General features: G+C 38.6%; 2 protein-coding genes across 4 annotated transcripts; one reads left to right on the forward strand and one right to left on the reverse strand.

Annotated features, from left to right (window-relative positions):
• The first annotated feature begins 9,350 nt into the window (after positions 1-9,350).
• LOC150085082 (polypeptide N-acetylgalactosaminyltransferase 14-like) lies at positions 9,351-92,972 on the forward strand. Of its 2 annotated transcripts, XM_090375753.1 has the most exons (14): positions 9,351-9,567; positions 52,335-52,489; positions 64,070-64,165; positions 64,278-64,345; positions 67,494-67,559; positions 68,256-68,377; positions 68,589-68,676; positions 75,431-75,515; positions 76,393-76,496; positions 78,720-78,939; positions 79,397-79,480; positions 81,681-81,795; positions 84,219-84,329; positions 92,379-92,972. In XM_090375753.1, exons 1-14 carry the CDS (start codon positions 9,457-9,459, stop codon positions 92,535-92,537), a joined length of 1,584 nt encoding a protein of 527 aa, XP_090231879.1. In that variant the 5' UTR covers positions 9,351-9,456; the 3' UTR covers positions 92,538-92,972. The 2 variants fall into 2 exon arrangements, with proteins under 2 accessions (XP_090231879.1, XP_090231880.1); XM_090375754.1 differs by lacking the exon at positions 52,335-52,489 and having other exon boundaries at positions 9,453-9,567.
• Positions 92,973-101,220: 8,248 nt separating this feature from the next.
• Positions 101,221-239,054, reverse strand: LOC150085083 (5'-3' exonuclease PLD3-like). Of its 2 annotated transcripts, none has more exons than XM_090375756.1 (10): positions 238,948-239,054; positions 153,361-153,626; positions 151,647-151,827; positions 139,978-140,101; positions 131,364-131,497; positions 120,612-120,812; positions 116,117-116,256; positions 105,583-105,742; positions 102,583-102,685; positions 101,221-101,900 (listed from the first exon to the last, which is right to left on the reverse strand). In XM_090375756.1, exons 1-10 carry the CDS (start codon positions 238,978-238,980, stop codon positions 101,722-101,724), a joined length of 1,521 nt encoding a protein of 506 aa, XP_090231882.1. In that variant the 5' UTR covers positions 238,981-239,054; the 3' UTR covers positions 101,221-101,721. The 2 variants fall into 2 exon arrangements, with proteins under 2 accessions (XP_090231882.1, XP_090231881.1); XM_090375755.1 differs by lacking the exon at positions 238,948-239,054 and adding an exon at positions 163,144-163,368.
• Positions 239,055-258,179: the final 19,125 nt, after the last annotated feature.

The following is a 258,179-nucleotide window of genomic DNA, read 5'->3' on the forward strand; positions in this document are numbered from 1 at the left end:
GACCTTGCTATTCTAATTTTTGGTAATTCCCGCCGAGAGTTCTAGAGGACTTAAATATTTGGTGTCAAACACAAACTTCAAATCTCGACTAATAAAACAAAACAAACGTTGCTAAAGGGCTCTCTTGATGTGAATAGACCACCTGTTATTAAGTTGAATGGAGAAATGATTAGGAGTACTCGCAGCATAAATACTTAGGAATTTATTTTGATGACCGTCTTAATTTTAATTACCACGCAAAATATGTACTTCAGAAAATAAAAGCTATGACCTATAAAATTATTAAGATTACCAGGAGTACTTTTGGTGTAAAGAAATCTTCCCTTAAATTATACTACTCTTGTATATTTATACCAATTTGTGTGTGGGGATACAGAATCGGTAACTCCCTCGTTCAAAAATATCTTACTCAAGCACAAAGATTCTTTCTTCTCGCTGTAAGTAGAGCTTATCGAACTGTCTCTACAGCTGCTCTCCAGGTCCTCAGTCATCGACTGCCAATCCAATATGAAGTAATGTTACACCATCTTTAAAATTGTAGAAGAAAAATCGTTTCTGCGATTGTAAATGCTATAACATATAATACTAATCTACAAGAAAATGGAGACATTAAAAGAATGAGAAATGAATGTTGTAGAGCGTGGGAAAATACCTGGTCTACTTCTACATTGGGTAGGGAGACCTTTAGGTTTTTTCCCAAGGTTGCTGATTATGATAAGAAAATGGACTGGTTCAATCCTGGCTTATATGTTACGTTTCTATATACAGGTCATGGCAGTCTTAACTCTAAATTGTTCTCATTCGGATTAAGTAACACTCCTCTCTGCAGTTGTGGTGCTCAAGAAACTGTTGAGCACCTCGTCTTTCATTGTCCTCTGTATGACGATTTAAGACTGGACTTTCAACTTCTCACAAACGTATTCAATTGCTCTGAAATGCCAAGACTAGTTACCTGTCCTGAGTATTATGCTGCCTTCTCCATCTATGCGGAGAAAATGTTTAATCAGAGGAAAAGAATTCTTACTCCTGAGGTTCAGTAAAATACTAACCTAATGTTAATTGATAGAAAAATACCGCCGTCTGTCAGTTAGTTGGAAAGATTTTACTGTTTTTTTTTTTTTTTAACTTTAGATGAAGAGTTTAGGGCCCTTTTTATTGTTTTGGAAACCATAAATTGTAACCATTCTTTTTAAGTATAAATCTTTGTAACAATCAGCTGGTTGTTGGGGACTGATAACCTTGGCTTGTTTGTAGATTGTTTCCGTTTTTGGATTCTCTTACTTGATGTACTAATCAGTCTGCTGGACTCCAAAGTCCAGTGTTTATTTTGTATCATTATCATTACCATTGTAAATAGCCTTTATGTATCATCATCATTGTCTATATTTGCTTTAAATTGTACACTATGCATACTGTTACCTTTTAGCGGCGGATAGGGGAAACCCTGGATCCCGCAAAACTTTAATAAAATACTTTGAAAATACTTTGTGCGGAACCTCACCATCTTCAGTAACCATCAGTTGCAGCTCCTGACGAGCCTCCATGCGAACTTACTGTAGCTCAGGTGAGAGTAGAAAAGATGCGCCCTTGGAACCCAGGGTGCATCTTTTTATATGACAAACACGTATCAAATGGTCATGGAGAATACCGTGCGACTTCATACTGATATTCTCATCATCTCTGCCAGTTGCCTTACTGTTATGCGACGATCTTCTCTCATGATTACAGAAGCAGTGTTTATGATTTCTGTGGGCAGTGGTTGGAGCTCCAGGATTGCCGATTTTTGTGATTGAATCACGTCCATCTTTAAACATTCTAAACCACCTGCGAGCTGTGCTATATGGAAGTGTAGATTCGCATAAGCCTCTTTTAACATTTTAATTCGCTTCAGCTGATGTTTTCTTGAGACAGCAACAGAACTTGAGATCAGCATACTGTTCCTCGTGTGCCACGTCCATTGTTACGTAGGCGAAACTGAACAGGCATAAACTTGACCAACCGCCAAGGTCACATCATGCGCAGTTGCAATGTGATGCAGCTTAGTTTGGTCGTAAATTCCTCAGCTAGAAATAGCAAGCAGTACGGTTTTTAATGAAAAATTATGATCATTCTTTATTGAACAGCCTTCATACATTGAGCATCTCTTGTCAATTCGATCGAATTTCTGTTTGTTATTGTTAACTGTATTTTCTTTTTATCCTTAGTAGATCACAGAATAAGCAAACAATGTTTGTGTAAATATAACGATACTTCATAATGTAGTTGAAGCTAACTTTCGATTAGGATATGTCGAAAAAGTTCAAAGTAACTCAAGAGTGAAGAGTAATTGCATCTTTATTGGAACATGAGACATAAGAAGCGATGTACTGTAAGTCTGTAAAAACAGTTTTTGCCATCGTTGTGAACAGTATATGTACGAACAACGACTTTGGTATGGTGTATGGTTGCCACAACTGCCAAACATGTATCGACAGTCTGCGATGCATCGATAAAATTTAAGGTATCGATGAGTTGTTTCGGACTCAGTCGCCACTCTTGTGTAAGTGCTGTTTCTATCCGATGAAGTGTTATTGCACACTCCACACGAGCTGAAAAATGTCTTTCTAGGTGTCCTACAACATGCTCGATGGATTTCAGGTTCAGAGGAACAGGCAGGCTACTTCATATGGATGATACCCTCATATTCCAGCATATTGTTGACCATATATGTATGTATGTGTATCCCGTATATGGTGGCTCCCAGAAATAATCTGTCTCCACCTAGTATAACTTTGCTGATATACAGAATTCTGTAAAATGGGCCTGACGTGTGAATGTGTGAATTAGTGTGTGCTTGTGATGTGTTAGTGAATGTACTGTAGGGTGTGTTGTTTATGTCAGGCCTCTTTGCCCCCAGGCAGCAGCCATCACCTGGACAACTGCAGCCCGGCGCCCATCCACCGGCACGAGGAGCCAAGCCTACGTCCAGTCTCAAACAGCATCCACTGGAGGTAGTGCTAAACCAGTAGATGTTTACCCCTTACACACAGATTGCCTAGATCTGTGCAAAAAAAAAAAACCCTTATGTAATTGCAAACTGACCATGCCTTCCAATGGCATGCTATCATTCCCACAAGAGGTAGTGCAATGCTTGTGGAAAAAAAAAAAAAAAAAAAAAAAAATATATATATATATATATATATATACTGTGCTGCCACTTTATTAGGTACACCCCTACTGTGCACACAAATGGTTTGTCCCACAACTGCGGTCACGTGACTTGCAACAAGTCACGTGCCCACAGTTGTGGATATAAATGCAGCAGAACAACCTTTCTAGTATCAGTTAAGCGTACAAACCGTAGCAAGAATGGAAAAAAGGGGTGATCTAACGGACTTCGAACGTGGCATGGTAGTAGGTGCAAGACGGGCTGGACAATGCATCTCTGAAACGGCAGTTCTCATGAACTTTTCACGCACCACAGTTTCAAGGGTGTATCGAGAATGGTGCAAGGAACAGAAAACATCCTCTCAAAGGCACTCCTGTGGAAGAAAATCGCTTGTTGATGAGAGAGGTCAGAGGAGGATGGCCAGAATCGTGCAAGCAAACAGACGGGCCACAAGGTCGCACGCCACGTCAGAATACAACCTCGGTGGGCAGAACAAAATATCGCAACGGACCACTAGTCGCACTTTGTCGCGAATAGGCAAGAGCCGACGGCCACATCGCGTACCTTTGTTATCAATGAAGAACAAGAGAACACGCCTCCTGTGGACACAGTAACACCAACACTGGACTATCGAGGATTGGAAAACAGTTGCTTGGTCTGACGAGTCGAAATTCCTGATGCATCATGTTGATAGAATGTTCAGAATTTGGCGAAAGCAACATGAATCCATGGACCCGTCATGTCTGTGCAAGGTGGTGGAGGCAGTGTTATGGTGTGGGGAATGTTTTCTTGGCACACGTTGGGTCCATTGATACCCATAGAATTCACGTTTGAATGCCACATCGTACCTAAACATCGTTGCTGACCAAATGCATCCGTTCATGTTGACAGTTTATCCTCAGTCAGATGGTTACTTCCAGCAGAATAAAGCGCCGGTGCACAAAGCCCGAATCTCTATGGAATGGTTCCAGAGACATGACAATGACTTTTCTTTGCTGCAGTCACCCGCTCAGTCCACGGATCTCAATCCTATTGAACATCTTTGGGATGAGCTGGAAAGGGCTGTTCGCTGCAGGCCTACACCTCCGTCGAATCTGAGGGAACTGCGTGACACACTCATGTCTGCATGGTACTCCATTCCTATATATAATAATAAATATTATATAATATTTATTAGTATTAATAATAAATATAATACTGTTGACCAGCTGTGCTCCGTGGGATTGAGCATTTTCATCCCTCAGAACGAACTCTTCTTCACCTACACCAACACAGGGAAAGATCAGAGGTCGCAGGATCTCGTCTCCACCTGCGTGCAATCAGAAATCCGTTCTTTATGAAGTGAAGATCTGTGCGATAAGAGAGACTAATGTAACGGTACACCAGCAATCCATCTCCACCGAACCCGAATAGAATCGGGCTCAGCCTGTACCTGGAATCATCTGTGAAGAGCACGCAGTGCCGTTCCTCTTTCAGTCCAATTACGATTTTCGCATGTCCACATTCTTCTAGCCCTACGATGTCAGACACTCAGTTGACCATAGGTTTCTCGCATAAACTCCGTGTCTATTTAGACCATTTTGAATGGTTTGGATTGACAGTGTCATCGCTACAAAGCGTTCGAGTTTCTGGGTAGCATTCCAGCGTCAATTGTGACGGAAAATAAGACATAGAAAGCGAATTAATTAATCTTGCCTCGATGTTCTTGATGAATGAAACGCTAGAGGGGAGCGAACTTCAACCAGAACAAGCACAAAAAAAAAATAAATAAAAATTACAAAATAAAAATATCTAAAATAAAAAAATATGATCGTTCCCTTATACCAAATAAAACAGGGTAGACGCTTCCAGTTGCACCAAGACTAGAACACACGGACTTTAAAAATTAAAATTTGTTACCAACACGTGGGATTAGCGTCTCCTCATTTAAAATAAGAAAGTTAGCAAGAACAAGTCAGAAATCACCAAGGGAAGCGCAACAACATGGAATCCGGCAAAGATCTTTTTGTGGTTGTGTGCAGGTTGCAATCAGCATCTCTCTAGCATTATTTGTTGCAGTTAACAGCAATTCTTATACCGGTACTTGATATAACAGTGTTTATGCCAAGCACCCTTATCACTCACAATTTCAGATCCAATATTAGAGCAGACAATAAATGATGGCTGCCTTTAAAAAATTGGGATACAATAAGATTTATGTTCCTCCCCACCATCAGATATAGGTACTCTCAGTGATGAACATGGCAAAAGTTTCATCAAGTAATATATGATATGGAAAAGCGCTACCAAGAAAGAAGAAATCCGCACATTCTATTGAACTTTGATCAAAAGAGCTCCACATTACATTAATTTGCTACATTATTAAATAAATTTTATACTCCGGAATAGTTACATAAAGTCAGAGGAGTTCAAAATATATAGGATTACAAGAACATCACTGTATTTAATTACTGAACTATTTTGGGATTTTAAGAATCTTTTTTTTTTTTAAGAATATTTTTTTTAAGAATGTCTCTCACGGGAGCAAAGAATATCATTTACCTTCCTTCTTGAAAATCTTTCACATATTTTAAAATATATTAAAGGATTCTCTGCTTAAGCAACTTCCCCAACATATTTCAAATAATACTACACGAGAGGTAAGCAGATCATTATCTTTCCTTTTAAAAATTACTAATTACAATAAAATTTTATTCGTATATTTTCCCTTGAAAACGTTGGGTGATACAAAATTTAAGATTTAAATTCACTGCATAGTGACATAGTGTTAATTGTCATGCAGCACCGAGGATCTCCCCCAACTCTGCATAGTATCTCTGTGATGCATATAGTTCACTGCAAAAGCCAGACTGTGTATGTGCAATGTAGGGTTGTGTTGTTATGTTCATCTGGCCCCTTAGCCGCGGTGCGCTTGGAAATCAAGGCACTCCTCGCTGCCCGTCACAACCTTGGAGAGGTGGGCCACGGCAGTAGGTAAGTATGTGTATGAGTACTCTGACGGGGAAGAACCCTGGACGTCGCCTGAGCTTGTCAGGGAGGGGCCACGATAGAGAGAGAGAGAAAAAAAAAAGAATAGACGAAACAGGAGAAAATAGAAGGGAGGAAATGGTAAAAGCGGAAAAGAAAAAAAAGTCTGAAAGGTCAAATCTGAACAGTTTGGAACAAAACGGGACGGCACAGGAGGTGGATGACAGAACTACTTGTCTATAGGCCTGACGGAGCTGAGTGGTCAGGAGCGCGAGTGCAGTAGTACACGCTCTTTGAATGGACCGGGGTTCAAGCCCGTGACTGTTAAATACCATTAACATTTGTATTGATTGATTTATTGTAAACTCTACTAACCTCGTGGTCGTGCCAGAGTATGAACAAGTATATCAAGGGAGTAAAGGGGCACCCCCTGCAGAGGAAACCCACCCTCCGCTGTGGGGGACTGTTAAGAGAGAGAGAGGGACACAGAATTTGGGTAGCAGGTCCCACCAAGCGAAAGGTATGGGAGGGGAGGTAGGGAGAGAATTGGCAGGGCGCTTGGGAGGTGGGTGGGTGCTTCCTCCTCCACCTCGACAAGAAACTAGGAATTCGGTTATCCATTTAAAACGACAGTCTTTCATATGCCCTCAAGTTTTGTCTAACAGGTTCTGTCAAAGAGAAACTTCAATGGGTGAACACAAACACTGTACTGCAACTTTGTATAAAGACTGGTTTCATCTTTCGCGATCTTAATTTAACACTAATGAGATCTTAAATATTGTATAAGTCATACCGTGATGAGATACAGTCGCAGATAATTTTGCTGCCTTTGTCATTTTAACTGCTAAATCTCATTAACAGTTAACGTTTCACTGTAAAACTGTTAATCTACTATTATAATATTCCTATTAACAAAGCAGTTATGAGACAATTTATTCAGTTAATTTTTTTTTTCTAAAGTAAGCCACAAGTGTTGTAATCTATTATATATTATCAAAACCGTTCTTGAATGTCTGTCCACAATACTGACCTCCAGTTTTGCGTCTATCAAGGTAAACCACATATCATTAGTCAAGTCTCAACCAGAAATCGAGTTTATGACATTAACCAGAATTTAATAAGATCATTTTTAAATACAAATAAAGTACAGTAACTGATGTTCTTGCGTAAATGACTGACATTGTAAATCAGGATATTACAAGGACAACGTTAATCGTTGAACCAGTAGTGTAGTAAATAAAAGGGTTTCGTGAGTGCATGCCCTCACGTGTAGTCTATAGCATCGTCTTCCTCACACCGGGTTGAAAAGGCCCGGATTCGAATCCAGTCAACGATTTTATGGGTGGGTTTTTTTTTCACAACGTGGATGAGTAAAAGTAAACTTGGCCTTTACGTCCAGCAAACCGACTATCACGCGCAATTTACACCCTTCTACCTCGACCAGAAACTAGGAATTCAATCATCACATTTAAAACCACAGCGTCCCTCATATGCTCTGAGGTTTCTCTAACAGGCCCTGTCAAAAAGAAACTTCAATGAGTGAACACGAACACTGCATCTTTGTATAAAGACTGTTTTTTAGGTCACAGGTCGCAGGCTCTCATCTCTATACCTGCGTGCAAGCAGAGATCCGTCCTTTATGATGTGGATATCTGTACGATCAGAGAGACTGTCACCCTACACCAGCAATTCACTTCCACCAAACCTGATGAGAATCGAGCTGCAGCTGGAATCATCTGAAGAGCACACGGTATGTTACTGACGTACTGTATACAACGCAATATGGCCTAAGTTGCTGGTGAACCAACATCCATTCAGCAGCACTTTTTCTCTCTATACGTTGAAAAAAGTTTTCCTCCTAGTGATACTTATTGGAGCCAATGGGAGAAGAGGGCGGGGAAATTACGTCACTACAAATGAGCAGGTAAATAATTACATTGTTGTCTTCCACTGAAAGACAACTGTCTCCATAACGTTCACCAACCACGTACACGTGCTTCACTCTTCATAACCACGCACGGCATAATTTGATGTTCCATTGTAATGTCAGCTAATGAAGGGACCCGATATAGTTTGTATATTTGTAAATAGTTCAGTATTTTATATTTTAAATATTTGTATAGTTTGTAAATATTTTAGTCCTGCTCTTTCGGATGCAACAATGTTCTTCATGCATTATGGAACCCGAAGCAAAAGGCCTTTTCCTAAATGACTATGTAAAAGCAGGTAAATTACATAGTGATATTTATTCCACCTTGAGAATGCCGCATGGTGGGATAGACAATGGGAGAAGAGGGATGTGGTACAAGTGGGCGGGGAAATTACGTCACTACAAATGCACAGGTAAATAATTACATCGGTCATTTCCTCATTAGATATTGATCATAGCGGTTGGGTAAAGTGCCACCTGTGGTTTCCCACATCTGCACCATCAGTACTCTTGTTTGTGATGAACACAGAACCTCTGTAAAAGCCAGAAAAGCGTTGTGTGCTGCATGTGTAGTTTAGTGTTGGCTTCTTGGCCGCAGGGCCCTTGGTGGGACTCCACATTTCCCGATCTCACCACTGGCGGATGAGCCAGGCTGTCCACAGTACTCTGGCTGCTCTCCATCAGGGGTCGCCTGAGCTTCCTGACGAAGAACAAAAGAGAGAGAGAGGAAAAAAAGCCTGAGTGAGGAAGATAGCTGAAGGATGGGAGTAAAAAGGTGGAGGAAGAACATCAGTGCGTTTCGACAGGTGTCTTTTACGTAAAAAAGATTTGACTTACTCCGTCATACCTCTACATTTTACACAGAAAAGTGTGCGTGTGTGGGGAGGGTTGGCGAGCAAAGCGATCAGGGGGGGAAACCCACTAGTTTAATACTATTATATTTAAAAACCACTCTGTACCGCATGGTGGTGGGATTACCCAATAAAGCCTCAAAGGTTGCCTTTTAATATCCAAATGGAATAATATTTTCAGTTGTTATAATGAACTTTGGATTCCGACGGGTTAACAGGTGCAGAGTGTCCTCTATACTTGTCTATGCAGGTTTTCATTCACTCACCTGTCTTGAGCAATCTTAGGGCGTTTATTTACGACATAACAGCGTTAGCAGACCGGTTTATTGTATGACGTCTGCATTCACTTTTTCTTTACGAGCGCTAACAGTCTGCAATTTGCATGCTCACCGCTGCATTTATGGCTTTTCCTTAAAAACTGGACGATACCACAGTAATCTGTTCATTTGTCCTGCCTCGTTACTTCCGTCTACAATGGACTCTCCCTCCTAGACTTCCGTCTTATCCGGCTACTCTTTGGCGGCACGTTCGGCAATATTCCGTTAGTGGTGGCTGGCGTGATGAGGTTGAGACGCTATGTGCGTGTCCTAGTGCTGGCAATCGGTCTGGTGACGGCGCTTTACGTGTTTTTGTCGGCTGGATTCGGTAGCGAGCGACGCCGCAGACGAAAGGTGAGTTCAGGTACCGTGACATAAGATTAATGGAAAAACTGTGGTAGGAAAAAAAAAAAAAAAAAGTAAAGCAGATAATCGGTGCGGTGACAAGGGGGTGTTCAGGTGGCTTCGAAATGTTTATTTATTTTTTCAATCAAAAGAAAGATAAGCGAATGTCTCTCCATGTTTAGTTCGAACTAGAATGAAAAGCGTTTATTGTTTGTTCTGTTTTTCCTTTTAAGTTTCTGTAATGTCCATTGTTCGTGAAACGCGATAAGACAGTTTCAAAAGGTCGCTGATAAGTGCATATGACTAATTAATGAATTACGAAATTCGAAACCAAGCAGGACAATGGCAACCACAGAAGTTAGCAGTTTCTGCACACTGATCTACAGTATATCCATCGTATCAGAAAGCAAGCCTAGTGAGCAATAATAACAACAAAAAAAAATTGAATTATAATAATACTCTAATGTTATTAAAATATTATTTTTATTTAATGTTTATTATTTTTTATTTAAGGTTTTTAATACAAAAAGTCATAACCCGACTTGAGCGACATACAGCGAGAATATAAATTTATGAAATTGATATTTTATTTAGAATTTAACACTTTTAATACAAAAAGTCATGTCGACTTGAGCGACACTCTGCGGGAATATAAATTTATGGAATTGTTATTTTGTTTAAAATTTCGACTGTTTTCTGTGTAGTTAGTATGAAAAGAAACAGTTTTCTTTTTTATATAGGAATGCATAATTTCGTGCAAGGGGAAGGGATTAATCTTGGGGGGAACGCATGTATTAATTTATAACGGAATAATTTTATTATTCCAAATTGTAGATAGACTTAAAAGCTCATGCTTTCAGTGTTAAATCAGATAGAAAGCAATTATATTGCTTATAATTGAGAGAAAAAACTGCTCAGCTTTCATCAGCGATAATTACATCACATCACACGGGGAAAAAAACCGTGTGCAGGCACACTTGCGTAAATAACCCAGAAGATATGCACGAGAATTTCATTATACGACGTTTACAAAATAAATTCAACTTGCTTACCTTTTCCTCTCCTGTGTAACGTGATGCGTGTTTTTCAATTTCATGGTTTAATATACAACTACAGCAAATATCGCGAGGAAGTGTAGGAATAAACTGCAAGAAAGAAGGTAATTTAGTGTGCAACGGTTTCGGAATACTCTTAACCTTCAGATGTCATCTATTTATTAAAGTAAAATGACAACAAATCAAATGATGAAAACGGAAGGGAAAAAGTAACGTGCAAGAAAAGGGGTTTTAAGCCTCATAGAAATAGGAAACGTTTTCAAATATTTCTTTTATTTATTTACATATTTTTCACCCAGAGGGCACGCAGGTCCTAAAACTCACGCGGGAAAGTTTAGAATATACGCTGGATTTTATATAAATTTGAAAGGCTTCGTAGTAGAGTAATTTCTTACAAGTAGTTGAGTTAAAAGTACACTCGATTCAATGTTTGTTTATTGGGTGAAGGGAACTCAATGGAGAAACAGCGGACAGACAGTGAGAAACAAGTCGGAGGAGAATTCAGAAGGAATATAGTGAAAGGTATTTGTTCAACAGGTGATGGAGAATCGATAATGGAGCTTTTAGTACGGTTCACGAAAAGTGACCAATGGAATGTTGCCATCTTAGAGAAGAGAGGGGAAATTTTAAAATGATGCAAAGCAATTAATAGTTTCACCAGTAAAAGACAAGGTGAAAACATAAGAATATAATAAATTTTACTATAGTCTAAAAGGTGTCCATATATTGTAATGTATTCTATAATCCGTTTGCTTATTGGGTGGGATGAAAATCTGAATTTCTGGGAGAGAAAAGCAGACAACTCTCGTCCAAGATCAACTAACTCTGCTACTTTTACTACAACTGGAATTGAAGCGACATAATTTTCAACTAGTTTCAAAGTATATGTTGTTGTCGAGCAAAGTGGAAGAGAATCGAGATGGGATTGGGGTTCCACACTGTCGAACAAAGGATTGACATAATTGCAACTCAACAGCAGTACGGAATAATTACAAAGAAAAAATCCCAGCAGATCACAGGATGACGGCTTGAGGAGGAAGTCATATGAAAAGCGGTAAATGTATGAGAAATATCAGAATATAGAGAATTTATTTGGTTCACCTTGTCCAAGTTAGTTTCTAAAAAATGTGACAAGACTAGATTTAAAACAGGTGGGTTTTCTGGGAAGAAAGGCACATTAGTGTTTATAGGAAAAGAGTGAAAATAAGAACTTTAGATAGTTCTACCTTCGCAGTTCGTTCCTAGCAAATAACTATTTTCATGAAGAAAAGGGTAGGTAGGGAAGATGTAGAGACTAGGAATAGTCGCCTTTAATACAAGAAATTACTGTAGTTGCTGTAAATAGTTATGGAGAGAATGTGGGTGCCCGGGAGAACACTTTGGAAAAATAGTAGTAAACAGCTTAATTGTGCCAAGTAGAAGATTAACCGAGACATTCGACTGATTGATTAATATAGGAATTCTGGGAGATCCTATGAACTGTTTGAGACAGCTGCCAAAAGTTTGAAATAGGGATCGAAATGGAAAATTTTACAACGGGAAACGTTCGTTAATAAAACATTTTTTAATAATTAAAGATTTACATGACATACATGGAATTGATGGAGGCGTTCCAGTGCGCTAAGGTCTACTTCGAGCCTTGATTTGGAAGTTGTAACTTCAGATTCGACTGCGCAGAGAAATTTTGAATAATTTTAATTCTCTCCTTTCAAAAGGAAGGCCAAACGAGCATATTAAAATGTGGCACGGAGGTAATTGGCCATAGTTTCAGAAGTCAGGGGAAGCAGTTCAAACAGATTGAAAAACTGACTTAAGTCCCTCGAGATAGGGTGGTGGATAGCTTCACTATACCCTCGCACCGTGTGGCTTCGAATGCTGTCACCTGCCGAAATTGAGAACTACTTTCAACCAGCAAGGGAAGAACTTTTCTAGGAACATTTCGGAACTTGGAGCGGAAAGCCAGAAATTATTTTTTATGCAATGGCTGAGTTAGCTAGTCTCTGGTGCAGTTTGATGCTCCCTTCACCTTGGAACTTCGGGTTCGCAACATTCAAATTAGAAAAACGACGTAATATAAGCATTTAGATGCCATGTATAATCGCAACTAATGGCCTTAGCTTCTTCAGAAACTTGCACAAAATAATGTTCCTCAAATACCAGAACTCTATCCTTCTAGATAAAACTAATCACCCCCGTAAAGATACTAATGGAACATTTTCGCACCAAGCTTCACTCACATATTGAGGATCCCATTAAAGCACTTTAGAGAGCCACACCAACCTAGTATCCTACAAATCAAATACTCCACCTCTCGGGCAGGTTTCTACCTACTTAATGCAGTACACAAGTTCTCGAGCAATTCGTAAAGAAGATACCAGATTTTAAAAACTTGAAGCACCCCACATGAGCTTTATCCATCCAACAACCCAATGCCGGCCAATCTTAATTTAACCACATACTTCATAATGTCAATTGCTAATAAACGCGATCTTTGCTTGCTTTATTATTGTTCTTTATTTTAGCATTTACGCCAAGGTAGTTAAGGTCATGATGCGTCAGTGTATTGTGTCCCCAGTTCTCATATTAGCTTAAGGAGAAGTAATGCCTAATCACACGTGTTAGGGCACTGTTAGTAATGTTCTAGGTTGTGTTCGTTTCTCTGTTCAGGAAAACATACCCTTCCAAGATATCCAGTAACTTTTGGTTTATCTTGTAAATAGAGAGAGAAGGAAAGGATAACCAAGGCATCTCAGCTAACAAGCACTTTCCTTCAGTGCTAAACTTAATATTTATGAATTACTTTAATGAGAAACTTGGAAGATTCGTGAATCAGGATAGTAATATTGGCCTACACACCAATGCCTCATTCCCTGATTGCCTTCAAGTCAACATAAGTGAGGCATTTCCGTGCGACATGTGATTATCGTCGACATAAAACTGTCGCTAGTAAAATTAACAGAAGTCATCGTGGATACTGAAGATGCAAAGGTCAAGGATTCCGTGATGCAGCCAAAGATCTTGGACAAAATAAAAAGGGTTCATATGCAGGAACAGCATCCATCTGCAAGTATTTGCCATGCGCTTCCTAATGCGTCGAATTCTGTGGGCGTACAGGCGGCGTCTAGATGTCCAGAGGTGATTGCTTCCTTTGGACTGCGGGAATGACTTACAGGTTGTCTTCAAAGTCTGAAAAATGCATTGACAGACAAATGGCCTCAGTCTAGACACCCGATTGCATTACACAGATTAGTTTCATAATCTGTAATGAAGACCTGCCCGGTCTGAGGAAGTTTTGAGTTTATTCCTTATCTTAAAAACTCAAAAACAAACTACTTTCAAATTATAATTTCTCTAACTCTAAGTTCATGATTCTAAGGGACTATTTTCATTTCAAGATAAAAAGAATTCCTATTCTAAAAGTTTTATAATTTTCGAATCGTATCTGCTTAATGCTTCACAGGTGATTTTCATGTAGGGACGAGAGACACCAGGACGGTGCAACGGAATTCTGTAGTACGCTACCCTGGGGAGCGTTATGAGTTGTTAAGTTATGAATTTTAAGGCAACTAAAGCCATAAGGCATTGGTGTATTTCTGTAAATATGTGTATTCTGCGACGTTATCCGCTTTTTTAGGTTATGCTAAATAACCTACTAATTACGTCACTATATGAGGTGACTTCAACATTTATTATTTGTTAGATTCTTTAGACTTTTTGTAAAATTAATTAGCTGAAATAAATTCGGATCATCTAAAGGAAAGCAGTGTCGGGAATATAGGATTGGAATCCAAATCCCGTTTTAGAGGAAGTGCGCCCCCCCCCTCCTTCTACAGCGTGGCCAAGTTAGTCTCTGGGGAGAATTTCATGGTTTTATCATCTAGCGACTCGGATTTTTTTTTTTTTTTTTGTCCAGCAAACCGACTGAATAGTACACTGCTCGATAAAATTAACAGAACTCGTAGAAAACGTGATGTTACTCGTGCAGCTTACGATAAAGCTGGAAAAACTTGGTATGGTGGTGTACCATAGAATAAATGAAATAAGACAGCGAAAAATATTCGGACAGGTATAAAGGACATTTATAGGGGTTGTCTAAGAATTACCAAAAAGGTCACATTACAGAAATCGATATAAGATGCGTGAAAATATGATCTCATGACATCAGTACGGCTTATGATCCCCTCCAAAGGCTAAACAGGCCTGACGGCGAACCATGCTCGATATAAAGGTGTCTAAGATTTTGTGGCAGCAAATCCCATTTGTCCCCCAGCGCAGACCTTAGCTCATCAAGTGACCGAGGAGTTTGCTGTCGGCGTGCAATGCGTCGCCTGTATCTGTAGGCTAAAACGGGACTCATTAGAGAGCAGAACTGTACCCCACCTGTCAAGGATCTAAATCACATATTCATGGCACCAGTTTTGACGAGCTCTGCGGTGGTTTGGGGTTCTTGGGATGTAGACATGTATAGTATCTTATGTAGGATAGCTGATTATAGGACATCGTAGGGTTCTGTCTTACTGTTAGAACTAGATAGCAGTCTGTTCTGATTGATGTAGCCCTCGGCCAGCTCTTCTTGTAATGTCTCCTGAAACTGCTTCCACAGTTCAGAGACGACACAGTAAGCCAAAGTGCCAACTCCGCAGGAGACTGCCAGACTTGAAGTCGTCCACCGGCCCGCCACCTCAAAGAATCACCTAAATGATGTTGACTTGCCATCCTGAATACTGGAGATGTGGCTGTCCCACTGATAAAAGCCAAAAAACGGAAATGATGTGGTCGCAACCCGTGTTTTTGTAGGCATGAATAATTTGCATAATGTGCGGCTCTGTAAGTTTGCAGATCGATTTCTATTGGATACTCAGAATTTGCATGCCAGGATGCTTATTATATCATATATTCGTCTTCGGCGACTGTTCACAATAATATATTCATGAAAAACGTTTTGTTCTATTAATTTTGTCGAGCAGTGTATATACTATTACAGACACAACGAACCGATGCCTCATAGTCTTAGTTGCTTTGGCGTACTTACCGACAAAGTTGTTTCAATAACAAAACAGAATTATTTCCCAGCGTGTCAAGCCGCTTTATGGGATGCCTGTTAAGTTAACCACTAAATATTTTCATACCCATGATATTCCATTACTAATTTTTCCTATTTATACTTTAAAAAATTTGCGTTTTTCCAACTTTTTTCTGAATATCAAAGATATCGTTATCTCTTTGAGCTTTAATTTTATCTTCGAAACAAGAAATGGAATAGACAGGGTCCGGACAGAAAGCGGAGAGAAAGGCATCTGGTTCTTGATCAGGAATTGATGGACAGATAGGACAATGAACGCTTTTCAAAAACATCTGTTTCTGAAGCCGTTAAAAAAAAAAAAGTTTTCAGTCAAGGGAGGAAGAAGTAGAGGTTTCGTTATGAGTTATTCCGGGTTTTTCAGCCAGCAAAGCATGCAAATCGGCTCGCAAACACACTGATACAGGTATAATACTCAATGGTACAATATGGTCTAAGTAGCTGATGCGCCTAAAATAACTATCGGAAATAAATAACTTCGTCAGGTATTTACAATTTTGTTTCCCATAATAAGGTATGATATTTTTTTTTTTCTCCAGAAATAACTGGCGCGTGCCCTCGTGGGTAGCACAGTTGGTAGGATCGCCGTCCTCCCCACACCGAGTGGAAAAGACCTGAGTTCGATCCCATCGATGACGTGAGCAATTTTTGTGTACCTTTATCACAACGTGGCTGAGTTAGTCGGTCTCAGGCGAAGGCAGCATGGTTGTTTCTCCCGAAAACTCGGGTTTTTGTCCAGAAAACAGAAAATAGACCTCAGAACACACGAAATATACAGACAATATACACGGAGCAACATGGCCTTAGTCGCTGATGCTCCTAAAACCCAAGAACAACATCATTTCTACTAACAAGGTAGTATAAATGAATCGTTTAATTATATCTCAAATCGTGAATACCTTCACAGCGAGGGGTTGTCACAATTGCAACAACAGGGTACCTGCCCACCCACCGATGAGTAAGCCAACAAACCTCGAAACGGTGCCATGTGGGTGGCATCGTTTCGAAGGTATCCGCCGAGAATAAGTAAGATTAGACTTGTCCACTGGTGAAGCGTTACTTATTCAAAGCAGTGCAATACCTCGGCCACTCGTTGTGAAGGTATTCACAATATGAGATATAATTAAACGATGCATTCATACTACCTTGGTAGCAGAAATGGTGTATGTGCAGTAACAATGCATAAACCAACCTCCTTCATACTCTTAGGCATTTAGCCAAGAAATATTTTCAGATGTCTGTAATTGTTCTGGGGTCAGTTTGCTGGATGAAAAATCAGTTTCCAGAGAAAATAAAAAAACTATGCTACCCAGCCCGAAACCGCCTAACTCAGACACGTTGTGGAGAGGATGTTGATTGCATCCACTGTGCAACCTCGAGGACAATCAACAGCCAAGGCGTGTCAGAAAGTGGATAAACTTATTTCGTCATGTTACACGCTTTTAGCTATCTTGTTAAAAACACGAAATTCGATATTTATTATCACAAACAAGCATAAAGTCTCAATTCTGATTTACGACTAATGTTTATGGCAAATCATATCAGATGTTTGAGCAATCAATTCCTTTTAATCTGTTCGGAAAGACTTTTCTCAGCTCCAAATTCGAAGATGGCGTGAAACAACCTGGAAGATTTTGCAATTACGAAGTTTCAAGGACACCTCGTTGAAATGGACCGACTAATCACCGTGGTGGTGTAAACGACCCACAGTGGGTGGCTCATTTCAAGAGGGCTGTTCTGAAGATCTGAATGTGGCATCTAATAAATTTCACCATGGGAGAATGCTCTTCGCTACGAAGGGGAGTTCGCAATCATTAATAAGTCGCCTGACAAACTCTGTTAATAGCTTCTACCATGAGAAATCTTTCATTAAAAGCGTGTAAAATACTCGACTGACAGGTTGGTAATTTGCGGAACATCTGTGTCTGCCTTGAGGCTGGCATTGCTGTCATCCTTGAAGTGGAACCTACTAACCAAATCGAAATGTTTTGTAAACGTTTCTACTTGCGGCACAATGGAGCAGTCCATTCGTGAACGAGGGAGTGATGGATAAAGAACCTTTCCTTGAAAACAAGAAAACAAATTTTCGTGCAAAGCAGTTTCCTTACTAAGAAGTAGTGCAGTTCGTTTGAAGGCTACAGAATATCCATTGGTGCTGTGGGTTGAGGATAACAGTTAGGAGGGGGAACTTAGTACTTTGGACTAATCTGTACTGATCGCGCATGTACACTACTGCCAAAAGTAAGCGGACACCTTGTAGAAACTGACATATTTCAAAAACCTCTTATTGGTATATAATATTTAATGTGTCAGCTCACTTTTGACATTAACTATACATCGTATACTTGCCGGTAGACTGTAAACCATTATTTGATAACCGAATTCTTCGTGCCAGTATTCAATGAGGACCGACGGGATATACGTGCCACTCTTCTCAGCGCCCTCCAGTCTATTTCCGATTTCTGTCAATTTCTACGATCGACCCGAACGTCTTCTGGCTGTAGGAGCACCTTGACGTTTCCATTTGGTGATTACGTCAACTACCATCGATGTAAAAGTGTTGCAATTTTGCTGAAATGGCACGAACAGATGATTGCTCATATGCCATCCTGTGATGACTCTCGTTGAAAGACGCTAAGCTAAACGCTTCGACCCATCTAACACATTTCGTTTATCGGCTTACTTCTAGCCAATGCAATTGCTCTCATACATATTCCAGACATGCGAATGGTTCATTTTTCCTAAATCCCAGGGGTGTCGGTAATCTTGGCAATATAGTATACTTGAAAGATATCTTATTCCCTATATGGGTCTTCCTTAGCAAATAGGATTTTCTACGTGTAGAGCAATTAGATTGGATATCAAAGCAGAGGAGTGGTAGTGGCTTGGATTTATTCAACTTTCCTATATTGGAGAACAGTTCTGACCTCAAGGCATGACCTCACTACCCCGAGTGATCTTCTAGGACAGTTCACTACAGTCGTACGACCTCCGTTATGGCATTTGGTGTCGATCTATTGATTTTGTTTGTCCTCCATACATCACGACGAAGGTTACATCATTCGAAGCACGTGGAATGTCAATTCTTCACTATCTCGCGAAGTCTCCTCCACACAAACATCAGCGTGCCCACAACACTTCATATCATTGAGGTCACTTATCATTCGAGCACAAACACCAGGAAGAGATTAGCGATTCATTTCAAACGAACGCTATCTCTTTTTCCCTTTGGTGGTTTCAGCAATGATTTTCGACTAATTATAGTGTTCGCAATCGTGATTTCTAAAGACCAAGCTCCCCCTGGTGGGCATGCTGCCGCTGCTAACGAGGCTTCGTGCCGTATGGCAGGTGGTCGCCGCATTGCTCCAGTCGCCTAGAGTGATAGATCGTGCTGGCGGGCTTTGTAACAGGTCAGCTACCTTAGCAACTACGGTGACCACACTTGAAGAAGCAATTTTCTCTCAATGCAAGAATTTTAGTCACGCCAGTGTATGCAATTCGCGTAGAATGAACACTGCGTGTAAATTTGCATAGAATATATATTTAAAAAAAAAAAGAAGTGTGTTGATGATGCTTAGGCTGTTCTGGAATGTTACAGAACACGACATGGTAAAAGTGCTTTAATTATATGAATCTTATGTCAATAAAAGCGATTATTTACGTTACACTTTTGCCATACTTGTACATCTTTTTCTCGTCTACACGGTTTCGACCTGGTAGTATTGCTAACCTCCATGAATTTGCATATACTTCGCCTTATATTAAAATTTTATCGATCCGATAGCTGTTGCTTGATTGGATGAAAAACCACGTCTCCTCCAAATCTCCATCGGGTCACGGTAAATAGCAGATTTCTAAATCTTTCATTAACAAGGGATGTCAGTCTGGGGTTCTGGATTCTTCCCTCGTTCCTTTTTTAATGGCCTTCGTATTTAAGAAGGCCCGTGTGAATCCTCCAATAACCACCTGGTTATTGGAGGATTCACACGGGCCTTTTTAAAAGATAGAAGTTCATTAATGTGTATCAATAAACATGTACTTATTATGAAACTCACCACCGTCCCCCAAACTTAGATTGATATTTACTTGAAGGCTGTCAAATGGGATCACTGGAAGCGGGTAGTATTAGGTAGTTGCCGCCGTACAGTTCACTGGCGGCACGCCACCTGGTAGATGCAATTCCTTCCTTTCATCACTATGACTTCCTGGTGTTAGTCACGCTATCATCAATTACTGCAACAGCCCCCACGTGCTGAATGCACACGACAATCACGTGATTTTTACTATTCGTACTATGGTAAAGTGGTCATAATAAGGAAGATCTATGCAAATACTTGCTGCCATTCCTATATATAGCACACGCATATCCTACATCCTTTTCCTCAATCCTGGTCTACCTTATCGTGCCTCGTTCCGTCGTTTCTAGGTCGGATGAGTAGGGAGGGAGGGGGAGGACGAGTACAGTTATGGACAAAATTACGTGGAAATACAAGAAGCGCAACCGCACACTGAAATCACAGTGACAAGTTTATGAGGAATTAAAAGGAAATTGGACGGCGATATCTAACTATTAAAAAAAAAAATCGTCACTGTGACAACCAGCTGTATAACTCAGACAAGAATCCTTCATCGGGTCGAGTCTTCAGAAATTTTGCTGGTCGTGTGCAGAAAAGGTACGATTAGTTTTCTGGACGGTTATTTTTTAAGGAGACTCAAACATCCTTTTTTGATTTCTGAATTATCTCTGATTATGATGGTTGGTTGTTGTTGTTGTAGGATTTTAGACGCATCAGCAACATGGGCTATATTGCACCGTATATAATGTATTCAAATTGCGTGTGTCCTGCGGTCGGTTTGTTGGAATAAAAACCACAGTTTCCAGGAGAATAAACTATGCTACCCTCGCCTAACACCGACTAACTCAGCCACGTTGTAAAAAAGATTTTTATTGAAGGAATTCGAATTGAAGTCTTCTCCACCCGGAGTGGGGAGGACGTTGATTATACCAACTGTGCTACCCACGAAGGCTCCGAATATATATATATATATTTTTTTTTTATGTGAACCCCAAACACGAGAGGTATTAGAACCTTTAGTACCGTGCTTGGGTTGGAGGTTGAGAAGACGAAAGAAGATATTTGTTGACAGTGGACTTGAACTTCTGTAGACTAATTTTCAGGAAAGACTTATGAAGGAAGGTTGTTCCAGAAAACGGCAGTTGAATGAATAAATGAGGAAGATGAAAAGTTGGTTTTGTGAGTTTGAAGTTGGACAATAAATGGATGTTGGCTGGTGGTAGCACGTGTTCGGACTGTTTTGAAAGAGAGAGCGGGAATTATAGAAGCCAATTCAGAAGAACAGTGCCCATGAAAGTCTCTGTATCTGTAGAAGAGGCATTCAGCAGAAACAGTACGTCTATGAGAAAGCGAGTGGAGAGACTCTGTTAGAGATGAATCATTAATTAACCTAACTGCCCTCTTCTGAATGAAATCAAGAAGCCTGAGAGAGGTTTTGGGGGCACCACCCCACATGTGGGAACAATATTCCATGGCAGGGCGGATTTGCGATTTATACAGAGTGAGCAGCTGTTTGGAAGAAAGGTAATGCTGAGAGCAAAAGAGAAAACCAAGTTTTTTAGATGCAGAGGAAGCAATATTTGTAATGTGCTTGTGCCAAGAGAGATTAGAAGTCAGGGTAATCTCCAAAAGAGATATATCATTTTGCCTAGAAATCGGAGTGTCACTAAAGATAAGCATAGGAGTAGAAGAATCCTTTTTGCGAGATATAAGACAAGACTGAGTTTTAGAAGGGTTGAAATCAACTAAGTTGTCTTTGCCCCACTGGAGAATTACCTGGAGATCGGCATTTAAGGAATTGGTAGCGGATATCCGAAACATTGAAACTGATTGAGCTGGGCAAGGTTTCTCAAAATGGAAAGTTGAATGCAATGTGCTATCATCGGCAAAACTATGGATAGGATTTCCAGTTAATGGAAGAAGGTCATTAATGTACAAGAGGAAAAGAGTGGGGGAAAGAACTGAACCTTGGGGGACACTGGCATTAGTGGAGAAGTTAGAAGACAGAGAGCCATCTACCATCACCCTCAGTGAGCGATCACAGAGAAAACTGGATAACCAATTACTAAAAACAGTTGGCAAATCATAAGATGGAAGCTTGTTTAGAAGACCTTTATGCCAAACACGATCAAAAGCCTTTGAGTTGTCAAGAGCAACTACTTGTGTTTCACCGAACCTCTCCATTGAATTAGTCCATAAATGGGTAACATAAACCAGAATATCACCAGTAGATCGACACTGACGGAATCCATACTGGCGATCGTTGATCAGACGGAAGGTTTCTAGGTAGTTTAAGAGTTGGCGGTTAATTGATTTCTCCATTACGTTAGAAAGAGTAGAAGTAATTGCAATGGGACGATAATTGGATGGGAGGGATTTGTCACCCTTTTTAGGAACTGGCTGGATATGAGCAAATTTCCAAGCAGAAGGAAAAACACCTTTGGTATAAGAAAGTGAAAAAAGGCAGCAAACAATAGGAGTAAGTTCAGGAGCACAGATTTTGAGAACAATTGGAGAAATACCATCAGGACCTGGAGCTTTCTTAGCATCGAGATTCATCAAAATCCTTCTGATATCCTTTTGACGGAAGACCACAGGAGGCATTGAATGGAGCGTGTTGGGAATGGTGGGAGGTGTTTTACCAAGATAATTAATACATGAGCTGGAAGAAAAATGGGATGCTAGAAGGTCAGCTTTATCCTTGGCTGAAGGGACAACAGAACCATCTGGTTTGGACAGAGGTGGGAGCGAGATGGGCAAAAGTTGCGGCCAATAGCTTTGGCAAGAGACCAGAATGCTCGGCTACCATATGATGTTATTATATCATATTGCTTATTATGAACTTTGCGCTCAGTGCTTCGGAATTAGAAATTGAATCCACAATAAAAAGGAATCTTTCAAAAAAGAAGTTTCCCGAAAATTGCAGATATAAAGAATACCAACTTAGAATTGCATGATGAATGCAATTCTAAGTTGGTATTCTAAGCGCTGAGCTAAACATGAAAAATTACTGTATAATTTAAATAGCTTATCGACGTACACACAAAATCGTTTGTACTTTCATTTTTTTACTATGCGGATTTAATTCTTGTCACCCCTGCCAATTGTGCCAGTGCAGTAAGCAAAAGAGTTTTCTGCATCTAGGGTGGACCCGCGCGGGATATCTCAGACGACTGCTGTCAATCGTCAGTATTACCCAACTCGACTTCATAAATCATGCTGGCGGACGGTATGTCGTTTGAAACTAATCTTGGTGGTGTGGTTCTGGTGTGCAGTTTCCTCACGTGCGTCTGAGCGAACGCTTGTTCTGGCTTCTGTGCACTGTCAGTAGAGCGAGATGTTTTTATTTCTTTTAAGCAGAGTGAGGGTTACTGGGATAAAGTAACACTTCCTAGGAGCGAGAGATTTTGAGTGCCAAGGTCGACAGGGGAGGAATACTCAGGGGTTTGTCGCTAATATATTCGAATACCAGAACTTTCTCCTTGACCTCTGTAGGCACTCACTGTTTACATTCGATATACTCTAACTGACGGCAGTTCCTTCCGGCTCGCGTGGAGGTTAAACTAATTGACAAAAGAAGAGGGTTGGGGAAGAGAAAAAAAAAAGAATAAGGTTGGGGGGGGATGGTAAAACTGAGAAGCTTACAGAAGAATGCAAGATACTGACTGAATAGCCTAAAGAAAAGCCTTCTGCCTTAAAAAGATTAAAAATGTTTTGTTATATGAGCTATCAGATTCATAAACGGCCAGTCAAAGTAATGGTTAATAATTTACATTTTATCAAATTTTTGAATTTTTTAACAAAGAAATGATCAAATTTATATAGACGATAAGTTCCCTATGATTAAGGTTCAATATTACTCCTACTAACAATCAATCGTCATTCAAATCGAATATCACTGATGCTCGATTTAAATTTCCGAAGATGGTAATTTCAGCCAAATGCGTATGGAGGAAGATTGTTCCAGGATACAGAACTACAGAAACGTAAAAAGGTGTTGGAAGGTTGACGAATTTCTTGGATCTTTAGAAGAAAGTTGACCAATTCTGGATGCCGACTGAAAATTGTCTGTAGAATAAGGTTCATTTACCAAAGGGAATAAGTTTATAAAATTGCAAGCTCTCGATAAGATATCCGTATGCGAGACCTTATAGAAAGCAAAAAAAAAAAAAAAAAAAATTGAAACCTGGATTGTGTATTAATCGAAATACCATAGTTTTTTTTTTTTTAATGAAAACCCCAAACACGAAAGGAATTAGAACCTACAGTACTTAATACAGTGCATGGGTTGAAGGTTGAGAAGATGAAATAAGATGCTTGTTGACTTTAGACTTGAATTTCTGTAGATTGCAATTTTCAGGAAGTAGGGTCACCCCTACTTCCTGAAAATAGGTTGCTGACAGGTTTCGGCACGTGTTCGGACTGCTTTGCAAGAGACGGGGAATTACAGAAGCAGATTCAGAAGAACAGTGCCCACGGAAATACCTATATAAAAGGCATGCAGCAGAAACAGAACGTCTATCAGACAGAATGTTAGGGCGGAATCTAGAACATCAGTTCAACTCCGCCTTGTTTCATTTTGCTGCTACAGTAACTCTGTAAATAAGACAGTATGTATGTACTAGATTTGTGCGTATTTATGTGTTGTTCTGGCCTTTTGGCTACCCAGAAGTAGCAGTCACCTGGAGAGCTGCTTCTGGGTACTCGACCACACCACGGGAAGGTGGGCCAGTTCCAGTAGAAGACTCATACGGTCTCCACAATTAGAGACTATAACCCCCGTGGGTGGGTTATAGTCTCTAATTGTGGTTACCTACTGCATATGGTAAATTTGAGAAAATGTACCTACTGCATATGATAAATTTTCTGTTTATACTCCGGCACGACAACCAAGTCAGTAGAGTTTACAATGAATCGTCAATACAAATATTTATCGTATTTAGTAGTCACGGGCTTGAACCCCGGTCCATCCAAGGAACGCGTGCTATGCACTCTCGCTCCTGACCACTGGGCTACGTCAGGCCTTAAAGTAGTTGGGCCCGTTTCCTCTGAGGACTGTACTGGAGGAAAAAATATATCTAGAATATTGGAAAGAAAAAAAAAAAAAAAAGCATTGGGAGATAGCAGGCACTAAAACATCTGGCTGTCACTTCGTCTTACTGGTATTATGAGATTTGCATATTAACGAACAGTGATTTTTCTCCTTGTAAAAACTGCTGATGCATAGTCCTGAAATGACTGGAAGGCTTTACAATCAGAGAGAAATACCTCTCCACTCCCAGGAGTAAAATTCTGGATGTCATCTTTAAGCTCGGTTCTATAATCATTCATATAAAAGATGTTGCTAGTTTTATCTTATATCACTATTATTGATAGGGATATGAGTATCTTCTCACATCCAGGAGCAAAGTTTGGTACTGTTGCCTTAAGAGCCAATCTTAGGTCCTTGTAAATGGAGCATTCAAAAAAAAAAAAAAAAAAATGATGTTTAGGTAGGTGGTAGACATCAGAGTGCCCGGCACATGGATGACTGGACCAAGGGTATCCCAGCAGAACATCGCCCAAAGCATGACACCGCCGCTACCGGCTTGTTTTCGTTTGTATCCAGGTGCCATCGCTTCCCCAGGTAAACGATGCACACGTACCCGGCCGTCCACATAGTGCAACAGGAAACGTGATTCATCGGACTAGACGACCTTCTTCCAATCACTCAATGTCCAGTTTCGATGCTCGCGTGTCCATTGCTGTCGCTGGTGTACCATGATTAGCATGGGCACTCGGGGCTGCCTGCGGCTACACAGCCCCATTTTCAGCAAGGATCGATGTACTGTGTGTTGTGACACACAACACACAGTACATCGATCCTTGCTGTGTGTTGTGACACATTATTCCCGTCAGCAGCATTCCAATTACCGGCTAGTTGCGCCACAGTCGCCCTTCTGTTGCCACTTACCATCCGGGAGAGCCTTCGCTCACCTTGATCATCAATGAGCGAAGGCTCTCCCGGATGGTACGTGGCAACAGAAGGGCGAGCCTTCGCTCACCTTGATCATCGATGAGCCGGTCGACCAACACCTCGCCGGCGGTTCGTGGGTTCCCCCTCCTCGGACCACTTTCGGTAGGTACTAACCACGGCTGACCGTGAGCATCCTACCAGCCGTGCCGTTTCGGATATGCTCTGACCCAGTCGTCCGGCATTACAATTTGGCCTTTGTCAAACTCGCTTAAGTCCGCTGCCTTTCCCATCTGAAGAACAAGAGTAATACTGATTAACGGAACTCAGTATCCTCTATATATTAGAAAAAGAGATCAAGTTGGAATCGTTCCTAATAACCTGCAGAACTGCCGTAGAAACAACTGAATCTTTCGCCTTTATCTTTGACTACATAGGTTTCTTTGGATAAAATCTATTTTAATGGTATTTGTGGTCAATGGTTGCTACTGGATCCCTACTGTCAAGTTTTTGATACAGTTAGGCCCTCTAGTGAGAACCAGATCGAGAATATCAGTTCCCCTTGTATACCTCGAATACAGTGGGATAAGTAGCAATCATTCTGTTTGTTCAAAAATTTGTTATGTAGTGTACTCCTGGTCTACGTATTCCGGTCTATAAGAGCTGGGTTACAGTTGTCTGAGATAGTTGTACTTGCTAGCCTATTCAAATTGCTTAAAGAGATTTTTGTCATATACCTCAGGGTCGTTTGGCGTATAACATACTCCTACTGTCATCTTCCCTTTACTGCAAGTCATTTCACACCACACTGACTCAACAGCGGCATAACCTGATCTGACTCAGACGATTTTTGTTACCTTCAGACAAATTTTGATCAGAAGCATCACTCCCCCACTCCTCCGTCCTTTAGAAGAATGAAGCACAGCGATTAGTAGGAAGTATACTATGAGGCATTTAAGCAGTCATTATGGCCAAAGGTAGGCAAATACGTTTAATTTCTCTGCAGAAATATTCGCACATGTTTTATTTAGAACATATGTAATTATTTATTTTGGCTGGTGCAGCAAGGGATTCGAGCTTCCTTGCACCATATGGCAAATACTAATTTGATAAAAGGTTAGCAGATTTAAATGCTTAGTGGATTTAAACCTGGAACTTTCGGGGTATACGTTGCACTGCCTCCTCCCCATTACCAAACCACAGTCAACAGGGCGGATAACATTGTGGTTATAATTAATGTCTTCCCCACATCGGGTGGAAAAGGTCCAGCTTCGAAAACCGTGAATAACGCAAAGAACTTTTACGAGCTGTTATCAGTCCGTGGCTACGTCAGTTGGTCTTGGACGTGGATAGCAAAGGTTCAACGGGTTTTTCGTTCAGCAAAATAAGCAAATCGACAGAGAACACCCGCAATTTATGGACATAATACACATGAACAGATAGCGGCTCTTGGAAACCACAGTCTTGTAAATGTTTCGTCTATTCAGCAATGAAATGGAATTGTATAGCACAGCCGAGCACCATCTTGTATGAACCATCGATTTCTCCACGATGCCAATAACAAAAAAAAAAAAAAAAAAAAAAGGACCAATGACTTCTCTAACCTATAACATACACCATTATTAATCTCCGAGCCTTTGGGTCTTTGCGTTAATTTACATAAGAATGTAATTTATCAGAAAAGACTAGATGCTACCGACAAAACACGCGCCCGTTCTGGATCGTCCCTCCTGTGAGTTGAAACAGCTTTCAAGGAGATGAACGCTACTTCAAAATATCATGGATACGTTTCGGAAAGACCCATGGTTATGCGCCTCACTAACTACAAATCTATATAGATGAGATTTGTAATGTCTTAAAACTACTTGCACATTCGCACAAAACAATGCTTGTTTTTTTTTTTTAGAGAATGGTACTGATTCCTCACCTGGCTAACCGCTCCCAATTTATCCCCCGACCGAAGGAGCTAGTTCCGCACTTGATAAGCAAAGTAAATATTTAACTTTACCCTTGACCCACACACCTGTTATCTGACCTGACAAAGTTTACTCCATCAGCTTCGTTCCAGTTTCCAGATACATCTAAAACTAGCGGACGGAATTTAACCCCGATAACGGATGTCTCTTCTATCCACACCCTTCATCGTCTGGGCCTTGATTCCAAGGTTCGTTACATCATTTAATATTTCAGTTTTACGTAGTATGTTGCTAGCCTCGTTCTATTGGTCCAGGTCTCTAAGGTTCGAAGTTCGTAGAAGCAAGAGTCACGGTTAAAAACTCAGTGCTCCGACAAGATATGGAGCGTTTGTATTCGATTGTATGTATTCTAAGCAATGATGTAAGACTCGTTTCAACTATTAAGAGAGCCAGCCCTCTTGGGTAGCTCATTTGGTAGGATTGCCGTCCTGCCCACAACAGGTGGTGGAAAAGACCTCAGTTCGAGTCTTGTCGATGACGTGAAGAATTTTTATGAGCCTTTTTGACAATGTGGCCGAGTTATGGACTCGGGCGAGGGTAGCATAGTTTTTATCCCTGAAACTCGGGTTTTTGATCCAGCAAAACAGAAAATCGGCTTCGGAAAACACGTAATTTACAGACAATATACTGTATACGGAGCAATACGGCCTTAGTCTGATGCTCCTACAACTATCATCAGAGAGTTATAGAATTTTCATTATGGGACTGGACACCTTCTTGGGAATCAAAATAAATCACGAGTTCACTAAACAAATGTCCAGTGAAGAGCAAAAAATATTAATCAATTAGCACATAGGTTACTGCATATATCCTTCAAATATTCAGGTAACATCTGGGTCACCAGTCATTCTCAGTGATCTGCAAGAGCAGATCATCTCAGGAACGGGTCACGCTCGACTCACTCCGCTAGTTGCGTTCAAAGGTCTGCAGAAAGTGATAGATGCACCGAAGGAACCGCCGATTTTATCTGTGCCAAGAGATAAATTTCAGGTTGACGCACTGCAGTCTCGCAGTACTGGTTAATAATTATTCCTCCATCAGATATGGCCTTCCGTATACATTTACTCTAAGATACTAAACCTGTATGCGCACACTGAATCTTGAATAATCACCCCGAAGAAGTAATTCGTTTGTCTGATATCCACCACTAACACGGATTTTTTTTTTTTTTCTTTTTTGCATATGGATTTGCCCCAGCTTTAAATATTAGAACTATGTGAACTTGCTTAACAGATAATGGACATTTTCCCTGTCAATCTTCTCTTAAGCAAGTCCTAGAACAAAAGCTGAAGAACTTAGTAACAACTGACGTGTTATCAAACTGTCCTTGCAGGGGCTGGCACATTTTTTTTTGAACAAAATGACAGGTAAAGTCGAGGTCTCGGAGTAATGCGATCTTTTAACTGACCAATTGCTTTAATGACCTCTCCATTGAGGTGGGTATTAAAACTGATGCAGTCATGTCGTGGCAGTTCGGTACTATCGGGTAAAAAAAGATTATGAAAGCAGGATGGAATATCTTGTCGAAGGTACTAGCTAGAGGAGGGACGTTCAACCTTTTTAAGATAGGAGCCAAAACAGATACGGCTGAAAGTCGGAGCCCTCAAAACCAGTTCCTTACCATTTAATTTTCGTTAAACACATTTGTATATACAATTTTTTTTTAATTTAATAATTAAACACACGAAAATCCAGTAAGTATTACATAACACTAATAACATTCCTATTATATGGTTGTAATAATATTGCTAAGTTCTGAGGAAGACACATAAAATGTGAGAAAGTACATAATATTTTAAAAAAAATCGAATACAGTGTATTACAAACGCTAAATTGACTCTATATTCTATGTTACACTAATTTTGACCTCGGGGAACTCAAATTCTAAAAGGCTGCTTACATGGCCGCGGGCCGAACAAATCGAAGGAGTGAGCCAGCCACGGGTTGGAGAAACCTGGGCAAGGCATTTGCTTTGTCCGCTGGATTCATGTACAGTTTTTTGCCTTCCGAAACTAGGATTGGTATTCGAGATGATAACCTTGAACAACTTCCTTATCTCACACTTTCTGGTTTTTTTCACCAGGAAGTTTGAGATTTTTCCCAGTTTTAATTTTTAATATATTAATGGTATCCAAAGTACTGCATCCTAGTTTCCATCTTCACATGGTTTCTATTTCGGAAAACAAGAAGGAAGTCGGGAGATTTGGATGAGATAAATCGTTTATGTTCCCGATTCTTTAATACTCGCAATCAACCAAATGGAAAAGGTCTGAACTCGAATCACATCAACCAGATGAAAACGGGCTAAGCTCGAATCCCATCAATAACACAAGGAATTTTTGTGCTTTTTTTTTTTTTTCCATAATGTGGATGAGTTAGTTGGAGTTGCATGATCCTCAGGAAAATCTCGTTTTTCGTCTAGCAAACAGCAACCTGACTTGAGAATACACGCAATTACATCCAGGAGGGAAGGGGGGGGAACTCTCTTTACGAGCATTCACAACCTAAATTTATTGGTTCAGTATGGAAATTTATAGGTGAAAAGTACGAAGCAAAGAAGTCGGTGTCGGATTTAATGTGCCAACACATTAAGAAAAACAAAAACTAATAAGAAAATGGACCAACAGAACCGTTTAAAGGATGCGATTTCAGCTTTGATGGATTGAAATACGAAACTTAATCTGATCAACCACAACAGGGTTTATATCCCGGTGAAGTAAGAGATAAGGTGGATTTGGATTTCAAATTTTATTCCTCAATATACAGTACACTACTTGACAAAAAAAAAAAAAAAAAAAAAAAAAAAGACCACGTAGTAAACGTAGTGTAACTTGTGCAGCATGCGATGAAGTGGGACAAAATTTATTATAGTGTACCATTAAAAAAAAAAAAAAAAAAAAAACCGATGAAATGAAGAGGCAGTGAAAAACTCTGGACAGATATAAAGGACATTTATATGGGTTGTATGAGAATTACCAAAAAAGATAACATTACAGAAGTCGATACAAGGTACTAGAAAATATAGTCACATTACGCCGTAACGATGTCATGTGACTAACGGCTACACTGCCTGACAGCAGTGGACCATGCTCGAAATAAGGGTATCTATAAGATTATGTGGCAACAAATCCCATTCTTCCATCAGCGCTCAATAAGTGACCGAGGCCCACACATGTTCGATCGCATATAATTCTAGTTATCGCGCTGGACACAGCAGGCCGGCCGTTGGATATCTTCAGTTTCAAGATGTTCTTCCACCACTTCAGCTCTACATGCAGTGGCGTTGTCCTGCATGAAAATAAAATCTGGGCCATTCGCAACCCTAAAAAGTAGCACATAGGGTTCGAGGATCTGTTCTCAGTACCTCTGCGCAGTTACCGTACTGCTATCAAAAACCTCTTCATAGAGGGGTGCGGCCGTTGATCATTATTCTGTCCCACACGAGAACACCGCCTCCATTGTAAGTGTCCCTTTCTCTGATGTTGGAGGGATGTTCCTCTTTGTCTCCAGATGATAACATCTAGAATCTGTTTGTAGGCTAAAACGGGACTCATCAGAGAACAGAACTGTATCCCATTTTTCAGATTTCCAAGTCACACGTTCATGGTACCAGTTTTGACGAGCTCTACGGTGGTTTGGGGTTAATGGAATTCAAAATTCAAATTATTATATTAGGGCCACCAGTTTATAAATTATGTCTGTAAATTGCGTGTTCTCTTGTCGATTTGACTGTTTAGCTGGACGAAAAAAAACCCAGTTTCTCGGGAAAAAACCTTGTTATCTACTCCTGAGACCGACTAACTCAGCCACGGAGTGAAAAAGCCCATTAAAGTTCCTCGCGTCATCGACGGAATTCGAACCCGGGCCTTTTTCACCCGGTGTGGGGAGGACGGTGACGATACCATTGTGCTACCCGCGCAGACGGGGTTAATGGGAGACAAACCACTGGCTTCTTTGCGTAGAGTTCACTTGAATTGCGCCTTGTTAACATGTCCGGTTGGAAATGTTTTCACCATTAGCCGCATCAACCTTAAGAGGCAGTTGATGGTAGGACGTCGTAAGGTTCCATCTTGCTGTTAGAGCCAGCTGGTGATCTGTTCTGGTTGACGTAGCCTTCGTACGACCTTGGGCAGCTCTTCTTGTAATGGTTCTTGTATCCTGAAACTGCTTCCATACTGCCGAACACTGCGTACACATTAATCCAACGTGCCACCTTCGCCTGTTTGGTTTCAAGTTGTCCAACGGCCCGGAATCTCAAAGAGTCATCTAAACCAGTGCTAGTGTGAAAGTGTGGTCCGGAAACTATTTGTTACCGGTCCGCAACGGATTGGGAATAAAAGAAACTAGTTCTTCACCACAGATAGTTTGAGAAGCATTGAATTCTAGACGACGATGACTTGCCATCCTGAGTACTAGAGATGCGGATATCTCACTGAGCAAGGCCAAAAAATGAGAATGAAGTGATGTGGTTGCAACTCATGTTTTTATAGGCTTGAATAATTTGCATAATGTGCGGCTCTGTAAGATGGTACATCCATTTCTATTGAATACTCGGAATTTGAATGCCAGGATGTCTATATTAAATATTTGCCGTCGGTGGCACTGTTCACAATAAAATATTCATGAAAAACACTGCTTTGTTAATTTTTTCGAGCAGTGTAGCAATTATAAATACCGCAAAAGTTCTACCTGAAATTGGCTTCCACCTCTGAATAGTTTAATGCTACTGTGGTTAAGCGTTTGGTTAAAACTTCTTGAAGTCAGAAGTTTATCCATCTTGGAGTTATACAATTACAACATAAGCAGGCACGTTGCAATACTTACGATTGCTGTGAACATGGACTAGCAGCTTCTCTGGGGTGGGTGGGGGAAAAATGTCAACATCGGTGTCAGTATGTATGATTTAGGGCCCGTCACTCGTACACGCCTCGTATATTTGGAGTACAAAGGCCGCCAATGCCTCGGTGCTGAATGCCAGCTGTGAAATCTGCGCCAAACCTGTCTCACGACGCTCCACTTGAAACACCGATACACGACACACCCATTTTGAGGCTTACGGCTGTTTTGTTCGACGAAGAAGGCATTTGAGGTCGCGCTAGTGGCGTCTGTTTCGGAGTGTTACCTCTGGCGAATTTTTTCCTCCTCCTTTCTGCTTTTTCCAGTTACACTAGCAATAGAGACGGGATCAACCCCTAAATAACCTTCTCCTCACTGTCGGCGAATCACCAAGGAATGGGGAGGGAGAAGAAAAGGGAAGTCGGTCGCACATTCCTTTGCCGTAGTTGGAGAAATGCTCGGTCTCTTAATCCCGCTGGACAAGCAGGTTTCTGGAGGTCGTTTGACTGCGACCTTTCGGCGCTAAACAGATGAACACTGATGCTGACGATAATAACCATTCTTGACAGTCGCCTGACGAACAAATTTCGGTGGTTGAATGAGCTGGGAAGATTAGCAGCTTTGGAAATGGTCGCGCAAACCATAATTGCAGAACTAGAAAAGTTGAAATTGCACCCTTCTAAGCTTGTTGTGGTAAAAAGTACAGTGAGAGCTTGAGACTTTTAACTTGATAATGACCTACCTTTAATATGACTATCCAAAGAAAGAAAGGGGGAAAAAAAATCAAAAGGAAAACACATCCCGCTCCAAGAAAGAAAAAAGAGCAAAAGGAAAACAAGGCTAAAATTGTCGATGCATACCTTAAGGACAAATATGATTCAATCCATTTAAAGTGCATTTCCAAAAATCACATTATATCAATCAGTCGTTTTTCTGGCACTTTTATCCGTAAATTACATAAAAAGGTTTTTCAATTAAAGGGTTAATTGAAGAAAACATAAAAGATTTAAAATTAATACAAAGTTCGCCACAGGAATTGCTCCATCCAGAGGCAGTCCATATATTTAGCTTAAAATCGCGCGATGGAACGTGCATAAGGAAGAAATAATTGCATCTGCAAGTCAAAATGGACTCATTTATTCGAGTAGCAGCAACAGCCACACTGTGCATGGACCCTACTGAAGTTGAAACCACTATACATCAAAGATAGTGCATAAAAAAAAAAGTGGCGAATACCACTGCGTCTGCGCAGCGATATTCAGTGATTGGAAGAATTTCTAACGTCCTCTTCATTCGAGACTATAGTTAACCGATCTCAGGCAAGGGAGTAAGCTTTTTCCTTTCAATTATTCCAGGTGTATTTTCAGCCCGCACATGAAAATTGGCCCTTTAAATGGCCGATTTTCATGCGCGGCCCGATTTTCATTTTTCGGCCCGCACATGAAAATCGGCCCTTTCTGTGCGCGCGCGCGCGCGCGCAGAAATTTCGGCTCGAGCCGAAATTTCGAAATCGCCGAAAGCTAGGCCGTCTTATTACACTTTATTCGTACGTCATAAAAGAGACATCACGTCACGATTTTGTTTTCAGTCTAGGAAACAAACGTCACATGGGGCCGCATCTCGTAAATACAGATGTTTCTGGACTCGAAGAATTTCGTGTTTGATCAAAAGAACCCTCACAAGTAGCGAGGATTGATAAAAAAAAAAAAACATTGGCAACATTATGCTCTTTATAAATCGTTTGACCATCTTGGGGTGCATTCAAAGTACACTGCCCTACCACACCCCTCCATGGATGGGGAAACGGGTCCGATGCATGCAACACGTCACAGAACCTGCTATAAATATGCACACTGGGCTTCGACAGACAATTGAAAAAGTGGGCATGCAAGATGACACGTTCAACAGAATTATGACTTCCAACGTGGAATGATAGTAGGATGTCAAATAAGCAAGAGTTCTGTACGAAACATCGCAGTCACACTGGGGATCCCAAGGTCAACGGTTACTGAAGTCATATGCAAATGGAGAGGAATGGGACTGAATCTACCAAAAAACGGCCTGGTAAATCCCGAAAACTAATAGAACGGGACAGAGAGAATTCTGTGAAGAACTGTGCGCTAAATCGTAATTTGCCATTGTCTCAAGTCACACAAACCCTCTTGTGAGTATTGGGACTAATGTCAGCACTAATACAATACGAAGGACACTCCTTGAGATGGGTTACAATGGTCGTGAAGCTATTGACGGGTTTGAATCTAGTCTATGACGCGAGGAACTTCAGTGGGATTTTTCATTCTGTAGCTGAGTTAGTCGGTCTCAGGCGTAGATAGCAAGGTTTCCCCCCCCGGCAACTCGGATTTTTCGTCCAGCAAATCGACCATAGAACACACGCAATTTACAGACATAATACACAATGCACGGCAGATGAATCTAATTATTCGGGTGGCCTAATATGATTATTCCAACGATGCTCCACCCAATAAAATGGCTTTTATGTAGCAAGTGTGAGGAAAACAATATTTCACAGTTGTTTCAGCGTCCTGATATGAATTTCTCGGAATAGTTCGGGACAAGCTGGAATACTGAATCAGGACGAGACAGCTCGGTCAACTTTGAATGCTGCAGTGGCGACAGCATTCAAGAATGAATTGCTGTAAATTCTACCTAGCAGCCACCGAGAACTGGTCCTATCTTCCACAAATGATGTTTGAGAGTCATGTCCATTCAGGCCAAAGGTGGGCCCACACATTATGTTAAATATTTGTCAAAAATTTAAAGTACTGATACTGTACATCGTCTGTTCTATAAGAATTTATTACAGTATACACAGAGCGTACAAATAAAGGAAGAAATATATGAGCTTTCGGCTATATGGTAGCCTTCATCAGAATTAAAAATACATGAATGGCAGTTGGAATGAAGATGTGCACTGCCAGGTGCGTGAGACGCGAGGTTTAATTGTTTGTTGACGTCTGTGGCTGTGACGCATGATGACGTGGCCAGCGCTTGTCCAATGATAGAACTACTGACTCTGTGATCGGGTTGACTTGGCAACCACTGTTCCTGTTCAAGGATTTATCCGAAGATTTTATATTTAACGATTCCAACCAGGTACGTTTTAGGTAATGGTGGGATCTGTCTACCACCACGACATCGCGGTGTGGGTCGATGTCGTGGTGGGTTGTCCAGACATGTTCGGCGATAGCTGAGTGTTCTATATCCGCTAAACGGATCGCTCTTTTGTGCTCCGAGAGACGTTTCTCGAGTCGACGTCCAGTCTCTCCAAAGTAGCAGCTAGTGCAGTCACGGCAAGAGATGCGGTAGACCAAACCGCTCTGCAGAAGGGTGGGGACAGGTGTTTTCACGTTGGAAATGAAAGAACGCAGTTTCTTGCCTGGGAGTTGGATGCACTTTATTCCGTGCGTTCTCAGGATTCTACCGATCTGTTGTGACAGGTTGGGGTAGTATGGGATGAATGCCCTCGTGGATGGCTCGTCACTGTTGGTGTTGTAGCTGGTCGTCACGATGTCACGTGTCTGTAGATCACACCTGTCGAGGACGTCAATGGGGTAGCCACACCTCGTAAGGTCTACTTTGACCCTAGTGACCTCTTTGCGTCTTTCATCAGCGGAGCTGGAGTGTGTCCAGGCGCGAGTAAGCAAGGTTCGGGCAGTGGAGAGGAGGTGGCCTCGCGCGTGTGCTGACCGGAAGTTGGTGAACTGGCCAGCACACATGGGCTTACGATAAACTGTAGTCCTCAGGTATGTGCCTTCACGTCGGACAAGTGTGTCTAAATATGGTAAGGAGTTGTTCGACTCCAGCTCAATCGTGAATTTTATGAAGGGCGATAGTGAGTTGAGGTATGATAGAAGTCGCTGACCTGAGTCTCTAGGGATGACCACGAACACATCGTCAACATAGCGACACCAAAAGGCGATGTGATCTGGTGCGTGTGCAAACGCACGTCCCTCTAACTCCTCCATCACGATGTTTGCTGTGACCGAGCTGACAGGGGAACCCATGGCCGTGCCATGTATCTGCTGGTAGACTGAGTCATTAAATATGATCGCACCCCCTGTTAAGCACAGTCTGAGGGCGGCGGAAATGTCATCGGGTGTGAGACCAGTTCTTTCGTTGAGGGTTCTATCATTGTCCAAGAGTTGTTTTGCACAAGAAATGGCAAGTTCCACAGGGATGGAGGTAAAGAGCGATATGACGTCGAACGATGCCATAACTTGATTCTGCGAGATGGATACAGTGCGAATCCTCTTTATGAATTCAACACTGTTGGAAACGGTGTGGGTGGTCTTGCCAACCAGAGGAGAAAGAAGTCTCGAGACAAATTTAGACAGCTCGTAAGTCGGTGATCCACAGCAGGATACAATTGGTCTCAGTGGTGTGTCTTCTTTGTGCACTTTCGGTAGGCCGTAAAACCGTGGGATCTGACATCCGGAAGCACGGAGGTGATTACGGGTTGACTGTGTGATCTTCCCTTGTTTCAGCCAACTGTTGATGAGGATATTCACCTCTGATTCCCATCGTTCTAAAACTCTGTTGGGGTTGATGGTCAGGGGTTTGTATACGGTGGTATCTCGTAAAAGTAGTAGCGCTTTCGCCATGTAATCAGTGTGATCCATTACAACCGTACGGCGGCCTTTGTCTGCCGGTAGAATGACGATGGACGAATCCTGTTTCAATGCCTTGAGGGCAGAAAACTGTGTACGGTTGAGGTTAGAAGAGACGGGGCGAGCACGGTGTAGAACTGCTGCAGTCTTCAAGCGGATTGTGTTGGCTACATCTTCTGGGAGGCGTGATAAGCTGGCTTCCACACCTAAGGCGATGTCGGTGATCGGCGGGTGCTTAGGAAGAACGGCAAATGTCATGCCAAGAGTCAATAAGTTTATTTGGTCCGCAGATAACTGTTTGGTCCGCAGATAACTTTTCTTGGCCAACCAGCATACGACATGGTCGTGAGACTACAGAAAGATTTTATCTTTATAGCCCGTAGTAGACAACACCTGAGGTTTGCGCATAGGTGCAAAGCTAACGAGATTATACCGAAAGGGTTTCGCTACAAACAACCGTTTTCTAATGAGCGCATGAGACGTGCCTGTCGGAACTTCGGCCTCAAAACCCTACGTATATGGATCGGCTGCCTCCATCATGACATACAACGTGCTTCAGCGAGCAAGGCAACCCTACTAGCCGACCTTAAGACTCTGATTTCCGATCCCGTTTACACCGATGTGGTCAACACTTTATGTCACCAGGCCATCAGAGAATCAGATCTTTATTGTGCCCGACAGAAACGTAAGTTTTGTAATTTGATTAATGAATCCCGTCAATTTCGCAGCCAACGTAATACCCCTCTCACTAATTCCACGGACTTCGTATTGAACCTAAGCAGCAAACAGTTATCTGCGGACCAAATAAACTTATTGACTCTTGGCATGACATTTGCCGTTCTTCCTAAGCACCCGCCGATCACCGACATCGCCTTAGGTGTGGAAGCCAGCTTATCACGCCTCCCAGAAGATGTAGCCAACACAATCCGCTTGAAGACTGCAGCAGTTCTACACCGTGCTCGCCCCGTCTCTTCTAACCTCAACCGTACACAGTTTTCTGCCCTCAAGGCATTGAAACAGAATTCGTCCATCGTCATTCTACCGGCAGACAAAGGCCGCCGTACGGTTGTAATGGATCACACTGATTACATGGCGAAAGCGCTACTACTTTTACGAGATACCACCGTATACAAACCCCTGACCATCAACCCCAACAGAGTTTTAGAACGATGGGAATCAGAGGTGAATATCCTCATCAACAGTTGGCTGAAACAAGGGAAGATCACACAGTCAACCCGTAATCACCTCCGTGCCTCCGGATGTCAGATCCCACGGTTTTACGGCCTACCGAAAGTGCACAAAGAAGACACACCACTGAGACCAATTGTATCCTGCTGTGGATCACCGACTTACGAGCTGTCTAAATTTGTCTCGAGACTTCTTTCTCCTCTGGTTGGCAAGACCACCCACACCGTCTCCAACAGTGTTGAATTCATAAAGAGGATTCGCACTGTATCCATCTCGCAGGATCAAGTTATGGCATCGTTCGACGTCATATCGCTCTTTACCTCCATCCCTGTGGAACTTGCCATTTCTTGTGCAAAACAACTCTTGGACAATGATAGAACCCTCAACGAAAGAACTGGTCTCACACCCGATGACATTTCCGCCGCCCTCAGACTGTGCTTAACAGGGGGTGCGATCATATTTAATGACTCAGTCTACCAGCAGATACATGGCACGGCCATGGGTTCCCCTGTCAGCTCGGTCACAGCAAACATCGTGATGGAGGAGTTAGAGGGACGTGCGTTTGCACACGCACCAGATCACATCGCCTTTTGGTGTCGCTATGTTGACGATGTGTTCGTGGTCATCCCTAGAGACTCAGGTCAGCGACTTCTATCATACCTCAACTCACTATCGCCCTTCATAAAATTCACGATTGAGCTGGAGTCGAACAACTCCTTACCATATTTAGACACACTTGTCCGACGTGAAGGCACATACCTGAGGACTACAGTTTATCGTAAGCCCATGTGTGCTGGCCAGTTCACCAACTTCCGGTCAGCACACGCGCGAGGCCACCTCCTCTCCACTGCCCGAACCTTGCTTACTCGCGCCTGGACACACTCCAGCTCCGCTGATGAAAGACGCAAAGAGGTCACTAGGGTCAAAGTAGACCTTACGAGGTGTGGCTACCCCATTGACGTCCTCGACAGGTGTGATCTACAGACACGTGACATCGTGACGACCAGCTACAACACCAACAGTGACGAGCCATCCACGAGGGCATTCATCCCATACTACCCCAACCTGTCACAACAGATCGGTAGAATCCTGAGAACGCACGGAATAAAGTGCATCCAACTCCCAGGCAAGAAACTGCGTTCTTTCATTTCCAACGTGAAAACACCTGTCCCCACCCTTCTGCAGAGCGGTTTGGTCTACCGCATCTCTTGCCGTGACTGCACTAGCTGCTACTTTGGAGAGACTGGACGTCGACTCGAGAAACGTCTCTCGGAGCACAAAAGAGCGATCCGTTTAGCGGATATAGAACACTCAGCTATCGCCGAACATGTCTGGACAACCCACCACGACATCGACCCACACCGCGATGTCGTGGTGGTAGACAGATCCCACCATTACCTAAAACGTACCTGGTTGGAATCGTTAAATATAAAATCTTCGGATAAATCCTTGAACAGGAACAGTGGTTGCCAAGTCAACCCGATCACAGAGTCAGTAGTTCTATCATTGGACAAGCGCTGGCCACGTCATCATGCGTCACAGCCACAGACGTCAACAAACAATTAAACCTCGCGTCTCACGCACCTGGCAGTGCACATCTTCATTCCAACTGCCATTCATGTATTTTTAATTCTGATGAAGGCTACCATATAGCCGAAAGCTCATATATTTCTTCCTTTATTTGTACGCTCTGTGTATACTGTAATAAATTCTTAATGAATCCAGAGCGCGTAGGCCTGTTTCGTTATGTCTGTTCTATAGCTGATTTTGAAACTTTTCCAGGATTTCCAGGAGTTTGTAACTGCTTGACCAATGTGGTCATCCCACAATAGCTATAAAACACAACAATCGATTTTTTGAAAAAAAAATTCTGACGAAAAGCACAAAATCTGATGGTCATCTGTTTAGCGCTAGATTCGTTAACTCAAACGTATAACTACTTCATCGACAACAGACAATGCAGGTGCGTTAATCACTGGAAAAGCCATGGCTCTTATGTTGAAGATCAGTGACAGATTCCTACCTGGACAAGTACTTCCTACAGTACAAGCCCTGCTAATGATCGGAGTTGACCTGCAGAAATTCGCTTCTGATCGCAATTACAGGCGCTCGTTGGCCGAACTTGTTCCCCTTTTGTTTGGCCCCTGATGTCGACTCATACTGATATCTCCATCTGCTATCTCCTATGAGGCGCATAACGGCACGTCGCAGGCAAATCGACGAACTGTCTCACAAGAAAATGCAATACCGAACATCAATTTGGCACTGTGAAATATTCTGACTTGTGTGAATATGCTTAAATATGTGCTTTGTACATATGAACGTGCACATACCTTGGTATACTGTCTGCCTCACAACTATGTACATACTCATATCTATTGAATGGCTAATGCTACGTTTTTAATTGTTATGTTATCTTTTATACTGCACAAATTTAAATTTATACTGTACATATTTTTATATTACCCTATATCAATGTCAAGCCCCTGGCCTCCTGGCTGTGGCGGGCATTATTGTATCTGTATCTTTACTGTACAATAAAGATTTTTTCTCTCTCTCTCTATCCAAATTAAACAAAGCATCTACAAAAAGCATTCGAAAGGTATGAAATTCAAAATATTATTTTAACGGCTCTTATCGGTATTTTTTCATTGTCTGTAGGAGTGCATGTTCACAGCCATATCTGGATGTTGTGCGACCTGCAAAACCAGAGATAGCTCACGGGGGAACCCTACACCCAGTGGCGTATCCATGATTTTTTGTCAACAGGTACATCACAAAAGAAAAAGAGGTGCCAATTGGATAATTGGCACCTCTTTTGTTGAGGCTATCGAAAGTTCTGCACAAAGAATTTTTATGATATTATCCAGACTTAAACAACTAAATGAGATTTGGAATAAATTAACCACTGAATTCTCTGATCTAACTGCCTAATATGAAATTTAAGCCAATGAGAAATACAGTAAAAAGTTGTCCTACCATGGGTCACAGTCCACCGCGGTGTAAATAACCTCAGATGTGATTCATCTTGTCATTTGCCAACTCATTATACTTAGACAATTTGCTGCTCAGCTCTATTATCCTAAGACAAGGAAAGAGGGTGATTCAAAGGAGGCACTGAGCAGCTCAAAGGTAGTGTTTACATACGTGAGCTGAGACCAGCAGTCTTATCTCGATGCCAACAGGTCTAATGGCTGCCGTAAATTATACTCCGGTGTGGGTCTGGCTCTGTTTTTCATTCATCCGAAACATCAACACTGGGTGGCGTTAACCTCTCACGTGAACTCTGCCCACCCATCAGAGCATGCGGTTTCTCTTTAGATCCGGGTAGTTAGATTTATCATCCTACTCTAAATGCTTTCTTTTGTATATGCATCTTAACTCGCACAGATGTGGTATTAATTGGGACTACCCCGTCTGGAATTGCGAACTTTCCCCTAAAAGGCAATATGTTATCATATTGCTGCTATAATAGACGTAGCGGTAGTCATCCACAGAAAATACCACGGTTTGTACCATGGTATTTTCCAAATACCACTTCTCATTAGAGCACCTATGTATTTATACTTTCTTCTTTCGTAGCTGACACCAATTATGTTTCAATAATACTGTACTTTGGTTAAGGTTGAATCATCACACCAGATAGGAAAAGTCAGAGGTTGAAAACCGCCCAATGATGTGAGGAATCTTTTTTCTTTTTCCACAACGTGGTTGAGTTAGTCGGCTTCAGGTTGCATGTTTTTTTCCATCCTGGAAACTCCGGTTTTTCTTCCAGAAAGGTTTTCTTTCTGGAAGAAAAACCGACCGAAGAATTCACGCAATTACAGACACAATACACCGATGCCTGATAGCCTTAGTTGCTTAGTCCCTTAAGAATCATTTCACAAATATCACTTTTATTAAGATTTTTTCTAAATCCTTTCGGATTCAGATGATCTTGAGTTAGCGCAAAAGGCAACTCTCTCATTAATGTGCTGTACCGCGGAGTATCTTTTTCTATTTTAGATACAAAAGGGGACTGAAAACATGGCCTTCAGCCATGTTTTCTTAGTATAAAAAATAAATAAGGATTATTGGAGTTTGTTTCTTTCATAGTGTTACCCGGTCTCTGCGAATATACATGTTGCCGAAGATCATTGAAGCCCTCCGGAAGAGCTTTCAGGAATACTCAATCGGTTTACCATTGCCGTTTGAATGTCAGAGTACTAATAATCTTTCACTGCTTTTTAACCCCTCTGTAAAGAAGATCTGAGCGACCTGGGATCATTATTTATCTTTCCACGCGAAAACTACATCACGCAAATGTCAGTGAACAGGATAAAATCTACTGCTCTACAAAATTAACAGAACACCTGGAAAACATGGTGTAACTCGTGCAGCTTGCAATGAAGCGGGTCAAAATTTGGTACTGTGGTTTACGATAGAATAATGAGGAGACAGCAAGAAACTTCGGAGAGATATAAGAGCTCATGTGGTGGCGGAACATCTTGAAACTGAAGATATCCAACGACTACCCTGGCCAGCACCATCATCAGACTTAAATCTGATCGAATACGTATAGGATGCTCTTGGGCGTTGCATTGCATGCCGATAGCCAACTCCTCAATCACTTGGTGAGCTAAGGTGTGCGCTGGTGGAAGAATGAATAGAATTTGTTGCCATAGAATCTTATAGACACCCTTATATCGCGCATGGTTCACCAATTGTCAGGCCTATGTACCCAGTGGAGGGTATTACACGCTGTACTGATGTCATGTGACCATATTTTCGAGCATCTTGTATCAACTTCTGTAATGTGACCTTGTTGGTAATTCTTATACAATACAACCCTTGTAAATGTCCCTTATACCTGCCCGAAGTTTCTCGCTGTCTCCTCATTTTACCGTTATTCTGTGGTACACCAGCATACCAAATTTTGTCCTACTTAATTGCAAACTGCACGAGTTACACCACGTTTTCTACGCGTTCTGTTCAATTTGTCGAGCAGCTTTAGCATTTTTAGTCAACTCGAAACAAAATTTAATGCTTACTTTTTGCTCGTTCATTCTCGAACGTTGACTGGCTGCTTATGACATGATGTGCAGACGCAAATGTCAATGCCTATTTCTCTCGCTAGCGACGTTGATTGGTCCCCACAATAATGAATTCAGTCGAACTTGGTGAAATTATGCTCTCGCTATAGATTTCCGTTGTTTTGTCCTCCACTACTAAAATAATAATGGTTGATAATAATCGCTTAACACCTAGGAAGAGGCAATCCATTCATCTCTGAGAATCAACGATTTCACACAATCATCACTACTAATAGTAATCTTCTGCATTTTGAAACAGGGTGGATGAGTGCTGCGGCTTCCTTTTTCTGTATCAGAGCATTTTTCCAGGACTGTCGTCTTGGTCAAAAGGTGTTTCGAGCTACATGCAAGTGTATGCTAGTTAGAGCGCAACTTTTTTTAGGTATCTCGTCAGAAGATATCTGCGTCCTTTAACCACCTGGCAGGTGACCCTAAGTTACGGAGAGCACGACTATTTGCTGTGTGGGAGGCAAGAGCGGCTGTCTGGCTGGTTTCCATTAGGGCGGACTGCGGATCATTATTATTACCTTAGCAGACGATTTTATTGTTCCTGCAGGCCCCATTTGGTCACGAAGTCGCAGAGGAGGTTTAACTTTGAAAGGCGGCTAAGTTTATGGAAGAGAAAGCAGATGGGATGGAGCTTAACTCCCTATCCTCTGTGCTCAGAGGTAACCATAAACCCCATTAACTTTCTTCCCTGTACGCTGATTTATAAACCTCAATTTGCATAATTCAATTCAGTAGCGTTGCTTCACTCTACGCTAGAGGTCACTGTTACCCGCGGTATAATCTGAGTACAGTATTAGCAGGAATTTAAAAAAAAATAATAAAATTTTATGACTAAAGATTTTATTTTATTCATGAACAGAACAGCATGTGCATGGACAACGACTTTTATATGGTCCTCAGTAACCGCCAAACACGTTCGCACACGCAATGCATTGATAAAACCAAGACCAGTGATTTTTATCGATGTATCGATCAGGCGTTGCAGGATCAGTGGCTACTCTTATGTAAGTACTGTTTCCCGATGGTCTTCCACCGATGCCCAGACTTGCTCGATGAGATTCATGTCGGAAGAGTAGGCAAACCAATCCACACAATGTTTTCATCTTCCAAAAAATTGTTGGCCAGCAATGACTAAGTTGGGTACTCGCCATAGGTTTTCTCGTATAAAGCCGGAGAGAGAGAGAGAGAGAGAGAGAGAGATCGATACAGTTGATTGTGCAGTGAGCTCATGGTCGTTTTGGGCAGTGACTTGGTAACATATTTTCTACATATATGAAATATGCAACGAATGGATAATTTCAGATCAAAAGATACCACTGGTTTCTCACAAAATGCAAATTAACGTAGTCGGCGTCACCATTGACATAGCCTATCCAGCGATCTCTTTGTAAGGGAATGGGGGGGATAATTCCTAGTTCAGTGACTCAACCAACCATGGTTGCCTATGTGATAAGAATGAAATCCCCACCCTCTTTGCTAGATGCTTGTGTTGGAGGACCATGAAAGCTTGAAGCTAGTGAGCCTCATATAGGCACAAGATGGCTTAGTGTTGTTTATTGTACGGCCGCTCACAGACTTTGGAGACGGTTCCAAGAGAACCTTCTCCAAAGTCTCCAGAAGAACTGTTGGAGAAGGACTATGTCTCTTCCACAGCGAGATTCAAAGATGAGCTCGATGCAAGATCGGTGGTACGCGTTTTCTCCTCACCACGTCACAGTAGAGCGCCTGAATTGTTGTTGTCAGCATGGACCCAAGACCAATGGTAGTGTGTACTGTTTGCTAATGATTCCACTTTTGCTCTACGGAATGATTTGAGATGTCCACTAACCTGGTGGAGTGTGGAGTCAGGGATAAAATAATTTCCTCAATAACATCACTGAAAGGGAACAGGGAGCAGTGCACTGGTTGGAGAATGCATCCCTTTGGATGGACGAACTGAACAGCATGTACTTTCAAGAGGTACAAAGCTGCCATGTAGCTTATAGTGATTAATGTGGATCTTCAATAAGACATTATGCAGATGCAAAGGGGACAATTTTATATTGCAGGATGACTAACTACATCGCGTCACACTTTGACTCAGATGGCACTGAGAGTCGTATTGCTATCTCCAGCCAACTCCACAATAACTAAGGCCATGTTGCTCCGTGTATATGTCTGTAAATGTCGTGTTTTCTGAGGTCAATTTTCTGTTTTCTGGACAAAAACCCGAGTTTCCAGGAGAAAAAAACCATGCCACCCTCATCTAAGACCGACTAACTCAGCCACATTGTGAAAAAGACCTATAAAAATTCCTACCGTCATCGACAGGATTCGAACTCAAGTGTTTTCCACTCGGTGTAGGGAGGACGGCGATCCTACCAACTGTGCTACCCATGAGGGCCTTTTGACTTTGCAATGGCCACCAAATCACGTCACAGTAGTCAGTAACAGACGATGGTAATCATTTCTAAAAGAAGACAGCGAACGCTTAACCAGTCCCAGAAGCTGCAACACTCAAAAGATAATGGAATTAATGAAACGAAGAAATAAGGCTTAGAGCCAAGAATAACTGAAGTGTCGGATATGAGAATATCCAATCTATCATTTCTCAAAACAAATATTGTGAATGAGGGGGGGGGGGAGTAACAGTCGTTTAAGGGAAGGGGAACAAAAAACTGAGTTACGATTCGGCAACGTGAAGAATGATACTCAACCTGACATGCTCTAGTCTATAAAGCATCAATCCAATTTAGGAAGTAAGGTTATAAATAGTAATTTTTTTAGCTTATTTTTAAAAATAAGCTAAGAAATTATTTAATAAGGATGAACAACATAGTCGAAAACATAACATAATATAACAAAAGCATAATCAACGTAATTCGGCTTGTATCGAAAAGTCAAAATACAATTAATCAAATATAGTGCAATATCTTCAAATATACTGATAATTATATACATAATACTTGAAATATTCGTTGGTTTCAACGGCTGCCATATTTAATAAATGAGTGATCTTGATATGTCAAAACATTAAAAGGAGATAAGAACTCAGTAACTATTCCCCCCCCCCCCCACATTCTTTAAAAATAAAATTTCTTATCAGTACAACCGTCCAGTGGCACGTGAAATTTTATACATATCCTACAATAATAATAAAATTTATTGGTTCGTATAAAAAATAAATGAAATTTAAATTTGGACAATAGTGAAGATTTTTCACAAAATGAAAGGGGGAGACGTATCTTCTGTATTCATACTTAGCCGGTGAAATACAGCTATAAACCAAACTAATGTCATTCATAGAGGCTATCATCTTGCGTATAGTGCTGAAGTTTGAGAAGTTACAGTTGAAATTCTAGACTGTGATCTTTGAAAGAAGAAAGCTAAAGAACGAGGGGGGGGAGAAAGCATTTGGAGATCTGGATAGGTTTGAAAAATGTAATGCATTGTCAACGTAAACATCGCATTAATGCTTGGCTTATTGCATACTCTATTATTCTGAGTAATTACCATAAATAAACATATATATTTATTTATATATATTTTTATATATATATATATGTGTGTGTGTGTGTAGAAAAACCAAAAGGATTTGATACTAATACATTGTATATGAGACTAATATTCAATTCATATTCTATCTCAGCACATTAGGAAGTTATATACAACTTAATAAGCTTTACTGAAATCATTTAAAATAATTATTTAACGCATTCTGTTCCTTTTTTTAATGATATGCTTTAATTTACTAATGGAAAACAGAAAATTTTAATTACAACTTACGTTTGTAGCTTGACTTCGCAGACGACATTGTGGTAAATAACAACAACTGATGTAGTCTGAGCAGCTATGGCCACCTACTGTTAATTCAAAAGATTGATAACAGGAAAATTTTATTTACTTTTTTTTATTATGATTTGAATAGAAATATTGACTAAATCAAACTTTACAATGAAATTCTGTTATTATTTGTCATTATATTTTATTCTGTTTCTTGGCACAACTATGACGCAACGTTGTTTGTTCTTCCGAGGCCAGATGGCGTGGTGAATCCTAAATCTACTGTAAACAACCTGTTAAAGAAATTAAAAAGGATAAAAAATTAATATCTTAGTCGCCCAAATGTCATGAGTTAATTACTGTAAATGAAGTTTTAATAACTGGTTTATAAATCTACCACGAATTGTCAATAATAATTTTTGTTGTAATTAAAAATATATATATTTAGTCAATTATTTCTTATGTGAGATTACCTAAATTTGGACAGTAATCCGATGTGAATAATTAACACAGTAGGATGCAAGTATGCGGTTAAACCTATTAGCCTCTGAACTTTTTTTCATTAAATAAAGACTGTGGTTTGCCATTAGCACTTCATTTTCAGAGACAACTTTTATTGCTGTAGAGGGCGTTATATTACTGTTGCTCTGAGTAGTCTTGTGGCTCGACTACGGTTTGCGGGCTAAACGCTATTTCATGCGTGACTGCAATTGTTCCGCCCAAGAAAGCGAGCTCAAATGACGGCAAGCGCGGATATTTTGCCAGGAGAGATGACTTTCTGAGAGAGCGGGTACATCAGCGGCGACTGGTGTATCGATTAATCTTTGCTTTTACGTGGTATGCAGCTGTATGACGAGCCAAGATTTATTAAGATGCTGTAGTTTAGCGGCGCCTCAAATAAATCCTCAAAGCTGATAAAAATGACAACAGCTGCCAAGCACACATCGTTCGTCAGGGCACCTTGGTCACAAGAAACCAGGTCTGGTTGTTTAGGAAAATGAAGAGATAGCATCCACGCTACCTGCTAGAATAGGTCCATGTATGAATGAGTTCTTGTCACAGAACCAAAGATATTTCTGTAACTGGATCTTTCTCCAAGAGCGAAAGAAACTCACCACATGGCCAGGTCACTGAGAAGAATCGATAATTTGTTTCTGGGTCTCTGTTTCTCCTCGGCAGATTCTCTGTGACTGTTAACTCAGAATCTGAGCAGTGTCTTTGACCTGGGCGTTTCCCTGAAGTGACTTTGTCCCTGATTCAGTCAAAGGAAAAAAATTGGGCTATAAAATCGGTGTTCTAAATTTCTCTAACAGAGTACTAAATTACAAATCTCCATACGGGCATTGTTCCTAGACGCGTGAAAGATCTCTCTCTACATAAAACTTGTTGCGTGACTAGGCAGAGATATCAAATATGCGATCCATCAAGTTCATTTTTTCTTGCGGCTCTATCCCGATTTCATTGTAATTAAAAAATGTGCTCTCTTTCAATTATCCAAGAATTTAAACATAGACACATGGATCGTCATTCGAAACGCATTATTCATTAACGCTTTGCCTGACAGTCCAATACAGTTTTACCACTTAGCTATTGCGAAGTGAAAGAGCATTCTAAATTCTTCAGTCTATAAATACTGTCTGGCAACGCTCCAACAAGAAGTCATGGAGTCAACAAGGTACAAAAAAGAGGCACAAAAAATATTGGTATATTCATGTAAAAAAACTGTCCTCAATTCATAGAGTGACACAGGCAGAGGACAGGAAAGGAACACGCCTTCCCAGATCATCCTATAGATGCTCAAGGAGATAGTTCCAAGGATTGGACTGGCCAGCAGAGATGCTTGAAGTTTTCTTCGTGCTCCTCGAAGTATTCCTTCACACCCTTCATACAGTGGATAGTTGTACTGTCACCTTGAAAGTACCTTGTCTACGAGAGTAAACAGATAACATTACCCGTTGTACCGATTGCAACGATTTACATATGCTCTGGAGTTCATGATGCACTTCAGTAGGGTCAGGGGACCGAGGGCATTACACGAAAACATGACACACTACAATATCTCCAGCAAACTGCACTCTGTACGCGATAGGATGATTCTATTTTCTTGTGTGGTTTGATTCATGTGTGCATTCTGCCACCAGTGCTGAAAATCTTCGATCGGGACTCATAGAACCACGTGACTTGCCTGCAGTTCTATGTTTATCTTTTGCAGTGCAAGCACCAATACATCCCTATTTTCATGTTAGTGTCCGAGATCAATGGCTTCCTCGAAGGTCTCCTAGTGCCTTAGTGCATCCTTTGTAGGACTCTTCGCATGGTGCAGGCACTGACCTGTTAATTGTGGAGGTTATGTGAATATGTGTTGTGTCTTATGTAAGGCGGATTCTAAACATTAGTTCATCTCCGCCATGTTCTCTGTGATGATATACAAAACTCTGTACAATGGCCAGAAATGAGTGTAGTACATGTTTGCGTAGTAAAGTGTAAAGTGTGTTTAGGGTCAAGCGGCACCAGGGGTTTCCCCCATCTCCGCGTAGTTTACATTGTGGGTGAACCAGTTGACTGGAAAAGCCAGAGATTTAAAAGTGTATGGACTTTGTATATATTTGATGCCTTGTACCGTTGTTCATCTGGTCATTTAGCCGCCAGACCCCTACTGAGGCCCGACGTTGTCCCACTTCAGCCCCGTGGAGGCAGACCAGGTACTCACTAGTATATAGTTCACTCTGGCAGGTCCTGCCACCTAATTTCCTAAGATTTCAGTGGCTAGGACCTTAAAAAAAAAATGTTTGCGTAGTGTGTTGTGTTGTTAGTTGTTTCTGGCCACTTAACTATCCGGAAGCAGCAATCACAAGGAAGGCTGCTTCCCAGTATCCGTCCACGCCACGAGATGGCGGGCCCAACTATACGCGTACTAACTAAATGTGATATCACCAGCACCCATAGGAAGAAGCGCAATTCGTCTCCTGCAATCATGTACGGTGCAGAAGACCACAACTGCGGAGGTTAATTGTTTCATCATTTAGCGAGGTATCTAGATCAGATTATCACTACACTTGATAATCTGATCTAGATATCGAGCAGCACCTCGTCCTGCCCTTTGCATATCCGGCTGCAGTTTCGTTTGAGGCTCAAATGACCCTAGCCTTTGAACAAGTCGTCCTTTGTGCTATAGAAACTGCTTAACGCTCATGGACAGCCATACTACCGTTTTGGAAGTCCATGAGATACTTTCCATTTTCCATTGCCAGCGAACTAATGGGCACTAGTCGGGTCCCACAACCTTATTACACTTTCTGGGACACTTCACATATCATGTGGTGTAATTATCTTACATATTTTTGCATATATTGTTGCATACAGCTTAAACCTGCATGGCACTAATAGAGTGGCCAAGTAGGAAGGGTGTGTTAGTTGTCTGACGGCACCAGGGGTTTCCCCATCTCGGCAAGTGGCCAAGTAGTGTGCGATGCAAATTTTCTTTGACTTGGTCGTTTAAATCTAAATCACATCAAAGCTAGTAAACTGGTTACAACCACTGTTCTTTCACACCGTGTAGAAAAACCTGTAAAGTCTTATTGTATCTCAATAGGAGGAAACGAACAAAATCTCCCCCCCTCTCTAAACCGTAAAAATATACTATGATAATATGCAAGGCGTGCAAGAAATACCGGTATTTTTATCTTGCTTAGAAATTACAATATACTAGAAGGTAAGAATATTTACATATAATAATAAAAAAAAAACAATTTCAGTAAAATACTTCAACGCAATGGTCTATACTCTATTTCAGCCTACATTCACATCACTCAGAAAGATGAGGGGGGCCTGCTCACATAACAAATGGCATATTGTAATCAACAGCACTGATAAATACAGAAAAAGAATAACGGGCCCAACACGGAACCCTGGGAAGCTTCCCAGAGTTCGGTGTTGGGCCCGTTGTTCTTTTGAAATACGAAATAGAAACAAAATTCGCGGGATAGTTTACAAAGCAGTGCTGCATTCCGTACCAAGGTCAGAGAGAAAGACAGTTCACGGTGGTGAGGTCACTTTTACATAAGGACGGATATACACATAACAGTAATAAGAAAAAATGTGCAATGTTTATTGTGCCAGTTCTTCCACAAAAATATAATAAATCTAAATTTATGTAACATTAAATTCTGGTCGTTCTATTAAACTACTTTTTTCGCGAAACTATTTCGGAGTATTGCATAAAAACAGGTATAAACTGTTTAAGTAGTCTTTTCTTTGACGTCAACTTAGGGCGAAACAGAGTATAGGTTGTGTTTTAAATGGCCACGATTTTCACAAATGCAAAGACGCATGCCAACTGATTAAACCACAAGGATAACCGATGTTCTCCTTGAATCCACAAGGAAAGAATTCTTCTAAACCAAATTGTTCAGTCAGTTCAGGAAGCATTATAGCTTTTCGTGTTTGTTATTCTGCGTGCTTATTTTTCTGTCATTATTTCTTATTTGTATTGCATTCATATTCTTTTATTTAATTTCTATTTTTTTCACTTACGATGCAGTCTTCTATCTTCCTGAGTTCTAAAACCCAGCCTCGCGTCCATGAAGGCAAAAATTGCTATATATTGTATCTATTGTATTTATCTAAGCACCTACTTGCAAATCGTATGCAGTTACGTGCATGTCCTACCCATTCACCCACATTGTCAGTCGTACAAGGTTTCTAATTATCGGAAGAAACATTTTTAGAATGGACCTGACCTAGTTCCAAAGCAATTAACTTGTTTGTAATAGGTATTTGTAATTTTATCCAGGTATTGTGAATTAAAATTCTTTCTTGTGGTACTTCCCACAGAGCCTCTTACAAATCAGTTCTTACATGTAAACACACCTCGCTGTCATCAAAAGAAACAAAAGTTGCTTGCCTCTATTTTCTCAAATGAATCGACTGATAGATAAAGGCAGAATTGGATATTATGCAGCTATAGTGCACAGTTCTCGGACCGTCTCTATAGAATTTAAAAAGATCATGGCCAGCTCACAGTCATAATGAATAATATTTATTTATCTGCACTAATTATTTAATTTTTAACATCTCTATGTTAGAATTTCAGTTAACTTTCCTACTATTTAAACTAAAAGAGCCCATTACTCTATTTGCAGGGTCCTAGCAGGGTGGTGGTATTCAACGAACAAATGTACGTTGAGGGAGAATTACCACCAAGTATTGGAGACCCTTACCTTCGTCATGCCTTCAACGTCGCTGCAAGCAACGCACTGAAGAGTGACCGCCCTGTCCCAGACTCCAGAAACCCCTTGTAAGTTAGCAATTGAGTTCTACAAATCTTTCATCACGACAGGAAACATATACCACCAAAATAACACTCAATTCACTATAGCCAAGCTTATAGATAGCTGGTTCATAGATTTATACAGATTCCATCTCAAACAGATACGTTATTCCAAGACCACAACCAACGCGATACGAGCGCGAATCCAGATATTGCACAATAATTTTCTGATTCTGATATTATTTTCAAAATATTGTCCAAATACAGGAGTGATAATTTTAAATGAGAACCCATAAAAATGCTAATAACTTCAGGGGTAAAAGAATACTTGAGACAAAATTTACAAGTAACGTTCTGTGCAGTCTCCAGCTGTCGACAACTTGCAAAACTACAAATGCGCATGTGTAGTGCAAGGAGAAGAAGGAATAATATGGCTTTCAGTATCGAGAAGCGTGTATTAATGGTGGAACTACCTCAGAGTCGTTTAAAACTACTTAACGTGATTTTTGTAAAGATTTCGATGCCTTAAGATGCCATCAAAATCTGCGTAAACTTGTGAAAATGTTCGAGTAATGTGAGTCGTCAACTGTTGCCACTGAGGAAAGTTTTACAGACGTTAGGGAGAGCCTGGGAGCAAGTCCAGCGAGTCAATATAGAGGTTTGTACAACAGAATAAAATATCACAGAAAATGTGTACAGAAAATTCTGATGCAGCATATGAAATGCCCCTACACCCTGCGAAGATTAGTGTGGTACGCGATGATCTGCCGCAAGATTGTTGGGCCCATCTTTTTCGTAGAAACCATAACATCCAGCTGTACATTGACATAGTTCACGAATTTCTGGTACACCTCACTGAAGAAGAGATTGTTAAAGTGTGGTTTCAGAAAGATTAGACAACAAGTTACACTTCATGTTCATCTATGGCCCAGGTGTCCTTGTTAGGAGATCGCATAATTTCAAAAGTCGTCACCCGGCTAGCTAGATTTGTTGATATTGGACTTCTTTTTTGCGAGCTATGTCAAAGATAATGCCTACAACAATAATCCACACAGTTCTTACAGAATTGATTAGCAAAACATATCCAACATCACCCCAGCACGCTGCAGGCACCCTTTTCGAACATGAATCTTTGTACTCGGTAATGTTGTTCGTGATGTTTTTTAACATTTTTTTTTATGAAAAATTAGGTATCATTAAAGAATGCTACTTGTGAATTGCATGCTTATTTTATTCTAAGTTATTCGCATTTTCGTGGGTTCTTATTGAAAACGATCACCCAGTACTTTTGGAAGTACAGTGTATAAATAATTAGCAATTCACAACACCAATATTTCATCTTAGAACACGCTCAAAGCAAGTCTTTGTAATTGCTGCACGAGATACAGAAAAGAAAAGTCGCATTTTCCACATTAATGCAGATTTCCCTTATTATTCTATTAAGCATTTTAATGAGATAATTGTGGAAAATATCCTACTCTTCCAGTACCACATGAAGTATATTGTGTACAGCACTGTGGGAATAAAGTTCTTATATTTTCTCATCCATTTTGTGCTCTCGTGGGTAGCACAGTTGGTAGAATCGCCGTCTTCCCCCACCGGGTGGAAAAGGCATGAGTTCGAGTCCTGTCGATGATATAAGGAATGTTTTAAGTGGTTTTTTACACAACGTGGCTGAGTTAGTCGGTCTCAGAAGGGGGAAGATGGTTTTTTCTCCCGGAAACCGTTGTTTTTCGCCCAGCAAACAAAAAATCGATCACAGAACACACGCAATTTATAGATAGTATACAAGGAGCAATATACCCTTAGTCACTGATGCTCCTAAAACCTCTATTATGACAACAACAACCCATTTTGTGCTTCCCCATTATTCAGCATTAAAAAAACAATTAACTTTTTCTAAAATCTTTTCTTCCAAGTCCGTTGTATTTCAATGTGCACATTAAGATGCATCAAATCGCCACTGTGCCATATGTGAAAATATAAACAAAACAAGCAATTTGTATTACATGGTTACGCGTTGTACAGGGGGGTCATATCCTATTTATGTAAGCCCTGTGTAGGCACTTCACCACGAGTTGCCTCTGTATTGCTTGTTGTTGTAGTAGTAGGGTTTTAGGAGCAGCAGCAACTAAGACCATATTGCTCCGAGTATACTGTCTGTAAATTGAGTGTGTTCTGCGGTTGATTTTCTGTTTGCTGGACGAAAAACCCGAGTTTCCGGGAGAAAAAACCATGCTACCCACGCCAGAGACCGATTAACTCAGCCAAGTTGTGAAAAAGGCCCATAAAAATTCCTCACGTCTGATCTTTAGCCGCAAAACTTGTACTAAACATAATTTTTCTGCTTACAAGTATGCGAAAAGTCCTTTATCTATTAAATTTCTTATTTGGAGGCAAGACCAGCTAACTTATTTGGAGGCAAGACCAACTACTGGTAATTACGTAAATATTCTCCCATCATGCATTTCGCACTCAGGATCGTTATGAGAGAAAAAAATACATTTTTTTTTTTGTCCCTTTGTAGATTAACATATTTGTCACGGCTCCTACTTCCAGTTTACTGTCATTATGACTTCTTTGAACAAAGATTAATTCTTTGTTCAAAGAGACAGTCGAAACCAGTTGGTTAAAATTTAATATAGAAATATAAGAATTGCGCTAGAATATTTTAATTTGCTTGAAAACTATGCGCTCATTCCCGGATATCAATTTTTTAGGTCCAAAATTACCGGAAACGGAGTGGACGAAGAGTAAGGGAAGAAAAAGTTTGCTAACTGGGGAGGGAAAGAGAGGGTGAAAAGTGATTGTTCACTTGCTTGCCCGGGAGGAGTTTTTAGAAATATTTTCGAACCGGAATTTCCTTTCCAGGCCTTCCCCAATCCACCTAAAAGTGAAATCCCAAAATAATTTTGAAGACCTAGCTTATACTTCCAAGTAATTCAAGAATGCATATAACAAGGCTATTTTTGTTCGCATTTTATTCATAAATGCATAAATCTTCATATCCATCCATACTGTGTCACAACTCAACCCACAGTGGGAGAATTTTCATGATATTTTATATTTGGATTTTTTTTAGAACGATTTCTGGAGCCATCTGCAAAATTTCATTAGAATCTGACCAATAGAAATCCGGCAATATTTTTTCTTCCTTCTTTCTTTCATATTTTTAGAGTTATATATATTGAGTAGCCACTTCGATGATATTTGACTCACTGTAGTCCTTTCGTTTCAGTGCACAAGTCTTGTGTGCCCTCTTGGTAGCACAGTTGTTAGGATTGGCCGTTCTTCCAACCGAGTGAAAAGGAATCCGAGTTCGAGTGCCGTCGATGATGTGAGGAACGTTTATGGGCTTTTTTCACACGTGGCTGAGTTATTCGGTCTCGTTTGGCTAGAATGGTTTTTCTCCCGGAAACTACCGTATTTTTCATCCAGCAAACAGAAAATCGATGATCGCTGATGCTCCTAAAACCCTATAACAACAACTGTACCACCTCCAACAGATGGAGGTACAGAGATTGTCCAATAGGCTGACTCGTCGCAGTCAGCCTATTGGACAATCTCTTAAATGTTAAATTCCACAATCTCTTAAATCTCATTAAATGTTTGAATGGTATAAACAGTTCAGAGGATATTCGCGATGACCCAAAAAGTGGAAGTTCGTCAACCTCTCGAAATGAGGATAAAGGTTCAAGGGTTTGGGAAATTGTGGTAAGAGATCGTCGCTTGACCCTCAGAATGATAGCTAATGAGTTGGATATGAATAAGGAGACGATTCCTCAAATTCTGTATGAAGATTTATGAAAAAAGAAGGCCTGTGCAAAATTTGTGCTACACAGTCTCACGGATGAACAGAAGCAACGTAGTCATCATGCGAAGATTTCGTTTGACTTGTCAAGAGAACCTAATTTCCTCGAGTGTATTGTCACTCGAGGAGATGAGTTTTCGCTGTTTCAGTATGACCCAGGGACGAAGCGTCAGAGCATGCAATGGACTTACAAATAATCATTAAGGCTCAAAATGTTTTCTTTACAGAATCTAGACAATGCTGATCATGTTTTTCGATAAACAGGCTGTTATTCGCAAGGAAATTATACCTAAATGGGAGATAGTCAGTGCTGCGTTCTACGTACAAGTCCTTCAAAAGCTATTTGAAGCACATTTCCCGGGTAAGCCACAGTTTCAAAAGAAAGGCAGCTGGTTCTTGTTGCACGACATTTCTGACAAAACATGGCATTGTACAGGGTCAACCATTCAACTCTCCCGATCTAGCACCAGTCCTTCCCAAGATGAAAAGTGCCCTCAAAGGAAAGAGATTTCAGTATGTTGAGGACATAAAGAAAAACGTAACCCCGAACTGAACAACTCTTTTTGGATACCTTCACTGACTACTCTTTTAAAACTTTTAGAAGGGGGTAATAAGTGCATTCAGTCAGGTGGTGATTAGTTTGAATAAAAATGAAGCCATTTTGAGCTCCCTCACTTGAGAAAGAGTCGGATTCATTGTTCATTTTAAGGAAGGGCTGAGTTTAAACTGGTCGGCAGTGGAAATTATTTCCTTTGTGGAATCTGTGGAAATTATTTCTTCCCTGAAATCATTTTTTTAGGAGATTAAGGAGCTTTCAACAACATTCAAGTATATTCTGGAACGTTCCAGAATACTGTTATTTGAGGAAGAAAGTGATTTGGATATATCTGGAAGATTCTAGAACTTTCAACAGCGTTCTCTAGAAATATTGCGAGCCTTCTAGAAACTTTTTCTACTGGTATATATACGAGTGGGTTCCACACCAAGCAAACATTTTCGTATTTCAAAAAGTGTGTTTCAGAGAGCAAGTGGTGAACAAGTGCTTTAGGGAATTAGTGTTTGTAAACAAATGTTGTGTGCATTAATGTAAATCGTGAACTGTGTTCAAAGTAGAAATAAATATCTACAATTTTTTAATTGTGTTCTCATGTGCGCGTACCTCAACCATGCATGAAATATGTCGCGTTCTATGCGAAATAAGCCTGATAGCTTTTGCCACATTTGCGGAGAAGTGGTATTAAAATCGCAGTAGAAGCCACTGTCACAACTTATGAGAAAAGCCTACGAACTCTATTTTTGGAGTTCATTGGAACTCTATTGGAGCCCATACTTTATCTATTTTCAAGATAAAGTATGGGCTCCAAAGATTTTCTGTAGATCATGTTCAAGGACATTAACAGGCTGGCTTAGAGGTGGTCATAAATCGATGCCTTTTGCTATTCCGGTGATGTGGCGGGAACCTCGAGACCACATGAACGATTATTACTTTTGCATGACCAATGTTTCTGGGAAATCCAAGCATAAATAGATAGTGCCAAAAAGTAAAGTAGATACGATGATACAGTGCCAAAGCTACCAGAAACTTATGGACTTGACTCTGATTCAGGATCTGAAAAGGAGTCTCCTGAAGATGCAGAACCCAGAACGAGTACAGAACCAGACTTTTCAACTCTTGATACCGCAAAGCTGCATCTAATCATTCAGGCAGAATTGAACGATCACGGTTTCAGCAGTGAAATCTTGAAAAGGGTGTCAAGGTGTTTTTATAGGAAGAGGCAATCTAACATAACGACCTATTACTCCATGGATGGTGCTTTGGCTTATTGTAACAGTGTCCAGAAATTAATGAAAGAGTTGCATCTGGAGCACACGTCACCGAGTAGTGGAGGCTTTTCATCGATTCATCCAGTCAGTATGAAAACAGTTTTACACCATAATGGAAATAAATATCCATCTATACCAGTAGCCCACATGCAGTTCACATGGAGGAAACGTACGAAAACCTATTGGTTATTTTGCAAAAATATGCTATCAAGAATTACAAATGGAATATTTGTGTGGACCTAAAAGTGGTAGCTTTGTTGACTGGGTTACAAGGTGGATACACTAAATACTGTTGATTTTTATGCGAGTGGGACAGCCGAGCGAAGGATTGGAACTATATAGAAACTATACCAGGCCAGAAAAATGTAGCACGTCCTCCTTGGTGGATAAGCCAAAAATCTATTTACTTCCATTGCACATCAAGCTAGGTTTGATAAAAAAAAATATTTGTGAAGGCGATGGACAAAAAAGATATCAGAGAAGCCAAGATAAAAGAGGGAATTTTTGTGGGTCCTCAAATCAAACTGCTGTTCCAAGATGAGGAATTCACTAAAAAATTAAATACTACAGAAATAAGAGACTGGAACGCATTCGAAAACGTCTGCCGGAACTTTTTAGGAAATGAGTAATCACAAAACTACAGTGAAATTGTGGATGAGCTAATTTTAGCTTACAGAGAGTTGGGATGCAACATGTCGTTTAAGCTTCATTTCCTGCATTCCTTTTAGACTCTTTTTCCCTAAAACTTGGGAGTGGTCTCCGATGAACACTGTGAAAGGTTTCACCAAGACATTTCTCAAATGGAAAAAAGATACCAGGGAAAATGGAGTCCAAATGTGTTGGAATATCATTTTTGTTTTACTGTTGGAATCTCGCACAGGTGGACTATTATAAAAGACAAAAAAACGACAAAATAAGTGTTTTGTTTTCAGATAAACATTTTTGTAAATAGAATAAGGTCAATAGACCCATTGCTCAATATTTAGTACTGTATGTAACATTTTCTTAAAATATATGAAATCTTTTTTTATTAGAAACTTTTTGACTTTAATCTCTTTTCCTTAAAATTGGTGAGAGTTACAGTTGGTGGGAATACAGCAATATGGTTGCCATATTTGAATTCAGCAATGTCAAATCTACAAGAATCACCCTGAATTTTAAGAGGGAGCGAAATAAAATGTTTTATTTTTTTTTGCTGACCAGCGAATTGGTCTTCATCCGACTCAGGTAAGCTCCTTTTCTTCTTCGGGACTTGGTTTCAAAAGGGGGGGGGGGGCTATGTGGGATAGAAACGCTCTCAGGACAGGGGATATAAAGTGAATGACCCGATTTTGCATTGTACGAGGACGTCTAAACCCTCCTTCTCCGTGCAGTCATTGAAATTTCAATTTTGGCAGTCGTTTTCTCCTTCCATTCAGTTATTTCCTGCATTAGCATACCACCCACCTTTATAAAAAGAGGGAAAAAAAGTGAATGGAAGCAGTAAGAAGAAATCGATCAGTGTCTAGCACTTTTTACATGCAAATAACCTTGACTTGAACTGAATAACGATATTGAGAAATTTTCTGTTGGTTAAACCACTAGATGGCACCACTACACATCCGTTCTGAATCGCATCTTCACTTCCAAAAGATTATGCGACAATAGTGACAGTTTTAGTGTAGATGTTCCGATTTTAGTTCATTTGATTTGATTTCCTTTATATGAACAGAATGTGAATATACACATCCTGTCAATGGCTGTAATCGGCTATCTTTTAGGAGAAAATAATAAATAAAAATAAAACGAAGGAATAACTTAGCGTCGTTTAAGAAAGCCTCTAGTCACTGACTACGCAAGTTCTTACAGTTAGCACGGTGGTTACGCTCTCTATTTTTTGTCAAAGATTTGTGGTGGTAGAACCCACCAGCCGAAAGTGGGGATGGAGGTGGGTGTAGAGAGAAGGGTGTTCAGGGGAATAAAGTATAGGACCAGGGCTCCCTATTTGGGGGGGGGGCGCTCTGAGGACAGTGGTTCTATGTATATATTCCCACACCTACCAGGCCAGCTGGCGCCAGTGTCAGCGGATCCCACGCCAGCCACACAGGAGGGGAAAGCGTCAGCAGAGCATCGGGGGTTCCTCCCCAGCAGTCCAATACGGGGAGGGGGCCTTCTAGAACAACACACACACAGCCTTTCATTCTTCCCAGGTATATACAATCATACTAATAATTTCATTTTTTTTCCAGGTTAAGCAGACCTCTACCCACAAAGAAGAGCATTTAGACAGTCACCAAAAACATATCAGACAGGCCTTCAAAGTCACATACAGACAAACACATTTACATACATACATAAGAACAGACCTTCACAGACATTTATATACAGACACAGTGACCTCGTGGGTAGCACAGTTGGTATGATCGCTTTTCTCCCCACACCGGATGGAAAACGCTGAGTTCGAGTCCCATCGATGACGAGAGCAATTTTTATGAGTTAATCGGTCTCAGGCGAGAGTAGTGTGGTTTTATCTCCAATTTGGTAATTAACGAACACATGAGTCCTGTATGAGGCTCAATTGACACAGTTTAGCATTTAGGGATCCACACCCTGTCAGCAAAAACGAGATAGTCCTGGTGCAAACCAGCATGATGTCAATGGGAAAACTAGGATTACCTGTGAGAGGAACCTCCTACTGACATCCCCTTTATCTGAGTGTCTTTACCTGTCTTAGTGTTGGAGCAGGCAGGTCAGGATTCTTTTTCTCTCTTGTTTGGAGTCAACTGCCAGATCAAGGGTGATTCCCATGATGCTGGCAGGAATTTGTCTTTTGAGCCTGTAGTGCAGGCTTCTGATTACTTCCAGGTCCAAAGGCAGCGGACCAGCCAGAACCTGCACAACAGGGGTACTAACCGTGCGGCATGCCCTAGTTATAGTAAGCAAAATGACACGATGGATTGCTCCTAGTTTGGCTCTGTTGGTGACCAACAGCATCCTAGGGAACCACACCAGCCCCATATGTTATTACTGGGAGGAAAATTGCCTTGAAGATAAGTGCAAGAGTTTTACTTTTAAAGCACCAGTCTGTCCTGCTAATACTAGCTATCATGCCAGCATAGCTTCTCACTTTGTTGCCAACATACGCAAGATGAGGGTGGAAGGTCAGCTTTGAGTCAAAGATAATACCCAGGTATTTCACCTCTATTGTCATGGCTATCTATAGTTTATCTTTTAGTAAGATATATTTAGTTTTGGCGTTGAATATAGTCAACTTGTGAGTTTTGGCACGGCTCTGTAAGAGGTTCAGGGCGTGGTTTGCCGCATCTTCTAATTCTCTTCTAGTGTTACCCTTCAGAAGGACAAGATCAACTGCAAAAGCGGCTTTGTCAACGCCCAGCAACTCGTCCAGCGCTAGTTTCCAAAAACAGGGACACAGTACTGAACCTTGTGGGCATAAATAGGTAAAATTTCTATGCATGCGCTGATATCTGGTCGTTACTGCAATTTTCCTGTTTCTGAGGTAATCTTTGATGTATTCATATAAGTTCTGCGGTATATTTGTTGGAACAGCCTTCTGAGAATGCCGGGCCACCATAGGGTGTCAAAAGCTCGAGCAAAGTCAACAGAAATGGCCAGCATAGTTTTCCTGTGTATTGCCGTGCAGCTGTTGTTCAAGAGTGAGAGTCTGGTCATCATTTGGGAACAGAAAATATTATTGACTGTTCCGTCCCAGGTGTCGGTTGATGTTCCGTTATGGTGTCATTGGCGTGCATGACATCACCTTTTGGCAGCTTGTTAGTAACTATACGGTAGACAAAACCCAAACCCCAAGGGTTTGCATTACCAGAGGTACCAACAATTGCCCACCATGACTCTTTTTTTCTTCTGTCTCATTAGTCGTGTATACGAATTTCTTAAGGAGCGGTATACCTCCCTCCAGACTTCCACCTTTGCTTGGAGCTAGCTAGGGTTCGGGGATATCCAAAATCATACAGATTCATTGAGGCCTCCACAGACACAACGTGGGCAGTCTTAATCATAAGAAATACTACCTTCACTGTAACCAGGATTGTCTATATTTGCTCTCCTACAGCAACTTGTGCCCAAATCATCACTCCTCTAGGAAGTTTCCACGTCATATCTCTCTAACCAGGACAAAACATAGATCCATATCTGCAGTATTTAAATACTGCCAAAATCACATTGCCTGGAAATCGAATACTTGTATCCTCAAATGTTAACTGTAGATCACCTCTGTAATATAGCCATAATTTTGAAAGAACTACCTCAAAGAGAACAGACAAAGCGGGCACTCTAAATGGGCAGGGCCTGGAGATTTTCATAGCCACTTCACTCATGAGAATTCTTAACTAGTCACACAATCTAGCAACAAATAGTTGCACAAGAGTGCAGTAGACATCACCATGGCCCCAGCTGTCATGGCAAACAAAATAACAAATTGGAGGCCCCTGAACTACGTCCGACCACTGTGCAATTACATGCCAACTAAATCAGCGTCCCCCCAGTTTATGACATAATCATATATACTATGAACAAGCCTAATTGGGCTAAATATGCTGAAAAATTACATATTACCTTCTAGGGAATCCTCCGCATCAAAATGATCAACTACATCCTGATGAATAGGTGATTTAATTATAAAAGCCACTGAGACAGTTTTTAAGGAGAAAGGTCCCAGGAAAATGCTGTCCTCTGGTGGTGCCCTAAACTAGAGACACTCAGGCGAAGGGTGCACCGGGAGGTCATTTTCAAAGGCCTAGATCTAGCTGGCCAGCTGTTCACGAGACCACCTGATTCTGATTGTTTGTTATTTTATGGCGCATTGGTATCTGAGGTCATAATGGGCCAAGTCGAAGGTGATTCTGAAATTATGCAATTACCAATCTTTCAGTACCAGCATAATGTGCTTAACACAGGAAATGAGAAGCAGGTAACGAAGCGAGCATCTTGTTTGCTCTAGAACAAAATAAAATGCAATAGGAGATTAACAACTTAATTGAAATTGGAGACTGAAGTGGCTATATCGGGCAGTTTATTTTATGGATTGCTGTAAAGCATCCAAAGTTATGATTTACTAAATATTATTTCCATTAAGATAAACAATGAGTCATCTTGTTAGCTACACTGACCTAACAGCTAGTAGGTCGAAAGCATGCCGTAGGGATGCTACTCAACTGCTTCCCACAGCTGTTGAAAAATATACGTGAATCTCTACTTCGAATAACTCACTTCTCCTCCACCCACAGGTGCTCAATTGGATTCGGATCTGGTGTCCGATGAGGACACTCCATTAAGTCCAACTCACTATCGCCTTGCTGCAACCAATTCTATACAATTCTGGCATTATGATATGGTGTATTATCCCGTTGGAAGAACCCATTCACTGCAGCCACGAAGGGACGAACCTAGTCGAAGAAATTTGTTATCGCATTCCATAATGAAGCACGTTCGACTCTATTGAGGACAGTGATGAGGTGAGTACAAACGAGTGGCATCCAAACGAATGGCTTCTTCCAACAGAATATGCGCTACGTTACAAAGCCAAAATTGTACTCAAGTAATTCCAGAATCATGAGTAATTCCAGTCACCAGATCTCAATACAATTGAGCCCAATGGGGAAAGGTTGAACGAGCTCTTTGTAGTATAGTTCTACAACAATTCAATTAGCAAAAACTGTGGGTAGCAGATAACATCAGCTTAGACCAGCACCCTTTGTCAGAATTTTGACACATTGTTGAATCCATGCAGGGAGAAACAAGGCTGTTTTGAGGACTAAAGGAAGATCTGCTCACTATTAGGCAGGTGTAGCTGATAAAGTAGTCATTACTCCACTGTTATGTAATGCACTACAAAACGGCCTTCCCCTAGAACTGCATCGGGATTAAGGTGTCCTGATTAAATTGGTAAACAATAAAAATTCCTAATTTTAAATCCTGCAAAATGCTTTATTTTTTTTAAAAAATCATTTCAGATGTAAACAGCAAAAGTACCTGCAGGATACCACAGTTAGCGTTGTTATCGCATTCCATAATGAAGCACGTTCGACTCTATTGAGGACAGTGATGAGGTGAGTACAAATTGTCAACAACATTATTCTGATCAGGCACGCTGTTTCTTGCTTATTCTGACTGATTTCCTCCTTTTTGTTTTCTTTCTTTCTTTCTTTTTTTCTTTCTCAGCGTCCTTAGCCGTTCTCCAGAGGACTTACTGGAAGAGGTCATTCTAGTAGATGACTTCAGTGAAAGTGGTGAGTATTAAATGATATTAAAACAAGGGTCATTATATAAATAAACAATTTAATGAATTTTATTAACTGCTACTTCAACTTATTTCTTCCCCATTTTTCTTTATGACTGCAAAAATTTGATATCTGAAACCACTGCTTGATTCAATTTATTACAAAGTTCGCAAACCAGTCTCGAAGCTGTTTCAGACAGGTAAGAGCGGGGTTAGTGACAGTTCATTGCTCCAGACGTGACCTGTTGTGAGTTTCTCAACACAACGCCAGTCTGTGACAACAGCTTTCTTAAGGCTGCTGCATGCGTCTGTCTGCTACCTTTTGTTTATTAACTTATTTGTCGACATCAGCCAGAAACGAGGAAAGTTCAACTGACAACATCGATACTACATGCACAATCTTCCTGTTGACTTTTCATCCCAACCTGCCTTATGTATTAATAGAAAGTTTCGACATATACAGAGAAAATTATGGCACACAATTTTTGTATTGTGGGGAAAGAAAAGGAAAATCGAACATGCATATTTTGAAGGAGAGAACTATAGTCTTTAGCAAATATACTATATTAATTAACAGGTATCTCTTTATATATGTTGATCTTCCTGCTTGGGGCCCATGAAAAAGGATAACCCGCTGAGAAGATTCCTAGTGGTGTAATTCGTCCATGGCTTTGCTGATTAAACTCTCTACAATCCGAATATCTAATTTCCTATTTTGGTAGGCTTTTGGGACTTTCTGCTTCTGTCCTCTTGATGTCTCTCTGCATCAACGGGTTCATATATATATCTATGAATCAGAACAATGTTTATTTGCATCATTTACTTGTGTTATAGAATGATTTCAATTTAGGTTAGAAAGGGTGCAAACTATCAGTATGAAAATGAATAAAATCTATTTATAATTATTCAGAATCTTCTGTACTTAATAAAGTAGTATATGATTCGAATGAGAATAACACATAAATGTCCAATGTATGTTTAACGAACTGTGATAGTAAATGCCAGGAGTAATAAAGTAGTATAAATTGGCCCAAAAGTAAAAAAAACACCTTTGATGAAGTCAATTTTAAAATTATTAACGTTTGAAATTTTTAAATTGGAAATTTCTGTTGGATAATTTCTCACTATCAGTATATAAATTGTCTTTCTTGGAGACTCCTCAGAGTAGCACGATGGTTGTGATAGTATTCATGCACACTGTGTGGAAAATGGTTGGATTCTGTTCTTGACAGAAGTAAATTTTTTTAGAGTGCTTTTTCCCTGCTGTATTTAATATTTATTTGTGGCTTTGAAAACTATGGGGAGGATACAGAATTTCAGCTATTTATACAGTTCGTTGCGCCCTCGTGGGTAGCACAGTTGGTAAAATCGCCGTCCTCCCCACACCGGGTGGAAAAGACCTGAATTTGAATCCTGTCGATGACGGGAGGAATTTTTGTGGGCATTTTTCACAACGTGGCCGAGTTAGTCGGTCTCTTGCGTGGGTAGCATAATTTTTGTCTCCTGGAAACTTGGTTTTTTTTCATCCAGCAAAATAGAAATCGATCTCAGAACACGCAAATCACAGAACAACAACAACAGTTTGTTGCAATTTCTGGTAAAAACATTTTAACAGCTTCAAGATTTGCCGTATCCATTGCCAAAAATATTGTTTATTTTATGGATTTATATTGTCCATTTTAAGTATACCTTTTGTTTATGATCATTTAATACATGGAAAATTCTGCTTATATCAGCGCCACCTTGAGGTGGCGCTGATATAAGCAGAATTTTCAGTCACGGGCTTGAACCCCGATTCTGATATAAGCAGAATTAGCAGTCACGGGCTTGAACCCCGGTCCACTTAAAGAGTGTGTGCTACTGCACTCTGGCTCTTGAGCACTCGGCTACGTCAGGCCTAAATATAGTGAACCCCCAGAGCTTGCCCCAAAATGAGCGGGGGCCCTGTCCAAGAATTGCTTGCGACGCCCTAGGATTCTGTGCAAAATTTATATAGGGCGTTTTTGTAATAGTGATTTTATTTTTCAAATTTTACAGTAGCTAAGAAACAATTAAATAATTTTATATATTATACTGAACAAAAATTTTTTAAATACGAATAATAATATTTAATACATTAATCAATAATATTGTTTTGACTATTTCAGCGCGGGGCCCTGTTCGATAGAACCGGTTGTACATGCTTGTGGCTGGCACTGCACCCCCTGAATTGACTGATCCATCAAGGTTTAAAAGAAAATGAAATGTTATTAGATTATATTTAGTGCATTTTAACCAATGAATGAAACCGTCACTACTACATTCATTTAACTTCTAATTTTCTGTAATTTTTTTATTTTGTTATAAATAATTGAAATGTTGCCAAATTCTTCTACTAGAGAGCTAGCCACTAATGATCAATATCCAATACAATGCAGAAGCATAACATGAAATAAAATGTTTTGGAATAATCTTAGGAGGTAATTATCCCTTAGATCTGTTCTTGACCACGATACACCCAATTCCGCTGAACTGTCCCACCCATCAGCGGATACACTGATGGCCCAGAGGAATGACTACTTCCATTTTAATAAAATTCCTTTGGAGCTTTAACGTTGACTCTGTTTCTTTCCCCCAGCCACACACATGTGCACTCAGGATGCGAACGATGTTCTTTCAACGTGTGTGAAGAGAAATCTGGCTTCGGTTCTAATCGGGAGAGTAGGAAGTGGCAACTCTTGTGGGCCTTTTCACGCAATAGGTAAATTTGTATGTCTCGGGTGTTTCAAAGAAGTTGCGTTTGGGATCGCGGAGATGGGGAGAGCCAATTGCCTCTATTGGAGCTTGTGTAGGGGCAACATTTAGCTATTTTTGTAGAAGAATTTAGTTGTCTCAAGAGCCAAATGTCTTCGCCGGGAGGCTACTGACGTCTATATTCTAAGTACCATAGAATCCAAAACAAGTCAGAAAGGATAGGTTATAGCTTATTTAATTTGCAGGGAGAATTTTTTCCTGATTCAATCTGTGTTTAAGTTCTCATATAAATTAGCTAAACAGTAAACCAGAGATGATTTCTGCAAAGAGAGAGGTGATAGTTGTTTGTAATAAATGTGAAATTGAATACATTAAATTTGATATTTAAAATTTTCCTTTTTTTTTTTCTTTATTGATTTCATCAGTCAATGATGGCTTGGATCTTACAGTTCTACCCAAGGTCCTTCTAATCAGGAACCAAAAGAGAGAAGGTAAGGATATATATAATTTTTCATGACAAAAAAAATTTTAATTTCTACCACGGTGTGTTTATTTCCTCTTTTATGTCAAATTAATATTATGTATTTAAATACATTATGAAAGAGAGGAATGTATACAAATTTGTATAACTAGTAATATGTATTACTTGTGTAATCGTTTCAGGTCTATTATTAATAGTTTGAGTAGCTTCCAAAATGTGGAAACTGCTCAGTTCGTTTTTGATAAACCATGGATTTCTGGTAATCCAAACTCCTCTGACTGTTTGGTCGTCCAGGAGTATAAACAGAAAATTTATTTTTTATTTATACAAAATAATCTAAGGGTGTGAGGTCGGGTGATGTACTAGTATTTAAAAGTCTTGGACCAATGAATGACATGATATACGTTAATATTTTGGGCAATTTCGCTTTGTCTACAATAAGGTCAGTATGATGAGTCCCTTTTCTGTTTAAGCATGGTAATGCCATGCCGTGCTGTGCTGCGGTGGGTCGGTTTTAAGATATGGGCACCTTTTAAAGCTTCATTAATCTTCCCAGATTTCCGACTTTAACCATATCGAATGGCTATAGGCCATGCTAACCACTGACTGAGGCCCATGCTATAGGCCTCAGTCAGTGGTAAAATTGACTAAATGACGATCAGATTATATCTGATTGCTAACAGTAAATATTATTTTCTGTTTTCAGGCTTGATCCGGTCAAGAGCTGCAGGCCTAAAGGTATCTAGTGGGAACCATGTAATGTTCCTTGATAGCCATTGCGAGGTGAACACTGGCTGGCTGGAACCCCTTGTTGATATAGTGTTAAGGGTATGTATTACTGGTAAACGTTAGTTTTTGTTGGTTTTTATCCATCCATTTATTTTGCCCAATATAAACTTTTGCATGATAGTACTACAGTTACTAGAAGTTTCTAGTATTTTATGTAGGTAAAAATGTAAAATGTTTTTTTATCACTTCAGTTATTCAAACTGAAGAGTATAAAAACGTATCGTGATTGGTTTCTTTACATTATTTTCAGAATCCAAAGGTTATTGCCACTCCAGTAATAGATATAATCGACCAAGATACTTTTACTTACCGACCGTCTTCTGCTGAGCTACGAGGGGGCAAGTGTTTCAAATCTGTTTATTTAAATTCGTTCTTATTAGAGAATTAATGTTTATAATAGTAATGGGATTTGGCTAATATACATAAATTACTTCTGGAGATTAATCTTGAAAGTATTACAATGAATCATGGCACATACAAGGTGTGTTTGAAAAATTTTCAGGAATAATTTTTTTTAAAACGATACTATTAGCGCCATACATTGGCTATTATTGAAACTATTCACTATTAAGCAAATTGCATTTTAAACACATATATTGTACAAATATATAATGACTTTTGTGTGTTTAATGAACACTTTAAAATAATTAAAAGCGAAAATCTCAATTGATGTTTTACCATAAGCCACTTTGGAACAGTATATTGTATCGGTACAAGTGTGTTTATAATTTAGAAAATAATAAAAAAGACGAGAAACATCATGAAAATTATGGCCACGAACGAACAAATGACTGTCTAAAGGATGTTAATGGGAAACACATGAGCTCAGGACTCGATTCTGACATTTTAAACGTCATTGGTTGTGTTACTTGACCCGAGGACTGTCTTCATGCAAATCCCCCTGTCAGCCCACAGGCAAACCCACCTAAGGCTATGGCTAATCAGGCGAACACCGCCTTTTTCAGTGGCATGAAACATATGCTCACAAGCGTAACAGATGAAGTAGTTGGCGAATTTCTTAAACCTGTTGCAATCCAGGCCGAAGAATACATGCATAATCTGGAAGAAAAATATTCTCCGAATATTCGAGTGCTTATCAATCGTTCTCATTATCAACCAAGAACTCCGAGCACAGAACGAAGAAATAAAACAGGAAATTTTCTCACTAAGAGGCCAGATCACTGACCTGAAAAGCTGTATGATGCTATGGGGTAAGCCAGATTACCAAACAATACCGCGAGTGCCTCAAACCTCGGAGCCTGAACGTGAAGAGGATGGCTCTATACTCCACAGAAGTGGACAGGATGCCCAAGCTCATGCCCCCTTCTCGGCTATTAATGCTGAACCATTAGTGGGACATAGACCAAAAGATGCCATATTAAATATCCCTCCTGTCCTGTCTATCAGCGAAACAAAGAAACTAGAGGATTTGTCGAGCAACCATCGGTGATAGATAATCATGAACAACAGCCCCTGGTAGAATATATACAACAAGGATCTAAGGCCCCTGTCGAAGGCTACCAACCAAAGAGCATCTTCGGTTGGTAGCCTTCGACATACTCTGGTTCTGCCAGATCCCGAATAATAATTTTAATGTAGATACAGTGCATACAAGCCTTCCAACAGATGGCCAATTGGTAAGGAGGTTCAGTATCACAGCCGTCAGAACCCGAGAGAAAGTCTTTGTTACTAAGCTTGCCCCGAACACGCAGGCGAATGACATAAAGGCCATGTTTGCTCAAGGATTCGGAGTCCACACAAAAGTAAGACAGCTGAAAACAAGGCATCCTTCATATGCGTCATTTGTGCTCACATGCTCCCCTGATGACCTAAATCTAATCCTTGAATACAACTGGCCACTGGGTGCACTAGTTAAAAGATATCGAGAAAAGAACACCGCATATGTGCAGAGAACCAGTAGTACGCATCAACCTATATAGCCACTAAAGCAACAGAATACCCCTTCTGGAGAATGCCAGACCATTTGTTTTTTTATTCAGAACGTTAGAAGTGTTGTTAACAAACTGCACACATTGCAGACCTGCCTACTCCTTAAAGAATATGACTTTATGTGTATAGTGGAGACTTGGCTAAATTATAACAGGCAACTGGATCTGCTGATACAATCCTCTAGTTACAGATTTATTGGGAACAGCAGAATAGATAAGCAGGGTGGAGGAGTTGCAATCCTTTATCATGAAAGTTTACATCCTACAAGAATTAAACCAAGTCAATCTGAAAACTTTGAAGCCATATCAGCGTCTTTCAGGAGGAAGACTCAAGAAATCCAAGTCTGCCTTATCTATCTTCCGCCGGAACACAGTGCTAACACCAGGACAGAGCTTCTTGTGTGGATTTCAGAGAAACTTTGCACAGATATTCCCATGATTGTAACTGGCGACTTTAATATGCCTAGCCCAAGGCACGATAAGCTAAAGAATACCTTGATGCAACCCTCCAAACCTTAGTAGGACTGACCCTACTTGATACGCTTCCGACTAGGGGAGAGCAGCATTTGGATTTTTATAATAATATGATAAACATAAAAAGTGTCACCCCTCAAACTAAATTCCAGTCAGATCACAACCCAATACGTTGTGAAATTTCCCTGTCCAATAATGCAGGTGAGCAACGCATCGACGAGCAAACTCGTCAAACCAAGAAGATATACTCTCTTAAGTTCATTAAACCTGAGATGATTTTAAAACATCTCAAGACCTACAACTGGAATGCTTTATACAATAAACCGGTGGAAGAAGCTACCGTTCTGTTGTTTGGTTTTTAGTAGCATTAGCAACTAATGCCATATTGCTCCGGGATATACGGTGGTCATTCCCCGACCTTTCCGCATCCTCCGTATTTGGTGGTGACGGGCTCGAACCCCGGTCTAATCAAGAAGCGTGTGCTACGCACTGCTGCTCCTTCCCACCTGGCTACGGAGGTGGCGCGGAAGAAGCTACCAACTTGATTGAGAAAGTGCTCCTATTTATTGCTGACCTGGGTGCCTCAAAAGAGGTAAGGGTTACCGACAAAAACTAAACCGTGGTTCAACGAGTATTTAAAACAGGCGTTTGTGGCCAAGCAAAAGGCTTATCGGAAATGGAAAAATTCAGGATTGAATGAAGACCTCACGGACTACAAGAAAAAAAAGAGCCATTTTCTTGAAAAAGAAACGACATTAGCGGCAAAAAGGCCGCTAAATTTGAAATGGAAGAAACCACATTCGGACACTGGGCTAAGGAGTGCTTTGAAAGGCTGCCAGTTGAAGGTAAAGCAAAAAATGTTCAAAGATATCAGCTGGAGGATATGGCGCAACATATTTTAGCGAGAGGAGGCGTTTGTGAGAATGCTTTATCCACAGTCACTATTTCTAGAGATCTCATCAATGCCATTAATTCCTTGCCTAACAAATCTACGATCGGCCCAGACGGGTTTCCTATCTTTATTTTAAAAATATGCAGTGCCTATATTGTTATTGTGCTGTTGCACATTTCTGAAAACATCCTGAAAGATGGGGTCCTCCCCCAGAGATGGAATCACTACTTTGTGCTGCCGGTGCCAAAAAAGAACCCTAAAGCCTCTTCAGACTTTCGACCTATATCCATCAGTTGTTCTCTTTTAAAACTCTTTGAAAAAGCCATCTTTCCTGCTTTAACCCAACAGTGTTTTGCGCACAGGCCATCCCACCTCCATACCGTAGTACCAAGACGATCCACTACTACTAATCTGTTGAAGACTCTCTTCAGAATGCAGCACGCATTAAACGAAAAAGCCCAAATTGATATCATATTCCTTGACATAAAGTCACCTTTCGATAATGTGTCATTACTTGCCCTTGAAAATATATTGAAAGTATTTCCGCATTGAGGGCAAACTATTACAGATCATCAAGACCATTTTGAAGTGAAGGCACCTACCGTAATTGTACAACACCAAGAATTCTGTGCAGAATATACCCTCACTTGGGGCATCCCTCAGGGAGGTGTTTTATCAGCTTTGCTGTTCGCTTCCGCCCTGGAGCCTTTTCTGGCACGGAATCAGAATTTTATTTCCTACGCTGATGATATAAAATATTTTGTTGTCTCTAATAAAGGATCTCTGGTGTCCGATGTCAATTCCCATGCCAATGCTAAGCTGTATGAACTGGAGACATACCTATGTAAAATTGATTTATGGCTAAACTCAGACAGCACAATTGACAATAACTAATAAGAAGATAAAGAATTAAATCAAATTATCTATTAATGGAGCACAGGGTAAGAATGTCAACTCGTACCCTCGTGGGACGAGGGCCTTAACTTCCAAAGGCACTTTCAGAACACAAGATCAAAAACTCTTGTTGCCACGTGGGCTGTAAGACAGGAAATAACTGGGATTCGAAACCAGCAACTAGTGACCCAATATATCCAAAGATGTATTGTTCCTGTATCCTTGTATGCTTTGACAATTTGGTCCTCTGCTCCAAATACTTATATTAGGAAATTTCTCAGCCTGGAATACTGGTTGCTCCAGTGGTTGAATAGAATTGCTGGGCAGCACTTCACAATTTCAAAATCCATACTGTATGCAAACTTGAACACAGCTCCGTGGATTCAAATGATCACAATATGTGACATCTGCACTCTAGCACAACTTCTGACTGGGAGTTTAGATGCCCCTCAAATTGAAAATCTTGTAGTAAGGTCCCGCACTGGAGCCAGCTTCCACAACCCTCATAGTCTCCGAAGTGCTCTCAACAACACTGATGGATTGAGACAGATGTTTCCTGCCTTACTCTTCAGCTCTTTAGAGACTTCAAAATAGACCCGGACAGGTACTGCCATGAGAAAACTTACAGGAAGCTCATTGCAGCGGATCTGTATACGAAACTACAAATATGATGAAGAACATAATTAAAGAAAGATTTCAAGTGCCCTCGAACTCATAAAAATCTTAAATGAACAATTTATAGTGTCTCCAAATGATTCTTATAGGACTGAGGTTATTCCTTTTTATTCAGAGAATGACAATCAGAATCAATTCATAGTGTCATTTTTCTATGTATCTATGTTTTGTAATTTTTTCTATGAATGTATGATTTCTGTATCTATGTAATATTTCCTCTATTTTTATTTATCTTATGTATTTGCTGATATTTTATCCTTTGTTACACTCTAATAAGTTTAGTTGGATGTATACGTGAGCCACCCTCCTAGATAATTTCTGTACAGGGGTGTTTGTTGAATAAACATGATGATGATAATAATAATAATCCTCACACTGGATTGAAAACACCTGAGTTAGAGTCCTGTCAATGACTCATGAATTTTTATTGGTCTTTTTCACAAAATGACTGAGTCATTTTGTCTTAGGTAAGGTTACATGGTTTTTCTTCTGCAAAACTAGGCTTTTTTGGCCAGTAAATAAACAGCAAATTGACCACAGAACATACACAATTTTACATGTGGCACAATATAGCCTAAGTTGTTGATGCACCTTAAACCCAACAACAACAACGATAAGTTGTGCTGGCTGAAAAGCAAATAAATGACTGGGAAAAACTTCCTGTCAAGACCTGAGTTTGGTTAATCATAGATTCAAATGAAGAGACATTTAAGAATTCCTCCAGTCTCAAATGAATTCAAACCCAGACCGCTCCAAATGGGTGACAACTGGTTAATACCTAAATTATGACATCATTAGATAGCTGTTTTCCCTGCTTTTTGTTAAGTCCACTACTGGAAACTTTGTTAAAACTGGCTTGCACTTCCAGTACCTTTTAAAAAAAAACAGTGGTGATAACCACAGTCCTCACAATACTGGAAAAGAACTGGTTTCACATCCTGTCAATGACATGAGGAATTTTGTGGGCTTTTATCAGTCGAAGGATGAGTTGGCTAGTCTCAGGTGAGAATAACTAAGTTTTCTTCTCCCCGAAACTTGGGTTTCTTGCCCAGGAAATGGATAACGTGATCAGAGAACACATGTAATTTATGGACATAATTTAAATGGTTAATACCTAAATTGACATTACAAGATGACTGCTTGCCCTGCTTTATTTTGGCTTACACTTACAGGACTTTTTTTCACAACGTGGCACAGTTAGTTGGTCATGGGCAAGGGCTGCATGGTTTTCATCTCATGGAAGCTAGAGTCCTTCGTCCAGAAAACTGTAAAGCTGACAGAGAATACATGCAATTACGGATGCTTAATTGCTTTTGCATTTAATGCGCATCATAACTGAGCATGGTTTGGTTTGAAAAAAATCTGAACAAGATGCCTTTCAAAACGTTTGAAAAAAGAAGCATTACTCTGTTGCTGAGTTTGTTTGTTTATCAATTAGAGAAGCATGCTTGATACAATAGGTTCAACAAGGTGAAGCCATGGCCCATATAGCAAGGAGACCCATATAGAAAACATAACTGGCATGTTTTCAGTATTATGTCTGTAACTTCCTGTATAAAATATATTGTGTCTGTAACTGCATGTATAAAAGTTAGTTTGCCTGTTTGCTGGATGAAAATCCTAAGTTTTCTGAAGAATAAAACCATTCAGTCAGCCACATTTTAAAACAAAAAAAAAAACCTGATAAAAGTTCCTTCTCTTTAAACCCAAGCCATACAGTGGTCATGAGCAAAAATGATCATGATTCCTTGTTCCCACGAGGATACTAGCATTGTGACAGAAATGACTTCAGAAAGAGTGCCTAGCGAGTTCATAACTACAATGTATAGCTTTTGACTCTGTATTATAGATCATACTACTCTTATTAACCCAAGGGGCTCATATCTGGTGAGTATTGGGCTTGGCACACCCAGGGTCCTGAGCTGGATATCATCATTCTTCTCTTTCTTGGTGACTCTCTCAGGGTAACTCGGGAATTTTTTTTTTTGGCTGGTGCAGCATAAGCCTCAGGCTTCCTTGCACCATATATCTAATAATAATAATATAATAATTGCATTTAAAATTAATTTTAAAAGAAATTTGCTTCTTTTGTAGTTCCTGTTAGCCAATTTCATTAGCAGACTGATTCATATTTTATTCAATTACTTATTATAGCTCTAGAATCATTTTATAGAATTTATGGATTTTTTTTATTATTTTCTATTTTAGGGTTTGATTGGAGCCTTCACTTTAAGTGGTTGTCAAACAAACCAACCCAGAGTTCTCAAAAAGCCAATCCAACCCAACCCTTCAAGTAAGAGAAGGTGAAAAAACTCTAGGATTTTGTAGAAATTGAATTATGTGTAAATATTCCTGAGAAGTTCTTAAAATTTGAAATATAATTAATGAAAAGTCTCTCTTTTTTGTTTTTTAAATAAATATTCACTGTCGAATATACTTTATTATGCCAAATATTGATTAATGATTACTAATGTTCAAAACTTAATCAGTTCTTATCCTTGAGCAGTGTTTCATTTATTGAAGTCTACTAAAAGTTACATGTTGACTATACCAGGTTGGGAAAAATTGATATGTATGTTTGTATAAATAGCTGCTAAGTGAGTTGACATCACGTGACCTCTATGGTATACCAATGAGCCCTTGGAAGAATGGGAAAAATAATAGTATATACAAAATCTGCCCAAGTGCAGGCGAATGGCACAAGATTGTTTTCTGAAGGACATATTCCACATAAATGTAGAGGTATTTTCTGAGAATCAGTTGACTTCAGGTAGTAGGAAAAAGGGCTAGGATTTCAGTTCCTTTCATACCATCCCTCAAGTTAGCCTTAAACTTGAGATCAAGTTTAAGGCTAACTTGATGACTAGTCTGACTGAAAAGGCCTTCAAGAAATTGCCCCAGTTATCAACAAGATTTAAAGCAAGTCCTTTCCAAATGAGCAACGAGTAGTCGTGTAGGAGGACAGTCGTATAGGAGGACTTAGTTCTGAATATTTGTAGGAACATAAAACTCATGCTCTTACATCTACTATAACTAATATTACAATATCCTCTAATTAGGGGACATTTGTAATATTAATTATATTATACTAATGCTCACTACTCAAAACTTCTGTTTTGAGCAGCAGAGAACAACCATGAATAAGATTTTAACAGCCTTTCTTTTAATAGAAGTCCTGTCATCCTTGGAGGCTTATTTCTTGCTCAGAAGCAGTGGTTCCAGTATCTTGGTGGTTTTGATCTAGGCCTAGAAATATGGGGAGCAGAAAACTATGGTATGTAATTTATGATTGTGAATTAATATACAGTAAAATTCCGTTACAATGAATACAATTTTAATGAAACTTTCACAATACAAAAATATTTATATCACAGCTGTGGATTTGCTGGAGTGGGCTTGGAAGGGGAAGGAGTCCCCTGCAAAATTTTTGGGAATTATCCAAGCTCCTTGTTAAAAAATTAGTTTGATAAAATTTAACAGATTATATTTAGGGGGAGGGGGATGTAGATCTGTTGGAATGGATGCCGAGAAGGGCAATGAGGTTGGTGAGGAGAATGAAAGGGCTATCTTACCAAGACAAGCTTCAGTTCTGCAAATTGCAGTGTATTAAGATGGGCACCTGCAAGGTGATCCGAATGAGGTTTTAAGGCTTTGAATGGATTGAGCAAGCTAGATGCTGATGGAATTCTTCCTCTTTCTTAGACTACACACAGATGAGGGTGCATAAATTAAAATTGTTGTTTAATGTGCTTGAGTAGTAACTCAAATAGGAGATGAGGTGGAGGACGATGGAAATTATACACTAATGCATGTTGTTAATTCTAAGTATATAGGGGGTCCCATGACTTTGTCATTTCTTCTAGAGGTGATTCCTGAGGTCATTCTCAGTGAAAAATGTTGTATCAGCTCAGAAAATTCAATATCTTGAACTTAGAGACATGGATAACCAGTTGGAATTATGTCATTGGTTAGTTCCACATCCCCATTTGTGTTGTTACATTTTACTTGCAATGGAGTCAGCAACACCAAAAACTCTTGTTTATAGGCTTGCTTACAAGAATTTATGCTGATCTGTGGACAGTAACTTCCAAATCTCTGATTGGTGATATTTGCACTTGATTTTGCAAAATGAACTGATCCTCTTAGAAAATGTTCCTCTGCAGTATTATGGCAGATGTGCTACCAGCATGATAGAGCACCTCTGCATTTCATTAAGAATGTAATGCAGTACCTGAATGATTGGTTCCCTAGCCAATGAATTGGCTGTAGTGATATTGGTCACTGCATTCACCCAATCTCAGCTCCTTAGATGCCCACTTATGGCATCACATGAATAACATGGTATGTGAACATATGATACATATAAGACATGAATTACTTTAGAAAATTTTTGTCTCCACAAGACATATTAATAATATTGCAGTTCTTTGTAAAGCTACAGGTTACATATTCATTAGTTGAATGACCTAACGTTGTGCCTCCAGGATGACAAGAGATATTCTGAACAATTATTGTAGGTTTAATTACAGTAATTGTTCATAAACTGTACATCATTTTAAAAAATATTTTCAGTGTAATATACAATGTAATGAAATCTTCCTATTACTATTAAAAATTATTGTGCCACAGAGTAAAAACAGAAAGAAAATGACAAGTTTCAGTTAAAAATACATTGATGTTCGCACAAACAAAAAATCCACGCCGCGATGTCATGATTATTGATTGGTCCTGCCATTACCATCGCCATACCTGGTTGGAGTCACTGCACATCTCGTGCTGTAGTGATTCCTTTAACCGAAACAGGGGATGTCAGGTCCATCTCATTACTGAGACAACCATCCTCTTGGCTGACAAACATTGGCATTTATGTTCTCAGGCATTACAGTTACAACTACAAGCTTTCCCTTCTAACAGCTAATTGTTACATACACGCAGTTCACCATGCATGACTGCCATGGCATGCACATAGTTCTATATTTTAGATTAACGGTCACAACTGATGAAGGATGCCTTCCAGTCCGAAAGCTATGTATTACTTCCCTGTATTATTTTTACTCGTGTTTTTTGTTCGTGTGAACATCAACGCATTTTTACATAACATTAAATGTATTTTTAATGGAAAGAAAATAACCCATTTTCTTTCCGTTTTTGCTCTGTGGAACAATAATTTTTTAATATTAATATGAATCCAGAGCACAAAGGCCTTTTTGCTTATATCTTATTCCTAATAAATACTTTTTACAATACCAACTTCCTTCAAGTCAAGCTAGATTTCAAATACCTATAGTTCAGTAACCATTAAAAATCAGACCCATATCAAGATGACATTTTTCACTCAGAATGACCTCAGGAATTACTTCCTGAAGTTATAAAGTTGCAGGATACCTTGTATTCACAGGTGGAATAAACTTTGGAAGACCTCCTTTTATTTATGTAGATGATTATCCATAATCATTGTGGTTATTAAGGCTTTCCATTTTTATTTTATTTTTTACAGAGATTTCCATCAAGGTTTGGTTATGTGGTGGCCAAGTTCAAACCATACCGTGTAGCAGAGTAGGTCATGTGTTCCGTAAACGGCATCCTTATACATTCCCTAATGGCAGTGCTGTTACTTACTTGCATAACTCCCGTCGAGTAGCAGAAGTGTGGATGGATGAATACAAACATTTCTTCTATGAAATAAAACCAGAAGCAAAAGCTGTTGATGTTGGAAGGTAAGAAATATATGTATGAAATTAATATATAAATGCACAATATGTATGAAATAACCATTTGAATGCATTAAATGTATGAAATAAATACAGTAAAGTATGGAGATGCTGATGAGAAGTGAGATTATTAAATGATTTAATGGGGGAATTTGTTAAATGGTTAATTTTCTGAATAAAATATTTCAGTGGATCTGTTTCATAGGAGCAGATTCATTGAAAATAAAACAGATTTACTTTCTGTTTGATTCTAGAATATATATGGAACTAGCTAATGGGGTTAAATATTGATTATACATTAAACTAGATGATCATTATTTAGTTTAATAAATCATTTCATTATTAAAATTTTGTGGTCTCTTAAAAAATATTCTAATTATGTTTTTCTGCAAAGATAAGGAAATTGTAGCAATAGTTTTTCCTGTGTATGTGATTTAGTTAATATTTTATCAATATTTTATAGCTTGGATGACCGATTGCGGCTTAAAGAGAAACTTCGGTGTAAATCCTTCCGGTGGTTCCTGGATAATGTCTACTCTGAATTAAGGTAGGCACTGATAAGAATTTGTGCTCTGAGATGCTTTGTACTTATTATTATCATTGAACTTGATATGAAGTACTACTGCTTTGCATTTTGCCACGCAGCTGTACTCCACATGCTAATTTTGCTTACTTTTAAAGTAGAGATCTCCAATCTTTTCAGTATATTGGAGATATCTTTGAACAAGTGAACCTTAAATTGTTTTCTTGTATAATTGAGAACCACTATTTCTGCAATGATAAGGAATAATCATAGGAAAACAAAGTCTTTTTATAAATATATTTTAATACATTTGAGAAAATAAATAAATAAAAATTAAAATCTTATCAAATTTAGCATTTAAATCCATAAAAAATAAACATTTTAACAAATATAAATGTCATTTGTTGTTGTTATGATACCACAGTACTCAGAATTTGGAGTATAGATAATCACCAAGATAACTTACGTCTTCATTCTCAGAAGCAAGAAAGGGAATAAATCCCCCACTCTCTTTAAAAACACCATACTTCTTTAAACCAGGAAAATTGTAGAGTTCAGTGTGTTATTTCCGTTTATAAACTGTTGACCTTGAAAGGAAAATATGTGCTTAACTTATCAAAATGAAGAAGACAAAATGCTAAAACTCACAAGCTTCATTTTTGAGAATTATAAAAGAGGATGCTGTCAGCCTTAAACACTTCAGTCAGGTCTCGTCACAAGCACCTAGTTTCCAGACACTGTAATTTATAGAACTGAAGTCTTTTTTTTTTTTTTTTTTTTTTTTTTACTCTTTTGTGCCTCTGACTAACCTCGTTGCTTTTCTTTGCACCCGTTCCATCCTTCCCAAAATTGGACTTCCAAACCACAGCTGTTGTCGATAGGAGTGATATTTCCACATTTACAACCTTATCCAAGTCTAGGGAAGCCCATGTTATCACATATAGAGGTTTAATGACAATCCTAGCCTTTTTTTATTAGTATAATTAAAATAGAAACCATCAGCTCTCTCTCTCTTTGTCATATCATCCACATAGGTGATCCACATAGAACTTGAGTTCCCAGCTCTTCAAGAAAGTTATCAAGATTGTTGATAAAGATGGAAAATGAATGAATTTCACCTCTGGACATATTGCTGTTGTTCTGGAACATGTTGTTCTCCCCCAAAGTAGTTGAGGATAGGTATTTTTTCAGCAGTGAGCAAATTGTGATTGATCGGGGTTTTTTTTTTTTTTTTTTTTTAGTTGATACAGGATAAGTTTGCTTCCTTGCATTCATTTGATCCTATTTAATATCAATACTAATTTCCTTTAAGATAATAAAAATCTTTCCCTTAACTCCTTGGATACTTCCTACAAAAATGTTATGGTCATTGCTAGCCAGTAGTTCCTTAACTTCCAGAATTTTAATAGCATCTTTAGTGATGATCAAGTCCTAGTAAAGAGATATAGAAAGAAGTTGACTTGACAATCCAAAAACTTGCTTGACTGTTATCAGGTGAGTTTCCTTAGGAATCTCGGTCTAAGTATAGATAGCACAATTTCTCACCCACACATGATGAGATGTAGTATGCTTGCCCACTGATCATCATGGTCATTTGGTCTGTAGCAGAGTCAAATCTTGATTTTTGCTCTTTCACTTTTTATGTCACTCCAGCGTGATTCAATGTTTTTCTGGTACCTCCATCCAATGGATATACGATTTTTGAATCGATGCGTCTAATCAGAAGCATAACACCCCTTCCCCCCTTCTGTTGTGTCTGTCATTCCTGTAATTACCATAATTCAATTTCTGCATTCAGTATATTGGGATAGGACCACATTTTTGATATCCCTATTATGTTGGTATTCATTGATTTAACCAATACTTCAAATTTATTAACTATGTGCCTAGCATGAGTTTACAAACATGAGAGTGACTCCAAACAGGTTTGCTCTACTTAATATATCAGCCATAAAAGACTGGTTTAAAAAGTATAACATAAATTTCTATTACAAAGACACAAGAAGGATCTACTGCACTGGGACAAGTGCCTGAACTATCTCAATGACTATATTTTAAAGTTAATATAACCATTTTACCTCTACTCTGCTAATTTTATTATATTCCTGCAGTAAAATAGGAAAATATAATTAAATTGTCCTTTTTATCAAACCCTTTTTCAATGATAGAATCACAAAATAATTTGCCATCGTTCATATTTTTTTATATTTCTTATTTATTATAGATTGCCTAAAGGGGATGCTGTTGCTTTTGGCCAAATATTGCAGGGTCAGTTATGTTTGGATTCTTCCAATTCTAAACTTCTCCTTGCTCCTTGCAATCCTGGAGAGCTATCTCAGGTACTTGTCGGAAATCAGAAATAGCAAATGTTTATACAATGCTTTATACAGTTTTTGTTTGCTAACTATAGTATTTATTAACTATTTATATTCGTTTGTCTTGTTAACTATTTATATTCATTTTAATTTTTGGAGAGTATCATATGGAAGTGTTCTGCATATCATATTGACATAAATTTCTCTTATCCTTCTACAAATATTGATATCAATGTAGAACATATGAGCACCATAGCTCTGTTATATACTATTGTTTGTTAACTATACACAAAATATGAATTCAGCATAATACTGTGTTGGAAATGAAATTCAAACATATATTAACTGCCCCAGAAGTAATGGTTAAATTATTATTTAGTTCATTATTACTTGGCACAAAAAATTTGAAAATATACATCTATGGCAAAGAAATTAGAAATGTTTCTCTGTTTAGTTATATATCATCAAATTATTGTCATCTTTCTTCTCTTTCCTTCCCCCATTAAAGCCAACCAAAATGCATTATTTTAAAAATGCAAGTGAAAAGTATCCAGAGTCTCAAGTGAAAAGGGGTCCCAAATCCCAACAAAGATGATCCCTGAACTTGGCCAGTCCTACCATCTCTTTGACTAGTCATAATGGCAGCAAAAATTATACATTTATCAAGCATACATTTTTCCAGCTGCAACCACACTGGGAATTTTCTATCTCTGTTTGCTCTGAGCTGTTCTGAAGTTCTATAATGTGCAAGAGCAGTTAAATTTTTAAATAAAAAAAAAAAAATTCCCTCTAGACCTTGGGAGAGCCACATAGGACTAGAGGCATTCACAAGGTAGAGAGAATATAAGAACATCACCATATTTAGCAGTCATGTAGGCTTGAACCATGGTTAACTGAATCCCATGTATTGATATACCCTCATGTTTGACCATTTGGCTACAGCAGTTTGCATTCAGTCATGAAGTTTACTGAATAAGCAATGGCATTAAAAGAGAGAAATATTTTTTTTTTGCATGGATTTTTGTAAAGGCAAATGTTATTGATGTGAATGCAGGCTTTCTTTCTTAATATTTCTGAATTTTGAAATAATAAATATGCTGTCACAGTTGTGAAAAGGATCGATCTTCCTCTGTACGTGTGGAATCACTTAGACCACATATGCATAAAATAATTCCAAATTGTTCACATTTTTGATGCCACTTCTATTTTTGATCTTTTCTCAACACAACTGTGAAAATCAATTTTTTATATTAAAAACATATATTTTTACTTAATTTTTTAAATTAAACTCCCTTCAGACCTGTTGGCGAGCAAAATGCAAATTGAAAAACCTGTGCACTTCGATGAATGTGTGCAACTGGATGCCAGCCTCCCACTGTGCGAAATGCAACAGTTTGATTCCAGTGACCCTTCAACGTCACGCAGCCAGAGAGCCATACTGATTAGAGGAAAGCATCAGTAAAGCCAGCTCGCTATTGATGATTGTATGTGACAGATGTCATTCAACATATGTGTATAATTAGGTTTAATTTAATTCCTGAATTTTTTTTCTGTGTGCCTGACTCAGGGGTAATGAATTAGGATTGTAAAATGTCAGAGTTTGGAGACCTTCCTATATATCACTCACGGCAATATTATCCTCCATTTCTAGCATCCCTTTTGGCAGTTCTACTATCCTCCATTCTCTTTATATGTCCAAACTCTGTCTTTTCTTGTAATCATTCTTCTCCCACTTTCCCCTGAATGGCCACATTTTTTTCCCCTTTCTTATCTCTGCTAGTATTTTCACACAAACACCTCTCTCAGAATGCATGCAATGGAAACTTCATTTCTATTGCCTGCATTCTGCTGATAGCCTTCTCTCAACATTAGTTTCTAATGTTTCTAATTAGAAACATTAGAAACTAAATTTTGACAAATTTTGAACGTACAATGAGGAGGGTTACGATCTTAACCAAAAATGAGGGGTTTGCAAGGGCTGAATGTCTATATGAAACTATTGGTCTTTGGGAATAACTTTATCAATGTTTTGTAGTATTTTGAGTTCTATCTTGTTACTTCTTGAAATTATGCCATATAATCTAGTTTTGCTTCTAGTCTGGAGAAAGAAAATTGAACATCTAATTATGTGTCTGTGAGTGTATGTTCTAATTTACTGTAGTAAACAGAGGTATCAAGTATAACAGTGTTACCATCCTTGCCTGATTTTTGCACCATAACATCTTTTATTTTGCTCAGTTCTTTAAGCTTTGCAAAGATTCAGAAATCATGTTTGATTTTTTGCTGTTCACATATTTATTATTTCATTTATCCGGCATGATTCAATTTCATTGAATCATACCAGATAAATTTCATTCACTCTGTGCTTCTGCAATGCATTCTTTTATCAGGTATTCCGTAAACATAAATTCAAACATAATTCTAAATTTAGTATTTGTTATATGCAGGAATGGTCATATACTAGAGATAAAGAGTTGCAAGCAGAGAAACAGTGTCTAGGAGTGCATGGTAAAGAGCATCATCTAACTTTAGTAAAATGCAACCGCAAAAATGGACAGGTGAGTACTATTTAGTGTTATCAATTAGTAGTCTGTGGACTGTGTAGATCTTTCATATCATTTCTGCCAGCTACAAAAAATTAAGAAAAAGTATTACATTCTGTTAGATTTCAAGATATAGTTTAACTACTTAATGAACACTAGTCTATAAACCTTTCATTAAAATTTTACCAATCTGCAAGTCAGGGCACCACTGAAGAGTATCTATCAACACCAATTTTTGACCCATTTTTTTTTAAGTAGTACGCTGAACTTAAAGATATAATTACATAGTTAAATTTCATCATAATTATTTTTATTCTTTTCAAGTATTTTAACAACTTGAAGTCCACATTTCAGTCTTTGCCTTAGTTTTAATATTAGTAATAGTTTAATGGTAACTGCAAAGATATGACACTGCACTGCATGGCTGTCATATTGCCACACCATCAATTGTAAGATGGCAGGTCCACTAGCAACGTGGTCAAACACAGAGGTATTAGTAGTAAATGATGCAAGAAAATAAGCTTATATAGCATTAACAAAAAAAAAAAAAAAAAAAAAACCCTTCCCATATCATATCCATCCCCTCCAATAGTTTGTCTAGTTCTTCCTTGAATTTATTCAAACTACCCACTTCCACAACAGATGGAAGTTCAATCAACTGGCTGAAGGCAAACTTCTGCACATTTATTCTGCAACCATCCTTTCTCAATTTGAATTTATGTCCCCTAACGTGTGCAGTCTGAGCGAAAGGAGGAATCCCATTAGATCATCTTACAGGTGCCTAGTCTTCAGATGCTGCAATTTGCCTTTCTTGGTAAGAGCACCACTTTGCTCCCCTCACCAATTTTGTTTCTCTTCTCTGTACTTGTGCCAGCAGCTCTACATCCTTCTAAAATGAGGCCTCCAGACTTGTATGCAGTACTCCAGATGTGGTTTGACCATTGCCTTATCCAATGGAATAATCACTTCCTTCTCCCTGCTAGCAAAATTCCTGTATATGATTGACAAAACCCCCAGAGTAACGTACCAACTGTGTAGTACCACACAGTTGGTATGTTACTCTGGAGTTACTGCTATCCATATGCAATATTTTGCATTTGTAATTACATGGAAGGTATATAAATGCTGCAATTTGCAGAACTGAAGCCTTTCTTAGTAACAGATCCATTTGTTCCCCTCACCAATCTCATTGCCCTCAAAGTGACTTAGGAAACAAACAGTTCTAAACTGTTATAAATTCTCTCACCCACAACCAAATCTGACCATGCAGTAAATGCAAATTTACTGCATGGTTAGATTTGTCCATGCAAATAAATAAAAGCAAGTCATATTGTCTTTCTCAGCTCTGCTGTAATACAAATATTGCAAAAATTTAGGAGTCTTATATTTTAAATAGTGATAACTGAAAGTCATGAGCAAAATAATTGTCTCCAGTAATTGAAATTACTGACAATTGCATTTTCATAATTATATGCAAATCAGTTGATTATGAAACTGACAAGACAACTGGGAAAAAAAAAAAAAAAAAAAAACAAACAATGGTGCAAGGATTTCAACTGATGTTATTAAATATAAATTGCTATTACCACTCAACCAACAGTACATGTACAAAGGGCCGACTGGGCTAGCCAGGTGGGTAAAGTGCCTGCCTGGCAACCCAAAGGTCGCGGGTTCGAATCCCGCCTCGGGCTTGGATCAAAGTACTGCAAAAACCTTGGGAGGTGCATTATGGCCACAGAAGCCGATGCGCCAACAACAACCAAAAAATAAAAATAAACGTGTACAAATTCTATATATATATATATAGAATTTGTACTATATACCTATAACTTAGGGAATAGCAACCCAAAAAATAACTTATACACTTGGTGGAGTTGAATTAAAAAATTGTACAGGAAGAAAGGAATCTGGGAGTTATGATATGGACAGATATGAACTTCTCTGAGAAGTGTAAACAGGTAGCCAGGAAAGCCCATGGTATCCTGTCAATGATTTATCAAACAATAGCCTGTAGACAATCCCACCATATAAGGCAATTGTAAGACCTCACTTGGAATACTGTGTCCAAGTATGGAGGCTCATCTAAAAAAAATTACATTGACTTTGAAAGGATCCACAGATGGGAAACATATGGCAAGAGCAGTGAAAAGAAAACCATATAAGGAAAGACTTCAATTATGTTGGCTACACAGCTTGGCAACTAGGTACCTTAGAGGGAACCTTATTGAGATTAAGGCTCTGAGAGAGGTTAGTGAAGGAAATGAAGGTGAAATTTTCAAAGTTAGAAATTTTCACTTTATAAATCCAGATTATAGGGGAAGAAGTTTTAAACTAGATTGTAGAAAGTTTTCTTTTAGCAAGTTATTAATTACTGGAACAATTGCCAGGAACAGTGGCCTCCCGTTAAGGCTCATAGTTTGAAGAAATTCAAGGGTCAACTGGATAGTTACCTATGTGAGGAGGAAAGTGCATAATTTGTCTATTTTTTATCTACTTTTTTTTTTTTTTTTTTTTTTTTTTGGGCCAGTGCAGTAAAAGCTTCCTTCCCATGGCTTCCTTGCACTACACCCGTAAACCTCACTGGATTACATCTCTTGGAATATGAAGATGCTTCCTTTCACTGTGTTGATGCCGACAATGTGACAAGTATATAGTTTGATAACTAGATGAGTGTATTTCAACTTGAAGAGGCAGACAGTATTTTTATTCATTGCTTTTTTTTTAATCCCCTTTGTTCTATTTAAATATTAGCCGCTTTGTATATTAAATACCCTTTAACTTTGTAAAAACCCTTTACCTTTTCATTTATTATTTAAATTCATAGATCCCTGAACATGCAAACACCTGGCCTGTGGCCATGATGGGAGGTTGACATCTTCTTAATATTATTATTACTAAGATGCATTAAAGGCTTATGCCTCAGGCTGCAAGAGAATTAGTCCATAAATGGGTAACAGAAGCCAGAATATCACCAGTGGATTGACATTGACGGAACCCATACTGGCGATCATTGATCAGACGGAAGGTTTCTAGGCAGTTTGAGTTGGCAGTTAATTGATTTCTCCATTACTTTAGAGAGGTAGAAGTAATTGCAATGGGACGAGAATTGAATGGGAGGGATTTGTCACCCTTTTTAGGAACTGGCTGGATACAAGAATTTCCAAGCAGAAGGAAAAACACCTTTGGAATAAGAAAGTGAAAAAAGGCAACAAAGAACAGGAGTAAGTTCAGGAGCACAGGTTTTGAGAACAAGTGAAGAAATACCATCAGGACACATGGAGCTTTCTTAGCACCAAATGTAGTATGTTGGGAATGCTGGGAGGTATTTTACCAAGATCATTAATACATGAGTTGGAAGAAAAATGGGATGCTAGCAGGTCAGCTTTATCCTTAGCTGAAGTGACAACAGAACCATCTGGTTTGGAGAAAGGTGGGAGCAGAGATGGGCAAAAGTTGCACCCAATAGCTTTGGCAAGAGACCAGAAAGCTCGGCTGCCATTAGGGCAAGAAGCAAGTTTTCTACTCTTAGCCTGTTCAAACTTTAGTTTGGACTGATTGATAACTGCTTTACAATTGTTGAGATTGGTGAATTAGAAACAAGCCAATTACGATATGCAACATTCTTCTCTTGAACAACCTTAACACATTTATTGGAAAACCAAGGTTTAGATAAAGGCGAAATTTAAAAGTGGAGTGTGGGATAAAGGATTCCATTCCTGCAAGAATAATTTCACTGACACAATCTGAGCAAACATTGACATCAGAAGTTTTGAAACAGTAATCAGACCAAGGAAAAGAAGGAAAGAAATCTTGCAGGTCATCCCATTTTGCATTCTTGTAATGCCAAACAATACGAGGTTAGGAATAGCCATAAGATAAAGGCTCCATTGGAGAAGAGACTATCACCAAGTTGTGATCTGAGGTGCCTAAAGGACCTCTCACTTTGACCATGTACTTAGAAGGGTTTTTTGTGAGAAAAAGATAGTGTTGGCTGAATGGTTGTTTGTTTGTTATTTTGTTTTTAGGAGCATTAGCAACTAAGGCCATATTGCTCCGGGATATGCGGTGGTCATTCCCTGACCTTTCCGCATCTTCCGTATTTGGTGGTGATGGACTCGAACCCCGGTCTAATCAAGAATGTGCTATGCACTGCTGCTCCTTCCCACCCGGCTACAAAGACGCCGAATGGTTAGGATTGTCTGGTATTCTTGTAGGTAAATGAACAATCTGTGCAAGGTCATTAGTAATTGCAAAAGCCTCAGCATCTTGACCAGCTTGGTTGGTGTGACTAGAAAATGGAAGCCAGCTGGAGTTGTGAACATTAAAATCACCAAGGAAAATCACCTCAATGTTAGGAAAGTTGGACTGGAGAAAGTCAAGTTGCAAAGAGAGAAGTCAAAGAGCTCCAAGTGATTAGTGGAGTTGGGAGAACGGTAGAGACAACAGATGAATTTGACAGAATGAGGCAGAGAGATTTTAAGCCAGAGAAGATTGAAAAGAGGAGATTCCAAATTACCTATTTGACTCCCAGTTAGCAAGTACAGCTTGTCTGGCATATCTGAGAGAATGTTTAACCAATGATTTCTCACACTACTGTTTTATGATCCATATAACCACAATGGATTATTGAAGTGAGTGCCGTCTCTTTATTAAGCATTTGACTAAATGCATATTTCTTGTCATACAGCGAATAATTTGGGCAACTGAGATGAGCAGTAGTTGAATCAACCGATAACTGAGATTCTGTCAGAAAAAGTACATGGGGTTTGGCAGACTGCAAGTGGAAACGGACATCGTTGAGATTAGAATTGAGACCACATATATCAATTAGGAAGTGTTTGGGAGGTTTAGAACTTTTCGCAAATAAGCTTACTCTATTAGTTTGACAATTCGTGGTGTATTCAATAGTAAGAAAAAGTGAGTGGGACGTGCTGTATGAAGTAATGAAAGTTTTGGATATGGGCTACACATGGTAAGAATACACCCAGATCCTTGACATAACATGGTCTCAACAATGTCTCCCGCATACACACTACTTGGACTCCCTCCAGTCACTATCTGCCAGAGTAGAGGTAGCAAGATTATACACTAGCTGATCTGGAAGCCGCCTAGAGTTATCAATAGGTTCAGTCCGGTCTGCTAACTAGCAGTTGGCCTACGAACACCATTTTAGAGCTGTACCCTCGAAATGTAAGGAAGATTGGATCTCGCCACGATGTTCATCATAACGTCAAAAGTCATCAATCATACTGCATGATGGAAGAGATGGGGAAGGGTTGACCGGAACTTATCTCTGGAGACTAAACATGGGTTCCACCACTTCAAGCCTCCACTAAGCAAAGTGGTGGTATTGCACCGGTTGATGAGTCATCTACCACCTAGAACTGCCTGGTAACAGAGGGGCGGCATTCCCCCATGTGGTGTGGGCACCACACCTCAACCCCTGTTTATGTTCGTTCAGGATTCAATAAAATCATCCAATCCTGGGTGGTCACCCACCATGTGCTTGTGCATGGAGGTTATACCCAGGATTACTAACAGTCCCACCATCATGAAGGTGCAAGCAGAGGATTTGGCTGTCACAGACTATCCAGACTTCACCGAAATTGAGTCCATTTGACTTGAGTGTCACCCGAATATCAGTTCCATCAGCGTTTGACTCCCAGTTAGCAAGTACAGCTTGTCTGGCATATCTGAGAGAATGTTTAACCAATGATTTCTCACACTACTGTTTTATGATCCATATAACTACAATGGATTATTGAAGTGAGTGCCGTCTCTTTATTAAGCTTTGACTAAATGCATATTTCTTGTCATAAACTTCGACATCTTAAGCTTTTGCTAACTCTTTTATGGTCATTTATTGCATGGAATTAAGTCTCGTCGCTTCAACAGTGAATACTATTTCAAAGGACAGTGCATGTATAAAAGAACATGTTAAAGGATCAATGCATTTAAGATCAACAGTGATCACAAAACAGCATTCAGGTGCTATATCAAAGGTGGAAAAGCTATTAATAATATGGATGGAAAATCAGATCCAGAAGCAAGTACTCCTGAGTCCAATGGCCTAAGCAAAAGCAAGAAGTATTTATGAAGATATTAAGGATAAGTACCCCAAGACAAGTTCGTGGCAAGCAACAGGTGGTTTAATAGGTTCAAGCATCATGCTGGTTTCCAAAACATTAAAGTATGCAGTAAAGTCGCCAGTGCCGATTCTGCAGTTGCAGAAAATTTTTTTTTTTGGTGTTGAAAAAAACCCCTTCTAAATCTCCACAGCCGTCAATTCGCAGCAGGCATGTTTATCAGCTGGAGAGCTAATTCTGGCAACGATTCTCAAAAGGTACAACTTCCTGACATTTATGCCTGTCTCCTCTCTCTTTTTGTAATTTTATAATTTTTAAATTTTTGTAATTTTTCCTGTGCATGAGATAAAAAAAAATTTAATAAATAATTCTAATTTACATGTTCGGCGAACATTTCTTTTTTGCTTCAATCAAATTTGCAAGTGATGCATAAGCATTTAGGGAAATTCTGACTTACATAAAATTCCAGCTTACGTAGAATTCCGCGGAATATAACTCTTAACATAAGCTGGGGAGTGGCTGCATAATTTTCCAGGGTAAAAAGATTTCCTGCATAAAAAGTTCATGATAAAGAATGCACAGTGTATTATTATAATGACGTTTTCCCACTTAATACATTTTTTTAAATACTGTATATAAATTATTTATTTTTAATATTAAAAAATACTAAACAATATAAACATTTGGTAATTGAACAAGTTAGTGCCAAGCATCATTCTAGTTCATAGTAAACCACCGAAGTAGGTGAAATGGCATTGTTTTTGATATACATTTATCTCATGCCTTAACGAGTTGCCTTGATATTGCACTACCTCCATTAAGAAATGCATCACCAATGGAGAAGACTAATGTTACCTTGAATGGTTTAAGCATGCTCAATGCTGATGGGATTCTTCCTCTAGCTCAGAAAAATCACCTGAGAGGGCATAAATTCAAATTGAGGAAAGACAGATGTAGGATAGACGTGCGGAAATTTGCCTTTAGCCAGCGGGTGGTTGGTTGGTGGAACAGACTTCCATCCCTTGTGGTGGAGGTTGATAGCCTAAATAAGTTTAAGGCTCAGCTGGACAGGTATTTTGAACGAACAGAGGGGTGAAGTGGAAGTGGGTTTTTTTTTTTTTTTTTTTTGGCTGATGCTGCATAAGCTTGCTTTCTTGCATCAAATGCCTCTACTAATGCTAATGTTACTTATTCTCGTTGGATACCACCACCCAGGGATGGTGGGAGTGGTGGTATCCGCTGAGAATCCATTGTCGAAGCATTGCTTATTTGAGGTAGTTCAATATCAGGGCAACCTGTTGTGAAGTTATTCACAATATGAGATATAACAGAAACTATGCCATTTCACCTACTTCGGTGGTTTACTACAAACTAAAATGATGCTTGGCACTAACTTGTTTGATTATTAAATTTTCCATATTCTGAGACTTTCAGCACTAAAACCTTTTTAGTATAAAAAGGTTTTAGTGCTGAAATAATGGAAGTGACACATTGCAATTGTTTTCATCGGTATCTATAATTGAGTATGTAGACTGTTAAGCATTAAGTTCTGATGGTTGTGAACAGTTCTGAATTACTTAGTTGCTATGTCTTATTGTAATTGTGACCTTTTAAGGTATTTTGAAACTCCAAAGGAACTCATTCTTCCAACTTGGTAATGAGTTTAATGAAGAATGTTAAGCAATTAAAAATCCTCAGTTTAAAAATATTTCCCATAGGCAGAGTAAAATATTTATAAATTCTGAAATAGTACTTAAAAATCATCTTTAACATATGTATGTATGTGTATCTTTTTATTTGTATAGTTAATATTTCATGCCCTTAGGTCATTTTCCCTTCTAAGAAGTTTTTCCGCATAAGAAGTTCTAAACCTCCAGTTCCTTGGAAAACTTCTTATCCGAGTTCTACTGTAATTACTTTATTATTATGAAATTGTTTAAGATTAAAAATATATCTCTAAGTCAATTTTTATTTGCAGAAATGGACTCGTCGAAGGAGGACACTGATACACAAAGCCACTGGCTTGTGTTTGGACAATATGGCTCATCTGCAAGTTGTGGTAAGCACATGCAGAGAACATTCCTATTCTCAGCAGTGGGATTTCTCTATGGAACTTCAAACCTGGGATGAACAATGAACATCCCCTATCTTAGTGATATGAAGCTACATGAAGCTTTAAAATGTGGATCTCATTTTGACACTCAGTGATAACCGAAATTGAATTATGGGTAGCACGAATATGCTTTTCTAGATAAATATATTCTGCTACAACGTGACAAACTAATTCTATATATTTTCAGCAAATATTTGAAGTCAATGCTTTATTTTTTTTTCTCACTTGTGATAACAGTGGGAGGGAAAAGTGCCAAGTGAATTTTTGTACCTGTGATTGTTATCTTTATTTATGTAATTGTAAGCACTATGAGCAAAGATTTTGTTATGTCTAAAGTATGTGATACGAATAAAGAAAACTCAATAGCATGTTTTTTGAAAATGGAGTTATAAATCATACTGTGCTAGCAAAGACTGGAAAATACAGTGTGAATTCCACTTTTGACTACACAGCCAAATAAATGTAAGAAGTTGTCTTCCTTTCTTAAAAAAAAAAAAAAAAAAAAGCAGAAAAATTGTCATATACAAATTCAACATACATTTATATGAAATAAATGCTCTTATTTTACATACCAAGGAGCTAAAGACTTTATCCTGACTGTTTTCTTAAAATCTGTATTAAAAGTGATGTATAGAATTAAATGAAATATTTATATAATATTTTTGTTTCATCAGTGCATTTTACTGTATTCCAGTATCACACAGACATATCTCAATCACCATGGCTCAGTGGTCAAGTAAGAGAAAGCAAAATAGCATACTCATCTGAATGGAACGTGGTTCAAACCTGTAACTAAGAGTCTACAGCAAATGACTGATTCATTGTAAAAATGATTAACTCTAATCTCTCTGACCTATTGGTTGTGCCAGAATATAAACAGAACATAAATTTTAGCATATAGCAAATTTTTAAATATTTTAATGTGTTAGACATGCCATGTAAATGTATTTCTTGCTTTGGCCACAAGTTTTAAATATATTTATGTATGTTGGTTGTGGACTAAGTTGTAACCACAAAAATACAGAGCTCTGCATATTAATGGTTCAAATCAGTGCAGTACTAGAAAATATATATTCCACTGTTAAATAGAGGGTGCAGTATTTGGCAGCTGTTGGTAGACTCATCTTACTATATATAGCCATCTAAGAATAAGAAAAAAAAGAAGCATTTTCTAAGAATTTCTTAGTGGTAATACTTCTTAACAAAATTCACATGGCATATATATATATATATATATATATATATATATATATATATATATATAAAAAGTTTTTGTAAAACTGTATAAGGTACAACTATGAAGTAATGAGGCAATTTTATAATAAGCACACTTTTGTTAGTACACATCTATGGGCAACCAACTGCTTGCAAAAAAAAAAAAAAAAAAAAGGTGGATCATCTGCAGGAGGACATGATATAACAGATATAGATATTTTATCTAGCCAAGAAAAAATTTTCTTAAAGCATTACACACTTAATACATTTAAAAATGCAAATTAAACCTTTGTTTTCTGAAGACTGGTTATTTAACTTCAGTTAATATATACAAAGTACAATTTTAAGATTGGCAGCAGCCAGTGACATACAAGATGTCAGGGCATTTCTGATACACACCAATGGACTTTTTCTTCAAAGTAATTCCTCCCTGTGAAACTTTGCACTTTAAATAATTATGCTGTTGCTGTTGGAAAAGTTTATGGAATACTTACTGTTAAGTATCCTTTGTAATTCTCATCATATTATTTTGTTTAGCTTTTTCCTGTTTTTAAAATTTGAAGGAAAGAGATTGGGCAGGGGACCAATTTGGTGAAGGTGTGATCAAGTTAGTATTAAGTAGCAAAAGATCCTAGAAAGCAAACTTATATGGCATCAGCCAAAAAAAAAACCAAAAACCCTTCCCATCTATCCCTTCTAATAGTTTGTCTAATTCTTCCTTGAATTTATTCAAATTACTTCTACAACACCAAATGGAAGTTTGTTCTAACAATCAACTACTACCTCCTGGCTGATGGCAAATTTCCTGCACATCTATTCTGCAACCATCTTTCCTCAATTTGAATTTATATTCCTTCATGTGTAGTGAATCCATTCAAAGCCTTAAACATCTCAATCTCCAGATGCTATAGGTTGCAGAACTGAAGCTTTTCCTGGTAAGAACACCCTTATGTTCCCCTAACTAATAGCATACTCTGATTACAATTGCTGTAATGACATGATGATAACACCTCATGCACTGGCAGCTTTGTCACTGGCTGTAACAGCAGTGCCTATTGTGGCCATTCCCAAAACTTCTAGCCATGTACTTTTATACTATAAACTATGCATTTAATTCCTTAAGAATGACTTTAAGAAGAAAAATAAGTGATTTTCATATCTTGATGACAAATTAATGTGTTCTTTCTATGTTGGAAACATTGATAACCACAGATTTTAAGAATAAAATCTAGCATGACTGATTAAATAATAAGATACTAAGATCACTTACAACACTTGTAAAATATTTTGCAATTTTTATTGAATAATTATACAGAGGTACAGGTGCTATAACAATTTCATGATGAAAAAAAAAATTCAAAATAAAACACATAAAATAAACATTAAAATACAGTTCTTTTATATTTAAAGAAAAACAATACTAACATCTAAAAGAAATCTTACTTAATTTACTTTGTTTTAAAAGCAGTCCACATGCTCATTTAAGTTACATTTTCCCCCCTCTCAGTAATTTTAATTTGGTTTTATTTTTTAAAAGCTTAGCTTACTCTTATTAACATAAAACCATTAAGAAGAATTAGTAAATACATGATGAGATTAGCTTTTTTTTTATTTTGAAAATTAATAATTCCTTAAGTTCTTTGCAGTAACAGCAGTTTTCATAAATTGTACATAAATTTATAAAATTTACATAATATAGACCTAACTGTGTAGAAAACCATATATATATATATATTTTTTTTTTCTATGTAATGCCAAATATTAGGTACATCAGTCTCAATTAGCTGAGTTGTAATTGTCAGATCTTGGTACTTCTTAAAGTCACTAACAAAATTACTAATCATTTACCAAAATACTATTTGAACCTATGAGAAGTTTTATCACTGTCAGAAAGTGCATGTACTGACAAGAGAATCATGTTTACTAAGTCAGGGCTTTCTTGTGATTAGCAGTAATATGTTAATTATGGGATATTTGTTTGGTATTTGGAGCATTAGCAACTAAGGAGATATTGCTCCGGGGATATGCAGTCGTCATTCCCTAACCTTTCCACATCCTCCGTATTTGGTGGTCACAGGCTCGAACCCCGGTCTAATCAAGAAGCATGTGCTACGCACTGCTGCTCCTGCCCACCTGGCTACGGAGGTGCCAATTATGGGATAATTACTAACATAAGTATAGGATAATTATTATTACAATATCATTGTTATTACAATAAGAGTGATTATGTAACAAATATCTAAGATTTTGCTTCAAAATAAAATTTACAGTTAGCATTTCAAGGTTACGTTACTAGCAAAAAAAGTGTTTACTCAGTTGATATTATTCAGTAAACCAGGTTTGTAAATTAAACATATTGTCCATTCAAGATGAGTTTACTATGATGTCACTGTGTGATTCCACCCTACTGTTCTGTGGGGTTAAATCATACAGGGTAAGAGAGTACGCAACTGCTAAGCATACCATACCCCCATTCAACAGTTTATTTTTAGTGCTTTCAAAGTTTAAGTGTACTAAATGTAATCGAAATTTTACTTTCTAAAGTGGTTTTTTATCGTTTTCATACAGAAATTGCGAAATTTTACTTTCTAAAGTGGTTTTTTATCGTTTTCATACAGAAATTGTGCACAAGAATCTATTAACCATTTGGCTTTTAGCTTTAAAAGTGACATGGTATTGGACAAGCACTGATGTTCTGTTTGTTTGTAGTTTCAAATTACTTGTTTTCTTTCTCCCATTAGTTCAATAAATATTTACTTGTTTTGAAAGATTTATTATTTTCAAACAGTGAAGATGAGAACATGAAACTCATATTCTCTAAAGATGGATGCTATTCTGTGGGAAGTAACATATATAATTTCAAATTTTGCACTGTGAAGAGTGTCAGAGTTGAAATTTCAAAATAAATGTGAATATGAAAGTAATAAAGAGTATTGAATATAGAGTAAGTTTCTAACTTATGTAAGTCCAAGTTATAAAATTTTGGACTTATGTAAATTTTTTTTCACTCAATTTTTTTTTTTTTTTGGATTGTAAAATTTAAAACAGTAAAAAAAAAAAAAAGCAATCAATAACAATGAACATGGTATGCACAAATTGCACAAGTGAGATACGGAGCAACAAGCTTAAAAAACAGGAATGAAGAGAAGATTCTGAAATTTTTTTTTTTTTTTATGACTGGACATTTCACAGTGAAAGGGGGACACATTTCACCTTGATTAATAATGTAAAAACCCACAGAATTCCAGCTATCGGTATTATTGTAAATACGATAAGATTGTTGTTGTTGTTTGTTGTTTGGTTTTTAGGAGCATTAGCAACTAAGGCCATATTGCTCCGGGATATGCGGTGGTCATTTCCTGACCTTTCCGCATCCTCCATATTTGGTGGCGACGGGCTCGAACCCCGGTCTAATCAAGAAGCGTGTGCTATGCACTGCTGCTCCTTCCCACCTGGCTACGGAGGCGCCTCGATAAGATTGAGTTTACTACCCATTTCTAATGAATTGCACTAACAGAAAAGTCAGAAACTGCTGCAAATTGTCTTTATTGATTTATGGTTGTGACCTACAGAAATGTTCTTTAGTAAAATGTGAGCCTGGTGAGGGATAACAGTGTGTTTCTGCCTTAACAAGATGTGAAGTTCTTTACAGAAAATTTCATTTTGACTGTTATTTTGGCCGACTAAGAGAATAAGTGACAGCAGTACTAGTAAAGCTACCAAGAAAAGGAAAGCGATCAATTTGGATCAGCATATTAAAATAATATGGATGTATGAAAATGGTCAAACATTAACAAGTATCAAGAAGAATTTAGATTTGTCAGTGTCAACAGTGAACACAATAATAGAGGACAAAGATAGAATACAAGAAACAGTGAAGGGATCAGCACCAATGAAGTCAACTATAATAACCAAGGCTACGAAATACATATCGGTTTTTACAGTACAATAACATGCATTTTTTCTTATATACCACTACAGCTACTTCGCTGTCTCCAGATAAAGTTTTTAATTGAACTAATTAAAAATATATAATTATTTTTCTATATGTATAACTAATTATATAAAATACATATGCTAATTACTTGAAAAATATATAACTATTTTTCTTCATTCTTCTGAGGATATTGTGTGATTTTTGTAATTTTGGCATAGCAGGGATATAGTAGCAATATTTATTAGTCATTCCCGAGTTACATAAAACTCTACTTATGTAAGAAGTCCTGGAACATATCTCTTACGGATGTCGGGGACTTACTGTATGTATGTTTTTTTAAAATATTTTTAATGATATTTATGTATATAGGCTGAAATATATGAATGTGCCCATGTTTAAAATTTTGTGCACTTAATGGCCTTTTAAACTGGAAATGAGAGACGATGTTTCTATTTTATGTCTAAAACATTTTTTTGTAATATTACACAGAATTAATTTTTTTTAAAATAAAATGTGTTAAACTTAAAGAATGTTTTAAAATTTTTAATACTGCTTATTAAAAGTTAAAAATTATAAACAATATGTATTGAGATCCACTAAGAAAAGATGAAATGGTAGCAATGTTCAAGCAGATTCAAAAAACCCAAAACATTTTCCAGAGGGCACCTATCAGGTGACTTGCTACCATTTTTGGTATGCTTTAGGGTGCCAGATTAAAATAAAATCTGAAGATATATAAAACCAAATCAATTAAGGGATTTAAATTACCTTAAAAGTCAAAGCAGAGAAAAAAAAATATTGTCAAGATGGCAGATTTATTTTATAAAGACATTCCCTGTGCCAGATAAAATTCAGCACAGGAATGTTATTCCCAAATTAAGGAGGAACAGTGTTCTACATTTTATAAAAACTGAATTTCAAATTCTTTTTTTTTTTAATATTAGAAAAATGTGTTTATCTTTGAAAGCAAAAGATATTTATTACCCAGGTTAACTGGTCAAAAATTTTTGGTTTTCATTTCTCTATGTGCAATAAACAAGAACCTTTGGGGAAATTATTGATATTCTGTTGTTGTTTGTTGTTGTTTGTTTGTTATTTGGTTTTTAGGAGCATTAGCAACGAAGGCCATATTGCTCCGGGAATATGCGGTGGTCATTCCCTTGACCTTTCCGCATCCTCCGTATTTGGTGGTGACAGGCTCAAACCCCGGTCTAATCAAGAAGCATGTGCTACGCACTGCTGCTTCTTCCCACCTGGCTACGGAGGTGCCCTATTGATATTCATCACTGCCTTATACATAAACAGATCTTTACTACACTGATATTTCAATAAGATTCTAATGAATTTATGTAATAATGAATGCCAACTTTTAAATTAAAAGCTACTATTGTCTATATTATGTCTTTAAAAACATATCAAACGACATTCCTATAAAGTGTTCTATAGGTTTAAAGGATCCATCAGGTAAAGGAAATATTATTATCCACATTGGCAGTGAAGATGGCTAGCTTTATTTAAGGTGGATTGTGGGTGTTTGACTGAAAGTATTGCTGAATATCATGCGGAAATTAACCGAGATTCTTCTAAAGAACAGTTTGGAAACATTTTATCAAAACTGGAGATAAAATATTTACTATTAGGAATAATTATTCCTCCCACCACCAGTTCAATTAAATTGAAAAATTCCAAGAGAAACTCAAAGAAAAGCAGGATAGTGGTTAGTTAGTAAAGCTATTTTGACAGGTCAAAACTGAACTGACCAACTTAAAATTGAGTTGCTGGATATGATTTCTCAACGTTAACCTACATATAATAAATATATTAATGACAAAATGGTCCATTGTACATAAAGTGACATATATAATGTTAATTGGGGTCACCATTAAAACTGTCTACATTAGGAAAGAGAAAAAACTTTTATGTGAAGAAATTTCTCAAATTAATCTCCAAAGGAAACAAAAAGAAGTGATAAAGCAATCGATCACAGAGACAAAAATGTGAAAATTTAAACACAAAAATGAAAAAACAAAGAAATGAAAATGAATCATGTATTTATTTACTACTTAATACTCAGAAATAAAATAAATGTTTTACATAATAACAAATATATATTTCTGATGGAAATGTATATTTGTTATTACTTTAAATGTAAAATATGTTGAATGTGAAGTGTTAATGTAACACTGAAAAGAGTTAAGGTGGTCACATGGTCATTAGTGGTTATCATGGCAAACATCTTGAATAGACTAAAGAAGTCACCAAATACAATTTTCAAAAAAAAAAAAAAAAAAAACCTTTCCTAAGATCAAAAAATAAATTGCACACATTACTAATTACATTTCAAATATCTCTATACATTAAAAGAGTTTTCCTCCTAGTGATATTTATTCGAGCCAATGGTAGAAGAGGGTGGGGAAATTATATCACTACAAATGTGCAGGTAAATAATTACATAGATAATTTCCTGATTAGATTTCAATCAGTGAGTTATAATGTTAATATAATGTTATTAACATTATATGTTAATATTATATGACATTAATATTTACAAAAAACTAAAATATTTATAAAATGCTGAACTATTTACAACCTCTACTATATCAGGACGATGGGTCCCTTCGTCAGCTGACATTAATATACAAAAAACGTTATAATGGAACATCAAATGAAGTGGGTGTGGTCATGGTCTAATACAGTGAAGCATGTGCACGAGGTTGGTGAACATTAAATAGAAGGTACACAAATGGGTTACTGGGCAGAATCAGACACTTGCTGTTGACAATGTAGAACTTGTACGTGGGACGCATGCCATTTGTCCCATTGCAAGACAACTGCCTCCATAATATTCACCAACCTCGTGCACGTGCTTCACTGTATAATTCATGATCATTTGATGTTCCATTGTAGCATTTTTTGTATATTAATAAGAAGGGACCCACTGTCCCGATATAGTTTGTATATTTGTAAACAGTTTAGTATTTTGTAAATATTTTAAATATTTGTATAGTTTGTAAATATTTTAGTCCTGCTCTTTCAGATACAACAATATTCCTCATGCATTATGGAACCTGAAGCAAAAGGCCTTTTCCTAAGTGACCAATGTAAACACAGGTAAATAATTACATAGTGATATTTATTCGATCTTGAGAATGCCGCATGGTGGGGATGGGAGAAGAGGAATGTGGGTCACATGGTACAGGTGGGCAGGGCAATTACATCACTACAAATGCACATGTAAATAATTACATAGGTCATTTCCTGATTAGATATCGATCAGTGAATTTCGACAGGTGTGTCTTTTACGTAGAAAAGATTTTACTTACTCTGTCATACCTCTACATTTTATGTAGAAAAGTGTGCACAGGGATTGGTGAGCAAAGCGAGTAGGGGGAAAAGCCCCCTAGTAACAAATTAAAATGAACATGTATTAAATGATAACTTGCACTGTTTAACAGAATCTAAATATATATTAATATTACTTTACAAACTTCAAAAACACAATTCACAGACAGTACCAACATGTATGGAACCACATGAGTTATGAAGCAACTGATATCATTATTAAAAAATGCACCAATATGATCCAGTCAATGTACATAAATGTACTTTATCTGTTTATATGTTCAAGGCACTATCGTAGATTGCAAAATAGTTTTCTCAATGGAACATATATTCTCACAAGCAACAAGGTGTGTACATACCACCATTGTTCTCTCTTTCCTTCACGCACCCACCCCAAAAACACTCAGATCATGCATAGTAATGAAATTTTCATATATACATTTATCATTAAAAAATTAAACGTCATTAACCAGGTAGCATCCATTGTTTTGAGCTAATATCATTATTATTTCTGTGCCCTTTTAAATCATGTTAGTTTAGTCTCTTGGAAAAAGGTAATCCATATAATCCATAACTGTCAAAGGAGTGGATGAATAAACATTCATTTTACCATTTGTAAATTAATGTCAAGTACACTGTAACTTAATAAATATCACAGGCTTGGCACTCATAGTATCTGTTGGCATAATAACACTTCCTATATTTCACATCATGTCACTCAACATATTTAGAAATGTAATGAGCATAGTCTGAGTTCCAGTCTCTTTCAAATATTGCTTCCAGTTGATCTCTAACTGGGTGACCAGAAACAGTGATGTTGCTGAATGACTGACTCAGAATAAAGCCAATACCTCCAGTATTGATAAAATAATCTCCAGACCAATTAGATGTTCCTGAAAAGGAGAAAAGATTAAATAAATAAAATGTATTCCAATGAGAACATTATATATAAAAAGTTTCTCCAAATATAATAATGTGAATATCAGTTTTGTGCAGCCATTATTAATTACCAGAGGTTATATCTGGTAAAGTAGATTCCATCCAACTTCTAATAATTCACTAATACACAAAATAGACAATGTCATGAAAATAGTCAGTAAGACGAAAAAAAAATAAAGTAGCAGAGCTATAGGCAGAGAGAATTGTTATTGTGAAAATGGAAAATTAAAAAATTGAAATGTGAGTGCACTGTTTCTCAATATCACTCACTTCTTATTACAAAGAGTGATCTTATCATGAAAAATTCCAAGAAAAACAACTAGTTCCTGAACTCCTAGTGTTTTATAAATTTAAAAAATATTAAAAATAAGATACAGGTTGCCCTGAATATATTAGGAGGTATACTGGAACATTTAAAAGATAGTTACATTAATTTTTCTACCTGAATATCAACAGTTGCTTCCGATTACAGTTATAAGAGTCAGTTTATAAGGATTCACACTTGAGTGGAAAAATCCCATTAGCTTAATTACCAGGAAGGTTATACATCTCATACAGCAATCTAAAAGTGATTCATATCAACGTGAAAATGTCAAAGCAAGCATACATTTAACAATTTATTAGGTTCCCACTTACCTATATAAGCAGTTTTGTCTGTAACCATATACTTGTTATGATTAACACGAGCATAGGGAATTTTGGCCTGTCTTTCAGTATACACTGGTACAACAAATAATTTCTGCAAATAGAAAGTATGTAACATTACTTAATATACACTCATAAAACATAGTCAAAAAGTCATACAACCCATTAGAGTTCACATTGTAGTGTATATTTATTTGTTTGTTATAGTATATGGTACTGCCAGAAATACTATTAAAGGTTTTTTTTGTAATAATTATCACAAAAGAAATAAAACTTCTGTTTTTTATAGAATTTATTTATTTACATATTAGTAAACAAAATTCAGAAAAGCTATTTGAAATGGCTATCCTTTACCTTTTCTTAAACCAACCAGTTCATTTTCATATATTACAGAATGCACAGTGTTCAGTAACTGCTTCAAATGTCAATATTAGAAAGGCTTTGCAGTATACATTGAACTCCAACTCTGACCCTAATTTGTAGGCCAGCAAGTTCAGGTTAGATCTTCCAAAAGGCCAATCTGAAGATGTATTTATATCTGGAACATGGCCTGAATGATAGATACATACAAGGCATAATTCCTTTGAAATGTTCTCAAATTCTCTCCCTATTGCCTGCTGGAGTGGCAGCAAAGACCTGTGCTTATTACTAAATACTTTTAAGAATCCTCACAAAAAGTAATCGTCATCATCAGCCATTTTCAATCCACTGCAGGATGAAGGTCTCTCCAGCAACTTTCCAGTTCCTTCTGTTTTGTGCAGTGGCCATCCATTTACTACCCACAAGCTTGTGAATTTCATTTGTCCATTTCCATCGTTGTCTTCCAGGTTTTCTTCTAGCTCCTCTTGGTACCATTCTGTTATTTTCTTAGTCCATCTGTCATCATGACAGACGGACATGACAACACGACAAAAGTAATCACAGGATGTTAAATCTGGGGAGCATGGGGGCCATTTGATGGAACCCTACTGTCCAATCCATTGATCTGGGAACTTTTCATATAACAATTCACAGACAATTTTTGCATAGTGAGCTGATGTTCCATTCAGAATGAAAAAGCAATCCTGAAAATTGATTTTGGACTGTCCATCAATTGAATAATTTTGTCTTTTAGCAGTCTTAGGTAGCTCTCTCCTGTCATCTGGAGGCCTCATTTTAAGAAGGCTGTGGAGCTGTTGGAACAAGTATAGAGAAGGGCAACAAGATTAGTGAATGGAACAAAGGGTTGCTCTTATGAAGAAAGGTTTAAGTTTTGCAAAAAGTTTGCCTTTAGCCAGCAGGTGGCTGATTGCTGGAACAAACTTCCATCTGTTGTTGTAGAAGTAGATAGCTTAATAGATTCAAGACAGAACTAGAAAAACATTTGGAGAGAGTGGATGAGTGAAATGAGAAGGGCGTGTGTGTGTGTTTTGTTTTTTTTTTTGGCTGATACTATATAAGCTTGCTTTCTTGCATCATGTGCCTTTGCTAATGCTAATGGTTTCCCCAAAGAAAAAAAAAAAAAAAAGGTCCAAGAACACCTCCTGTCTAAATTCCAGCCCAGACTGTCAAGCCAGGAGTGTTTCTATCCTTGTTAAAGAATAAACAGAGGTTGTTAGGAGAGTAATAAACACAGTAAGCAATTAAGTTCCATTTAATTTAAATGTGCTTTCACTAGTCCACAAAAGGTCAATGATATCTGGGTTTGTTGGCCAAAAATTGTTAAGTAAATACCAGTCTTTGCATAATCTTGTTTTAAATATTTTAAGTTCCACATTTTGCTTTCTTTTAGATTTTTTCAGACTTCTTTTGATATCCTCTCTTACAAGTTCCAAATTGGCAGATGTCTTTGAAATACTAGGTCTGCCAAGTTCTGTTAGATTGTGCACTGCTCTCACTTCATTAAACTTCTTCACAATTTGCTTTCTAGTCTTCATTGTGGTGATTTATGTCCAAAAAAACTTCCCGAATCAGCATACAAATTCTGCAGCATTTTCATATTTTGCGATTCCACTTTAAAATTTCAATTCTATTCTTCAGTGTATAGTTCATAGTACTTTTCTATGCTCAAATTATTCTGAAACAATAAAAAAAAAATTATAAACTATTTTTCAAATAATTTATACATATTTACTCAGCAATTATTCAAAACGGTTTCCTTACTAATCGGCTACTCAGCACTTATTGTAATTCATTAGAAGAGATGAAATATTGGTATTCTCCAAGCAAATTTAAAGCTTTTCCAGAAATTAAAAAGAAATTTGTATTAATTGCTGCTGATTAATATAACTGCTTATTTACTTCTAGCTTCAACAATGTGCTGCATTGCATAGTAGATCAAGCAGGGTAGGCATTTGCCTCTTAAAATCAATCCATCAAGTTTACCAAATCCACCCACTGCAACAAATTTCCAATATTCTGGCTTTCCATTCTAGTCTACTTTTATCTGCATTTATTAAAAACCTTGTTCTGGTCAGTTTTATTGAGTGTATTGTAAAGATATAGGAGTAACTAAACTTTCTACATCCTCTATTTTTTGCCTCACCAAAACCTTAGTGGTGTCAAATATATTGACCAACATCGTGCTAACTGCACAGCTAATTGGCTTTATACATTTCCATTATCATACTGGAAACTATTTCTTATACAGAAATCCTGTCATGTAATCTTAACTCCAAATATTATCTATTATATTTTTGTACTTTACAAATATTATCCATAAAAGCAGGCTTTTGTATTGTGTGGATTAATCAAGCTTATTAGCTGAATGTGACTATCACCAAGCTCAAAGCTTACAGTTAGATTGATTTCTTTTTCAATTCTATTAGTCACTGTACCATATCCCCTTTCAACATTACTAAAAATGCACTTCACAGTGGATTACAGCTGATTTAGTAATGCTAGAGAAATGGGATACACTATAGATAATAATTTACTGTATTTAGAAGATGATTCCTATCAAATTAAAGCAAAGTACATTAAACTTAGCACATACTACAATGGGAAACTTACCGTTTCAATACTATAGCTTGAACTATTCAGTGCACTAAGAGATTTCAGGAAGTTTTTCATAACAGGTCTGGTGTGATTCCATAAACTGCCTAACAGACGCACTTTGATGTGCTTATTAATAGCAACTTCTCGCAGAGCATTATCTATTACAGACCAGAATCTGTGGAATCAGTAAAATAAGACATTATACCAGAAACCATATAATTTCTAAAGCTAATTGCAATATAATGTGAAGTTATTGATATCTTTCCCTTGTTAATGTTGGGAGAGAACAATTGTGGATCTTTTGCTGTCCCAATTTTTTAAACAGTTACAGTATGGTTATATATGAATACTTTTCAATCCGCCCCCATGTTCAAATGAATGAAAGATGTTGCAACAATTTTTCTTTCAAAAACTTGAATTAAATCAAAACAATAATGCAATTTAAAATTAGCAACTTTTTACCCCTTGTTTGAAAAAATTCAATACCATATACAGATAAAATGACCATGGACTGAAAATTTGTGCTCTGCACAGCTACAATAAAATTATCAAATAACTACTAATTCTCGTAGGAAAAATGAAATGACCTCAAATATGCATATTTTCAAATCATATATTGATTAAAATAGTAAAAAACAAAATTCACTTCTTCAAAAGAAGTTACATCTGTAGTTAAATAAGGATCTAGAGATACCTCCACTCCAAAAGTGTTTTTGTTGTTTACTCAATAATTTTTAACCTTAAGTGAAATATTACATTATCAAAATCAATCATTAGTCTGGCCTGAAAGTGTGATTCTACATAATAAACAGACTAAACCTTTTATATTCCTTTAGTTTGACTAAAGGAATATAAAAACATTTCCACTGCCAAACAAGTGGTTTAACACTTCAAACACCTGTAACATCAATTGATGTAAGGAATGGAGGTTGTTAGAAATGCCTGAGATGTCAATCATCACCAAAAATACACTTTTTTATTTACTTATTTATTTTTTTAAAACTCACAAATGAATGATGACTGCCATAAATTAATCAAACATGTTACATTTTAGTACAACCAAAAAGTAACAGATGGCAGTAGTTTAATCTTGCTTTTTAGAGAAAAATTATTAGTACAGATCACTCGAGAAACTTCTAAGACATTGTTGACTCAATGTTCTCACAAAGTTTTCTGCTCCGGGAAAGGTGTCTGTTATTGTTTCTGAAGTCATTTCATGTTTTTTTTAGAAGCAAATCAGCCGCTGACAATTCTGTTGTAGTTATATAGGGTATAGGCACTATAGTCCGCAGCCAAAAACTGCCACTTTCAGAACATTATATTGGAGCTTCATCTTTTAATATAAGTTTCTGAAAGTGACAACATTTCAACATCTTTCATCCCTATGGATGAAATCTAATTATATACTTTCCTAACTTTGAGCACAGAACTTGATAGATAATACACAGGAAGGTCACAAGGTCATCCAGTAATCACCAATTTTTAGTTTTGCCTCTAAGAATGTTACCCCTACTCCTGTTTTCATTGCAAATTCCCTAAGAGAATAGCAAGTCTAGGTGGTAGATGACTTTCATTAACCAGTGAAATACCACCACTTTGCTTATTGGAGGCTTGAAGTGGTGAAACCCATGTTTAGTCTCTAGAGCAAAGTTCCCGGCATCCCCCCCCCATACTTCTCCTTCAACCCATGCACGGTACTAAGTACTATAGGTTTTGATACCTTTCGTGTTTGGGGTTTTCATAAAAAAAAGTATTTACAATGACCATGCTGAAAGGTTTTCCTGCATTCTTGATAATGTGCTACTTCTGGTGGAAAAGGTAATGATGTCATATCTCTGAGATTACCTTGCCATCAGAAGTATCACATTGTCATGTTACAAGTTAATGTCACATCTCCAAGGCCAATATAAGGTTTGATTTTTGGATACTCAGTGCTTCTGAAGATATCTAAATTAAATCTTTGACAAACACAGCATACAGTACAATAAATTTGGTGTTTGTGCAAGCCGGCATAACTCTGCTTTATATACAATAATCATTACTGAACTATCCTATATTCAATGCATTTATACTAAAGTCATATAACAATAAGTGTTATTATTATAATGGACTCAAATATATTATATCCACAGAAGAAAACTAGAAACAGAAAGTATTAATCTGAAGGTGAACACAGCTGCTTAATTTCAAAAATACATATGCATATGATGAATCTGACTACAGTTGTTCCTCACTATAGAGCATTCACTCAGTGCTTATTTGCTCTGTTTGCCCTAAAACAGTGCTATTCACACCAAATGCCTTGGGAGGAATTACCCATTATAAGGAGTTACCTGAGAGGCCTGTTGAAAGAAAAAAAAAAAAAAACTCTGATGCTTTTCAATCTGATTTTCCAATTCACAGTGCATGGCTTCAAAGGTATGGTCTTGATTCTGTTATTAAAAACTGACTTTTTACCAATACTGTAATTAACACAAAAGTGGCTGAACATCAGCCAAACTTCAAATGCTGCAAAGCATTTCCATTTATAACAAGGAGAAACTTTGAAAGCTGTATGTTTATTGACCAAAAGTTATTTTTCATAGCCATGACTAATTTATAGCTCTGTGTTAATTTTCTATCGTCGTTTGTATTGGTACAATTTTCCAGTGTCCACGACTGTAAAATGCTACACTCATATGCACCATTTTTTGCATATAGTACAAAAATAAACACTTTATAAATCCTCCCACCTGGTGGTGTTATAGAAAAGGGAGCACCTACACTGGGGATACTAATTAATTGAAGTTTAGTGCAGTATCATTTATAAAACTTCTCTTTAGGAACTGTTGTTTCCTGACAGGGAGCAGTTTTAGCTGCATATTGCTCAGTAGCACAGCAATACTGGTTTCAGTTAAGTTTCGATTTCTGGTTTACTTATTGTTTATGTGCATTCTGTGTTTGAGTGATTGATTTTAGTTTAATGTGAAGGTAGCTTCAACTTCTCTTTTTTTTTAATAGCTGTAAAGGGGTGGAGGGTCATCTAGTGCTAATAACACAAAGAAGGTGAAAAGCTCTTGGAAAAACATCACTAGAAATTGGACATTATAAAAACTGGATTTTGGAAAGTGCTAGATTTACACTAATTTAATGCTTTTGAGTGATCTTAAAATTAATGAATACTTATGTGTATACTGTAAATAATGTAAATACAGTATAAATATAAGGTTCCATAATTTTAAGGCAAGTTTTCTTGTATTTTCTTGTTGCATAATTTATATTTAAAGGTTAAAATATTTCTTCTAGAAAACAATACCTTAAAATCAGCTACAAATACTGGTCACATCAACCAGTTAAAATTATTAACATTATTTCCTATGGATAAAACTTCCATATTTATTGTGGATTCATTTAGCATTCTGTCTTTATGGTCCTAATTAAAAGTGCTAATCAGGAGATACCTGTATCCTGAAAGTGGAAAGGATAAGTAGATAGGATAGATAAGGAGACAGTTTTTTTTTTATCAGATATTTAAATAATGGTTTCATTATGCTTCTTCCCTTTTCTTTTGTATATATATATATTTTTTTTTTTTCCAATTTTTTGTTCTTCTTTGTGTATGTAGGTTTGATTCTTCATAAAAAAAAAGGTAAACTGCAGCCATTATCAACCCACTGTAGGATGGAAGCCTCCTCAACAATTCATGTTAAGTGAATTGGACCATAATCTGCCACGCTAGTACAGTGCAGGTTGGCAGATCAACTATATTTAGCTGTCAGGGGCTTGAATCCCGATCTACTCAAAGAGCTTGTGCTACTGCACTCCCACTCCTGGCTATGGAGGCCAATTCTTCATAGTTATAGCTTACTCTGGGTTTCAGGGACACATTATTTTGAGTTGCTATTTTAACAGACAGCAACATAAAACTGTCTTATCATTAGTTGGAAAGATAGGTAAGAGATGGCAGCACATACTACAACAATTTTAAGACAATTTGTATATTAATGAATTCATTGTTTGAAATGGCTTTCAAAATACAAATCTACCATAGGGAGCCCACCCACAAAGAGCATAGATACACATAAGTACTCGTGCAAGGGTCAATGCAACCTTATTAATATAAAGTATTAATACCTGGACTCTGATAAATTTGTAGTAAACAGGTTTGTACATTAAATGTCCATTATCACAAATAAGGGCTACAGCAAAAAGACTGCTATAATATTTTATTTACTGTTCATTTAATTCTACATAAATGACAAGTGAACTATGTGTAACCATGTGAAACTTTTTACTATAATAAGTATTTTAAATTACGCTAATAATGAAATTCTTTTTCATGCATCTTCCTGGTCACATCAACCAGTTAAAATACACAACTTTATCTGTAAAGATAAACAAAACTGAAATAAAAGATTCATACAAACCTTTACTTCACTGTTTTTGCTGCATATTACCAGAACTATGACTCTCTACTCTAGGCCAGTTTATTTCATTTTTTTAAAATTTTAGTGCAAGGCTTATTGTTCAAATTGCTAGTTATATGTAACTATGTAGTTCAAGCCTACTAAAGTACAGTGGCAGACAAAAAAACTGCATCACTTGTGTATTTTGCAAATGTTTTGCACTGTATTATGGGTTGCAGAAATGTTTGAAATGCATTTGTTAGATGGGATATATATCTCTGTGAATGAAATCCAATAAAAAGACTCCACCTGATATACCTAACTGCCATAAATATCTTCCCAAAGGGTAAAATGCGTAATTAATTGAAATATTAGAAATCATGCAAATGGCAATCATGACAACCAAACATAAAATTTATTACATTTACGTGTATAAACTGAAATGACAAGTTAATGTAATAGTATTATGTACTGTAAATCAGCAAAATAAGTCCTGAATATTTTGTGGTTCCTCCTTGAGCTGTAATTATAGCCTTGCAATGATCTGGCATAAATTTAATCAACTTCTGGATATATTTATATGGTTGTCCAATTTCATGGTACCACACCTTTACAATGCTCTCCTGCAGCTGAATCTTACTTGTTGGCTTCTTCTGAGCAATTTTAAATGACATTGTGTACCAGCAATTTTTAATAGGGTTCAAATCTGCTCTGTTTTGGTTCAGTCCACCACTGTAATGTCAGCATTTCTGAGGTATGACTGCACCTTAAGGAAGAAAAACAAGGGAAAACATTGGTGTTAGTATGTTTTAAGACAAGAAGACAAACTCATCATTAAATCTAAATACCATAAAACTTACCAATTTTGCTCTGTGGCAAGGTGCTGAAGTCCTGTTGAAAAATGCAGTTTTGGACATCTGTGTGATGATCCCTAATAATGGGTTTCAGGCACTCCCCCAAGATTTCTGCATTCACCATTTCATTAATAAACTTAATTTGCCCCACCCCTTTGCTTGTTATGCATCCCCAGACCATCTGACCAGCAGGCAGGGAACTTTACAGTCGGTGTTATGCAGTCAGGATGGTATGCCTCCGATTTTTGTCTTCTGACATATCGCTTCACATCTGAGCCATGCAGGTTGAATTTCGATTCATCAGAAAAGACAATGGTGTCCCATTGCTCTTTTGTCCATGAAACATGAGTTTTAGCCCAAGTAAGTTGCTTCTTCCTCATTTGTTGGGCCAACAAAGGCTTCTTCTTGGGCTGATAGGCATGCAGACCACGTTCCGACAGCCGTCTTTGGATAGTTCCGTGCACTTATTTCAACACCAGAGGAATCTCAAAGTCCAGTTTTAGATCCGGAGTACTAGCATAGTGAGTATGAAGGCATAGCCATTTCAACTATCGATCTTGGGAAGGCGTAGTCACTCTCTTATTTATTTATTTATTTTTTTGTTAGTTGTTGGAGCATCGGCTTCTGTGGCCATATTGCACCTCTCAAGGTTTTTGCATTTTACTCTGATCCAAGCCCGAGGCGGGATTCGAACCCACGACTGTTAGGTTGCCAGGCAGGCACTTTACCCACCTGGCTAGCCCGGTCGGCCACTCTCTTATGACCTGATCCAAGTCTTCTCTTCACATCACCGGTTTCACGCTTTAATTTCAGCACCTGGGATACTACTGACTGGTGGGAGCCTATTTTATCAGTGATAGCACACATAGAAAGCCCGGGGAGAGAGCAACAGCTACATTTTTTTCTTGGTGTTAACTGAACATATGGAGCCATGCTTACAACTCCGCAAAACAGGATACTAATGAGCACGTATACCCTTCCAATGCTGTATTTATAGAAACAGCTGATGAAATACCCTGCAATTACTGTCTGATGCAATAGAAGCATTATCTGACACAATACTTTTGCTTTGCGACAAACAAAATGACTATAATCAAACAATATCTTATGTTTCACTACAAATGTTGCTTTTTTTAAGGTGATGCAGTTTTTTTGTCAGTGTTTTTGTACTGTATGTATGAGAATGAAAAAAAAGAAAGAAATGCTTGGCATTTGCTGGATACACATGCCAAAAAAACCCCCATTTCTTATCATGCTGTATGCAGAACCAATACCTGTCCAATTCTTTGTTGTTCTCAACCTCAGAAATCCTGGTGGGTAATTATTCTAATGGTCAATCATCAAAAGGTAAAGGTAAACTTCCTAAGATCAAATCTACAGATATGCTTTAGTTATATTTACATACCCTAGTTCCTAATTTTTGTTTCCCCCTAACCAGCAAGAATAAGTAATCCTTATTCATTTTAATCATTCCTTTTAGGGACTTACAAAATCCCCACCCCAAGGCATGTTGTCCAAATTTCTACAAGCTATATCTTTGGAGCCTTTCCTCAAAGCAACATTCTTTTTTTTATTTGCATTGCTTATCAGTCTACCACCCTTCTTTGAACCCCTTTGAGGTCAGTGTTTTTTTTTTTTTTTTTTTTTTTTTCAGGTGTAGTTTCTGGACCTAACAGTACAGTCTTACAACTGACTTATAAGTCAGTTGTAAGACTGATAACAGACCATATACTTTTTTGGCAATCTGTTTGAACTTCATGCCTGCCCACATTACAATCATCCCTGCATCCTTCCTCCTCCTCCTCCTCCTCTCTCTCTTCCCTCCCCCACACAAAGTTCCTTGCATTTAGTGGCATTAGACTGCATTTAGCAGCATTAGACTGCAACTGCCATGGCCTGATTGTTCCACCCTAATCCTAACTTTCATATCATCTGCAAATTTTGACAATGTATTCTGTGTGCCTGAATTAATATCATTTAAGAAAGTTAGAAACAAGAGGACTCTCAAAATTGATTCCTGAGAATCTTCACTAGTATTCTGATCCACTCTGAAGAATTTGTAACTACCTCTTCAGCTGAGAGCCAGGTCATCTATAGTTCTTCTGCTTTCATCTTGTAAGAAGTCAATCTGATTTACTCCTTTTCTGTATATTTACAAATCAGTAAATATTACAATGGCAACGAAGTTTTACATCCTTGTTCCCATTCTAAGCTTTCTTTACCAAGGATTTCTCATACTCAGCTTTTGCCTGTCTAATCCTTTCTGTGGTTTTTATCAGAGACAAACTTGCACTTGTTATATAAATTGGTGTTGATCTGGCTATCTCATACTTCTTTTATTCCAACAAACTCATCAGCACCTTTGTGATTTATTTTGGCATTATCTATGTGACAATTCCTTAATGATACAAATGTGTTTGTAACTTCCAGAATGATCTTTTAAAACTTTATATGACTGATGGATAGAGCCAAAGAAGTACAGACCTACTGTAATCACCCCATCCTCTTGATCTATTCTTTTAGCTATTATGATCTCTTTGAACACAAACCAAGTCTTATATCCCACTGCTTGATAATGATATCATAGTAATTTATGGGTTAGACAAGTGCAGCTTTTCCTTTAGAAGCATATGCTGTGATCCCTTTAGGAATCCATTTCTGTTAAAATGATTCTTGACTAATGATTCCATAATACTACATAAAAAAAATTATATTTATATTTAACTGTTTCTTATATGTATTTTGGTCCTAATTTAGATTGCGTTTGTGGATGTTACATGTTCAAAGTGGATAACAGAAAATTGTTGGTAACATCAAGTGTTGCAGCAATGAAGCTTATTTTGGAATGCCTCCGGGTGATAAGGCAGATTATGGGTACCTCAATTCTGCCATGATAGTAGTAATAATGTAGTCCTCTTTGCTATACCTCAAATATGGAGATAGCCCACAAACCATCAACAACTACTGCTATTTTTCTATGGTGGATACATCAAAGTTTAATATATTTGTTGGCTCTGAAGTATATAAGCATCAAATCACAATAGAAGTGATGTGCTGTTACACATATAAGAGTTGTTCAAAAGGCACCCAAGCATTATTCCATAATGCATATGGGTGCCTTTCTTAAGCAGTCAATAAATGAGTTCTGTAAAAGTAAAGGCTCATGAACATGCACAATATTGGCACACTGACTGAACTCTGCTATTTGCAGCAATGGGTATTGTTTATAGACTTGACAGTTTCATTTGTCCTTTGCTTGTGTTGAGGTTGGTTTATGTATGGGGAATAATCTTTTGATAAAATTTTGAAATTTCTTCTGATTTACAGACTGGCCCAAAAGCACTTTTAGCTATGAATTCAAACTTTTCCTTTTCAACCATTATTTAAGAATTTTCAGGTAGGGGATAACTCCTGGGTCCAGAAATGATTTCATAATTAAATTTAATGGTCTGATGCAATCATTTTCTCCCTTCTTTGGTATTTTGTTACTCAACAATTAGTCAATGTTTGTGTAAATTCTTTTTGTAATGTTTATGTGCAAGATACCACATGGAGAGTTGTCATTAAATTAGAGAAGAAGAGCAGTATGATGTATGATCACAAAAAGTGTGCATAAAACAGATTTTATCAATTTCTTTGAGCTACAATGGCATTTATGTACATTTTAATCATTAATTTTGTGGCACCAAATCATCTGTCATTATAGCAAACCTGTCACTGTATTTCTTGTTATACATCAATTATTAGATAAAATTAATAAGTTATTTTGCAATTAATATATATAATGCACATCTTAGTTAACTGAAACTCTATACTATATGATCAAAAGTGGGTCACAATTGCCTCTATAAGTCTTCTGGTAGGTGTCAGATGGAATTTTGCTTCCTTTTTTTTCCAAAAAGCAGCTGACAAAGCCAGTGTAGAAGAAGAAGGCTGTTTTGGTTGCAGCCTAATCCTGCACTCTAATTCATCCCATAGGTGTTCAATGAAGTTGAGTACAGGTCCTTAGCCAGCCAGTCCAACTTTTTGATGTTATTTTCTACAAAACAGTCTTCTATGATCCTTGCTGCATAATATGGTGCACTACTGTGCTGATACTATGCTAGGCCTATTTCAATAGTACCAGAAATAGGCTCAGTGTAGGTAGCACACAATTGCCCAAAACATCCAAGAAAATGATGGACTTCATGTTTTCAGGCACTATAAAAAATGGATCAGGTCTGAGCCACTCAAAACAGTCCCATACCATCAGAATGCTGCCACAAAACTAAATGGCCAAAACAATATACTCCAACAGGATGTGCCCTCCAGGAAATCTCCACACCAAGACATGTCCAACAGAACAAAACTGCAACTCCCTATAGACAGTTGACATACTGATAGATGTAATCATCTACTGTAACCTGCAGCCTCCTGACCACCTCCATGATGTTTTCTACAGACAACATGCATGAAGCATGAACTATCCTCCTTATGGTTCATCGAGCACATTCTGTGGGTTTGTGAGGTTATCCAAACCTTCAGTTTTGTCATGGTATCACTTATGGTCTTCCATCTTTGAATAATAAGATCTGCCACAGTGGATTTTGTGAGATTCAAATGAGTTGCAGTTACATGCACAAAAAGGTTATTGATTTGGCATCTAACCACCCATGTTGACAATCTAAGTTCTCATCCCCAAGCCATATTGCTTCTAATGTACTGTTACTGCACACACAGATCCAGGATATATATATATACTGGTATATCTGAGCTGATATGCATGCACAGGGACAGGACAAAATACCCATGGAGTATTTTATCATTCTATAATTTTTTTTATCATTTGGATAAAAATTGATAGGATATCATAAACTTATATAAGGATTAATGCATGTGCATGCACACACACACTGTAATTCTAAGCAGCATTGAAAATAAAGAAAAAATAGCAGAACATATTAGCAAAATTACTATATTATTAGTTCTCTTAACCTCCAACCCAAGCATGGTACTAAGTACTAATGGTTCTAATACCTCTCGTGTTTGGGGTTTTCATAAAATAAAAAATCAGCAATAAAATTATTATCATGAAATATTCAGTAAATTAGTTTTTTCCCAAATACATTTGCAGTTTTAACTCAACAGCAATAATACCTAACTACTGCACAGCACAGTTCCAAGTTAAGTTAATAGTTTCTAAGTGTAGACAAAATTCATATAATTTGAAAGAATAATTTCATTTCACAAAAAACTTCAAATTTACACACAGCAGAAGATTCAGCCTAACTTCAAATATACCTTACTTGTACATTTACATCTAAAACTTACTTCTGTGGCCTCACGTAAATAAGGGCAGGAAAATAATCCATGACAGCAATGTAGACAAACTTCTCTGCTTTATAAATTGCATCTAGAATACTATCAATGTCTGTTGTGCGTCCCTTAGGACAGAATGCAGGAGGCGAACTCTAAAAGTATGGTTCAATATATATTACTGTTACACTTTAGCTGATAAATAATGTGAAACAATTAATGTAATCATAACTTACATTAGTAATAAGACTATATATATATCTGACAGTTTGTCTTGAATGTATTCGAAACAGCCACCTTCATCATTTCCTCCCAGCCTCCTTGTACATATTTATCTACCTTCAAAGGAGCATCTGCAAGAAAGATTTGAACTCTAACAGTGCATTTGAACTCCAACTGCATGATGCAATGTTTACTTAATAATATAGTTAGAACCTTATACCAAATCCTAACCTTAAGCTAGCACAAGATTATTTCTGAAATGTTTTATCTCCCTCTAACAAATTACTACAGGTCAACCATCACTAATCCGGCAGTGTTGGGACCTGTGGGGTGCCAGATTAGTGAGTTTGCCGGATCACCGGTGGTTATTTAGCACATACAGTTTACCCAACAGCTAACCACCTCATCATACTCCTACCTTTAACAGTTGACTGCTAAGCTAGTTTAAGAAAAAAATTCCCCAGGGGCCAAAAAATATTTAGCAAATAATTTGATTAGTAATTCTAAAATAAATATTGTAATGTCAGTGTTGTCGCTTTTTTCGCTTAAAATATCAAAAAAAAGAAAAAGAAAAAAAGTGTTTTTTTTATGTTGCATATATGTGGCCGATGTGGCCCAGTAGGTTAAATCTTGAGAAACCGTGTCGGCCACATACGTGTGACACTATTACGGCATACATATGAAGGTTGTTTGTGATTAGTTTATTGCACACGCAGCGAGCGTTGCAATAAAACTAATTGTGATAAAATAAACTCTCAAATGTCGCAATAAGTTTGTCAGTATTGTTAGAGATTTTGTGAAAACAAGTTTGTCAGCGTGCTATATATATCCATCATATTGTGTTGTGTTTTTCCACAAGTTTGTACGTGTTGTTAAAAAAAAAAAAAATCTAAAAAAGGAATGGCTAAAAGAAAATTACTAAAATAAGAGACCTGAGAGAAATTGCTGGAATTTACAATTAACCAGAGTTAAACTTCTCGCAGACACCCTGCTGTTGAGTTTTTTTCAGAAATTCAACTTTATCTGTTATGGACAATGTACGGCGTTTGTGCTTTACACCACGAGAGGCACTTCCTTTATGCATTGGAACCATGGCTGGGGCCACAGAGAAATATGTTACTACTCTGTGGCTGGGACTAAATGTGAGCAGGATATAATAATAAATGCAGAAAAACAAGTGGGAATGGCTTTCCAGTGTTTACGAGTTCGTGCCAACAGCTGATGCAACCAACACCACCAAAACAGTAATGGTAGATCGGTGCGCCGACCGGGGAAATTTGAAATTATGTTCGCGGAAATTATGTCTGAATGAGCAGTGGAACCGGATTACCGGTGGCCAGATTAGTGATGGTCGACCTGTATATGCATTATGCAGGTAAAATGCTAATGCCTCTGAGCTTAAAAAACCATTTCTGTTGAATTTCAATTACTCTAGCCTTTTATGAAATATAAAAAACCAACCTTTCCCCCCCCCCCCCTCTCTCTCTCTCTCTCTCTCTCTCTCTCTCTCTCTCTCTCTCTCTCTCTCTCTCTCTCTCTCTCTCTCTCCCCTCCATCCCCCACACACACATCTGAAAGTTAAAAGGACCTTAGACAATACTGTTTCCTAGCGTGAAAAAATCAGCATCTTAACTATACAGTAATTATCATTTTCTGGCATAATGGAGTCCGAAAATTTCAGAAATAAGTTAAAGTTATGTTTAACTTAATAAGGTTGAGTTTTGCTATAAGATTTCTTAAATTACTATATTATTTGTTCTTTTAAATATGTCTTTTGACTCAAACTCTAAATGTTCAGATCTTGATGATAACATATTCAGAGATAGTCTGTCATTATGGGCAAGGAAGAAAACTAAAATAAAACATTTCCAAAAATGAAAACTTAAGTTAGTCTGCAATGATGAAAATAAGTTGTGGAAAATTTCTTTAAAACATATTCCCACAAAATATATGTAAAAAAATTATGTCATCCCTCCTGTCAACTATTATTTGAATATCTGTAATGGCATTAGTTAATGACATGATTTAGTTAATACCATCTTGTAATTTCATGTAGTTTTTTTTTTTTTTTTTTTACTTTTTTCAATCCTTTAGTTTTGGCTTTGTTGATAAATACTACACCACATGAAAGCCTATAATTTCAAAAAATAAGTTGCTAACTGCATTTACTATGCCAGAAATGCATATCCACTGTTACTGGCTTAAAAACTGGGTTTATAATAAGATTATTCACAACTGTGAAAGACTTGGTTCAAGTTTTCTAATGTGTTCAAAATATACACTCAATGATCACTGCATAGCTTGCAATATAAAAAGCAGAACAGGATGTAGTAAAGATATCATGAAGTTGCAAAAGAGAATGACTGTGGGAGCTCATATATCAGGTGCTTATGTCAGCTATATCAGAAACAGCATGTCATGTCGACTGCTCACGGTCCACTGTGATAAAGGTGTGCAAAGAATGGTGTTGAAGGAGTCAAACCACCTCCCACTAACAGAACTGTGATGAGCAAAGGGTGCATGCATTGTATAGGCTCAATAGCAGATCACCATGCGACAGTTGACTACAATACAATATTGGAAATGCAAGAACATGCCAAATTATGATGTGCCACACACCCAGTCATATGGGGTTCCACAGCAGATGACCCAACAGACACACACTCCTTACTGCTGTTCATCGTCAACAGTTGTTGTTGTTGTTTGGTTTTTAGGAGCATTAGCAACTAAGGCCATATTGCTCCGGGGATGTGCGGTGGTCATTCTCTAACCTTTCCGCATCCTCCATATTTGGTGGTCACGGGTCGTCAACAATACACTGGTTGGACACTGGAGTGTGGTGGTTCGGATGAGTCCAAATACATGGTGGAACAAGCTGATGGACACCTTTGCGTACACAAGCAACACGAGTCCATGGACCCATCATGCATGGTGTCTGCTTTCCAGGCAGGTGGCAGTGATTGCTTAATATGGTGCATTTTTTTTGGCAAGAACTAGGACCCCTGGTGTGTATGGAACAACGTTTCACTACCAAGGTCTACTGGCAGCTCTTAGGAGACCACATGCACCCTGCATACATTTTTTTTCCTGGACAGAAATGGCACTTCCAAGACAATAATGGCTATGAAAATGATGGCTGAAGAGTTAAATTCAGATAAAGAAACAGACTCATTGAGAAAGAAAAGTTGTGAGATAGTTTCTGCAAAAACTGTGCCACACATTTTGCATGATAAACAGAAATAGTAAAACTTGATAACTGTTTTGTTACTTCTGGGGAAACTGTAAAAAATAATACCTTTTTAAGGGAAATAGTAAATGGTAATGAAACATGGCATTGCCTGCATGAAAACAAAGCATCATACTCCTCCAGCATCCCTGAGACCAAGAAAGCACGAAACCAAAATTACAAGTGAAGGCAATGTTGATTATTATTATTATTATTATTTCATTTTATTTTTTTTTTTGACATCAATAGCATTGCTCATGAAATATTACTTCTATTTAACCCTTTCATGAGAGAGTCTTCTGAATAAGTGTGGGCAGTCAGTAGGAAATCAGTTTTCCAATAATAGCAGGACTCTGTGGACTGCTTTCCTTTGTAAAATTTAAGGTTTATAAAAATGAAAGCTTTGAAGTTAATGGTTTACAACAGTTTTATATCCAAATCACTGTGGACTAAATCTCTGCTGGTTTCTTGGACAGAATTAAGAAACCAGCAGAAGTTTAGTAACATGATGCTTGTTATTCAATATAATGATCATGACATACTAAGATTTTTAATTGGAAGTTGGCTTTAAATTGATTATTCACTTTATCTGCCAGACTTTACTCTAAACTCCTGTCTTTTCTGAAAATCAAATCCATTCTGAATTCATAAATTCAATGAATTTATTCAAATGTCCATCCCTTCTAACATTGAATGAACATTAGACAGAATGGACAGGTGATATAGCAAGTTTTTTTTTTTTACATCACTTGCCACTACTAATAAATACTGATATCACTTATTCTTTTTTGATAAATATAAAAAAGTAGACTATTTCTTTGCATTTTATAAGTCTAGCTCAAAAGACATCATAAAGGAATCGATATTTCTTATTTATTTTTTATATCCAAAAAAAATTAGCTTCTCTCACTAATTTGGTTTTAACCTTTTTTTTTTTTTTTTTTTGTTTGTTTTTTGTTTGTTTTTTGTTTCTCTGGCTAAACCAGTTCCACTTTATAATAAATGAAGTGTAAAAATCTGTTTATAAATATTAATACATTTAAAAGTGAAAAATTAACTTACTGACAGATAAGTATAGCCAAGAGTACCATTGAACTCAACAGCAACAGGATTATCTTTATTAATTTTAGTGCGAAGATAAGAAGGCCATTTAGCAGGAATATGGGCATCTGGTAATCCCATCATCCAATAAACCTCAAAAATTTTAGATAGATCACCAGCAATGCAGGTGCAATTATAAACTACTATTCCAAGTTCTTTTACCTAAAGGAATAAATAAAGAGATAAGTGAATACCTTTGCAAATTCCTTCAAAAATGTGCACATTTTACAAAGGAAACTAACTTACAAAAAAGCAGGCACAATATGTTAAAAGTCCATATTAATAAATATACAAAGCACAAAAAGTCACTGAAAACCAAAATCATGTTTTTTCCAATAAAAAAGGACAAAATGAAAATAGAGAATTTAAAGTTATATTTATGTGTCATAAGAAATAATGCAAGGGCACCAATAAAAGATATAAATTATGAAAACTGCATTTAAACACAAGATGGAATGATTCCTGGTGGAAAACAACTATTCAACATTGTTCCATGAAGATATGTTGTGGAGAAAAATAAGTTGCAATATTCATCAAATCATATTCAGCACAGTGATACATGTGTGTACAAAAAAAAAAAAAAAAAAAAAAAAAAAGAAACAATGCATAGTATAACAATAAGCTTAAATGTCAGGAAATTCAACAAACATCAAAACAGGACAAAATCCCTATGACTACCTGTGTGGTAATAATTTATAGAATATGACAAACATCTCATATCAAACAGGGCATGGCATACAAGATATCCTTGTTATTCGTCCAATATATTCACTTGCAGTTTTCCTTTATATACCTGTCAAAGAAGATATCAGGAGATTGTAGTGGCGATGACACAACACCACATTCATCTAGATATTATCATACCTGTACTCCAAAATGTGCCAACTCCCTCATCATGCTGGAACTACATCACATGCTGATCCAACAAAGTCAGAAATGCATGATAATTAATGGTAGAGGCAGATATCGGCCAAGCATAATATCATGACAATTCCAGATGATATGTTAATGTTACACTGCATTTCATGTTATTGTTTCCATATGTGCCAAGCAACTGTACATGACTGTTAAGATAGTTGAATATTCTCTCATAGTTGAATTAGGCTTCATCTCTCCATATGATTTTGTCACATGATTAAGTCAATAGCACGCTACTGCAGCAACCACTAGATGAATTGGATATGGTGTTGAGAGTCCCTAGATAATAAGTCTTGAACTCATATAGTGAAATGGATGCATACTTTTGGCAAATATAAGGCAGCAGATATTTTTTATGAAATAGTAGTAGTAGTAGTGGCAAATGATGCAAGAAAGCAAGCTTATTTATCATCAGCCAAAAAAAAAAAAAAAAAAAAAAATTACACTTCTCTCATTCATACCATCCAAGAATTTATCTAGTTCTTCTCTGAATTTGTTATAACCATCCACTTTCACAACAGCAAATGGAAACCTGCTGGCTGAAGGCAAACTTCTACACATCTATCCTACAACCATCCTTCCTCAACTTGAAGTTATGCTCATGTGTGTAGTCTCAGCAAGAGGAAGAATGCCATTCACATTCAGCTTACTCAATCCATTCAAGGCCTTAAATACCTCAATCAGATCACCCCACAGGTGTCTAGTTTCCAGAAGCTGCAATTTGCAGAACTGAAGCCTTTCTAGTAAGAGCATCCTGTAGTTCCCTTCACCAATTGCCCTTCTCTCATCCTTCCTAAGGTGAGGCCTCCAGACCTGTATACAATATTCAAGATGCAGCCTAACCATAGCCTTGTACAAAGGGATAATCACCTCCTTATCCCTTCTTGCAAAGTTTCTGTATATCATTGGCAAAACCCCATGAACTGTTCTTGCAGCATGACAGCACTGCTCAGAGAATTTCATATCTGACTGCACAATTGCACCTAGGTATTCCCTCTTAAAGAGCGGGTACTATGCATAGAATGCCTGTACAGACTTTTCTTCTACTAGTGTTGGCACAGTACATGGGTGCATTGGTCTAACCAGTACAATGTTGTTATAGTAGGGTTGAGCATCAGCAACTAAGGCCATATTACTCCATGCATACCATCTGTAAATTGCATATATTCTGTGGTCAATTTTCTGTTTACTGGATGAAAAAATCATGCTACCCTCACCTGAGATGGACCAACTCAGCCACGTGAAAAACACCAATGTGAGTGAGATACAATTAAATCGATGCCATTTACACTACTTCTTCTTGATAATTCACTAAGAATATCACTGATATTCTTACAGTGAATTATCAATCCATAGCCTATAATGCCTTGTGTATTTATTCTTTTTAGCATTATTACAAAAAATTTAAAAACAAAACACCTACATATTTAAAAGAACCAGATACAACAGCATTGTCTTAAACTCCACCTGAGTTATTAATGCTATTTACAAAAAAAAAAAAAAAAAGTACTGAAATTAAATATCATAAGTTAGATTTTCATTTAAAAACCTAAAATATGTAAACATATTTGTTATAACTATGACATACAAAGTCTAGAAAACAGAAAAAAAAAAAAAACTTGATTTTTTTTTTATATATCATTTCTATTTAAAGTAATGAAAACATGATATAAGCTAAGCCTACATTTCTTTTGCAATCACACAGAGCCTATAATCAGTAATGGTCGCTACATTTTTTTCCATTGCTTTTCAACAATAATTAAATCAAGGAGAAGTCTGTGTAATCATTTAATTTCAAGTTTATCATTACTATTAGTAGTAATAGCAGTGGCAAATTATGCAAAAAAGCAAGCTTATACAGCACTAGCCAAAAAAATACATGACATCTCCCATTTTACCTAGCTAAAGGCAAACTTCCACACATCTATTCTGCAACTGTCTTTCCTCAATTTGAATTTATGTCCCCTCAAGTGCATAATCTGAGCAAGAGGAAGAATCCCATCAGCATTGAGCTTGCCCAAATCATTCAAAGCCTTATACATCTCAATCAGGTCACCTTGCAGGTGCCTAGTCTCCAGATGCAGCAATTTGCAGAACACTGCCACCTAGTGGTTCTTTTATCTACAGATTCTTAATGCATGAATAATCATTGATGACCATCATCATATGACAGTGACAAGAAGTTTTTTTTTTTAAATAAATTATCTTATTCATTGTGAATGAACACGAACAATAACACATGAGACTAGAAACTGCAGTTAGCTTTTCTCACACATTCATTCATCCAGTGAGCTGATAGAGTTCTAGAGTATCACTATGCACACACATATGGACTATTAGCTATATCTATGCTATGAGAGCCAGTTTAAGAGTGGCATGTAACTTTTTTAGTGTTGACTTATGGATATAATTATGTTATGTAATATTTAATCATTTGTAGCATTGGTTGTTATAAATAAAAATTAAACACAAATCAGTTATAAACAAAATAAATATAAATCAGTAATAAGTAAAAAAAAATATAAAAAGGTATTTATTTTTAGTTTTTCAGTGTTATTGTGACAGTGCCATGGTTCAATGGCACTTTATAGTCAGCCACCACTACCACCACTGCCTATAATGAACAATAAAAACAATAAAAAATTGGCAAGGCATTATGTGGTGAAGAACACTAAATGAAAAATAAATAAACACATTCACCATATATTAAAGTGAAGATTTTTTTATTCCTGGGTAAATGATTAAAACAAAAGATGTTCTTTTTTATACTCTGGCACAACCACCAGGTCAGTGGAGTTTACAATAAATCTATCAATACAAATGTTAATCATATTTAGCAGTCACTGACTTGAACCCCGTTCCACTCAAAGAGTGTGTCTACTGCACTGGCGTTCCTGACCACTCGGCTTAACTTAAAACATCTTTCACCACTGATTTCTCACGCACAAAAGTAAATATGTACAGTCACTTAATATTCACTTTCTTTTAAGCACATAATTAAATTTGGTAGGTCCATGACTGGGGGGGAAAATCTGCTTATTTGAAAAATAACACAAACTTGGCCAAAAATCAGAAGAAAACTAAACTTATCAGGAAATCAGAAGCCATACTCAATTATTGGAATACTTCTGACTAAATCAGAACTGGTGATTAAAACTGTAAGCATATTCTGAGGTGGTATGAGTAACGAGTTCATTTGTTGAAGGTAGAATGAAATCATCATCATCATCATCATTTAAACGTACCAACTGTGTTGTACTACACTTAAGGTGGTAGAAAATGAAAAAGACCTGGGAATAATTGTGCAGTCAGATATGAAGTTTTCTGAGCAATGCAGACAGGCTGCTAGGGCAGGTCATGGGGTTTTGTCAATGATATATAGGAATTTTGCTAGCAGGGAAAAGGAGGTGATTGTCCCTCTGTATAAGGCAATGGTCAGGCCACGCCTTGAGTACTGCGTACAGGTCTGGAGGCCTCATTTCAGGAAGGATGTAGATTTGCTTGAGCGTGTACAGAGAAGAGCAACACGATTGGTGAGGGGAATGAAGGGATCCTCTTACCAAGAGAGGCTTAAGTTCTGCAAATTGCAGTGGCTGGAGACTAGGCACCTGCGCAGTGATCTGATTGAGGTCTATAAGGCCTTGAATGGGTTGAGCACGCTGAATTCTGATGGGATCCTCCCACTTGTTCAGAATACGAACCTACGGGGACATAAGTTCAAATTGAGGAAAGACAGATGTAGAATAGATGTGCGGAAATTTGCCTTTAGCCAGCGGGTGGTTAATTGCTGGAACAAACTTCCATCTGTCGTTGTGGAAGTTGATAGGTTAAATAAATTTAAGGAGGAACTGGACAGGTATTTGGAGGGAATGGTGTGATTTTTTTTTTTTTTTTTTTGGCTGATGCTGCATAAGCTCCTACACTTGCTTTCTTGCATCAAGTGCCACTACTACTACTACATTCTTCTCTTTCTTGGTGATTCCCTTCTCTCTGTCTGTCTGTCTGTCTGTCTGGGTAACAAATTTTTTTTGGCTGGTGCAGAATAAGCCTCAGGCTTCCTTGCACCATATGGCTAATAATAATAATAATAATAATGTTCACTGTGAAATACAGACTGACTTTACTGTATATAGACTGACTTGCAAAATCAGCACTGAATGAATTAAATAAGATGTTTGCATTATTGTGTTCATAGTGTGTCTCAACGTTTAGATATTTATGCTCTTATGTTTTAATTTTCTACTCAATATTTCATCAAAACACAGGTAAGTATATAACGAAGCAACATTTGTACTGATAAGAATTCCACAAATTTTTACATTACCTGCTGACATTTATAAAAAGAGGCTCCATCCAAAATACAACTATGTCAATACATCTGAAAAGCTGAACAGATGTTAACTTCTTGAGGTCAACTGCAACAGTCTGTATGCCCCATTTCACAAATGCTAAATGGGAGGTGATCACAGAAACTACTAAGCTTTTTATACTAACTAAGAGATATTCTTCAAGATTTAGAATTAAATGGAAATTAGATGAACTGATGAGACTAGTGACAGACAAGAAAAATTATCATAAATTATGGAGGGACACACAAACATACAGTAACTAAAAAGCAGTCTGCAATCAAGTCACAAAAGGAGTTAGGCAAGCTAATGTAGATTATAAGAAGTCTTTGGTTAAGAACCCAAAAAAATATATCAAAGAATTTTGCTTATATTAACGCTAGAAGAAAAAGGATGAACTACATTGGTCCAGTGTATATGAATGTCATAACTAGTGATAAACCCATTCAGGTTTCTGACAAATGGAACCACTATTTTGCATCTACATTCCCATGTAAGGAAGTTGATAGGGATGGTGATATCAGACATATTGCTATTCAGGTTTGAACCTGAATAGGATCATCAATAGTTAATTCATTCATGTTTAGTGGACTAATGTGATTCAATCCCTTCTTTCTACTGTTTACATAAATAGGGAATTCTTTGCTGCTTTTCTTTGCATTCTTTCTTCCTTGCCTAAGGCAGAAATCTCTGCCTTAGCTTGCCTAACCTCCTTTGTGACTTAATTGCAGACTAGTTTATATCTACTGCAGGCATCTGTATTACTGATAATTTATATACATCCCATGCATTTTTCTCAGCAGCCACAAGTCATATCAGTTCATCTAACATTCATTTAGGTCTGCCTTGCACTGCATCTCTTAGGTGGTATAAAAAGCCCAGTAGCTTCTATGAAAACATCCCTGAATATTTCTCATTTTGAATTTGCTGTTGGTAACTTCATCAGTTGGTCCCACTGCACAGAATTTAAAAACTGTCTGAGACTGCTGTAGTTAACTTTATGAAAGCAAAAGCTCTTTCCCTTGACAGTAGTTATATCTTTAAGTATATCCGACATCAATACATTGTGATCACTGTCCTAGTTGGTCTTTTATTTGCAGATTCTTAATGCATGAAGGGGCACTGCTGATAATAAGATTAGGAGCAATGCTTCCTCTTCTTGTCTCCCTAACATACTAAACTAACTCAACATTGCACTGGCCACTCATGTTCACTGGATGTACTACCTTAGATTTTATGTGGTTTTTAACTAAGAGTATAAAGCTCACCCTCCTTCCTGTCATTCTGTACACATCGTACAGAAAGGGCAACTTGACTCAGGGGCAACCTAACAGGAAGCCCCCCCCCTGCTTGCTGGTAATAGCTGCAGCTGGTCTGGCCAATGTGGAACTTATTTCACTATACCAATAACCATAGGGGTGATATTTCAACCTCTCTCCATTGGGCTCCCTGACCCTATGACTTTATTTCCCCCCTTAACTTTATGCCAACCCTACTTTTTCACCTGGTGGACCCTATCACCCTAAACTTTTCCCTGTTCTCAACACTCCCCCACCCCCCATGGAGAATGGGCTTCCACACAGGGGTGTCTCTCTGTTCCCTTAACTTTGTTTCCTGGTGGATGTCTCTCTACCATCCACTTTCTTTATCTTCACCTTTATCTCAAATAAAACTATCACCTACATCAGACCTGGGAAAACTTTTTGGCTGAAGGGCCACATTAAGAATTCAAAAAGAAGGCAGGCTGCACGTAAAATACTATTTTTAGATATATATTATTTGTTATCATGAAGAAGAAATATAACATAAAAAAAAATTATTCTCTAACAACCAAGAATTTAATGAGATGAATGGAACTGTTTTACATCTTTTAACATGTTTTTAATTCCAGGTGTTAATTTTGTAGTTGAGATTCTTAAAACTGCTTGTAAATGTTCGTCGGTGATGCTTGATCGTAAAGAATTTTTATTTAGATTCATGATGGAAAATGTTTGTTCACATATGTAGGTTGATCCAAAAATAACCAACATTTTTCAGGCAAAATCTTTAAGTTCGTTGAATTTGTCCGAATTAAGAGTATTGTAAAATTTACAGATTTCCTCACGACGGTGCAATTCCCTTAAATCGGTATCACATTGTAGATCTATAATCTCAAGTTGTAGTTCACTCGGTGCACTATCAATTTCTATTGAAAATGGGTCGCGCACTATTGCCAAACTTGTCTCAATTTTTCAGAAGTCGCCAAATCTTCGTGAAACGTCGTCATTCAAAGCGTTGATAATTTCACAATATTTTTCAAATTTATTTTCTGGAATCTTCAGCAACTTCATGGTTGGAAAGTGGTCTACCTTGTTAATCAATAAATGTCGAAGGAATTGAAATGAATTGAAATCCATTCAGACTTTTTACCACATCATGGGCGTATAAATTTTTCCCTTGTAACACGGTGTTGAAAGTATTTAAGTGTGTCACAATGTCCAGGGTAAACGCAAAATCACAAATCCAGTTATTATCAGTTAATTCGGGAAAGTCCAATAATATTTTTCAGTTTTAAAAATAGAATGATGTCATCTTTAAGATCCCATACTCGCCAAAGAACTTTTCCTAAGCTAAGCCATCGAATTTGGTTATGATAGGGAATATCTGTGTACTTGGATTCAATATCTTGAAGAAAATTAACAAATTGTCTGTGTTTCAGGCCCCTCAATCGTATTAAATTTACTAGTTTAATAATACAAGATGTGACATGTACGACTTTTAACACATTTTTACATAATACTTGTTGATGTATAATACAATGAATTGTAATTAAATTATAATCAGGATAATTTTCACAAATTTTATCTTGTTAAGCATTTTTCAACTTTTTCAAATATATCCTGGGAACTGATATATTTGAAAAAGTTGAAATATTTGTTTGGGCTTTAAGAGATTCCACTGAAAGAAGTTCTTCAATAATTTCAAAATTAGAGGTACATCCACGTATGAAAATTAATAACTGTGCAGTATTCTTTTGGTCATTACTTTCGTCGAGAGCTATCGAGTACCATGTTATGGATTCTAATACTGATAATAATTGCTCATTCAAATTTGTATCGATACATTCAATTCTTCTTACTACGATTCACCGAGATAAACTTATATTCTCAAATTTGTGTTTAATGTCAGGACATATAATTCCACGAGCTTCAGTCATACATTCTTTAATATAGTCTCAATCAGAAAAAGGCTTGTTCCTTTTTGTAATTATATGAGAAATAACAAAACTTGCCTCTACAGTAGCTTCTTGTTCCTTAGTTAGCCGCATAAACACATTTTGTTGTCTAGATAAATTTTGAATCAATCCATCAGCAGTTTTCTTTCTCGCTTCCGGAGTTAAATTGCCACCATATTCGGAATGTTTAGTAGTGAAATGTCTTTTAATACTGTACTCTTTCAACACTGAGACACTTTCCTGGCAGATGAGACAAACAGTCTTGTTATTTATGTTAGCAAAAAAATATTTTGTGTTCCACTCTTCATTGAAGACACAATGCTCTTGTTGAATTTTTCGTTTTTTATTCATTTTTAAAAGGGCGTAAATATTATTTTTATCGCTACTGGCACCAAGATGATAACTGAAGATAACGCAAAAAAACTAACCACGGGATGACCGTCAGAGAAAACAGATTGGACTGCGGCTGGTCAGCAGTCCTATCCTATTACCCCGCCACCGCAGCAAAGGCATTGTCATCATCATCACCGGTTGTCTGTTACCGTAGTTTCGTGCAGTTAGTTTATAATCGCAAATTATACCGTTATAAAAGCGCCTGTTGGCTCGCTCCAGTTCACGCACAATTTCAAATTCTATCTCAATTTGAACAATACAGAGATGATAAAACAATTTACAAGTCAACAAATTCTATAATGTATTATTACATATACAAATTTATTTTTCAAAAAGTTGTCGCAAAAGGCATAAAATAAGTTAACTTTTTTCGAAAATACAATTAAAGCTCACGGGCCGCACATTTTTGTGCAGCCCGCGGACCATAGTTTGCCTAGACCTGACCTACATGCTCCATTTCAAATAAAAACTTTTTTTTTTTTTTTATTTAGGGAGGGCTCTCTCTAGCAAGTGAACAGGTGATGCCAGGGTTCATTCCAACCAGAGACTTTACCTACACCTTATGTCCTGCCCACCTCCTTATGGTGAAAGACAGCAGAGATCTTGGCTCTCCAAGAGCCCTGCTGCCAGAGGATCAACAACCAACACAGTACAACATTACACTACACAGACTACACAGTAACCTTACACTCTCTGGCCTTTACAGTTTTTTACTGCAACACGGAGTATACTGTGCAAAGTTGGAGGAGATCCCCCCCCCCCAGTGCCATGCACCAAGTAACACTCTACACTATGTACACATTGCACCCTCTATATTAAAATTTTGAATCCCTTATATCTGAGTGAATCATGACTCTGATATCCCCACAATGTCTACATTTAATGATTTAATCAATACTACCTACAAGTATACCTGCAATTGTTCTTACCCTTAGTAACCCTAACACAGCCCATGTATTTGCTTGTCCCATGAGGACCCCAAGCAGATCTTGAAATCCCTGACACCTTACTATCCAGGCTGCTGAACGTTGTAATAGAAGCCGTACAAGAATTAATTTCACCGCTTCCAGCAGCTACTGTTAATCTATTAGTCTGTGTAACCCCCACAGGATGGAGCAGCTTTCCAACCCACCTAAAACTGCCTTGATAGCACCAGCAAATATTCTTGCACCACTTTCTATTTAAGTGTATCCCCACCCCAGTCTCTCCTGCTAACAAGCACAGACCGTGCTGAGAAATATTCTATCCCGTGAGCCTTCCACATTCTCCCCAGAGACAGACTGATTAACAAGGCTCCTATCATGTACTCACTCCTGCTGTGTCTAGGCAGGATTGTATAGACACATTTCAATTATAACTTGCAACTTTTTCTCAATACTGCTCTGTATTTGTTAATTAAATCAGATCTCCTACTCTTAATATCATTAGTGCTAACATGTACAACAATATCACTTTTTGTGCACTTAAAATTTGTTTCTTGGTATATTTGTTTGTTAGTATATAATATTTGTTGGTACAGGGCTCTGTATAAAAATAAAAAAAACAATTTTATTACAATAAATTTATCAATTTCAATTGAAAGGAATGCTATTTCAAATACATAACACTTCAAGAATGATGAGCTGCCTTATCTTTCGCAAAATAAATTCCTTTTAACATTTAGAATAACTATATATAAAATAAGGGTTGAAAGTATACAAAATATTTACAAGATATATTTTATTGTATCCTATCATCCCAGTTTGATAACAACTGTACCAACAAAGATATTTACAGAATAACATATTGCATTTCCTACATAACGTAAAACACAGCCAAAAGAAATATAAATAAACATATAACCTGTGTCAATGCTCTCCAATCCATGTTGGCACTACCAATATAGAAGTGTTTTCCATCTATCAACCACATTTTAGTATGAAGAATTCCTGCTCCTATAAGTCTGTTAAAATTAACACTTCTCACACTAGCAGCTCCTATAAGGGAAAAAATCCATTAGGAAAAAACAGTCCAACTGAAGGTTTTAAAAACTTCTTAAGAACAGACAACTTCCTTTTTCTAGCTGATTTATGGAAAAAGTATATTGTGAAATAAATAGAGGTACACTCGAACCTTGCCATTCACCCCTTGTCTATTAGTAAAAAAAATTTTGAGACCACACCTTGCACATCATGGGCTAGTCAATTAGAATCTGTGAAACCTACCACACTTATTTCCCCTACAAGCCTGTAATTCATGGATATGCTGATATAGAAATATCAATCACGTACTTTCTATCATATGAATAATTATTTCTGTGTATTGTTAACTACACTGCTTGTTTTATTACATACGTAATGCACTTAATAATATACATACTGTTTTATTTATTTATAAAATAAATAAAAGTATACATTCTATAAAATAGTTGCATTCCAAATAACTGGATGCACATTAGTATTAATATTAGAAAGTGCAATGTAAATAGCACTTTTTATAATATTTAATATCAGTCACTCCTCTTGTGTCCTACTCAGTATCAGAATCATCAAAAAAAAAAAAAAAAAAAAAATGTTTACAGCTGAGTATGATCCATATGACAACTGTGGTATTGGGAGGTAAGAAAAGGCAGTTGATATTCCTATCGTTGATGTTTGATAAAATTTCAGTGGATGTGCAGGTGCAGGAGCATTATCTAACAATAAAAATGCTTTAATATTTTCATTTGCATTTAATTAATTTTGGATTATTTATTTTAAAAAGTGGCTATGTAACCATTCAGAAAACAGTTCAGAAATGTATTCTTAACTTCTTGTTTAGAAAAAATTCTGTTCTGCATAAATAAAATACATACAAAAAAGAAAGCAGTCTGAATTATAGTGGGTCTAAATTAGTGATGTCCAAATTAATGAGATTTTACTGTATCCTGTTTGTAAAAGCAGTAGTTAGGTCACATCTCAAATATTGCATATGGGTTTGGAAACCTCATGTATAGGATGGATGTAAGTCCACCATTGGAAAGAGTGCAGAAAAAAAAATATTCTTTCTTTCTTTATTGTACTTTTTTTGCTAAGAAAGCCTTCAATTCTGTAAAAATCAATGCCTGGAAACAGAATCAGTATGGAGATCTAACTGAGGTATTTGCAACATTAGAGTTGAATAAACTAAATGGTGCTGAGGACATCTTTACTCTTTGTCAAACAATGCACAGAGGGAGGCATAAATTTAATTCGAAAATGGATGGCTGCAGAATAGATGCATAGAAGTTTTCCTTTCTTTCAGCTAAACAATAACTGATTGTTGAAATAAACTTCTACCTAGTGAACTCGCAACTTTTTTGTGGAGGTGGGTAATTTGAACAAATTTAAAGGACTGGAAAAATTATTACAGTAATAAGAATGGCAAAGGAAGTGCACGAAAGTTATTTTTTGGGGGGTTTCTGCTGTATAAGTTTGCTTCCTTTTGTTCCTATCATTTGTTATACTAATAACAAATTTTAAATAAATTTTTAAATAAAAGTATAGTGTACTTCTTTTTTTGTAAACTTCAGATAAACTCTACAAGATATACAGCAAAAAATCTGAGCTAAAAAATATATGTATGATGCACTTTGTGCAGGTTACAATATATTTTTTTTCCAGATGCAGATTACACTTACATGACATCGTGTTCTCATGAAAATATGCTTGTTATTCGATATTTCTATGGCCATAATTCAATTCTAATGTATCTGATGATGGAGGAATATTAAAATTCACATTAAACTAATGAATATTTTTATTTTGAAAATTTTTTATTGATTTCTTGCTTTTGAAATAAACCAGGCAATCTTTCCTGTTGTGCATCATATGATAAATAATGTTGTTTTTCCTGTAGTTCCAAAAGTACTGTTTTGTAGAGTAGTTTATAGAAAAACATTCTAGAGGAACTTCCATTTCTGGAAAACTGCTAAGTATTCAAAATATCTGATAAAGTCTGTGGGAATCAGATATACGAAAGTTAACAGTATGTTTATGTTAAAATATAAATTTGTAGTGATTAATGGAGTTCAATGTAAAAAAAAAAGTAATGTATGCAATGCATTACATTATATTGTACTGTAATGCACTTAAAATTAATTGAATATTTTCTTTTATAGAAGTGATTAATAGAAGTGAAAAGTAAATTTATCTTATTGGCAATTAATTAACTAATAATATATAAAAATAACTGTTTTCACTTCATTGCACATACCTCACAACAATATTCACTCAACTTTTTTTAATACTTTATATTCTGAAAACAAAGTGTATAAAAGTGTAAAAGTAAAAAAAAAAAGTATAAGTTATGTTCTGACAATAAAGTATAAATTTTATATTCGCAACTTTTTTCAATTCTTTATATTCTTCCTAGATTTTAACAAAATTTGAAATGTAACATGTATTTCATGGACCTCTGATTTAATAAAATAAAAAAAAATAGCAACACATATCTCAGATCTTACTACACAGTCAAAATTTTTGTATGTACTTTTCTTATTTTCTTCCCGATTTTAATAACAACTGAAATAATAACATGCCATTTTATGTTTCTATTGTGATTAATATAAAAGCGAATAGTCATAATGCATGATCTATATCTTTAAGAAACTAATAAAAGAAAAAAAATTATCTTATTCTTCTTAAAAATTATCTTATTAAATTGCCTCAAAAAAGCAATGAATTTCACATGCACACTGTTTAAACCAAGACTACCTCTTTCCTGTACATTTGCCATATTCCCCTCATTCTTTCAAATCAGCAGAACAACAAAAATAATATCCCATGCTTTAACTACGGTATACAGTGTAAGGGTAGTCGATGTGACATGCATAAAAAAACAGAAGAATAATTGCCAGATTTCTATTTGGCCTTTTAATGAAATGTTGAGCTGTTCCACATTTTGATGAAATCTGGGATAGCTCAACAAATCTTTGTAAAAAAACAAATATAAAATTTTTAATTTCATGAAAATCCATACATGTGAGTTAAGCTATTTAGATACAGAAGAATAGATGGTCAGACAGACATGGCGATGACAATATTATTTTAATATTAATGTACTTTTTCCATTTTTGCACATTTGAACATGCATAAAGCTTGTGCAAATGTGCAATTCTTCTGTTGAGATTTTCCAAAAATAAACCAGTTGACTAACACAGTAAAGTGACCTTTTCTCATTACTACTTACTACCTGGGTTTAAACATGCCCAATGACTACATTAGCAAAAGTTGTTTGACTTATTTCTTATAGCCCAATAGAAAGTTTGATGCTAATATTACTAATATGAAGCTAATTAGCTGTTTTCCATTATCTTATGAATGCTCTGTTTTTTTATATACAGCTACCAAAACAAAAAAAAAAACATTATTCTTTGTTAACTGTTATCACACCATTATTTTAGTAAGCCTTAGTGCTGATTAAAAAGCAATACTAGGAGAGACTGCTGACAGAAAATTTATGCAAAGAAAATTGTACCACAAATTATTCCCAAAGCTATCCTTCAATAAGGTGCTAATTTAAAAAAAAGTAAATTTATCTTTAATGAAATCGGACATATGACCTGACCTACAGAAATTTTACTGAAGTTGAAGGGATACTACAAAAAGAAGTGCGCTATGAAGAGCATTAGTAGCAAAATGCCAATGCTACTAATAACAGTATGAAATACAGACTTGCTTCTCTCCAACCCAGGGGAGAAGTAATAAACTGAATTTACTTCTCTACTCTAGATGCTTTCATATTTATTTAAACCTTTTACTGACATGCACGCACGCACAGACAGACAGAAAGAAAGAATCTCCTTTCAAGTTATTAAGTCAACACATATGGCTAAATAATTTTAGACATATTGTAATTTTTTGGCTTGGTTGATATTTGTAAAGAGCACAATAATACCTTGTTCTTTTATGTGTTTTTCAGGCCTGCAGAGTTTAACAGGCACAGAAAAATTGCTAGTCGTATATTTCCCAGCATAATGAACTCTGCCTTTTTAATAAGTTGACTTGGTACTGCAACACTTTCAAACAAGTGGCATCACCAAGAAACTATACAAGTAAGACCATACTGTTTTCCTATGCAGCTAAAACTAATGCTATCTTCTGTACAAAAAAGCATTAAAAATTAACATGGCAGTGCTAGTAACTTCTTTAGCTATAAAATTATAATAAGCAAAAATACAGCCTATCTATAGCTGGTTTTAAGAAAACTGTCATCTTCATAAAAATAAGGGGACAATCAGGAGATGAAATAAGCAACCGAGACCCAGAATTCCAAAAATAATAATTTCATACAATTCATTTTATCAATACATCACAGTACTGATTAAATGCCATATGCATATGAGATCAAGAGGTATTAAATTCCAAATTTCAAATTGGCAAAAGCATAAGGTTTTAATTTGCATAAAAACTTTCTTTAGCCACCGATAACTAGTTCCCAAAGGAACTAGATGTTGTCGGTGCCTCTACTGTCAGGGAAATGGGAAACATATTGTGCAAAAAGGATAATGGAACAGGACCAGGGTATGTCTGCCAGGGGCAAAGGTTGATGATGTGGAGAGCAGATATCATCTTTTAAGGGCACAAAGGGTGATATTGTTGTACACATTGGCACTAATGATATTAAGAGTAGGAGACTGGCAAAATTACTTAACAAGTACAGGTCAATGTTCAAAAAAGCCTCGAGTTAGGGTTGAATTTAAAAGTGTCTGCAATTCTGCCCAGACACGATAGGAGGGAGTATATGATGAGAGCCTTGTCAATCAATTCGGCCTGGAGAGATTGTGCAAGGCTCAAGAGGTAAAATTTTGATCAGCCTGGTCTGTGCTTTTTAACAGGAGACTGCTTCTACAGGGATGAGATACACTTAAATAGAAAGGGTGCAAAAATATTTGCTGATGCTATCGAAGCAGAGTTAGGTGGGTCGAAAAACTGCTAGCTTGGACTAATAAATTAACAGTAGCCACTGGCAGAAGTGAAAGTGATTCTTGCACTACTTCTATTGAAATGCAATTGAGCAGCAGTGGAAACCAAGGTAATGGGGATTTCCAGGACTGCTGGGAGTCATAGTGGAGTCTTAGTTACCCTAACATGGGCTGTGTTAGGGTAACTAAGAATAGAAACAGGTGTATGTATACTTGCATGTACAACAATGTTAGGAGTATAGTTAATAAATTTGATGAGCTGGAAGTACTAGTCAAGACATCAAAGGCAGATATTGTTGGGATATCAGAGACGTGGTGTCACACAGACATAAGCAGTGCAGAATTGGAATTTGGGGAGTACAATGTGTACAGAAAGAATAGACAGGACAGGAAGAGAGGAGGGGTTATGCTGTTATTTAAAAAACACAAAATCTAAGGAAGTGCATCCAACTGATGTTGGTGGAAAATGCAATTTTGAGTCTGTTTGGAGTGACATAAGCACTGGGAAAGGAAAAATGAGAGTAGGTATGTGTTATAGGCCTAATGAATCTGATGAGTATGAGCAATTGTGCAGAGAAATAGAGTGGGCCAGTAAATCAGAGTGTCTTATAATGGGAGATTTTAATTTCCCAGAGATGGACTGGAATTTGCAGGTTAGTCACTCACACACTAGCAAGGCTTTTGTGGATTTATTGGATGATTGTTTCCTACATCAGCATGTTCGGGAGGCAACTAGAGGGAGTAATCTAGATCTGATTATCAGTAGTGATTCTTCATGTATTAAGAATCTGCAGATAAAGGAACCACTAGGTGGCAGTGATCACAGTGTGTGAAGTGGGATTTACTCAAAGAGGTAACTATCATCAGGAGTAAAGGGAAGGGTTTTTGCTTTCATAAAGGTGACTATGGTGGTCTGAGACAGTATTTAAATTCTATACGGTGGAACCAACTGATGATGTTACCAAACAGCAAATTCAAAATGGGAAGCATTCAAAGAAATAATCTTAGAAGCTACTAGGCTTTTCATACCAACTAAGAAATATTGTTCAAGATTTAGGCCTAAATGGATGTCAGATGCAATAATTGGACATGTGGCAGAGAAGAAAAATGCATTGGATACATATAAATTAACAGGTGATACAGAAGTCTATAATAGATATATAGTCTATAATAGCTGGTCTGTAACCAATTCAGAAAGGAGGTTAGGTAGGCGAAGGCAGATTACGAGAAATCTTTGGCAAAGGATGCAAAGAAAAACAGCAAAGAGTTCTTTACTTATGTAAACTCTAGAAGGAAGGGGATGAATCAGATTGGTCCACTTTTTTTTTTTTTTTTTTTTTTTAGTTTTTGGCGCATTGGCTTCTGTGGCCATAATGCACCTCCCAAGGTTTTTGCAATTTCCACTCTGATCCAAGCCCGAGGCGGGATTCAAACCAGCGATCTTTGGGTTGCCAGGCAGGCACTTTACCCATCCAGCTAGCCCAGTTGGCATTGGTCCACTTGATATCGATGGTTTAACTGTTGATGATCCTGCTCAGGTAGCTAACAAACTAAATGAATATTTTGCATCTACATTCACCCATGAGGAGTTATGCAGGGAGGGGAATACCAGAGGTGTATTAAACTCTGACAGTAAGCTAGATAATCTTGTAATAACTGAGAGTAAAGTGGAGGAGAAATTCTTGAAGATAAACATAAGAAAGGCACCTGGGGTGGATGGGATCTATCCAGTTATATTATAGCAGACAGCAAAGGAATTAAGCAAACCCTTATCAATAATTATGAAAGCTTCTCTGGACTCAGGGGAGGTAACCATGGACTGGAAATGTGCAAATGTGACCCCAATTCACAAATGAGGATCAAAGGAAGACACAGGTAATTACAGACCTGTTAGTTTAACTTCTGTTCCAGGAAAATTAATGGAGGCACTGGTTAAAGAAACATTGCAGGATCATCTAGACAAGACTTCAGTTATAGCTCAGACACAGCATGGGGAAGTCCTGTCTGACCAATTTGATTGGATACTATGATAGTCACAAAGGAACTGGATGGAAAGAATAATTTTGATATCATATATTTGGATCTTAGAAAGGCTTTTGATACTGTTGCACATGGAAGACTGCTGCACAAATTAGAGCAGTGTGGCACTGGAGGAAAATTGCTGCTATGGATAAAGGGATGGTTGAGAGGGAGAAGACAGAGAATGGTAATCAGTGAACACTGCTCTTCATGGACTAATGTTATTAGTGGAGTCCCCCAAGGTTCAGTGTTGGGTCCATTGTTGTTCTCAATGATATTGATGATGGTATATTAGGCTTAATGTCCAAGTTTGCATATGATAATGAAGATCAGCAGGGTTGTTAATGACACTAATGACAGTATGCTACTGCAACAGGATCTAGAAAAGTTGGCAGATTTGCTGAGAGGTGGCAACTGAAGTTTAATATTGACAAATGTAAAGTACTGCATATGGTAAGCAGTAACCCCAGCGTACTGTATCAACTATGTGGTACTACACTGACAGTGAGTGGTAGAGAGTGAAAAGGACCTGGTAATTGTGCAGGCAGATATGAAGTTTTCTGAGCAGTGCAGACGGTCTGCAAGAGTAGCTCATGGTGTCCTGTCAATGATATACAGGAATTTTTCTAGCAGGGATAAGGAGGTGATTATCCCCTTTCATAAGGCAATGGTCAGGCCACACCTTGATTACTGTATATGGGTCTGGAGGCCTCATTTTAAGAAGGATGTAGAGCTGTTGGAACGAGTACAGAGAAGGGCAACAAGATTAGTGAATAGAATAAAGGGTTGCCCTTACGAAGAAAGGCTTTTGCAAATTACAGTGTCTGGAGACTAGGCACCTGCGAGGTGATCTGATCGAGGTGTATAAAGCCTTGAATGGTTTGAACCTGTCCAAACCATTCAAGATGTTACACAGTTATAGCACATCAGCATTGAATGGAAGAATCCCATCACTGCTGATGGAAGTCTTCCTCTTGCTCAGAATAATCGCCTGAGAAGGCATAAATTCAAATTGAGGAAAAACAGTTGTAAGATAGATGTGCGGAAGTTTGCCTTTAGCTGGTGGGTGGTGATTACTGGAACAAACCTCTCTCTGTCGTTGTAGAAGTTGATAGCTTAAACAGATTCAAGGCAGAACTAGACAAACATTTGGAGCGAGTGGATGGGTGAAATGAGAAGGGTGTGTGTGTGTATGTATGTTTGTGTTTTTTTTTCTTTTTTGGCTGATGCTATATAAGCTTCTTGCATCATTTGCCAATGCTAATCACCTTTTGTGCCCTTTACATCACAGTGCCCTTTAATCTCATTAACAATTTTATTATCAAATACTAACAGGAAGGTCAGTGTTTTTTTTTTTTTTTTTTGTGAAATCTGAAAATTAAAGCAGAAATCTGAAACTAATGTAAGAGCTGTATATTTTGAAAGAGGTCAAATAAATTAAAATAATTTAAATCTTTTTTAAACCTGAAATCAGTTCTGTGATGTCCTCAACACCAAACAATGATAACAGCTTACCTCTTTTTATTAACTCTTTTGTATCATTATTAGGCTGATATTTTGATGGCTGATTTTGTGCAATTCTAATCTTGATATTCCTCTGTGTTCCTGCTTGCAGGATTTCTTGAAATATTTTTTCACCCTATAACATAATTAATAAGTTAATAAATCATGTGCATAATGTTAGATAGAATATTACTAATATTACTAAAAATTTCATTGAAGACTCTCAGGAGGATGACTAGGAGTAAAACTGCACACTAATATTCTACTAAAGATTCAGCAGTAAATGTAGAATTACTAGTGCAATTTCTCTAATTAAAATTTGACAATTCATTTCATAATTAAATCTTTGAATACTTTTATTAACATCATTTATGCTATAACTGTGTAACAAGTTTTTATTGATTATCCAAGTAACTTATCAAGAAAAAATATCATAATAGAGATTTGTATTAGTATAAAAATGGAACAACAATGCAAGGAAGCAAAGCTTATCTAATATCTATCATAAAAAATATACAATAAATAAATAAATAACACTTTTTTTTTTCAATGAAAACTCCAAACAAGAAAGGTATTAGAATCTACTGCGCATGGGTTGAAGGTTGAGAAGATGAAAGAGGATACTTTTTTGACATTAGATTTGAATTTCTGCAGATTGTAATTTTCAGGTGTGTGTGAAGGAAGGTTATTCCAGAAAACGAAAGGTGAAGGAATAAATGAGGAAGAAGAAAAGTTGTAAAAGAAGAAAAGGATGTGCCACATGTTTGGACTGGTTCAGAAGGTGGGGGGGGGGAGAATTACAGAGACCAATTCAGAAGAACAGTGCCCACATATCTAGAGAAAAGGCATGTAGCAGAAATAGAATGTCTATAAGACAAAGAGCAGAGAGACTTTGTAAGAAATAGGTCATTAATTAAACCTAACTGCCTCTTATATTACCAATAATAAAATAAAATTAAATAAACATCAGATAAAATGTCTCCACCAAGTTTTACGTATCTATTTCTTACAAATATCCAATTCTAACATAAACCTACATAAGCTCTCTGATGCTGCAAGATGAGGCAGTAACTTGTTCCAATAGTTGATTACTCTAACTAAAGACATGATTTTGTGCCTTTACATACAATTCCCCATCTCTTCCATCATGCAGTATGACTGATGACTTTTGAGGTTATGATGGAATGGACATCACGGCGAGATCCAATCTTCCTTACATTTCAGAGGGTACAGCTCTAAAACGGTGTTTGCAGACTGGACACTAGTTAGTACACCAGACCGAATGTATTGGTAACTCTCTAGGAGGCTTCCGGATCAGCTAGTGTATAATCTTGCTACCTCTACTCTGCCAGATAGTGACTGGAGGGAATCCGAGTAGTGTGTATGTGGGGGGGGGGCATTGTCGAGGCCACATTATGTTAAGGAGCTGGGTATATTCTTATCATGTGTATGCCATATCCAAAAATTTCATTACTTCATACAGCACGTCCTCCACACTTTTTCTTACTATTGAATACACCATGAGTTGTCAAACTAATAGAGTAAGCTTATCTGCAAAAAGATCTAAACCTCCCAAACACTTTCTAGTTCGTTTCACAAATATACGTGGTCTCAGTTCTAATACTCAATGATGTATACCAATGCTAGAAGTATAGTAAATAAATTTGATGAATTTGAAGTGTTGGTCAAGACATCAAAGGCGGATATTGTTGGGATATCAGAGATATGGTGTCACACTGATATAAGGAATGCCGAACTGGAATTTGGGGAATACAATGTGTGCAGAAAGGATAGACAGGATAGGAAGGGAGGAGGTGTTATGCTGTTAATTAAGAAAAACATAAAATCAAAAGAAGTGCATCCAGCTGATATAGATGAACAGTGCACTTGAGTCAGTTTGGTGTGACATAAGCACTGCAATAGCAAAAATAAGAATAGGAGTGTGTTATAGGCCTAATGACTCGAATGAGTACAATGAACAATTGTACAGAGAAATAGAGTGGGCTAGTAAATCGGAACGTCTTATAACGGGGGATTTCAACTTCCCAGATATTGACTGGAACTTGTGGGTTGGGCACTCACACACTAGTCAGACATTTGTGGATTTATTGGATGATTGTTTTCTGCAGCAGCATGTTCGAGAGGCAACCAGAGAAAGTAATACTCTTGATCTGGTTATCAGCAGTGATCATTCATGTATTAGGAATTTGCAGATAAAAGAACCACTAGTTGGCAGTGATCACATTGTACTGATGTGGGATTTACTTAAAGATTTAATTACCATCAGGAGTAAAGGAAAGGGTTTTTGCTTCCGTAAAGGCGAGTACAGTGGTCTCCGACAGTTTTTAAATTCTGTACAGTGGAATCAACTGATGATGTTACCAACAGTAAATTCTAAGTGGGAAGCATTCAAGGAATTAATCGTGGATGCTACCAAAAGTTTCATACCTATTAGAAATATTCTTCAAGGTTTAGGCCTAAATGGTTGTCAAATGAACTAATGAGACTCGTAACAGAGAAGAAAAATGCATGGGATGCATACAAATTAACACGTGACACAGAGGCCTATGATAGCTACAAGTTGATCTGTAACCAAGTTACAAAGGAGGTTAGGCAGGTGAAGGCAGATTACGAGAAATCCTTGGCAAAAGATGCTAAGAAAAACAGCAAGGATTTCTTTACTTATATAAACTCTAAAAGGAAGGGGATGAACCTGATTGGTCCACTTGACATCGATGGTTCGACTGTTGATGATCCTGCTCAGATAGCAAACAAACTGAATGAGTATTTTGCATCTACATTCACACGTGAGGAATTATTAAGGTTTGAAAATGGCAGAAGGTTATCAAATTGTAGCAGGATACTTAATGATTTTTTAATAACTGAGAGCAAAGTGGAAGAGAAACTGTTGAAGTTAAATGTAAGTAAAGCACCTGGGGTGGATGGGATCTATCCAGTTATATTAAAGGAGGTGGCAAAGCAACTAAGCAAACCCTTAGCCATAATTATGAGAGCATCCTTGGACTCAGGGGAGGTTCCCACGGACTGGAGATGTGCAAATGTATCCCCAATTCACAAAGAGGGATTGAAGGGTGACACGAGTAATTACAGACCAGTTAGTTTAACTTCTGTTCCGGGTAAAATAATGGAGTCACTGGTTAAAGATGCATTGCAGGATCATCTAGACAAGACTGCAGCAATAATTCAGACACAGCATGGGTTTGTTAAGGGAAAGTCTTGTCTGACAAATTTGATAGGATATTATGATGTGGTTACAAAGGAACTGGATGCAAAAAATAATTTTGATATCATATATTTGGATTTCAGGAAAGCTTTTGACACTGTTGCGCATGGAAGACTATTGTACAAATTGGAGCATAATGGTATTAAGGGTAAGTTGCTACAATGGATAAAAGGATGGTTAAGTGGGAGAAGACAGAGGGTGGTAATCAATGGGTGCTGCTCTTCTTGGACTAATGTTATTAGTGGAGTCCCACAGGGTTCGGTGTTGGGTCCACTGTTGTTTTGTATATTTATCAATGATATTGATGAAGGTATATCAGGCTTAGTGTCGAAGTTTGCAGATGATACAAAGGTTGGCAGGGTTGTTAATGACAGTAATGGCAGTGTGCTACTGCAACAGGATCTAGATAATTTGGGCAGATGGGCTAAGAAGTGGCAACTGAAGTTTAACCTTGACAAATGCAAAGTACTGCATATGGGTAGAAGTAACCCCAGAGAAAGCTACCAACTGTGTGGTACTACACTTAAGATGGTAGAAAATGAAAAAGACCTGGGAGTAATTGTGCAGGCAGATATGAAGTTTTCTGAGCAATGGAGACAGGCTGCCAGGGCAGGTCATGGGGTTTTGTCAATGATATATAGGAATTTTGCTAGCAGGGAAAAGGAGGTGATTATCCCTCTGTATAAGGCAATGGTCAGGCCATGCCTTGAGTACTGCGTACAGGTCTGGAGGCCTCATTTTAGGAAGGATGTAGATTTACTTGAGCGTGTACAGAGAAGGGCAACAAGATTGGTGAGGGGAATGAAGGGATACTCTTATCAAGAGAAGCTTAATTTCTGCAAATTGCAGTGGCTGGAGACTAGGCACCTGCGCGGTGATCTGATTGAGGTGTATAAGGCCTTGAATGGGTTCAGCACGCTGAATTCTGATGGGATCCTTCCACTTGTTCAGATTACGAACCTAAGGGGGCATAAATTCAAATTAAGAAAAGACAGATGTAGATTAGATGTGCGGAAATTTGCCTATAGCCAGTGGGTGGTTATTTGCTGGAACAAACTTCCTTCTGTCGTTGTGGAAGTTGATAGGTTGAATAAATTTAAGGAGGAACTGGACAGGCATTTGGAGGGAATGGTGTGATTTTTTTTTTTTTTTGGCTGATGCTGCATAAGCTCATACATTTGCTTTCTTGCATCACATGCCACTACTACTTGCAGTCTGCCAAACCCCATGTACATTTTCTGAGAGAATCTTAGTTATCGGTTGATTCAACTACTGCCCATCTCAATTGCCCAAATTATTCACTATATGATTCCCTTCGCATCAAAGGTGGTACTTGTGCACATGTTCGTTCCGATATTCCCTGTCAGCAACTTGGTAATTTGGGATCTCCTCTTTTCGGTTTTTTTTCTGACTTAAAATCTCTCTACCTCATTCTGTCAAATTCATCTGTTGTTTCTACTGTTCTCCCAACTCCACTAATCACATGGAGCTCTTTGACTTCCTCTCTTTGAAACTTGACTTTCTCCAGTCCAACTGTCCTAACAGTGAGGTAATTTCCTTGTTGATTTTAATGTTCACAACTCCAGCTGGCTTCCGTTGTCTAGTCACACCGACTCAGCTAGTCGAGATGCTGAGGCTTTTGCAATTACTAATGACCTTGCACAGGTTGTTCATTTACCTACAAGAATACAGCCAACACGCTTGATCTTTTTCTCACAAACAACTCTTCTAAGTACACGGTCGAAGTGAGAGGTCCTTTAGGCACTTCAGATCACAACTTGGTTATTGTCTCTTCTCCAATGGGGCCTTTATCTCATGGCTATTCCCAACCTCGTGTTGTTTGGCATTACAAGAATGCAAAACGGGATGACCTGCCAGATTTATTTTCTTCTTTTCTTTGGTCGGACTACTGTTTCAAAACTTCTGATGTCAATGTTTGCCCTGATCGTGTCAGTGAAATTATTCTTGTAGGAATGGAATCCTTTATCCCACACTCCACTTTAAAATCTCATCCTTTATCTAAACCTTGGTTTTCCAATAAATGTGCTGAGGTTGTTCAAGAAAACACCCCCAGGGGCTCACATCTAGTGAGTATGGGCTTGGCACACCCAGGGTCCTGAGCTGGATATCATCATTCTTCTTTTTCTTGGTGACTCGCTTCGACAGTCTCTCTCTCTCTCTCAGGGTAACTTGGGAATTTTTTTTTTTTTTTTTTTTTTTTTTTTTGGCTGGTGCACACAAGCTTCAAGCTTCCTTGCACCATGTAGCTATTAATAATAATAATAATAATAATAAAAGAATGTTGCATATCGTTATTGGCTTGTTTCAAATTCTTCAGTTTCATTTTCTGCTTACACCAAAGCTCGCAACAATTTTAAAGCAGTTATTAATCAGTCCAAACTAGATTTTCAACAGGCAAAGAGTGGAAAACTTGCTTCTTGCCCTAATGGTAGTCGAGCATTCTGGTCTCTTGCCAAAGCTATTGGCTGAAACTTTTGCCCATCTCTGCTCCCACCTCTGTCAAAACCAGATGGTTCTATTGTCACTTCAGCCAAGGATAAAGCTGACCTGCTATTATCCCATTTTTCTTCCGACTCATGTATTAATGATCTTGGTAAAACACCTCCCACCATTCCCAACATGCTTCATTCAATGCCTCCTGTGGTCTTCCATCAAAAGGATGTCAGAAGGATTTTGACGAATCTTGACGCAAAGAAAGCTCCAGGTCCTGATGGTATTTTTTAACTTGTTCTCAAAACCTGTGCTTCTGAACTTACTGTTCTTTGCCACCTTTTTTCACTTTCTTATTCCAAAGGTGTTTTTCCTTCTGCTTGGAAATTTGCTCGTATCCAGCCAGTTCCTAAAAAGGGTGACAAATTCCTCCCATCCAATTATCATCCTATTGCAATTACTTCTACTCTTATCTAAATTACTGGAGAAATCAATTAACCGCCAACTCTTAAACTACCTAGAAACCTTGTGTCTGATCAACGATTGCCAGTATGGATTCCGTCAGTGTCGATCCACTGGTGATATTCTGGTTTATGTTACACATTTATAGACAAATTCAATGGAAAAGTTCAATGAAACACAAGGAGTTGCTCTTGACATCTCAAAGGTTTTTGATCATGTTTGGCACAAAAGTCTTCTAAACAAGCTTCCATCTTATGGTTTGCCAACTGTTTTTTTAATTGGTTATCCAGTTTTCTCTCTGAATGTCACTGAGGGTGATAGTAAACGGTTTTCTCTCTCTTCTAACTTCTCCACTAATGCTGGTGTCCCCCAAGGTTCAGTTCTTTCCCCCGCTTCTTGTATATTAATGACCTTCTTCAACTGACTGGAAATCCTATCCATAGTTTTACAAATGATAGCACATGGCATTCCACTTTCCAGTTTGAGAAATCTTGCCCTGCTCAATCAGCTTCAACTTCTCGAATATCCGCTACCAATTCCTTAAATGCCGATCTCCAGGTAATTCTTCAGTGGGGCAAAGAACTTAGTTGATTTCAATCCCTTTAAAACTCAGTCTTGTCTTATATCTTGCAAAAAGGATTCTTCTACTCCTATGCTTAACTTTGGTGACGACGCTCCGATTTCTAGGCAAGAAAATATATCCCTTTTGGGGATTACCTTGACTTCTAATCTCTCTTGGCACAAGCACATTACAAATGTTGCTTCCTCTGAATCTAAAAAACTTGGTTTTCTCTTTCACTCTCGGCGTTACTTTTCTTCCAAACAGCTATTTACTCTGTACAAATCACAAATCCTTCCCACCATGGAATATTGTTCCCACATCTGGGGTGGTTCCCCCAAAACCTCTTTCAGACTTCTAGATTCCATTCAGAAGAGGGTAGTTAGGTTAATTAATGATTCATCTCTAACAGAGTCTCTTCACTCGCCGTCTCATAGACGTACTGTTTCTGCTGCATGCCTTTTCTAAAGATAATTCCATGGGCACTGTTCTTCTGAATTGGCTTCTATAATTCCCGCTCTCTCTTTCAAAACAGTCAGAACACGCGCTGCCGCCAGCGAAGATCCATTTACTGTCCGACTTCAAATTCACAGAACCAACTTTTCATCTTCCTCGTTTATTCATTCAACTGCCATTTTTTGGAACAATCTTCCTTCATACATATTTCCTGAAAATTGTCTACAGAAGTTCAAGTCTAATGTCAACAAATATCTTCTTTCGTCTTCTCAACCTCCAGCCCAAGCATGGTACTAAGTACTATAGGTTCTAATACCTCTTGTGTTTGGGGTTTTCATAAAAAAAAAAAAAATTACCTTACATTAATCTGGATCTATATCTCCTCTGTGCATCCTTCTAGATGCCCAGAGGAGATATAGATCGACTCATTCTTTTAGTACTCTATTCTTTTGTCTTAAACACTTCAACCAGACCCCACAAAAATGTCTAGTTTCCTAGTTTTGCAACTTATAAAAACAAAGCCTCTTCTTGTATATCTTTGCATCCATAACTCATCCTGTTGCCTTCTTTTGCTTTTGTTCCCGTTTATGCAAATCAATATTTTTCCTGAAATTAGACCTCCAGACCTTTTATACAGTATACAGATTTTGTACTCTTCTAGCCTTAGATGTCTAGAGAATAAACAAAAATTTATTTACAGCATCATAATCATCCTTTTATCACTATTGGCAAAATGGAGATATTGTCAGTGTTATAACACCAACAATATCTTCATTTTGCCAATAGAGATATAGAGATAAAGTTTGCTGAGATATTGTTGGTGTTACAACACCAACAATATCTCCACGAACTGCACTTGCAGCCTTTCTATACCGTTGAGAGAAATTCATATTGGACTTGATTATAACCCTAAAGTCTTTCTGATCTTCAACAATGATGAGCAGATAACTGTGGCCCAGATGCAGAACCTTGCATTTACTAGCATTAAAGCTTAAATGAAAATTTCAGACAAGCTGTATAATTTATCTGTCTTGTTGCAGAACATTCCATGGCTCTCACTATAAAATAACCCCTTCCACCTTAATATCATCAACAAATACTGACACAAAATTAGTTATATCATCATCAATATCATTAATTAAAATTAAAAACAAAGGGTTTGCATGGAGTTCTGAAGATCACAATCATAACACTGGTTCATTCATAATCACTGTCTTCTCAACTGCATAATCCATACTGTTTCCACAAATTCCCTGCAATGGAATAATATGGTTCATTCCTTTCTTTTAGTATTCACATATTCAAAGAGCTTTTTACTATCCCTCTTGGACATCCTTGCCCAAATAATTTTCACAATCTGCCTTAGCTTGGATCAGTCCCTCAGTAACCTGATTACAAATTATTTTATATATTCCATACTGAATTGTCTCTTGATAATCTGCCAATATTTCAAGCAGTTTTCTTTTCTGATACCAATTGCATTAAATCTTTGTTCATCCATATGTGGTTTTCACTTTGTATCATATCTTTTAAAAGGTATCAAATAGTACATGGCATTGGCATCCAGGGCTATTTTCTGAATTAGCCCTGGATGCCAATTTCAGATGTTTAGGAATTTCAGATGTTTTCAGCAATTTTCAGATGTTTCCACTCAAATGATATCCAAGACAATTTTATTCATTTAACAAAATGAAAACTCCACCTTAATAATCTAAATATTCGGATTTAAAATATTTCTGAATTCTGCACCCAATATCAGAATGGCACCATGTTTCCAATATCTCTATTATGTCAGCATTCATTGAGTTAACCAATATTTCAAATTCATCACATTTATTAACTATACTCCTGGCATTTTATACCTCTGACCATCCTTGAATACTATCCAAGTTATCCTAGTGCAGCAACATTTGATAGTAACTGTGAACCACTCTCCTGATCTTCATCACACCATCAACAAATTTAACAAAACCCATTGTATTCCTTCATCAATGTCATTTGAATTAATCACAAATAGGAATAATCTAAGTCATAGCTCAGACACAGCATGGTTTTGTTAAGGGGAAGTCTTGCCTGACCAATTTGATTGGATACTATGATGTAGTCACAAAAGAACTGGATGCAGGGAATAACTTTGATATTATATACTTGGATCTTAGAAAGGCTTTTGATACTGTTGCACATGGAAGACTGCTGCACAAATTGGAGCAGTGTGACATTGGAGGCAAATTGCTGCTGTGGATAAAGGGGTGGTTGAGGGGGAGAAGACAGAGAGTGGTAATCAATGGACACTGCTCATCGTGGACTAATGTTATTAGTGGAGTCCCTCAGGGTTCAGTATTGGGTCCATTATTGTTTTCTGTATTTATAAATGATATCGATGATGGTATATCAAGCTTAATGTCCAAGTTTGCCGACGATACGAAGGTTGGCAGGGTTGTCAAGGACACTACTGACACTATGCTACTGCAACAGGATCTGGAAAGGTTGAGCAGATGGGCTGAGAGGTGGCAAATGAAGTTTAACATTGACAAATGTAAAGTACTACATATGGGAAATAGCAACCCCAGAGCAACATATCAACTCAGTGGTACTACACTGACAGTGGTAGAGAATGAAAGGGACCTGGGGGTGGTTGTGCAGGCAGATATGAAGTTTTCTGAGCAGTGTAGACGGGCTGCAAGAGTAGCTCATGGTGTATTGTCGATGATATATAGGAATTTTTCTAGCAGGGATAAGGAGGTGATTATTCCATTGTATAAGGCAATGGTCAGACCACACCTAGAGTACTGTATACAGGTCTGGAGGCCTCATTTCAAGAAGGATGTAGAGATGCCGGAACGAGTACAGAGAAGGGCAACAAGATTAGTGAATGGAACAAAGGAGTGCTCTTACGAAGAAAGGCTTGAGTTTTGCAAATTACAGTGTCTGGAGACTAGGCACCGGCGAGGTGATCTGAGGTGTATAAAGCCTTGAATGGTTTGAGCATGCTCAATGCTGATGGGATTCTTCCTCTTGCTCAGAATAATCACCTGAGAGGGCATAAATTCAAACTGAGAAAAGACAGATGTAGGATAGACGTGAGGAAATTTGCCTTTAGCCAGCAGGTGGTTGGTTGGTGGAATAAACTTCCATCCCTTGTCGTGGAAGTTGATAGCCTAAATAAGTTTAAGGCTCAGCTGGAAGTGGTTATTTTTTAATTATTTATTTATTTATTATTTTTTTTATTTATTATTTTTTTTTTTATTTATTTATTATTATTATTTTTTTATTTATTTATTATTTTTTTTTTTGGCTGATGCTGCATAAGCTTGCTTTCTTGCATCAAATGCCTCTACTAATGCTAATGCTAAAGCACCAATCCTGGAGGGATACCACTTCTAACCCTACCTCATTCTGAAGAATAACCATTAATTATAACCCTCTATGCCTCCTGTTATGCAGAGATCCTGTAATCCATCTAAGGTTTTTGTCCACAATTCTAATGTTCCATCTTGTGCAGCAATTTTGTGTGGCACAGAATCAAAATGCTCTACTTAAGTCCAAATAAACAATGACAAAGTTATTTTCTGAATCCAACTCATAACTGACAATGTCTTAACTTTTCAGGTTAGCTAAACATGATTTTCACTTCAGAATACCATTTCTATCTAGCTGATCTCGCATTGCATTCTTAATCAATGTCTTTAATACTTTCTTGGCCAATAAAGTCAGACTGACTTGTCTGTAGTTATCTACTTTCTTCTTAGGACCACCTTCATGGATTGTACATTGGCACTTTTCCGATCTAAGTGATCCATCCCTGAATACAATGAAGCCATCATTATATTAATCTTAACAGCATAGCACATTCTTACCATCACCCAGAAAGTAATGGTATATATAGCCCCAGAAACCTTACTGTCTTCAAGCTCAAAAATCTTTCAGGTTGAAAGCAAATTAAGGGCCTCCCAATTGCCATAAGGGATCAACAGAAATTGCAATTTTCTGTAATTTTCATATCACTGATTTCATAGTAATCAACTTCACAACACAGCTTTTCCTCCCTGTCAGGATACTCATCTATAGAAATCAATGGATTTGTTCATTATTTTAAAATGATAACAAGGGCTGTTAAAACGATTTGAGAACTTCCCCATGACACTCCCCCACAAATTTTGGACTTGAAATTTAAAAAGCAACTGAAAATTATTCAGTTGTGCATTTTTTTTTTTTTTTTTTTTTGTTACCTACACTTGCTGGATAACAGAAATAAGCAAAATTATACCAAAGTGAAAGAAATAATTAAAACATATGATTATTCATAAATTTATTAAAATACAAAATTGTGGATATATATCATTAGTTAGCATAATAAACTGCACAAATCATTCTAATAATGTGCAATACTCATTAAAAATAAGACGAAATACACCAATACAAAATATGTACTTCCCAAGAAATAATCTATATAACCAGTTTTTTTTTTTTTAATAATTTTATTAAGTAAAATATTTCGTATATACCCACCTGCCAATCTGAGGGATCAGGAAAAATATCCTCTCCTTTTAATGTCCAATAAAATGATGCAATATCAATTGTCTTTCTTGCAGATTGTATCAACGTTTGCCATCCTTCAAATGTAGATTGATGCCTTGGAGAACCTTCACGATAGGTTAAATTTTCAGGAATGCTCTCTAACAGATTAATTCTGCAAAAAAAGTGATCATATTTTTTAAGATTATCATATGATAACCTTAAAAAAATATTCATCTATATGATGATTTCAAACAAGTTAGGAAATATATGCAATGTATCACATTTCAGGTGTGTTCAACTTTTTTAGTATAATTGACTTCTTCCTTTTCTGTGAGTAATAGAAGTGAAAATTAAAATATTATTATCTTCTTATCAATTAATTACTAAGATTATAACTTTATAGAACACAATAAAACTCAAGTCTCTGTTCTATAAACTTAGCCATTTGGTTTCATTACAACCATATAATATGTACTGCTCATCTTGTACATACATTTTTTTTCTGTTTAAGTCTCTTCTTTATTTCACCCCCCCCCTCTATACATGTAACACCATGTTCATGAGTTTTATATAACAATACACAAGACTGTCTGAAGTTAATGGTACCACATTAAAAGCCAGATTAAAATCATAGATTAAAACCACATCTAATCTATGAATTTATTTTTTCCATACAAATGGAAAAAAAAAATAATAATAGCTGAAGGATTCTATTCTATATATTAGAATAAGAGAAATCCAGCAATTATTATTAATAATTGCTGGATTTCTGATTTTGTTTTAGGTTTAGTTTCATTGTTCATTTATGTACATAATTATTTTTGGAGCCCTCTGTTGTGTCAACCTTAACTTACATGCCGGCTGTCTAAATGTCCTCCCTTATAGATTTAATTTTACAATATATCATAAATCTATATATATTTTTTTATTTTTTTAGGTCCCTCTCCAATAATATGTTTTGATTAAGATATAAAAGCAGTAGCTAAGTATATTTAATGACAGTAGCTTGAGATAACGAATCTCTTCATCAGCTATAGAAGTACACACATACAAGAATATATAAATATAACATAAAAACATTAGGAATGGAATGAGCAGTGCATGCATATTATACATGTAATGGGTGAAAGAGCACGTACGTAGATGCATGAATGCTGAATCACTTACTACGTAGAATTAGGTGATTGTTGTTGGTACAGGATGCGTGACTGCCAGGGTTTGTCATGTTGTAACACTACAGACTCCAAAACTGGGTGTAGTTGAATACATCTATTGCGACAACTGGATATGTATAGTGACTCTAACCACAGATGGTGATAATAGTGATGGGATTGGTCAACCACCTCGCTGTCATGACTGGGATTGAGGTTGTGTTGCATCTGGCAAAAATGCTCTGCGACTGCAGAGTGTGTGGAGTCACCTAGGTGAATGGCTCTATCGCATTCAGTGAGGTGGTCCTGGAGCTTTACCCCACATAGCAGCTGCCACAATTGTGGCACGTGATCCAGTATATAATACTGCTACGTAAAAGAGGGGGGGACAGGTGTTTTCACCCTCGAGACAAGAGATCGCAAACCTATATCTGCATAGGCACTTTTGTTCCTTCTGTCTGTATAGAAGAAAACTAATGACAATTAATGCCATGCCTTTGCTTCAGATAATAAAGTACATAACAAGAAATGCATACTAACTTCATGCTACTTACATACATGGACTTGAACAGTTGTTCCATATTGAATTATATTCATTGTTAACTAGACCATCATTGTCCACAGGATCTTCTTTCTGGTCAAGAAGTGGTAAGAGGACAACCAATACTATTAGAATCAGAATAATGGTTATTGGAATGCAGGAGGGCTTTAGCCAGCCACTCCACTTTTCTTCTTCTTCTCCTTTTAACATATAGCGGGAGTCAAATAGTTGTAGTTCATATTCACCAACATCAAGTTTCCCAGTACCTTCCACAACAGTCTGCAATAAAATTTAAAAAAAGCAAAATAATTTGCAAAAAAATAATAATAATAAAATAAATAAATAAAAATAAAACAATAAATATGAAACATATTATTTCAAACAAACATACTATTTCAACATAGATGAATAAATAGTCTTTGTTTAGAAAAGAAATAAATAGTCTTTGTTTTAGAAAAGATTGCTACTCTGAATTATATTTTTCTGCCTTTACTGTGTTGACATTATATCCTCTAGTGAGAGAACTGGTTCACACTCAACTTCAGAAATGATTGTTATCCACAAAGTTACTAAAGATACCATATCATTTTTTAAATCAAATAACATTAAAATGCAATTCCATTATTCATTAAAAACTCAAAAGGCAATTTTGTGTGTTCTACTTGCAAATTAAAAACTCAATATCACTTCTTTGAGTTTTTAATGAATAAGAGATTTTTGACTTCTTAGCAATGTTATTTGATTAAAGGTGATATTAGTCATCTTACGTCAACTCATGGATAATATAGTCATAATAACCTCAGGGGATTGCATCTGGTGAGTGTAGAGTAGAGTGTGTTTAGTGTCAAATGGCACTAGGGGTTTCCCCCATCTCCATGTAGTATACATTATGGGTGTGAAACAGAACACTGTCAATGCCAGAGGTTTAAAGGTGCATGAATGTGTAGTATCATGTACCATCGTTCCTCTGGTCATTTAGCCGCTGGGCCCCAAATGGGACCCAATATTGTCCACACTCTGCCCCGTAGAGGCAGACAGGCAGACCAGGTACATATTATAGTTATTTACTCTGGCAGGTCCTACCACCTAATTTCCTGAGATTTCAGTGGCTAGGACCTAAAAAAAAAAGGGAGAGAGAAGAAATAGGGTTAGCTGAGGTAATTAAAAATTGTGTTAATTAAATTTTTGAGTGTGGGGTGCGATTACTAGGGGTTTGTTTGAATGCTAGTCATGAAAATTTTTAAGAGAGCAGGGGAGGAGACTGAAGGCTGGAGGGAAACAGACAGAAATATGCCCATGCCCCACCAGAGAGAAGGAGGGATCAGTGGGGGGAGGAGACAAAGAGACCGTCAGCTCTCCTCGCTAGGAGGAAAGGGAAAGAAAGGACCATGCAAGGGAGCATGGTTCTGAGAGTCAAGATGGCCTTGAACAACAAAGTTGTGATGCTTCTTCTTAGGAGTTCCACAATATCCGTCCAGTCTGGTCTAAGAAATGTCACTCATGGGAACGGTGTCCCATCTTCCGGTTTGTCCTAGTTATTTTATTTTATTTTTTTTGGTAGTTGTTGGCGCATAGGCATCTGTGGCCATAATGCACCTCCCAAGGTTTTTGCAGTACTTTGATCCAAGCCCGAGGCGGGAATCGAACCCGCGACCTTTGGGTTGCTAGGTAGGCACTTTACCCACCCGGCTAGCCCGGTCGACTGTCCTAGGTCTAAGTCTGTGGTCACACTTGGGATGCATGTCTTGTACAGTTGTCACTTAAAATGTGGAGAGTCCGTTCAGTGAGTCTGGTCTGGTTTTGGTGGTCACTCTTGGGACTGATGTTCTGTTCTTCATCACCACAAAGAACAGGACATCACTCTTGGGACTGATGTTCTGTTCTTTGTGGTGATGATGATGTAGTGATTGGTTGGTTTGCACACTGTTGTTACAGCCTGGTTCTTCTATGGTGTGTGATTTCCTTGATGCAGGCTGACCAGGGATTGAGGTTATATCTAAGATGGACCCAGTAGGTTAAGGTTGGCAGGTGGCAGAAGTGTTTGGCATCTGGCAAACATCTTTTGGGCAAAGTCAGAAAAGGCTCTGTAGGCGATTTCATCCTCCAGTAGGTGATGCTCCTGATCTGTAGGTATAAAACGAAGTTGGATGACAAGTAGACCATGAAGATCTTTGTACAACTCACAGTTGTACATAAGATGGTGCCAGGACTCCAGGGAGCTGCAGGCACAACTTGGGTTATAAATAATTCCCAGTAGATTGCTCCATGCCCTGTGAGGAGGTAGATCGTATATAAGCCTGGGTAGAACCAGGACGGATATTGTGGATATGCAGTTTTTACACTTGGCAAGAACTTTCATGTAATTTCTCCCTTTGTGAAGTCTGTCCAGTGTTGTTGCCAGATGGTCATCAGATGAGTTTGTAGTCTCCTTTTCTCCATGTATGTTATTGGTAGGATCTGTAGTAAAGTTCGTGAATGTAGTGCTGGTTCCACGGTTCAGATGGTAGAGCATACCCACACGGACAACCTCTAGGTCTAGGGGTAGAGTCCCCACAATCACCTGAAGTGCATGAGTTGACACCATGTTACAGGAATGTGTTATGGTCAAAAGGTTCAGTCTTTGGATTATGTCCAGTCTTCTCCGGTTCACTGCTATTGAGGATTTACGGTACCAGGTGCCTGAGGCATATGTGATGACCGGAATAAAGACTGCCTTGTAGAAGAGCACAAGGTTGCACCTCCTCAGTTCCCAGTCCAGGCAAGAACTTTTTTATTTTCTCATGGATATTGTTGAGATGAGGGACAAATGATAGATTTATATCCAGGAGTATTTTAACTCAGTTTTCAGTCTGATCATCCTGTCATAAATTTTTATTTGTGGTGGTCTTGTTGGAGTTAAATGGGCTGGGTTTTGGTCACAGAGATGGCCAATTTATGCTTCTCAGCCCAAACAGAGCTCTAGGAGGGTTCCTAGAGCTCTGTTAGTGAGGTTCTCCACCTGAGCCCTGGAGTTGGCAGTGAGGATCAAAGTGAGATCATCCGCATAGGCCTGCGAATCTGGCGAGTATGCACCCGGCACACCCAGGATCCTGGGTCGGATATTATCATTCCTCTCTCTCTCTCTCTCTTAGGGTAACTCAAATTTTTTTTGGCTTGTGCAGCAAAAGCCTCAGGCTTCCTTGCAAACAGTAAACCCAAGTCCTGTCAATGGAGGAGCAACAGCCTCCTCGGGCAGCAAAGACAGCAAAAATATAATGTAGAATAGAATTTTTTTCTCAAATTATTATATGTACTTGTACATCTACAAATATATTTGATGTTATCAGCCAAAAAAAAAAAAGTGGTTATAAATGGGTACTGCATTTCTTGTATCAGTGTTATTAGTGGTCTCTTGGGGTTCAGGGCTGGGCCCATTATTATTTTCTATATTTATTAATGGTATTGATACAAAGGTTAGCAGGGTGGTTAATGACAATAATTAGAGTATGCTACTGCAACAAAAGCTAGAAAAATTAGGCAGATGGGCTGAGAAATGGCAAATGAAGTTTAACATTGACAAATGCAAAGTACTGCATATGGGTATGCAGTAATCCCAGAATAATATACTGTGTTGTGGCACACTCGGGAAAGTGGAAAATGAAAAAGATCTCGGAGCAATTATGCAGTCAAATATGAAGTTCTCTGAGCAGTGCAGATAAGCTGCTAAGACAACTCACAGGGTTTTGTCAATAATATACATGGATTTTGGCAGTAGGGATAAGGAAGTGATTATCCTGTAATATAAGGCAATGATTAGGCCACGTCTTGAGTACTGTATATAGGTCTGGAAGTCTCATTTTAGAAATGATGTAGAACTGTTGAAACAGGTGCAGAGAAGAGCAATGAGATTGGTAAGGAGGAACAAGGGGTTGAAAAAAAAAAAAAAAAAACACTACCAGGAAACAAGACCTTACTTGCACTTCTCAGGGCCTGAGATGCTAAGCTCTTGTGGGGAGCTCTTTTAAAGATATCGAAGTCCAAAGAAAAACAAAAAAAAAAAACTTGCATATCTAAATATAATCAGAAAAAAAAACAATTATTTTTACCAATCTGTTCTGTTTTTGAATTTGATCTTCTTTTTCTCATTGCCTCTTTCATTTAGAATCTCCAGATTCATATTTTCGCTGATTAACTGCTAAATTTGATACTGTTGCACATGGAAGACTGCTACACAAATTGGAGCAGTGTGACATTGGAGGCAAATTGCTGCTATGGATAAAGGGGTGGTTGAGTGGGAGAAGACAGAGAGTGGTAATCAATGGACACTGCTCATCGTGGACTAATGTTATTAGTGGAGTCCCTCAGGGCTCAGTGTTGGGTCCATTATTGTTTTCTGTATTTATAAATGATATTGATGATGGTATATCAAGCTTAATGTCCAAGTTTGCAGATGATACAAAGGTTGGCAGGGTTGTCAAGGACACTACTGACACTACACTGCTGCAACAGGATCTGGAAAGGTTGAGCAGATGGGCTGAGAGGTGGCAAATGAAGTTTAACATTGACAAATGTAAAGTACTACACATGGGAAACAGCAACCCCAGAGCAACGTATCAACTCTGTGGTACTACACTGACAGTGGTAGAGAATGAAAGGGACTTGGGGGTGATTGTGCAGGCAGATATGAAGTTCTCTGAGCAGTGCAGACGGGCTGCAAGAGTAGCTCATGGAGTATTGTCAATGATATACAGGAATTTTTCCAGCAGGGATAAGGAGGTGATTATTCCATTGTACAAGGCAATGGTCAGGCCACACCTAGAGTACTGTATACAGGTCTGGAGGCCTCATTTCAAGAAGGATGTAGAGCTGCTGGAACGAGTACAGAGAAGGGCAACAAGATTAGTGAATGGAACAAAGGGGTGCTCTTACGAAGAAAGGCTTAAGTTTTGCAAATTACAGTGTCTGGAGACTAGGCACCAGAGAGGTGATCTGATAGAGGTGTATAAAGCCTTGAATGGTTTAAGCATGCTCAATGCTGATGGGATTCTTCCTCTAGCTCAGAAAAATCACCTGAGAGGGCATAAATTCAAATTGAGGAAAGACAGATGTAGGATAGACGTGCGGAAATTTGCCTTTAGCCAGCGGGTGGTTGGTTGGTGGAACAGACTGCCATCCCTTGTGGTGGAGGTTGATAGCCTAAATAAGTTTAAGGCTCAGCTGGACAGGTATTTTGAACGAACAGAGGGGTGAAGTGGAAGTGGGTTTTTTTTTTTTTTTTTTTTTTGGCTGATGCTGCATAAGCTTGCTTTCTTGCATCAAATGCCTCTACTAATGCTAATGCTAAATTGGCAGAGGTGAAAGTAATTCTTGCACTGCTTCTATTGGAATGAACAGCAGCCTGGAAAACAAGATGCAGGGTATTTCAGAGACTACTGGGAGTCATTGCGGTACAAGTAAACACATGGGTTGTGTTAGGGTAGCTAAGAATAGAAACAGGTGCATGTATACTTGCATGTACATCAATGATAGGAGTTTGGTAAATAAATTTGATGAATTTCAGGTATTGCTCAAAACATCAAAGGCAGATATTGTTGGGATATCAGAGACATGATGTCACACAGATATAAGGAATGCAGAACTGGAATTTGGGGAGTACAACGTGTACAGGAAGGATAGACAGCATAAGAAGGGAGGAGGGGTTATGCTATTAGTTAAGAAATACATAAAATCCAAGGAAGTGAAGCCAGTCGACATCGCTGGACAGTGCAGTGTTGAGTCAGTTTGGTGTGACATAAGCATTGGGAGATCAAAATTGAGAGTAGGAGTGTGTTATAGGCCTAATGAATCTGATGAGTATAATAAGACAGATGTAGGATAGATGTGTGGAAGTTTGCCTTTAGCCAGCGGGTAGTTGGTTGGTGGAACAGACTTCCATTGCTCTGTTAGCGAGGTTCTCAACCCGAGCCCTGGAGTTGGCGGCGAGGATCAAAGTGAGATCATCTGCATAGGCTTAGGTTTCTGAATGATGATCAGCTTAATGCCCTAGTTTAGATCAGGGCATTAAAAAAAAGAAATAATCACTTTAAAAATATGAGATTAGAGAGGCTATGCGAGACCCCCCCCCTCTATGGTGAGCCCCGAGGCTCACCTCATATGCCTGCTCATAAGTACAGCCCTGCCAGGAAAGGTTTCCACTGTGCAAACTGCAGCATCTGGAGACCACATGCCTGCAAAGAGATCTAATTGAGGTGTTTAAGGCTTTGAATGGATTGAGTAAGCTCAACGTCAATGGCATTCTTCTTCTTGCTCAGACTACACATATGATTGGGCATAAATTCAAACTGAGGATTGTTGCAGAATAGGTGTGGAGAAATTTGCCTTTGAACAGTGGGTAGGTGATTGTTGGAAAAAAACTTTTACCTGTTGTTGTGGAAGTGGGTCGCGATTTAGGGTTAAATTTGAAAGTGTCTGCAATTTGTCCACACACAATAGGTGGGAGCAGTGGTTCTCAACGGGGGCCACATGGCCCCCCCAGGAGGCCATGCCATATTTTTGAGGGGCCATAGGAAAAAAATCATAAAATTGGGGGGCCATGGAAACTGTTAAGAGGGCCACAAAAAGTTCACTTCTAAAATAAAATTATTATTAATATAAAAAATAAATAAAAATATGAAATGATCAGTACATATAATAACACGATAACTCAATATCCTTGCTTTTGTGTACCTTAATTAGAAGGGATAGAACCTATCGTACTTAAACCACAACCTTAAATCTGGGTCTTAAATAATGAAGCCCCTCTGATGACATATGTTAGGTTTTTGAATGATGATCAGCTTAATGAGGAAATGCTTTTTGCCCAAAAGCTCAAGACAGACATCAAAGGTGAGACAATATTTGAAGAAATTAAGAATTATTTCAAGGAAAACAATATTCCACGACAAAATATAATAGCTTGTACAACTGATGGTGCTGCTTCGATGGTAGGTAGATACAGAGGAGTCATTGCTCATTTAAAAAATGCTGTGCCTGAAGTTTTTTTGCATACACTGAGTGGTCCACTGTCAACATTTGGTTGCAAAAAAATTAGGAAGCCATTTTCACAATGCCCTTGTTATTGTAATAAAAGCTGCAAACCACATCAAATCAAATACACTTCAAAATTGTCTGTTTCGACAACTTTGCAAAGAAAATGAGGAAGAATTTGAACGCCTATTAATCCATACAGAAGTCCGATAGCTATCAAAAGGTAATTGTCGTCATCATTTTGTTGGACTTTGGGGCAGTATTGTATCATTTCTAAGTGATAAGCAGCTTGGAGAGCAGATCATTGCTGCTAAGTGTGACATATTTTATCTATCAGATATATTCGAAAAGTTGAGTTGGTTGAACAAACAGTTGCAAGGAAAAAACTGCAATCTTATGTCTTGCAAAGAGGCCATTACTGCTTTTTGTGAAAAACTCAAACTATTCTGGAATAATATTGGATGTTGTGAGTTAATGCAATTTCGTTCATTGGCCACTCTTGACATAGAATTGCAAGATCATGATTTTTTTTGTATATATTGAGCATTTGAAGAATTTGTATAATGATATGCAATTTCGGTTCATCGACCTGCTAGAGATGACTATCCTGGACTGGGTTGTGGATCCATTTCAGGTAAATGCGGTTGATGTTGACATCGTATTACAAGAAAGTCTCATTGAACTGCAAAGTGATATAACAGCCCAAGCTAGATTCAAAAACAACAAATAACATTTCTGGATAAGCAGTTAAATTGCAAATAACTTTCCACAGCTTTAGGAGAGGGAAAAATTGTTTTTTTTATCGGATTTACCACTTCATATCTTGTTGAATCTGGATTTAGTCGAGTTCTTCATCTGCTATCAAAAGCTCGAAACCATCTTGATATTGTGAAGAGAGGTGATCTTCGATTATCTCTAACAATGCTGCAACCAAATATACAAAAACTTGCTTGTTCTCATCAGCCGCAAGGATCTCACTAAACTAAGCGACAGTAATATTATTGTAATATTTTTTGTTAGAAACATAATTATATATTGTAAATAAACAAAATATTATATGGGTAAAAATTCTATTATAAATAAAGATTGTAGTTAATAAACCCCATTTTTATTATTAATATTCCTTATATTATAAACAAATAATACATGTTATAAATAAAAAGTGCAGTTAATAAAGTACATATTTATTATAAACATTACATTTATTACAATTAAACAATATGAGGGGTGGGGCCAAAGAGGTGAATGAAACTCAGAAGTGGAACACGAGTGAAAAAAGGTTGAGAACCACTGGGTGGGAGGATGAGAGCCTTGTCAATCAATTCAGCCATGGAAAGACTGTGCAAGGCTCATGGGGTAGAATTTTTCTAAGTGCTTGTTAACAGGAGAGACTGCTTCTATCGAGACGGGATACACTTAAATAGAAAGGGTGCAAGAATATTTGCTGATGCTATTGAGGTAGTGTCAGAAAACTGCTAGCTTTGGGGGGATACTAAATCTAATAGAACAACAATGGCCACAGGCAGAGGTGAAAGTGATTCTTGCACTGCTTCTATTGGAATGAGCATCAGCTTGGGAAACAAGGTTTGGGGGATTTCTAGAACTGCTGGGAGTCATCATGGAACAAGTAAATACGAGGATTGGTTAGCATTGGCGATTATTAGCAGACATAAGAAATATTTTTAAAGGTTTAGGCTTAAATGGATGTCAGAAGAACTAATGAGACTCATGGCAGAGAAGAAAAATGCAACACAAAAGTCTATGGTGTATATGAACTAGTATGTAATCAAGTCACAAAAGAGGTTAGGCAGGCAAAAGGAAATTACATGAAATCTTTGGCAAAGGATGCAAAACAAACACAAGAAAGGCTTCTTTACTTATGTAAACTCTAAAATGAAAGGGATGAATCAGATTGGTCCACTTGATATCGATGGTTTGACTGTTGATCAGCTTGGGTAGCTGACAAACTGAATGTGTATTTTGCATGAGCAGCTCTACGAATATTAATATCATACATTACAGGCTACGTGATAAAGTAAAGTTATTAAAACACGTATGTGGTGCTATAAATTGCAGTTTATAATCCTCTTCTGATACTGATTACGCTGCTACAAACTACATAGAAACCTCCAACATATGCTATATCAATACTACAACAATGGCTCGAGAATTCAAATGTTGCTATCATACAACATAATACAGGCAGAAATCGACTGTAGTTTTTTAAGCAATTATAAGAGTCATACTAAATTTAAATCAAAAGTTAGAGGAAACCAATTTCAAAACATGCTTCCACCTGTTGTGAAAGTGGATGGGGTTAAATCCATTATTTGGGTACCACTTATCTCCGCGTAGTGGGCGTAGAATGCAATGATTGTACGGTCAAGTTCTGTGATTGGGTGATTATTGTGATGGCGTTTTTTTTCTGATTGTTTTGTGTCATCAAACAGACGGAGTGCTTAGTTTAGGTAGGGTGTTTATCCCCCATCCCACTGTTTTAAAATCGGAAAACGAGCTCGCGATAAAAATCCTAGGCATATCAACCTAGGAGGGCAGTAACGGGGTAGGTAGTGAGTGGCGTCTGCCAATCACTACGTTGTTCCTGTCCGTTTGTCAAAATATGGACTAGTACCCAAGATGTGGAGATTTACCGTGGATGGATTTGAATAAATTCAAGGAACTAGACCAACTATTGGAGTGGATGGATTGGATAGGTGAAATATGAATTTTTTTTTCTTTTTTTTAGTGACATAATTTGTCTGAGAACGTCACATAACGAAATAATTTTTACCGTTTCTTTGATGAGGTGATATGTACCGGAAGTTTTCGAGTCCTTTGCTAAAAACCATCGTCGGAAGGCAAGAGGAAAAGGAATAAAGTTTGAACGTGAATTCATGTTTTCTTCTTTTTTTTTCATCTGTAAATACAACATATAAACTTTAAGCCATTAAATACAACAGGTAAACTCATTTTAAACGACCCGTATTATTCTATCAATCCCTTCTCAACCATAACGGTACACACAACATCCCCAGCAGGTGAATTACATATTCTTACGTCTGCTAATAATCGCCAACATTAACAATGCCACCTACCGGCTAGAAATTACATTGCGAAACTACACGAACAGCTGTTGGGTTTGCATTTGAGTACTGTATATACGCGATTTGTATTTTTTTAAGTAAATTTTTATCAATTAAAGATACAATTTAACGAGTATCTGTAATCGACTCACCAACTGGACCCTTACAGGGATTTTTATAACGCGTGACTGTACTAAAAAATGTATTACGTATACCCGAGAAAACCGTTATCCACCGCATAATATTTATAAATTGTATCTATCCTCTGGTCGGTTTGGCTGTTCTGCTGCCCGAAAAATACAAGTTTCGAGAAAAATGCGGAACACCTTGCTGTCCTTGCTGAGAACGACTAACTCATGTGCAGAGTGAAAGATAAAAAAAAAAAAAAAAAGAAAAAAATTACGTTCGCGTCGCTGATGGGTTTAAACGCGGGGATTTTATAACAGTGTGAGGATGATGCCGATTATGACCAGTATGCTGCCAGCGAAACGCTGACACTTGTACGGTTGAAATTCAAGTAGAGCCATTTAAAAATGCAAAAATATGAGTAATTGCAATGATGAAATTATCATACAGCCAGGTACACCACCGTGGGGAAACCAGAAGAGATGGAGGTCGGAAAAGTTAACATATATTGTTACTGATGATCACGTGGACGGTTTGGAAAACTCGTGGTGAAGGCAGAAGTTATAACTTTGACTGTAAATAATTACTAATTTTCCTACTTTAATTTTGTCAACCCTCAATGAAAATTTCTCGCCTTGCATTACTCATATACGGGTTAGTGCAATCGCATCATTTTTATACACAGTAAATTACCAAAGTAGATGGTTTCTGCAGTGGCAAGTCAGTAATCACAAATTTACTTCCTTTCTGGCAATACACCTCGGAAGCTCTTGATAACCACCTACAAGTTGATGCAGTCTACACAGACATATCTAAGGCATTTGATAAAGTCCCGCAAGAACAACTTCTGGAAAAACTTAAGCTATATGGTATCCGTGACCCTTTGCTCTCATGGCTACGCAGCTATATTACGCATCGTTCCTTGAGAGTTATCATCGATCAAGTGAACTCAGACTGTTTTATACCACTAAACGGAGTACCACAAGGCTCTTCCTTAGGTCCTCTTCTCTTCATTGTTTTCGTAAATGATCTTCCTTCTTTCATCTACACCTCCAATGTTCAAGTTGCTCTCTATGCAGATGATCTTAAGATCTACTCAGCAGTGAAGGAGATTACCGATGCTCAACAGCTTCAATGTGCTCTCAATAAATTCTCTCTGTGGCTATCTCTGAATGGCTTGTCTGCTAACCCCTCGAAGTGCAAAGTAATCTCTTTCTCATCTTGCAGATCTCCACAATTAATGAATACGGAGTACACTGTTAACTCTGTGATCATCGAAAGGTGTGACCAAGTTAACGACTTGGGGGATTCTCTTTTCCAGCAGTGCTAAATTCGATGCCCATGTCCTTAAAATCACCAGCAAAGCATTCAAAACACTGGGATTCATCAAACGGAACACATACAAGTTCAAAAACTACAGATATGCGGTTATCCTTTATAAAACTATTGTTCTGCCAATCTTTGAATTCAGTTCACCCATCTGGAATCCTCACACAAAGACTTTAACTAACAAAATTGAAGCAGTCCAAAAAAATTTTGTCCGTTACCTTACGTACCGCAATCCTCTATTCCATCACTCAGTGTATTATGAATCGCTGTGTGATTATTTTCATCTGAGGCCTCTGTGCACTAGAAGAGTTACTGCTGACATCGCCCTCCTAGCCAAAGTAATCACTGGAATTTATGAAGCATCTGATATCCTGAGTAAAATAAACTTCAATGCTCCCTGTAGACAAGTCAGGAACCTTACACCGTATCGCCTTGACTCTGCCAACACGGACTTTATGAAGTTCAGTCCACTGAACAGAATCAGCAAATCAGCAAATGACTCTCTCATTGACTTCTTTGACAACTCCTAATCACTGATGAACTCCATCCACAAGTTTGCCTCTTCTCTTAAACTGCAAAGTGACTAGCTCACATCTAATTATTGTAGCTTATTATTTGTTATATTATTTTTCTATTCTCTAACGGATTAATTATTACTTGTTTTACCGGTAACTTAACTTAATACAATCCTCTTTTGTACATATGCTTTTATTGTTTGAATCTATATCAATGTTTATCGTCCTGTTGGATTTCATATTATTGTTATTATGTTTATTGATCTGATCTCAGATACACTGTTAATGGTTACCTGTTGTGTATCTTGCTATTAATAAAATAAAAATAAAATAAAATAAAAATGAATTGGCATCGTTTTAATTATATCTCATATTGTAGATGTCTTTTAGTATTGCACTTACTCCTCTTCCAAGGGCAAGTGGACATGAACATGCGCACGTTTATTGTATCGTACGTACCGCGGCTCCTGAACGTTAGTTCAGCTCTAACACATTATATTACAGAATCACGATACAGTATTCATTCTGTTTCAGGGAGCATCTGTCGCTAAGAAGGCTCCTTCCCGGCGCCCTCCCCCTGGCCCCTCGCGTAGCATAATGCTTATAAGCATCGTCCTTCCGAAACAGGGAAGAAAAGACTGGGGTTCTAATCTCGTCAAAAATTTTTTATTTATATTTTTTATTTTCACAATTTGGCTGAGTTAGATATATATGGCGCAATATATAAATATATGTGGCGCAACATGGCCTAAGTCGCTGCTGTACGTAAAACCCAACAACATTTCCACTACCCGTTCATACCACGAGGTGACATTACACATATACAATATCCATACACTTTTAAATCTCTGGCATTTCCCAGCGAACTGGTTCACTCACAATGAAAGCAACGCGGAGATGGGGGAAACCCCTGGTGCCGTTTGACCCTAAACACACTTTACACTTTACCACGAGGAGGCGAGTCACAACTATGATGTATTTTTTTATAGACCCTCACTGGCAAGCTCAGGCGACGACCAGGGTTCGCTCTAGCCAGAGACTTTACCTAAACCTGGCCTACCCAGTGGCGGATTTAGCACTTGAGAGGCCCCAGGCGCAATTCGATTTTGAGGTCCACTCCCTCTAAATATTTTTGGTACCACTACAGTGTGCATTCTACGCGCACGTTTTTACTATAGCACGCGCTCTAGATTTGGTGTTGCGGTTTTAATCATTTTGGTTGCGCAATTCTTTCGTACATATTTTATTAATTGGGAATTAAAAAATTAATTCCCAATTATCACTTGCTATAAATGTCACGCCTCGTCAAACAATTGAGTTTTGATAAATACATAAACAATACATAAGATATTACAGATACTTACTTGATAACAAAACAAAAATACTCCTACACTAAAACACCAACCACACCAAACTCTAGTAATTTGTAACAGATTCGTGAGTGATATGTTAGTTCCGAAAGCTATTAAAAAAGACGATGCTCCGTTACATGTGAGCCAGCGCAGTAGTGATTTCAGAGGCTTTAAAAGACTACTGAGTTTGCTTATTGGTTCCCAATTAGTTGCGAATAGTTTTAAACTGCCTCTGCGAACAAATCTAATATCGTTTCTTGAGCAATATCGTCACAGGGTTCTTCACTCGTGGAATTACCTCCATTAGGAAAAAAACTGAAAGTGTTTAATTCAAGCATTAATGTTAATATGTATTCTACTTCAGATCCACTTAGTTCGCATAGATATTTCATATAATATGTAGGGATATTCGCATAAGAGTTTACTAACTTCTCCTCTTAAATTATAGTTTTATTCAGTAACGGTAATAAAGATGAGTGTAAAAATTTAAAATGAAACAATTTTTTTTTGAGACCTGAAATTTGAGGCCCCCTCGATTTAAGAGACCCCAGACGCGCGCCTCGTGCGCCTTTGCGGGAATCCGCCACTGGGCCTACCTCCTCGTGGTGATGGACCGGCAATGGAGGATCCCACCCCAACATTATTCTACGCAGACTACACTAAAACTCACATTATCTCTGGCCTTTACGGAGTTTGTATTACGCCACAGCGTATACCACGCCGGGGTCCGGTGCCACTTTACAATAAAACGATATACTACTATACATGTTTCTTAAAACTATATACAGAAAATATACAATATACATTTTGTATATAGCAGGAGTGGCCAACTTAATTTGTGATGCAATCTACTTTTTTCCTTCAAAATGTGCCGCGATCTACCATCTCAAAAATTTCATTGCACAAGGTGCAGAAATCGACAGATGACTGTACATTTAAAATTCGTCGTGGTCGACCGAAATTAAGTTCGCGATCGACTCGTTGGCCACCCCTGGTATATAGTATATGTATATAGTACAAAAGAAACTATATACAAAAACTGTTTATAAAAACTATGCAATCTTTCCACTTTACTTCTATGTTCTCCCCCAACCCCTCCCTCCTACAGGATTCCCAATAGATCGCCCTCGTGGGTAGCAAAGTTAGTGGGATCGTTGTCCTCCCCACACCGGGTGAAAAAAACCTGAGTTCGATAACGTAAGGAATTTTTATGGGCCTTTTTCATAAAATGCCCGAGTTAGTCGGTCTCAGGAGAGGGAGCAAGATTTTTTCTCTCAGAAACTCGGGCTTTTCGTCCAACAAACAGAAAATCGACCTCAGAACACAAGCACGGAGAAATATAGCCTTAATCGCTGATGTTCCTAAAACCCTTCATCAATAACGACCCCTCCCCCGTCATTAGTAGTGACCTGTTCTTCTCACTTAAAGGAATTCATCCTCTAAGGTCCTCTCTTTATATCCTCCAACTTACTCTTACTCAATTTCCTGAGACCTCTCCCTCCTAGCTTTGCTGGAGGAAAGATGTATGAACCTCTGCTGTTCTGGCCTGGCTCCTCGTTCTGTTTGTAGACAGAAGCTGGAAGGCTCAATCCATGAGGGAGAGAGCCTTCCAGTAACTAAGTGGCCGGATGAGAAACGCAAACAGCGCATTACTCATGGAACCTCACACACCTATCTGTCCTTAGCAGAATTTTTTGCTTTACACGGTTTTGTGGGCAATCACTCTTGCCGTATTATAGTGACACACTATGTCCACTATGAACGCAACGTCCTACCAAATAGACAGCACAAAAGATCGTGCACTCATAGGTTCATGTGACTGATGGCATTCACATCCTGCTTCAAGAGGCCAGCAAGATTCCGCTCTCGAAGGGGGCCAGCAAATAAAAATAAGAAATAAAAACTAATAATATCGTAATTTTAGTGCCGCGAAGTCTTCTAATTATTTTTACTGGCATTTTATATTAAAATTTCATGAAAAGTATTCTATGAAGTCATCATTTTTCGCATACTACCTGAAACTAGCAATTAAAGTTGTTTTTAATAAATTTAAAGCATTTTAATTTTTGTTTCTTTTTTATTTTCGCTTTTCATTTTTATTTCTTATTCCTATTTTTTAATCCAAAATTATATTATGTTATCAGCCAGTGATACTTTGCGATGCTCTGTGTATCAGGAGGGGACGCGATGTTGCAGCCTTATCTCCAAATGATAAGGACTGTTTAATCTTCCACGCTGTGGTTTAATTTACCATAGAGACAAGGGGACAAAACTGATTGTTAATTGTCACTTGAGTTCCAGCGTAAGGTAAGTCTGTTATAAATCAATCAACTACTCGTTATCTTTCTGAAGCGTACTAGAGTAACTAGATAATAGACACAAACATGAATTTTATTTGGGTGAGAGGAGAGACGATTGATAAAAATGTTTTTTTCGAAATTTTGGAGAATTTGTAAAGACTTTGTTAAAACAACCCCTTCTTTTAAAAAAGGCTTGACGTAGCCGAGTGGTCAGGAGCGCGAATGCAGTAGTACACGTTCTTTGAGTGGACCGGGATTCAAGCCTATGACTATTAAACACGATTAAAATTTGTGTTGACTGATTTATTGTAAACTCCACTGATCTGTTGGCTGTACCGGAGTATGCTATTTGGGAACGAGAGTAGCCTTGTTCAGGCGAAGTTTTTACTGCTCCTGGAAATAGAGATATTTTTTTCTGTTTTGTTAGATTAAATTGGCATATTAACTTATTTTCTAGAGTAGCTTTATATTCCTAGTTACGATACTTAGTTTAAAGTTTAACTTAGATTTCGACATCAGGGGCCAAACAAAAGGGGAACAAGTTCGTCCAACGAGCTCCTGTAATTGCGATCCGAAGCGAATTTCTGGAGGTCAGTTCCGATCATTAGCAGAGCTTGTATTGTAGGAAGTAGTTGGCCAGGTAGGAATCTGTCACTGATCTTCAGCCTGTAGGCAGCCGCGGGATTTGAAGTTGTTCGGCCATGCTGGTGGTCCTCTGTTGTAGGGGGAGAGTCGATTTTTGCTAGGATACACAACGGTTTTCAGATATCTGATTGTAGTTTTTGCATCTGTGTTATGAAGAAGATGTTGATGGGCAATCCAGCGCATTCGGCTGATCTTGCGTAGAACACATTCGATGTGACAGTTGAATCTAAGGTTTGGGTCGAAAGTTACACCGAGATCTTTGTGTTTAGTTACACTTGGAATAATTGAACCCTCCAGTGAGGGTTGTATGAATGTGGGACACTTCTTCAGAGAGAAAACCATAATAACGGATTTTTGGGGGTTCAGTTTAAGACCGAAATGGTTGAAATGGCTAGAGAGAGAGCTGTGACCTTATTACAGATTTCCGACGTGATCACTCCTCTGTCGGCTGATGGTGATATTTCCGTTAGGAAATTTATATCGTCGGCGTAGGTAATAACATCATCTCTGTTACACACAAACGGAATAAGGAGGGCGGTAAAAAGTAACGTCGATAAAACGCCACCTTGCGGCACACCTGCATTAATGGATCGGGTATAGGAGAGGTTGCGATGAGTGAGGTACACTGTTCTAATCCAGAGGAGCGAGTGCAGAAAAGCAAAAACGTCACCTTTGATCCGAAAGAAATTGGTTAGGAGCTTAGCGTAGCTTAGTATAGTATAGTATATTATATTATATAATATTGTCAATTAATCAGTAAAATCTATTAATCTTGTTAAACTTCATTGTCAATTAAATTGTACTTTTTAACTAAATACATATAACGACTTAGATTTTACAAACGTAACATAATTAATTAATGCATAACTTGATTTTTTTTTTTTTTTTTTTGTCCTCGCCTTTTCCCATTATTATATGGGGTCAGCGTTTTTATTGTTTTGGCATGCAATTTTTACGGCCGGATGCCCTTCCTGAAGCCAACCCTCACCCTTTATTCGGGCTGAGGATATGCGGTGGTCATTCCCTGACCTTCCGCATCCTCCGTATTTGGTGGTCACAGGCTCGAACCCCGGTCTAATCAAGAAGCATGTGCTATGCATTACTGCTCCTGCCCACCTGCCTACGGAGGCGCCTAATACATTACTTGATACGGAAGTTTTATAAACGGAACTCGTAGATAATACTCGATACTGAAAAATATATATAGATATATAGTGTTATAACTGTGTTGGGATATAAGATTAGGGTTATAATTTTGTACTGAAATTGAAATTAAATCGAAATCATGACTCAGACCAGAGCAGCAAAGCAAAAGGTTCAAGCTAATGGGAGTGCTGTGACTCAGGGGAGAACTGAGGGGTGGCAGTTGCCTCTGAATCACAGCCTTTTAAAATGCACTGCTTGCTTGATGTTTGTGGAACAATCGGGAACGGGACATGATATTGCCATGGGGGATGTCTTTGTGTGCGCGCGATGTAAGGAGTGTAAGGAAATCATGCAACAACTCAGCGTTGTTATGGGCCTATATGAGAGCTTGAAGGACAGGGTGGATGCCCTCGAAGGATCTAAATTGAGGGGCCCATCAAGCTCTCAGCTGCCCACATCAACGCCAGAGCTTGCACTTGATCATCACACAACACAGCCGCAACCCCCAAGGCAGAATGCGCTGGTCCCACAGGAACTAGTAGTTGTTGGTGACTCTATTGTCAGGGAAACGGGGACCATGGTATGTAAAAAGGATAGATGGAACAGGACCAGGGTATGTCTGCCAGGGGCAAAGGTTGATGACGTTGTAGAGCGGATATTATATTATTTTAAGGGCACAAAAGGTGATATTGTTGTACACGTTGGCACTAATGATATTAAGAGTAGGAGACCGGCGGAATTACGTAACAAGTAATATTTGCTGATGTTATTGAGGCAATGTTAGGTGGGTCGGAAAACTGCTAGATTGAGGAGATACAAGGACTAATAGATTAACAGTAGCCACTGGCAGAGGTGAAAGTGATTCTTGCACTGCTTCTATTGGAATGAGTAGCAGCCTGGAAAACAAGATGCAGGGTATTTCAGAGATTGCTGGGAGTTATTGCGGTACAAGTAAACACATGGGTTGTGTTAGGGTAGCTAAGAATAGAAACAGGTGCATGTATACTTGCATGAACACTAATGCTAGGAGCTTGGAAAATAAATTTGATGAATTTGAGGTATTGCTCAGAACAACAAAGGCAGATATTGTTTTGGCTGATGCTGCATAAGCTTGCTTTCTTGCTTTCATATGCCTCTACTAATGCTAATGAAAAGGAACCTTTCTACAAACTGAAGTGATAAAAGTCTATGAAAATAAGGTAATGGAAATATCATATCCATTTACTTCAGATTGTAGACTGTTGTTGTAGGGTTTTAGGCCATATTGTGCATAAGGCCTAAGTTTTTGAATTAAAACATTTTTATTAAACCAAATTTAATTTCATTTTTCAGGTCATGGAATTGGCTTTTTGTTGGAGATAACGGTTAGTAATGGTAGGATCTCAAAGTAGGCAACTCCATAACTGGGTCCATTGTACCACTCCTAAATGTTTTATGTTTGTAAATGTTGTCAGTGATGTTGTTTGTTTACTCTAGCTGAGTTATTTTGGCTCAGGGGATTCCCTCTACCGTTTAGATTTTTTATTCAGTAAAACAGGCAAGTTGACTGTGGGTACAAAAATTCACCAACACAATACATTGACGTCTCATAGCCTCAGTTGTTCGGTGTAAAAGAAACAAACAACAACTACAAAAAAAATAAATAAATAAAAAAAATAAAAAATATATATATATACAGGGTAGTGTTTCATAATATGTGGGTCGTACTTTTAGCATTAATTGACATGAAAGATGGTGAACGATTTGGGCATATATTTATAATAAACATATTCTCAAATTTACTTTGTTTCTCAGTTACACCCTATTTTGCATTTCAATAATTTTTCACCTTGTCTTTACTGAGTTCACTCCAGAGCAGAAGGTCAATTTTCAATAAGCATTTATTCCCATAAATATTTGAATTGAAAATTGGATGCAAGATCGCAAGACTGGTTATCAAAACGAATTCATGCAACATATAACAATCAAATATTGTATTGCAATAATAAAAGTACGTATGTGTAGAAATGTCCTTAAGTATTAACAGGAGCGATTAAAAAAATTGTCATTTAGGGTTTAAGCGAGAACAGCCTCATCTACCCATGTGCATAATATCCACACATTACACGTGTTCTCTGGTCGGTTTGTCCATTTTTCTTGAAGCAAAACCCGAGTTATCGGGAGATAAAATCTCGCTACCCTTGCCTGAGACAGACTAACATCAAAACCCGCAGACAGACTGAGGGCATCAAAGTTCCTCGCGCCATTGAGAGAATTCCAACCTGGCCTCTTCTACCCGGGAAGGACAGTGATTACAACCACTGTGCTGTTCCGCGAGGACAAATGGGCGTGTCAGGACTTATAAGCGCCCAATGCAAACAAGAAAATTTTGCTGCTCCCACCATATGCAAAGGAATCAGTAACATTAAATTCGTTCCACTGCAACACAAATGAGTTCAGACCCCATGGAGTTATCAGGATCTGTAGAACTGTCCGAAAGTCGACTTACAATGACGTTAGGAAAGTTCCTTTCATATTCACAAAGAAAGCCTATTCTCTGGTTTCTGTATTGTTATGCATATTAATGTGAGCATTGGAGATAAATTTCCGCACATCTCTTCAACATCTGTTCTTTCCTCAATTTGAATTTATGCCAACTCAGATGCGTAATCTGAGCAAGAGGAAGAATCCCATCAGAATTGGGCTTGCTCAAACCATTCCAGGCCTTATACACCTCAATCAGATCACATTGCGGGTGCCTAGTCTCCAGACACTGCAATTTGCAGAACTTAAAACTTTCTTGGTAGGAGCAACCCTTTGTTCTCCTCACTAATCTTGTCCTTCTCTGTACTCGTTCCAGCAGCTCTATATCCTTCCTAAAATGAAGCCTCCAGACCTGTATGCAGTAGTGAAGGTGCTGCCCGACCATTGCCTTATATAAAGGGATAATACAAGAAAGGGATAATACAAGAAGATAAACACAAGAAAGGCACCTGGGGTGGATGGGATCTATCCAGTTATATTAAAGGAGGCAGCAAAGGAAGTAAGCAAACCCTTAGCCATAATTATGAGAGCTTCCTTGGACTCAGGGGAGGTACCCATAGACTGGAAATGTGCAAATGTGACCCCAATTCACAAAGGAGGATCAAAGACTGACACAAGTAATTATAGACCTGTGAGCTTAACTTCTGTTCCAGGAAAATTAATGGAGGCACTGGTTAAAGAAGCACTGCAGGATCATTTATACAAGACTTCAGTTATAGCTCGGACACAGCATGGTTTTGTTAAGGGGAAGTTTTGCCTGACCAATTTGATTGGATATTATGATGCAGTCACAAAAGAACTGGATGCAGGGAATAGCTTTGATATTATATACTTGGATCTTAGAAAGGCTTTTGATACTGTTGCACATGGAAGACTGCTACACAAATTGGAGCAGTGTGACATTGGAGGCAAATTGCTGCTATGGATAAAGGGGTGGTTGAGGGGGAGAAGACAGAGTGGTAATCAATGGACACTGCTCTTCGTGGACTAATGTTATTAGTGGAGTCCCTCAGGGCTCAGTGTTGGGTCCATTATTGTTTTCTGTATTTATAAATGATATTGATGATGGTATATCGAGCTTAATGTCCAAGTTTGCAGACGATACAAAGGTTGGCAGGGTTGTCAAGGACACTACTGACACTATGCTGCTGCAACAGGATCTGGAAAGGTTGAGCAGATGGTCTGAGAGGTGGCAAATGAAGTTTAACATTGACAAATGTAAAGTACTACACATGGGAAACAGCAACCCCAGAGCAACGTATCAACTCTGTGGTACTACACTGACAGTGGTAGAGAATGAAAGGGACTTGGGGGTGATTGTGCAGGCAGATATGAAGTTCTCTGAGCAGTGCAGACGGGCTGCAAGAGTAGCTCATGGAGTATTGTCAATGATATACAGAATTTTTCCAGCAGGGATAAGGAGGTGATGATTCCCTTGTATAAGGCAATGGTCAGACCACACCTAGAGTACTGTATACGGGTCTGGAGGCCTCATTTCAAGAAGGATGTAGAGCTGTTGGAACGAGTACAGAGGAGGGCAACAAGATTAGTGAATGGAACAAAGGGGTGCTCTTACGAAGAAAGGCTTAAGTTTTGCAAATTACAGTGTCTGGAGACTAGGCACCAGCGAGGCGATCTGATAGAGGTGTATAAAGCCTTGAATGGTTTGAGCATGCTCAATGCTGATGGGATTCTTCCTCTAGCTCAGAATAATCACCTGAGAGGGCATAAATTCAAATTGAGGAAAGACAGATGTAGGATAGACGTGCGGAAATTTGCCTTTAGCCAGCGGGTGGTTGGTTGGTGGAATAGACTTCCATCCCTTGTAGTGGAGGTTGATAGCCTAAATAAGTTTAAGGCTCAACTGGACAGGTATTTTGAACGAACAGAGGGGTGAAGTGGAAGTGGGTTTTTTTTTTTTTTTTTTTGGCTGATGCTGCATAAGCTTGCTTTCTTGCATCAAATGCCTCTACTAATGCTAATAATCACCTCTTTATCACTGCTAGTAAAATTCCTGTATATCATTGACAAGACAGCATGACCTGCTCTGGCAGCCTGTCTGCACTGCTCTGAAAATTTCTTATCTGATCGCACAATTACTCCCAGGTCTTTTTCATTCTCCACTACCTTCAGCGTAGTACTGCACAGTTGGTACGTTACCCTGGGGTTACTGCTACCCATATGCAGTATTTTGTATTTTTCAATGTTAAACTTAAGTTGCCACCTTTCAGCTGATCTGACCAACTTTTCTATATCCTGTTGCAGTAGCGTACCATCATTACTGTCGTTAACAACCCTGCCAACCTTCGTATAGTCTGAAAACGTCGACATTAAGCCTGATATACCTTCATCAATATCATTGATAAACATAGAAAACAGCAATGGGCCCAATACCGAAATCTCGGGGACTCTACTAATAACATGAATTCACGAAGAGCAGTGTCTGTTGATTACCACTCTCTGTCTTCTCCCACTCAACGTTCCCTTTGATCTCACAGACATTTACAGGCACCTACAACAATGAAGCATAGCTTGGGAAATGAAGCAAACCTAGATGAATTATTCTCCTTTTTAAAGAAGATATGGATGCTCTCTCGCCTCTAAAAACTTGAAACTATTATATTAATTTGAAAGGCACAATATGGCCTATGTAGCCATTGTTCCAAACCCTTCAATAATAACAACAACAGCAACATAATTATTATACATTATTATTATTTGAATTTTTATGTATATATAGTTTATTATTCTTAATATATTTTTTTATATTTATTCATTACTTGATTAAACATTGAAGTTCAGCGATAGTTTTTAAGAAATTACTATTTATAAAAAATACATAAAATATTTGTAAATAAAAAAAAGTTTTCATAATTTTGTCAAATTAATAACTATGAATAGTCGATATTCATTGAGAGATTCAAACGGAATATAGAAAGAAAAGGAAAGCATATAGAAGGAAATAGCTTGTAGGTAAAAAAAAAAAAAATTAAACTGGATAAAATATAGAAAATTACAGCAAAGTTTATAAAAGAAAAATAGAGAAAAAACATCTATGTTTAATTTATGAAGGATGTTACGATACACGTGTGTGGAATAAAATGGTGGATTCTAAATACAGGCAATGTTTCTTTTGGTGTGACTTCCAAGAGAAGTAAAATATTTCGAAGTACAGAAAATCTCTGCCTATCAGAATTTTGAATAATAAGAATTCAGGTAAGAACTTTCAATTAAAACAAAATAAAAAAGAAAATCTTTTATTATCGTACCGTAAAAATGTAAATAAGTTAAGTGGAATGCTTGAAATAAAATAGATTTAAAACTATATACTGTAGTTATGTTACATGACTTGTTAGACTGAAAGTGATATTTTCCTAATCAGAATTAATAAGTTAATAATTTAAGGTTATTACATATTTAATTCCCCAAAACTCACCTTTGCTACTCCCCTGAACTTTTAACAAACGTTAACTGAGGTTTATATAATAAACAATACGTTATTTTTGAGTATAATATAAACAAAGTAACATGATCCACGTTGAGTAATTCGTGAATGAATAAACAGCGGGGGGGGGGGAGATAATAATAATAAATAAAATCGGATTTGATTTGCTAGAAATTCAGGAAATTCGAAAACTTTATGATGTTTATCACAAACACTGTGTTTTCTATTTGATTAAAGAACAATTTGCTTTATTAACTTCAAATTTTCAGGAAGGAGTTGGGGCGAGTTAAACTGCCAAATATTTGAGATGTTTAAGGTTCGAGTATTTATATAGCTTTTAATGACAAAAAAACCAAAAAAAAACGAAAACAAAAAAAAAAAAACTCCACACTCTATATAACGTTTAGTATTTTCATTAGAATACATATGAAGCGTTCGAATAGGAACGGGGGGAAAACATGCCCATAGACAACTATGTTCAGTATATTCAGTTAATTGCATGTAAAAAATATGAATTTTATTCTCGTTTATATATTTCATAGCATCTTTCACTTGTGTGGTTTCCTGGTGCTTTATTTACTTCAGTTTTGTTATTTCCAATGGTATATGCATATTTAAAAAGTATTTCCTTATATATAGTTCGTCAAAATTTATTTTCGGTTTTAGCATTTCTCCCCACAACTTTTTTTGTTCTCTTTCCCAGGATCTAGAATGCCGCGGCCTCAACCCCGAAAACTGGTCTGATTTCAACTCCAAATATAAGAGTGGCTTGTATCATGTTCTACAAATATTCTAACTGACGAAGGTACTTCAATTGCCATTGGAATTATCCTTAGACAAAAAAGTACAAGGCCATCGAATGCATACAAGTCTTGAAGCCTCATTTTAAGAAGGATGTGGATCTGTTGGAACAGGTGCAGAGAAGAGTAACAAGAGGAACCAGAGTTCAATTCTGCAAAGTGCAGCGCCTGGAGATTAGGCACCTGCGAGGAAATGTTGATTGATGTGTTCAAGATATTGAATGGATTCAGTAAGCTGAATGCTAATGACATCCTTCCTCTTGCTCGGACCATATACATAAGGGGGTATAAATTCAAATTGAAAAATGTGCGGAAATTTGTCTTGAGCCAGCGAGTAGTTTGTTGTTGGAACAAATTTCCATGAGGTGTAGAAATGGATAGTTTGAATAAATTCAAGGAACTAGATAGCCTATTAGAGGGAATGGATAGGTGATATGGAAAGGTTGTTTTTTGTGGTTGATGCTGTATAAGCTTGCAGCTTATACAGCATCAACCACGCTACTCTCACCTATGTAATTACAGTGCTAAGAGATCATATATTGAACTAACACCGAGCTGGAGGATACCACGAGAAAGAAAGAAGACCAAGAGGAGCTACCACCACCCGAAGTCAGCTATGAAGAGACTGACAGTAAATCGGAAAGAAGGAAGAAGTGGTCTGATAGACCTCATCGAGCAACAGAAGACAATGATAGCTAACCTCATCGAGCAACAGAAGACAATGATAGCTAACCTGAAAAACCAGCATCACTGTACCAGGCCATAAGGAAAAGAGACAAGCAGCATACCCCCACTCAACCTAAGCGAGGAGTCTCCTCCCGCCCAGATGGAATAAAAAAAGAAAGCTAAAAAGTTGGGCAAAGAAGACACTTCATGGTAGACACTAAAATGACCTCCATCAAGACCATATAGATAAAATGGCTTCCAATACATGGCTCACGAGCGAGATGCTCTTTCTCAAGACTAAAGGATTCATGCTCGCCATCCAAGACCAGGTGATCAACACCAGGAACTATAGAAAATACTTCTCCAAGGAGCCAAAACTGTCAGATGACACATGTCGACGATGCCACCTGGCCTCAGAAACGATCCAACACATCACCGCGGGATGCAAGGTGATCACCCAGACTGAGTACACTCATAGACACGACCAGGTAGCCAGGATAATACATCAGAAGCTAGCAAGGAAATACCAATTGATCAAAGAAAGTATACCGTATTGCAAGAACGAACTCCAACCCACAAAATGTAATGGAACCGCGCCATAATAACGGACAAGACAATCTCGCACAACAGACCAAACATAACCCTTCTCAATAAGAAGGAAAAGTCTAACTATTTGATCGACATAACCGTGTCTAACACTGGCAACTTCAAGGAAACCTACAACAGGAAGTACACGCACCTAAGACAGGAGAACAAAGAGATGTGGTATATGCAACAAGTAACCACCATCCCGATCATCGTGTCAACCACCAGTATGCTGCCAAAGACCCTACAGAAGAGGCTAGCAGCAATGGGTCTCCCAGAGAACACCTACAAGGATCATCAAAATGTCGCAATCCTGAACACATGTAGGACAGTTAAAGAGTTTCTCTGCCAACAATGATACCAGACATAACAACCATGCTGTACGCTTGGTGCCAGGGGTGGAACTCCATCCCCTTCAGGGAGAGTTCCTCGACCAACAGTAATAATAATAATAGTATCCGGACACAACCAACCATCCCATGCACTTGGTACTAGAACCATCACGGGAGGGATACCATAGAGGAGAAAAAGTTTATAATAATAATATAAAAAAAAACTACAAACACTAAGCTTACTGTCACGGAACTATAAAAGTTGGATGGGGAGAACTTTTATGGATTTTTTTCCCCATTGTCGGTTAGTTAGTCGATATGTGGCGAGGGATGCCACATATCGACTAACTAACCTAACTTTTTATCCCTGAAACTCAAGAGCTTTCATTCTTCAACAGGCAAACCGAACATAAAATACTCGCAGTTCATAGATACAGTATACGGATTGTTCATGGCATTAGTTGCCGATGTTGTGGTGATTCTTAAGTTGGTTTTAGTATCGATCGTTCACTGTATATTCAAGCTGCGCCCTATAGGCCTAGTCCAGGTTCCTTTGGGACCCAAGCTCAGCATAATATTTTAATAAAAATCGTTTCTTTCCTATATGTATAAAATCCATCTGGCGCCATTGTTAGGCGTGTTCTCATATACATGCATCTGTATATTCATAAGTGTTATTGTCTTCACCATGTCCCTCTATTCGTCAGAGATTGTGCAGCATTGTGAAGCTAATGAAGCTCAGTTTTGGGGGCAGTATGTCACTATGGGCGAAACATGTGTGTGTCACTTCGATCCTGAAACAAAAGAACATTCGAAATCGTGGTAGCTTCCTTTTTCTCCCCCTCTTAAAAAGTTTCGAGTGCAGAAGTCGGCTGGGAAAGTCATGGCATCCGTCTTCTGAGGTGCAGAAGGAATGATCATGGTTAATATCCGAGGTGGTACTATCAATGCCAAGTATTATTCTAACCTACTGAGACGTTTTTGAGGAATTGAAGCTCAAGAGGCTGGAAATTGGCATGAAAACAATGCATTGGAGCACACAGCGTTTGTGAATCAGGCAACATTGCGTGACTGTGGTTCTGAATTATTGCCTCCTTCTCATCCTCCCTACTCACCGGATTTGGCTCCATCGGACTATTTTCTATTTCCAAACCTCAAAAAGGACTTTAAAAGACAGAAATTTGACAGTGACAACGCTGTGATGGATGTAGTCAATAGTTTGAGTCAAAATCTGAATTTTATTTGAACCAGTTACGAAAGCCAGTGGATCGTCCCAGAAAGTGTGTTGATGTAAGGGGGTTTTACAACTTTCCAGCATTCCTGTAGGAGGCTAGAAACTTTTCAACCGGTCCGCCTATATTTACTTTTCACTTATATTAATCACAGAGAAGGAAAATTTACATTTCAGCCCCTTCGATTTTTTTTCTCTTAAATTTATTATTTTTTTTCTTTTTCTGTGATTAATAGAAGTAAAAAGTAAACGCTGTCTAGCTATATCAATTAATTTCTAAGATTATAGCATTATAGAATACTTAATAAACCCCCGTAATTTTGCATTCTATGAACTTAACCGTTTTCAGATTAATTAAAGCTGTTTACTGTTTATTCTGCTATATCCTGTATACTCTTTTTTTTTTTAAGCTGGTTCGCATATATGTATGCATATGCTCTTATTTTCTTTATCACGTCCTTCCGCATATAAAAGAGCGATTCCCATTGGACCGATTTTCACGAAATTTTCTATTTAAGCTTTTAAAATTAGTTGTAGAGCCATTCCAAATTTCATTAATATTGGACAAATAGAAATCTCGCCATTAGTATTTCTTTTTTCAATAGTGCATTAAAACTACATTTAATCTATGAATTTATTTTTTCCATACAATCTGTATGGAAGTGTTTTATATCTGTAGAAGTGTGTTTTATGGCTGATTTACATGTGCGGACTGAAAAACCCGTATTAACTCTCCGTGGGGGGGAAGCTACACCCTCCGCCTGAAATCAGCTAACTGCTGCCTGGAATGAAGAGGAATTTAAAAATTCCTCTAGTCTTCGATGGGAATCAAACCCAGGCTGCTACTGAACGCCAATAAGAGGAGACAGGTGAAGGTCACAGCAAAGCAGAGCAGAGCAGATCGCGACTTACAAATGCTTTGAAATTGCGATCTTTTCGTATGCACCGACACATGCATTAACCTTTGATTAAACTTATTTCAAATAAGGTATAAATACTTACTTTTTTGTGACTCTTCATATAGAAGCAGGAATGTGTACTCCACCGAATATTTCAGATGTTCTAAATTCGGAGGGAAATAATAAGCAAGGAAAAAAAAAAAAAAAAAAAATCTATTATATTTGTTTCGTTTTATGTATCGCTGTCATGCCACAAGTGTGAATCAGCAGGCCTACTAACTACTGCGCATGACAGCGATACATAAAACAAAACAAAGATAACATTTTTTTTTTTTTTTTTTTTTTGCTTATTATTAACAAATGTATTATTAGCTGATATACTAAAGCAAAACCAATACTCTTCCTTAACCCTTGGCATGATGCCGTGAAGGGTATTGTAGAGTCGTGGTACCTGAGTGTACCGGTGAGCCTTGCAATAAAGATCTTATTTATTTATATTTATGATGCCGTACCCGAGTGGTCAGGCGCGCGAGTGCATAAGTACACGTGCCTTGAATGACTCGGGTTCAAGCCCTTGAATGCGGTGCTGTTTCTTGTATTCTCTCTACCTTGCGAACTCCTCTGACCCCGTGGTCGGCCTGGAATATAAACAGAACATTTATTTATAGTGAAGTGCAAACGTCACAGTTAAGGATTATGCATTATCTGATTAGGCCCTCGTGTTAAATCGCCCACCTCCCCGGGTAGAAAAGACCTGAGTTTTGAGCCCCGTCGATGACGTGAGGATTTTTTGTGGGCTTTTTCACAACGTGGCTGAGTTAGTCAGTCTCAGGCGAGGGTACCATGGCTTTTCTCAGAGGGGTGACAGCGTCGCGTTGCCCAGTAACCAGGTTTTCCACGAATTCTCTCCTTTCAGTGTACAACAACATTATCTGATTAGTGTTTTCGAGGAAAATAATTTTCAAGTACCTCTTATGGTAAAAAAAAACATACAGTAAATTAATATACATAAATGCCTATAATTCTGCCTTGACGCAATGCAAAACTTAGGGACAGTAGATGTGTGTAGAAAATCATGGTTACTCTCATCATTTTAAGCGTTTTATGAGAAATTTGTAGTTCTCGTGGGTAGCACAGTTGGTAAGATCGCCGTCTTTCCCCCACACCGGGTGGAGGAGATCCGAGTCCAAGTCCCGTTGATGACGGAAGGAATTTTTATGGGCCTTTTCACAACGTGGCTGTTATTCGGTCTCAGACGAATGTAGCATGGTTTTTTCTCCCGGAAACTCGTGTTTTTCGTCCAGCAAACAGAAAATCGACTTCAGAACACGCAATTTACTGTCAATATACACGTAACAAATATGGCCTTAGTGTTGCTCCTAAAACCCTGCTACAACAACAACTCGTTTTACAAGTAGTTCACAGGCAGGAACATAGTACTGCTGCTGCAGCATGTGCTCTGTAATTTGTGTATGCATTTCAGATTCATGAAATGTAAAACTAAACTCAAAACCATAACTGATATACTTAAACTAAAAAGAAGCCTTAACCTTACTGTAAAATATGAAAACAGAAAGATGTGTTCGAAAGAAACATCGAAACATAAGTTTAATTGCAGCATTAAAGTTTAATGCCCCTACACGTCAGATTATGTATCTGTAGAACAGACATCTCGGAATCACCTATAGGCTAGGGGGAGAGAAGCTAAAAGTGGTTTAAGACGAAAAATACTTGTTACAATTCCATACGAAATTTTTACGTAGTGTTTTCAAATAGTTTTTTTTTTTTTTAACATGCAGCTAGGAAGGCACATGGTATCCTGTTAATGATTTATAGGACTTTTTTCCAGTAGGAAGAAGGATAACTTTATCTGTCTGTTGTCTTCTAAATTATGCGGACACGCATTTATATTCTGTAAATAGTTCTAGTAAAGGCAAAATCTCTGGACAAGGCAGTGTTGTAATAGTGGCAAACGATGCAAGAAAGCAAGCTTATATAGCATTCAGCCAAAAAAACCGCACACTTCACCCATCCATATCCCTCCAAGAATTTGTCTAGTTCTAGCATGAATTTATTAAAATCATCCACTTCCACAACAACAGACGGAAGTCTGTTCCAACAATCAGCCATCTGCTGGCTAAAGGCAAACGTCAGCACATCTATCTAGCAACCATCCTTCTTCAACTTGAATTTATGCCTCCCCATGGATGTAGTCTCATCAAGTGGAAGAATTCCATTAACATTTAGCTAACTCAGTCCACTCAAGGTCTTTACCACCTCAATCAGATCTCCCAGCAGGTGCCTAGTCTCTAGACGCCGCAATTTGCAGAACTGGAACCTTTATAGGTAAAAGCACCCTTTTCTTCCCTTAATCTATCTGATTGCCCTTCTCCGCACCTGTTCCAGCAGATCTACGTCTTTCCTAAAGTGAGGCCTCCAGATCTGCATGCAATACTCTAGGTGAGGCCACACTATAGCCTTGTACAAAGGGATAATCACCCACTTATCCCTACAAGCAAAGTTTCTATATATATCATTGACAAAATCCTATGAGCTGTTCTGGCAGCTTGTCTGTACTGCTCAGATAATTTCACGTCTGACTGCACAGTTACCCTCAGGTTTTTCATTTTCCACTACCTTCAGTGTATCAACTGTGTAGTACCACACAGTTGATGTCACCCTGGGATTACTACTATTCATATGCAGTGCCTTGCATTTGTCAATGTTGAATTTTAACTGCCATTTCTCAGCCCACTGACTTAATCTTCCTAGATCCTGTTGCAGTAGCTCACCCTGATTACTGACGTTAACCACCGTGTTAACCTTTGTATCATCTGCAAACTTAGACATTAAGCTTGAAATACTTTCATCTATATCATTAATAGATATTGAAAATTCAACTAATAACATTAGTTCACGAAGAGCAGTGCCCATTGATAACCACTCTCTGTCTTCTTCCACTTAACCATCCCTTTATCAATAGCAGTAACTTGCCACTAATGCTACATTGCCCCAGTTTGTAGAGCAGTCTTTCGTGTGCAACAATATTAAAAAGCCTTCTTGAAACCCAAGTATAAAAAAAAAGACTATTTAGTAGGGTCACCGTCACCGGAATATGTTCTCTAGCGATTTGCTTGCTTTGCTGGACGAAAAACCTTGCTGTCTACGCCTGAGACCGCCTATTTTAGGCGGCGCCTGTGGCAAGTGCCTCACTTGCGCACCCTGGAGCCGGGCCTGCTAATCATCACTATGTAATTCTTTTAGGTTTTTCTTTTGGCTATAGGTCACTTCATCGCATGGTACAATTTCAAATATTTGAAAAAGTTCCAGGTATATACAGTATTCCAAATTAGCTGGGAAGCATGTCTTACGTCATAGTTTGTTGATAAATGAAGCCCAGAAAAAATCCAACGTTTCTACGATGCATTTGCGAAAAAAGTAATTGAAGAAGGCAATACTGAATTTTTTTTATTAAACATCTCTTCTCGTTCCTCCATCCCGGATTGTGGTTATTGAAGTAAGGTGCTAATGGTCCCAATCTGGATGGGTTTTCCTCACCTTTCTAAACAATTTTTGGAATTAAGGAGTCATTTTAAAGCTTCTTTTTCAAATTGTTTGATTATCCGAACACATTTTTTCAGATAATTCAATCAACATAAGCATATAAAAATTATCTCTGTTTTCTGTTTCCATCGAGAGTTACTTAATTCTGTATGTAGTGTGGGTAGTGCTTATGAATTTATATATTTTATTAATGTGAAATAATGAAGGCTGTAGATTGAGTAGTCTTCCGCAAAACACCCTTAGTAGGGCATTGCGGTCATCATCAACTGACTCACGAAACATAATTCGACGAATTGGCCATTCTACGAGTCGTCTCCTTACTCAGAATGTCACGCGACCTCAATTTGTCCAGACACGTCACTCGATTGCTTTTCTACTAGGTTTCAGTTTGCTACCAAGAAAATCGCTTGAAGGCGCTGCAAGGATGAAACAGTATGGACTCTGTTATCCATATAAACTAATTTGCCAAAATCTAGAGGATTGAAGCATTAAAAATACAAATAAGGTCCAGAAGAAGAAAAATTACAATAGAGGTTTGTTTTTCTCCCTTCTCAATAGTTAATCATTCATTCCCACAATATAAGGATTATTAAATACCCTCTGACACGAATATTCATAACTACGCTCAGAAATTTCAATAATTCCAACAACATTATCTAGAAAACGATAAATCATCATGTCAAGAACTTCATAACTCTGAAGGTTACTCGGAGTCTCTTGACGTTGTTATGGCAACACATCAGCCAAATGTTGAGAGTGAGTGTCCATGTTTATCAAATTCGGCACTACTTATAGGCAGATTGCGAGAGCAGTCATAAAACCAAGATGGGCACGACTACAGCATCACCGAAAACGTATTAATAGAGAAATTTTCGCCACAACCCTTACTTTATGCATAGACCTCTAATAGACTTTAAATTTTAAACTTTTAAGTTTAAAAGTGGCTGTTTTGATACAAAAACTGTTAAATGGTATACTGAGAGGAGAAGAAATACCGAAAGAAATAACATCAGAATATATTACATCAAGTTATAGGAAAAGCCGCTTAAATTACAGAGGAATATGCATCTTGAAACCACTTTTAAAGATTCTTGAAAAATGGACCAGGAACCATTTAGAAGCTCGAATCGAGGTGTCAGAAGAATAAAGTGTTTTTCAGCTGGGAGGTCATGTACACACCATATCTCAACAGTACGACAGATCCTTGAAAAATGTCACTCAAGAGGAAAAGAAATTTTTATAATTTTCATTGACCTTGAAAAGGCACATGATAGTGTTCCAAGAAAACTCTTATGGGAAGCGCTGAAAGAGGCGGGTAATTGGTGGACAATTCATTAACATTATTAAGACAATTTACAGGAATAATAGATGCAGAATTAAAGTAGGATCTACTTTGTCACCTGAATTCCACACTTCAAAAAGCTTATTACAAGGATGTTGCATGTCACCAACACTTTTCAAAGATCCTGGTAAAAAAAAAAAAAAAAAAAAAATGCAATAAAATGGATTGCCGGTCAATAAGAACATCTATATTCACAGTTTAATTTTTGTACACGATCAGTCGGTGATAGTACAAGACTTAGAAGATGCAGACTATGCATGTCGTAAATTATTTGAGGAACATAAATGATAGGGTCTAAAAATCAATTTTAGCAAGACTGAAATGTTGTCTTCAAGGATCAGGACATATTCTAAACATTGATGGTTTTCAAATCAAACAATTTGATAAATTCAAATGTTTGGGATCAATCGTACAAAGCGACGGATCATCCCAAGCAGAGATCAATAAGAGAATTGGAAACGACAGAAAGGCTATCGGCATGATAAATTCTTTCTATGGAGCAGAAATATTCTAAATAAAACAAAGAAACATATTTATTTTACATAAGTCTTTTATTGTATGGAGCAGAAACGTGGACTTTTGAAGAGGCGAGGGGAAAACAAATTGCTCTCCACAGAAATGGATATTTGGAGACGCTCAGCGAGAACTTATAGAAGAAACAGAAAACGGAATGAAGACATAAGAGAGAAAATGGAAGTGAAAAAAATATTATTGCTATTATCGAAGAAAAGCGTTTAACATGGTATAAAACGGCTGCAAGAAACCAAATATCCAAAGGCTATCCTGAAATGGATTCTTCCATGAAGAAGGAGAAGGGGATGACCTAGGATGACATGGATGGATGGAGTACGGGAGTGCATGACAGCCCGAGGTTTAACCAACCAAGACACTTTGAACCGCACTTTGTGGCGGTAAAAAATTCCTACCATAAAATAACTTGTAGGCTGAGGAAACGATACATTCCTCTTGAAGAAGAAGAAGGAGTACACTATTTTCCGTGTGAAAAAGTCTAGAGGCATTTTTGGATTTTAGATTGCTGATATTGAGTTATACGATCTCGAAATTTCGTGGCGTTTTTCGCGAATTTTCGCGATAAACGCCACGACAAACTTCTAAAACTTTGCAAACTTCTAAAATTAAAGTGTTATCATTATGGTATTCGAAACCCATTATTGAATTTGTTAGTTGATTAAATTTCTTGTCAACAGTATTGCATAATATCTATTGGATAGTGAGAGAAATAACTTTTATATCAGAAGTTCTACAAGGATCGTTTTGGGTTCCACTTTTCTTTTTTATATTTTATGCAAACAGTTTGGAATATACCTCAAGGTCTATGAGGGGAACTTTACACTGTATGCGTATAACATTAACACATGCTAGTGTACCAATCCCTTCTCGGTTCACCGGAAAATAAAATGGATTAATACCGAATTCACAACGGTGATGCAGAATTATTAACAAAATAAAACTCCTACTCCTGGAGGAACTTGAACCTACACTCCCCCCCATTTTTGAGACGGATTCCTTGCCTATTAAGCGAGAAGGGCGCAATTAACAGTATAAACTTATTCCTATAGACTTGATTGAGATTTGAGGCTCTGAATGGTTTGGGTAATCTAAATCTTGATAGCTTCCTTCCTCTTGCTCAGATAACTCACGCGAAGGGGCATAAATTCAAATTGACGAAGGATGGTTGCAGGATAGATGTGTGGAAATTTACTTTCAGCCAGAGGATAGTTGACAGTTGGAGCAAACTTCTATCTGGTGTTGTGGAAGTGGATAGTTTGAATAAATTAAAGGGATGGGCAGGTGATGTGGGAAGAACGTGGATGATCTCATTTCTGATTAGGTTTGTCTTTTTGTAGAATGAAATATAGAGAAACCTTATTATTTACTTTAACAACTAGGATTATTGTTTACCTTAACAACAATTTATTGTTTACCCCAACAACAAGGTGTATTGTTGCCTTAACAAAACAGTTTATTGTTTATCGCATTGATTGCCTTATAAGGCAAAATTTACCTGCCTTATAAGACAATCAATATGACATTAAAAATTAAATTATATAAATTTGAAAATTGTATTGTTTATTATTATTTTTTAACTTTTACATACGCTCTATATTTTACAATTATTCTGGATTAATCCTACTTAAATACAAATTAAAATTAAGTAAAAGTAGAAATAAAAAATAGTAAAAAAATTGGCGATAATGTCTAATATGGTGCTAAAAATACAGTCAAAAGGAGATGCAGTTTTAAAGGCTAAGAATAAAGGATATCCTTTGTTACTAACCGAAGGGATGGGAGGATCCGTGCCTCCTAGTTTTACGCCAAAACTTTATCCATTGATCCTATTTTCTGTTCAGCGTGTTCTGCTATAATTGTAGATGTTTTTCCAAGCCAACTTCACATTTCAGAGAATTCGTGTGTGTGTGTGTGTGTGTGAGAGAGAGAGAGAGAGAGAGAGAGAGAGAGAGAGAGAGAGAGAGAGAGAGAGAGAGACAATTTGGAGCTGTGTACCTAAGGTTTCTCATAAGCGAAGTTGTGTACTTAGAATTAAGAGGTCTTGTTTGCAGTTTCTGTGATCTTTAGAAAAGTACACTGAATTCTCTCTTATGACGTCACTGACAAAGGAAACGGGAAGGAACAAACACATCATATCAATATGGCAGTTCTAGTAATAAAAATTTGACCTTATCGTGGTTATTTTGAGGAACATCCATTTCATGATAATTAGCGTACAGCAACGGCGAAATATCAGTCAAATTGCACTAACCATGGGTTCCATTTCAGTACGCGTTTGGGTGTAGTTAAGATCTTAATATTAAAATATTAATGCACCTAAGAAGAGATAAAACTTCGGGAAGCCACAATCTTAACCAGCTGAGAAATGCACCAGGTTAAAAGTAAGCATCCATGTGGCGACACTTCAGTCCATTGCAACATTTGTGTTCTTTCTTCAAAATACCGAAGAGAGTCACAAAACGAAACTTCGGTTCCCTGAGGTCAGGGCTGTAGGATCGGTGTTGCAGCACTTCTTAAAGGCTATATGAGGTTTAACATCGTTTCGGTTTTGTAGGGTTTTAGGCGCATTGGCAACATAGGTCATATTGCTTCGTGTATAATATATATGTGAATTGCGTGTGTTCTGTGGCCAATTTGCTGGACGAAAAATCCAAGTTTCTGGATGAAAAACCATGCCACATTCTACAGAGACCGACTAACTCAGCCACATTGTGAAAAAAAAAACCATAAAAATTCCTCGCGTCTTTGACGGGATTCGAATTCAGGTCTTTTCCACCCAGTGTGGGGATGATATGCCAACTGTGGTACCCTCGAGGATCATCGTTGTGGAATAACGCTATAATAACTACCCGGTCGCTTTAATGATGGGCAAAACGAGTCATTTGGGTGATTCGACACAGTGGAGTACTTCGAAATGTCATAATTCAGCATAGTAATGGCTAGTGAATAAGGAATTTAACTGTATCTGTGATTTGAGTCATTAAAAAGAGATTCATTTGTAATTCTAATGTAATGTGGATACCCTGATAAACTGCCGACCGAGCTAGCCAGGTGGGTAAAGTGCCTGCCTGATAACACAAAGGTCGCAGGTTCGAATCCCGCCTCGGGCTTGGATCAGAGTAGAAAATGCAAAAACCTTGGTGGGTGCATTATGGCCAGAGAAGCCGATGCGCCAACAACTAAAAAAAAAAAAAAAAAACCTGATAAACTGAACTCATATTTCAGAGAATTTGCATTTGACCGATGAGTAAAAGTTGCGTCCACAAACTCAGAAAATGCACCCTCACACCCTCCCTACCAGTTAGGGGGTTAAAGAGTGCATTTTTCATGATAAAAGTAAAGTGACTACTTTGTATATACATTGTAGAAGTAGTCACACTACTTCTACACACGTGCCTCACAGAATTCCTCTTTCAAGAAAATACCTTCATTTGAGAATGAAGTTTTGAGCATGAAAAATCTGCTTTGGGCTAATTTTACAAGCCTGTAGATAAATGATTTTGGTTTGTTCCCACCAGCGTAATAGGTTTTTGTGTCTTGAAAGAAGGTGCTCTTATTTAAATGCAATTCTACTTCAGTAATGCTGGATGCTCTACGATTTTTCTATTTGAACAAGATATGCCACGGTGGAATTAGATTTCTGCTAAACCGAGTATTTTTTGTTTTTAAAGTTTGGGACGACGTAAGTAGTTGGTAAATTTGGAGCATTGCTGTATCAGCTGTCGACATCGACGCAAGACAGCTAGGTGGATACCGCTTTGCTGAACAATCCGAACTCCAGTCAGTCATACAGCTAAATGATACCAGTCATAAAAAAAAAAAAAAGTTATTGAATTGAGCCACTAGGATGCTTTGCCTTTGTGGCATCCTATAGCTGCTCCATTCTTTTGCCATAGTGATGAGCATGATGAAGTACTGTAGGGCAATGAAAAAAAAACTACCACGCTTTTAAGATCACCTTCCCTGTCATGGGTGTGGAGTGAAACTTTTTTTGGGAGAAGAGGGAGTTGAGTTGCTCGTACATTCTCATGGAAAGGTGCTAGTGGTGGCACCACGATTCATTGCTTACGACGATTCGATCCAGGAAATCTTCACTCTTTGGCGATTACAATGCCCAAAGTAGTTTTTTTTTTTTTTTTTTTTCGTAGTCGTTGGCGCATCGGCTTCTGTGGCCATATTGCACCTCCCAAGGTTTTTGCAGTACTTTGATCCAAGCCCGAGGCGGGATTCGAACCCGCGACCTTTGGGTTGCCAGGCAGGCACTTTACCCACCCGGCTAGCCCGGTCGGCCCCAAAGTAGTGTGCCCATGTGTAGTGTGCAGTGTTCCTCACTCAATCAGAACAGTGACTTCAGTCCCGCAGTATTATGGAGATGCTAACGACGATTGTTGTTGTTGTTGTAGGGTTTTAGGAGCATTAGCGGCTAAGACCATATTGCTCCGTGTATATTGTCTAAGTTTCATGTGTACTACGGTCAATTTACTGTTTGCTGGACGAAAAACCCGAGTTTCTCGGAGGAAAAAACCTGCTACCTTCGCTTGAGATCGACTAACTCAGCCACGTTGTGAAAAAGTCCCATAAAAATTCCTCACATTATCGACGGGACTCGAACTCAGCTCTCTTCTACCCAGTGTGAGGAGGGCCTGTTCACTGTCGACCAGAATAAACTGTATTCCAGCCGTGCTAACAAGGGCCCGACGATTGTGATTGAGTGGGTTCAATCTCTATGTTTGCACATTTCAAAAATGTCCTTCCTGTACACCGCCACCATAGGGCGAACATTTCTACCTATCCAAGTTGTTCACAGCTTGTAGACTATAACCTACTATATTTCCAATACTATAGGTATTGGAAATCTAACTTCTACAACAACCTTAGAAGGCGTTATTATTGTCTCTGGTGTGGTGTAGTCATGCAAATCCCAACTGTTTATTCGAAAAGAGTAGTTTCATCTGAATGATCACAATAAGAAATATAGTTTTCATCGAATTAGATCGGCTGAAAGGAAAGAAAAGTATTTTTAAAAGAATTGTTTTCGTCGATTATGTTAGCCTAAATGAAAAAAAGAAAAAAAAAAAAAAAAAAGAAAAGTTTCTGCAGTGCAGTGATCAATTCAATCTGTCATTCCCTCGTTCACATTATATTTAATCCCGTTCTCTGTAGTAAAAATACTGTAATTTGTGTTTTACTGAGATGTATGCCAGACGATCTATCCTTACCTATTCCACCCCTCTCCAACCCCTTGTGTGACACGGAAGTGTGCACGACCATCCCGCCACCTAACGGAACTCTAATTAATTAGGGCGTCGACTACGAGGAAGACTCGTTGCAAGTGCGTGTGTATTCTGCGAACTGGGTCTTTAATTAAGAAACTATATTAAGCTGAACTCGCTGGATAGTGCGGTGGGTGGGCAAGCGCTGTCATTAGAAATATTAACACTTACTTGCAATGTGGTTTGCACACAGTAATGACCTGTGTGCGATCAGTGTGAAGAAACATCACGATTGGAATACAGACTGCTAAACCATTTCACTGAGTCAAAGTGTGAAGTGAACGATGACATGTCGAACTTTCATTTTTATTATCTTATCTTCCTTCATGGATTAGGCGATCCACCTGTTCCGATCTCGAAGAGGTCTGCCCATCTTTTCTTTGGTCTTCCTCTGTCTCGTCGAACTTTAATTATTAGGGAAATCCGAGGTGAGGGACCTCCCCCCCCCCAGTAGCAGAATAGTGTCGTGTTAGTCATCCCGTCCATGCGAAATCTTTGATTCTCATCACGCCAACAGAATTAAAAAATTTTCAGCCATTCGGATTGATCGGTGCTTGTGGGTCATCAATTTCATTCTCGACATCAATCTCAAGTAACTGACTTAGTTGACTAATTTGGTGCGCTGGCTTACCTCGAAACTGGAACGAGCAATTAGGGGAGATCTTTTTAGCCTTTCCTGGAAGTTGATCCAAATATTCCATTTCTCACTCGCGCGAGACTGTTATTCTAAGCCGAATACCTTACCACGAAGATTAAAAGCTTGTCCTTGTGAGTCAGTGTTGTGTGTTAGATAATACACTATATGACGTCACTCTAGGGTTCTTCGCATTATGCGAAGCATTTCATCTAGTTTTTGTAGTTCTTTGGCGATTGTGGACGTAATGTAATCTGAAGAGTGTTTGGAATAACACAATATAAGAAATTCTCCAGATGATAAGCTTAGGAAAGATACCCAGGTGATTCTTTGTGCACTCAGTTACTGTCTTTTCATTGAGGAAGTGATACTCATTTCATGTGCGGACGGAACAGAGGATGGCTATAAAATAACTCAGTAAACGTCACGTAAACGGAACCAATTTATTGTAACTGAGCAGTACAGAAACTTACACTACCTACCAAAAGTCATGGGACATTTGTGGTTATGAACAAAACGTATTTATTCAAAGTATTTAATAACGTGTTGGTTAACATTTGGCTATAATAGCTGCTTCAGTGCGTCGTGGAAGATCTAATTTCTGGGAGAAAGCTGATGGCATTATGCTCCACTCCTTGAAACTATTCATAAACTTCACTAAAGAAGGCCGGTTGTCTTGGCTTTGCTCTAATTCTGGATCATTCCAATTAATCCCAAAATTGGGTTGGAATTGGCGCTGTGTGATGGCCGCTGCAGTGCTGCGATGTTAACCTCTTCAAATCGCGTTCACAATCCTTGCTTTTGACATGGAGCGATGTCATGTTGGAAACTTAAGGGCCTTTTCCATAAATTGCCACAACGTAAAACAAACAGAACTGTCGAGTACATTAATATCTGACGCAGAATTTCATGGTTCCATGCATTGCGACCAGTGGACCACGAAAAACACCTGCAAACCATGATACCTCTTTCTCCCCCTCCTCCTCATAACTTCACAGTTGGAACAATACTTTCAGGTAGTAAGCTTTCACCAACCATCCTCCTTCCCCAAACGCGTGCGTCAGATTGGAAGAGCGTCAGCATAGCACGTCAATCGAGAAACCAATTTTCACTGATCCAGAGCCAATCCAAAGTCCGGAATGCCTTGCACCATGCCAGTCGACTGTGTGCATTTCTTTGTTCTCTCAAAGGCTGTGATTCTTTATCTGTCTTTTAAATACGTAATCAATATGATTAACTCAAGCAAACCTATGGTATTGTCCACTACTGTCAAACCTATAACGTTAATATCTATCATCCTAGCTTTTATGGACTTCCATAGATTACCTATAATTCTTAATGAACACAATTATCATTGCAACCAGTGTATTTCCAATTTAGAATCAAATCCCCATATATAACTGTATAAAATCTGTCAAATCTTTCCAATAAAATGCTCTCTAACCCAAAATAATTCAATGTTAATAATAAACCTACACATTATTCACACCTCCAACATTTATTTTCAGTATCTTACTTTGGTATTTATTTTACCACCACTCTTTACCAATTACTTTCTTAAGCCTTATACCATATGCCATATAAAATATACCATATTAATACCATATGGTATATTTTCGCTTTTTTTAAATTATTTTTCACAACTATAATAATCTGAAGTGCACTCTTGCATAACATTACCAAAATATATTTGTCATGTTAATTTTATTATTATTAATTGTACAATCTACCTTAATGTTCACTTTTAAAATTCATTAAAACTTCACTCATGTATTAGCCCCTGGTCAACTGTAATTACGTCAATTCTTACAAAACTATTAATGTTTATTGACAGTTTTACTTGACCATTTTAATTTTTTCCACGATGCTTTCTGTCTGCATCGTCCGAACATCAATGACCATCCTCTTGACATAAGAACACTCCATTCTTTTTGCAAACTATATTTTCAGGTCTCCAGTTCCCAATTCTTTTGACTAATAGAAGTGGACTCCTGAGTAATTTCAATATCTACTTCAACAAGACAGAGATATGTTATTTAGTTGGTCTGAAAAATAGCAGCTAAGGTTCAATATTGGGAAATTTAATGCTCCGTATTGGTAATGCTGATAGCTTCCCTCTCAGCGAAAACTTTCAGATATGCCTTTTCTGTAAATAAGTTGATGGCGCAGTTTCCGATGGGGTTCCAAGACAAACGAGCGCCGATATTTCAAATAGCTGTTATTACCAACGGCCTAGGGTCGATATGTCCGGGAGAAAGGGAGATTATTGTTCTGAGAAATGTTCCGTTTATACTCTCTCGGACCAAATCTGCTCAGTCATTTTCTGAACAAAGGGTACAGTTTTGTAGAAAAATAAATGACTTGCAGAATTATTAATTATTTGGAAACCTTGCCCTTAAACTATTCATAAGCTTGAGAACGGCACTCCTAGTTTGGTTCCTTGATGACGTGGAGGGACTGATGGAGATTGGATATGTCTTTTGAAATCCAGTACGGACTGCAAAACAGATTACTAAATGCGCCCTCGTCACTACGACTGCTGTTCTTGCACATTGCGAGAAAAAGATTTGAGTTCAATTCTCGTCTAAACTGTGGAACTTTTTATGACTTTTTTTCTCCCTAGCCGTCAATACACTGATGCCTCCCGGTGTCAGCTGCTTTGACGCTTATTCTAAACAATCCAAACATTTTCGAATAGATCAATCCTGATTCAAACTAAATAACAATCTATGACTAGATGTGTTTCTTGTGGCTGTCCCCAGAGTTCAATTCTCTGACCCTCCACGCCTCCCCGGCTTGGAATTTAGTTTTTGATGTCCTGAAAGAGGCCTCTGAGGTCCGGAAAACTCATATCTAGAAAATAAACTCATACACCGACCATTGAACAAAATTTACTGTAACTAAAATTTTTACAAGTAGTATAAAAACAAATTATTTACAATAAACTAATAATTGTATATTACGGAATACTAAAAACTGTAATAAAAGATCGTTTACCATAAAATAAGCTAAAATATAAAATTAAAAGCGCTAAAAACCTGGAGCTTTCGAGAGCGTCAGCTCTCTTCTTCAACAGTAATATGACTTTCTGCAACATCTCCTTAAATAGCAGGTTCACGGTACCTCCACACGTGGTATTTCTCCACGTAGTTCAATCGGCACATGGTCAGAACCGGAAGCGGAAATGTCTCGGGTACATGGCAAATAAAATCGTTCATCCGAACTTAATACAATTGTTTCAAAAATAGGATGAATACGCATGCCTCTATCTCTATTCATGGTATTCTTACTGGATGAACCAATCCGTAAACCCTCGAGCCATTTACGCTCCCAGTATCCATGTGCACGATCCAAAATAATAGCGTCCTCCGGGGAGATTTGATGCTGCTTCTCCCAAAAATGTTCGGCCACGGCAGACTTACTGTAATCAGCGGTTCTTATGGCATTTAAATGTTCCCCCAGACGATCCCTAAGCCGTCGTTTTGTTTCCCCCACATAACACTCCCCACAACCCGGGCATTCTATTCTATAAATAACTCCGCTACTGAGATCTTTTGGTATACGGTCTTTGACCTGAGACACAGCTGTGCACAGCCTCCGCCCAGGAAGCTGTACACAGCGTGTCTTATAACCCCGTAAAATTCTTGCCAGATGCTCAGTAAGGCCGGGATAGTAGGGGATGTATGCGGTGGCTACCGGGACGAACGACTCCCTACGCTCAGACACCCCTCTACTATATCTATCCAGGATCCTCTGGGGGTATCCGCACTTTCTAAGTTCTGCCGTGACACGATTAATTTCTTTCTCTTTATCCTCAGAAGTGGTACAGTGTGATCTTACTCTGTCAAATAAAGCTTTTGCTACACTATTCTTGTATTGTCCAGCTTGTGCTGAATTATAGTGGGTGTATTGACCTCTACACATGGGTTTTTTAAAAACTGACGTCTTAAGCCTAGAACCCACCCTAGAGACCAATACATCCGAAAACGAAAGAGTACCGCCCGTTTCCACCTCTGAGGTAAATTGTATAAATTGGGAGAAGCTATTAAGCCAACAAACGGCATCATCCTCCCTCCCCTTCTGGACCAGGGCAAAGGTATCATCAACGTATCTTCTCCAATTCCTGATAGGAAACGAACACCCACTAAAAACCCTACTTTCCAACTCCTCCATGGCCAAGTTGACCACGGTGGCACTAATGGGTGAACCCATGGCCGTACCGCGAACCTGCTTATACATAGTTCCTTGAAATAACATGGTAGTGCTAGCTAGACATAATTCTACCCCGGTACAAATATCTTCCACACCGAGCAGTGATCTATTACCAAGTGAGACATCCCTGGTCAATGCCATTTTTACACAATATACTGCATGATTAATAGGAATACATGTAAATAAAGATACATCAAAAGAGATCATGCTCTCATCATCATTTATAGTCAAATTCCCCACAAAATTCACAAACTCTCTACTGTCCTTAACAACATACTCGGACTGCCCCACTATGGGTGCAATTAATTTGGCCAAGTACCCTGATAGCGCATAGGAAGGACTCCCTATAAATGAAACTATAGGTCTCAAGGGTACTTCTGCCTTATGAATTTTTGGCAGTCCATAGAATCGCGGGAGTTGACTACCTGTAGTGTGTAATGACCAGTAACTCTCCTTGGAAATCTTCTCCATGTTCAACCAGGATTGTACCAATTTATTGACTCGCCGTTCCAGACCCACCAGTGGGTTCCTCTGGGTCACCTTATAAGTATTATTATCTTGCAGAAGTTCCAATGCCTTCTTATTATAATCTTCTGTATTTAGGAACACCGTTGATCTCCCTTTGTCTGGTAAAACAACTGTTCCTTTGTCTCTTCTCAATTCTTCTAGTGCTCTCTTTTGACTAAGGCTGAGATTCGGGAATGCCTTCCTCACCTGACTCAACGCTGCAGCAGACTTCACACGGATTTCATTAGCTAAAGGCTCAGGAAACTTATTAATGGCCCGTTCAATACCCATTGCTATCTCCGCAATGGGGGGGGTTTCGAAGGAACCAGCGTGAACTTAGGGCCTAAACTAAGGACTGCCTCCTGCTCTTTCGTGAGTTGTCTATTACTCAAATTATGTATAAAATGGGTACTCCTATCATATCGCTGTACCACATTTTCACTCACCAACCTATTGAACTTCATAATTTGTCTTTGCCTATATGACTCTGCTACCCTAGCAACTTTATCCGAAACTAACCTTCTGAAGTTTTTGATGATTGGTAGTCGTATACTGCTGGCTGATCTTAATATCATAACGCTCGCATACGTTGATGACTTACTTTTTTATCTTTGGAAATCTTCCTGTACTGGGGTTGCATGCCACTGAAATCTTAACAAGACATGCTGCTTGTACAAATGATAAGTCTCTGTGTCCAAAACTAAGATGATTATATTTGGCGGCAAGCTCCATTATGATAGGTCTCCAGTAATTAAATATTTAAAATTTAAAATTTCTCCAATTTCTTTAGGGAAATCTCTGCCATTGGTCTCAACTCACAAACACCTGAGTATATTGTTCAGTGATCATGTGACTATCCTTCCCTTGATGCTTTTTTGCTTGCTTTGCTTCGAATGTAGGGCTGTCTCTTTACCTGCATTGGAGGCTGTTTCAGCTTTGCCTTTAGACCATGCTATTTTTAAAAGTACACAAGTTACATTATTCTATTAGGAAAGGAATTCTTTCAAGTGTTATCATTATAACTGTTGATACCACTGTTGATCCCGAGAAAATAAAACAAAGGTGCTGGGACTTACTATTAAATCTCTGGCAAGAATGATGGAGCTTATGTCCAAAGGAATCGGTAACGAGGAGTTTTATTCCTACTGATTTGTTTACCACTAAGAAGTCAGACCAAAATTGGTTCTCTCCGATCTCCTGTCCTTTATACACCTTGTCTAATTACGGAGCTTGAATCTCTTAACGCGAAACTACACTATTTCAATCTCTGTGATACTAACTTAACCTTGTGGTCTGGCTGGAGATTGGAAGTATATCTTGATTTCCTGTCCGTTATACATGGATCTCCAACAAACTCTACTGCCTGTAATTCCAATCTTTTATTTCCGGATAATGAATATAAAAGTATGCCTACAAAAGTTCCATTTATTATCCCGAGGATGTTGCAATTTTCTTTTAAACAGACGTCGAAATATCTGTACACCACAAGTTTCCTTTTGTTTCCCGAACTTAATGATTTTAACTTTCGATTTGTTCTGCAGCTGCAACTGAAGATTCTTTCTGAAGGCAGAGAATTCCTCTTTTGTACCTAAGCCTGGTCTTTGTCTTCGAAATACTCTTGGATTCAGATCATACACTATTTCATCATCTGTCATCTACTGCGAAAATCAAAACGCTGGGACGGCCGTGAGAGCTTTGTAGGATGATCTGGAGTTTCAAAATTAAATTGATTAAACCCTCTAAGCCGTTCTTCGTAGTACTACATGCGTTTCAGTTGAGCGTGGTTCTAGTTCACGTGACTATTAAATACGGTGCTGTTCTTGTATTCTTTCTACCTTGAAACCTTCCCTGATTCTATGTGGTCATCCTGGAGTATAAACGGATTTTTTTTCTAGTTATGTGTACGCCAATTTGCACAAGTCACTAGTCTGATCGCCCTTTTTTGAATCCCTGATTCTGATTTTTATAACTAGCATCTACGAAGGGATAGAGGGTGTGAGGGAAAAATTTTCAGATGTAAAGATTAGGTGAGTGGTTAACGGTTAGCACCACTGCGCTTGCTCACGATGGCTTGAATAGGCATCAGAGATGGTCAGTATATCCATCTCGTTCACTTGGTGGGATTGAATTAATTAAAACAGTAGAGGAAGAAAGGGATTTGGGAGTTATAATAGAGTGGACATGCGAAGTGTTCCGAGCAACGTAGACGGACGGCAAGGAACACCCGTGGTGTCCTATTGACGATTTATCGAACCTTTCCTTGTAGAGATAGGAAGGTTATAATCCCAGTATAATTGAAGACCATACTTGAAACAGTGTCCAAGTATTGAGACCGCACCTAAAAAAAAAGGATATCGAATTTCTTGAAAGGGTCCAAAGACAGCAACTCGCTTAGTGAGACCTGCAAAAGAGCGCCCATATGAGGAAAGATTTGGATTATGTGGGCTACAGAACTTGGCGACCAAGTTGAGGTCTCAGAGATTTTACTGTCCTCTCTCAGATCCTTACAGACCATTGAGGTCTGTAAGGCTCTGAGTCTATAAGCTTGTTAATTACTGGAGTAAATTACCTCTGTGGGTAGTTGAGGCTGACAGATAAGAAAATTCAAAGGTCTTAGTTACGTAATGAGGAGGAGGAAGAGTACTAGCCATATTACGTATGGCTAGTACTGCAGGGATTTAATTTAGTATTAATACTAGCCATACTAGCGTATGGCTAGTACTAATACTAAACTAATTCTCTGCAGAAGTTCTATTTTTTTTTTTTTTTTTAAGACGGTCTCCAAACCTGAATACATTATTCCAAATGCTGTCTAACCATCGTTTTGTGAAAAGCTCTAGCATGTAGCTCATTGATTATAATCACCGTTCTCTTCTCCCACACGCCGAAAAAGGCCTGAGTTCGAATCCAGTCAATATCGCAGGCAATTTTTATCTCCAGCTTTTAAGCACGTCAGCATATATGTGTAAGCGCCTATTGTCTTCACCATGTCTGTCTGTCTGTAAGTCCGTCCGCCCGCATGTAACATCTCGACTTCCACTGGATGAATTTCATGAAATTTTATATTTGGATCATATAAAAAGATTTGTTGAGCCATCCAAAATTTCATTAAAATCGGTCAAATAAAACTCGAGCAGTTATTATTTCTTTTTTCATTATATTGAGAGAAAAGGGACTTAAAAGTAATAAATATTATACAGTTGTAATTAAATCGATCGGCCAAGCTTAGAGAGCGTAAAACCATAAAGTTATAATCTGATAGCAAAATAATTATAACTATACGTAACTCCAGGATTTCTTTTTCCAAAATGCAAAGGTTTTAAATAAAAATATGATTTTTAAATAATATCAACTGAAATTCTACATTCCAATAAATTTCTAAATTACCGCTTTTTTTTTTTTTTTTTTTTTTAACTCAGACACGTGAAATTTGATGTGAAAAGGTCATTGGTGTGTAAGCAATCCATTCTGAAGGAACCTATCTCCTTTGAAGGACGTCCTTGATTGTCCGCGAAGAGCGGCAGGTGTATATACGAAGAAGACACGTAATAAGACATAACGGCATTGATCGCGGTGATAAAGTCGCCAGGAGAAAATTACACCCGAGAGAACGCTGTGAAATATGAGGGGCGAAACCACCCCTGAAAGATGGGAAAAGAAGGATGTTTTCCAATAGGTCTGAGAGACCATTATAGCGTGCAGGCTTTTAATTGAAATCATTTTGTTTGTCTCTCTCAATACATTTATTCAAAATAAAGGTCACCAAACAGGTCCCTGAACTCGCTATTAAACCCTTTAGAACCCCGTTAATCAATACGCATAATGCAGCATGGCACAATCGTTTTCTTAAAGAAGAGCTTGCGTAAATTCAACCACCGAAGTGTCTTCCCGGCTGACTCCACATATCGGCAGTGATAACTTTTCCAATCTCCACCTTTTCCTTAAACTATCTCGATATGGTTCCCGCTGGGGGAAGTAATTAGCTACGGAAGACCTCAAAATTTCGATCAGAGTAGCCGAGCTACTGCGAAGACCTTCTCCACAGTGTGGTTCCCAACCTTGACAGCTGCAACGTGTTTTTGTGTGGTGTGCGGCAACAAAATCTATGACGACACAGGAATATATATTAACGGGCAATCATTTCCATCTGTGCATATTCTCTGTTGTTTATAGGGTTGCCCAGCAACCACATTCGACAAACGCACTGCCATCCCCCAGACAGAAGAGCTACCGATTGATCCCTGTGAAATCTGTATTTGTTGTAGGCTCCACATGCAAATGGACAATGCGCTTCGTTAAGGTTAAGTCGATGTTTTATTTTCTGCTCCTGCTGGGCTACTGAGGAGTTTGCGATGTTTCCAATCCCGCCCCCAGAAATGTAGAAGTATTTCAGAAAGAAAAATCAATACGCAATCATTATTTGCAGAAAACAGTCAAAATCTGTAAAGAAATCAAAAGAAATGAATATATAAACGGGAAGCTGGTTGTTCTAGGGTTTTAGGTGCACCAGCAAATTAGGTAATATTGAGTCGTATACATATACCTGTAAATTTCGTATGTTCTGTGGTCGAGTTGTTGTTTGCTGGACGAAAAACCTGAGTTTCCGGTAAAAAAAACCATGCTATCCTCCCTTGAGACCGACTAACTCGGCCACTTTGTGAAAAAAGGCCCATAAAAATTCCTGGCGGCATTGACGAGATTCGAACTCAGGTCTTTTTTTTTTTAAGAAAGGCAATGATTTTTAGCCTCAAAGGAAGCTAAAAGAACTGCACAATTTGTTAATAAGATATTCTTGAAAATCAATTATTCTGTTATAATAATTCTTTGAACATGCTGATGAAGCCAGATTTACCAAGATGCAAAGTCACAGTTCTTCCACGGGACCCCCAAGATAGCTAGGGTCTCCGGACCAACTGAATTACTGCAACCTTAACTAAATCGGCTAACTACAACCGTGAGTTGATTATAGTTAGCCAATTTTAGGAGGAGGAAGTAGGAGTTTGTTCCAGGAGTTATTGCGGGTTTTTCCAGCCCGAACTGCAAAGAAATCAGGCCGAGAGCACACACTTGAAACACAAACAAAAAAGTCGTGCAGTATTGCACAATAATGACCATATCGTGCAGTATGTTTGTGTCAACGTCGGACAGGGCCGGCGAACATTTTTGAGAGCGTATCCGAAATTGCTCATAAGTTTATAAAACGCATTTTTGCTTGCCCATGCAAGAAAACCTTTCGTAACACCTTGGGAAATTGTGTCATAGGTTCGTGATCGGGCACCCACTAATTTCTTAAGGGAAAGCATTTTTTACATACGGCATAACCCCAATGAAGTGGGGACCCCATTCTATTGAGAAACAATGTTTGGTTGATATTTCTTCGGCTGTGGAAACACGTAATTCTGAAATACATCGCGATAAAATGACCCATTTATTGACTCATCAATGAAATAAAATGGACTAGTAACTTTATTGTCTCCACATTAATTATTATTATTACTATCAGTTTATTAATCCCATAGGATTTACTCCTGGGCAGCTATAGGCTAGGAGGATGATAGCTACATACTAGTGTGAGTTACCACATGCACTAAAAGTTACATGTACTGTAATATAACTAATAGTGCATGTGGTAACTCACATGCACTAGAAGTTACGTTACAGTACATGTGAGTCCCAATAAATATTTACGAGTCTTATCAAAACTAAAATTACTGTAAAATTACTTGCTCTGTGTTACAGTAATTTTAGTTTTGATAATGAATCCAGAGCGCACAGGCCTCTTTAATCATATTTACGAGTCTTATTTACAACATATTGTTTACATAAGTCATATTTATAAAATCTTGTCTATAATAACAGTTGGGTGGAGTGTTAGCAGGATCAACCTGATGACTAAGATACAAGGTGGTCAACATTGTACAATAGTCTGTGTTGATATGGACTTGAGCGAGACCTGCTCTCTGTTGTTCCTAGAATTTAGGCTTGCGGACAGCTCAGAGTATTCTACGGACGCCTGTTGTACTAGCATGCATAGAGACTCTGCACAGTGATCATCAATTTGGTGGTATTTTCACAGTTGGGTGAGGAGAAAAGATTCCCCAAAAATATGTCTTTGGTAAGTGGCATCTACGCAAAGTCTATCGGCGTCAATCTTAAGCGTATTAAATATCTTGATTGCGTTTTCTGGGAAGCATCGCCGAAGACTGTCAAGCACATTTAGTGAGGAGTAGAGAGGTAGCCTCGGGCCAGTAGAGATCCTCGCGTTGGGTCGTGAAATTATGTTGTATGAAATTATTCGGTGGATCTCGCTTCCCGATGAGAAGTTGAGCAAGTGTCAGCAAGTTCCTTATAATAACAAACAATATCCAAGTCTTGATGTTGAGGTTCGATTACAACGTGGCTCGTGAAATGGTGAAGGGGTTCTCAATGACTGCATTAAGCCATCTGAGAAACAAATTTGCGAAACGAGGGGGATGTGGACAACGCATTTCATGATGTATTTAGTTGTGAGCGCCTGGTTTTGGATTCCTACTAGTTCCTGCCTGGTGGACCGCAGAAACGTTTTTGCTTTCGTTTTGTGGGGTAGAAAACTTAGACCCCTCCCACATTAGCCCAAGATCCAAATGATAGGTTATCTTCGCAACTGGAGCACCCTATACTGTAATTGGGATGTTAGCTTTGATTTTTCTGTTGCAGATCGTGAGCTGGGCTGATTTGCTTGGATTAAGATGCAGTCTAATGCAATCGAGATAGTTTTCCAATCTCCACAATATCTTATTTGTTTGTTGACCTATTACTTCTGCCATTCGATGCCTGTCGAAATTGATAAAATATTTTAACTAGTCCGCATATATCGGAATATTGTTATTAGCTAAGAAAGGTTCTCGAGCAGCGGCGAAGAGGGTGACAGAGAGTACGCCACCTTACCGAACACCTATTGATGTGAAAGAGGCTTTTAGGTCCTTGATGCCTAGCGGTAATTTTTCTCTCATTCAGCTGAGTATTTTTAGTAAGTTTTCTCCAATATTAAAATAGTTCTCCAAGATGATGATGTGTTTTGCATACGTACATCAGTATCCATGAGGTTGGTTGTTGATCTTCCCGGTAAAACCGAATGCATTTGAATCACCTTCTGTGCAGAAACAAAAAGTGATTTAGGGTTGAGAGAATTGTCTTTTCAAAAAATTTTGTACGGTACAACTGATTGCAAATGGCCTGTAGTTTTTGATTCCTTTAGGGACTGGTTGAACAAAATAGTTGCTCCATGCTTGTTGGAAATACTTCACTTTTGAGAATTTCTTGATATATATATATATATATATATATATATATAGAAATGCATGTATTACGAAAGAATTACTTATTTGAATGATAAAAACTGGATATTTATCCGGTCCTATAGTGGTCTTGTTTGGTAGCTGGTTTATGGCATTTTTAAGGTCCTCCTCTCTGGTGACTGTAATCTCACCCCTGTCAGACAGATTCAGGATTGCCATCCCAGGCTGCTTTCCTTTTTTAACGTTGTCTAACAGATCCAGCATTCTGTTTTTCTTTTCATCTGAATTAAGTTGGTTTTCTATGAGAGGAGTGTTAAAATGGCAGCAGCCCAGTTGTTAAAGACCTGCGCTCTCATGTTATTTTATTAGCTCTGGAATCAACAATTCTTTTCGCATGCCTTAACTTTGAAAAAAAAAATGGCTCTATTATGTTCCTGCTTCTTTAGTTCAGCGAAGTTGGCTCGTTCCTTCTTGCAGCATGTGTGATCTACTGAGAGGCCAGTTTTTTTCCATTTTCGGAAATATTTTTGTTTCCTATGGAAACTCATTTTTAATTGAGGGCTGAACCAGGCATTCGCCCTATCCGAAAACCTGATTTCTGCTGAAGCACTCTCCAGAGCAGTTTGGAATAATTTGTATGGCATCAGAGTGTTGGCTTCGTCTCTTGATTTTAACCCCAGGTCATCCAATTGTATTCACTAAGATTTTTTTAAAATATGATTTCGGGCTTGATATATTTCATAGAGAAAATCCTCCTGCGTAGTTCTTCCGTTTTGGTTCATCTTCCTGGAGGCGCTTATATATTTTTAAAGATACCTCCATAGTTAAAGGGCTGTGGTCAGAATTGAAGAGTGGTTGCTAACCAACTTAATGCTGAAGGCATTGATAGCAAAGTAGATCTAAGACCTGGGTTATTAAATATTAAATTGCTTAAAGTTAATAGCTCCAAGCACTGCGTCAAATTCATACTTAGGTCCTCTGTGCTTTGGGAGTGGCGTATTAAGATCCTAGCAATTATTGTGTCTGAATTTGGATTTAAATTCTTAGTCAGCCATCTAAAACGTTCACCTCTGAATTCCTTTGTGTGATTTGGAGATAGGTAAACTGTACAGAGGCCTCCGTAGCCGAGTGAGCGGCAGTGCAGTAGCACATGCTCTTTGAGTTGACCGGGGTTCAAGCCCCTGACTGCTGAATACGGTCGATCTGCCAACCCTCACTGGACCAGCGTGGCAGATTATGGTCCATTTCCCTCAGCATGAATTGTTGAGGAGGCTTCCATCCTGCAGTGGGTTGTAATAGCTGCACTTTACTTTACTTTTTAAACTGTACAGACCTGTATTTTGCTTGATTGTATAGTGAAAGTCGCACAGGCGACTTCAAAGTTTTCTGAGCTGGATATACTTTCCTTCGTGGATTGGTATCCATTTTTGTAGCAAATAACTACTTCCACCTTCCACCTCCTGTTTGCTTCCTCTGCCTAAACATTCGTAGTTACAGGTATTAGCTAATTTGTCAAGTATGTAAGTGTTCTGTTATCGCGTAACCAGTTCAACCAACCAAATAAAGCCTAAATCGTCCTGCATCATAATAGATTGTAGAGTACTGGATGTAGTTTTTTTGCCGCACCCTTCACATTTTGTACGAAGCAGGTTATAGTTTCCTTTCTTTCATCATTGTGCTCTGTTTTCTTTAATTACTATTTCTTGCTAGCCGGACGGTTCTCTCTTCTCAAACCTCTTGCCGATTTATCCCTGAATGGTTTAATCAAGGTGCCAAATTGCCAAGAATGGAATTCGAGGAGATGGGAACCACTTCCAGGGAGTACAGGAAATGATGAAAGAGCCGTAAGAGGGGTGCCTCGTTTTCACTTGTCTGACCTCAACAGACACGCGTGGTCGGCTTCACACATGTCTGTGATGGCTTTGGCTTTGTCAGTGCACCCAGACTGGACACAAAAATCTGTTCCTTGGTGGCAACTGAAGTGATCTTATAAACATCAGCAAACTTAGTGCAGACATCTAGAGGCTGCACCCTGCTAGCGTGTATACTGTGCGTTGCTGTTCTTTGCCAAAGTCTGGATTAACTGTTCCCAACTGTTCAGCTGTCATGCATTTCTTTAGCCAATGCATGCGAGTTCTCAAAGCCCCCAAAGAAATTTTAGAATCACCACAGAGGTATACCGTGTTCAGAGAGTTTTTGTATCTTCAGTATGATAAAGGTTTGATTGATTGTTGTAGGGTTTAGGCGCATTAGCGACTTAGACCACATTGTGCCGTATATACAGGGTGATTCAAGAGGAACAGTAAATACTGTATTTTGGGAGGTTATAGTATCGATTAATCTGAGTAAAAAAGTTCAAAATAAAAATTTGTCCAATTCTCAATGGATACTGAGATACAGCTGTTTGAAACTGGCGCGCACAGCTCTATGAATCAGATGTGACCAAGGAGCAGTTATAACATGACGTTTTTTGGTGTTAGAAGTGTTGCTAAGAATGCCGCACATCTTCACACATGCTGAATATGCCGATATGGTGTTTGTCTACGGTTTTTGTGGTGGAAGTGCTACCGCTGCTTGTACAGAATACCGTCGACGGTTCCTAACCGCAGAATACCGGATTCAAGAGCATTTACTAGTATTTAGACCAAACTGCGTGAGACTGGTACAGCTCCCAGCGCTCATATTTCTTCTGAACCTGCAAATGAACAAAATGTGGATGAAAAAGAACGCATTCTTCAGTCGGTAAAACGTAGTCCTACTATTAGCACACGAAGAATTTCTATGCGTGTCGGTGTTCCATAGAGAAGAGTATGGCAAACATAACGTGAGCACGGGACTGTATCCATTTCCCATACAGCGGGTGCAACACCAGGAGACGACGCCCAGCTGTTGGAATTTTGTCGGTGGGTAATTGCTAATTGCCGATTAATTCCATCAATCCTGTTCAGCGATTAAGCTACTTTCAGCCATGACGGTATCAACAACACCCGTGACTCTCATAGGTGGTCAGATGCCACTGTAGAAACAAATTTTCAACATCGTTTCTCTGTGGTGCAGTATCATCGACAATCAGTTGATTGGACTTGTTGTGTTACAAAATCGTCTTACAGGGGCCCATTTACCTAGAATTTCTGAAAATGAGTTTCCACTACTATTGGAGGATGTTCCCTTGGCTACGAGGATTGGTATGTACTTTCAGCATGACGGAGCTCCTGCACATTATACCCGTCTGGTGATACAATATCTAAATCGACCTTTCCTTGAACGATGGATCGGCCGCGGTGGTCCCATTCATTGGCCACCAAGGTCTCCAGACCTCACCCCGTTAGATTTTTGTGTTTTTGGGGGATGAAAAGCGCAGTATACAAGGAAAGGTGAATACAAGAGACGAATTACTCGCTCGCATTTTGGATACTGTTGCCCTCATAAAGGAACGCCAAGACGACCTCAGAAGAACAACACGTCATATTACCATAAGAATTGCAAACTGCATCGAGGTTGGCGGTAGGATTTGTGAACTAAAAAAATTGTCAATTATTCGTGTTTTGTATCATTCAAAAAGTCAGTAAATACAAACAATAAGTCATTTATCGTTCTTTAGTACCTCTCGTAATGGCTTTGTGCGCGCCAGTTTCAAACAGCTGTATCTTCGTATCCATTGAGAACTGGACACATGTTTATATTAACTCTTTTACGTCTATAATTATGTCTATAAATTGTGTGTTCTGTAGTCGAACTACATGCTACCCTCACATGAGACCGACTAACTCTGCCACGTTGTAAAAAAGGGCCATAAAAATTCCTCGCGTCATTAACGGGATGCAAACTCAGGTCTTTTCCACCCGATGTGGGGAGGATGATGATTGGTACCAATTGTGCTACGCGCGCGAGGACTATAATAAGGGACAGTATCATCTCAATCCACAGTCAGTTTTCCAAACTACCCCTAATTTTACAATGAATAAAGTGAACAGTCATAGTAATAATACTATAAATGATAAGGGAATACTATTACCTACACCAAAGGATATTTTCTCAAACCACCCCTTATTTTCCAATGCACAAACCGAGTAGTCATAGCAACAACACGACATCAGCTTCAGCTTGGACGCCACCATTTGTCTTAAGTGGGCTACCTAAATACCACTTAATCAGGGATACCGGGTAGAAAAGAATAAATGGATCAGGAAACGAAGAGAAATGTTACACCGCACGCCAGTGACGACATGGTCGACCATCAATTATTCTTCCTAAATATTTGGAAGTGCAGAAACGGAAAATACACCTGGACGTCTTTAAGAGAAGCGCTGAATGGCCGCCTCTCATGCCATTAGCCGGCAGGTGGTGTCACCATCAAAAACCGCTCATCCAGCTGCCAGCGGTGATGGAGAGGTGCTCGAAGCACTTACGGCACGAGCTACAGGCGAGAGGTCTTATGTCAGATGGAATTATTTATCACTAACGGCCACGAGATATTTCGGGAACACCCTCGGTGTGTTAAATAGTTTATGACGCTCGCCTGGGGGTAAGGGGGGACGAAGCGGAAGGAAACAGATATGGTTTCCGTCATCCAACTTTCCCGCTTGTTTAGATACCCGAAATACCGCTCCACATGTGTCTTCCGCTTTGCGTGGTGCCAACAAATTAAATGGATGGTTACAGAAGACACTAATCATGACCTTTGGCCCGTAGCATTTCAACTTGCGGTCGCTCAACATCCCGCCCCTTCTAACGGAACCCCACACGTCTAATAACCGTACATATTTCACGTTAGAGGACATCTCGAATAGTGACGTCTGACAAGCAAGAGAGCAGTGAGAATTAGATGAATGTTATTGATCTGCTCTTCAAAAGGGTTGTCGAAAGACAGTGCAGCACACGTCATGTGAGAAGTGTGAACATAAATTAGACTAAACTTATAATAAACACTTATTTGGGAGCCGTGGTTAAGTGGTGAGCATGAGAGTACAGGTAGCTCGTTGCTCGTTCGACCTTGCACGACATCATAAAAATACTGAACCCGTTCTTAACTAAGTGAAAACATTTCTGTTACAACAGTGGTGTTAATTAGTACTCCTTCTACCATATAATCTAGTCTCTGCCTTTTTAAAAAATCGCTCTTTCAGGATACATAAAAAAAAAAAAACTGTCAGATTAGGGCCACTCGAGAATAAACTCATTTATCTATGTGTATTATGTCCATAAATTGCGCCTGTTCTCTGGTCAATTTTGCCTATTTTCCTGGCCGAAAAACTCGAGTTCCTCCCTGAAGAATTTTGTTGTCTTCGTCTGAGATCGATTAACCAGCCACGGAGCGAAAAAAGCCCATGAAAGTTCCTCGCTTCATTAATGGGATTCAAACCCGGACCTTTTCCGTCCGGTGTGGGTTTTTGCACGGTGATTATGACCACTGATACCTACGAGGATTCAATACATAGAAAAATAAAAAACAAAAGCTTCCGGACTTATCACTTCTGATGAACTGTACATTGCATGAAAAGTTGCAAAGGTGAATGGAAAATATAAATGATCTTTATTTTACAGAAAAGCGATATACAATATATCCTTCACAGCAATGTCAGAGGTTAAGCCCGTACAAAGTGTTACAGAAGCTTAAATTCATCAGCCCGTGAACAGTCGGAGTTCGAGAGTTTGGTACATCTCCATTTGCTTGTGATGGATTTTTGGACGTCATTTTCATCAGAAATTTTCTTCCCAACGAAGAAAATGACATATTGCAATATCAATCCTACCACGAAGTGGGTCACCGTGTCCGATGAGTCAAAATCCCTGTTGGGATGGCCTTGCCCGATATCAGCAAGTGAAGAAAGATTGGTTCGTTCGTTTAGAGCACATCTAAAATTTTGCAGTTATCATGGACTCTGTTAGAGTGAGCAAAAATTCATCGTTTCGTTTTCATTGTATGAGTACCGGGCGCTGTGAATGAATAGGATTACCGGGAATCCTTTTACAATATCAAGAGCTACATTATGTGCTGCTCTTCACAACACAGAGGAACTAGAACGAATAATCCCTGCCAACAATCTGGAGCTTTTTAAAGACTTAAATGTCAATCCTAATAGGTACTCTCAGGCTCAGACCTATAGGAATCTTTTTGCCGAAGTTTACACCAAATTCCAAATCTAATGAAGAAATAGGAAGAAGAAGGACAGGACATTAATCAATGGTATTAAGTAAAGAGAAATGGACCAAAATGCCGCCTTCGTGTTATCAAAATTGGGTGGAAGTCTGCCGATGAGGATACAATGTGTTAATAAGGCCAAAGGCTGCATCTTATTAAATGTTGTATCAATAAAAAGTTCTTTGAAACATGCAAGGGTTTCTGTTACTTTTGGCGATACACCGTATTTTAGTATTAATAATTATTACAGACTTTACAGTTGTTGAGTAAAAGATTTATTGCTATAATAATAAATAAAACAAATTAGAAATGAGATAATTTAGCCATTAGTGGGAGGCTTGTGATTGTATTTCACTGCAAGAATGTGATCCTTCATTTTTGAAATACATTTTAATTATTGAAATTAAAATTGTGGAATTCTGAGACCTTAAATCCCACATAGACAATCTACAAACTTGCATGAGATTATGCAGCGAACGAAAAAAGTTCAATGCCAATACGTACCCATTGAAGTGTGCCAAAATGAAATCATGAACATACGTTGATTCGAGGAAGGTATTTCAGCATGGGTTGTTACAGAAAAGGTGAACATTTTTTGTTTAATATAGATTAACTTTGATGGTTAAGGTTGAGCTGTATTATTTTGATATTGGTTGCTCCATCTAAACAGGATTATGAATTTTGTGCATTCATTTTACTGCCATATTGAGAGGAAATAGTTGCTACGGCAACTGGTAGAAGAAATCCCTTGTGGGACTTCCGATATCCGTTTCAATGGATTTCTAGTTGTGAGGCAAAGTCCACCACAGATTACTTTTCCCTCCATACACTTCATCCGAACTTGTTTCTTGACAGCACTTGTCTTGCGTCAGTCACTGCACGTGTTTTCTTCCCAGAACAAACACTCGTGCCACGAGCCGGTGAGCACCTCATTTTCCACGCTGTCTCTAACTTCTCAGATCGCATTCAGCTCCTTTCTTCCGTGTCTCCTGCGCTAAACCTCGAGGGGAGAAATGATCCTCCCTACCACAAATTTGTTCTCTCAGAGAAGCTCCGGGGCAGGGGTAGTTTGAACGAAGATTGGAAAAAAGAGAAAAGAAATAAACAACGGTAAAAAAAGCAACGAGTGTGGGAGTGATTTTCTGCAAGCAGAAACTATAAATGTTCGCACATGCGTGGTTGTTCAGTTAGTCAATGAGATTCGTTCCTCTGAGATGAAGCCTCTCTACCGCTGTCTTTGGAAGGAAGTAAAGTTTGTGGCACAACGCAATGAAAACGGCAACGTCTCAGGAGGAAGAAAGTATGAAGAGAGGAAACAAAGGTCACTTAATAAAATATGAAACCGCTTTGCAGTCCATGGAGACTGCGTAATGCGTCTTAAAGTTGTGCACTGACGTTAACAGGATTACAAAGGTTCTATTTAAGAGGTGCTATTGTCACGGGGATTAAAACAATATTCAAAGACATTACTGCTTGCCAGTTCTCTTCAGTGGCCCTCTTACACACTTCACTCTACGATTCTCTATCGCATTCGACAGAATAAAGCGAATTCTGGAGAATTGATGAACGATCAACAACGTTCTCCTCCAGGATTATTAGAACAGACACATTACAGTGTATTAATTTGCAAAGCATCATCTTCATTCCCTGGATAAGAACTTTGATCAAATTAATCTTCCACTCTTTCTCTGACTTCTTCCAGCAATTACTCCTGTTGAGATTATATTTCTGGACAGCGTGTTAAGAGATGTCGCGAATCAGAATCTTCGAATGGTGGCCAATGATTACAATCAAAAGGTTTCGATAACTGTCTATTAAAGAAAACGTGTGGCACTAAAAACAAGTAATAACATGTTAAGTACAAACTTTGTACAGGTCTTTTGGGATTAAGCTTCGTCAGGTTCAGGTGCCTTTTCAGATACAGTATTTTCATTTCAAAAAAAGAACTCAGCAATCAGACGCTAGCGGGGATCTATTCCCATTTGTGACGTGAGGCTTTTGAAGTCTCCCCAACACATACCTACAAGCACCTAGTATAACTCATGTCAAAGTCTTTCCCTATTGAATTTGTTATCCGTAGAACAAATTTTTTGTGGTCTTCAAGTATAAATTAAATCCAAAGTGGAGAGAATAATTTCGAAAGTTCAAATCTTAATATTAAAAAGTTCTTTCTGCTTTCTACTTCCTCAGTCCATCCTCGCTTCTGCAGAACACAGGTTCATTTCGGATTATTACAAAAATACCTCCATAGACAAGTACACTGAAAGGGAAGAATTTATGGGACACTTGGCTCCTGGGCAACGCGACGCTGTCACCCCTCTCGCTGGTGACGAACCCCCCCCCGCTTGGCGGGTATATATAGACACTGCATCACTGCATTCATGTAGACGGTAATTCTATATCAGTATGGATAAATGTGGTCAGTTAACCGACTTTGAAAGAGGGATCATAGTGGGTGCCCGACGCATGGGTCACTCAATCGCGGAGGTAGTACAGAAATTGTACTGTCCCCGTACGATAGTATCAAGAGTGTATCGGGAATACGCCATTTCCAGAATAACATCTCATCGTGGACAGCACTATGGGAGGAGAAAGGTGTTGGATGAACGTTGCCACCTGTCTCGCATTGTTTCAGCCAACCGGAGAGCGAAAGTGGCACAAATCACCGCCCAACTCGACGAGGGAGGTTCCAGAATTATTTCCACCAAGGTCATCAGGCGATCATTAGCCACAATAGGTTTTGGGAGCCGCCGACCCAGCAGAGACCCATTGCTAACACCATGATACAGGACTTTACGCCTCAACTGGGCGAAAGAGCATCGGCATTGGACTTTGGATGATTGGAGACGGGTCTCTTGGTCTGATGAGTCCCGTTTTCAGTTATTTCTAGTGGACGGGAGGGTGCGTATCTGGCAGAAACCTCACGAAGCTATGCACCAGTCAAGTCAACAAAGAACTGTTCAGGCAGGTGGACGGTCGGTAATAGTCTAGGGCGTGTTCAGCTGGCAACCGTTGGGACCTGCGGTACGTCTAGACGCATCTCTGAACGGTCCAAGTTATGTGTCCATCCTTGCAGACCATCTGCATCCCTTCATGGTCATCGTGCACCCAAGGGCAATGAACTCTTCTTGCAGGACAATGCGCCTCAGAGCCGTGTTGACTAGAACATGGTTCGAAGAGCATTCCGCAGGTTTTACCACCATAGAATGGCCTCCCCGTTCACCGGATATGAACCGTGTAGAGTATCTTTGGGATGCTGTGGAAAGGTCGGTTCAAGCTTTGAATCCTCCACCCAGGAATACGACGCAATTATAGACAGCGGTGTAGCAAGCATGGATTGAAATACCTGTGGAACGCTTTCGTGAACTAGTGGACTCAATGCTTCGCCGTGTATTGCCTTTATCCGGTAGGTATCCCATGATTTATGTCCCATGAAAATTGCAAAATTGGTGATGGACAGGATGCAAATGCAACAGTAGTTTAATTCCAGATTATGATTGCACATGAATGGCCTCACTTTTCAACTCAAAACAAATCTATACAACCAGCATAAAATAATATCAGGAAACTGCCTTTGACTAATCAATGATTGCACGTGACTGACTCTCCCATCTGGTAACATGACCATTAGTTGAATGAAAACATGACTACAGTCCAATTCAAGGACAGCGTACCACAATGTTTATCATGTTTATATTTTGCTGTATTGATCAATGATGTCACTACCATACATACCGGCGTATAAGTGGATTTCTTTTTCTAGCCTCAAAAATTCCTACTTAATCACGTACGGGGGCAGACCGGCAGCTCCACAATTTTGTCACATGATTAAAAATAAATATCCATATTTCAGATCAAGGTTACCGAAAAGGCAGGTTCATCCACCCATCGTTTAATGTCTGTAAATTGCGTGAATTTCCTGACCCCATCTTTCTCCATTTTCTGAAATTAGGAACAGTCATCTTTCACACTTCGCCTGCCCTCCGTGGTGGCAGTATAGTGGTTTCGCCTCTTCTCACCCTTTTGAAGAGGTTTGGGTTTGATTCCTATCGACGACTGGAGGAATTTCTGAATTCCTCTTCAATCGAGGCTGTAGTCAGCTGATCTCAGAGGTTACTCTGGATTTTTAGTCTGATAATACGCAGATAGTCTTGTGTACACACACTTCTACAAGCATAATATACTTTACAGATATTAGTTACGCTTAACAATAATTATTTCGCATTTCTTGTAGTAGCAGTAGGGGTAGTAAAATGTTCATTAAGAACTACTGTCTACTTTTTAATTCAATCATTTCTGTTCTTATCTTTTAGGTCAGTCACAGGAGAGGTTTGCATGTTTTTTTTTTTTCCCCCTCCAGGAAACTCGGGTTTTTTTTTTTTTTTATCCAGCTTGTTTGTTTGTTGTCTAAATGTGGTCGATTTTCCCAGCAAATCGACCACAGAATACACGCAATTTCCAGACACAACGCAATATGCTGATGCCTCAAAGTCTTAGTTGCTTTGGCGCTTAACACACATGCACAGAATTTAAAAAGAATTTTCGAAGTTTGACTTATATGCCAGAATATACGGTATTTCGAAAATTGTTTTGGAGAGCACCAAATGAACAATATTATACCGAGTTCCAGTCACAGACATCTCTTCCTATACATGTTTCTACATCGAGGGAAGATAAATGACCATGGAGGTTCTGGATTGCTATCGTGAGAGTGAATACAAAACCATGAGAGAGAGACTGAATAACCCACCCTTTGCATGAATTTTGTTTGCGTAGAGAGGTTTAAATTAAGATTTGTAAGTTTAATATGGAGGAAGGTTTCTTAAAACTGAGCAGTGATTTTCCTGCCCTTCTCATGTATGACCAGAATCTCATCGGATTCAACATTTTTCTTCCTCGGTTAACCTCTTCATTCTATCCCACGAACATAAACACTATCAGCGCCAAACAGTTTTTGCCATAACCCTCCTACAGGTAGCGCAATGTCTTTCTACCCACTATAATTTCTGTTCATAGTTCTTGTTTATCTCTTGAGAAAGGTCAACAACCATTTTTCCAGTGTCTGCACACATACACACACACACACACAATGATATTGAACAGATTGCTTGGCAGACAGACAGACTTCTAGGTTAGAATTTTTTGTGCACAGGAGATGGGAAGGGTGAGGGGAGTGGGGGGGAGGAGGAGATTCGGGCCGTGTTACCTTCCTCACGGGACTTCGTCATCGTGCAAACTAAAACCCAAGGTAAACTCCATTTTCCGAATCGCACTGCTCTCAGTCATGGCGCGGAACAATAACCTCTGCTGTATCTCTCTCTCTTCGCCAGGCTATTTTTAGAAGTGTTGTCGTCCAGCTGGGCATCAAGTAACACGAAAAGAGTTCGTGCAGACAGCTCGATTACGGTCTAGAGCAGCAAGGCGAGCGTTCTACTTTATTATTCGTGTTGTTTCTAGGTGGAGCACGTCCAGACTTACGGCAATTAATTATGTGCACGTGAATACATCCGTCATCATTTCCTGGCGAGATGAGATCATCGTGGATGCGATCAGCTGTAGCGCAATTTGGGATTCTTTGGGTTTGTTCTGTAATCATTCTGGCGCATCGGAATACTTTTTTGTTCTCGAATTGCATTCGCTTCTGATAATTTATCCTGTTTCTAAGAGGAATTTTCTTTTTATTATTTAAATTTACATTATTTGGTTAGTCTGAGTGTTCCCATTAGAACAGAATTAGAAGACACAGCCAGACGTTATTTTTTTTTATATTAAAGCGGCCTATGGCAAAATAGATATAACATCTCTAATTACCATTCTCCAACATTACTTCAACATTACAGGAAATATTCTCAGCATAATTAAATCAATCCTGGAGCATAGATTCATCGTAGCTTCCGGACAACGTGCACTACTAATAGGGGTATCCCACAAGGGGGAGTCCTATCATCAACCCTATTTGCTGCAGTGCTAGAGCCCCTGGCATCCCAAACTGATTTCCAGTCATATGCTGATTACCTGAAATTTTACATTACATCCTCTAACAAAAAGCAGGTTCTTGCCATTACTCTGCAGGCAAATAAAAAAAAAAAAATCCATCAACTTGAACAATTTCTTCGATTGGTTTACAGATTAACCAAGCAAAGACAGCCCAAATGTCATTCACCTGAAAGAAGTCACACGATAATATCAACATTACCAATCAACGGATCACCCATTAAAAAAGTTAAAACGCACAAGGATCTGGGGTTAGTATGGGACGAGGGTGTGACATTCCAGGCACACCTCCCGAACACGAAAACAAAAACGTATTCTGCTATGTGGGCAATCCGCCAGGAACTAATGGGGATACACAATGCTGAATTAGTCAAGAAATATGTCCTTCGATGTCTCTACTCCATTCCTCTTTATGTAGCAACTATTTGGTCATCGGCCCCCTACAACACACTTCAACAAGTTCCTCAGCCTGGAATACTGGCTTCCGAAATGGCTCAACTGGCAGATTGGCAACCAGTAGTCACATGGTTAGTCTCGAAGTCACACCATGGAAACAACGAATTGTGGCAGCTAACCTTCTTGCACTGGACAGACTAATTGCAGGACGACTTGACGCCCCTGATATCCGTGACCTAATAAAAACTCCGTGAATTGCCGGAAGAAGTCAAGTGGACACAAGGCTCCTGCCGAGTATCAGTTTCAACAACCTGAAAGGCCCGAGACGCATGTTTCCAGGCAACACGGTTGATTTGATAAACATTCTAACCATCAACCTCGATAAATTCTGCCAGCATCACACTTACAGACGCCAGAAACTAATGGACACATACATAAACCTACCGTTATGACTCCCAGGGATACCACCAGAAGGAAAGTATGGACTGCCTCAACTAAGGAAATACCTGCTTTTAGACATACTTCACTTTTTATCCAGCACTTATGATCAAATATTATCTTGCTTAGTTTGGGACACTACGGTATTCCACAATTTTCAGGTATGTAATTAAAGAATTCTGTAAATACTGTTCCTTTCAAGTTAAGTGCACATGTGGCTCAATGTAACCCGAAATTGGGAGTATACATCTCACAGTGAAAGCAGCTCAAGGAGGCAGCCAAAAATTCTTGGGGAGAGTTCGCATCACCGGAACCAAAAAAGTTGCCTTTCCGAATTTCTAAACCAAAGATGTACACACACTGGTCAAAAAAAATACGAATCTTTATTCAGTATGGAATCGAACTCCCTTTGTTTCAACTAACAGAAAGTGCGCGGCGCGCATGGATTCTATAAGGGTTTAATACGTTTTGATTTACTTGTTGTTGTTGTTATTAGGAGCATTAGCAACTAAGGCCATATTGCTCCGGGATATGCGGTGGTCATTCCTTGACCTTTCCGCATACTCCGTATTTGGTGGTGACGGGCTCGAACCCCGGTCTAATCAAGAAGCATGTGCTACGCACTGCTGCTCCTTCCCACCTGGCTACGGAGGCGCCTGATTTACTTGTAACCATTCTTCTAGCAATATATCGCGTAGCTGTGACAAAGATGAAGGAAGAGGACTTCGTTGTCGAATAGCTCTCTCAGCATATCCTATACATTCTCAATACGATTAAGATCAGGTAAATGTGAGGGCCAGAGAAGATGGTGGAAATCCATGTCATATTCTCCGAACCATTCTGGCACGATATGCTTTTGAATTTTCATCCATAAAGTAGCCATCAACTTCGGTATAAAAGTGTAACATTGCAGGCGCAGTAGATCTGGTGAAAAATTCAGGTACACTCTGGATGACATTCGACCTTCCACCGGTATCAACGGATCCAGCCTTACCAACAAAACATTCCCCATACCATGATGCCACTTCCAGGTGATTGGGTTGTCTTAACAAGGCGAGGTCCATCATTTCGAATCATTTTGACAAGAATACAATCAGTGCCGTATTTAGCAGTCATTTGGAACCCAAACATGTGTACTGTATCCTCCACTCTAACCACTCGTCTACCTCAGGCCATCAAAATGTTCTGCTAAAAATTGTTCTTAAAAATACTCCGGCGGGACCTGACAAAGGAGTTTGCAACTAATTATTTCGTCAATGAATACAATTTTTAACTGTATTTTATCAGTCACACAGGCTTGAACCACGGCCATTCAAATGCGTGGGATGTTGCACTCTCGCTTTTAACTATCAAATGGAATGAAAAACGGGGGGAATTCGTATGGGCGTTTTTCACAACCTGGCTCAGTTAGTCAGTCTCAGACAAGGGTGTCATGGTTTTTTCTCCCAGAAACTCAGGTTTTTCGTCCAGCAAACAGAAAATCAACCTCAGAACACACGCAATTTACAGAAAATATACACGGAGCAATATGGTCTTAGTCGTTGATGCTCCTAAAACCCTGCTACAATAACCACAACACGTTAGATTTAATTAAATTAAAATTGGACACTCCCATCCTCTCTCCACCTACTTATCCCATCTTGCCTTCTTAATCTTAACGAAACATTTCGACTGCATGTACTTTGTGTTCTGAATATATCACCAAATAAATCTCTTTTAACAAAAAGCTGAATAGAAAAGCTTGATGCATTTATTAATTATATCATGAAAGCACACTAAACTTACCTATGTAATCTCTAGATGTTCGCAGACTGCAATTTTCTTTCATCATCAGGGACGTTGGTGGCTAATTTAGCTAATTTGATTTTTGCGCCCCTGTCATAAATTTGCCTGGGGCGAGCAGCCCTTTAAATAGTTACGATATTGCCTGTCCAGTCTCCCATGCTGCCCCACCTTTCTTTCTGTAATTTGCTTTCGTGTTCTATGCCTGAATGTATTCTTCCACATTCTTTTCAATTCGTGGTCAAAGGCATCATTCAAAATGTCAGGCGATCAATGCCAGGACACTGAAGACTTGTCAGGGTTCTATGGGCTGCACCAGCCCAAACAACAGATAGCTAACGTCTAGTGGTGACAAGCTAAGTTAGCTTCTCTGACATGAATTGTATAATCATCATTTTTGTGTGTATGTAAATGAAATCGTTAGAGATTCACGATGTACACTACCTTATCAAAAATATTTGGACGCCACGTTTGGAAAAACACGAATTTTGTAATTATGCAAGCAATTCGTTCTCTGGCGCGTTGTTTACAGTGCAAATGTAAGGAGATGCATCAATAAATTAACATTCTGTGAAAATTCTGAGAAGTATAGACATTGCGACGTTAATAAGCTTTATCTAAATTAACATTCGGAACCAATTGTAAGGCTGCCAGAGGTTACAACTACCACCACGTAAAGTAACTTTTTTCTGTAGAAAATTCATCCATTTTAGAGGCCTATTAAAAGTACATTATTCTGCACACGAGAGAAAGGAGGAAGAAACTTTTAAGCAAACTCAGAGGAGAGCTGTCCCCCTCAGTAAAATAGTCTTACCTCTTTGGACAGAGCGGACACTCTGGAACCCATCTGCTTGCACCCAATCAAATGTTATGGTCCTGAATGAAGACTTCCTTTCAACCGAGCAACTTTTCCCTTCTTCATTTCTTAAGAGGCGACTGCATGCAGAGAATGTTTACTCTATTGGCGAATCATCGTGTTCACAAATGGGAGACCACACTCCCTACGTCAGCCCTGCTCTCAATGTTCAACCACCAAAGATCACCGAAGTGTATAAAAATAAAAGATAAATTGGGGAAATCTGTTTCGGTTCATAAACTGTTGGGGGAGGAATCCCTCCATATGTGAATTCTTAATTCCCTCGCTCTGCGAGATATGCCTTTATGTATCCTCAGTACACCAAAATCTTGGTGTACTGAGGATACAGTTAGAAACATGACGTAATCATGACGTTGTACAGATGAAAGAAGAAATCATAAATGTATTTTTTCACAGTAGTGGTGGATGATTAAATATTTTCGTAAAAGCACCCAACATTGCATTAGAAACCGAGTATTTTATACTCGTTTTCTCCTTAGGGCAACTCACAAGTCTAATATTATTAGTAATACAGCGCACCTATTGCCGACCGGGCTAGCCGGGTGGTTAAAGTGCCAGTAGCGCAACCCAAAGGGCGCGGTTCGAATCCTGCCTCGGGCTTGGATCCGAGTAGAAAATGCAAAAACTTTGGGAGGTGCATTATGGCTACAGAAGCTGATGCGCAAACAAACAATGCACCTATTGTCCTCTATCTTTCCACATGTATAACTCAAATCGCAGTGGATAAATTTTATACTTGACTCTTTCAGAAAAAATTGTCGAACCATGCCAAATTTCATTAAATTCGGGCCAATAAAATTCGGCAATTATTATTTCTTTGTCTGTCCGTCCGCATGTAATAACTTGACGCCCGTGGAGTTCATGCTATTTTATACTTAGATTATTATTTTATAGTAATCCCAAATTTAATTGAAATCCGGCAATTATTATTTCTTTGTCCGTCCGTACGTTAGTCCGCATGTAATAACTCGACTCTAAGTGTATGAATTTCCACGAAATTTTATATTTGGCTCTTTGGAACGATTAATTGGACATTCCCAAATTTCATTAAAAGGAGACCAATAGAAATCTGACAAATCATTATTTATTATTTTTTTTTTTGTACATATAACAAAAGCTGTCCATATACTGTGCATTGAAATTTGAATTTTTTTTTTATAAATCATGAATTATTGTAATTAACTAACGCGCCTGAAATATAACTTAACTAACTGTGTTAGTAATAGTATTAACAGTGGCAAAAAAGTAGACGGGTAGATTTTTATTCTGTTATGCAAACCTTGAAAGTGGGGGGGGGGGAATGAAGCAGATGAAATTCATACGAAAACGGCCCCAAATCCCAAAAATGGGGGTCCCTCAATCTAGAAAAAGAGAACTATTCTCTGCTTTCCTTTATCTTCCCGCAACAGTAATTCTCGTATCTGGGTCCACGAGCTCTCTGGCCGGATCGGCCCTGCCCGGCCCTGTTGCTATGCAACAAAAATAATCAACTGAGGGGATACGCTGGGATGAAAAAAAAAAAAAATGGAAGAAAGAAAATAAACTTAGAAACTGTCAAGAACAGCTGGTAGATATTAAAGGAAGTTAAGGAGTGTCGTTTCATGTTTATGGTGGTAAACTTAGTGGGGACTAAAGCCGCCGCTACACCATCGATTCAGTTCCTTTTAACGAACACGTTGTCGCACACCCGCTCGACACCTTAAGTGTTCTGTTTATTACTCTTTAAAGAGAGACCAAGTAGGATAAAAGTAAAGAAAACTTTTGCAGTCTTCATTCTGAAATTCTCACCATTAAAAAGAGAGGAGAGCAAAGTAAACGATGATATTTTATGGCAATGTAGTCGAAAAAAAAGGGAAAAAAAACGTATTTATAATAATCAAATTTTGTCTTGGTTCGTACAAGTTGTATACACTGAGTGGACAGAAATCATGGGCTACCTAGTAATGGATAAGCCCACCTTTCTCTCGGATAAGGGCAATCACACCGCGAGGCATTGAGTCCATTAGTTCACGAAAGCGTTCCACAGGTATTTCCATCCATGCTTGCTGCACCGCTGTCCATAATTCCGTCGCATTCCTGGGTGGAGGATCCAAAGCTCGAACAGACCTTTCCATAGCATCCAAAGGATGCTCCACACGGTTCATGTCCGGTGAACGGGGAGGCCATTCCATGATGGTAAAATCTGCGGAATGCTCTTCGAACCATGTTCTAGTTACCACGGCTCTATGAGGAGGTGCATTGTCCTGCTGGAAGAGTCCATTGCCTTATGGATGCACGATGACCATAAAGGGATGGAGATGGTCTGCAAGGATAGACACGTAATCTTGACCGTTCTTCAGATGCGTCTAGACGTACCACAGATCCCAGCGTATGCCAGTTGAACACGACCCAGATTATTACCGACCGTCCACCTGCGTGAACAGTTCTTTGTTAACATGACTGGTGCATAGCTTCGTGCGGTTTCTGACAGATACGCGCCCTCCCATCCTCTCGAAATAACTGGAAACGGGACTCATCGGATCAGGAGACCCGTCTCCAATCATCCAAGGTCCAGTGCCGATGTTCTTTCGCCCAGTTCAGGCGTAGAATCCTGAGTCGTGGCGTTAGCAATGGGACTCTGGTGGGTTTCGTTACACTCTTGATACTGTCGAACGGGCACAGTACAATTTCTTTGCTACCACCTCCGTGATAGAGTGACCCATGCGTTGGGCACCCACTATCACCCTCCTTCAAAGTCGGTTACCTCACGACGTTTACCCATACTGACATCGAATTACCGTCTACTTGGATGCAGTGTACCTATATAACTGCCAAGAAGTGGGATCGCCCACTAGCGAGAGGGGTGACAGCGTCGCGTTTCCCGGGAACCAGATTATCCCATGAATTCTGTCCTTTCAGTGTACGATGCCTGTCGCAGAACTGGAGCATGCGCAATTTAAATGTTCTTGTTTATACTCCGGCACCACCACCAGGTCAGCGGAGTTGACAATAAATCAATCAATACAAATGTTAATCGCATTTAACAGTCACGGCTTGAACCCTGGTCCATTCAAAGAGTGTGTACTACTGCACTCGCGCTCCTGACCACTAGGCTAAGTCACAATTAATCAGCTTTTCCAGAACATCACTGAATTCATCCCCTTTTATTTTCGTTTCGGGTGTCTATAGCAATCATACAAAAATGGATATATACACTGCTCGATAAAATTAACAGAACGTAGAAAATGTAGTGTAAATTCGTGGTTCTGTTCTCGGATCAGTCCCGTTTTAGCCTACAAACAGATTCTAGATATTATTTCATCTGGAGACATCGAGGTATGCGGTACCATCCCTCCAACACCAGAGAAAGAGACACGGTGGAGGTGGTGTGCTCGTGTGGGGTGTAATAATGTTCAACGGCAAATTGATAGGGGTACCGTAACTGCGCAGAGGTACCGAGAACAGATTCACGAATCCTATGTGCGACTTTTTAGGGGTGCGGTTGGCCCAGATTTTTTTTTCATGCATGGCGACGCCACTGTACATTGAGCTCAAGTGGTGGAGGAGTATCTTGAAACTGAAGGTGTCCAAAGACTGCCGTGGCCAGCACGATCATCAGACTTAAATCCGATCGAACGTGTGTTCGATCGGATTTAATTTGGGCGTCGCACTGCATGCCGACAGCCAATTCCTCGGTCACTTGGTGACCAAGGTCTACGCTGGTGGAAGAATGGGATTTATTGCCCTAGAATCTTATAGACACCCTTATATCGAACATGGTTCACCGCTGTCAGGCCTGTCTATCAGTTGGGTGGGATCATACGCAGTACTGATGTCATGTGACATATTTTCTAGCATCTTGTATCGACTTGTGTAATGTCACCTTTTTGGTAATTCGTATACAACCCCTATAAACATCCCTTATACCTCCCGAAGTTTTTCTCTGTCTGCTCAATTCATTGTTATTGTATGGTACACCACCATACCAAATTTTGTCCCGCTTCATCGCAAGCTGCACGAGTTACCACGTTTTCTATGTGTTCTGTTAAGTTTGTCGAGCAGTGTAGTTACAGTAAAACCACACTAATTCGAATCCCTGTATAAATCTAATTGCCTTCCTTTTTTACATATTTAAAACAAAAAATAAAAATAAATAAAAAAATAGGATCCTCCTGCTGGATTCTGGCTGGCCTTTTGATTGGGAGAGCAGATGGTTATGAAGATATATGCTGATGTTGGCATTTTTCATTAATTTATTATTTTAAATCAGCCTGACATGCAATGTTGTAACAAGTTAGGGGATGGATATATAGCATAATTGGGTTCACTGCCTGTTGAGCTTATACACAACAGGCAACTCTGAGCATTGAGCTTAGTCAATGTTCAGAGGATTGACCAGGCCGATGGTGTTTGCAGGGAACACTTTAGGCTTGTATGTATGTATGTATGTATTAGAGAAATTCCAAAAGATCCCTTAAAATGCAACTCATGTCTCTCTGTTGAGCATCTCTGCAAAGCCAGCCATGTATGTTGTGTTGGTTTGTGTTCTTATGATGTGTCGAGTTCTATTACTGGCTTCTTAGCAATCAGCCAGTCGCTTGAAAATCTGCTCCCTGGATCCTGCGTCCATGCCATGAGTAGGTGGGCCATCGTCTGTACACATTTCATCGACATCATGGGTTTTTAGCCTTTCGCCACAACTCGTGGTTATAGTGAGAGTGGCCAGTAAAAAATCCGTTCAACTACACCATCGGGACCGTGCCATGTTCAGGAAAGGCTGCAAAAAACCCACGTGGCCAGAGCTTAGACAAGGTTATGTGTTCTGTTCAAACCCAACCACGGCTGGAGTGACAGCAAGTAGTGGGGGTTGTATATTATTATTTATTTATTTATCTTTTAACTGCCATGAAACAACAAAATCACTCCCGTGTTCGTGGCCCTCAATCAATCACGTGATATTCGATATTTAAAAAAGTCGAGCAGCTTATTCTAAACAACCGCAGCATTTCTCTGTGCGAACTCCCACAAGAAGCTGAGACAGTGAGATAGTTTATCCACAATTACAAGTTTGAATTGATTAAAGTGAAATCCGACCTAGAAGATATTTTAATGAATGAATGAACACGCTATACCAATACGATAAGCAACTAAGGCTATGAGGCGACAGTATTTTGTGTCTATAAATTAATTGCGTGTATTCTGTGGTCGATTTGCCTGTTTGGTTATAATCTGTGGATACTTGCACGAGAGGTGTTAGATCAGTGGTTTTCAACTGAGGTGCCGCTGCACCTTAGGGTGCCGCAACAACATTCCAGGGATGCACATAATTTGGGTTTAAGTTACTTAAACGTATTATTATTTTTTAAATTTATATGTTTCTTTCATTATAAAAAGGTGTACAGTATCTTTATAATTTTGTGATCTATAATTGACGAGTACCTCTATATAAAGAATAAAATTATTATATACTGTATATATATATATATATATATAATTTGTATTATTAAATGTAATTTTTATAATTATATTATTGTAATAACTATCATATAACATATATTTTTTTAATATTATATATATATATACAGAGAGAGAGAGAATCGGATCTAACAGGCAGAAAATTGAGTAGGGGGTTGCCGCAAAACAAAATAAATGACTTAGGTGTACCGTTATTAAAAAAAAGGTTGAAAACCAGTGTTAGAGAAATTCCTAAAGATCCATTAAAATCCAACTCTTGTCTCTGTATAGGATCTCTGCTCATACACTAAATACAGTATTTAGTACCGTGCATGGGTTGAAGGTTGAGAAGATGAAAGAAGATACTTGTTGACATTCGACTTGGATTTCTGAACATTGTAATTTTCAGGAAAGATGAAAGAAGATACTTGTTGACATTCGACTTAGATTTCTGTGCATTGTATTTTTCAGGAAAGATGAAAGAAGATACTTGTTGACATTCGACTTAGATTTCTGTACATTGTAATTTTCAGGAAATACGTATGGGGGAGGGGTTCCGGAAACGAAAGTTGAAGGAATATATATGAGGAAGAAGAAAAGTTGATTTTGTCAGTTTGAACTTGGTTGATTGAAAGAGAGAGCGGGAATTATAGAAGTCAATTCAGAAGAATAGTACCCATGGAAGTATCTACAGAAAAGGCATGAAGCAGAAACAGAACGTCTATGAGACAAAGAGTGGAGAGACTTTTAGAGATGAGTCATTAATTAACCTAACTGCCCTCTTCTGAACGGAATCAAGAAACCTGAGAGAGGTTTTGGGGGCACCACCCCAGATGTGGGAACAATATTCCATGGTAGGGCGGATTTGCGATTTGTACAGAGTGAGCAGCTGTTTGGAAGAAAAGAAACGCCGAGAGCGAAAGAGAAACCCCAGTTTTTAGATGGAGAGGAAGCAATATTTGTGATGTGCTTATGCCAAGAGAGAGAGAGAGAGAGAGAGAGAGAGAGAGAGAGAGAGAGGGAGAGAGAGAGAGAGATTAGAAGTCAAGGTAATCCCTAATAGAGATGTGTGATCTTCTATAGAAATCTGATTCGAACTCAGGTCGTTTCCACCCGGTGTGAGGAGGATGGCGATTCTACCTACTGGGCTACCCACGAGGGCACACATGGGGTTTTATACCCAGGGTTACAAACAGTCCCACCATTGCGAAGGATTTGGCTGTCATAGAACGACCATACTTCGCTGAAATTCGGTCCACTTGACTGAGCATCACCTGAATATCAGTTCCACCAAACACCCAGGCAGCAAGCCCAGGTTGACATTGCTAAGAGATTGTCTGTAACCTTCGAAACCAAATTTTAATATGTATGTGTACGTTTAGTATGTTAAAATGGAATGGATTATTTTTTCTATTGAACGGAAACTTCAGTCATCAATAAATATGGAATAGATGTTGAAGTGGCTGTAATGAGTCTTTACTCGACTGCATGGAAAACAAGGACACGCCGCTCTCGCTGACCAGGTAATGCTTCGAAATTTACGTAGTACCATTCATTCGGAGGCAGACCAAGAGAAAAGCAAACTTCATTGTTTTCCTTTTTCAACAAATAACGTCTTTTATATCAGACCTTCTTACACCTTTTTAGTATATTTTTATAAATATGAGTTGGGATCAGAACGTTCGGAGCTGAACTGATATTTTGGAAATGATGAAGCCTAGCGGCTATTGGGATGGATCTTTTTCGAAGTTGTGTACTTGACACTTTATACCCGATTCTAACGCTACTGTTTCTAGAAGAATTCCTGAGTTGCGCTCCGAATAATTTCTCATTCATTATACCTTTCTGTTCTTTTGCTGACAGGAGATGAACCCAGTTTCTCATTCACTCTAACCATATCTTCATATTATTTTGCTGACAAGAGTAGAATCCGTTGCCTGCGGTACTCTCTCCGTGACAATGTACGATGAGTTGTGTGTTCTGAATTGGAATAATCTTGCTTCACTAGAGAAAGTCGTACATGAATACCCAAGCCAGGGTTTCCGAGATACTCATACTGGCACGTCTGGAGTTAACAATCCTGCTACATTCAGTTACTCAAATCTTTCATCTTGTCCCTTCTAGGAATGAACTGACGGCACCTCTATTTTTTTTTTTTTTTTTTTTTTTTTGATTTGGTAGTTGTTGGCGCATCGGCTTCTGTGGCCATATTGCACCTCCCAAGGTTTTTGCAGTACTTTGATCCAAGCCCGAGGCGGGAATCGAACCCGCGACCTTTGGGTTGCCGGGCAGGTACTTTACCCACTCGGCTAGCCCGGCCGGCTGGCACCTCTATGCATCTGCCCACTTTTTATATCTCATGATAAGAACATCTGATGCCGCTACTGAATGAATGCTCGATTTTGTGAAATGAATAGGAACCCCTAATAAAGTGACACTCTGTGTAGATGCCCTTGTAGTTCATTATTATCGTCCCCTTGGTTTTCCTGCATAAGCAAGCTTATGCAGGAAAACCAAAAAAAAAAAAAAAAAAAAAAATTCACACAACCATTCCCTCTAAATGTTTGTCCACTTCCTCCTTAAATTTATTTAACCTATCAACTTCCACAACGACAGATGGAAGTTTGTTCCAGCAATTAACCGCCCGCTGGCTAAAAGCAAATTTCCGCACATCTAATCTACATCTGTCTTTTCTTAATTTGAATTTATGCCCCCTTAGGTTCGTAATCTGAACAAGTGGAAGAATCCCTTCAGAATTCAGCGTGCTCAACCCATTCAAGGCCGTATACATTTCAATCAGATCACCACGCAGGTGCCTAGTCTCCAGCCATTGCAATTTGCAGAACTTAAGCCTCTCTTGGTAAGAGGATCCCTTCATTCCCCTCACCAATCTTGTTGCCCTGCTCTGTACACGCTTAAGCAAATCTACATCTTTCCTAAAAGAGGTCTCCAGACCTGTACGCAGTACTCAAGGCGTGGCCTGACCATTGCCTTATACAGAGGGACAATCACCTCCTTTTCCCTACTAGCAAAATTCCTATATATATCATTGACAAAACCCCATGACCTGCCCTGGCAGCCTGTCTACATTGCTCAGAAAACTTCATATTTGACTGCACAGTTACTCCCAGGTTTTTTCATTTTCTACCACCTTAAGTGTAGTACCACACAGTTCGTGTGTTTCTCTAGGGTTACTTCTACCCATATGCAGTACTTTGCATTTGTCAAGGTTAAACTTCAGTTGCCACTTCTCAGCCCATCTGCCCAAATTTTCTAGATCCTGTTGCAGTAGCATACTGCCATTACTGTCATTAACAAACCTGCCAATCTTTGTATCATCTGAAAACTTCGACACTAAGACTGATATACCTTCATCAATATCATTGATAAATATGCAAAACAACAGTGGACCCAACACCGAACCTTGTGGGACTCCACTAATAACATTAGTCCACGAAGAGCAGCACCCATTGATTACCAACCTCTGTCTTCTCGCACTTAACCATCCTTTTATCCATTGTAGCAACTTACCCTTAATACCATTCTGCTCCAATTTGTACAATAGTCTTCCATGCGCAACAGTGTCAAAAGCTTTCCTGAAATCCAAGTATATGATATCAAAATTATTTTTTGCATCCAGTTCCTTTGTAACCACATCATAATATCCTATCACATTTGTCAGACAAGACTTCCCCTTAACAAACCCATGCTGTGTCTGAATTATTGCTGCAGTCTTGTCTAGATGATCCTGCAATGCATCTTTAACCAGTGACTCCATTATTTTACCCGGAACAGAAGTTAAACTAACTGGTCTGAAATTACTCGTGTCACTCTTCGATCCCCCCCCTTTGTGAATTGGGGATACATTTGCACATCTCCAGTCCGTGGGGACCTCCCCCGAGTCTAAGGATGCTCTCATAATTATGGCTAAGGGTTTGCTTAGTTGCTTTGCCGCCTCCTTTAATATAACTGGATAGATCCCATCCACCCCAGGTGCCTTTGTATGTTTAACTTCAACAATTTCTCCTCCACTTTGCTCTCAGTTATTATAAAATCATTAAGCACCCTGCTACAATTTGATAACCTTCTGGCATTTTCAAACCTTAATAACTCCTCATGTGTGAATGTAGATGCAAAATACTCATTCAGTTTTGATATCTGAGCAGGATCATCAACAGTCGAACCATCGATATCAAGTGGATCAATCCTTTTAGAGTTTATATAAGTAAAGAAATCCCTGCTGTTTTTCTTAGCATCCTTTGCCAAAGATTTCTCGTAATCTGCCGTCGCCTGCCTAACCTACTTTGTGACTTGATTACAGACTGGCTTATATCTGCCATAGGCTTCTGAGTCGCTTGCTAATTTATGCATCCCATGCATTTTACTTCTTTGTCACGAGTCTCATTAGTTCATTTGATAACCATTTAGGCCTAAACCTTGAACAATATTTCTTAATAGGTATGAAACTTTTAGTAGCTTCCACGATTAATTCGTTGAATGCTTGCCACTTAGAATTTACTGTTGGTAACATCGTCAGTTGATCCCACTGTAAAGAATTTCAGAACTGTCGGAGACCACTGTACTCGCAAAAACCCTTTCCTTTACCCCTCATGGTAATTATATCTTTAAGTAAATCCCACATCAGTAAACTGTAATCACTGCCACCTAGTGGTTCCTTTATCTGCAAATTCTTAATACACGAATGATCACTGCTGATAACCAGATCAAGAGTATTACTTTCTCTGATTGCCTCTCGAACATGCTGCTGCAGAAAATAATCATCCAATAAATCCACAAACGTCTGACTAGTGTGTGAGTGCCCAACCCACAAGTTCCAGTCAATATCTGGGAAGTTAAAATCCCCCATCATAACACATTCTGATTTTCTGGCCCACTCTATTTCTCTGTACAATTGTTCATTGTATTCATTCGAGTCATTAGGCCTATAACACACTCCTACTCTTATTTTTGCTTTCGCAGTGCTTATGTCACACCAAACTGACTCAACACTGCACTGTTCATCTATATCAACTGGATGCATTTCTTTTGATTTTATGTTTTTCTTAATTAACACCTCCTCCATTCCTATCCTATCTATCCTTTCTGTGATACGTTGTACTCCCCAAATTCCAATTCTGCATTCCTAATATCTGTGTGACACCACATCTCTGATATCCCAACAACATCCGCCTTTGATGTCTTGACCAACACTTCAAATTCATCAAATTTATTTACTATACTTCTAGCAGTAGTATACATGCAAGCATACATGCACCTATTCCTATTCCTAGTTACCCTAACACATTCCATATACCCAACTATTTCATGATGACTGCCATCCGTCTGTGAAACCCCCAGCACCCCCTCGCTTCAGGCCGCTGCTTATTCTAATAGAAGTAGTGCAAGAAGATTGGCGATACGTTGGCATTCTTCAATCCAAATGAATCTCTTTAAAACGAATGATGCCCTCATAATTAACTTTAGTGGTTCAATGCACTCTTTCTCTGGTCACCTTGCTCAGAATTACTGGGTATTTGCTACCAACTTCAGGTGCTTTACTTGCCTTTAGGTACAAAGCAACAATCTTCTGTAATTTCAATATGGCTAATTGTCTGTGGACGTCATTATATTTCAATCGGTAGTTGTTTAAGGACAAAAAAAAGTTATAAATCCCCTAAATTCTCTAAAAATTCTCTAAAAATACGTCTATATCAGATAGTATTCCTATCCTTATTCTAAAAATATCCAGTGCTTATTTTCTGGATTTCCCTAAATTCTTTTTCAATCTGGCCATCTCATATTTCGTCCCAGCTGACCGATCAAATTATAAACTTTTCCCTTTTCCAAAACGTAAAAATCGAAAACCTTAAAAGTTGGCTTTCGATTCTCTTCGTACCAGTTCTCTCCACTCTTTAAGTTCAACCTTCTTTGGGACAGGAGGCTTGAACGATATACACTTCCCTACCATTAATATTCGGATACCCTTCCATTGATTGTTTCTCACGTCGTGTCCGACTATCACGCATCAGAAATAATTATAAATAGGCTTTCGAGTAGACAGTAGTACGATTGCGGAATGCAACATGCCGCGATCAATGGAGTTAATAGACTTCCAGAGCAGAATGATAATAGGTGCCACATAAGCAATCTGCCTGCATGTGATATTTCAACTGCACTGAAGATCCATAGGTCGACGATTGGTGATGTTATTTGCAAATGCGGTTATGCCTGGGCGTAGTGGAGTCCGGAGAAAGCTACCTGCCAGAGTGTGTTGTCTTGACAATGAAGTTTGGCGGGCGGCACTGTTATCGTCTGGGGCTGTTTTTCATTGTTTGGCCAAGGACCATTGGACAAAACCAAGAATGCTGTCGTCTATCTTGACGTCCTGGACAATAATAGGTTACCTACTGTGTAGAAGCACTTTAGTGAAGGCCCATATCTGTATCAGCACGACAACTCTCCATCTCATACTACTCGCGTTGTGATGGATTGGTTTGAGGACATGAGCGTCGAAAAAGTTATATTGGCTAGCCCAGAGCCCTGACTTGAATCCTATAGGAACCTTTGGAATGAATTGGATCGTCGGGTGCTTGTGAGGAGAGAGAGAGAGAGAGAGAGAGAGAGAGAGAGAGAGAGAGAGAGAGAGAGAGAGAGAGAGAGAGAGAGAGAGAGTCTAAAAAACATGCTGAACTGGTTGAAAAATCTCGAAAAAAAATCTTGGAAAAATCATCGTTCTCCCTACACTGGTTGGAAAAATCTCGGGTTCAAATCCAAGGACAGGATTTGAGCCCGAGATTTTTTCACCCGGTATGGGGAGAACGGTAATTATAACTGCTGTACTGTCTCAAATCTCGCCATCTACTATAAGCATGTTTTTTTATTTATTTATTTATTTTTTTTATGAAAACCCCAAACACGAAAGGTATCAAAACCTATAGTACTTAGTACCGTGCATGGGTTGAAGGAGAAGCATGGGGGGAGGGGGATGCCGGAAACTTTGCTCTAGAGAACTAAACATGGGTTTCACCACTTCAAGCCTCCAATAAGCAAAGTGGTGGTATTTCACCGGTTGATGAAAGTCATCTACCACCTACTTATGGCCGCACGGTGGATTTTTTCTTATTGGAATGATAAGAATGTCTCTTCAACAGTTCTAACATTTGATATCCTCTATGAATTATGTTTTTAATATGGGAAGAACCTACCACCAGGTGTGAAGAGAACTCCAAAGTCTTTGAAGGAATTTACTTTCTTGTTTTGTCAAGATAAGGGTCACATTGACCATTTGAATGGCATATAGGTTGAAGAGTAATGGGCCCAGAAAAAATCCGGGAGGGGGATACCTTCAGAGTAAAAGGGAACTGAATGCCATTGATTAGAACTGTGTACTGACAATGATCCAAGTAACTATGGATCAGTCGGGAATAGGATCTTTAGACCCATAGGGAAAAAATCCTCCTTCATAAAAGTTTGTGGGTCACCGAATCGCTTCAGATTAGTCTGTGTATATGACGTCGATTCTAAGGCCCGTGCCAAGTTTCAATGAAACAGATTGCCAAAACTTTAATGAATTAGACATCACTGAGCCACCAGGTCAAAATCCGTGTTGTTGATATATTGGGAGGTTTTTTCAGAAAGCCGACAAAATATGTGAGCGAAGATTTTTGCAGGAGGGTTTATATACAGTGACAGGGCGAAAATTCATTTTTATGGAAGGGGAAATAAATGGCAGAGAAACAATAGTAATGCAGGTTCAATTTTGCCACCAGTGTTGCTTATCTGGTGAGAAGTTGAATCATGAAGGTGAAGAAGCAAAATAATTCGAGGAAGATTGGAGCGCTTATAATAACAATGTGGGCAGACGCCAGAGTGCCATTAAAGGATTGTCTAAACTGCAGCCATGAGCTGAAAATACGGAAGTTAAATCAAGTGGAAGTAAGTACAAGAAAATTTAAAGAAATAATACCGAATTAGATATCTTTAAGAGGTAATTAATTCCTTCAATGTCATTGAGACAGCTGAACTAAGCAACCTCAAACAGCGATGCCAAAGAATATCCCCCCCCATAATAACTTCCTTGTACGTGTTGAAGTGTTTGTAAATGAGGGGTGGTAAATACACCGCCCTGGGTAGCGTCAGAAGCCAAGTTTTAGTAAACTTGGCTTTATGACGAAAATGTGATAATCAATGATATGCTGCAGGTCTAAAATTAAATTAATATTACGCAAAATGTTCTGATTATTTTGATAGTAAAGTGAAACATTTTTTAATTAAAGGGATACTTTAATTAAATATTTCGAAATAGTGTTGTACAATACAAGCAGTAGTTGTATTTTTACACTGGTGTGCAAAACTTTAAGGACCAGTCAGGTTTTCACCTATAGCTTCTCATAGGAGTGGCCTGGATATGGGAAAAGCATACCAAAGGAACCTCGTGAGGTACAGACATAATGAAGGAAACAACACCGGCACAACAATGGAAACAAAACGGTGCAGAGGGACTTTATTCAAAAATGGCAGATGGTAGATACAGATGCATCACTGCTAAAGATGGAACAAAGGGAAGAGGTGGTCCTCAGTAGGAGATATGGCCACCCCTAATGTCGATGCAGGCTTTGCCCCGCCTGTCCATACTTAGAACAATGTTGTTGATAAGTTCTTGCGGTAACATCGTCCATTCCTCTGTCAGCGCCATCTTCAGCTGGTCAACATTTTCTAGTGGATGTGGACGTGCCGCTAGGCTTCTCCCCATGGTGTCCCATATGTGTTAGACGGGATTTAGATGGGCGGAAACGGGTAGGACAATCCATACGAACAATGTCCTCACTTTCCGAAAGCATATCAACAGCTGCAGTGCGATGGGGTGTGGCTTTATCATCCATAAACACGAACTCGGGGCCAATGGTACCTGGGAACAGACGCATATGGGGAAGGATTACCTCAGTACAGTAGCGTGCACCGGTTACAGTACCACCTTCCAGTATCTGGAGTTGTGTACGTCCATCCAAGATAACGCCTCCCCAGACCAGAACACCTCGACCGCCATATCGACCCCTTTCAGTGATGTTTGCGGGGTGATACCGTGTGCCAACCTCTCGCCAGATTAGCTGACGTCCAGAATCGCTACTGAGACTGAATCTACTGTCATCAGTAAAGAATACCTTACCCCATTGCGCTGCTGTCCAGTCCTTGTGTTCGATGCACCACTGTAAACGGTATCTCCGATGGGCAGGTGTTAAAGGGACACAGCGTACTGGCCGTCTGGCAAACAGTCCACCTTTGTGGAGTCGCCTGGCCACAGTAAACCGCGATAACCTTCGTCCTGTGCAGCTGGTTTGCAATGGATCCCGCTATCTGGTGTCGGTCCCTCTTGACCTGTAGGAGTATATAGCAGTCATCATTGAAGCGATGTTTTTCGTGGACGACCACCACTGGTCCTTCGAACAGCTGTACCTGTCGTTCTCCTACCACACACATGAGACGATGCTATGGGCGATAACGAACTCTGCAGCCGCACTTCTCGCACTTCGACCTTCCTCGAGCTTCCCAATTATTCGACCCCGGGTAAAGTCATCCAGATGTTGTCTACTGGCCATTTCGTTGTCTGTAGCACTGTATGAAACCAATCAAACGTCTGTAAGAATCGTGCTCACCATTCGGTAATTTGCACTAACTGCTGAACTGCTGCTTTTATGTGTTTATGTGAGCCCTCTCATCACGATTCAAATTTTTGCATGTGCACCAGCTTTCTACTGAACGGCCACAGTTATGCAAATCGCCACAGGCTGTTTCGTTTGATTTTATGGTTGTAACCTTTAGAAATAGTGTTGGTCCTTAAGTTTTGCACACCAGTGTATTGTCTGCGTGGGTAGCACAGTGGTATCGTCACCGTCCTCCCCACACCGGGTGGAAAAGGCCCGGGTTCGAATCCCGTCGATGACGCGAGGAACTTTAGTGGGCTTTTTTTCACTCCGTGGCTGAGTTAGTCGGTCTCAGGCGTAGATAGCAAGGTTTTTTCCCTCAGAAACTGGGATTTTTTCGTCCAGCAAAACAGGCAAATCGACCAGAGAACACACGCAATTTACAGACACGAATACGGGTTAATGTAATCATTTACGGGTAACCCTAATATAATACTTTTTTTTTACACTAGTGTATTACTGGCTGAATAATCAGGACGTTCAGTTTCCACAGAGAACATATCTCTCGCTGCTGAAGGAACAGGCTGGTTAGAAGAGAATGAAGTTACAACAGGAGAAGTATTAGCAGGAAGGGTTGTTGTATTAGTACTGTTTGAAGGAACTGTTATAGGAGTGTTATTAACGACTTCCTCAGACACCTCAAGGACGATTCGCTCAGGGAATCTTCAGAATCTGAGGTGGTGTTTCAGCGATGAAGATTGATGAGAGGTGTGGTTGCGAGGAACACAGGTGGATGATGGCTCTTGATTCACTGGACTCTTAAAGTTGCTTAGATCTAAAGGAATTTTCCTGGAATGATCAAAAGAACACCTGTGATGGAAAGAAATTGCTGTGGCAAGATTGCCAATTTCTTGGGGAAGGAAATAGAAGAACATCAGCTCCTTGTTTGGTTGAAACTTTGCCAATGCAGTTAAACTTACTGGTGTATTAAACGGTGATAATGGAGGAGGTTGTGTAAGAGGCGCTCTGTCTTCTAGAGAGGTATAATTGTTGATCTGCAAAAGTGTAGCAGGTGCTATAGCACCTGCTTTTTAGCTACAGGCAGTGATGACCGCTGCACTTTCCGAGTGTTGAAAGACTAGTGTCATTCGAAACTTTAACGAATGGCAAAGCTCCCAGAAAACATCGATGAACAGACGCAACTGCGTCCAAAATTGTAAGGTGACGGAGAGGGGTGCTCGATTTTTCGAGAGGATTAGACCGTCGCCAAACCACGGACTAATTAACCTCAGCTACTCTCACTGGCCAAAAAATTAAAAACCTTTATTCAATATCTAATAGGGCAGCCTTTTGCCCGAATTACATCCGTATACTTCTTGGTGTGGATTCCACTAAGTCTCTGAAGGAGTACTTAGGCTTCAGGTTTTATTATTATTATTACTGTAATTAGCCTTGTGGTGCAAGGAAGCGTGAGACTTTTGCTGCACCAGCCAAAAAAAAAAAAAAAAAAAAAATTTTTCAGTTACCCATGAGCGAGAGAGAGTGTCAGAAATAGAAGGGAATCACCAAGAAAGAGAAGAATGATGATATCCCCATTACTACATTTGTCAGCTGCTGTATTGTGGTGTGTCGACAACTGCGAAGCCGATCTGCCGTTTACAGCATACCCCAGACATTCTCAATTGGGTTCAGATCTGGATAATTAGGCAGCCAGGTAAATGTTGGAAATCTTGAGAATGTTCCTCGAACCATTCAGATACAATTTTTGCATGATGGATTGTTGCGTTTTCGTCTTTGGATTTTGGCAACTTTCGGAAAAAACCACGCTACCTTCGCCTGAGACTAACTAACTCAGCCATGTTGTGAAGAAGGCCCATAAAAATTCCTTTTGTCATCGACGGCATTTCGTCTTGAAAGAATCCATCGAAAGCCAGGTAAAAATTGGTCTGATGCGACAGAAAGTTATTCATTAGAGGTAACACGATCTTCTAATGAGCGTGACCAGTCCACGACACAGTCTGGATGCACAGCTGTATGAAGTTCATGCCACACTTTACACCCCACCATTGGTCCTAAAAAGTGTAAATCGAGACTAGTCAGATCATATGATCTTTTACAACTGTTTCATAGTCCAGTCTTGGTGTTGGCGGAACCACTCCAGTCGAATCTTTCTATTTTGTGCAGAAAGTACTGAGTTTCATATAGGAACACGACTACCAAATCCCAGATTCTTGAAATTCTGCCGCACAGTTCGATTGGAAATTGGTCTTCTTTTGCTTAAAAACTGAAGTTTTTCTTTCGTTTTCTGTACACTAGACCATACTCTGACACCAAGGAATTTAGAGTATGCTGTGTGATACCTTACATTTGCCCGCCGTACGTCTAATTAACTGTTGATGCCAACTGCAATAGGTTTCTAACTTTTTGGCCAGTTAGTAAACAATGGCATCAGTATCTGCACCATGCAAAAAAAGCTACAGAAATGCACTATTGGGAGTAGAAGACTAGAAAATTCGGCAGTTTTGATGCGAAAAGGACGCAGGAGGAGGAGGAGGAGGAAAGTCATATGTTCTGATGAATCCCGATTTACACTTTTCAGGGCATGTTTTCTTGGCATACCTTTGGTCCTCTGCTTCTTTTGGAGGGAACCGTGAACTTCAGAACATATCAAAGTACAGTAAAATAGTTTAAGGAAGACTATAAGCATACGTCCTGGCCGGCTCAATACTCGGGTTTGAATCCCATTGAATGGAATTCGAATTCAGTTTCTGATTGGAATTCGTTTTATGATTTCGTTGATTTGACCTATCTGGCGGAACTACATAAAGCAACTTGACAAGCTGTGCATGATAATATTTAAAAAACAGATATATTAGAATACATTTGGATGTGTTGTATAAAATGTAAATTGTTTTATACGGTTGGCTAAAATGGGTTGCATTCCAGCATGGAATATATGTTATTGTAAAAGCCCCAAATTCGAAATAGGATTTATCAGTTCGTGTTGGCAAAAGTCCGAAATATCAACAAATATTCTACATCATAGGGAAGATAAATCTCATATCCCAGCAAGGTTGTCTGGGTAACATTAGTGAATATGTACAACCTTGACTCAATAAATATCAGTAATTCATCAGCACGTATTCATTTATTATCAAATATATAAATAAATATAAATACTGTATTAATAAATGTCCAGGAGACTTTTATCAAAGACCACAGGGTCTGTTATAAGTGGGTCCCCTCACATTTTGGCCCCTGCTGTTGTTAATAAGTAAAGTACAGTAATATAATGTACCTACACTTGCCTAAAACATGAACTTCACAAACCACTAGAAATGTGGTTACATCGATCCCCTGCAGTGAATGATTTATTTTTTACTGTCAGTGTAGATCTTACAATAACAAACATGGAAAGGTATTGCTATTGGAAGTCGATGGAAAGAACATGCCCATAGGTAATCGGGGCACTTTGGACAGGAAAAAAAGAAAAGGATATCTCTGTGTTGCTCGTTAGTGGGGATTTTGTGACAAAGAGGAGGTTGCATTGTCTCAGAAAACGTGCAAACACTCACCTGCTTGTACAGAGAAGAAATGCGGATCCCCATTCGATGTATGCTCTGGGGTGGCTTGTTCGACACAACTTTACGCGTACCCACCCGCTCTTCGTCACCGAAACAGTCCGCCGAGCACCGAAGAAATCACACGGGACGCTGCACGTGCCTAGAGCTGCGCGCGACTGTCAGTTGTGAAGTGATGAGAGACACCAGAGTGGCTGTTTTCTTCCGTTGTAACCACACTACAATGAAACAGCTGCGCGCTGCGCCGTGTACGTAGTCGCGTCTTCTCTGCCCTCCCCCGTAACCCCGCATGCTCGCACGGACACACAAACACACCTACGAAGGCAGTAACTAAACTAATCAGTCCATCTCTCTCTCTCTCTCTCTCTCTCTCTGCGTGTACTCTTATCTATTGTTCTCTCTATCACTGTTGTAACCGCCACACTTTTGTAAAAGGTCCGGGTTGAAAGACCGATGACTCGAGAAACTTATTGAAACTTTCGAGTGAGCTGATCTCAAGGGAAGTATTTCTTGAAAATTAAAATCTACAATAAGTATGTTCTTTCATCTCAACCTTCAGTCATGCTTTAGACACGATCAATATGCTTTTCAACCTAAGTTGCTTGAGTTAGTTATGTTGTTGTTATTGAGTTTGAGGAGGGCCATATTGCTCTGTATATACTGTCTGTAAATTGCGTGTGTTCTGTGGTCAATTTTCTGTTTGCTGGACGAAAAACCCGAGTTTCCGGGAGAAAAAAATCATGCTACCCTCGCCTGAGACCGACTTACTCAGCCACGTTGTGATAAAGGCCCATAAAAATTTCTCTCGTCATCGACGGGACTCGAACCCAGGTGTTTTCCACCCTGCGTGGGGAGGTTGGCGATTCTATCACCTGTACTACGCACGAGGGCTGAGCCCGTTATAACACACCAAGTTTTCTGTGTGTTCACCTACGTTTTGTCTCTCTTTCTGTTTTTCCTCGCTGTATCTCTTTATCCATCTGTCTCTGTTTTATTTATCGCTCTGTTCATTTATATTTATGTTTATCTATATCAGCCTATTTACCTGTTTTTATCTGTCCCTCTCTGCCTATCCCATTCAAAGTGCAAACCTCACCTGCCGTCTTCCTTAGCGAAAAGAAACAGCTATTCGATATTTCTACAATTTTTTTTTATGCCACCCGAATAATTAAATTCATCTGCCGTGCTGTGTGTACCTGACGTCTGTCTGTTTTGGTGGACGAAAAATCCCAGTTTCTGGGAAGAAAAACCTTGCTATCTACGCCTGAGATCAACTAACTCAGCCACGGAATGACAAATGCCCATTAAAGTTTCTTGCGTCAACGACGGAATTCGAACCCGAGCCTTTTCCATCCGGTGTGAGAGGACGGTGACGATACCACTGTGCTACCCGTGCAGACAAGCAACAAGCAGGAAATACATTTTTTTATTCTTTATATATGTACTTGTCTATGGAGGCACCCAGACTAACGTCCATCTCTACCAGTGTATTGTGTGTTCAAGTATTCTACTAATGGGCCTGTAGTGTAAAGTGTGTGTAATATATTATAAGAAAAAAAAAACAAAAAAAAACAGGCCTCTCTGCCACCAGGGAGCAGGCACCACCTAAGTATCTGTTACCTGGTGCCTATCCCTAGGCACGTGAAGCCCGGTCAAGGGTCTCCTTCACTGTCTGCGATGTTTGCACTAACACCCCGCACCTATCGGAGGTAGTGCAATACCGGTGGGTGCCAACAATCCCACTACCAGGCTGCCCATACCTGGAAGCCTAAAAAAAAAAATCCGCCCCAAACCCATAAGGTGAGTTCCGCATCAGTTTTCTTTTTGATGTCTGCAAACAGAAAACCAAGTCAAACGAGTTTGAAATTGGAGAAAAAAAAAAAAATAAATAAATAATAATAATGAAAAAAATAAAAAATAAATAAAAAAATTATTTATATTTATATTTTTATATTTATAAAAAAATAAATATAAAAAATAAATAATAACTTTTATAAAATAAATAATAATAAAATAAATACAGAAATTAATAAATAAATAAATAAATTAATAATAAATAATAAATAAATAAAGAAAGAAAAAAATTAATTAATTAAAAATAAAATAATAAATAAAAAATAAATAAAAACACAACCTGCAAGAATTTAAATCTCGCATCAGTTTTCTTTCTGATGCCAGCAAAAGCAATTGAAGAAGAGGAGTAAAAAAAAAAAAAAAAAACTCCAAAAAAACCAGCAAAGTTACAGAAAAAAAAAAGTGTACAATTCTAATCTATATTAACCAGTACAGATAGTTGTTTCCTTTTTTTAAATACATTTCTACAAAATTCCTGGAGATACATAGGGAAGCAGGAGATATATAGGGATGCTGCATGTGTGCAATTTGGAGCAATAATGATGAAGACGAATCAGTTAAATTAAGTGAATTTGAAAGTGGCATGGTTTTGAGCGCCACACTTTCTTTGATGAATATCTCGGAAATTCCAATTTTCCTGGGGTTTTTGACTTAAGACTAGGTTAGGGTGTATCGAAATAGGTCCAGTAACCAAATGGCATCCAGACAACAGCAATCCTGTGGTCGGGAACAGGTAAATATTGCGAGAGACCAAAGGAGGCTGACAAGACTTTTTCGGATAACAGAAAGACTAGAATCGGTCAAAGTGAACGTACAACTCTTCGTGCCTTGTCACGAATGCGGTTCCACTCTTGTCAGCAGAAACGAGAAGTTCAGTAGCAATGGGCCCAAGAACGACAACACTGGACAGAGGAAGACTGGAAAATCGATTCCTGGTCTGAAGAATCCCCAATCCTGCTGCTTCAAGCTTATGGAGGATCAGAATATGGAGAAAACATCATGCGTCCATGGATTCATCCTGTCAGGCTTTAGCAGTGCAGACTGGGGGTGGGTATAGGAAATATATCCGTGGTCCCTTGATGGCACTGACGAAGTATTTGTAGGCCAAGTAACAGTAACCTGTAAATTGTTTCAGACCAGACGCATTCCTTCATAGCTGCGAATTGGATATCAAAACAGCATGATGCGCCAAAACAAGCTGTACAGTTATTATATAAGCTGTTCGCCATTTGATTATACTAATTTATTATTATAAAAAAAACAAAACATAAAACCCTTTTCTCCTTTTTATGGAATTTTTTCCGCTCCATGATGTGTACTGGTACCAAGTGCATGGGGTGGTTGGATGTGTCCGGTGACTATTATTATTATTATTATTGTTGCTGTTCGTCGAGGAATACTTCTTACTGCCTTATAAGTGTTCAGGATCGCGGCTTTCTGGAGTTCTGTGTAAGTGTTCTCTGCGAGGCCTCATGGATGTTGCTAGGTTGTTATGGAAGCTCTTTGACACCATGCGGTTCCATCCCTCTACCACTTGAGCTCTATGTGCAGCAGCGTTGTGGTGCATGAAAAGAAAATCTGGACCAACTGCACCCCTAAAAAGCCGCATATAGGGTTCGAGGAGCTGTTCTCGCTTCCTCTGTGCACGTACGGTATCCCTATCAAAAAAAGGGGTGCGGTCGTTGATCATTATTACCCCCCCCCACACGCACACACGAGAACACCGCCTCCACCGTAAGTGTCGCTTTCTGTGATGTTGGAGGAATGATACCACATTCCTCGTTGTCTCCAGATGAAATAATGCGTAGGTTAAAACGGGACTCAGAGAACAGAACTGTATCACATTTGTCAGGACTGCATGTCACATATTCCTGGCTCCAGTTTTGACGAGCTCTGTGGTGGTTTGGGGTTAATGGGTTTCAAAATTCAAATTCAAATCATTATATTAGGGCCATCCGTAATTTCTTACACATACCTGTTTATAAATTGTCTAAATTGCGTGTGTTCTCTTGTCGATTTGCCTGTTTTGCTGGACGAAAAAACCTCCGTTTCTTGACCAACGTCATATTAGGTAGATGGTCATAATGTTTTGGCTCATCGATGTAGTCTGCCAACTGCAGACAGAATCAGATAAATTCTTTTATCTCACTTTTAGACCCCAAGAATTACAACACAAACTGTTGTCAATTTAAAAAATGGTTCACAATCAAAACATAGCTTAGAAGTATGAATCTAAGCAAACCCAATACACATGGGCATTCAATCCACACAGTTCCCGATCAGTTGAACAAACTAAAAGCGTCCATACATTTGATATAATTTGCATACTACCAGAACAAACTATTATATTAGGCCACAAGTTATACTTAACAGATGACCAATTGTCTAAACCTCCATAGACCAACAAAACCTCAACATCGATTATAAAACCCATTCTTTTTCCGCAAACAATCTAGGTGTAGCCCAAGCACCCAGGATGAAGCAGAAGACATTGAAAATTTATTTACAAGTCTAAATAGACACCATCAACTTTAGTCTGTCTGCCATTATCCAACAATCCATCAGACAAAGATGTCCAGCCAGCAAAATATCATTAAGAACTGTACTATGTCTCAGGTTACAATTCCTAACCAAGTATTTTAAACGTCCTCAACCCGAACGACCATCAACCAGTCTAACAATCACAATACTCATTTCAGCACTCAGGACAGAACAGCAGTCACATAATTATCCAACTGCAAACAATTTACTGGTATTCAAAATCAATTACACTCAGTTGACAGAATAGTTAGACAACATTCAATACAACCCATTTCTATTGTCCAATAAAATATCCAGTTCTTGCCACTTTACCAAATCACTTGTACAATAATAATCAGTGCAACAGTCTCATTAGGAGCCTTCGACCCTGGTCTCCAGCTCACATACAAACATAAAGATCTGCAATTTAACAGTTCTATCATTTAAAGAACATAATTTATGCCCAATCTACAAGACCAATAGTGTTTCAATTGAACAACAGCTAGCTCAAAAACTCCCATTCTGACTCAATTTGTCAGGTAATCCAGAAAAACTCCAATTTCTTCAGAAGTTCAGTGATCATTCCTTTCTGTTTTTTTATTTCACAGTCTGCTATTTTTTTTAAATATCTTCCTTGGACTCTACTTCAAGTCCTACCGCGTTATCTCGAATAGTTCTCATTCATTTAACTTTCTCCTCCTTTAAAACTGGTTTAACTGACTGTAAAACATTTTTCATCCTCACTTGTCTTTAATCTCTCACTATCAGCTTTAATAAAAATAGTGTGTCCATCCTGTTGCTGCAGCTTTAAATTTTTACTATTGCGTTTAACGACATCAGCAAAAGATTCTTGCACCTTTCCGATAGTTTCACAGTCTCTAACCCTTGCTTTCAATATCTAATTCCCAATATAAATCTTAACTGCTTTTGGTTCTAAGAGATCCCACATCCCCAAAATTACATGCATAGCAACTCTCGTTATTTTCTTACAAAGCGGAAAGTCTTAATCTTTTTTCGAACGTTCTTCACATCACTAAAAGCATCCAGAGGATCCTCCACTTCTTCCTCCTCTATCGTAATTGTTTTTTCACCAGTTCTTTAACCCATAATTTCTTTTAACACTAGTGTATCACCAACACTCTCTTCAGCACTTCCTGAAGAAACATCTTCCTCAACTAATTCCTCTGGTAATTTTCCATGTCTTACCTGAATAGACTTTATTTTAGGCGATGAGTCTCCAACACTGCCTTCTTCCTCCTCATCAACTTCCATTGCTTTAAGGACATATTTACATCGCGGCTGTGCAGCCGCGAAAGGTCGTGGCTGCACAGCATTTTTTTCCCTGACAGAAACGGGTTCTTCCGAGACGATATTGCTTCGTGTCATCAGGCCCATAGTGAAGATCACAGGAAATAAGGAATACCAGAAACACAGAGGATTTACCATCTTGATTGGCCTCCAAATTGGCTTGACCTTAATCCAGTTGAACACGTGTAGGATGTTTTGGAATGGGAAGTGAGGCGTATGGACACGCAACCGTCATCTATTCCTAGGCAAAATCCTAGGCAAAAAGAGGCTGCTATCCTTGCAAACCGTGGCCCAACACACTTTAGGTAAGTGGTCATAATTCAGTGATCACTGAGTGTGTAATGAAAGTGTTGTGGTTACCTCTAGACTTGAATTTTTTTCTGCCCAGCTTGCCCTAGTCGATAGAAGAAATTTGTTTTGTTAAGGTGAAATTTATTTGAACAGAGGAAGTGGGAGGGCTTTTTCTAATGTCACTGAAGAGAGTCTGCGCGGTAGCACAGTGGTATCGTCACCGTCCTCCCCACACCGGGTGGAAAAGGCCCGAGTTCCAATCCCGTCGATGACGGGAGGAACATTAATGGGCTTTTTTTCACTCCGTGGCTGAGTTAGTCGGTCTCAGGCGTAGATAGCAAGGTTTTCCCCAGACACTGGGGTTCTTTCGTTCAGCAAAACAGGCAAATCGACCAGAGAACACACGCAATTTACAGACAAAATACATATATGGGTATATATTAGAAATAATGAGTGACCCTAATATAATAATTTGATTTGATTTTGTCACCGAGGAGGCTTTAAATTTGGGGTAACTGCTAATTCAGTGGGGGAAGTTAGGGGAGTCGTTGTAATGACACAAGTTAATGATATGAACCAAAATTACACTTGCACCATCGCAGTGCTTTGTGTCCGGCCTCTAACCTTTGCTTTGTTCACCTTATGCACAGAAAGAAACATTGAAACATAATACAAAGTCTGATCATTTGATTCGCAAATGGCAGCGCCCCCGTACAACAACTTAAGTTCCTGCGAACTGCCGATAGATGTCAAGAGAGTGATTGTCCATAAATAAGCTGAAAAAGTTGCAATTCTATAAGTGTATTACATAGTGTTCAAGAGAAATACTAAAAGTCATATAGAAAAATATATGTTTATATTTCTCTATAACATATTCAAATGGAATTTATCTCGGAGAGTTTATGACTTCACGATTTACGCTTCAGCTAGAGGGTCTAGAGCTAACCTAATCATAATATTGCTTCATAAAATTTAAAACAATCTGTCAGCCATATTTGACACGTTCAGATTTGTGCGAATAAAATCTTTACAAATTTTAGTAACCAGTGCCCTCATGGGTACTGCTGGATTAATTGAAGACTATTGAAGCTCATTTCCCGGGTGAAACCTCAATTGAAGAGAAAGACAGTTTGGTTCTTGTTGCACGACAATACATTCGCCCATTTTGCACTTGTGAAGGCATTTCTGACGAAACATGGCATCGTACAGATCAACCATTCACCCTACTCTCTTTCGACCAAGCACATAACCTAACCTAACTATTATTTTTAGGCCGCCCGAATAATTATGGTGTGGTAGACAGGGTCCACCATAAAAACTCACCCTCAGACTTTCTGTGAACAGCAACCTTGGTTGAACACATGAACAACGTGTGTTCTATGGTCGATTTTTTGTTTGCTGGACGAAAACCCCTAGTTTTCGAGAGAAAAACCATGCTACCCTCACCTGAGACCAACTAACTCAGCTACACTGCGAAAAAGGCGTATACAAATTCCTCAAGTCATTGACTGGATTCGAACTCAAGTCTTTTTCACCCAGCGTGGAGAGGACGGCGATTCTACCGTCTGTGTTACCCACGAGGGTGGACTTTCTGTGAATCCTGCACGATTGTACCTTGAAACCAAATACTCAACGTGGACTAATGAAAACCAAATGCTCAACATGGACTAATGTTATTAGTGGAGTTCCTCAGGGTTCAGTGTTGGGTCCATTGTTGTTTGCTGTATTTATTAATGATATAGATGATGGTATATCAAGCTTAATGTCCAAGTTTGCAGACGATACAAAGGTTGGCATGGTTGTTAAGAACACTACTGATGCTATGCTATGCTGCTGCAACGGGATCTGGAAAGGTTAAGCAGATGGGCTGAGAGGTGGCAAATGAAGTTTAACATTGACAAATGTAAAGTACTACATATGGGAAACAGTAACCCCAGATGAACGTATCAACTCTGTGGTACTACGCTGACAGTGGTAGAGAATGAAAAGGACCTGGGGGTAATTGTGCAGGCAGATATGAAGTTCTCTGAGCAGTGCAGACGAGCTGCAAGAGTAGCTCATGGTGTCTTGTCAATGATATACAGGAATTTTTCTAGCAGGGATAGGGATGTGATTATTCCCTTGTATAAGGCATTGGTCAGGCCACACCTTGAGTACTGTATACAGGTCTGGAGGCCTCATTTCAAGAAGGATGTAGAACTGCTGGAACGGGTACAGAGAAGGGCAACAAGATTAGTGAATGGAACAAAGGGTTGCTCTTACGAAGAAAGGCTTAAGTTTTGCAAATTACAGAGTCTGGAGACTAGGCATCGGCGAGGTGATCTGATAGATGTGTATAAGGCTTTGAATGGCTTGAGCATGCTCAATGCCGATGGGATTCTTCCTCTTGCTCAGAATAATCACCTGAGAGGGCATAAATTCAAATTGAGGAAGGAGATGTCGGATAGATGTGCGGAAATTTGCCTTTAGCCAGCGGGCAGTTGGTTTGTGGAATAGACGTCCATCACTTGTTGTTGAAGTTGATAGCCTAAACAAATTTAAGGCTCAGCTGGACAGGTATTTCGAACAAACGGAGGGGTGAAATGGGAGTAGTGGTTGTGCTTTTTTCTTTTTTTTTTTTTTTTTTTTTTTGGCTGATGCTGAATAAGCTTGCTTTCTTGCATCATATGCCTCTACTAATGCTAAATGCTAATACTTAGTTTAACTTAAATTGAATATGATGCATGAGGAGTTCTCTTTATAAAGTCGAATCACTTGAATAAAGGAAAGATTTTTACAGTAATTATACACGGTAAAAGATACCCGTAATAGCCCTAGGGGCTCACATCTGGTGAGTATGGGCTTGGCACACCCAGGCATATGGATGGATAATCATAATAATAATAATGTGCCATCTGTAGAATACATTTGGCCACGAAACCCAAAATATGACTGGCTGATAAGGATCCGGTTGAATGTCACACCAAAGGGCGTTCAAGAATCTTTCGGGGACGTGGTATTGTGGGGGCCTGTATCTGTGTGGTTTCATCTTAACTTTTAAGATCTCTGGACCAGGTTTGCTGGGAAGCCTCACCAATCTCCTTGACACTTTGTGTGCGTCTAAGTGTCATTAAAACCTTTCTGGCAGTTCTCAGTTTTTTCTTAAAAGTTGAAAGGAACAAGCTTTCTCTGCAATTTTTAGATGTTTGTGATGTTGCAGCAAGTAGCGTTTCAGATGAGGGACGTTGGGTTTGAAGCATGCAAGAAAAGTAGCTCACATGGAAGTTTTACAGAAATAAAAAAAAAGATTTACCTGGGTGTTTATCTTCCTTTTTTGATGAATTTAATAGTTCGAAGTTTTCCTGCTACTCTAGGAGTAGCAGGAAACTTCGAAGCATTTCCCATCTCCTTCGAATGAAATTGCCAAAGTTCTAATTTCGAATTCGCGTGCGTGGGTTTTGCCACGCTATTCGATGATTGCGTGTGGAAACAAAATTTACCCTTAATCAAGAGAGATATTCTCCTTGTGATACCTTTTCGGACGTCCGCACAAATAAACCGTTTCATTTCACTCATCTTCTTCCATGTAATATTTCTAATAAATGTATTAGATAGTTTTTGTAGAATTTTTTCAAAGCTTTTACTGTTTTTTAGGCGCGTTAGCATATATGCGTAATACGCCTATTGTCTTCAATATGTCCGTCCGTCCGGATTTTCCTTCCGCATATATTATCTCGGCTTAGTGCATGGATTTTAATGAAATTTAATATTTGGGCCTTTTAAAAATATTTCTCGAATTTCCTAAAATTAATTAAAATTGAACTAATAGAAAGAAATCCATAAAATATTGTTATTTCTTTGTCCGTCCGCACTCCCAGTGAAGGGAGCTGAGTTGTTACATGCGGACGGACAAAGAAATAATAATTGCCGGACGGAAAAAAATATTTTTAATACGCTCAATATAATATTTGAGCCTATTAGAAAGATTTGTTAGATTAGGCCATCCCGAATTTCATTAAAATTGGGCGAAAAGAAATTCGATAATAAAATCCTAACCCTCTGTCAGTCCGCATGTAATAACTCGATTCCCAATGGATGGATAACGTGAAATTTTATACTTGCACTTCGCTCTGTTTAACCGATTTACCAAGCCTTCTGTTTGTGTTTTTTATGCATATCACGTAGGCTACCCATATGCTGTATATTGTAGCTGAAGAAATTATTATATTGGATTTAAGCACAGGATTATGTTTGTTGCCATACGCTGTTAGAGGAAGAGGGGACGATGTGGCAGATGGGGCAATGTGGGTTCACTCATAAAATTCGGGTTTTTTTTTTGCTAATTTTTTTGTTTTAAATCATGAATTATTACTATTTGCTAATGCGCATGAATTGTAATGCACTGCGTACATTGGCTAATTCGTTTCCACAGTTAACTACAAGCATTTGTTAACCCTAACATATTTCCGATGTTTATTAGTATGAGTAGTGAAGTGAAGTTGTTGTTATTGGGTTTTAGGAGCATCGGCGACTAAGGCCATGTTGCTCTGTGTACATTGTCTGTAAATTGCCATGTTCCGAGGTCGATTTTCTGTTTTCTGGATGAAAAATCAGAGTTTCCGGATAAAAAAACCATACTATCCACTTTTTAGACAGATGTTGATTCGAGTTTGGTACGAGTGTGTCGAAGTATTGCGGAACTTTATATCTTCTTCATCTTGCAGTACAAGACGAATATTTATGATAGGTCCATAAAACAAAATTGGTTTCAGCTAATCTGGTAATGCATCATTGTACAACTTATCAGGAGTTTCTAATTTCAAAAAATAAATTACATTTCTACAAGCCAAAAAAGCTTTAAAATGAATTATTTTAACGAAGGGTGTTGACATAACTCATAATAAAAAAAATTTCGACTCAAATCTTGTATAAAATCATCATTATTATTATTAGCCATATGGTGCAAGGAAGCCCGAGGCTTATGCTGCACCAGCCAAAAAAAAAAAAAATTCCCGAGTTACCCTGAGAGAGAGAGAGAGAGAGAGGAATCACCAAGAAAAAGAAGAATGATAATATTCAGCTCAATACCCTGGGAGTGCCAAGTCCATACTCACCAGATGTGAGCCCCTGGGGGTTAAAATACTGTTTTTTGCCCCCTTTTTAGAATAATGTATTGTATTTTGTTATATAAATAATCACTGGTATTAGCATTAGCATTAGTAGAGGCATTTGATGCAAGAAAGCAAGCTTATGCAGCATCAGCCAAAAAAAAAAAAAAAAAACCCACTTCCACTTCACCCCTCTGTTCGTTCAAAATACCTGTCCAGCTGAGCCTTAAACTTATTTAGGCTATCAACCTCCACCACAAGGGATGGAAGTCTGTTCCACCAACCAACTATCCGCTGGCTAAAGGCAAATTTCCTCACGTCTATCCTACATCTGTCCTTCCTCAATTTGAATTTATGCCCTCTCAGGTGATTATTCTGAGCTAGAGGAAGAATCCCATCAGCATTGAGCATGCTCAAACCACTCAAGGCTTTGTACACCTCTATCAGATCACCTCGCTGGTGCCTAGTCTCCAGACACTGTAATTTGCAAAACTTAAGCCTTTCTTCGTAAGAGCACCCCTTTGTTCCATTCACTAATCTTGTTGCCCTTCTCTGTACTCGTTCCAGCAGCTCTACATCCTTATACTTGAACACTTGAACTTAGTAAATAAACGTGATCATTTTGAAGGGTTAGTTAAATAACCCCAGGGACTCACATCTGGTGAGTATGGGCTTGGATATCACCTGGATATCATCATTCGTCTCTTTTTTTGTGATTCCCTTCTACTTTTGAATCCAGTTAAGTAACCCCGGGGACTCACACCTGGTATGGGCTTGGCACACTCAGGGTCCTCACCTGGATATTATCATTCTTCTCTTTCTTTGTGATTCCCTTCTACTTTTGACTCTCTCTCTCTCTCTCTCTCTCTCTCTCTCTCTCTCTCTCCCTCTCTCTCTCTCTCTCTCTCTCTCTCTCAGGGTAACTCGGGAATCTTTTTGTTTGGCCGGTGCAGCATAAGCCTCAGGATTCCTTGCAACATATAGCTAATAATATAATATAATTGAATGCAGACACTAGATATCAGAAGTATTGTGCTACTCAGGCAATAGAGATGCGCAATTTGAATATGATGAATACAAATGTGTAGAGAGGATATGTATTCTAAGATAAGATAGTTTCTGGCAAGTTCATCCCCCCTCTTTAACCTGTGACTGTGATGGAACAAAAACTAGTAATCATGTGAACAGTATTGTTGAAATGTACTGTGTTCCTGATTGGCCACTTAGCAGAGAGAGGCAATCACCAGGGAAAATCTCTCTCTCTCTCTCTCTCTCTCTGCTTCCCATCCTTGGCAGGACTGTATGGGCAGTACAGTGGAAATAATCACCATCCGCTCCACACCGCGTGGGAAATCCTCAGGTTCGAATCCTGTAAATGAGACGAACTTTTGTGGACTTTTTTCACTTCATGTCTGAGTTAAGTTAGTCTCAGATAGCAATGCTTTTTTTCCCCCCGGAAACTTGGTTTTTCGAACAGCAAAAGAGGCAGATCCGCCAGAAAACACGCAATTTATGAACTAGTGGTCTGTGGTCGATTTCCTTGTTTGCTGGAAGAAAAACTTGTCCGGGAGAAAAGACCATGCTACCAACGGTCTTTTCTCCCGCCTGACACAAACTAACCCAACCACGTTGTGAAAAAGTCCCATAAAAATTCTTTGCGTCATTGATGAGATTCGAACTCGGGTCTTTTTCCACTCCGTGTGGTACAGATAGCGATTCTACCAAGTGTGCTAACCACAAAGGGACATATTCGTTAATTATTCGGATGTTAGTTCATGGGTGAAAAGGAAAGAACAAGAAATAACAGTTAAAAGACAGAAAATCCCGCACAGGCAAGGCCTGTGTCAGAGAGAAGAATCCGGCACCAGGACCTGCCTAGTTTCAGAAAAAAGAAAAAATGAGAGTGGAGAACTATATACTGTTCTATACGTGATATAGAACAGCATATAGTTGCTGTCACATATATGTACTAAGAGGGGTTTCCGAAAAGTAAGGTAACAACAACAACAACTATTATATTTAGGCCATCCGAACAATTAAATTCATCTGCCGTGCTGTGTTTTATGTTTGTTAATTGCGTGTATTCTATGGTCGATTTGTCTGTTTCCTGAACGAAAAACCCGTTTCTGGGGGAAAAACCTTGATAACTACACCTGAGACCAACTAACTCAGCCATGGAGTGAAAAGAGCCCATTCAAGTTCCTCATGTCATCGACAGGATTAGAACCTGGGCCTTTTCCACCCGGTGTGTGGAGGTCGGTGACAATACCACTGTGTTACCTGCACAGACAAAGTAAGGTAACACATTTTTTTTCTTAATAATGGTGAAAGGGAATGAGATTAGCATTAGCATTAGCATTATTAGAGGCATTTGATGCAAGAAAGCAAGCTTATGCAGCATCAGCCAAAAAAAAAAAAAAAAAACCCACTTCACCCCTCTGTTCGTTCAAAATACCTGTCCAGCTGAGCCTTAAACTTATTTAGGCTATCAACCTCCACCACAAGGGATGGAAGTCTGTTCCACCAACCAACCAACCACCCGCTGGCTAAAGGCAAAATTCCGCACGTCTATCCTACATCTGTCTTTCCTCAATTTGAATTTATGCCCTCTCAGGTGATTATTCTGAGCTAGAGGAAGAATCCCATCAGCATTGAGCATGCTCAAACCATTCAAGGCTTTATACACCTCTATCAGATCACCTCGCTGGTGCCTCGCTAGTCTCCAGACACTGTAATTTGAAAAACTTAAGCCTTTCTTCGTAAGAGCACCCCTTTGTTCCATTCACTAATCTTGTTGTCCTTCTCTGTACTCGTTCCAGCAGCTCTAGATCCTTCTTGAAATGAGGCCTCCAGACATGTATACAGTACTCTAGGTGTGGCCTGACCATTGCCTTATACAAAGGAATAATCACCTCCTTATCCCTGCTGGAAAAATTCCTGTATATCATTGACAATACTCCATGAGCTACTCTTGCAGCCCGTCTGCACTGCTCAGAGAACTTCATATCTGCCTGCACAACCACCCCCAAGTTCCTTTCATTCTCTACCACTGTCAGTGTAGTACCACAGAGTTGATACGTTGCTCTGGGGTTGCTGTTTCCCATGTGTAGTACTTTACATTTGTCAATGTTAAACTTCATTTGCCACCTCTCAGCCCATCTGCTCAACCTTTCCAGATCCTGTTGCAGCAGCACAGTGTCAGTAGTGTCCTTGACAACCCTGCCAACCTTTGTATCGTCTGCAAACTTGGACATTAAGCTTGATATACCATCATCAATATCATTTATAAATACAGAAAACAATAATGGACCCAACACTGAGCCCTGAGGGACTCCACTAATAACATTAGTCCACAATGAGCAGTGTCCATTGATTACCACTCTCTGTCTTCTCCCCCTCAACCACCCCTTTATCCATAGCAGCAATTTGCCTCCAATGTCACACTGCTCCAATTTGTGTAGCAGTCTTCCATGTGCAACAGTATCAAAAGCCTTTCTAAGATCCAAGTATATAATATCAAAGCTATTCCCTGCATCCAGTTCTTTTGTGACTGCATCATAGTATCCAATCAAATTGGTCAGGCAAGACTTTCCCTTAACAAAGCCATGCTGTGTCCAAGCTATAACTGAAGTCTTGTCTAAATGATCCTGCAGTGCTTCTTTAACCAGTGCCTCCATTAATTTTCCTGGAACAGAAGATAAGCTCACAGGTCTATAATTACTTGTGTCAGCCTTTGATCCTCCTTTGTGAATTGGGGTCACATTTGCACATTTCCAGTCTATGGGTACCTCCCCTGAGTCCAAGGAAGCTCCCATAATTATGGCTAAGGGTTTGCTTACTTCCTTTGGTACCTCCTTTAATATAACTGGATAGATCCCATCCACCCCGGGTGCCTTTCTTGTGTTTATCTTCAACAGTTTCTCCTCCACTTTACTCCCAGTTATTTCAAGATTCTGTAGCTTACTGCTAGAGTTGAATACACCTCTGGCATTCCCCTCGCTGAATAACTCCTCATGTGTGAATGTCGATGCAAAATATTCATTTAGTTTGTTAGCTACCTGAGCAGGATCATCAACAGTTGACCCATCAATATCAAGTGGACCAATCTGATTCATCCCCTTCCTTCTAGAGTTTACATAAGTAAAGAACTCTTTGTTGTTTTTCTTTGCATCCCTTGCCAAGGATTTCTCGTAATCTGCCTTCGCCTGCCTAACCTCCTTTGTAACTTGGTTGCATATCAACTTGTATCTATCATAGGCTTCTGTGTCATGTGTTAATTTGTAAGTATCCCATGCATTTTTCTTCTCTGCCATATGCCTCATTAGTTCATCTGACATCCATTTTGGCCTAAACCTTGAACAATATTTCTTAGTTGGTATGTAAAGCCTAGTAGCTTCCAAGATAAGTTCTTTGAATGCTTCCCATTTTGAATTTGCTGTTGGTAACATCATCAGTTGGTCCCACTGTATAGAATTTAAATACTGTCTCAGTCCATCGTAGTCGCCTTTACGAAAGCAATAACCCTTCCCTTTACCCCTAATGGTAGTTACCTCTTTGAGTAAATCCCACTTCAGCACACTGTGATCACTGCCACCTAGTGGTTCATTTATCTGCAGATTCTTAATGCATGAAGAATCACTGCATGAAGGATCACACAGATGAAACGCGGTGGACAGATCGACCAGTTAATAACGCTCAAAAAGACCGCCAGTGCAGTGTTGCAGTACTGTCGCCTCATAGCAGTTTCCAGTTGCAAAGTGGCGGCTACCGTGCGAGTGTGGTCGAAAACAGGTGTTCTTGAAGTTATTCGCTTTTTGCAAGCAAACGGGTCTTCACCAAGTGACATCCACCGTGAATGGTTGCTGTGTATGGCGAAAAGGTGATGACAGAAGCAGGTGTGTATTTGGTGCAATGAATTTAAAGCGGGCTATGTTGACATTGAAGATCGACGTCTGGCGGGCAGGCCTTCATCTAGCAAGACAGAAGACAACATTTCGCGCATTAAGGGCATCGTTCTTGAAAACAGGCGAGTGAAAGTTGACAAATAGTGAACGTAGGTTGACTGTTCAAGATGTCTTTGGCCTTCGAAAGGTGTGCTGCGGCTGGTTGCCCCAACAATTGTCAGAGGATAAAGCAAAATGCATGGGGATGTATCTGGAGAACCTGTTGCAATAGTAGTAGTAGTAGTAGCAGCAGTAGCAGTGGCATTTGATGCAAGAAAGCAAGTGTATGAGCATATGCAGCATCAGCCAAAAAAAAAAAAAAAAAAAAATCACACCATTCCCTCCAAATGCCTGTCCAGTTCCTCCTTAAATTTATTCAACCTATCAACTTCCACAACGACAGATGGAAGTTTGTTCCAGCAATTAACCACCCGCTGGCTAAAGGCAAATTTCCGCACATCTATTCTACATCTGCCTTTTCTTAATTTGAATTTATGCCCCCTTAGGTTCGTAATCTGAACAAGTGGAAGGATCCTATCAGAATTCAGCGTGCTCAACCCGTTCAAGGCCTTATATACCTCAATCAGATCACCGCGCAGGTTCCTAGTCTCCAGCCACTGCAATTTGCAGAACTTAAGCCTCTCTTGGTAAGAGGATCCCTTCATTCCCCTCACCAATCTTGTTGCCCTTCTCGGTACACGCTCAAGTAAATCTACATCCTTCCTAAAATGAGGCCTCCAGACCTGTACGCAGTACTCAAGGCGTGGCCTGACCATTGCCTTATACAGAGGGATAATCACCTCCTTTTCCCTGCCAGCAAAATTCCTATACTGTATATCATTGACAAAACCCCATGACCTGCCCTGGAAGCCTGTCTGCATTGCTCAGAAAACTTCATATCTGACTGCACAATTACTCCCAGGTCTTTTTCATTTTCTACCACCTTAAGTGTAGTACCACACAGTTGGTACGTTTCTCTGGGGTTACTTCTACCCATATGCAGTACTTTGCATTTGTCAAGGTTAAACTTCAGTTGCCACTTCTTAGCCCATCTGCTCAAATTTTCTAGATCCTGTTGCAGTAGCACACTGCCATTAACAACTCTGCCAACCTTTGTATCATATGCAAACCTCGACATTAAGCCTGATATACCTTCATCAATATCATTGATAAATATACAAAACAACAGTGCACCTAACACCGAACCCTGTGGGACTCCACTAATAACATTAGTCCACGAAGAGCAGCACCCATTGATTACCACCCTCTGTCTTCTCCCACTTAACCATCCTTTTATCCATTGTAGCAACTTACCCTTAATACCATTCTGCTCCAATTTGTACAATAGTCTTCCATGCGCAACAGTGTCAAAAGCTTTCCTGAAATCCAAATATATGATATCAAAATTATTTTTTGCATCCAGTTCCTTTGTAACCACATCATAATATCCTATCAAATTTGTCAGACAAGACTTTCCCTTAACAAACCCATGCTGTGTCTGAATTATTGCTGCAGTCTTGTCTAGATGATCCTGCAATGCATCTTTAACCAGTGACTCCATTATTTTACCCGGAACAGAAGTTAAACTAACTGGTCTGTAATTACTCGTGTCACCCTTTGATCCTCCTTTGTGAATTGGGGATACATTTGCACATCTCCAGTCCGTGGGAACCTCCCCTGAGTCCAAGGACGCTCTCATAATTATGGCTAAGGGTTAGCTTAGTTGCTTTCCCGCCTCCTTTAATATAACTGGATAGCTCCCATCCACCCCAGGTGCTTTTCTTATGTTTAACTTCAACAATTTCTCCTCCACTTTGCTTTCAGTTATTACAAAATCATTAAGTATCCTGCTACAATTTGATAACCTTCTGCCATTTTCAAACCTTAATAATTCCTCATGTGTGAATGTAGATGCAAAATACTCATTCAGTTTGTTTGCTATCTGAGCAGGATCATCAACAGTCGAACCATCGATGTCAAGTGGACCAATCAGATTCATCCCCTTCCTTTTAGAGTTTATATAAGTAAAGAAATCCTTGCTGTTTTTCTTAGCATCTTTTGCCAAGGGTTTCTCGTAATCTGCCTAACCTCCTTTGTCACCTGATTACAGACTGGCTTATATCTGCCATAGGCTTCTGAGTCGCTTGATAATTTATATGCATCCCATGCATTTTTCTTCTCTATTACGAGTCTCATTAGTTCATTAGATAACCATTTAGGCCTAAACCTTGAACAATATTTCTTAATAGGTATGAAACTTTTAGTAGCTTCCACGATTAATTCCTTGAATGCTTCCAACTTAGAATTTACTGTTGGTAACATCGTCAGTTTATCCCACTGTACAGAATTTAAAAACTGTCGGAGACCACTGTACTCACCTTTACGGAAGCAAAAACCCTTTCCTTTACCCCTGATGATAATTAAATATTTAAGTAAATCCCACATCAGTACACTGTGATCACTGCCACCTAGTGGTTCCTTTATCTGCAAATTCTTAATACACGAATGATCACTGCTGATAACCAGATCAAGAGTATTACTTTCTCTGGTTGCAATACAGCGACCTAGGAGAGGATTATCTCTTGAATAGTCATAGCAGACGAAACATGGGTTCATCTCTTTACCCTGGAGAGCAAACAAGACTCCATGACCTGGAAACATCCACAATCTCCCGTGCGCAAAAATTCAAAACTTTTCCCAGTGTCCGAAAAGTCATGGCCACAGTGTTCTAGGATCACCAAGGCGTTCTGTTGGCGGATTTCTTGCCGAAGGGAGGAACAATCAATGCACAGCTTTACTGTGCAACGTTGGAAAAACTGAAAGCTAACATTCAACGCAAACGACCAGGACTCCTGACAAGTGCGTGATTTTGTTGCACGACAACGCAACTCCACACCACTCGTGAGTGGTTGTGCCGTAATAGTTGGGAAACTCTGTCACATTCCTGTACAGCCCAGACTTAGTGCCTTCAGACTTTCATTTGTTCGCCCCTCTGAAAAAACACCTTTCAGAAAAGTATTTCACAAGGGATAAGGAAGTTCATCCGGCGGTGCAACGTTGGTTACTGCGTATGAGCAAGGACTTCTTCAGTACTAGTATTGATAACCGATCCATCGTTGGGACAAATGCATCAATAAAACTGGAGACTTTTTGGAGATGTAGTGCATGTTCACTTATTCCTTGGTGTGTAATTTAAACTTCGTATTATTAAACATCATCGAGA

This window comes from Mastigoproctus giganteus, chromosome 6 (genome assembly GCF_048544385.1).
Source record: "Mastigoproctus giganteus isolate SK-2022 chromosome 6, ASM4854438v1, whole genome shotgun sequence".
NCBI lineage: Eukaryota > Metazoa > Arthropoda > Arachnida > Uropygi > Thelyphonidae > Mastigoproctus > Mastigoproctus giganteus.

Excerpts from the sequence above, each read along its gene's own strand:
- LOC150085082 (XM_090375753.1), top strand. The coding sequence starts at position 9,457 with ATGAGGTTGAGACGCTATGTGCGTGTCCTAGTGCTGGCAATCGGTCTG. Across the intron at positions 67,560-68,255 it reads CAGGAACCAAAAGAGAGAAG|GCTTGATCCGGTCAAGAGCT; the intron begins GTAAGGATATAT and ends TTCTGTTTTCAG. Across the intron at positions 78,940-79,396 it reads AAAGCTGTTGATGTTGGAAG|CTTGGATGACCGATTGCGGC; the intron begins GTAAGAAATATA and ends AATATTTTATAG.
- LOC150085083 (XM_090375755.1), bottom strand. The coding sequence starts at position 163,284 with ATGTTGTATTTACAGATGAAAAAAAAAGAAGAAAACATGAATTCACGT. Across the intron at positions 151,828-153,360 it reads AACTGTTCAAGTCCATGTAT|AATTAATCTGTTAGAGAGCA; the intron begins GTAAGTAGCATG and ends CTTTTTTTGCAG. Across the intron at positions 131,498-139,977 it reads AAAAGAGTTAATAAAAAGAG|GAGCTGCTAGTGTGAGAAGT; the intron begins GTAAGCTGTTAT and ends TTTCCCTTATAG.